General features: G+C 40.4%; 1 protein-coding gene across 1 annotated transcript; it reads left to right on the top strand.

Annotated features, from left to right (window-relative positions):
- The first annotated feature begins 64806 nt into the window (after positions 1-64806).
- Positions 64807-281028, top strand: SCUBE1 (signal peptide, CUB domain and EGF like domain containing 1). The gene is made up of 23 exons (XM_075709672.1): positions 64807-64894; positions 67675-67797; positions 97783-97911; positions 120912-121046; positions 173451-173576; positions 183251-183367; positions 186253-186342; positions 207880-207996; positions 229064-229186; positions 252736-252852; positions 257333-257455; positions 260900-261019; positions 262645-262737; positions 264303-264419; positions 266795-266953; positions 268105-268308; positions 269717-269878; positions 273034-273201; positions 274097-274258; positions 275717-275914; positions 278442-278594; positions 279640-279719; positions 280876-281028. Exons 1-23 carry the CDS (start codon positions 64807-64809, stop codon positions 281026-281028), a joined length of 3057 nt encoding a protein of 1018 aa, XP_075565787.1.
- Positions 281029-288358: the final 7330 nt, after the last annotated feature.

Raw genomic sequence — 288358 nt, 5'->3', positions numbered from 1 at the left:
TAAATAATGGCATTTTAAGCAGTGACTGAATGGCAAACGGTAAGCATTTCATATTTAGGTTAGTGTAATGAATCCCAAATCAGTTATGACTGCAAGTTACTACATATATGCCGTGACGGTTATTTGTTAATTCTAATACAATTTCCACTGTCGTATCAAATCACAGCAAAACTGTCACACTTGTTGACAGTCTCGACAATGAGGTCAAGCAGTGAGCAGTCACAAAGAATGAACTGCTTTACCCTCCAGAGGTGGCCACTGCAGAAGCAGGTGACAGCTCTGCTCCTTTTTGCAATAGCTCTTATTCTGCAACCTTGCCCAAGCATTACATTCACATATTATTTTACTTGTAATAACATCAGCCTGAAAAGATGACTTTCTAATAGGAAGTCAAAGGATAACAGTCCAGTGACCTTAAAGGACACTCTCAAATTACTAACCTTGCTCATATTTTGAAACATAACCTAGAATATCCAGAATTGCAAGAGAAACACGTATTTAAGTTAGAAATAACACTTAGAGACCACCTTGCTCTCACACACTCTCACACAGACCCAATTTACCTATGGACAATGATCATGGAATCCAAACTGGTGTACGACCCAGAACATTCAAATTAAAGTTTCCAGCACTACACTTAGTCTTATTCTGAGAGCTCAAACTGTACATGGTAATATTCTAATATATCTAAATGTAACAGGAACATGTGAAAAGGCTCTTCCCTCAGATTACCTTACACATCCTCTCTAAATTCTTCAAAACAAGGTTCAGCAAGAATCAAATGGACTACATTGATTTATTCTTACTGTGTTTGTTAATAATTTGAGATGAAAACTGTTTTCATGGACAAAAATAATAAAATTCTCAATTATAAACACATTTTTTTATTTACTATTTGATACTGTTTCCATGTGTCTGAAAGAAGAAACTGCCTGGATAATCGACTAAACAGTTACCTGGTTTCAGGGGATTCCATGTAATTCAGTGGCAGAACTCTAGCTGACTTAAAAAACAGTAACCATTTTATACACCTCCGTATGTTCTACTATATAGAAGAGCCCACTCCCGTGTAACTCTTCAGGTGAGGAGGACTGCACCTGAGGCAGCAGATCTGATCGTATTTGGTTCCTAAAAGGACATAATCCAGACTTTTTTTTTTCTAATTCCATATAATAAATTCAATTAAATAAATACAATCACAAACACTACTGTATCTATGAATCATTAACTCAAGAAGCAGAAACATCAATGTCAGAATTGGCTACGTATGCCAAATCAGAACTCCAGTCCGCTTTACATTCCTGCTGACAGTTCCTGTAATGAGCACACAGCATTAAATAAAAACTGTGACCTGTTTAAACAAAGATCAGAGCACCAGCTTTATCTTTGCATTCTGTCATGTTTGTTGTTTGGCATCACAAACTAATACCAGAACAAGTATCTTATTAATACCAGCTCAATATGTTTTCATACAGGGCATGACGGGTTTGCTCTCGTCTACCAAGAAGATTTGCATATCTTTAAAATGGGCATTTTTCTTCACACAAACATGTACAGGTATTCTCAGCGGTTACTCTGCTTTAAATTCGACCGAAGGAGAGCAGGGAGAGAAGAGATAGAGGGAATAATGTACAGGCAAGAAATTTTAAGATTCTTCTGTCTCAGGTAGCTTGAGACAGTGAAATAAACCAGAAGAGCCAGGCTAAAACTGTTTAAACATACTATTAAAATTTCCTGGGTAATAATTAATATCAATCAATTCATGTATGTATCGTACATGGGATAGCCATTACATTTAATAATTTAAAAAAAAAATCTGTATGTAAAATAGAAATTAACCCCCCCTATTGGTGTAGTACACTACCAGAAAATTTACAGTACCTGGCATCATGAAACTGTTTATTACAAATCGGTGCAACACAGATTACCATCATGTAATGACTCCTTAATTGATCTTCTCAAAAGACACACTCTTTTTTGGTAGGCAAATTTCAGACATGCACATTTAAAACGTAGTCTTGTATTTTAAATATCTACTGATATTATTTCGAAAAACTGATAGTTCACTTCATCAGGAGCCAATCACAAAGTTTAATAATCTTGCCTAGTTATCAGTTTATCCAGAATATCCAAAGCTCCTTTATATTAGTCTAAATTACCTACTAAATTTATTAAGCCTTAACTGAAGTTGAATCGGCTATCAATACCGTACATTATCAGCAGACCCCTTAAGTATGATATTGTCAAGGTATAGATTGTGTAAGCAGAAATCTTCAACTATTGGTCTTCCACCAAAGAGAACAGAATGTTTAAAATCTGTATAGTTTCTGCATGTTTCCCATCTTTATCCTCTGTGTTATCCACAGGCAAGTATATGCATTTGTAAGGGTATTCCACAGTACCCATCTGAAAGTGCGAAATATAAAATGCAGGTATTAAAGAAGCAATGTGTTAAAAGCACTGAAGTCCCTACCTAAGCATCCCTAATCTTTTTTTTTTTTTTTTTTTCCCCCTCCGCTCCACTGCTTTGAGTGCGCTGGATACCAAACAGCAGCGCAATAAATTACAGGAAAATCAGCATGAATCCCGAAAAACTTATCGGTTTCCTCCCGGAACAAAACTTCGGAGGTCACTAAATCCTCCCCTACGACAAAGGAAAGTTCTTCCACTTCCACCACCCCTTCCCCCGGCTGCGCGAGGGGAAGCTACCGGGGAAGGCTCGCACGGATTTTCCTCGGGGGCTTCCCTCCCGGGAAGTCTCCGGTGGCGGCTGGTGACACCTGAACGGGGCGGGGGGGGGGGGGGAATGCGGGCGGGCTGGCGGCGGTGCCGGGCGCCCGGGGGTCACCGCCGCCGCCTCCCGCCCGCCCGCCCGCGGCAGCCCAGCCTCCGCGGGAACTCTGCGAACAAAGTAACTTGCCGCGGGAGGCGGCCGGACACGCGTGGGGCGGGGGGCTCGCCCGCCCCTGTGGCCGGCGCGGAGCGGAGGGCGCGGGCAGGGCAGCGGCAGCGGCAGCGGCCGCCCTCCCCGCAGCGCGGTGCCAGCCCTTACCCCTTACCTTCGCACGCCCCCTCCTCACGCCCGGCGGCCGGCCAGCAGCGCCCAGGCAGAGCAAGGGGAGCTGCCGGGCTCCCGGCGGCGCTGCCTCCGCCTCTCCCGCTCCTCAGAGAAGCCCTTCCCCCCCGCCTCACTCTCTCTAGCTTTGGGGCATGCACATATATATATAATTTTTTTTTTTTTTTTTTTTTTTTTAAGGAGCAAAGAGAAGCCACGGGGAAGCTTGGTTGGGAGAAGCAAAGCCCTGACGCGCTTGGGGGTGGGTAGGTGGGGGGGGGGGGGCGGCTGGGGGGGTTCCAGACCCTCGCACGGCAACACAGACGGACCCATCCCCCCCCCCCCCCCCCGTCTCCTCGGTCCCCAGCCGGGGAAGGCAGCGCTGAGGCTCGAACCTCGCTGCCTCGAACCGATCCCGCAGCAGGGAACGGGCCCTGCGCACAATCCCCCCGCCCCGAGCCGGCGGGGAGACCCCGCCCGGGGCGGCCGCACGCATCCCGCCCCCGCTCCCCATCCCTGCAGGGGCGGGGGGGGTGGGTGTCAGGGAGGGGGCTCCCCCAAAATACTTACCGTGCCCGCCGGGGCTGCTTTGAAGACGCAGGATTTTGTGCGAGCGATCGTCTCCTTCTCCGGGAGCCCAGCCTCCCCTCCCCCCCGCCTCCCCTCCCCCGCCTCCCCCACCTCCTTTGGGGGGCCAGGAATCCCCCACTGCCGGCCCTCCCCTCCTCCCCGCCCGGCCGGGGAGCCCCGCCGGCCGCCCGTGCCCCGCGCCGCCGGAGCGCTGAGCCGCCGGGGCTGCGGCCGGGCCGCGGCCGGCCCGGCCCGGCCGGGTACGGGGCCCGCGGTGCTCCATGGCCCCCGGCCGGGGCCGGGACGCGCTGCCGGCCCCCGCTGCGGCGGAGGCGCGGGTTGGCGCCCTCCCGCCTCGGGTGGGGGTCAGCGGGGGGCGGTGCGGGGCCGCCTCCGGCGGGAGGGGGCGGCTGCGCCCCCCGGCCCTGCGCGGGAGCCCGCCGGCGGGGCTGCCCGCCCCGGGGCAGGCTTGAGGCAGCGCCCCGGGGAGCCTGGGCGCGGGGGGGGGGGAGGCAGGGGCTCCGCGCCGGCCTGGCGGGGGGCGGAGGAGGGGGGGGGGTGTCCCGGCCTGCCGTGGCCGGTCGCCCCCCTCCTCCCCTCAGAGACCGGGGGGAAGTTTGGCTGCGGGGCTCCCGGGGGTGCCCGCCTGCGGCCAGGCCGCGCCGTGAGGCGGGCCGGCGACCGTCGGGCGGGCGGGAGGCCCGCTGGGGCCGGGGCCAGCTGTCCCCACGCCCGGAGCCCGCGTCCCCGCCGCGGCCCAAGTGCTCCTCTCCGGCCAGCGCCTGGGGGCCGGGGGAGCCGCTGGCCGTCGCTGCAGCGGGGCAGGTGGTGGCGGGGGTGGGCGAGGATTCGGGGGCTCCGGGGGGGGCCGCCGAGGCCCGGGCCAGTGCGAGGTACTGGTACGGCAGCGGGGAACTTTGGGGTGTCGTGAGGGAAGGCCCCTTCCCTGGCAGCGCCTGGTGTATTTCTGGGAGTCACTGAGCATGCACAGCTTCCCTTCGCTTCAAAATCAGGCCATGATAGAATCATAAATATATAATATTACACTCCTATGATATTATGAGTAGAGAGCAGGAGAGTTAAACGCGTACATCGAGGAGAGGCAAATTACATATAAAGGGCTTTACTGCACAATTGTCGAGCGATTCTAAAATGAAATATTTTAAAATCCTTCCAAGAATAAATTTAATTCCTGCACGCTTGTTCCCGTATCGCCTACTAGGCAAGGAAGCCTGCTGGATATCTAGCAACAATTAGCGGAGTTACATCTGCTTTTAGTGCACATGGTGACTTTATCGCCGATCCAAGAGTCTTTTTAAAAATCCTGAGCTGGAAAATATCCATTGTATAGAAGCAAATTGCGATTTGGACGTTTGTTCTATGTCAGAATGAAATACACGGCGTTAGGAAATTTTCTGGAGGAAATAAAGGAGCGTGTCTCAGCCTAGCCCCACAGCCAGCGTATGACCGACGCGGAGGCCAAACTTGAAGACAGGCCTCCGCGCGGGGAGGGGGGAACGACCTCGGCTACCCGCTATCATCTGTTCTGCGTGCAGATGGAGGTGAGGCCGGACTGTGTAGCAGAAACTGAAAATTGGACTTGAGAACCTTCCCGTACGGTTTCTGTTACTGGCAAAACATATATTTATCTTGAAAGTTTGCATTTTGACATGTCAGCGTTTTTATAACAATATAAATGTGCTTGAAAATTTTTTGATCAGCCTAATGGTTAGGACCTATTAGAAGCTGTGGAACATATTCACAATCAATTCACTTATTCAGATGCATGAATACAAGCTTAGAAAAGTAATTACAGGCCCCTTTTTTTTGGAAATCTTGAGGCTGTGTAGTTTCCCCATGGGAAATATGAGTAATAAATTCCTACCAAAAAAAAAAAAAAAGCAGCAAATGTGCTAAGCATTGTTCTTATTTATTTTTGTCTTTAATATTAAAAATTGTTGATTAAGTGTTCCAGGTAGGGTAAGGGTGGTTGGATGTAAATCCTTCATTTTGACTATTTAAAAGAACAAGAGGAAAAAATTGACCTTGGTAATTTAGATATTCTTTTTACTTTTTAAATTTTAGTTGTCTGTCTTAAGAGAAATTGATTTTCCTTTTTTGGTGGACATGTAAACATAAATTTGCAACTGATCAGTATTACAAAATCTGGCTATTTTGATTCTTCAACTAAGAGATGACATTGTATCTATACACATTGAATTTATCTATTTTAGCTTTAAATCTTTTATTTGGAATATTAATTTCTCAGCCTTTATTGTTACAAAATAATGAATGGTACTTTACATTTTCAGTTATTTATGATTTGTGTCAAGTTCTCTCTGTATGAAATCTGAAAAATTCAATTAAAATTTACATGAGGTCATTTTAAGTTGTTCATTAAGACTACCTTAAATGTGCTTGGTGCATTTCAGAAGCATGTTTGCATTTTAAAATATTTTATGAAGCAACTGAAATAATGACCTGTAGAATGGGAATTAAACGGGAAGCTTCTAGTAGCCATGTCCTTCACAATCTTAGAGAAAGTAGACCTTATCCTCTCATACTTAGGTTTAACTGTCAATTGACAGAGGAAAATAGGCAATCTTACTTTTTCTACTCTTAGGTTGATTTTTCAGCTTTGAGTTAAATAGTTCTTAACTGAACTACTTGAATGGATTGAAACAAAGAAGATATTCACCCTGCCTGCAGAAGAAACTGCAGCTCTCAAAAACTGCTTTCCTGCATCAGTTACATCCTGTTCCATCTGCTTAGCCAGTGACTTCAGTCAGTTCAGTGGCATCACCTTGAAGACTTCAGCAGCAAACATCTTTTTTGATTGACTATCTTAACTCACGTCAGCACACGACAGCAAGTATAAAACCTACGTTAGCCGCAATATTGAGTATAAACTGAAGAGACGCAGATAAAATATCAACAAAATGTTATTTGATTTTTTTAAAATAATGAATTTGGGGAGAAAATATTATGAAATAATGTTGTCCAGATAGGACAGTACTTGTAATGGTATTTTGTACACATTCGTGGCATAATGAAGCAAGGAACCCCTAAATAGTTACCCTTGCTTGTACAAAGAGATTGTTACTTTAAGGTGGAAGAGCTTATATGTCTTTTTTTTTAATTATTAGTTTTGATGAGAAAGTGCTCTATGTGAACCTTCACTTACATAGCAACAGACAAAAATTAATTTCAAGTGATAGGGGAGGAAATGATCCCCTTATCTAAAGTGAAAGGTAGTTGGGCAAATGAAGTTCGGGGAGATCACTGGGGAAGGCAGAAATGGATAATAAATACAATCCCGTATAACAGTGCATCACTTTATTTCTGCGGAATTTTTGTACTTAATTTGGCTTTTCGGTGGTTGACAACTATTTATGTGCAGTTTAATTTAAATCTGTGCTTCAAAACCACTCATTAAGTGAACAGATCTAGTCTACTTTAGGATTTTTTACGATTCTCTAGCAGTTTGATTTTTACAGATAAGAGTTCGTGCAGACTTCTGTCAGCACAGTGTCACTGCAGAAGAGGAACAGTAGACCACTGCTGAGTGACAGCCTATAGCTCTGAAATCTGCAATCCATCCTCTCTTACATTATCCATTTCCCATCCTCTGTGCTGCTTTGACATGTCAGACTTCCTGCACATGCACTGCAGAGCTAGTCTATGCATATGCACTAAAGTCAATACTTCCTAAACTTGTCTGACTTAGGCTCCTACAATGCTTTCCTGAAGGATCAGATTTAATGCATGTGTGCAAGTAACAGCTGATCTATACATGCTGTGTGGTCTTAGCCAGGACACCTGAGTATATAGCATGCAAGTCAGAGTTCGTGTACGTGAGCTCCGATGCATTGCTCTATGCGCGTAAAACCTGGACAAATACAGAAAAACATCAGGTTGTGCCTGGGCATAATTACCACATGGAGAGAATGACGTATGCAGGAAGCCTTGTCTATTAAGTAGCCTTACCTCTTCATTGTCCAGAATGGAGAGACCTGTTACTTGGGCAATGGAACTTCACTGCTATCACAAAAAAATGTCTTACAGGGGTTTTACCCTAAATTTTACATCTTTTCCACAGAAATTTAAACCTGGGTCTGATGCATGACTAGTATCCCATTGTCATTGCTTTAGTGGGGAGGAGGTCTCTATCGTGCATTGTATTTTTAATCTAATGAATACATAGCTAGTTCTTAACACTAAACATATCAATCAAAACAGTCTCATGTAGTTTTCCAGTAAACCTCACTGATCTTCTTTCAACTGTGGTGAAGTGTTCCCTCCAACTCCTCATAAAATACGGAACTGCAGTATTCTGCCTGTGGGGAAAAAGACTGAAGCCACATAGTGATGTATCTGTTCAAGAGTGTGAAAGAGAAATTCCCTATTCACTGTCCTGCACAGTCAACATTACCTGCAGGTAAACTTTGAATTGCCTGAGTTGCTTAACATCATGATTAAAAGCTGTTTGTTTCTTCCTTGTATTATGTTGTGTTTGACAAAATAGAAGAGACAAAAGTCTCACAATTGCTTGCATACTGAGCAAACAATGGTACATTGTCCAATTGTACAAGTTTTTCTTATTCTTAAAACTACAGTCTAGCAATACTATAGATGCCATAGGGCCTTTTAATTTGCCCATCGCAAGCAAAATGGAAAGCCAAAGTCTGGAATCCCAAAGCACAATTATGTGAATTGTGAAACTGAGTAGGTATATCCAGCAGCTACAGAAAAATGACAGGACAAAACCTCACACAAACCAGTATTGTTTCATCCCAAAGATGCCAAAAATGGCTTTGGAATTATATTCAGCTTTTAATTAAGACAAATGAGAAATGTCACAAATCATCCATTGTACAGGTCACAGCAAACCCACATAACTACTGTAGAATTTCTCCTTCTTAAACACTGATGTAGTTCCCAGGTTCACTTAACTGGAGTTTTTCTTGAAGTTTACTACTGTGTCAGAGGCTGGAGTACTACAAATAACTCTAAAGCCTGAATAGCAGTTGCTTATGTTACTAATAGTAAGATGAAATGTCTGCATTCTCCTGTATTAAAAAGAGGAAATTAAGTAGAGTGAATAAAAAAGGAAACAGAAAGTGTTTGTATTTTGAAAGGTCTGGGGTTATATATTTGGAACGGCTCTAAAGATGAGCTTCTTTTCAGTGCTATAAATTTAAAAATATAACTGAGATGCCATCTATAGCGATGAAAGGTGTTCTTTTTTTTTTACCAGTGATACATATCCTTCAGCTCAGGGGAAGAAGTCCGTTTCAACAATCAAGTGGACATATTTGTGCTCCTGTTTTAGGAATACAGATCCCTTTTATAGACATTAAACACAGTTTACTAGTGGAAAATTTTCATTTATTATAGCTGCTTCATGTAGTGTCTTTCATGTAAACATTATAAAAAGGATTTAGTCTTGAATTTAGAAGTTGGGGTTTGGGGTTTTTTTGCCCTTTGTTCTTGTTTTGTATTTTATTTCTTTGGAGAACTCTTTTTTTCCCCCTTTCAGGAAATTTCACATAATCTTTTCCATTCGTCATCAGCCAGGTTGCTGATTACCAGAGTAACTGCCAAGCTTTCAACTCCTTGTCATCAATGGGCTGTGAATGACAGACAGCATTAATGTTGGCAAGCTCCCACTCTCCTTTTCGCCTTTCCCAAATGTAATTAAACTGCACTAATACAGCAAAAGAAAAGCTGCAGCTTTATTTTACTCGCCCTAATAACATAAAAATTAAATCACAGAAGCACACAATACAGTCAAATAAACCCATCATGACAAGGAAATTCAGAGGTAAGGGAAGTGTGTATCCACCATTTAGAGAAAACTGTGAGCAAAGAGTCTTCCTTTCCTTTCCTAGCACTACAGTGACTGCACTGTTTGATCTTCAGCAAGATGATATGGCCAACATCTGAGTAACCACTCTGTTGCAGCCTGGTGAAAGGTCTCAAGTGCTGCCTCTTCTGTTGCACCTTTGGTTTAAGCATAAAGGGAATAATTAGCTTCTCCTTCAAATGATCTGTTATCTCCCTGGTAGGGGGCAGCTGGATAAGGAACAGAAAGGATGTGGGTCATAATGTACAGTTCGAACGGCGTTGCACACCTTACCCACCGGAAAGAGAGGGCATTATCTTGATCTTTGAGGAAGTTCTGGGCCTTTGGCTTAAAGTCTGTAGGGGTTAGAGGATAGACAAGGGTCAGGAAGAGGGAAAAACTGGGGTCCTCACCTCACTTGCAGAGGACTATGGAGGTCTGTAGAATGCACAGATACCACTGAACATTTCTGAGGTAGATAAGTTGTCAGTAGATGAATTTATATGTATTTCTCTGGACCAAGGCGAGTGAAGAAGCTGCTGGCCCTCAGAGTGGCAACGGAATTTACCCATAAACCTGGCATTCCTTGCAGCAGTGCTCTAGGATGGGAAGCAAGCACTCATAAGGAGGCTGAGAACCGACTGCCATGACCTCTGTAAGCACAGCTCTGAGGCTAGCATACATAGCCTGTCTCATTTTTCAAGCTATCTATAAAAATAATGCAGTTGGCTTATAAGACAAAGTAAATTTACAGTAATGCAAATAAATAGTCTCACTAAATGCAGACAGAAGAAAATAAAGACTATTATTTTCCAACCTAAACAATTCTATGATTCTATGATTCTATACACCTAGTCAGAAACAAGAGGCACCATACTGGATAGGGAAAGCATGGAAGAGCCAGGACCCTCCCCGGCGTATACTTGAGCAACCAGAAAGGGAGCTTGGTTACTGACCAAAGCAGACACAGCTTCAAACATGACAAGTATTAGGCCAGCCTGGCTAAACAGACTTTAAATGAGTCTGTCTGCTTGTGCAATTTTGGTGACTAATAGTGACTGTTAGCTGACAGGTGGTACCTTATAAATCCAGCCTGTGCCAAATTCTCTGAAGATCTGTTAGTGTGCAGTAAGTAACTTACCACTGTGAACAAACTGTCCTGCAGCACTAAATGCAATTCAGTATGATGATAGTCTTCCAGAGGAATAAACCTTTGGCTGAAACCATCTTTTAGACAAAGTTTACAGCAGGATCTTATGTGTTGCATTTTTAGTAGACCTGAAGCAGGGGTGAATTCTTATATGTTTGATAATGTGGCTAACATGTAGTGAACAGCAAAAAGAAAAAAGGGATGCATGTAAAATGTAAAAATGTAAACACACTGCAGTAAATGGTGTATAGGAGGAACACTAGAGATGGAGTTGAAGGTTTCTGTTAGATTTGTTCTGATATAGTACTGTTGCTTTAAACAGGCGGTTGCAAAATGGCCCAAAAAACCTTTTGGTTAAGTGTTGTGATTTTCTCCTTGATTCAGCAAAGATTGAGGCTGCAGTGTTCCAAGCCAGCTCCAGGCCATCAGAGGGAGAAACAGCACATCAAACACCCACCTCATCTGTTTTTGCCATCAAGCAAAGAAAGAAGAAGCCACAAAGGACATGGAAAAAACATATCAGAAGAGCATAACTGAGCCTTCAGCTGTTCTTGTGTGTCAACCATAATTCTTGTTAAAAAAAAAAAAAATGGTGGCAGATTTGGTTCCTGTGTAGAAACTACCTTGAACACTTTAAAAGGCTTTCTCTGAGTGACCATGAATAGATGATTCCCCAGACCCTGTAAAAATTTAATCTGATTTTTCAGACTGAATATTAAGCGAAGACTGGCAATAGAAATTGGCCCTGGAAATGAGGAAAAAAATGCTTTTATTGCAAGCAAGGTTTGCAGCATTTCAATGATCACATTGAATTTCAATGATCACTTTGATTTTCATAGTGGACAGCTACATTTGAGGGACCACCAGAGGAGTCTTTGGTCCAGAACTACTCCTGGCCTGTTCACTACACCTAGATAATACCCTGGGCCCATGCTAGTATCTTCGAACAAAATTAGATATATTTCCAAATAGGCTGGGATCAGCTCAAGGCTGCTGGTCTGAAACTGTACCCAAAGCAATAGGAACTGTGCTAAAAAGAATGAATTTAGGTCTGGCACACAGAACAGTGAGGAGGGAAATTCTACTCTTAAGATCTTTGAACACCAGCCAGCTCCCCAGAGACTCCCAGATGTGCAGTTTTGTGGGACTTTAATCCTACCAGAGGAGGTTTATTTCTGTGTTTCACAACATTACATAACATTTGCATAAAAGGGGTAGGGAAAGAATGTTATTTCAGTGGTCAGTGTGTGATTTAGGATTCAGAGATGAAAAGGTTCTTCTGACATTTTCTCTGTTAACTGACCAGGGCTTCAAACCTCATTTTCAATTAGACACAGATGTTACTGTTTATGGACTGCGTATTGATATAGGAATGTAAATGACTTGAGAGGATGGCAGTTTATTAAGAGTCAATGGCTAAACTCTCCTGGGAAAAATTATCGTATGCTCTGCCAGTGATTAAAACTAAAGAACATGTTCACAACTACTTGTATGGAAAGAAGCTTGCAGTGGGAACGGACCAGCAGTGGACTGGAAAAACTGTGGTGCTGTGGTTTTGTAGTAACCCAAAAGCGTGGGTTCAGGCTTAACGTTGACTGCTATTGATGTTTTGTCCAGATAGCTTCATTGTGGGATAGATTGCAAATGCCAGTCTAAACAAGCAAGGAGCAAAGAATTGATAGTTCAGGGAAATGAGCATGTTTGGGAAGAGACGGTTGTTTCCTCCCTTCCTATATCTTGCAGAAGTGCAAATCCAGTGGAACAGTGGCTACAGGGATTCCCAAGAATCCAAGTGATTCCCACAGAGACAACCTGGTACCAGACTACTTTGCTATTGGCAACAGCTATCCTGGAATATAGTCTCTCCCTTAGCATACCTCAGTGAAAACACAGTGGAACGGCTCGAGGTTTACAATCAAGTTCTGTATAAAAGATGGGAAGAAAGCAGTCGATTATAAGCTTTATTAGCTGGCTCTAGATCCACTGAAAAAAGAAAGCTGTAGTGTAATGTCTTCATTTAAAAACTGCTGGATATTTGAGGTGTTGCAAAGTGGTACGATTTCCTTTGCATGAGTTACGAAATAGGCATAGAAAAAGTGACCAAGAAACGTTAAGAGACAGGGGAAACCTCTGTAGGGCAGTATTTTGCTAAGCAGATCTTCTAATACTCTTGAATAAGGACTAGTAATTATTATTTGCTTGGGGTTTCTGAACTAGTTCACGAAATGGCATGAAGATCACTTGGGAAGGCATTGTCAGGGCCCTGAGTGCACTAGTAAGTCTTAATGACCCTGACCAGCCTCACCTGAGGCCTCCACCCACATTCATGGGCCCAGGAGCTCTTAAGCTCAGCCATGGCCCTTCAGCCTTTTTCTGAGCTTTGCTGGAGAAGTGATGGGCTGCAGCCATCCTGTGCAGCCTCTTGATCTACCTCTCAACCCATGGGCTGGCTTCCTGGCTTGATCTGGGACCTGCCTTGTTGCTGTGGACCTGTCTGGTGATCATTGGACCTGATCTTAGCCCTGACCTATGGACTGATATTCTAGCTTGACCTGAGACCTGCCTCATGACAATGGTATTGCCTTAAGATCTGGATTCTTGGTTGGACCTGGCCATGATCTCTGGGTTTGTCCTACTACATCCCTTAAGTTCTGTAGGATGGGCCCTGGCTAGTGAGGCATGTACCTTGGTGGCCCCAGCACTCCCCTTGGCTCACCTTCCTTTAGGGAACAGCCTTGCCCTGCCTGCTCCCTTACAGACATGAAGTACAGCAGTAGCAAGAAGGATGAATTAGATTTGGAATCTTTGGGGTGGGTCGTACACAGGTCAGGGAAGAAATTGTGAATCAAAATTGTTTCTATAGATTGTGAGGCTATAGGAAATCTATTAAATAACTATCATCTCAGTGCACCAACTTCTGATGTTGATAGTAGAGGAATTCAGAGTGGATGCTGGCAGTTTAGCTGGCTTTCTTATCAACAAGAGGCGGGAATTAGCATTTCATATTCCTTTTAAACTTGTAGGAGTGCAGCCTAGTACTCCTCATTCTTGGTTGGGGGCTGGAGACTTCTGCAAATCTGCCACCTGGAGTTCCTGTAGAGTAATAGTTATTTAGGTTGTTCAGAAGTTTTTAATTCCAAAAGGAGAAACTGAAGTGTCCTATGCTTGCTGGAATATATTTACAGACAACCTCTGCTAAATGGGACTATCTACTACTGATGCTTCTAGTGTGTGAGCCAGGAGTACCTCCCTGCTCCTGGGTGTGGGTGCTGTGCTGGGGCAAGACCCAGAGTACACCGGCACTTTGCATAACCATTTTCATTGAGAGATTCAATGGAATCTTGAAGTTTCTCAACTGGAGAGATCAGGACTGCAGGGTGTGCCACAGATGACACTTTTTCAGTAGCAACAGTGCCATTCCTGAAATGGAGATGATTTGTTAGAAACATCTCAAGCCCTGTTCAGTTTTACTGGATCTAAGACAGTTCCTGAGTTTCTGGCAAACTTTGGAGACTATCGTGTCCTCCCCACAGAGTAAATCACAGATGGAACTACTTGGAACTGGGAGTTTGAGTCCCTTTCACTGCTTTGTGAAGTCAATGCTCATTTTAGCTGTGATAATCACTGAGCAGCTGAATGGTTTGGGGAACTTCCAGTTCAGAAGAATTCCTGAAAATATCTCACTTAGATTTGATTTGGACTGAAATCAAATCCGAAAAGCCCCCTCAAATTTCCATTGAATCACAAATCTTGCTTTTGAGCCAGATCTGATTGGAAACCTTAAACTGGATAAACCTTGGATAGGACCCTACATATGAGCTGATGTGAATGCAAGCAGTGTCACTGACAATAATTTGGGGTTCAGTCTTAGAAATAAACTGTCATGTCCAACTGAGAGCATTTCCAGGGATGAGATTATTCTCCTCCCTTTCTCATCATAAAAATGGAGAGAATACCTGTCAACCTTGAAATTGCAAAAGCTGTTTCAGTAACAAGCTCCCTTCATTAGGACATAATGTGTGGGGTGCCTCAGCCAGCAATTTCTGCTCATACAACAGATGCTGTTCGGGAGCCTGTTGTAAGGGGTCCCTCCAAGTAGCCTGGAAGAAACCTGGGTGGGGAATAGGAAACTCCAAAGACAGATGCAACAAGGTACAATTGGTTTTAGCTGCCTGCTGGGTTAAATGACAACATGAAAACATCCTAATAGAAAGACAGAATACAGCTGCTTAAAATTATGTAATTTGTAATGGATCTTCTAGAAAGACCCTTATTTTTATTTCCTTTTGGAGGTGACTTACAGGTGTCAACCTTCTGTCCTGAGCTGCAGTGGTGAGTGAGGTTAACTGAGATGTGGCTATGAACTGCCTTGAATCCGATCCTAATTGCTGCCTTACACTTCTAGTAAGTGATAAAAAGCTGTAAAGCGCTCTCATGAAACTGTGCAGCAGAAGTGATAGAGCTTTCAGTCCAAAGCTCATTGTCCAGAACCAAAGATACAAAAAGCTGTTCAGGGATTTACAGTATGTGGCCACAGAGTCTTCAGTGGGAGTCCCTTTGAAGGGAATGCAGTATGTGTGTATGAAAAATATAGACAAGAAAGCTAAGTACGCAAAATGAACAAGTTTTGGGAGTATGGTCCAAATAAAAAGCCAAAGGAGATTTTTTTGGGCTGAACTGTGTCAGATGACTGGCATTGTGAGCAGAGACACTCTCCTGCTATTTGAGTTGTCTTCTGTTCAGGCAAACAGATGGGATGAAAGAAATAGCCAACTCCTTCACTGTCCAGCTTCTCCTCCTAACTGGAACAACCTGCAATGCCCAATGCTGCGACTCGGCACATAAGAGGGGTTAAAACACATATACCTTACTTGCTAGAATAGTTATGAGGGTTTAGAAAATAGTTTTTCTCCTCTATTCAGCGTATGGATCCAGTCTGTCATCTTGTTGTTTGCGAATGGACGGTAGGGGAAAAAAAAGTACTGGCACAGAGAGAAGTGGATCCTGCACACTAAAGTTAAGGAACTGGGAGAAGCGCAGAGGAAAGTCCACAGTAGGAACATTTTTTTTTCACAGTGCCAAGAAAAAACATGAAAGATGATACTATTAAGCTTGGAAAATAGGAATCCCATGCCAGTGATGTTAAACCTCAGAAATAATGTGTCAAAGATGTTGGAACATTTAGAATACAATCTTTTACTGTTTCAATGTCAATGTTTCAACATGTTGTTCTCACTATTCTCTATGACAAGAGAATTTATTGAGTCAATTTGTCTTCAACGTGTTAAATGTACTATGTGTAGGCGGGTAAGCTAACCTTATTTATATAGTATTACAAGGGAGAATACTAACTATACTCACTTTTGCACTCTTGAAAACTGTATTTCTTCTAACAGAAAATACCACACATCCTTTTTTCAGAGTTACAACACTCAGGCAGGTGGGAGAGCACTGTTTCTTAAAAGAATGACTTCAACAAAGAAGAGATGGGGAGGTAATCCTACCTGTGGTGTTGAGGTTACACTGAAAAGTGTGTTTGGCTCTTGTTACTTTGCTTAAACTGCTCTCACACCAGATACTGGTCCATCTTTCCTACAAAAATTATCTCTTGGAATAAGGCCCCAAGATATCTTTCCTTGCCAACCCTGAAATATCTGTCCCCTTTCTGCTTCAAGCATTACTTTAATCTTCTCAGCTCCACCTTTTTACTTTTGCTGATGCTTTTCTTGATTTACAGGGAGAATTTCTTGTCTTTCTCTGCCTTTATGTTAATTTATTTTTGTCTTTCCCTCTATCCCCCCCCCCCAGTATCGATAGAAAAAATGAATACTCAACCCTTTGCATTTTCCTTATCCTTAACCCTGGCCACTTTAAATCTCCTCTGTGCTCCCAAGGGTCTCAGTTCTCCAGCCTGCTCCTTCTGACTGGGTTGCTTTTTTTTGTCACTGTCTGGTATAACCAGTGCAATACGACATCCTTCTCCACCACTGCACACACTCAAGTCCAAGTGGAAGTTGGGCTGCTTTGTGTTAATTCCACATCTTACTACAATCTCCAAGAGACTCCAGTTCTCTAAGAGCTGCTTCTGACTGAGGTGGTCTTCATACTACCAAACTTAAGTGGACATTCTCTTCATGTCCTCTTCTCATGACTGCCTGCCACGTTTGGTGTTTTTCCTAGCCCCGTTACTTTTCCTATATACCCATTCCCTGTATGTACATACAACTGAGATTGTGACTGTGTACTCCTGTACCTGTGTTCCCTGACATTTTCGTGCAATCTGTTTGAGATCAGCAGTTCTTTATTTGAAATCTCACCCTGAATATCTAATTTAAATATATGCCCTTTACCTTTTTTAACTTTTGCCCTTTCATTTTTCTCTGCACAAATTTCCCTTTCTTCTCAAAGTAGATAATTCCCCCACTCTCATCTTTTTCACTCGCTTCCTTTTTATGTGCTTTTTAAGTAGCCTTGTCTTTTCTACTCTTTAAATGGCTGTTTGTCAAAACCCAATACATACATTTCAGCAAAGTAGTCATCCCATGCAACTAAAATGTTGTAATAGCCCTTTTCCCCCACAGCAAAGGTAGGCTTGGTAGTATTTCTAGATGATTACTGAATCTTTAAATGCCTTCCGGTTTCTGAGAGGGGTGCCATATGCTTGACTTTCTCCCCTTCAAGCAGAGGTGATGTAGCTGCTTTTGCTAATCATGTGAGAGGTGATATTATATGCAGAGATAGGATAACAAGCAAACTGGAGCCAAACTAGTCCAAGGGGTTCACAACTTGAAGCATGGTCTGACACCTCATTCCTTCTCCTCCCCACTCTGCCAAATATTTCTTCAAAACATGACATTGGTTTCTTCTCTTGCTAAAGTAGTGGTCCTTGCCATGCTGTATCTCTTGTCATAGATACTGCAATCTGCTCTCCTTTGGCTTTGTAACAGTAACCTCACTTATCTAAGCCATTAGAAGCCACAGTCCTTGCATGTTAGGCTCACAGTCTAGCCTCTTTTTCCCTTCCCACTTTAAATCACTTCATTGGCTTTTCACACCAAGCAGAAACCCATTACTGTTACCTTTCAGTACTCAGTACCTGTCTGCTGACATATCCCTCAGCTTGAACCCAGCGAACGCCCTACTTTTACAAACTGGTATGGACCATCTTCCTTCCCTGCTATCTTTCCTTTAACCAAACCCACGTGCCTAGAACATGGTGCTGGATGTTGTGCCCTGCAGTCTCACTTATTCTCAGATAGCCCCCTCAGTTGCACTGCAGTAACCTCTCCATTCTTCTGTGCTTTGCCATTAATGATAGTAAATGTCCAAAAGAAACAATTCATTCCTTAAATATCAAAACTACTCTGGTGCTTTATGGAGATGTACATCTCATCATTCACTGACTATGGTGTCTAAGGAAAAGCAATCTCTGACTGAAACTTTTTTCATGGTTGAGATGTTTGTATGGTCACTCTCCCACGCATGGATAACTGATGTCTAAAAATACCTTGATCTAAATGACACTCTTGTCAGGAGAGGAAATTGTAGGGTTTCTCGTCACTTGAATTCACTAATGTAAGAATGCAGTTACACAGTTTGGAACGCTTGCTGTCTGACAAATTTGGTTAAAAGCTGTTAATGACTTGTAGAGGTACTCTGGCAGGGACAGATGTGCACATGCGCACCACGAACATGACTGCACAAGTAAGAAGCCTAGAAAGAAGCTTCTAATGTTTGTAGGCACAGTATTAATCCCAAGCTGTTTTATTGTTGCAGACCTTGTTGTTTATCTTCTCTCACTGTCTTACGCTGTCATTCCTGATAATGTTGCCTCATCTACTATACGTTTTATTAGCATACCACGTTCTTATATAAGCACTCCCTCGATTAAGTTTACATGGGTATAAGATTATAGGTGGCATCAGGTGTTTCCCTGTCTTTTCTGTTGTTGTTCAGACCATCACCTGCCATAATAAGTCTGCAAAGAGACTAGTGCATGTATCCTTTAAACATATAAAATTATGTACGTAACCTGCTTTCAGGAAGTTCTACTAGCTTGTAGATTTGAGGATTTTGTAACTTAGCACAAGGCAATCGGAAAAAATAGTTCTGTACCAGTATATAGAGGGAGAAGTTGGATACTTCTTTTCTCAGTTTTATTGTTTTTGTTGAAAGAACAAAGAGCTCTGGTGGCAGAGGTCACATCTGTGTCTGCATTTTGTACAGTGGCAAGCACTCAACACATGGTCATTGATACATGGGCAGGCCAATTTGCAAATAGGGGTGCTTTAATAACATGTCTAAACACAGAACTTGGGCACTCTATTAAGGTCCTCCAGGGCTCACACAGTTTGAATTAATTTGGCAATAATGTTGGGCACTTTATAAAAGCAAGACTAAACAGAAAGAAAATTAAAAAAAAAAAAAAAAAAAAGACTCGCTTGAGACATGGAAATTTGGACATTATTCAAGCCACAAAGCAAAATGGGTGCAGGGCAGTACAACTGGTAGCTGTTGAAATAGATCTGGAAGTTAGAAGAATCTCCACTTAGTTTCACTGATGCAAATCCTTTCAAAGGCAAGAACTCAGTGCACTGCAACTTTCCAAAGCTGTAGCAGGTAAAAAGATTTAAAAAGAGTGATTTCTCTAAAGTGGATGAAATGACAGCAGCATTAAAACATCTTTCCAACATCTGATTGTGTTAGGGCTTTAGCTAAAGTGTAATTGCACTAAGAAAGCATGACTCATAATGGGACACTGTAAAATATAAGAGGTCTGTGCACACATTGTAACCTTCATGTTGTTTGGATTTTATTGTGAATGTAAAGAATTACAGAACTAGCTTTGTCTAAACATGGACAATGACGAGAGAAGTATTTAAAATCCAGGGTTAAAGAAAACAAGAAGGTGGAGTTACAGTGTCCATGCTCCATGGGGCAGGGTCTGATTCTTTCTCAGCATTTGCAGCATGCCCAGATTAATAGAAGGACCCTGATTGTGGATCTGGAGCAACTAGAATTAGAAGATAAATGAATCTTCAAAACACCCAAATCACAAAGCAATAGCATCTGAGAGAAAATGTCATTAAACATGCTGCATACACACTACATACTAAAATTAAATCCACTAAAGGGATGCTTAGTCAGAAGATTTTACGAAGTTGGGGGCTTTGTATACAAAATTCATATTACATTCTGCATGTATATTAGGCAATAATTTCCAGCTTCCTTAATTTGTTATTTGTTTACATTTTTCCTAATTACTATCCTTAATTCTGTTTCATTACTTCCCACAATGTTAAACCACATAAAAGAACATCTACAAAGTGAATAGTACATATTGCTCTCCAAATGAAAGTATAACAAAACCTAAACCTGTTAATTCTGCAACTGTGCTGAGGCATCTGTGCTGTAGCGAGGTCACAGCAGAAGGCCGCAAGGGAGGACTCCCGGGTCTAGTCTCAGGTCTGCCAATAAGTGATTCTGGATGCCGTCCAACTTTCACTGATGTTAATGTTAAAACTCACACTGAGTTTAGTGACTTGTTTCAAGTCACGCAATCTTCTTATGCCTTGATTTACTTCGACCAAAAAGGAATTGAATGAAGAATAAAATGGAGTGAACTTTTTTCCCCCCCGCAAAAACATTTTCTAGGGGGAGAGGAAAAAAGGGGAATAAACAAACTACTGGAACAGGCAAAAATATATCTGAATAGGAGAGAAATTGAGTGATTTGGGTTGCAACACAAAGGACTTCTAAGCAATGTTCAGATGTGCCCTTAAACTTTCTGTCTTGTACCTGAAGTACTTTTGGGGCAAACCTGAGTTCATACCTATGGTGCTCGGCTCTTGGGAAGTTAATGGATCCTCCACTTTCCTGGAAAAGCCATTTTCTAAATGAATGGCTAAAAGAGACGATAATTTTCTGAAATAAGGGATTTGAAGATGGGTCTTATTTTTCCTTTTTCTCCAAAACTGTCCTAGCCACTAAACTACACAAGGGCAAATAATACCCTCCATTTTATTTGAACAACTTTCCTTATGAATCTGGCCACTTCTTTCCAAATTTTCATTTTTCAGAAACGCTCAGAAATAAAACACTTCAGGTCAAACAGAACGTTTCCTTTCACTTGAAAAGGAATGTTTTCCCTTTCCCTAAAGCCAAAAGTGTTACCGTGGGTCATATGGAAACCAAAAAGTATATTAGATTCAGCTACCAAAATAATTTATTCACACAGCTTCATGGCAGGGTGTTTTTCATGGCAAATTAACAACTGTAGTATGCTTTGGGATCTTTGGATGAAAGGGACTATAGAACTGGAAGGGATTATTAGGTATATTTAATTTGCCTTTAGTAACATGATGGAGGAAATAATCAGTATATTAAACATACATGAAATATTTTTGGAATGTATAGTCTGTTGGAAAGGAATAAATGGTTCGTGTTATTAGCTGGGAAGTGAAGTATATATAATCCACTGTGTGTGGTTGTCATCAAAGCCCTACCAGGAATGCAAGACTAAATGTGCTATTTTTACCTTCTTTTTCTTTCCTGCTTTGTTTGTGGGTTTGGCAGAACAAAAAGAGACCTGGATAAAATGAGAAAGATTGTTTTGCATTTATCATGATTGTGTTTGAGACACTGTCTTCAGTGTGAAGGCACAATAAGCCTTTCATTTATTATTTGCATTAGAGTAGAGCATAGAAGCCTAGGCTGATATTACAACTCTACCATCCTAGGCACTCTGTGTACCCATGGAGAGGAACAGCCTCTGCATCCAAAGAGTTTATGATAAAATAGTTATGGCGAATGATGAGAAGTGAACAGTCACAGAGTAGTACCTCTGTGTTTACCTCTTACCTGGAATATAACAAAGCCAGTGCTTGGGTTCTGATCTGATGCCTCCCCTATTCCTTATTCTTTTGAAACATGCTGCCTTCCTCTGGAATTACTCTCCCAACAGCTCATGATCCCAGTAAAAGTATCATCTTTTCTGTCCACAGATTTCAGGAGAGGCAGTGGATAAGTGTGATACATGATTGACTAGAAGGTGCACACATAGGTACCCGTGCTATTTTAACTTTGTTGTGACAGAAATTTAAAAATAAATGTATTCCTTTCATCTCCCAAACCTGACCTGGCACGAACATTCATTTAAAGAAGCTGGTGATAACGCCATACAAGAGATTAATCAGCCTTAAATCCATACCGTTTGTAAAAGAAAAGGGGACGGTACAAGCCTAGTCTTATTTTATTTCAGTATTTTAACAACAGATGCAATGCTGCCTTTGTTATTATCCTTTATTCCTCAGACAGTGTTCCCCCTCCTAATTATTACTTGTCGTCTTTAGTAAGATTGAGAAATGGCATTCTTTGAGCTCAGGTAAATATCAAAGCAGTTTTACTTGTAATGACAGAGCTGCTTTCACTGGGGAGTGAAGTGTAATGAACTAAAAAAGGAATTTAGTACACTTTCCAAATTAAATAATGTATTAATTTCTTCCAAACAGAGGTCCCCAGGCCCACTTGAAAACAATGATGCTTATAAATACCTGCAAAGCTTGAGGGCAGTTTAGCAAACAGTAGCCAAGAAGCAAAAGGCATTAGGGCCACCTCCTTCAGTATAGTGCTCTGTGAGAAATAGCTGGTGATGAACAAAGTTGCCCGTCGTACCCCTGCATGGGCTTTGTCCCGCTGCCGGCCCAGGGCACCCTATGCAGGGACTCGCTCTGCGGACACCAGACTGTGTCCGTCGTCTCTTCCTTGATTTTTGCCTCTTCAGCCACTGGCAGTGAAGCACATCACGTTACTGCCACAGCTTTTGCTGCCGTTCCCCACCATCTGAGCATCTCTTCACAAGGGCTGCTATCTCTTGCAATTCATCACAACATGTAGCATTTTCCTTGGCGCCTCAGTTGCTGGAATCATGATTATACCCCCCTCAAAATGGCTGGTTTTCAGCTTTTTTGGTTGCAGAGAATAGTTTGAATATAGAAATTCCAAAGGTTTGAAAATCAAAGGCTAGTTAAAAAACAGGCTTTTTTCTTTAACATCTTCTTTTAGGCAGATACTCTTTTGTTTCAGGTATGTGTTTATTTAAAAGGAATAAGGGAAGATAAGACATTTACTCAACTCAGCCGTTTTAACCTCTTGGAGAATTCTTCAGGATTGTGCTGAAAAATCAGTGTATTGAATTATTTTTCTAGCAACACTTTTCTCCCTGAAAGATAATTTTTTATTTCTGGAAAGGTTTGGAACAAAAATTCCAAACAGTTTTATGTAGAATTTAGGGATTACTCTCTGTAGAGTGGCTTGAGGTCATTAAAAGTAGCGTTGCTGAGAGCAAGCATGGGTACAGGCGTGCGTCGCTACGCAGAGATGGAAGCATAGACTTATTCCAGCAGAGAGGTTAAGTGGGAGCCCTGACTTTTTAATCTGCCCATCTCAACGGAATTCCATGTAGTCTAAACTGCTCCAAACACATCTATATGTGTAGATATGTAAACCTGTGAATGGAAACGTATAGAGCTTAAACCAGAGAAAGCACAGAAGCCCGTACTCCACCACTCTCTTCAGCATAACCATAATTAATGCATTCTTATTTAGGTAGAGAGAAACAGACTTTCAAAAGTGTTAAGAAATAAAGGAACATTCCCTGAAACTGAGAAATTTGCAGACTATCACAGATACAGCAAGACTGGCAGAACTGGCCAGAAATTTGCTATTTAAGAACTGCTTCAAAAAAATCTGATTTTGTTCATTAAATTCAAATCAACTTCATTTAAATCAATACTTAAGGAGTGAAATGATCTTTTTCATTTTGGGAAAAAAAAATCAAGGATCTGCCTTGGAGGCTTTGTTTGTTAGCCTTTCCATTTTTCTATGTATTATTCTTTTATTATTTCAAAACAAGCTAGTAGTACTCATAGAAATCCTCTCTTTTTTAGACCAAAGTGTCAAAATGTCAGGGTTTTTTTTTTTTTCATTAAAATATAACCAAAAAGCCGTTTCAATCAGAATTCAGAAATAGCTACTCTTAATTATTTTTGAAGCAAAAGAGAAGTTCGTCTCCTGTACCACGGTGATGACTCAGTGCATGTTCACATCATGCAGTCTTCCTCGTACCCAGGACCAAGGTACAAATAAGAAAAATACATAAATAAAGCATGTTTAATTAAGACATTTCCCCTCCAAACTGTTGTGGGGTTTTTGTGTTTTGTTTCCTTTTTTTTTTTTTTTAAATAGGCTCTTTATAGAATCATAGAATCCTAGAATCATAGAATGCTTTGGGTTGGAAGGCACCTTTAGAGGTCATCTAGCCCAACCCCCCTGCAGCGAGCAGGGACAGCTTTAACCAGATCAGGTTGCTCAGAGCCCCATCCAACCTGACCTTGAATGTTGCCAGGGATGGGGCCTCCCCTACCTCTCTGGGCAACCTGTTCCAGTGCTTCACCACCCTCACTGTAAAAAATTTCTTTCTTATGTCTAGTCTAAATCTATTCTTCTTTAGTTTAAATCCATTATTGCTTGTCCTGTCGCTATCTCTTCAAGATACTTAGCTGGGAGAGGGGCATTGGAAGGCATTTCCTGTGAGGTCCTGAAAATATTTTGTTTTACTCTGACCCATAACAGGGGGACAAAAGGAAAGTCAGAAACTCTGGCAAATACAAACTCTCATCTGTCGTGACAGCCAGCGCTGCTCTGCGGAGCCTCACGACTCCTCTGCCCACGGGAAGACCTCAAGGGGCAGCGGCCTCCTCACCGCCCGCCCGCTCTGCGGGCTGCGGGGGCAGAGGCGGGCGGAGCTCCGCGGCAGGGGAGGCCCTCTCCCGTCCGCCCCCGCCTGGCAGCAAGGTTTGACGCAGGGAAAAGGCCACCCTCGCCCCAAAACCCGAGGGGAGGCGGAAGATTTTTACAGCGCGGCCTCCCCGGCCCGGCCTCGCCGCGGGGCTGAGGCGAGCGGCGGGCGGCGGCGCCCCCTGGTGGCCCGCTGCGGGAGCCGCCGCGCCGCCCTCAGGCGGGAGCGGCCCCGGCCTCGCCGTGAGGCGCCGGCCCCGTGAGGCCGCCCGGGCCCTCCGCCGCCGGCGGAGGCGGCCCCCGCGCTGCTCACGAAGGCGCTTTCGCGTGTTTTGTCAGCCGCAGGGAGGGAGGGCGGGCAGGCGAGGCGCCTCCTGGCACGTTGCAACCAACGTGGACGGGAAGGGTGAGCCCGGCGGCAGCACCGGCCGTGCCGTGGCGGCGACCCCCGAGCGGGGGGCAGGCCGCCGCCCGCGGGTACGCGGCCCTTCAGGGACCCTCGGGGCAGCGGCGCGGGTGGAAAACGACGTTTTTACTTAGGGCAGAGCCCGACGGGTTTCCCTCATCCGCGCACACGTTCTCTTTAGTTTCAGGGCCCGCTGGCTCCTCGCCCCCGCTTTTTCCCTCCGTGGGCTGGCCGCGAGTCTCGGGTTCACCCGGAGCCCGGCATCCGTCACCGCAAGTCGGCCCCGAGTGCCGCGCTTCTCACAGCTCTGCTGTAAATCCCCTCCCGGCTTCACCCGAGAGGTTCGCAGCCCTGCAGAGAGGAGCGGTGCTGAGCTGCCGTGGGGCGAGCGTCCCCTGCGAGGGGGCCGCCTTGGAAATTCTCTGCGTGGGGCAGTTGTGCTCATCCTCTGCTCGCGGTAGCCTGCCCCAAAGCACCCGAGCGCCCATTAGGCAAAACCTGGTGGGGCCGAGAAGCTCCCCAGGTAGATCATCCATGTAGGTGGAGAAAGAAACAGCCGTTTTCTTCCCCTCCCAAGACGCAGGACAGGGGATGAATGAACTGTACTACACCCAGGCTGCAGCCCAAACGTGTTTCTTCCTTTTCCTTTCAGGCTAACTGGAAAAACTGCCCGCCTCAGACAGTTTCCCATCGATGCGCAGCCAGTCGTTTGTCTAAACTATGGGCCCTGTGCTCAGCTGTTAGAACTGGCATCCAATAAATTGTCCTATGCGGGAATGGGGCCTTGTGAAAAGAAGCCCCGTAGTTTAATGCCCTCCTTCCAAAGAAAGGCATCCTCTGCCTGTTTGCACTCTTCAGGTAACTGTATATCGTACTCGGGAGAGCGGAGGGGGGGATGGCACTATTCAGATCCTCGGTCCTGGAAGCCTTAAACATGCACTCAAGTATTTCTGCTAAAGACCACATCACACACAGCTGTTGTAGTTCATCTCTACCGCTCTACCAAGCTCTCCATCCTTATGCCCATTGTTTTTAATACTGGGAGGAAAATGCTAAGCAAAGTCTGATCTGACAGCCACAGGCTGAAGAAACATCTGTATCCAGGCAATACTCAGGTATGTATTAAGTAGGTAGGTAGACAGATAAAAACATAGATAGATTGCTCATTCGATCTATGGATCAGTCATTAGATGGCATCTTCTTCTAGGTCATTCATTAATCACTAGTGCAGCCTCAGAAGCGATGCATTAAAAAGTAAATATTTTATGGATTTTTTTGTAAGCTTTTGAGACAGTGTTTGAGGCTTTTGAAAAAATGGGAACATTTGAATCCTTAAAAATAGTTGTATTCTTTTATTTGGCAAAGGGGGCAGAATTCCTGCTTTTTAAAACTTTCCCATTCTTTTTCCTTACCCACAGGTGAAAAAGTGCATAAACAACAAAGCACCAAAACACATTTTTCTTCATCATTTATCTTTTCCCTTGGAAAAGGGATTTGCCTGCTTTGTTTTACCTGATATGTGAGAGAAGGCTTATGTTCCAAATTTTTTTTGATGGAGAATGGGTGAGAAGAAAGTAAATGAGAGGGCTTTTTGTTACATTTTGCTTTTTATTCCATGGAAGAAGAAAAATGGTGACAGAACATTTCTTCCCACACACTCTATTTTGAGTTCTGTGCCCTTTTCTTTGAGAAGAAGGGGTGTAGAGAGCACAGAACTGGAATAAATCCCCTCCAAAAATCCTTTTTTTTTTTTTTCCAAAATATTTCTTCCTGTGAGAAAGACAGATGTAAGATAGCAAATAACATTAGAAGTGTTTGCTTTTAAAAGTGGTACTAGGAATTATAGTAGTGTTTTTCTTAGGTTTTCAAATAACTTTCCCCTTCCCTGAAGTGTCTGCTGTTTTGTGGAAGTTGTTTCACTTTTTTTGTCAAAATCTGCAAACTGACATTTTCTTTCAGGGTTTCAACAGAAGCAAAAAAACCCGTGAGAAATTTGGCAGGAAAAAAAAATCCTGCCAACCGGCTTCCAAAGTTACATGAAGTGGAAAATGGAGCCATTGCTGGTGCTGCTGTCTCTTGCTCGACTGGCATCTGGTCTGGATGAGTAAATTCACATAATCAGCATGTAGGGTGTAAACCAGGTGAGATCCCATGCCCTTCTTGCTCTTTCTGTAATTAGGAACTCAACAGGGCTGTGGTCACTAGGTACAGCCTCTGTTTCAGGACTGTCCAGGTCAGCCCTGCGCATGTGGACATCCTAGACAGAACAAGTAGCTCCCTGTGAGAATGTGCCACCTTCCTAGGAATAAAGAAAGATCGGGGAAAAGGGAGAAGCAAAACAGGAATTAATGTTTGCACAGCAGTGTGATCAGAGATATGACAAAGAGTTAAGTACAGATTAAGGCTCTTTGTGCCAAAAAGGCAACCTTATATTTTTAGGAGTTGTTAATTTTTCAGCTTGCTGCAACGTTTAATGCTAATAAAACAACAGATTGTGACTATTTGAAGATTAAGCTACTGCTGCAGGTGGATTGCGCTGTTACCTCCTCAAGCAGTTTCCAAGCTGGGTGATGTCCTGTCCTGCTCTGCATTATTACTCTGTGGACTAGTGTCCTGGTTTCGGCTGGAATAGGGTTAATTTTCTTCCTAGTAGCTGGCATAGTGCTGTGTTTTGGATTTAGTATGAGAATAATGCTGATAACATGCTGATGTTTCAGTTGTTGCTAAGTACTGCTTATGCTAGTCAAGGACTTTTCAGCTTCCCATGCTCTGCCAGGTGCACAAGAAACTGAGAGGGGGCACAGCCAGAATAGTTGATCCAAACTGACCAAAGGGCTATTCCATACCATACGATGTCATGCTCAGTATATAAACTGGGGGGAGTTGGCCAGGGAGCAGGGATCGCTGCTTGGGAACTGTCTGGGTATCGGTCAGCGGGTGGTGAGCAATTGCATTGTGCATCACTTGCTTTGTATATTACTATTATTATCGTTATTATATTATTATTATCATTACCATTGTACTTTATTTCAATTATTAAACTGTTCTTATCTCAACCCAGGAGTGTTTCTCACTCTTACTCCTCTGATTCTCTCCCCCATCCCATCGGGGTAGGGGGAGTGAGCAAGTGGCTGCGTGGTGCTTAGTTGCTGGCTGGGGCTAAACCAGGACAACTAGGCATGCCCTCATATGTTTGAAGCCATATAAGGAAGATGTGAAGGAAAATTTCTGTGGGAAATTATTGCTGGGAATACCTATTCTTAATGATATTTCATTAACTGTTGGCAGAACATGCATTGTGGCCTTGTGCAGTTTTGGTGGCCTCATCAAGACCTGTTGGGAGATTTGAGGGTGAGGCAGTGATTTCATAGTCTGTGCTGGCCTAGGCCTAGACAGCAGACTGTCCACTTTGCAGAGGACAAACAGCATAACTCCCTGTTGGACCTGCACTCCTGTGGACTCACCTTGTAACGATTCCTAAGAAAGCACCACAGAGAAGCTAAGTGGTATGTTGTCCTGGGTATGTTTAGTGAGTTGGAAGGCTGTCCCCCTGGTCCTTGCTTATCCAGTTGCTATTAATCCCCTATAATTCCAGGCACATAAATCAAGAAGCTCTCCTGAGCTTGCTTTATAATCAGAAGAGGAAGATCCCCCCTGATGGTAATTCAGCTCTTAAGTAAGGAGCAGTGCATCCCAGAAGATGGTTTGGCTCACTCAAGTGGCTCAGATGAGGTGTAATCTGATCACCATCTCTTCTTTCTTCCCCAATAGAAATAACAGTCAAGGCTCCATTGCATCTGGGTCACACAGCAGTGAGAGTACCAGTTGCTGAAGAAATTTGGGAAGTAGAAATATGAGACGAGGAACAACAAAGATCTGGTCAGTCCTTCCAGTGCTAAGGAAGGGCAGGCAGGGCAATGCTGACCTGCTGGCATGACCTTATTCTGGCAGGCAGTGCTTGCTGAGTCTACAGCGGCTTATTTCTCCTCTAGTGCTAGCCAAGAACTGCAGCTGGTGCCCCATCTTCCCCTTCTGCGGATGCGCTGCGCCTGGTCACCCAGGGCAACACCACTCTTCTCTCCCTACAGAAAGCTTCTCCAGAACCTCTTGGCTGTGCTACTGTCTTCTGTAAAATGAGTGTTGACCCTTCACTGAAGGAGGAGGACAGAGTTATTCGTCTCTGTACTTTTTCCTCAGGAGTGGCACAGAATAGAAACACACATTGCTGTGTCCCACAGGGATGAGGGAGATCTGAAGTGGAAGTTATGTTTTCATAGCAGTTTGAGCCCATCTAACAGCACTGCTGCCATCTTACTCCTTCCCTACCTGCACTAATTCTCTAGACAGCAGTTTGGGGGCTAAACCAGTAGAAAACTTTTTTTTTTTTTTTCTTCTTAAGCTTAGTTTAGGAGTAGTGGGAATGTGTAGCAGGATGCCACAGCAGTTCCTTGGTGGCTCAAAGTGCAGCCCTAGCCCCTAGTCCAGCAACAGATACAGAGCTCGGGGACTGTATAGCCACCCACACCAGAGTGTACCTCATTAAGCCCCCTTCCAGTGGGCTGGCCAGTGAGTACTTTGACATCCTTCAGCATTCATCTGTATTGCTCCAGTGCATTGTTTGTATTTACTAACCAGACAGGTAATTAGAAATACTCTTGCAAATTGGCTTGAACTGAAAATGCTCTTGCACTTGATTCTGATTTCAAAAGACATTCTAGATGAAGGCATCCCAGTCTCCACAGGGAGGCAGCAAAATACCTGTCAATTTGTTTGCAAGCTTAAACTGGCTGATGCTTTTTTTTTTTTTTTTTTTTCTTTTAAAGAACTCTTTCACCCAGTATATATATTGTTTGGATAAGAGGTTTTAAGAATTTTAAGTTCAGATGAAAATTCTTTTTTTCTTGCCAAGATAAAGCTTGCCAAGATCAACATTCCCCTTATTTCCCCCTGAGCTGCCACTGAAATGATTTACAAGTTATATAAGAGCCGATCTTGAAAGAAATATGCATTTAATTAGAAACTAAAGATCACAGTGTCTCATTTGAGACAGTATAGTTAAAGTTCTGTCAGTATTTCCATTATTTTCAGGGATTTGTCACCTCAGGAGAAGAAAGCATTCTACTCTGCTGAAACTGGGAATTTTAGGCCTCAAAACTATAAATATAAAATAGGTAGGAAATAATAATACTATAAAGTCCAGCATTTCCAAACCAGGCATTCAAATATCATGGAGCAGACATCCACCCCCCAAATTATGTGATTGGCTTAAAAATAATGAAATTTTAAAAATAATAAACGTAAGGCTCCTTTTGTTTGTCTTCCGACTTGTGAGAATTTACGACCCATATTTTCAAAATGTTTCTCTGCAACCGCAGGGGCTAAAAACTTAATTCTTTTTGCTTTTTCCCTTTTTCTAAATGGAATTTGAGATTTTTTGCATGCTTATATGACCCCAGAAACTGAGTCTTTAAAAAAAAATTGCAGATATTGAAGGATATATGAAAACACACATCTTCACTAAATTCAACTACGTGTAACTTTTCTGGATTGCCTATATTCTTAGAGTAGCTTGCTAGGAAACAGAGTCAGAAATGCTTTAAATAAAGCAGAATGAACAAGCCAGAAAGATTTAAACTATGTATTTGCTTCAGTCAGAAGCAGTTGAATTTAAATGTATCCTTCAGAGACAAGACAGATTTTCACTTTCATTGTTTTTTTTAAATGCAAGCAAATTCATCATTTATAACTGTTAGCTTTATCTACAGAAGAGGTATCTCATTGCTAGGAGCACCATATATTTCTTTCATACTGTTCTGAAATAGGTATCAGTCTGCCTCTGAAGTTCACTTCACAGGAGAAGCTTTCTCAGCTTCTTTGCACCACCGTGTATTTGCAAAAATACTCCTCTCACTTGAGGAATCAATTAATTTATCCAGTGTGGTAAATCCTACATTACTGGTAAGACTGGGGGTTTTAGACTATTCTCACAGGTTCACTGACTTAACGTCTAGTCTTCTGGAGACAGGAAAGACAGATCTTGCTCTCTTCATGGTCATTTCTATCCAACGCAGTGCTAGATTTGCTTTGTGCAACTCCCATCTACTTGGAAAAGACAAGGGGGAATATTTTGTATTTTTCTGCCCCGCATAAAATTCTGTTGAAAGTAAAAGCCTTAAAAATTACAGTGCATTTTTATCACATGCAGAGATTTTCTTTATATGCTTTTCAACACTATTCCAAAATTAATCTGTGTGAAAAGCTTTCAGATTTTTTTTATAAAAACACACTTCTCTGGGAAGCATTCAACCAAAATGCTTGTCAAGGCCCTGAGAACACCAATAGGCGTGGTCCCGCCAGGGTAACACCGTGGGCCTTAGTGGCCCTGACTGGCCTCACCTGGAGCCCCCAGCACACCCTCTGCCCATTCAGGCTGGGCCTTGGGTCCCTGCCTGAGATGTGCTGCTGGGTTGCCTATCTGTAGTGCTGTTCCTGTGGTGTTTGGATTTCCTAGCTTTATGTTGGACCTGCGTTGTTGTTACCTTGCTTGATGCTTGCTGAGGAGGACCTGTTGCTGTCGCTGTCCTGCTCTGCTTGTCTGTGGTGCTGGGGGACTGTGCCTGGTTGGTGACGTCACTGCCAACCTTGTGTTGTCTCCTGGTCTTCCCCTGGGTAGTAGCCCCACTCCTGCTGCACCCAAACAATGCTGTTCTACTAAAAAAAAACCTCTTCTGTTGAAATAGATAGAGAGAACTGTCCTGCAACCAATAGACCTAAGTCAGTGAAAGCACCAAAGAGTGGCTCTCAGTCTTAACTGAGGGAGACAGTGAACTTGTAACCTCAGGGTGAAAAGCTCTAGAACTGATTACCAGAGTTGAGCTGTGTAGTCCCTTTGAAACTGGTTGGTTATAGGTAGATGAATGACAGGAGTTCATAGAATCATAGAATCGTTTAGGTTTGAAAAGACCTTTAAGATCATCCAGTCCAACCATTAACCTAATATTACCAAGTCCACACTAAACCAATCAAGGGTAGACTAGACTAAACCATGTCCCCAAGTGCCACATCTACCTGTTTTTTGAACGCTTCCAGGGACGGTGACTCCACCACCTCTCTGGGCAGCCTGTTCCAATGCTTGACTACCCTTTCTGTGAAGAACTTTTTCCTCATATCCAATCTAAACCTCCCCTGATGCAGCTTGAGGCCATTTCCTCTTGTCCTATCGCTAGCTACTTGGGAGAAGAGACCAATACCCACCTCACTACAACCTCCTTTCAGGTAGTTGTAGAGAGCAATAAGGTCACCCCTCAGCCTCCTCTTCTCCAGGCTAAACAACCCCAGTTCCCTCAGCCGCTGCTCATAAGGCCTGTGCTCCAGACTCTTCACCAGCTTATGGTTCGAAGCCATTGGTGCTGTAAAACTCTTGTGAACCACTGGCTTCCTTCTCCAACACTAGCATTGTTCTTGCTGCTTTGGAGATGCTTCATTCCCAGTGCGAGCTGTTATGCTGAGCTGAAGGGAGGGGTTAGATGCCCCAGGGTGAGATGGAGTGTGTGGCATTAAGGAAGAGCCAAAGGAGAGCTCAAGCTCCATGGTCAATGATAAATAGGAACTCAAAGATGGGGTACAGCCTAGCAGCAGTTAGGAAGATGTCCTAACATCTAGACACTACTCCTAGACACTTCATTCCTGCAGCAACAGCCAGAAGCGAAGCTACCAAACTGCACCTTGCCAGTCCTATTCCATGACCAGGAGAGTGCTTTAGGCCTGAGCAACTGAGGCCCCAAACCCTGGTGGGGCTTGTCCAGTCCCCAGGGAGAGAGGGGCCGATCCTTGGCCTCTGCCTAGAGGCTTTGATGAGGCTATGACACTGTGGTCTAACCTGAAGAACAGCTCCTGGGTATGGAGGATGTGTCTTCCTGAGCCTTTGGTTCCTCCTCTGTGTAACTGATTATCTTTACTTTACAGGGCTGCTGTGAGGATGAATGCGTTAGTGACTGTGAAGCACCAGAACTACAGGGATGTCTGTTGTCAGGTAATTTATTATCAGTCTTTCCTTCTGTGCTGCCTTATCTCCAGTGTTTGGAGTTGGTGTTATCATGCCAAGTCCTCCTGGTGTTCCCAATTATATTTAAAATAATGGTATTATGATTAAAGGACAAAGGCACATCAGAGCTGCTGCGCAGGACCACTGCTGAAGCAGTAATGGGGAGCCAAGAACCTGACAATAGGGCATCACTGAAGATTTTTGTGACATCTTGTCTTAAATAAGTGGAATTCAAAGGCTCTGGTTTAGGCTCAAGAAATTCAGCTGCCTTTAAAATTAGCTGACCTATTTTTCACATCATTGCTGCAGTGTTTCTGTTCTCTGTCCTCCCTTTCACTTCAGATGTAACCGCATTTTCATGGCAGATGAAGTGATTCCTATGTATAGCATGCAAAACACTTTGGGATCCTTCCAGTGAATAAGTCCCAGATACATGTCAGATATTTATTTAGTGCAGCACTTCATAGTAGGCATCACAGTCAAGAGCACAGCCTTGGAGCACTTTCTGGCTTCAAGCTCAAAGCTGAACATACTGTGTGTGGCTTGACCAGAATGTTTGAGTAGTAGACATGCTGAGAAGTAAAAAACAATTTTGTCCGCATCTTTGTTATGGCAATCCTCACCCTGGATTAATTGCAGTTTCCAAGGCTGGCAGCTCTGCCCATTTCCATAGGAAAGGAAATACCAAAGAGCAGGCTCAAAGGAGGCCTTTCCAGGAATTTAGGATTTGCTATACCTATCAGGTCAGATATCTTGTTCCTAGCAGCTGTCAGGACGTGATGCTTCAAAGGAAGTTGGATAAGTTTACCTAGCCAAAGCATGACTAACTAAGGCTGAAGAGAACTGAGGTAAGCATCACTTTAGGTGGTGCAGGACTCGGCTTTCTGCCCGGAACATGAGATCTGATTACCCCTGGCTTAGTAAGTTGTACAGCTGTAATGTTAGTAGCAATCATATTCAGGCTTCTACAGTTTTGCCAGCTCTTTTCATTGCCCCTTTCAGTTACGTGTTCAGAATCTGCTATATTTTCCCAAAGGTTTTGCAACCAAAATAGGATACAGCTCAATGGGGAGGCACCATGTAATTTTGTGTGATCAGTTACGTGATTATTCTGCAGTGTATTCTCTGCTGGGTCCTGATTTTGAAACAGATGGGAAGTGGGCAGAGAGCTGAAAGCCTTAGGACCACTCAGCTTCAGCTGCTTTCCTGCCCACTAAATTACAAGATCAGGCCTTCCTTAACACTTCTGAAAAGTGCCATATGCTAGAGGTATCACCAGTCCTTTTGCCATTCATTCAAGTGTCTATTGATTTTAGAGGCCAGACATCTTATATTACCCTTTACCCAGTGTGGCACTGAGGCTGCACAACACCAAATATTTTATTCCGTCTATTCTTTTAATGAGTCTCATCTTTTGAAAGCTTCCAGTGTTAATTAAATTTGTCATCCAGAGCAAATGGGCTTGAGGTTTTCTAAATTCTCTGAAATCAAGAATTCACTTCTCATCTGCCTTTCCCTCCTCCTTGGAAATCATAGTCATATGTTGTTGTACACAGTGTTACTTCCTTGCATCTAGGAATGGGCTGACTTGAAAGTAGGTTGGTAACTTAACCACACTTATCTCTAATTGTCTCTACAGGAAAAGGACTTTTGAAAATGTTTAGTAAGCAAGTAAAATAGAGAAACAGTAACTTATTTCATACCTTCCTAGACCTGTATATCTTTTTTCTGAAGTGTTAGACACAGTAGAGGGAGAATATTTATTCTAAATTTTGTTGGGGAAAGGTAAAAGATTAAACCGTCTTTACTATTCCAAGTAATTTCATTTTTTAAATGGAATGTTCCTTCTCTGAGTCTCTGGAGATATCATATCTTCTAGCATAGGAAAATCAATAGATACAAAGGTTCCAGTTCAGTTTCCCCTGGATGTGATCAAGTATATTCAAATATCAAGTGATAAATGGGCTAATTTACACATCTGCAAAAGTGGCATTAGCATTTTACTAACTCCCTCCAGTGTCATGAGGTTTAATTAACGATTGTAAAGCACTCCTCTGAATGAAAGGTATGACTTTTTACATTTGAGATTATGTAGATCCATCAGCTTCTGCTGTATTTGTAACAGCCGTCTAGAAGACTAATAGCTTTGCAGATTTACTGCTGTGCTCTGCTGCTTTCTGCTAGCCTCCATTTTTTGTAAGTGGTGGTAACTTTCAGAGATTAAGACCAATCCTAAATTTGTATTCAGCTGAAAGACACCTCTTAATTAACTGTTCAAGGCAATTTCCTTCCATTTTAATACCTGTAACTTAAACTGTGTCAAATTAATACAAAGTGCACCACATTATTCATGAGAATGGTGGGTTTCAAGTAGCTGTGGAAAAAAATATCATCTTAACTCCATGCAGCCTCAATGAGACATTATTCGCGAGAATGATGGTTTTCAAGTAGCTGTGGAAAAAATATCATCTTAACTCCGTGCAGCCTCGATGAGACAACACAGTGAAGAATTGAAATCCTTTCTGACTACAGCATCACTAGGACGGTAAACCAGATTCTGGCTGCAGGAGCAAGGCTGCATGCACTCTACAAATAGTCTTAAGAAGAAGCCAGCTGAAGTGACAAGTCAAAGTATTTGTGCAGTTCTTACCTGAAGGCTTTCTCAATTTCTACAGTTAGCTGGACGTGGTTTTGTGTGTTGCCTTCTTGAGACTGCCTTAAGACTGCCCAAAGTGTTTCAATGAGATCACCAGTCCTAATTAAAAATCATGATGAGAGTGTCTTACTGGGGTGCAACGGAGGGTTTTTTTTTTTAACTCCCTACCCTCTGTTCCACTCTGTCAATGTCTCTCCTGCTAATTTGGTATAACAACATCCCTTTTTGGGTGGGTGGAAGGGAAAGGGATGGCAGTGAATGCATGGCCTTAAGTTCAGCAGCAAAAATCTGCAGCCTGGTCAAGTACTTATTAATTTTGGCCTTTGCCCTTTGGAGTGTTCCACATCATTTACTATTGTTCACTTGTTCCAAAAACAACATCAAAAGACTTTTTCCTATTGTTGGTTTGAAAACTAAAGAGAGACAGATACAAAATGCGATTGCCTTGGTCATCCTGGAAGTGTCATATCCCCAACTCATGTGGAGCTATTGTATCCTTTCTGATACCAGGAAGACACCACAGTTCTGCAGTTGAGACCCAAATAATCCACTGTGGTGTACCGTGCCTTACGCCGAAGGGACTCAGTGGTGTCCTGAGGCTGACATAGAGCTGTCAAATGTTGGCAGCATGAGAAACCACCAAGTAGGTTTTTAAGTATTATTCTGTAATTCTATCAGATATATCAATATTATATACAGATCAGGCCAGGGTATCCTGGGCCTATGCAACTACCAAGAGAATTATTGTACTTGCAAAAGGATGTGAGTTCTGGCCACACCAAGTAGAGCAATTAACCCAAAGTTGCATTATACATTCTTTATTGCGCTATTGATCTCAAATACCTGGGACTGCCAATTACAGCCATCTCTGCTTTAATAATTTTTATTTGTATTGGCAGCATAAAGATCAGGACTATAGGAGAACATCTGTCTAAAGTGTTTGCTTTTTTCCTTGCCTTATGATATCCAATTTATGTTCAATTGTGTTTATAACCCAGCAATTCTCTGGCAAGTTATACAAACAAAAAATAATCTTCACTCAATCCAGATGGCGATATGCATTTTGATGATTTCTTTAGTCACTTTCTAAGGCAAAGATGATGTTTGAGATGTACTTTTTTAACCAGCATATCTTGTCTGGATAGCTAGAAAGCAGTCTTGCAAATAATTATCACCTCTGCGTCAGTGTTGGAGCAGGAAGCAATGCTGTACCAGTGCTAGCGAAGCATAGAAAAGTATACAATGGTCTTTGGAGCTCTAATTACTGAGCAATAACTCACCCCACAGCAGGTCAGCAACAAATGGCAATCACCATCATTCTATTATTCTGCTTTTAAATTGTTTCATTTTCCTGTGAGAATTATGACAAAACCTCTGCACAAACCTTATATGAGCTATATGTGACAGCAAAAACGTTCCGAGAGAGAAAAATCTCATTGTTGGTGACTTTAATCACTGTATCCTGAAAGGTAGTGAATGATGCCTCTGTGGAATGCTTTAGGATATGAATTGAAATTACAAATAGTACCTGGGAGTACGCAAGAAGGAAAAAGACAGGACAAAGAGAGAAAAGTATTGCTGCTTTTGTATATGGAAGAGTATGTCTAAGGGGCTGCAGTTCCTGTAGGGCAAACAGTTTGGATCACCCTGTACAGTTGCTCAGCCCTTCTCATCACTGTCACCCCTATAGTGGGGGGCAGTTGCTCCTGTAGGGCAGTCCTTTGCTCAGGTGGTTTCCTGTTAACAAGGCAGTAGTCTTGGAGCTCTTTGCCAGCCTCCTTCCATTGACAGAAGCAATCCCAGGGGCAGAAACCATGAGACCTTGTGTCCTGATTTTGGCTGGGATAGAGTTAATTTTCTTTCTAGTAGCTGGCATAGTGCTGTGTTTTGGGTTTAGTATGAGAATAATGCTGATAACACACTGGTGTTTTAGTTGTTGCAAAGTAGTGCTTACACCAGTCAAGGACTCTTCAGCTTCCCATGCTCTGCCAAGTGCACAAGAAGCTGGGAGGGAGCACAGTCAAGACAGTTGATCTAAACCTACCAAAGGGCTATTCCATACCATATGACATCATGTTCAGTATATAAACTGGGGGGAGTTGGCTGGGGGGCAGCGATCGTGGCTCGGGGACTGGCTGGGCATCAGTTGGCGGGTGGTGAGTGGTTGCATCACGGTTTTTTTTTCCCCTGGGTTTTGTTTCTCTCTCTCTCATTGTTCTCCTTTTCATTACAATTTTTATTACTATTATTATTATTTTGTTTTAATTATTAAACTGTTCTTATCTAAACCCACAAGTTTTCTTACTTTTGCCCTTCCAATCCTCTCCCGCATCCCACCGGGGGGGGAGGGTGAGCGAGTGGCTGTGTGGTGCTTGGTTACCAGGGACTAAACCACGACACCTTGGTAAGGCACCCAGTAAACCCTCTATTTTCTTTGCATGGAAGCAGCTAGAAGCCAGCGGGAGTGGAATATACCGGTGGGTAGCCCTCATCTGTCAAAGGGGCTTCCCAGGAGCCCTGCAGCCTCTTGGTAGGGAGGGGACGAGTGCTGTGGCCGTGCAGTGTCCTGCTTCACCTCCACAGGAAAGAGCTGAGGTTCAGGCTCAGTGCTGCCGTGGTGGCCTGCATTAGACTTGTTCAAATAATCCATTTGTATAACTGAAGTGGAGGAGAATGGAAGAGTGAAAATAACTGTAGACATTTTAAAGCAGAGAATGAAAGATTGACTTAATAAACAGAATTGTACCATAATGTTGTAATATATCCAGAGGGTCTCTATGCCTCCTTTGTGTTGCCACCCACAAAGTTTTAGGCACTGCTTTGTTTGTAGCTGTGTGGCGCAATCTGCAGACCAAATGAAGGATGTGCCATTCCACTGAAATCTGTTGTTTCATGACTTGAAATTACATCTTTTGTTTGACATGAGACCACATTTGTACTTCCTGATTTTTTTTTTTCTGTTGGCATTTCAAGAATTGGACGGTGTTTCTGAGTAAAAGCAAATCCATCCATCCATCCTCTGTCAGGAACACTTCACTTTCGGGCAAATAAAATGGTCTGTATCATTCCTTGTCATCTTTGTTCTTCAATCAATTATTCTTTAATCTTTCTTCAAAGTATTCCTTTTACCTGAAATGCCAAATAGCCCTGATGTTACACTCCGTATGTTCTGTACTTTCTTTAGTAATATTGATTTGTCTTTCAATTTCACTGGTGAAGTAAGAGGCCAATTTGCAAACAAATGGCCTGGGAAACAAATGCAAAAGCACTGCATTACACAAAAACAGGCAAATGATTCTGTGCAGTCGGTGTTTTGTACAATACCAGCTTGTTGTATGAGGATGTCAGTTCATGGGCAAGCTGCAGCACGCTGACAGCCTGTGTTGATCAGATATTTTTCTCCATCACCTTGAACAGGTGAGAGAGGAGTATCCCATTTGTCTTTGTGCTTGTGTTAGATGCTAAGCTCTTGACCTTTATTGGCTGTGGACCGTGACTCCTTTCTTGCTGTTAGTGAGATTTTTACAGGCAGTGGCTGTTGAATAAGACCTGTGTGATTGTCTGTCAATGTCCATTCAGAGGATGCATTCCATCAGCGGAAACTTTATGTTGGGTTATACCCACTGGTCTAGAAAGACAAATAAGGTCATAAATATTAGTTTGATGGTTTAGTATTGTGTTATGGTTCAGCCCTGCAGCCAGGCACTGCACAGGAAGCTGCAGCACATGCAAAGTGACATGCACCCACAGGCCATCTGCTTCTGTGGTGATGTGATTCATAATGTAGCTAACAAGCTTCCATCCTGGACAGAGGTGTCACAGTGTGTCAGTAGTGGTCCATCTGAAAAAAATACACTGTGAATTGAAGTTTTTAAAGTGTGATTTTGAAATAGTGCAGAGCACAGCAGGAGCCACATCCTATAATGCAAGGAGAACCCAATGTGGAATGGTAGAGCCTCTTAAGAGGTAGAGGAGGCCTGACCAGTCTCTGCATTCAAATGTCGCTACTCAGTTCTCATGTCCCATTTACATTAAAATATTTTATGTCTGTGGTTTTGAGACAAAAAGTTTAGTCAGACACTGACTGTCTCATTCAATAATACGTTACTGAGTGCTTTAATTATACTGAAAGAGCAATTTTATTGTACTGGCACCAAAAATTTCAGCAAATGTCAAGCAAGCTGCAAATGAGGCAGTTCCAGACTGGACTTTTATTGAATTAAATGGATTATTTCCTTGGTGCCTTCGAAGTCTTCAAATATGTCTGGAATCTCTTAACCCATTTCTCTAAGTCTGCTGAAACCAGATTATTAAATGGCCCATTTTCCATAATATCAGTCTGGATTTTTCTCATCAGTCCCCTGATTATTATAAATTGCATGGTGTGATATTTCAGAAGATTAATATTCCATCTGCCCTGCACGCTGCTAGGAGATCAAAACAATTGGCTGCTCCAGTTCAGATTTAATCTGCATGACAGTCCAACTGCTGTAAACACCCTATGTGTTCACGGTGGGCTTGTCTACATGGGTGGTTTATGCTGGTGGAAAGCTGACTGTATCAATATAAAGAGATCTGTGCCATACATCATTGACAAAATGCTCTGGAGCTTTTAATTCTGTTGAGATTAGTAGCACTGTCACAGTGGGATAAATACTGTTGAGTATCAACTTAATTTTGTCTGTGCTACCACGTTTTGTTAGCTGTCCAGTTACCTTCCTATATTTCTTTGTACCTAGCCCCATATGGCTTCCCTGAAGATTCCCACTTACTTCTGGCCATTTGCTGCTGCATACTGGTAAATGAGAAAAAGGAGCTATGCCACATTGTAAGGGAACTTAGCATTAGTGCAAAGGTGTGTGGGACACCTACCCACAAGCCTGAATACATAAAAAAAAAATCCCATCAGTAACAGCTGGTAGCCAGCAGTTTGTTTGGATATGGTTTCTGCGTGTTGGTTAATGTGACACATTACAGCAAAGAATCTTACTGTGATGTGAATCTCCTTGCACAGTAACATTCACATTTGTGTATAATACATGAAATGGTCTTCTCTTTTCACACTAGTTTTGGTATGAAGGCTAGCGGAATGAGGATAGCAACAATAAACCCCATATTTGTAACCCAGAAGAGAGTAAAATTCAGTTTACCGTTCTGCATCAGTGCTGGCCAAGCTGTGACCTGTAGGTAGTGTGCTTCCCTGCCTAGGCAATCGTCATGTGCTGAATGGCGTGGTTCTGCCTGCGCAGGAGCTATTGTCTCTAACCTCAGTTCCTGACAGTGGGAGCAAAAGCTGCTTAAGCTGGTGTTTACAGTCACCCTCTGTCTACCATACAGTGAAAGAGGGGGCTTCAAGAAAGCCACGATCATCCTCTGTATCAGAACTTGTATAAGGGCTTGTTCTTGGCATACTCTGAAGTATGAGGCATACATCTGGCAGCTGCCAGCTGTGGAGTCAGGAGGTAGATCGAGAAAACTGTCCAACCCTTCAGTATAATACTGTTCTCATTCTTTTTTTTTCAGTGTCCTATCGCAGGACCACAGTCTGTATCACCCTGTTCACAAACTGTTCAACTCTAGAGACTAAGGGGAAATGATGTTGGCTCAATAGTGAGCCAGCAATGAATAAGTATTATGTGGCAATTTATACTCTTAAATTATCTGTGACAAAGGTGAGCTTCACCTCAGAGAGAAAGGTGATTCTGGTGATTTTTTACACTCAGAACTAATCTGTACTGTAGATATTCAAACATAGTCATGACAAAACAGTGTTGTTCACTTAAAAGAATGGCTTTTGGTTCTCCTTCCTCTGTATTTTTATACCTGTAGCCTTTGCTGACCAGCTCTGTTCCAATGTATTTCTGGTCACCACTGATGCCCAGAGGGACAGGAAAACATTCTGGGAAATTCAATTGTAGAGTGCTTTCATGATGCTTGGTTGTACATCCATGCATTTCTCACTGAACAGTGTCAGCATGTTAAATTCACCCCTTGGTACAACCCCACTGTAAATCAGGAATTAATTTAATGTATTGTATCTAAGTGGTTGCTGAAATCACAGTATGTAGGGTGTTTAATCCTATGTTTAATGTTGTCCTGAATCTAAACTTTCCCCAGCTCAAGAAATTTTAATTGCTAATGTGCACTCTTTAGAAGCCTTTTTCTGACTCTTTTTTGGTCCCTGCTAATAGCAACCACATTTAAGCTGCTAAAAGTCACTGAAACTGTGTGTGAACAAAAACACATTATCTGTTATTTTTGTGTAGTTGAAGCTAGCAAGGCCAACCAAAACCAGTCCTGCTGAGTTTCATACAAACATGTGTGAAATAATCACCACCCTGAAGATTTTGCCATGAGGCAATGTAAACTTCTCAGAATGCAAAACCGTGCCAACCCAGCTTCTAAACCAGGGATGCTCCTCTCCTGCCAGGTCAGAACCTGTGCAGAGAAGTTTGTATCTGTTTATTCTCACCAGGCAGATACAATTTCAATATGCAAAGCAAGCATTACAGTGAAGTAAAGATTATGCAATATGGTAGTGCTGTGACAAAGTACAGGACATCAGGGGTTTTGTGGCAAACGCCTACATAGCAGGTCTCATGCTACCCCAATGTTTGATTCCATTCTATTTGATTATTCAGTTTTCTGCATTTTTTGATGGCAGATCTTTTCTTTCTTAATAAGAAGAGAATCTATTGTCCTCTGGATATTTTTGCAGACAAAGGATTTTACAAAAGCACCTTATAAACTATTGCTGCGTTGTGACTCTGCCCTTGACAGCAGCTGGACAGAGAGCAAGAGAGAGGTGGGGGGAAAAGCAAACATACACTCAGCCTGGATGTTAAGTGTCTGATATTTTTCCTGATTTTTTTTTTTTTTTCTTCTACGGAGAATGTCAGTACCCAGCAAATGACTGAATACCATTGAAACCCCACTTTTTTAGGCATTGTCTTAAAAGATTTCAGGTTTGGGTTTTTCAGTTAAAAATAGGAAATGATCACAGCAAACAGATCATTCCCACAAGAATTTTCATTTTGCTGAAAAGCTGACCTTCAATTGTATGAAAAATTACATTTTTCATCCAGCTCATGCTGCCCAGGAGATTTCTGTAGCACATTCCAGACAGAACCGGGGCGTACCGATATCTCCTTCATGGAGATGTTCTTTGAATATGATCATAGTAGCCCCTTAATGCTACTTGTGCTTGTGTAAATTATCAGATTTGTTGCTAATGGCTTTGACCCTGCCCCTCTGCCCCCCTAAAGCTGTTGTGTGGAGTCAGGAAGAAGTGCTGTAGGTGTTGAAGCACTAGTGAATGCAATTTAGAAAGATAACTGTTTCTTGTGCTTGCTAATGACTTTCCAGTTGAAGTAGAAATATAAAGAGCTTTTCTTTCTCTTCTGTTGTTTGTAGGCAAAGGATCAGAGTTTCTGCTGATGAAGGCTGACTTTAGTAGAGCTGTTTCAGGCTGTCAGTGCTACTTCTACAGTCTGGTCCACTATTTCTCTGTAGTGTTAGCTCATCCCACCCAGACAGAGTAGAGACTGGTCACTACTTTTGACTTTGGGAGTCTAGGGCATGTTCCTAGACTTAGATTTCAGTCTAGCATTCTTCTCCATGACCAGGATTCAGAGCCTGAGACCTCCCAAGCCATCACACAAATTTCCTTGAGTCCTACAAAGGCTTTGAGAACTCTAAACTGGTGTTGAACTTCTAATTCAACTGAGCTGGAAAAACACAGAGGCAAAGAACACAGGTTCTTACCATAGAAATTTTATTTCTAAAGCACTTGGCTATACAGACGTTGGAAAAGAAGTTAAGACCGGCTCCATTGATCCAAATTTACCAGTTCTGTAAGTCTAAATTTTTATCATTATTTTGGGAGAATTCCCCCTACGCTTTCTGTCTTACAAGAAAGTCACTGTATGTAACAGTGGTTGACCACGCTGCAGCAATGATTGCTTGGGTGTGGTCCTCATCTCTTCTCCATGTTCTCCACTGAGATACTGCTCCTGCAGTCGTTATGCCCCAGCTGTGGTCTCTTGCACAGAAAATGTCCTGGTGAATAGTGAAGGGCCAGGAGCTGAGATGTGCAGAGCTGATGTCCCCAGCACGTATCTCTGAGGTTTTCATTGTGATGGCCCTTCAGTGGGCCAACTAACTAATTTAATTTGGCTGAGCACCTCCCTGAACTTGCAGTACTGTAGACTGTGGACGTTACCTTCCTCACTGTTCTACTTCTCCCTTGCTTTTTGGACACTTTGAATTAGAAAGCTGCAGTAAAATAGTAATAATAATAATCTCTTAGGGACACAGAGGTGCCAGTTGGGACCAGCAGGATACCCGGTGTGTGTTCAGGTCACTCTGCATCACTAGCCTAAAGTGCCAAGGATCACTTTTTGAAGGAGATGTGTTTAGGAGGGTAGATACAGCCACTAAATGCTAAGGATTATTATTGGAACTTAATTGTAAAAGTCACTCTGAAAAAGGTCCTGGATATTCCAGTTGAATGGTGCTGGATATTTTTTAAGGCATAATGGTCTGAATTGTTCTTCATGTGAGTGCCAAGCATTATTAGCATGGCCTTGAAGATGAAACCCTCTATTTTTTGAGTGCCCAGCCACAGTGAGAATCCAGAGTGCAAATTGCCCCACTAATTTCAGAGAGGTAGCAATTGCTCTCCAGAACCCAATTTTCTATCAGATATTTGGACAGCCAAGAAAGGGACACTTTTTGTGACCCTGGGAGAGTCCCACTGAAAGGTGCTTTATCCAGTGGAAACTAGGACAAAATTTGGTCATAATGAAAACCACCCTTTCTATTAGAGAAAAATATTATGAGTTGAGTGAAAATATCTAAACCAACTTTTAGACTATTTCTTTCTAAAATATTCAAAACAATGGATCGTTAGATTCAGTTCTTCACCTAACCAGATTTGTTCCGCAGAAGCTGTTAACATGACACAAACACAGGGAATAAAAACTGATTACTTTTCAGAATGTGTTCTAATTTGAATACATGGTAGTGGCTTTCTTTACTTTTACAGAATAGCATCTTTTATCTGAATAGTTCAAAGCATTCCTCAAATAATTTATTACATCTCACCACCCCCTCTCTGAGGCTTTTAAATATTATTTTCCTCATTGCAGAAGATGGAAAAATGGAGAAATCAGAAAAATTAAGTTACTTTTCTAAGACCACACAGTGAGTCAGAATCCGAATGAAGAGTAGAAGTCTGAAGTGATAACTTCTGCTCTGCCATTCCAAGTACTGGATTATATAGTTTGTCTGTGACATTCCCTCCAGTGTGAGGTAATAGCTTTCTAAAGATCTGCTATAATTCAACCTGGAAGTTACTGGGACAGATGTGTTAATTACTGGGTGAAATTCTGTGACCTGGCTATTCAAAGGGTCAGACTAGATGGTCAGAAAGGTCTTGTCTGGCCTTAAAATATCAGAGTCATTACCACCATACAAACCTATTTGCCCTTTCTCTCCTTCCAACAAAAATCAGCAATTAGTCTTGTTTAAAAGCTTGCTATGAAACTGCATTTTTCAAATCTAAGGCATGTTATGCCAGAGGTTAGCAAAAATAGCTCCAGAGATCCTGAGAAATTGACAGGTTGAATCAATCAAATCCATTTTTAATTTTATTTTGACAAAAATTCACACTGGGGCTGACAGCTCCTTGTAAAAACAACTTTGCTGACTGCAGTTTGAAACACACGTGCTATAAAACCTTGGGAACAGGATTTATAATAGAAACCTGGCAGTCTCCTAACTCTACCAGTATTATCACCATGTGTGACAATAATATATTAGGACCATACTTCAGAGCTCCTTCATTAGATTCTGACATATGGAGGAGAAAGGAGAGCCTGAAAACTAGGGGAGGACATAGAGTGCAGCCTCAGCTGTGCATATTTATCATCTAAATCAAGTGAAGGCTATTTATTGACTTATTGATTCTAATTCAAAATGAGAACTTAATTAAAAGTTTAGTTCATTACCACACAATTACATGGCCCTCAAGACATTTCCAGGCTAGTATAGTGCATGCTTAATCATGTGGTATATTGGGAAGGCTGGATCTTCAGTTGTTATAAATCAGACATTAGTGGTGCCATGCTAATTTACACCATCTGGGGACAGGGCCTATTAGTTTTCTATGCAGGAGACAGTTGTTATTGTTTTAAATAAGGGAACTACAATGTAATGTTGTCCTTTGCTGAGCAATAGCATATGTTAACTTCCCACCAGAAGGCAAAGTAGTGATGAGGAATTTAGTCTTGGTGCCGTATATACCACGTATATATATCAGCCTCGGAATAGAAGTGCTCACAAACAGCATAAAGGACTGTCTACCAAAATGTTAATACCAGGCCCCAGAGAAGCTGTTCTGCCTTGGAAACGTGCTGCAGTGACTCTGCTAAGAGAGATGCTGGCAAAGAGCAAACTTTCCTGCTGACTGCTCTGAAGAATCACAGCACACATGTATCAGGATGCAGGCAACATCTACGCAGATGTGCTGTGCAAGCTCTGACGTCCCTTCTGGTTCTCAGCCTCATGGGGCTGCACCTACAGCTCACACCTTGTTGTGCTTCTTCCCCTCTGCACAGCTAGTGGAATAGTTTGTTTATGTAAATTTGGCTTCTGAGGCTGAGGTTCTTTGAATGCAGCAAATTTAGGATTTGTCCTTGCAGGGGACCAGAGTCCTGGCTATATTTGCATTCGCATAACACAGTGTGCCAGGGATCTAATCTTGAGCATTTTTACATGTTTACATATTTTGGGGGCATTTTTTACACATTTACAAATGGACAGAACTTACGGTCTGAGAATCAAATTGTGAAAGACTTTAACATGCAGGCACAAGGCATATTAAGGCATAGAGCATTTGAAGGCAAGTTAGATAATCCATGCAGACACAAATTGTGTATCTTCAGTGACTGAAGTTCATGCACTAAAAAAGAAACTCGTCAAAACCACACAGAATGATATTATTTGGTGTGATCCACATAAAGAGTGAAGTCTTCACCTTGCCTGGCATCTTTATTCAGCTAACGCTACCTATCTCTGAGCCTCCTAAAAAGAATTAGGGGAGGCAATTTCTACATATGCTCATATTTTGGACTCTCAACATAGGACTTTCAGCAGTAATGTTGGGTGGGTTGATGTCAAGGGACACAAATAAATTTTGCTGCAGTTCTGACCTTAGGGACTAAAAGATTTTTCAGCTTATATGTACTGTACTTGGATTGACTTAAGCACATGAGTCAGACACCAGCAAGGAAGCAGGCATAGGAACAGTTTTCAGTCAATTCTCTGTTAGCTACGGGGCTGTTATTTACAGTTGAAAGGAAGTGCACCTAGCAGTGCAGCACGTGTGGGATGACTGTGCGAACAGCAAAAATTATACCTGTTCGATCTGAAGTGAGTAAAGAACTGAGGCAAATGAGTGCAGAAGGGCACCAGACGCAGCCAGGGGGCTGAATTCGTGCATCTGTCACCCAGCAAAAATGACGTGTGTTCTGCAGGAAGCACAGTGATTAACCTAACACAGGTACACGTGTGTTCGTGTGACTGCTGTGGTGGCGGCGACAGAGCCAGACAAACGAAGCCTTAAGTGATGGGGCTTTTGAAAACTGGTACGTCTGTAGGCCAAGGAGTATCCACGTAAGGAATCGATTGGGGGAACAGGCATTTTAATAGCTGCATAGCAGATGCACCTGCTGCTACTCAATGTTCAACCAAATAGTATTTTCCAACTATTGATCAAGCACATCCCAGAGCTGCTGAGGAGCTGTTTTTCCATAATGCCAGATGACGTGTGTGGCTGCTCTTCTCTGTTGTCTTGGTCATTTCTGGAACAAGAAGACATAGACTGAGATGGCCTCTGCTATGCTTGGTTGCAATATCTCCAGCTGGCAAGAACCCACGTTTTATCCATTACAATTAGATTAATGGTTTGCGCCTTCCTAGTGCTCAGAGCTCTGAGCCATCACACTGAGTTTGTGGCAATAGCTGCATGAAACATCCTGCTGTCTCAGATCCCACTTACTGTGGCACTAATTGTTTTTTCTCTCCCTGCTTGTGCTTTCTTCTAGGGTCCATTTTGGTAGGTTGAGATCAAGCAGCCTTTTTGTGTGTGGCCAGTGTATATTACTGGAATGGACAGAGGCATAAGTAAGGATAAAAGAGTTTGCCTTGCAGCCATGGTCTGTGCCATAGCTTTTAAACTGGAGTAATTTTCATTTTGCTGCTTTGCTTCTGGTATGTCTGTTTTTTCCATTCAAGAAAAAAACACCATGTTTTTGCCTAGTTCCCTTGCAGAACTTTTGGCATCTGAGAAAGAATTTCTCTGACACCTTAGGAATCCCACCGAAGCCTGAAATAGAGCAGTTCAGGGCTAGCAGAGCTGTTTATAAAACTGCCATCAGTAAGCACGTTAACAGAGCAATGCAACCAAGCAGTTTATGACTGCTTTTCAGGCTTGCAGAAACTGGTCTGATGGGGAAGATCTCATGCTAGATAAATTTTACATTGCTTTCAGATAGTGTCCTAGTCGTGAGGGTAACTGAACATTACAACAATAGACGACGGGGGCAGCATGATTGACATCACTTGGAGTCTTTAAGAGGCAGTTTGGATATCTTTCTAAAAGATATTCTTTCAAACTGGCTTTGGCATGAATGGTCCCTTCTGGCCAAGGAATCTGTCCAGAATGTATCATTCATTCAGCTCTTTCCTTCATATGTAACAGGCAGAATAAGTCCTCAGCATGATCATCATTTGCATAAAGATAATGGTTGTAATAAAAGCCTATGCTTCAGGGGTTTAGCTGGGTAACCACTGGGGTCAAGAAAGATCTTTTTTCTCCCACTATACAATCAGCCAGATGTACTCTGGGTTAGTGTTTGCTTAGTTCCTCTGAAGCACTGGAAATTGGCCATGCCTAGAGACTCCTCCCTGGTGAACCTTGCAGTGGCCCAGGGTTATACTGTGACTCGTCTCTCCAGTACCCAGGGGAAGCGGTTTGCTCATTTGCTCAGACCTGAGAGCATCTCCTGCAGCAGGAGAGCAGGCTAGCTGGGTGTAACTCACCAAACAATCCCTCATCTCCAAACAATCTCCCAGTACCTGAGAAGCTTTGGAAATGTAACAACCTGCAATAAAGATTAGAGTATCTCCTTTGTTTCTAAACTTTTCTGCTCGCAACACCATTTCTGGAGTTGTAAATCCCCTTCTGTGCTCATAATGTCATTTGGGGAAGACAACACCAAGGAGTTCCAAGATGGGAATATCTACATTAAATAATCAGTAGTTTCTTATAGCCTTCACCTCTCCTGCTGCATTTGTATAGCCCGTGTAGGCGTAGCCGCCTCCACCCCAGTCACCTTCAGGCCCTCTGACAGAGGGGCTGCGGGTGTGTAAGCCCAGGCACACCAGGGAGAGTCTGCAGGAGCGTGGGGAGGTGAGCGGCTCCAGCCCCACCCTGTGTATTAACACCGGCTGGCAATGCTTAGGCAGGCTGTCTGCAAGAGGTTGTGAAGCAGCCTTGCCTGGAGAAGGATGTAGAGCTGACCGTGACCTGGTTGTCCTTGGGAGCATGGGTTGGTTTTGGGGGTTTTTTTTGGAGTGGTGAAGGCAGACTGTGAAATTGGAAGAGGAGATCAGAGGTGAAGGTAACCTGCCATTCTTATGCTTGCTTTCAGACTTGCTGTGCCTTTCAGGGACCTAAGCTGTGTGTTAATCCACATTTACAACATGCTTGTGTCAGGTTAATTCCTACCTTGTGGGCACTAAGAGCTATCTGAATTATGCAGATTCTTAGAGAAATAATAATCTCTGGGCTGAATCTTACCTGTGTGAGTAAATAGGTAAGTATAAAGACCTATACCAGAGGAACTGCAGCAACAGATTCTCAAGCAACACAAAGTAGATTTGATCCTTCTTTCCTAACCTCCACTGATTTTAATGGAGCAGGAGGAAGCCTAACGAGATTTGCCAGGAGGTATTATTGAGATCTGGTGGCTGTGGCAGCTGAATGCCGCGTAAAATGTGCAACTGTTCATATGCTGCAGAGTGCTGGGGTTGAGTCATTGGCCTTTTACTGCGGTTCCTTTGGCAATAAAACTTCCATCTTTGTGACAAAGTAGTCACAGTGATTTAATACAAATGCATTTTCTAATACAGGGCTCCTGCAGCTCAGGAATGGGTCCTGATCCTGCAGCTGTGATTGTACCCAGTTTCATTATTGTAAACAATTGTTTTTAGTGGAGCTGCTCACAGGAGTGCATCTGCTGTTAATCTTGCCCAGTGCTGGAAAGTTTTACTTTCAAACGTTTTTTACCAAAGTGTGACTTCCTGTGGCTACTCTACTGCACAGGTTTGTTGGCTATTAATAGACTTGGGACTATAAGCTAATTCTTTTCACTTTGTACACAGTAGTTTTTCTCCTCTTGTTTTGTTAGGAACTTCCACGAAGATGGATCTTAATGCTATTTGTGGTTGTTGAAACCAAGGCTAGGGGAATACACCTACTGTACCTAAATTCACAGAGCAACTCCTTGGCACAGAACAAGATCTGATTTGCAGTCTTCCTTTCTCACAGCTACACAAGGGTAGCAGAAACATGGTAGAAACAGGAGTTGTTTTATGTATAACCAAAAATCTGTCTTGTGTAGGGTGGGAAAGCATCAAGTTTCTTAGAACCGAGTGCCACAAGATGGATGCCTGCTCTAAGGAACTTCCTTTCAAGCCATTCTTTCAGTATTTTCATGTGTTCTTATGCTATATATTCAGGCAGAGTGCTGTTTTTTCACCAGTAACTCTAAGCAGGGCTGGATTTGTCACATTAGATGTTTACAAAATCTCCCCCACCCTGTGTATATTTGTTTTCTTTTTGGCCTTAATAGCAGAGCTGCCTCAGAATTTTCAAAATCTAACTAAAGAGTTTTTCTGAAAAAATTCTGCCAAATACTGCTTGTTTGCAACCCTCCTGCAGAGTACTAGAAGTCAATGGAATTTCTTTTCACTAACAGAGTTCATAAAGTCTAATTGTACTTAGTATTTTTTGATGTTTTTCCAGCTTTTTCTAGCCCCTACTGGACCTTGATTTTTTTGTTTGTTTTGCTGTTTGATAATCTTGTTTTTTCTTTGCAGGGAAAGACAGCACCTGATTTACCCTTGAGCCTGCTTTCTCTAGAACTTTGTCACCTTTCAGTGACTCAGGTGTGCAGATTTTTTCCCTTCCTTTTTAAAGGGAACAGATATTCCAGTTACAAGCCAATTTTTCTTATAACAACAGTAATTCAAATACACATTGATTCTTGGTCCTGTCTTGTCTAGTGCAACTGTTATGTTGTCAGTAACGTGCCAGTGCATGACACCAGGACAAACATTTGCTCATCAGCAACCAATATGCCGGTTTGGGGATCATAAACTACATTCTACAAGCCTTACAAAAAATGGGATTTTTAGTTTAGGATATATTGACTATTAAATATGAAGTGTTACCTTTAAACAAAATCATGGATGTTTAGCATTATACCAGTTGCAATTCCTTTCTCTCAAAATATTTAAGTTAGGGTGCAATCTAAAAAGAAAAGAATTTACACTTTTCAAGCATTACTATAATTTTCTTTAGTGAACTGTATTAATTTCAAAAATTTTAATCAGAGTTGCTGCTACCACTTTATGCAAGGCTTGGATTTGATTGTTTGCCCCACTATCTGACTAGTGTTGCAATCATCTGTAAACACAGGGGACATTTAGAGTTAATAAAAGGAAAATGTGCAAGCTTTGATGAGGGGAAAAAGCAAAAGGGGGTGGGGTTTGTTTTTGAATTTCATGATTTTACAATTTATTAGCACCAGGTTAACCAAGCTAATGGGTTCAGATTATAACAAAATAATTGCAGTGGTTTATAGAGCCACTATGAAATACCCGCCCCCTCCCCTTTTTAACCTTTCATCTTAGTCTCATTCTTATCTGCAGACTGCCCCTTTGCCCTCCTCTTCCACTTTGCCTGAAAAATAAGCAGAAAATACAGTTTACGTTATGCCTGTACACACTTCTAGGGTTTTTTTAATACATCCCCAGAGGAAAGTGGATAAATAAATATACATTTTTCAATAGTTGTAGAGCATTTGTTTAACACTGGCTAACTCCCCAGTAACTAGCAGAAGATTATACACGCAAATCTAATTTTCTTGCTAACTTAAGTCTCTCTTGGGAACCTTGGTGAGTGCCTGCAAACATTTTCCTTGTATCAGCAGTATCAGCAAAGATGCATTATGTTACTAAAAGTATGTAATGTATAAAGTGAACTAAAAAATGGAAGAAGATTTAGAAAGTAGGAGGAGATGGAAAAGGGAAGTACTATAAAGGGAAGGGCATCTATAAAGACAGAGGGGTCTAAGCCTTTTACAATAGAGGCAGTCTGAAATAACCATGGTTTCTTCTTTGAATCGTGAGAATAGCTATTTTCTTGTTTAAAAGCTTAAAGAGCTATTAAGTTGGGCAAATCACTGGTAAAACAGCTGGAAATGTAAATAGCAATTTAAACAGTCCATTGCCCCTCAATCCAAATGTGGAATGTGCAGATCTACTTCAAAAAAGTTCCTCTGGTTTTATTATATTGTCAACGGTAAGAGGATTGAGTAGGCACCCTTTCTCCATGGGCTGAATGGAGACGGTGTGCTTTATTTAGAAAATCCACAATTTTTTTTCCTTTTCTCATTTTTCTCCTTTTTTCCTCCCCCCCCTTCCTTTTTTTTTCCTTTTCTCAATTTTTTTCTTTTTTCTTTTTTTTTCTTTTTTTTCCTCTTTTTTTTTTTTTTTTTTTTGCAAGTGAGCAGACGGGTCTCTAATTTTCACACCATTCTCCCTTAGAGACCTCCTTCAATTGCACCATTCTTTCATTATGTGGAACTAATGAAGTGCTCTGCAACCTTTAGGTCTCCAAAGAATCCATTGCTCTAGGAATATAGTCCTTAAATAAAACATGTTTCATTGGCTGACTTCAAAACACTATTCTTATGGGGGGGAGGGAGGGGGGATAAATAATTGGCCTGGAATCACTGTGTGAAAAAAAGAAGAAATTACATCGGACAATGCTTTTAAATTATAGTTACAGTCAAAGGATACATTCAGCAATGTCCGTTTTGGTTCTTATTCCTAGTAAGTTGCCAAAATTGGAATATAATATTTTGAAGTCCCAAATTACAAGTCTTTTTGACTATTGTCTTTTCAGCGCCTGTGTTCTATTGAGTAGCTACCGGGTTTTGTGGTGTAAAAAATAATGCAATGCCAGATCAATAAGACTAATAATTCAGCAGCTGAGTTTGAAGGCTGGCTGCCTTGGGTGTCTTAAGAATAACACCTCTCATTTTATACATTGCTTTTCATCTTCAAAGTACTCACCAAACACTAACTCAGTCATGTGGCTTGTTTATTCAGCGTGCAAAAGCATAGATCTATATTATCCATGATGTATCAGGTGCCTTGTTCTCCTGTGCATGTTTGTGGGTATGAATGCAACTTATTTTTGTTTGCCATTATGGACCTTGTAGAACACAGCTATTTTAAATTTGTCAAAGTCTCTTCTCTTTCTAAGCAACGTCTGCCCTCTGGCATTTTTAATTGATTTGCATTTCTTCTCTAAAGCTTCTAATTGGTCTGAGCCCTGTTTTCCTTCCCCTGTCCTAAAATCAGTATCCTCACAACAGAAATGTGCTCTCTCATAATATCCTTGGCTGCAAAATCTGCTTTTAAATTAAAAAAAAGGGGGGAGGGCAGACGACAGGGGGAAATAAAGCTATAGTTCAACATGAGATTGCTTGTATATGTCAAGCTTGTATCTGAATGCAGCAAAGAAATGTAAACATTGCATTTTTTATTAGTATTCATTTCCTTTAGCATTGCTTATCTTTTGCTTAATTTTATTTGGTGCTTGATCTAATTTGTAGCATATTGGATTTTGGCTTTGGTAAACTGAAATAACACTATCAGCAGGATTATTGTTATAGTACTGGCATGAGAGATTTGCTGGCTTGATTTCAGTGAAAACTAGAACAAACTGTAATGTCTGTCTTTGTAAAACAATTTATATTTATAGAAACTGTTGTAATCATCTATTTTTGAGTGAAAGGATTTCTTGGAGCAGAACTATTCTACAAAACCCAGGACTTATCCCAAATTTCTAGTCTAAAAATAACATATTTAAGCTCCATTAGAACAGATTAGATAACAAAACAGTGCTTAATGAACGTGGAGCTTTAGTTTTTGGGTGGCTAAGGATAAGTTACAGTCTTTAATTAGCTCCACTGTATCTTGGTAGGACAGCACACTGTGCTTTGCAGTACCAAAAACTGTGGAGCAGGAGTCAAGAATATGGACTAAGTTTTGCCAAGGTCATTAGTAGCAATGGTGGCTTAATTGTGGACCCTCTTGAGTGGCCTGATTTCAAACATGCATGGAGCTTGCAGCCACTGCATTAAGCCGCTCAGAGTTGTATAATGGAGACACCTGAAATCCCTTTGAAAGTCTCAACTCTGACTATTTCTGAGTTTCCAAGCTTCCCATGTGAACCTGAGAAAGTCGTTTAACCTCTCTGTATGTTCTTTCCCTTATCTTTACTAGGGAAGAATAATACTCCCCTTTTCTGTGTTATGAGACCTAATTCATGACTATTTATCGATGTCTTTGTGCAGAAGAGAGTTGTACAATACTGGCCTCATAATAAATATTTTTTGAAATTGCAAATTGGAAACCTGCTGGAGTTTCTATAGCTTGGTACAGGAGTCGTTCTTGAGCTGTATCCTGTCAGTTCCTTGTGTGGAGTAACATTTATGTAACTCTGGTATCGAGAGAGAAAGTCCCTATTACGCTTTCTTCCCAAAACAGTGTATGCAGTTCCCAGGCTGACAAACCGTGGCTGGCAAGCAATGGGAGCACAAGGTGCTGGGCAGATGACTCTGGCTGGCAGTGCTTGCAGTTGTCACCCAGCAGCTCATGGTATCCTTCCACTACAGGTACAGCTGTGGGCTCTACTACTACTGTAGAACCTCCCCTGTGTTCAATTTGAACTAGGACATGCAGCGCAGGCATCCCACAGGGTTCACACAATGGTTTTGCTCTCCACAGAGCTGTTCATCTTGCCGGTTAGATCTGGCAGGGTTTGCACACCCTTGGTGCAAACTTGAATGCATAACTGAAGGCCGAATAAAGCCAGTAGAAAGCTCTACATTATTCTGAGTTGTTAGGTTGGACATGCAGAGGTAGAAAGTGGATGAGAATTGAGACCCTGTTTGGATGTTTAATCACATGCTAGCTGAAGATACAACCTACAGGGAAACCTGTAGAAGGTAGATACCACCATGTTCGGTGTCAGTTCTATGAACACTTACATGTAGATTAAGTTGTCTATTTCTAGGTATAAAGAGCAAAACATGAAATGCTGTGTTTAAAGCAGGTTCTGAACATCAACAAGATCTCACGTGCTGTTTGCAGTCTTGGTCTTGACGCATGTAGGTATCTACATACACCTAATTTGGCCTTTTTGGTGTCCAAGGATTCTTTACATTCACTTGAAAATTGGTGGGACAAGTATTGATTTTGTTTTTCTATAATTCCACTGTAGGTATTTGATTGAAATTGTGTAATTAAAGCATGATCAGTTGAAGTACGATGAGAATTTATGTGGGAGCTCTCAAGCAGTCAGTAGCTTCTGCTTCCTGTATTTTCACTTAGTGATAGTATGCCTTTTTCCTGATTTCATGAGCTTTCTGAGCATCTTTGTGAACCAGTGTTACCATCCTGTTCTCTTCTGTAAGCTACTTTCACTGTAATTTATTATACCTGTATTAATCCAATCCATCTCTGATGACATAATACTGCTAACAAACTGCAACATTATTAATAGGTCTACACTGTGCATTTCTTATAATTGGAAAAGAGAAGCAGTAAGCATATGAGACCAAATCCTGCTGTCTTTATTCGTACAGCTATGTCCATTCAGTTGAACAGGATAATATGCAGGATTAAGGTGAGTAGAGTGGAATTTTACCCTTCCTATAGCAAGGCCTCCTGAGGATGCTGCATTTAATTCTATTTGATAATCTTCTCTTTTATTTTCCATTTCACACCACCTGAAACTGCAGCTGCCTGTCAAGAATTGAGTTAGTCTGAGCTTCAGTTATCTCATAGGTAGCTTAGCGCACCAAAGCACTGGCGCCTCCAGAGAGCCCTTAGGGAGAAGAACTCATTTAGCAGAAAATGATAATTGGGTTTTCCAAATGGTTCTGGAATTGTTGCTGTATATTTGGATACAATGGTGTATTTTAAAAGCCTCTGCAAGTGTGTAACCAAGCAGGCTGGGCTTTTAAGGATGAAGTCGGCTACTAGCCTACCCTGATTCCTGGTTCCTTTAAAGACGATTATGGCAAAAACATGTGAGTGTGAGATAAGCATTCTACCATAGAGAAGCAGCAAGCTTTCAGTATGAGGGGTTTGAGGAGGGATGTTCATTTTCTATGCTGAGAGGGATCACTGCTGAGTCCTTCACAGCAGTGTTGAGAAAGGGGGCTGGTGTCAGCATGAGCATGGCCTGTGAGCCAGAGGCTCCCTGACAGCAACTGGAATTCCACCTGCAGTCAGAATAGGACTCTGAAATATAATCTTGGGACTTGGGGAAAATGTGGTAGAAGGAATGAAGATTTGCTGACCTTTTGTTTTGATGAGCTCTCTGCAAACTCAGGGTAGAAGAACTGCAAATATCAACACCCATGGGTGTATAGACTTTTCTTTTAAGAAGGGGGAGGCATTGGTTGATGTTGTAGAAAAGTCTGAGGCAAAGATTTGAGCTTGGGTATTTTCTGTGATATCTCCTCTGCTGGAAGTTTCTCTTAAAGCACAATGATAATGCTAGTTTTGTTCCATCAGATTTGTCTGGTGTGTTGAGAAGTCCAGCTCAAAACATCCTCTTTGCCTGTTGCTGCATAGTTCTATGGGAACTGAATTTTACTGGTATTGTGCCTATTAAAACCCTAAGCACACAACTGTATTCTTAGGTCTAACTTTTATTTTTCCTTTACTTTGGCTAGTCTTTCAGACTAAAGCATGCTCATCTTCCCTGGGTAATGCTCACAATAGTGCTCAGCATCAACATTTTAAGTGTTTTAACATCTAAAAATATAAGGAACACAGCTTATCCTTCCATAAAAGAATCTGCTCGGTCTTCTTAAAAGTTAAACAACATCCTGGTAGTTAAAGAAGCTTCATCCAAGTATTTTAAATATCCTACTGTGAGATTAGACAGTCTCTTTTTTCTTTCTCTCTTAAAAGGAGGAAGCTGAGGAAAATGATCTTCTCCCTGCTTTGAATGCTTCTCTGTTCAGAAGCACTATTCTGTTTACTGGGAAGTGGTTGAAACTGCTTATCTGTCACGATCCTCAGCTAATCGGAGCATAACTAGAGATGGCAACAGTTGCTTTCCACAGGACTATAGGAGACAGGACCTTGCTTGTTCTCATTTTGACCTTTGACTGTTTTGTGGTGCTGCTGCTCTGCTAGTCATTTTTCATCAGGTGAACACCACAGTCTTCATGCTACAAGACTATAGGCCTAACTTTCTGCTGCCATCTACCTGATACACACTTGTCTTTCCAGGTGACAGCTGGAGTATTTTATATTCACCTGTCACAGCTGAGAGGCCTAGGCTACGGTCAAAGCAGGGGAGATGCAGGCTCCCTGATCAAAGCAGATCTCAGTTCACCTGTGTTGGATGAACAGAGTAACTGAATTGAAATGTATTTACATACAGTACAAAGAATTACGTGTCTTTATATTTCAATATAGGCACCTACATTGGAATAAAACTCTACTTGGTCAAGACAGGTTTTGTGTAGGATAAAAGTTATTATTGGTAATAGACAAGACATACTGGATAAAGTCAGGGCTTGATCTAAAGCACCTCTTTAAGCGACATACTTCTTGCTTGAGATGAAGTTTATACAGCAATGGGCTCTTACACTGTGGGTCATGTGCAGTAAAGATTGCAGCTAAACAAAGGGATAAGTACATATGTACACTTGCACTAAAATAAGCATATTGGGTTTAGAAAATCTGTATGCAAATCTCCACCACTGCATAGCTCCCCACTACATAGCTAGCTAGGACTTGGGTTGGCAAAGGGATTGACGACCTGACCTGGTCCTTGGTCCTCCAGATGTTTTTGGTGGAAGAGTTCTTCTCCCTGCAGTAAATGGAACAGATGCTACTATAGAAAATTACCTGATTTTCAACAGCATTGGGCCGTTTTCACATTATGGCAAATTAAAAGGAAAGGTATTGAGAGTAGCTTTGGTACTGTGGGCCTCCCTGAAGAATGCAGAATTTCGAATCGGTACACAAATCTCGCTCTAGCCCTCAGTGGCAGGATCGATAGGTGGAGAAGGAGGCTGCATTACAGATATTTTTCTTTCCCATCTGTGTGAAGGTGTCCTGAGAAACAACCTTAAATTGTTTGTGGAATCATGGAGTCAGGAAAAATTTTGATTAAAGAACTTGCTGGAATTTTCCTAGAGTCTTGTTGCTGCTGTTAATGCTTAAACTGAAACATTTTGGGTTCGGGAAAGGTCCAAAAGAACTGATGCAGGGGTCTTACAGGATCCTACCATGACTTGGCAAGATGTCCTGCCAACTCACCCACTTCTGCAGCTGCTCTGTCAGGCTGCGGTTGAAATTTGCAGCCTCTGGAAGTCTTGGGGCTTCTGAGAGTGGGGTTTGGTGTGGGGGGCGGTAGGCAGGGCTCTGAACTGGAACAAAATAATATTTCACAATATTAAGTCCTCTGTGAAGTTGAATCAGCTTTTTCCTCTGAACTGCTGTCGTGGTATGTTCTGCAGAGCAGAGAGGACTGCCCATGTGGATTAGAGCCATGTTACTCCTCACATCTGGTTTTGAGCTAAGCTGAAGGATAAAGGGACTGTGAGTAGAGGCCGTGGCCCCTTCTCTTTATCTTGCAATATACGATTCTGAGCCCGCTGAGACAGTCTTTGCAGAAGTCTGTATGCAAGAGTACTCCTGCTGATGAGTATGTACATGCTTCAGCGTTCCTTGCATGTTCGGGGCCTTGATTAGACCAGGAAAGTAGGCAGATAACTTACGGCAGATCTTGGATAACAGTAAGAAAGGGAACAACAGAAAGTATCCCTGCTTGAGTGCCCTAATCAGGGCTTTGAAGAAGAAATCAGAGCCAGCTGTAGCCATTTTTGAAGAACAAGTTCACTTCAAAAAGATTGATGGTAAAATATCTCCTAAAACAACCCAAAGGCTTTTGCATCTGTTGGGTTACTAGAATTCTTGTTGCTGTCCTGTGCAGTCAGAGCAGTTAACGACTATCCAGGATTTAAGATTAAAGATGACTGGCATAGGCCTAAAATACCCAAGACAGTACATTCCTCTGAGTTGCTTGACCTTTTTAGACTGTGCAAACATGGGTGTTCAAGAGGATAGCATGTTAAAACAGCAGCAATACAACATATTTCTTTGCAATCACAATAATCAGTGAAATTAATTTTGAGAGTAACTGAGCTGCCAATGATAAGAATACAGGGGTAAGTAATCTGTACCAGATCAGGAGCTAGAACTTGTACTAGCGTAAAGTCACAGTTTCGAAGGCTTCTGTGGAGGAGTCATTGAATTAAAATTCTGATCCTACTCTGGTCTAAAGTTAGTAGATGGACAAAGAGTAATGGAATCCTGCTCAATTCATCCCCCTTTGTAGTCAGGATAGGATTTGATGCTGGCATTTTAGCACTTCCTACATCTTTCTGTGAAGTCCAGGTAAATACGCTGTGGGTTAGCTTCCATCAGCTGTTTTTTGTTTAAATGGGAGGGTGTTCTCACCATCCATTCTCTTTCTCTGTAACATCTGCTCACACAGAAATCTGAACGCTCACCTACTGTTTCCCTAGTCTTCCTTTCTGGGGTTTGTGTGGGTTTGGGTTGGTTTTTTTTTTGGCCTTGATATTTCCTTTCTGGCTCCCTTATGCCTTCACTTCCTAAAACCAAACCATTTCAGAACACTGCTGCCCATCTCCTTGTGAACACAAAGACACATCACCACCTCTAAAAGTATTTTGGCAACAGAGTTAACAAACAGGACTTTAAGAAAGGTATCCTTTTCAGCTGCATGTTTCCACAGGTCCTTGTCCTCTTCTTCCACCTGCTGTGGTGTAATCTCGTACAGTACATACAGCCTTGTTCTGTGCAATTTCTCTTGCAGTTTCCATAAGGTGTCCCATATTCATTTTAAGGGAGACTGCTGTAACCAGTCTCCTACATAATATGGGTCATGAAGTTTTACCCAGCTCTTTATGGATCAAGTCCTCATTCACCTGTTTGAGATGTAACCTTCATTGTGGCAAAACATGCCTTTTACCAGGATGGAGTGAGTACCAGTAATGGAGGATCTACTCTACTCTTTGTGGTGATGGTGGTATGTTCTAGCTCTTCATTAATATTACCATCTTTCCCTCTCAGTGGTTACAATGCAAGCAGGAAGGAAAAAAAAAATCTCCATTACTCTTTCTAGTAACTTTTTCTCCCCTCTCTCTAGCTGCTAAAGCATTTTTCTGAATGGAAAACTGTTCATAAGACAGTTAAAGGGAAAGCAGCTTATGAATTTGTAGATATGCAATGCTCAATAAGGAGTATCATGATCCACCATGTTAAAATATTTCCAGGTTTAAGGAAATGTTTTTGTATGAGTTTTAATCTCTTTTAGCACCCTGGCAATGAAAGGGGAGGGTCAGTTGGATGAAGCAGGTAACATATTTTAGAGGAAGGTAACATCACAGTAGAAATAGGAGAGTAGCTGTCCTCAAGCATGCATTGATATATCTCTTCAAAGTTTGGCACAGACTTAGACATTGTTTTGGCCAGAAATCCAAATTTACTACTACTTCCACAAGGTTTCAACCATTGTCTCGCTGATGAGAGAGTGAGATAAAATTGATTGTAATCTCACCAAAGCTATGGAATAAATAGCTCCTTTTAAATGGTATGGCAGCTGCTATGTAATTCCCCATCCGCTCCAAGGAAAAAGAAAAAATCTCCTCCTCCTCTCAGACGCCAAATTTTCTTGTACAAAACTTTCATTATGGATTATGGTGGACTTTTTTTTTCTTTTCTCCCAAGTACAAGGACAAATCATTGAAATACTTCAGCTGCATGCTGCTACTTAACTTCTGGGAAACTTAGATGCTGTATTTTCCTGGAAAGAAGTAACATAGCATTGAGCATGTGGTGCTATGCATGTCCATTGCCTCTAGTTTCAAAAGCTTCCCATAAGTACATGTAGAAATGCAAAATAGTCTATATTGCTTTGAAGAGCTGGTTTCACATTGTTCCTTTCTTCCTAATAGAAAAGATTTAAATAAAGTTTGGAGATGCACAGTCCAGGGTTCAAAGTATATATGCTGCCTGCACAAATTCTGGCACATCGCCTCTTTGTCCCCTATCCAAGGGAGCCAGGTTTCACCCAGTCCTTCATACTACACTTCAGGGAAAGCAAAGAACTTAAGTTAAATAAAAGGATTCTCCTATCAGGGTTTATATGTCTCACTGGCCTCATGAAAGCCCTAATTAGAAAGACAGACAAAATAAGTTTAGTATGTTATTTTGTAAGGTGCTGTATTAATACAGTGATAGACAGGCCCCGCTACAGTAGGCTTGCCCTGTAAATGGGCAAGATGGACAGAAGGAAGAAAGAGAAACAGAAACACAGAGGTACAGCAATTTACTCAAGTTTGCACAGCCTGTCCAGTGACTGCTGTGATTCCTAGCCCTGTCTATAGCTTGTGTGGCCTCCTGAGGCAGTGTTGGCCCCAATATACAGGTGTTCATAAACAGCAAACCGGGAAACCAACTAATTCTGCAGATGCTGTTCTGTCTTCTCAAAGTATTTTTGGAATGGTGTGTGTCTGTGGGAGGTGTTCTGAAGGTGAGGCTACTGTTCTGCAGCCACACTTCTATTTATGCCCTTGGCCTTCCTGATACACAGGTGTTATGGAGCTTCTACTCTGTAAAGAGATGGGTCCTAATAAAACATACATTTTATTATTATTATTTTATTTGAATATTCCCCAAAAGCTTTAAACGCATTGGTATGGAAGAACATTAGGAGCCCATGCAATCCATTAGTATGCAAACTGTCGCTGCAGGATGCCCAAAGGTTTTCAGGCAGAGCTCAAGTACAGTGGTAGAGAGCTTAAACAACGGTGATGGTTTGTGGTTCCCAGGCTGGGCCCCCTCCACCTTCAATTTGGGTAGCTCTTGCTTACCCCAGTTATACAGAGCAGATTTATGGTCACAAATCTGGCTCTTAGTTTCCATGTTGGAAGAAGCTGCTTGGTCATTACTTCTAAATATTAAATTTTTCATGGAAGCATCTGTGCAGTTGACATAGGGATGACGTTAGATGATTATAAACCAGCACAGAAGCATAATTACAAGTGGAAAAGGTGAAAGTCTGCAAGGATCCCTTTTCTAAGATGTGGCCCTTAGCAAGGAAAACTGCTGAAAAGACCCTTCTGGAAATATTCAACCTGGCACTGTAGATCATATTCCTTATTGTATGTGAAGATCCTGACTTAAGGTTCAGGCCCTCTTTTGATAAACACTGTACCATCATATTTCCCCATATGTTCTGTCAGTCAGGATCTTGGTTTTAAAAAAAAAAAAAACAAAACCAAAAAACCCCAACAACAACAAAAAACAAAACCAAGCTTGCTAGAAGATGGACACCTGATAGGAAGAATCTTTAGCTTTCAATTGCATGCCACCCTTGGAGTATACAAGGACATATATAGAAAGCGTGATATTTGGATCACAGTGACTCCCTTTCCCAAGTGCCATGCAGGTAGTGTTGGTACTGTACAGATTATAAATGCATAGAATTGGGGAAGATAAAAGGCACAAGTGTAGCGATTTCTGTAAGAGTAACTTAACAGATGCAGTTAACATGACACATAATACATGGAGAGCAAGTCACCAAGGCCATTGGAATATTTTGTTGCTTTAGCAAACCTTTTTATTATACTGTGACTTTTAAAAAGTTGAGGTAGTTCATTTTTAGACATTTCTAGTGAGTTCCTTCATGGAAAATAAACTTTTTGGACAATTTATCCCATGATAAATTGTAGCATGATTTCATGAAACAGAATGACAAGGCCAATTATGAAATACTTTTTAAAAAAAATAGTAAGAAGACTTAGCCTTATTTTCCACCTAGGACAAAACTCATGCTTACAGAGTCTTTGAGAATAAGAGCCTTTCCAGAAAGATCAGCGTGTGGTGTTAAGAAGGTAAAGATCACCCTACCAGTGGATGTAATTACTGAGATGATGGTCGGTCTGCTACAGCATGCCGTAAAACTCACTAGGTGGAGCTCTAAGGTACCAGGTAATCCCTCTGGGGACCTACATGGAAGAAACGCTCAGTGTATCCATGGGAAGACTCGAGCTTGGAATTCACAACTGCACCTCAGCGTATTCACACAAAAATAAGGGACTGGAATTAAAATAATAATACCCCTGCCCCACCCCTAAAGGATTAAGGATGGGAATGCCCAAAGCAGAGGTGTAAACATTCAGAAAGCAAACAGCTTTTGCACTGTGCACTAGTTATTTGGTTTTATGAAGGAAAAAGATAGCGGCGTGTACTTTTACTAACCAAGCAACTGGGCTGAGCAACTTTTCTGACATTTCCTTCCCATCTCTTCAGGCTTAAAGATATTTAATAGTGCTACTCTCTGGGCAAGCGTACTGAAACATGCGTACGTTTGGGAGGAACTTGACAAAAGGAGGCATCTAAGGCTATGGCGGGGTGTATTTTTTATCTGAATGACAAGTGGATGTCGCATACAACGGACAGCCTCGCGGAGGAATTAGGAGGACTTAGAACCTAAAGTAGCAAAGCATTTCAGTAGGTGGGGGTCTATGAAAGAAACAAGGTGTAAAGCGAATAGGGGTGCAAAGTCATAACAAGGGATGTTCTATGTCTGCCAGCTATTTCAGTCCTTGAAAAACAGTCTGGAAGACTTCAGGGTCACGAAACTTGTCTCCGAGGGGGCAAATTTCTCATGTTCGGGGTTAAAACCGAAGGATTTTCACCTTCAGGGTGGTGGTGACGATGACACCCGTAAACACATGTCTGCAGCAGGGGCAGTTGCAGCTTCCCTGATGATTTTGGGGAGAGCGTCTCACCCGGGCCGGGCCGGGCCGGGGCCGGGGCCGGGGCCGCAGGGGTCACCTGCGGAGCCGCGGCTGCCAAGCGCAGCGGGGCTTGGAGGAGCAGGGCGAGGGGAGAGCAGGGCGAGGGGAGGGCCGGCCGCGGCGGCCGGCTGGGGGGGGGGGGGGGCAAGCGCCTCTGCAGCAAAGCCCTCAAAACGCTGGAGAAACCCAGCGGGCGGTAATGAGCCGAGGCAAGCGGGAAAGGCAGCGCTAGGAGTTAAGGCGAGGCTCAGAGGAAGGCGGGGGGGACACAAAGAAAAAGTTTTCTTTTCGTCTGAGCCCAGGAAGGGGGAAAAAATCCCCCTCAGCGGTTGTCAAGGAGATGGGCGGCCGGGTCCGCCGGGCTGTCTGCCTCCGCAGCCGGCAGCTCGGGGGGAGCCATTTCCTCGCGGTTCCCTGCGAGGGGCAGGGGGCTGCGCGCCCCCCTCCCCCCCGAGCCGCTCCCAGCCGCGGGGGGGCGCCCTCCCGAGGGGGGCGCTAACGGTCCGCCCGCGCGCCCCCAGCCCCTGAGGGGAACAAAGCGCAGGGCCCGCGCAGCCGGGGACGCCCGAGGACGAAGCCCGGTAACGGCCCCAAGGGCTCTCTGCGGGCTTCCTACCTGTGGGGGGAGGCGAGCGGTAGCCGGCAGGGGCGCGGGCATCCCGCCGATAAGCACCACACGCCTGACCAACAGACACCTCCCGGGGCGGGGAAGAGTTCAACCGCCTCGCCGGCCGGCCGGCCGACCACCCCCCACCCCCGGCAGCGGCGGCGGCGGCGGCGGCGGCGAGGCTCAGGGGCAGCCCCCGGGGCGGTGGGGGCGGGCGGGGGCGGCCCGGCCCGCCCCGGCCCGCCCCGGCAGCCGGCACCGCCCCCGCCGCGGGAGCCCCGGCGAATCAGCGGGGCGCTGTCAGGGCGTCAGCGCCGGCGGCTCCGCGCGGCCGGCCCCGAGCGCGTCCCTTATCGCAGACAGGCACCGGGGGCCGGGGATCGCATCATTATCATGGGCACTGTTTGCTTTTCGCGGCGCTGCTGTTTGCTTTTCGCTCTCGCCTGGGCCGGCAGGTTGGCGGGAGGCAGCGGGGGCGCAGGTAAGAAGGGGCTCCGCCGCCGTGCCGCCTTCCCCAGGCTCGGGCGGCGCGGAGCCGTGGCCCCGGGGGGACCCTGTTTGTCCGCTCTCCTCTCCCTGGCGTAAGGTGTTGAGGGGGAGGTCACTGCTTGCTGCTAGTAGTGCCGGGGGTGTTGGAAGTTGTGGCGGGGAGGTGTTTTCTCGCGTGTTTGACACTGCCGGAGCCAAGGGACGTCTGGAGGGAGAGACTGGGAAGAAAAAGTTACTTTCCTTAAGTGCCTACGAGATAAATCTGTGCTGAACCCTAGAGACTCCGCAGGGGAAGCGTTGGCTGTTCTATCTTCACAGGTTTTCCCTGTCTGCGCATTAACCCAAAGACCTGCCGTTTCTTAACAGCCGCGCTCGTATCTGTTTAATAGCAGTAATGGTAGTAAGCCTTTGCTCCGGTGTTTTAAGAAAAGAAAAAAAAAAACAACCAAAACCCCCATCTGCCTAGGAATGTTGTAAGCCCAAAGTAATTTCTTAAAGATGTGTATGCAGTCTCTGAAGTTGTGCTAGAAGAAATCCTTTAAGGTGAAGTGGGGGGGGGGGGGGGCGGAAAAAATCCCTTTTCCTCAGATACAAGAGTTTAAATGCAACAAAATGAACAAAGTCAGCGTAGAACTTCTTAAAGTCCAAGAAATGCGATGTGAGATGTGGAGCAGAGCGGGGGCTCATATTTGGTTTTGCCCTTTCATTTGACTCATTGGCATTCACGCCTGACTCCCAGGCATCCTCTGGTTGCTGTGAAATGTCCCCCTTGGCTCAGTGCAGTTTGAATTTTTGACGGCATTATAAAGAGTCCGGCTGTCACTTTTGCTGATCTTGATGGGAGATGGGTGCCGGTTTAATGAGTCAAAAGTATGAACCAAAGCATTTAAAAAAAAAAAAAAAAAACCAAAAAAACCAAAAGCCAAAACAAACCACCAAACCCAAACCTACCTTCTTTTATTTTTGTGCTTGACTGGATCCGTGTCTGGTCTGGGGAACACCCTCGGACCCCCTAAGCTAATTCACGTAACTCGTAGCTAGATCTGAACCGGCTCAGCGGTTAAACGAATGGACGAGGAAGAAGGAAAGAGATTACAGCAGCCCTGCGTTTCTCCAGAAAACAGAACGCGCTGCGTTTGGGAAGGGGAAACCGTTCCCCCCTTTCTTTAAAAAAAAAAAAAAAAAAAAGCCACCACCAATACCGAGTGCAGGCGGGTCTCTCCCTCGGAGCCCGGGGGTGCCCCGCGGGGCCGTCCCGCTCTGCACCCCTCGGAGGAGCTCTCCGCTGCCTGCCCTGCCGCGGGAGCCGGTTCCTCTCCCCTCTCCAAAGGGCCCCCTCCGGTCCCCGGTGACTTTGAAGGATCCGTGTTTTATCACCGGCGATGGCTGAGCGAGCACTCCTGGAACAACCCGCGTTAGGATTTCAGGCTAACAATAAAACTGTTGTCACTTTAGTGCACCTTTTTTGAGGATCTGTTAATCTCATTGGCACGTGTCTGCCGCTGGATGCCCCCCTCCCCTTCCGCAGCACCCCTCTCTCCCCGATACCCCCTAAAAATGAAGTGGGGGAGTTGTTAGCCGAGTTGTTAGCCGGCTGCTAACCCGCCCCCCCGGGGCAGAGCGCTCCGCCGCTTGCCTCGCCGCCGCTCTCCTCCCGGCAGCCCCAGCTGTGCCGCCCGCCCGCCCGGAGCGCCGGGGAGATCCCCGCCAGGTGCGTGGTTGCCGCGGCTGGCAGCGGCCCGGCCCGGCCCGGCCGGGCTCCCCGAGGCAGCGCCGGGCTCCGACGGCGGCGGCGGCCCCGCCTCCCCGGCCCCTGGCGTCGGGCGCTGCGGGTGACGGGGTGGCCGGGGACCGGCTGCGGGGGGCAGCGCGGGTCAGGTGAGGCGAGGCAGGGCTTTAAATGTTCCCACGTTACCAGCACACCCCGTCGCTGAAGAGGCCGGAGTTTCCCCCCTCCTCCCCGCTTCTATGTGCACTTCATTAACATTCCCACGACTACCAAATCTCGACTCTCCCTCATCCTCCTCCCTCCCCCATCCTCTTTAAACCCGGGGGAGAAAAACGTAATGCCCGTCACTGAAATGTTTGTAAAGGCTTCCTACCCTGAAAACAAGCTGTCTGGGTCCCCCCTTCCAGAGTCCGGCTCACCCGCAGGGCACCCGCCCGGGCGGGCTGCTGGCACCTTTTCCTTCTAAACGACTTGTAGTCCATGTCGATGGTGTTATTGCAGGTTGCTTTTCTCTGCGCTAGCTTACCGAGTTTCACATGCTCTTCCATGTATTTATTTTTTTGCCTCTTAATAAAAAGGATTAATGTGCTTTTGCTGTTCAAATATTTCTTTTCCTCGTTCCCCCGCCAGCATAGTTTATTTAAACTAGGGTCTGTCTTTCTAAATTAAGATCTCTTTGCTAGAACATGCAAATGGGCTTCCCCCTTACAGATCATTTGAACGCTCTCTTGTTTTACCAAGGATGTGGGTCTCCAGTGCCAGACTTACATACAGCGGACGCTAATTTCTAGTACGGCTAATGACTTCCTAACGCAGAAACGTGGGACCGAGTCCCTCTAGCTTGGTGGAGCAGTGCTTATAAATGACTAAAGGGGAATAACACGTGGGTTTGCTCAGTTATTAGATGTTCCCGTTTCCAGGATGACGCTCGGAAGGCAGGCCAGCGAGCGGCTTCTTCAAGGGGAGTATCTATCCTTGCCGGATTTCTGTGTCTCGGGTCTCCCTTCTTATCTGGCCCCTCGGGGTTCGTTCTGTGTTTCCAGATGTTGACGAGTGCGCCGAAGCTACGGATGACTGTCACATCGATGCAATTTGCCAAAACACACCAAAATCCTACAAATGCATCTGCAAGCCAGGCTATAAAGGCGAAGGGAAACAGTGTGAAGGTAAGGACAGCTCGACTCCTCTCCTGTCTCTCCTCCCCTCCCTTATTTGTTTGCTCTTTAAAAGCTTTTGTAAATAGCTGAATTCCTGAAACGATTAATGCAGATTTACAGCTGCTTAACCTCAAATCTCGGTGTTTATTGGCAAGCATCCCCCTGCTGCTTTTCCTAATTGTCCGGCATCACAAACATCGCCTCGGCCAGCCTACTTTTAAAAATTAAAAAAAGAAAAAAAAAAAAAAAAGAAATTAAAAAAAGAGAGGGGGCGTTCCCCGCCGCGCCGAGCACGTGGGCCGCCCGTCGCGCTCCTCGGGTCCCCGTGAGGCCCAGGGAAGTTTGCGCCTCCCGCCTGGCCAGCGTGGGATTTAGCGTCACCCTGCGCACCCGGCGAGAGCCTCATCCCCCCGGGCCGGCTACACTAGGTGTGCTGCCGGGGCCGCTCGAGCAGGACGCTGGAGCTTGCTTCTCTTTGACGCTGTGCACGTGTCACGATCATGTGTTTTCAGTCTGTGGAATGCTCTTTTAAAGGGAACGATTTCAGTTTATTGTGCTTACGCCGACTTAAAAAAGTTGGGTTGCTTCTGTGTGTCCTTACATCGGTCCGTGCAATTGAAAAAGACCTAGCGTGTTTTATTAGGCGCTGCGTACACTCGTATTTCGGAGTTTATGAACTCCACCTTGTCTGTTGCACCTCAGCAGAGAGATTGTTCTCTGATGAAAAGAACAAATATTGTCATCACAGCAGAATGCCTTACAAATAAAAGATGCAAGATTACTATTTTTTCCTACTTGTAGATGCTTAGCAGCTCTAAAAATTCTCCTTCCAAGTCTCTTTCTCCAGCAGACTGAAACTTTTTCAAAATGTATATGGCCAGTCCATTAAAAAGATTAAAGACCTAGAAATGACTTTGCTGAAGTCTACAAAAATTTGAAACCGCATATTATTCTCCATGGACTTCCAAAGTGTTTGTTTAAGTGCCCTCATAAAGCATTTTTGTGGTTGTCATATTTTTCTGTCTTGGGCTTAAATTGACAGAGGGAAATTCCTACTGTCCACCTCTTGGTGCTCTAGCGTCTCTGAGCTGCTGTTCATTTGGAAGCCAGATTTTCTTTCTTGCAAACAGAATAATCATTCAGCACCGCTTCTTCCTCTATTCAACCCTTCCAGGGAAAGAGCTCTGTGCAGAGAAAATGTACTCAAGGCCACAGCTCTGGAGGTTACAGCATTCGCAGAATTGGTACTTCTTGTTGTATTGGTTTTCCACATCAAAAGTTTCCTTAAGCTTTAACTACTTATATTTTAGATGTTGAGCTCTGTTTAATGGCAGACCTGGCTGATAGTCATGCTTATTTAACACACATACTTCTCTTTGCCTGACTTACCTTGGCTCGGTAAAAAAGAGAGCTCAGTAAGTAGTAAAAAATCAGATTTCTCTGTGGAATGATGTACAGAATCATGGACTTTCTGTGGCTGATGTGAAACTCGTGTCTAATGGAATTTAATGTCTGACAGGCTTGATAAGTAAAGTAAGCTGGGGCAGACCGCAACACATTTGCATGGATGTTAATTGTTCAGCATTAGGTAAATGACTGTAAGGTATCTAAACCAGGTATTACTGGTGGCATATAACTTTTTTTACGTTACAGTAACAGTTCTAAAGATTTTGCATCAGCTCTATATCTTAAGTTTGTAATTAATATGAAACTTTGGGATAAGCAGAAAGCTTGAAATATTTTTGGTTGGTTGCTTGCTTTCTGGAGCTTATTTTGGATTATTTATGTAGTACCTCTTAATTTGATACCAGCATACTTTGAAACTTTGTTACTGACGTTAGGTACCTTCAGTGGCAGGCAGATTATCACTATGTCATTTTTATAAGTGAGTAAACTCAAAACTGTAGAGGTGAAGGAAGGGTCATACAAGTCAGTGGCAGACCTAAGATCTGCCTCAAGTCTGCTGTTCACATAGAGTGGGTTTATTTTGCATCTTGAGGTCAAGTATTCAAAACCTACAGAAATAAACAGACTAGCAGTATTGATTGGTATTTAATATTCTGTCACAAGAGAACACCAGTAATCAGCCATTAAAAATTATCTTTTAAGATAAAAGTGACCATGCTTGTAATAACAAAGATGAAATACACCAAATGGCTTTTGTTGTGCCAAAACCAAAGCTGGGTCATTAAACATTTCTGGGTCTTTATACCTGAGCTTTTCTAAATAAGCTTTTCGATCACTGAGACTAGCTACCTATGAGAAAAGGATGTCTTTTGTACAGACAGTGTGCCTCTACAAAAAACTAAGTTTATAGCAATCTATGTGTGTTGCTTCACATCTAAAGAACTTTCATTATAGCATAAGCAACTCCCTTATAGTGCAGGCTCTCATATACAACCAGATTTTACTAAACAAGTGGAATTGCAATTTATATAGTGCAGTGAGCTTAAAGAAATGATACTATATGATCAAATTTATTCTGATAAATTTTAGTGAGCTGCCAGTTTAGGTTATACTGAGGCATTACAATTAATTTAGAAAGGTGTGCATGTTAGTTTAAACATCAGTCTTAAATGTTGCTTTCATTCACTTAAAATCCATTTTTAGAGAAAGGGATAGAGTATGGGAACTAACACGATTTGGATGATTCTTAAGTTTGATAAATGCAATGGAGCACATATTTGTACAAATATGTCCAGTATGTGAATATGTATTTGTGTACTCTTGTGTATTTATTTATAGTTTTTTATTCAAAGAAAATGAATAGTTTAAAATATGGGATCTTTAGGCTAATGCAGTAAATGTGGAGCCCAGCCACTTGTGCAGGATTTTGTGCATATTTTGCTGCTCTGACCTAAAGGGCAGGGAGAAATATGTAAGACAGAAACATTCCATTAAGGACATGTGGAGAGCTCTAGCAGCAATTACACTGAAATGAAACATTTTCTTGACAGTCTGTTAAATTTCTTTAGCAGGGAATTTGTTTCTGAACTTTGCTTTTGTCTCAAAATGTCCTTTGGACTGGGTTTCTCCAGAGTTTCTGAGGATTGTGGATGACTTCTCAGTTTGCAGATCTACCTTACCTTTTTTCTTTCTTTTTTTTCTGGGTAGCCTTCTTGCCTGAACCATCTGACCTACTTCTTTCCACAGAGCACAGTTGTTTCTCCAGGCAGAAGAGTTGCTCGTTCTTCCTGTGTCCTGTCTCCTGCTTCCCTCTGTAAAGTTCAGTTTACCTTTTTTTTTCAACCAGCTATCTGCTACACTTCGTCAAGCCATATGGTCAGCATTGTCATGATGATATTTCTCCGTAACACGTAATACATCAATATCCTTTGACCACAAATTCTCTAGCTGGCGTTCTCATAGGACTGAATAATGTGTCCAACCCAGGTAATCTTTAAAAGAAAATTTGCTTTTAATTGTCCATTTCTATTCAATATACAAAATCTATTCATTGATAACTGATTCAGTTGCCCTGGCAGACCTGCTATTACCTAGGAAATCTTCCCTGTTCCGATTTTAGTCAGTATCTCAAATGCAGTGGCCTGCATTCAGCTGCGAGCATGCGCTTTCATGCTCCCTAGGTCTTTGTCCTTACCTTCTCTACATTGACTTTTGGTCTCCCCACAGGTTGGTATCTCAATAAAACTGCTGCCTGGAAAATTGCATCAAAGCAATGGAAATTCCAGAAGGTTCTAAAGGATTCCAAGACCTGAGGTTCCCTAGGCCTTGACAGGGCTGCCTTTCTCCCTGGTGCCAGTGTTGCTCTTGTAGGGTACTCTGTCATTGAACAATTTATGAAGGGGTTTAGCTCTCAAACTTAGTTAATTTTTTTTGCCCATGCTACTCTCAGGCTATTCCAAACCACCACACCATTAATGGTTAAAATACTCTGTATAATTTCTGGTTGATGTTTATCGGTGCCCATTTTATATCCAGTTAGTGTGTTAACTTTATTCTCTATTTTAAACATTTTTTTCCCTCAGCCTACTGTTTTTCCCTAGTGTGACTCTGATTTCAGTGAGTTGCTCTAGCTGTATTTTCTTTTTCTTTTGGATGATACCTTATGTGTAGGACTCTTTCTCTATAGTATGTAGAGGATGTGATTGGGTGGATGTGATTTTTCTTTAAGACATGTCCACTGGGACCTGTTGCTTATGGGTTGCACAGCTCTGCTCTGAGTTTTCCCATATTGAATGAGATTTCCTTCTTGGTGTGTTTTTTCTACTGTCCTTCACAGTATTTGCAGAACTATTCTTCAGGTCTTTTAATAATTGGTCTCATACAGTAGCTGTCATGTTTCTTGAACTCTTTGTACAGAAAACAAATGCTCACAACATTCAGCTGTTGTTTTTTTTTCTTTTTTATTCCTGCTGTGAAGCTTCATAATGTTGGTGATGGACTTCTCACTGAGGGCCACATGTGTGTACCATACGTGTACCCAGTCGGCAACCTAAGCACCACACAGCCGCTCGCTCATCCTCCCCCCACCCCGGTGGAATGGGGGAGAGAATTGGGGGAAAAAAAAGTAAAACCCATGGGTTGAGATAAAGACAGTTTAATAGGACAGCAGAGGAAGAGAAAGTAATAATAATAGTAATGATAAAGGAATATACAAAACAAGTGGTGCACAATGCAATTGCTCACCACCCGCTGACCGATACCCAAACAGTCCTCAAGCAGCGATTGCTGCCCCCTGGCCAACTCCCCCCAGTTTATATCCTGAGCATGATGTCACATGGTATGGAATAGCCCTTTGGTCAGTTTGGATCAACTCTTCTGACTGTGCCCCCTCCCAGCTCCTTGTGCATCTGGCAGAGCATGGGAAACTGAAAAGTCCTTGACTAGCATAAGCAGTACTTAGCAACAGCTAAAACATCAGTGTGTTACCAGCATTATTCTCATACTAAATCCAAAACACAGCACTATGCCAGCTACTAGGAAGAAAATAAACTCTATCCCAAACAAAACCAGGACACAGGGCAAAGTATCTTGGCAGAGTCTGCCTTGAGAGGATGATTTTCAGGTTTCTCGTTGTATTGGAAGTTTGTGCTAGATCAGCAGCAGTTCTGCTTAACTGCTAGTTGAGTGGGCCTGTGCAGTTCTAGTGATGTAAGTTTGTCATATGTTGATGTACTTGCAGTCCTGTTCCTCATGTAAGTAATCATTCCACGTAGACAGGCAGGTGGTCATGGTAATCTGCAAAGGGGGCTGTTATTCTTGATTACCCCAGTGATAGCATGTCACTGGGTTTAAGCATGATACAATCTCAAAATAAGATAAACCATTTCTGCCTCAATCACAGGTATATTCAGCCCCACACCAGGTTATATTCTGCATATGTCCATTTGGAAACACAGGCTAAGTGTCCTTTCTGAATGCCAGTGCTCATCTAAGGGCTGCTTAGCTGAAGGAAGGTTCTGGGGAAATGTACAGCCAAATGACCTAGGAGGGCATCTCCTAATCTGGGGCTGATATGCTGCTCATTGCAACTTCTGCCATAGTTCCTAACATTTGTCTGTGTATAGTGGATGGAAATACTCAATATGGTATCTGGAAAAATATTTGCACTGATACACCTAGATTTTGTTATTTCCATTGATGTTCTATGGTGTCTGGCTTTGTTTCTGACACGATCTGTTGCTGCAGACAGAAAAGCACAGGGTAGCATACAGTTCATCTCTAAGCTGTTAACTAAAAGCCCTTTTCTGAACTAGGAATTATAATTTTGTGGAAACAAGAGGATAGTGAATTTCTTACTTTGGCAAATGTTTGAGACTCTTGTGATAGCACATGCAATTCTGTCTTTGTGCTGCAGGTGCAATAATGTCCCTAAGCCAAAATTTAAACTACTCATGGTCCTTGCAGCAGTACACTAAAGTACAAAATGATAGCTTGTTGCATTTACAGTGAATCACAAATGGTATAGGTAAACCACTCATTATCATCTTCAGTAATTTTGTGGGTTTGAGGCCAAGTTTCTTCTTGTACCTGTTTGTTAGTTCTGTTTTTAAAGGATTTTAAACAAATCTTAGCAATTGGAAAAGCATACAGAAAATTTCTCTCCTCATCACTCCCATTTAAATAATAATGGTTGTTGAGGCTTGACTTAATATTCTTACAATTTTAATCTTGTTCACCCATTTTATCTTTCTTAAGAAGCTGGTCTCACTCATTGGATTTTAATTTTACTGTAGTCTTTCAAATATCAGCGGTGGTGTTCTCATGCTCTTAAAAAATGAATCCAAATATTGTGACAGGGCTGCTCTGAATCAATCAACATGGAAACAGCATAGGACATTTCAGAGTTCTCATTTCCCAGCTCCTGGTCCAGTATCTCACACTGAAGCCTCCTCTTGTCTGCCGGGTTAAGTAAGTACGGGCCTTCTGGATGTCTTTTAAATGGAACAATGATCCCATCTCTTTTAAGAGCTTCATGGTGTCCTCTCAATCCACTTGCAGCAATTCTTTCTTGAGTGGACCATCTTTATCAATGATGTCGTGTGAGAGTTAAGTGAACACTGTTGCGTGTCCTTTGGTTTCTGAAACTTGGGCATCTTGATGGTTACACAACTCTAGTGGGCTCAGGCTCGAGCTGAATAACAGTGATGCCACTGAACAAGGCAGCTTAAGTGACTTCTTCCTGATTGATGATTCTTCTAATTGTAATAGAAAGTGAATTCATCCTCTCAGGGACGGGTCATCCTCTGGGATCTTGCAAATATTGACTCATTTCAGGCTGAATATTATCACTATATGCATAGTCTTGCTGTTACTGCTTGCAAGAAGGTGCTCTGGGAAGTAAATTTGGTCAAATCCACTAATAAAATCTACTAATAATATCCCATTACATATCTGCAGGGGAACAAAGGATTTTCTGAATAGCTTTGTGTTGGTGTGTTGAGGGTTTCTTCCCCTGAAAACACCACAAATATCTACACCCTTTGTCTGCCTGTTCTGAAAAGCTGTAGGAAGATGGAATGTGAACATTTTTCCTAGATACTGTTTCATCCTTTGTTCATATCCTTACTCTAATTTTGTTATTTTCTGTATAACCATTTTGTGACTTGATCTCAGTTTAGTGCCTGAGGCTTTGACACTGATCTAATTACTTTGGAACTGGTTGCCCAGTAACCTTGAGGTCTGCAGTGAGTACTAGGTACTGAAGCTGCTGTGCTTTCTAGTTTTACAGTTACAATACCTTAGCAGATGACATTACTGTCATGTGTTGAACTTCATGTCACCCTCCCATCATGGCTGTGTTCTGGATGAGATCTGTTGCTACAAGTTTGTGATGCTGGTTTTGTCCTGTTGGCTTGCAGCAGCCCATCTGAGCACAGAGGAAGAGATACTCTGCCACCTCCCAGTTTTGTGGTGATTTTTATTTCAGGGTCAAATCTTCCTTCCCAGTTTTATTCACACAGATTATAGCTTTACTCTGGGTGAGCCATTGTGCTGATTTCACTGAAAGCAGCTTCCAGAATGAAGCAGTAGATGTTGTTAAAAAATGGGGGAGGGATCATATAAACTAACTTCTTTGATTTGAATTAGTACCTACTTTTTTTTTTTCCTCTCTGTGAATCCTACTCATTTGATTGGGAAACTTGATGCATCTTTTTTGGTTTAGGCTGATAAAAATGTTTCCCAGAATCCAATTCTGAGGTCTCCTATATCTGTGCTTTTTTCTTTTTTCTTTTTTTTTAATTGTTTGGTACCATTTAATACTCTATTCTCAGCTTGCCAGTTTTCTGAATTACTTCAGGGAATGGAGTTTCTTAGGGGATGGAGAAGAAGTAGCGAGCAAGAAAATACTCCTGAGAACATTCTGTAATAAACCAGAGTTTTATTCCAGCCTAAGTGAATTAACAGCTTATGATAACTTTTTCTTTTCTCCTTCATGCTGCTTCTGTTCCTTGAATAGGGCTTTTGTTTTGGCCAGGGTTGAGCCTTGATTTTATTTATTTACTTACTTATTTCAGATTGCTTTATTTTTCTGTCTTTGTTGAACAGTTTATCCAATAAAACCCGAATATCCCTTAGTTGGGATGACATGACCCATTTAACAGCTCACAGTGCCATGGGTCCCCAAGTGTCACACACCCTATTGTTTTCTCCTTTCCCTTTCCCTTCCTGCCCTGTCCTACCTCTCAGAGCTACCTTCTGGCAGCCCATAATACTGCTTCAGTGAACAGCTCCCCCGGTGGTCCAGTTTGGAAATCTTCCATTTTTACTTAGAACATTTGCTCCAACTTCTCTCCCTGTCCTTCCAGAAATGCTTCTTGGATACAAATATCACTATATTTTGCATAAACAAATACCATACCGCTAGAAATATGGCCTCATTCTTCAGCAGCATTACATGTAATTCTCAATTTGGAAAAAATATGGGTTTTTTCCAAGGACACTTCTCTAAATAGTTGATAAGCTCCCTGTCTGCTGGATGGTCTATGGGTACTCTGGGAACTTGTAAATATATATATAAAATTTCAGCAGTCTCAATGGTTGTTAAGCTGCAGAACTCAGGGTGGCCTCCTGTGGTGATGTAAGCTTGGTATTTAGAAGGAACTCCTCCTTTCCCCCAAATATACAGTGTAAATTATCTGCCAGGAAAATTATAATAAAATGAAGGAGCATAAATAGAATGTACTAGGCTCAATATTTAAGAGTCTATCCTTCTTTTGTCTTAATTCTTTATACATCTGCCAGACATTGCCCAGTTGTTCTTGTTTTCCCACCTGTCACCTTTACTTCTGGTGCAGTCCCCTTTCCTTGCAGTCTTCATTATGTTGTCCTGTATATTCTGCTCCTCAGCTGTCTCTTAACCTTGTCATTTCCCTACTGCAAATCCTACTTCTCTTTCTTTTGTCCTCTCCTAGTGTATTTCACCTGCTTCTTATGAGTTTTCCTTCCCTTGTCCTCTCTCCCTGTGGCTTGTTGCAGTTCCAGCAGTATTATTCTGAGAGCCAGTGCCCCACAGCAAGACCTCTGGGACTGGAGAACTGGTGGCTGCAAGCTCTGAGGATCCCTTACCGGAACTTTCCCTTGAGTTCTGTCTTCAGGTCAAAACAGCTCCCGCCAGCTCTCAGAGCTTTCCCTTTCTTTCCTTGTTCTCCACCTCTTTCCTGGCCCCCACCACCAGCTCAGAGTTCACCTGTCCCTCAGCACGTTGGCAGGGAGAACGCGGTGGTGGAACAAGGTGAAGAGATTTCCTAATCTGGTTTAGTTTCTGGAGCCATTGTGTTGTGAAACTACAGCTGAAGGCTGAAAAAACACCAACCAAGAAGGAAACTTTAGCTACCTACATTTCAGCAGATGCATGCTGAACTTATGAATTTATTTGATTGTGATTTTATTTTTTAATGATTTTTTAAATGGCTATTCTTTGTTTGGTGAATTTTCAGCTGTAATTTGGCCAGCTTTTTCTGTCCCAAGAAATCTAATGAAAGGTAACTCCCTACCTCCTTACAGGAAACAAAATCTGAGAGCATTAAATCTGTTCAAGTAATTGGGGGGATTTTTTTAAACATAGTAAAGCAGTGAATTTCCCATATAATGACTTTAGAAAAAAGCCAACTTTCTGGGGTTTTTTTCTTTGTTTTAGTATGTATATATTTGTTTTAAATTTCAGTTGAAAAGAAGACCTGCTTTACAGCAGATACCTTGCATGAAAAATTCTAGCCCATACATAAATATTTGGCAGAGTTATTAGAAACTGAAGATAGGGTCTGACAGACCCCCTTGAAATTTCAAGACTTTTCTACACATTTAAGATGCTCAGCAAAAGGAATACACTTACATTGCAGTTTGAAGAGTTGTTTTGTTCAAATGCCTTGATTCATCAGAGTACTTGAGCATGTGCTTAATTTTAAGAAGCTGTTATCCTTCAACGTAATTCTGTTTAAGTGCTTTATTAAATTGAAGATATTGTCTTATTTTACAGTGCTCCTTCTCTGGAGTTGTAGAAGCTCACAGTTTTTCCTTCAGTGACCAAGGAATAGAAAAAAAAAGATCGGGATCATTTAATAAGCTGGTGTAAGACCTTAATCTTGCAGGTGTTTTAGACCTGAACTTAGTGGTTAACATGTGAGCAGTTTGTTTGGTGCTGTAGGCCCCATAGATCAAATTCAAGACCCTGCTTTTGCAACTGTTGATGATGTTTTACAGTACAGCCACCAAAGACAGAATCAGAAATATTAAATAGATTAAATGACCTTCAGATCGTTCCAATTCCTATAATCAATTTTTTAAGCAGATGAGCTGTTATTTCAGAGAATATAAAAGCCAATTTTCATTTAGTCTCTCAGCTTGAGATTGCTGAACTTTGCATACCAGTGTTCCCATGCCCTAGTCTGCATGAACCACTCTCAGTTCTTACGTTTAACAAGGCATCATGCTCACAGAACATAAAAAAATTAACTGGGGGGGGTGGGGGTGGGTGGGAAAGAGTGATGCATAATACTGATTTGGTGATTATTAATGTTTGGAGGAGGGGGGTGCTGCAGAATGTGCTTCAGAGACCAGAGAATGGGGACCTCTGCAAGAGCAGTTACTTGTTGGACATACCATACCATTGCTGAAAATACTACAGGACTTAACTGCTGTGCATTCTAGTTTGTGCTATTGTCAGAGGGAAATTGAACTGAAGTGCCTTTGTTCTGATTTCATTATCTGGAAGTGGAGGCTACATTCAAAACTTCAAGGCAAGTTGTCTCCCTGGTAAAGTGAAAAAGTGCTTGAAGTAAGTGGGTATCTACATTGCTGAATGGGGAGCAGAGATAATGCAGATCTAATTTTTTTGGCAGCATGTATGTAGGAGAAATTTGATACCTGATTTCATACCTCTAGAGATGGTAGTGTCTTTACTGAGTAGAGTTGTGCCTTTATTCTTTTTGCACTTTTCTGTTTGCTAAACTTTCTTGAAAAGGATTCCATAAACACTGTGATTTGGAGACATGCCTGTATTTTTATCTACCTACAAAGCACCAAAGTCTGACTTTATTTAGAAATTTCCATTTTTCTGACGTACTCCAACCTGTCTAAAGATGAATATGATCAAAGTTCCTCTTTCTACGTCCTCCCTGCCCCCCCCCCCCGCCACTTTTCTCTTAAACCAGCCCAGTTATTGCTTGCACAATGGTACAGTTCATCTGATGCTTAATACAGGTCTCTATACCACATACCAGAAAGGCAGGTGCTCCGAACTGATTGCTCCTGCTTCTGACTGCTGTAGGATTTTCCTAAGGGCTCTCAGAGTGGCTTTGTCTGCATGGCCACACTGGGGAAAGGTGGCAGTCTCGCTTGGCCTGTGTTGCAGACTGACCCAAAGCCATGAGATTGCTTCACTAGGGAGGCTGACCGTGAACTATTTGGCTACTAGAGGCCAGACACAAGTGGAGCCCTGTGGCTTTTGCTTGGCTTGAATTCCTAGGAAAGCGAGTTTACCTCTGTTCGGACTGAAGTGTGTAGATGTATTCAGAGTGCAAGGAGTAAATGAGGAAAGGAGGGCTGCCAGAATAGTCTGACCTGCGACTGTTTTTGACTTGTAAGAGTGAGCCAGGGAATGAGTATAAGGCAGGAATAGACAATCTCAGCCTGTTTTCCTGAAATAAAAACCTGAAGAATAAAATGGTTTGGTTTGGTACAGTTTGTTTCATTAGGTATAGACTGCTTCATTGTGTGAAAATGGAAGCGGCTTATTCTGTATACAAAGAGTTTTACATCTAAGGAGATTATGGCTTCAGAATGGAAGAACTTTTCTATTACAGTTCCCTCAAAAGCTTTAACAATGAAAACAACATCCTTAAATTGTTGTTTATAGTATGATTAACCATGCCAGTTGACTAGGATACAACTTTTTTTGTGATATGGATAAAATCCAAGGTGTTGTCACTTAAATTTTATGTTAACAGTCACTTCTAAACCTATATAAAAATGATTTCTTTATGCTTCTGGCACTTTACATCCTTTCACTGTTTGTGTTTCGAAATCTTTTAAAAATTCTTTTTCTTGAGGGAAGTGTGAGAACTGCATTATATATATATTTATATATATATAAATCAGTTGACTGCATCACATGTGGTGTTATGAAGGAAAACCCAAAAACTTTAGCATTTATTCTGAATAGGGAATACACACAAATCTATTCAGGTTAGGAGCAACAATTGCATCTGTTTTCTAGAATAGCTTATTGATATAATTTACTTTGAGTTAATACAAAAGTTTCCAATGCACCTTTCTGAGTGCTTTTGCTGGACTTTGCACAGGCTGAGTGCATATGCATATATGAATACCTGTGTGTGCCCACATTCCTTCAGAAACCCTTTATTATAGTATATCATTATAATATATTTAAATATCCTGAGGAACTTGTAAATTTGCATGTTAGCCTGTATCTGGATAGAACAGAGTTACTAGAATATGTTCCTGTACTGCTTATCCTGAAAGGCTAAGTCATTACCATTAATATTGATGTTATGATTAGGCACTGGTGGCAATTTTGGGGGGCTTTTAAGGCAAGTATTTTGGTGATCATTGATGTATGAAAGGTAACAGGCAGTTGCTGTAGCCTACTCCGCAATGGGAAGACAACATCAGTCCTTACCCTGGTAGGATTACCTGATCTAATTGCCTGAGTTAGCAAGAGGCTGGACTCAAGGGATGGAGGCCTGAAAGGGATGCTTGCTGGAAGGACTAGCGTGTTTCTGGTAACGTTGCCATTCACTGAAGAAAGTCCTAGTGTCTGTAATTGTGAAGCCACCTGAATGATCCTGTTTGCATGCGGCATATTCTGTAGGTCTCGTGCTTACTGAAAAGGACAGCCTGGGTTCTTGATCACGTTATCTGATTTACATAGGCAAGATTTGTGCGCTTGTGGGAAGTCCTGAAGAGTCCAGAAAACGTATGAGAGGTTTGCCTGTGAGTGTTACGCAGGGTCCTGCTGGGTGAGGGCTCTGCTACAGCTGGGCAGGGGTATGTTTGGGTGTGTGTCATGCCCTCAGAAATACAGGTCTTGAGCTTGCTCAGCTGATTTTGCTTGAACTTGATAAAATAACTTGATCTCAAAGATGAGACCAAGCATGAAGAATTTCAGTCTTTGAAGAAGTTGTGAAAACAGGAAGCGGAAGGTGAGGTGGTAATGCTTTGAAAGGTGGTTTATGTTAAGTAATACAAATCATAGTATACTTCTACCTTTACCTGTCAGAAGTACACACACAATGTATGTGCTTAAGACCATTATGCCAAGTATGAACACAGCTATCAAAAGGGGGAAATACGGGAAGTTTACTACATATTTTTATTACTGAACTATATAAAATTAAAGGAGAAAAGCCATAACAGGAGCAAACTTTATGCTATAATTATAAAATTACAGAATTCGTATTTTATATTTTGTTTTTCAAATTATGCACAGCAAGCTGTAACATACAAACTTATAATAATGTTATGTTCCACTGAAAAACTAGTTTACCAATGGATTCTTCTTTAGTAAACTTTATGATCAACAAGGAAGTATAAAACTTAAGGGAAATACATGTCTTCTGGTCTGAATTAGTTGCTGACATGGTCTTTTCTAATATAGTTTTTGAGGCAGGGGGGAGTGCTTTAAATGCTTCAACCCATTTAACCTTAATTGCTCAGTTTTAATAGACATTTGCTAACTAACCAAATTATAGCTTGAATTAGGCCTTACTAATCTTAATTAAAAGCTCTACTTTATAATCGGAAACAGTCTATGTTTAAAACAGTAAGCCTTTCTTAAATGGCTTATTTTAAAATGCTAAGGCCCTTTTGATAATAATTGCTTAGACTGAATACGGGTAACCATTATTCTTATATTGCACTTAATTAAAAATATCTCCTCCATGTGGTTTTTTGCCTTCTGCTGGCTGTAAAATTGTTTGGCTGGTGGGGGGTGGGATTACTTTACTTTTCCTGTGGTAATTTGAAAATATGTTGCTGCCCTTTGTTTTAAAAGTTTTCTGGGGTCAGAAGTTACAAAATTTACATATGAATTAGTACAAATATTAGCTTCCTGCATTTCTTTATCCTCAAATGAACACTTGTCAGTCATTTCAATTAATTGGTGTACTAGGCATATAATTACAACCGTTAACAATACATCCTATAATTCATTTAGTTTAACATTTAAATTATGCTCAGACCGTTGATTATGGGCTTCACATTGCACTCCTTCCTAAGACCTAAATTCTAGTAAAAATAAAGTCTGTTATATTGGGAGGGAGACCCTGGCTCTGTCTATTGAGCATTTGGTATACTGGTAGAGTTTCTGTTCACTTCAGGGGTATCTGAAGAGGACAAAGGGTGGATTTCATCTGTCCAAATATGGACCTCAGTAGTACACATCAGTAAACTTAAGCGGTTCACCTTGTTTTCCCTTTGTAGTTGATGGAGAGAAATAGGAATTTCCTTAATGCAGTTCGCCTTGTATTAATGGAGACAAAAATAGGTCAGATAAATCATGTCCTGAAAATAACAGTCTCTTTCTAACACAGATGTGGACATCTACAATGTAGGCATGCGAAGTTGCATGAGGTGTATCTGGGCCAAAGAGCCTGCAGCTGTGAGATTCAAAGTCCATTGAAATTAAGGGAAGATATTCTGTGTTTAATTATGCTTTGAATTTAACCAGGACAGGGGATTTTTAAGTATTAAGTATATGCAGTATTATAATTTGATCATTATGAAATTCATCCTCCCAGTCTCAGTTTTACTTCTTTTTATTATTTAATTTAAAATAGGCCCCCACCTCTCCAGCACAGGCATATAGTTAAACAAAACAAATCCCCCCCAACTTTATTTTAGGAAAAAGCTGATGTTTTTAATAGTGTTTTCTTAGAACTCAGCCTTAAGATTTTTCTTGGTGTGTCCTACTCAGGAAGCACTGCTAGACCGTGTGATCATACCTTTGTTTAAATTGCATTGCTTTTAATTCCAGTAGCTGAGTTGTCTGCTTGCATAAGCTAAACGCAAATTAAGAGTCCTTTACACTAAACCTGCTAGACCTTTATGTGCACTTAGAAATAACTTCTAAGAAAAGTCACTTGTGCCAGTTATGGAGATGGATAGACCTTGTTGAACGTCAGTCTCATTTGCTTAGTTATCAGATCTTTGGAATATCCCTTAAGTGTTTTTTAGAATTTCTCCCTATTGTCCAGATTGTTGTGTGTTCGGTGCTGATGGAGTATACAAAGATTCTTAAATTATACCCATTACAGGAAGGTAAAATCAGGACTCTTTACAGTGGGTTCAAAGAACTCTGGTCCCTACCCATGCACATAGCTATATGTATTTATCTTTTAATATCAAAAGTGTGTAAGCTGGCCAAACAGAGTTTGACTAAAGATCTGTGTAGCTTGATGTGCAGTCTCTGACAGTGGCCAATAGTGGATACTTAGGGTAGATTATAAAAAAATGGGACATGGAAGAATGCAGCTAGAGATTTAGAGACTTCTCGAGCCAGAAGTTTCATTCAAATCACTGTGTGTAATGGCGTCTTCAGAATAGAAATGGAAAAGGAGTATGTTTGCTTCTACAGGTGTTCTGCAAAACTCACAGCTGTAGATAGGTGATTAGCCATGCTCACCATACTGGAAAAGGATTCTATAGGAACAGGTGGTCATATACACTTGTCTCTTTTCAGTCTCCCATACTGTTGTTTACCATGAGTGTTACATCATGTTTCTCTACATGGCCAAACCCTACAAAACTAGATACTCATTTTTGGCTTGGCAACTAACAACATCTTCACAATGACTGGCCTTCCCACTTTTTTGAAAATGAGACTTCGTTAAGCAGAGTCTCAAGTCAGTTGTGAAAAATGAGTAGGTACTTTGAAAAGCCTGATCTGGATGTTTAACATAATTTTAGATGGTTACATTGTTAAACCAGGTGCCATGGATAAACACCTATAACCATATTATTTCATTTTGAGCCTTTTACTGAGAGTGAAGTCCTGTGTTAATCATGGGTGAGTCAGACCTTGGTGCCCTGTTTTCAAAGGATAACCAAGGATGTTGTAATATGGTCTCTCTTGGACTTCTGTTAATATATCTTAGAAATACTATGAATATACACCAAATATAGCCTTAAAAGAGGGATTGTATAGAAAGATGGGAAGAAGGAAGGAGAAGCATGGGGAATTCATCAAGAACATATCAAAAAGTCACTTCTCTAATCTCTAGTTTTATAATGGATGTACTGTCCAATTTAAAAAAAAAAACAAACCTGTTTACTGGGTTGTTAATCAAGTCTTTAGTCAAGAGATTGCTGCATTTTGCTTATGTGTGCATAATAAAATAGCATTGCTGTAAAAGGCAACTCATGATAAATCATCTAAATAAGAGCATTGGGAATAACTCTACAGGACTAAACAAATATTTATATAAACTTATCTACTTTTATCCCTCTACTGTTGGGGAGGAGGGCAGTACAATTAGCCTGCCTGGCTTTCTATGGTGCAATTTATCAAATGCGTATTATTATTATTTGAATACTGCGCAGAAGTTGTAGGCCTTCTTTGGTTCTTTCTACCTAACATCCTCCCCAACATAACAAACAAATATAATTACATAAAATTACAAAAGGAAAATTTCCAGGCTACGAATATGAACTCTCTTCAATTTTCAGCAAATGCCCATGTTACTATTTCCATATCTGCAGTTTCATTCTTTTTTCACTGAATAGCATTAACAGTGCTGGAAGCTGTGCATGCTTTCTAGTACAGGGTGTTTGAACGCTGGAGCAGAAATGTCTTAATTTCTTGGCAAAGCTAGTTGATTGCATGTTTGCTCTATCTTTCTTTCTTGTCCAAACATGAGATGTGAGCACAGCTTAAAATTGAAAATATTTGATGATTCACAGGTCAGCAATGGTGTTTTTTGTGTTTGAATTTTAAATTTCATTCTTACTGCTTTTCCTGGATTTTCCTCACTATGAAATAGGTGTTTGTACAGCATGCCCTGGCCTCATCTAACCCTCACCCCTGCATGCCAGGCAAAGGAAAGTGTGTAACTTCATTAGTTCCTGTTCAGAGAGCTCCTGCTCTTGCTTACTTCTCTACTGGCCAAAGGTTCCAGGCAATGTTTTGAAGTGTCTGTAAAGGGTAATGATGGAAAAGCTGATGGGTTCCATGCTGGTGTTCGCTACGTGTAGATCTGTGTCTCTGCTGGACAATCGTTACACACCCACAGGCAAAAAAAACAAAGGCTGCTTGCCACTGGTTTTCAGATTTTCTCTATTACTCTTTGTCTCTTGTGATAAATAGAGCTCTGGCTCACAAGACCAGTTTCTGTGTGGCTTTTTAGAAGACTAAGGAGAGCCTACATCATAACTGATGAACTCTCTTTGTGAATAAACTTTTAGAATTGTCAGCATGTATCAGTAGGAGAGGGTTCTCTGTTTCAGGAATATAAAGCTTGAATCCAAAAATTACATTAATATTTGTTTGAAAATAAAACCCTTTTGCACCGATCTACTACAACAGGTCTTCTTGTTGATACTGGCCAGGGCCATGCTTTCAAAAACCGGAAAATGCTCGGTCTGTACACCCAAACAACATTACATGGGAAGTACTTTACACAGTGTGGTCATAGAATTGCTGTTAAGAAGCTGAGAGGCTGTGCTAGAATTCTGAGTTGTGCAGCAAAATTGCCAAATGTTTTGGCATCTTGAAAACAATTCCACATTTCATGATTGTACAGTTCCTAAATCCAGTGACTTCTGATTGAGACAGCTCTTAGAGCTGTGAACTGTGTCAGACAGTGCTTTGTGTGCACTCACATTTAGGGCATTCTTTTTATTATCACAGGTTTAATAAGGTTTAACGTACTGAAAGTTGAGTTTCTGAAACACAATTCTGTGACAAGTTGAATTTGTCCTTACAGAAACAAAGTATGACTTGATTATCTTCAGCTCTCGCATAATAACAAAATCTGTAGCCTAGTAACTTTTTTACCTTCTATGTGGTGCACAAAGCTGAAGGGTGATGGACAGAAATGAGTTTGAGCATTTTGTAAGCCTGTCTCAGATTTTTAAAAAATTCTTGTAAATCTTTGACCTAATTTCTATTCAGTTTAGTTTTCTCAGATCTTTTTGAAGCAAATGTATCAAGCTCATAAAGGAGACATTTCTCTTAAATGTAGGGTCATCTCAACTAATTTTACTCAATTTGTTTCCTAAAGATGCTGAGTACCTACAGCCCTGCAAGGCACTCATAAGAAAAATGAATACTTACCACTCTCCTGAAAACATAAATTATGTACAGATAATATGTCTGTATCTGGGCTGGAGCGCTGAAGTAGTTTTTAAGCAGACTTACTATTAGTCCACAACGCCATAGAAAAGAGAAGGAAAATATGAAATTCCCAGTATTATGTCCTGGATAAGAAGAGTGGAATGTAAAATTATTGATAATGGAAATTAAGCAGCATGCTGGTATTAATATAATACTCTTGCCAAAGTTACTCTGGAGTCTTAATTACCATGAGGTGTGAGGGACTTTTATTTCATTGAGTTTTAATGAATGACCCGTACTCTCATTTTTCAGTACATTCTATGTGTGTTATAGCTGTTTTACTATCATGTGGACCTTCCTAGTCCAGATAAACACTTCTGTAGAAAAACTATTTATGGCAAAAATAAACATAATGATTCTGAAACAAGGAAGGATCTGTGCTTTGATCATCCAAATTATCATCCAGTCAGCAGCCGTTTAATAGCTAAGGAGTTAAGAGTCTTCATACTTGTGAAGGACTTAAGAGTGGCAGTCCTTACAAGCTGATCTTTACTGTTCTCTGCAAACCAAAATGCTGGGAGGACTTCACTGCATAAAGGATGCTGTTGGGGAACTGTATGAATTTCTCTGCATTCAGGGAACAGGTGACAAAATAATAGGCAGAGTTGGTTTCTTGGGCTTCATAACTGTTAGGTCCAGCATTGTCAGGGGACACAAATCCATGGATCCCCTGTGTATCATGTTGAGAAGTAGCCATACAACTTTAGTAAATGTTGAAATGAAAGGCAGCCCTGAAGTGAGATTTTCATTTTCATTTGAGTATGTGCAATGATTCTCTCATGGCAGTGCACAACAGTGTATGTAATGCAGAGTTGCTCTGCTTATAGATAATTAGTTGTGTGGTACTCTCATGGGAGTTTTTGTAGGCTGGTAAAATTAATGTCTGGTATGTCCCATACAAAGTAGGGATTTTGACCGAGTAATACAGGATGACAGGAAGCCCTACATTTTACAAATCCTACATGATATAAATTACGTTATATTTCCGAAGTGATTAACCATCACAGCAGAACACTTCTCAGCCAGGAGTCTGCAGTAGCCCACAGACTACTGTTAAAGCGTATGTGGAAAAAATAGTTTGGAAAGGTACGTTTCTGCTGGAAAACCTAACAGTTCCTCATATCCAAGAAGGTTGAAAACCACTGCTATATAGCCTCTCGTTCTACTTGTGGCCTTAGCTGTCTCAGCCTGAAACCAAAGTAGTGTTAATGTGCCAATGACTAATGAAGTATGTGCCATATGATATCAAGAAATCTTCCATTTTACAGTACGTGATCTGCCACTGTCTCATTCTGAAATGAGCAACGAGGAATAGCCACTTTCTCTTCTCCCACACGAAGGGACACAGAAAATAAGTTAATGTTCATCCACTGACAGGTAATAAGGAAATTCATTTCAGAATTGAAGCTTGGGATTCTTTCCTTTTGTCAATGGACAGAAATTTAAAAATCAAATGCAAAGGAAGGTTGGAGGTACACAATCTGAGAATGAGGGAGATGCCTCCAGGGGTTGGAAGAAAAGTAGGTGAATGATGTCTGTATTAATCAGCTAGTTTCACTGTTTTAAACCTCTCCCTCAAAGTTTTTAGATGCCTATTTCAATTTAAAGATCTAGGAATAACCAACCTCCTGCCATGACTTACTGAAACGATAACCATTAGGATGCGTGCACACTGGTTGTGGCAGTAAGGCGCACAGAAATATTCTCCTATTAGATCTCCAAGAACTTGCAAGATTAGATGTGGAATCAAACATTTCCCGTTATATTAAAAGAGGGAATTGTGGTGGAAATGGCTGTGATTTAGAAGTGGTGGGAAAAACGCTGTCAAATGTCATGTTTCACATTCATAACAGCTTGCGAACAGGAAATCTCTCTGCTTGAGCTTGTCGGGCATGGCAGCTACTAAATAAAGACAGACTCTAAAACTGTTATGTGCTCTGCAGGTATCCATCTTTATTTGGGTATCTCACTTGCAGTTCAAAGAACTTGTAGCCAATCTGTTTAAATATCAATTAAGAAAAATGTCAAACAACCACAAACTCTAATCAAGGGTTCAAGGTGCATAATGCAGGATAACAATCATTTTGGTTTTATCTAGAAAAATACTGTATTAACCATGAATGGAGCTGGAATGGTCCCAGGTAAGTTTCTGTTGTGCTGGCTGAGATGGCAAATGCCACTTAGGGATAATACTCAGGTATGTGAATAGAAAATATATTTTTCCCCAGGGAAAGAACTCTGCTTAATTATTTTTTTCTGTAAATGACTGTAGCTGTCCAACAGTTTTAGGCCCCCAAAAAGTGCTTTAGGTAAAAAATGCTATGTAAACCTAATGTTAAAGCAGTAGGAAGACTTGTCAATTAAGCAGTCAAAAACTCTGTAAGGTCCTGAATGAAGAGTGTTCCATGCCATTTATTTTATCTCCTCTCTTTTCCTGGTCTTGGAATGTTACATATGCCACCATAAAGAGTATTTAGGTGGCTGGCAAATTGCACCAAGTGCATGCAGAATCTCAGCTTTCAGTTTCTGCATTCTTTGGGGTTTGGGGTTTTTTTAAAGTAATTTTTATTCCTCTGTACTTCAGTGGTAACTTTCCTTTGGCAAAGTACATGTACACTGAAGCAGTAATACCTGCCTCAAAACTGCAGACATCCTGAAAGAATGAATCAAAGGGGTAGATTCACTTGTCTGTTGTCAGCTTGATTGGCATATCAATGTCCAGCCATTAAAAATGTTCTTCTAAGTCTTGAACTAGGAGTTGAAGCAAAAAGGGAAATGTACAGAAAAGAGAACAGAGACCGGAAACTGAGGAAGGGAAGGTGAATTTAAGAAAAACATAAGGAAGGGAGTCTCCAGGGACTGTATTTCTTATCAATGAATGAAGAATGTGATGGTCATTCACCAAAAATGTAAAATATAATCATTCAGCTACTGGAGAAGGTTTGGATTTTCACAATATATTGGCTTGTTTCATTTAACAATGTATGAGCTGGGTCAGCTGAATTCTGCTTACAGCATTGGGTACTTGACACACTCTAGCCACTAGAGTTTTTAAATGTAACTCTTTAATTCTTCCTTTGCATGATAAACAATATTTGAAGGTCATTAACTAAAACTTGCAAAATAACAAGTGCTAAACACACCAGCTTTTCTGACAGCTGATAAACTCAAAAGTTCATGTACTCCATTGGCTCCTTAGAGAAGGACTTGTATGTCTGAAAGCTTGTCTGTTTTTTCCCGAGCAGTGAAGATGACTCTTATATGGCCATCCTTATTTTGTGCAACTTGACAATTTGATTCATGCTTGCTATGATCAGTATAATAATAGGAAACAAATTCAGACCCAGGACAAAATAAGGATCTGCAATAGGTGTCTCTGTGCTTTCTCTAAAATCAGGAGATAATAATTGTGGTCAGAGAAAAAAATATTAAACAAATAGAAAGTAAAAAAGTCCCATCCTACAGCCAGTGATAAATGGGATGATGTTTCATTTGCCTTCCAAATGCGGCCTAAACGTTTTTAGACAAGATAGTTCTAAATATGAAGCTGTTCACGCTTTAAAAATATATGTGCTGTTTAACCAGCTGGACATACCTCTACATTGCTTGGTTTGTACTCCATTCCTCCCCCCCCCCCCCTTTTTTTTTCAGACAAGTACTTTAGCAAGATGTAAAGCATGATGAACTTTGTGCTCAGCCATCACAGAAGAAAAGGAAACAAATAAAACTGCTGCAGAATACTTGGTGTTTTCTGGAAACTGTATAAAATGGCTTCCAGAAAAACACCCCAACAATACCACAGATTGCATCCAAATAATCGCCACTAAGTTGGCATGGCATTTTCATTTTATTGCTGTTTTTATGCTGGAAAATAGGGGGTTGTGACATTTTTGAAGGAAGTTGTAAAATTGAATTTTTTTTTTTTCTTTGTGAATGCACTAATGGGAAAAACATTGGAGGGGGAGTACCCATAGTGGAAAGGCTCTTGAGGGATTTACACTGAAAAAACCTCATGCTAAACAACCTATTGTACCTGTTCTTTTTCCTTTCTCCACTGAGAAACATCAGGCTGCTTTTTCTGAATTTTACCCTATTCCCAGCCCGCTCACCCTTGACCTTGGCTCTTAGAGTAGTCCTAACAGCTATCAAATTTTACAGTTTTCTTGGGCACAAGCGTCTTGAAAACATCATGACAACTTGAAAGCCATAAAAACTGCACTGTGTGTTCCTCTGATTCATTAGATCGTAACATTTCCAAGGCCACAGCATCTAAAGAATAAAGATGTTAACATTTATGACTCAAAAAAAGTATCTCAGGAAGAACCAGATGTAACAAATGATAGATTTTAATTTGTTTTCTCTTGTAGAAGTGACTTACAAAGCTTTTAATGGGAAGGGATTTTCAGAAATGGACTTCACTCTGAGATGAAGGTCAAGGTTTCATTTGGGGTAGAAAAGAATTGAATGAATCTTGATATGTCAATATTTTCTTCATAAAATTTGGACTTGGAGTAGATGCCGAATTCTGCTATCACAAAACTCAGAGAGGGAAGCGGTATTTCAGCAGTTCAGGTTGAGTGGAACTGATAATATTCTCCCAGCTGATTCTTCATACATCTAGCTGGGCCAACTCTTGCAAATTTTAAGAGCAGAGCTGAGCAGACTTCAAATAATTCTGAACATGTGGAAATGTGCTGATGCTAAACTCCTCTTGAGGATCTAATCATTTTAGTATCCTTGCTTGCGTTGAATGCTTTCCAGAGAGCTGAACTTCTGTCAAGTTTGGCCCACACTTAACCAACAGAGTCTTTAACCTATGCGTGAGCTTTTTTCCTGGCCTTTAGATCTGGAGCTGGTTCCCTTCTTAAGGAAAGTGCAGCTTGATATGAAAAATACAAATGCCTTAGGTTCAGGTTATCCAGTGTGTGTGTGTACAACTGCTGAAAGTATATTAAATGTAGAATCTGCCAAAGAAAGAGATTTTATATAAATATTCCCATGTTGTTTTTATTTATTTTAATGGGTTTTACAGTCCCCAAATCCAGTTATTAAAAAGAGTAAGATGCTGATCTGATTATGATGAGGATTATGATCAGGACTTGAACTAGTTTGTATTCTTGTGCATGTTACTTCATTTCTGCTTGTTTCCTTAAAAGTAAAGTAACAGTGTTGATGCTACACTGCTGCTTGTTCTGAATTGGAAGTGAGAACAAGAAATTTAACTGCTGATCCTGTCTCGCATATCTCTCTACTGTGAGTCCCAGGAAATGTGTCTTCCTGGCTCCAGGAGGCCAGTGGCAAAAATGCCTCTTGACTTTTGTAAGATTGGGATTTCACCTCAGGGCATTTCACTTTTGGATATTACAAGGTCACTTCTTTCCCCAGCATCTGAGATCAAGGTTGCATAAAACTATGCAGTGATAAAGACAGCTGTGTTTGCACCGTAGCTCTGTTCTTAACTGTGTAGGATTTGAAACCTAGGGTGGGGCTTTTCTCCTTTATTTTTCTGTGGAAATGAAGACAGTATATTAGTCCTAGGAGGAACAGTGACCAAAACTCAGTAAAGAATCAGTAAAAATTTTTGAAAGCTTTTAAGAGAGAAGCCATAAAAGTGCAAAATATTACCACATGGAAATATGTGTTCCAGCATTTTGCAATGTCCTTTGCTGCATACCAGTTCTGGATAAGCAGGCAACGTGCTGCAATTGCAGAACTGTAGTATGACTTTTTTTAGCAGAAGGCAACTGATAATAGAGGATTCTGCAAGTGGTATGCTTTGTCCTCTGTGGGGGGCTAGCAGCAACCTCTCATGGAGCAGGAAGGTAAAAACACAGTTTCTTTGCTGGCAAGTTTGTAAGGATGATGTTATTTACTGTCTCCATAATGCCTCTTTGGCAGTATTTTGTTTAAAGCAGCTAGCTAAATAGATGAAGGTGAACACCAACATATTTTTCTCTTTAGATACTGAATAAATATGTAGATTTATCCATCAAGATACACCTACAAAGAATTTAATATTTATTTTTCTAGCTATTTTATGGATCCAGCTCCTTTAGGAAATATTCCACATCTGCATAATATACCTGTGTGCTAAGTTTTGTTTGTGGTTCTCTAAATTAGAAGAAATTGGTGTGGGCAGACAGCTTCCTTTGGCTATTTATTTTAAAATGTCCAAGCATGTAAATTATTCCTTTCAAAGTAAATTGAAATTTGTGTTTACTAAATTAACTCCAGATCTTTCCCTTACATTAGTAGTCAAGAAATACTTTAAAATGAACACAGATTTTACCCAATCCTACTCCTATTTTGAACATCTTGTTGCATTGTGAGTGTTGGGATGTGTGGCCTTGACAGATGCCAAGATAAAGGCTGTGCCAATGCACACTTTCCCATTTTCTATAGAAATCTGTGGAATTCAACACTAAAAGCTGAATTTGGCTCATTGACTTTCAGGCCTCAGCCATTCTTCCTTTTGCATGTTAATAGCCATAAGTCTTCTGGGACAGTTTAGCTGTGACACTGATCCAAAATTCATCAACTCCATGCAGACATTTGCTTTGATTTCAGTAGCTTTACCCATAATGATCTGTAGCTGTGCTGACAAATAAATTTGGTTATATGTGGGGTAATGATTTTTGGACATTCAGGAACTTAATGAATGGCAACTGGTATAATGAAGAGTGGGAATGGATTTTCCTGGAGGTAGATTTTGTACTTTCCTGGCATGAAGTCTATGCCACCTTCTAGCAAAGATTGTTAGTGCTTGGAAAAGATGGTTAGCACGCAGCAAATTTCATGACACTGCTGAAAATGTTTAGACAAAATGGGAACTAGCATATTCCTCACTCTGTTTTACAGTTTGGTTTGTCTTCTGGACATTAGTTATTGCATGCTGATGTGTCTTCTATTCTCTGCTGAAACAGAAAGCTGAAATACTGTGATACTGGAAGCAGAAGAGATTGATTTTTGTTTCATTTTGAACTTTTCTTAGTCGAGTTGTATGTGCTCCTGGAAGAGCTGCTTCACTGCAGGGTGGCCTTGTGAGACTTCTGAGAGTGCCATCCCTTTGTTGCAGAATACACAAATGAAACAAATTTCTGGGATAGTGTCAGGTTCACCTGTAATAATGAAAGAAGAATCAACCCCAATCTGTATAAGGTAGATACAAGTCCCCTCAGACTAAAGAGAATGAGGTCACTTAAAGACGACAACTTCAAATTCTTTTCCTATAACTGAAATACAGTGATTGTAAATTACAGCACTCCTCAACGGTAGCAAATGCTTGGATTTTCTCAGATACTTGTCTAGGCTTTTTAAAAAAGTTCTTGGATGCTTATGTGATAATTTCAGTCTCATACAGTATGTACTCTTTGAGTAACACCACTGCTCATTGAAGAGGACAACAGCAGAGCATGGCAGTGCTGTGTTCCCAAGGGTTGCTGAGAGTTACTTCCAGGCTATAACAAAAAGATTCACCTCTGCTTTCCTAAGGAATTACGATGTAGTTTCCAAGCTTCTTTCACCTTGGCAAATAGCTGAACCAGTACAGTTACTAGTACACCCAAGCACACAAGCTTCTTTTTACATCTTTTTTCCTGGTGATTTTTGTCCTTTAAAACTTTCGAAACAAGCAGTGGATTTTGGAGATTTCCCAAACCAGTTCCAGAAAGAGATGGTCAAAACTAGCTCACCAACAGCTGAGGATGTGGTTCTATACATCCAGCTCTGGCATTAGGAGTTGCTGTCTCATTTGAAGTCAGTAAGCCCAAATAGGTTCTTTGCAGACTATGTCATTATTATAAATGGTCCTATGCCTCCGTAATCATTTTGGTGCATTTAATTTTTTTCCAGGGCTCCTGTAATTGCTGCCACTGTGATACCATATGAAATTCTTAGAGAGGAAATTGCAATACTTTTTTTAAAGTGTTTTCTTCACTAGGCACCCCAAGAGTTGCCTGCCTGCACAGGCGGAATTTACTGGAGTGAAAACTTTGTAAATATTTTGCCAGATAAAACTTTACGTTTCCCATTGAGAGCTAAATTGCAGTAAACCTTGCTAATTCAACAGTATATGCACTTGCATCCAGCACAGCAATTTCATGGTTGGATGGCAGCAGTTCTCTGCTTCTCTTGTTTCATGTTTGTGTGATGGTAATTCCTTCATGGTGAAAGACAATATTAAGTGATCAGACACTAAAAACGTTAGGGATAGTTGAAGCTACAAAATTAGTGGGAAGAATTAACTTTCTGAGTTAGAGGTGTTTGGAGCCAAGAGTTTGATTAACACCCAATTCTATCAATTACAGGAAAAAAAGAATGATAGGATATGACCTAACCAAAAGGAAAGTAACATAGCTGGCCCCTGCAAATGTTGAGTTTTACCATAGATAAAATTAAGAGCAAGCCTGCAGGTTTTATGTGTTTGAATGTACTCTTACTGCTTTTATCGCTATATTGAGCTTACTAAGGAAGCCATATCCTGCCATGTCAGATGTAGTACTAATTATAGTTGTTCAGCACTTTCACTGAGGTATTCTTTAAAGAATGTCCTCCTCCAGGTATATGAGAAGAGAAGATGGGGTGGCATTCACCTTGTTTGCAGGCATGTTGTCTGCTTTTCTCTTGATGCAGCTGGAGCTTGAAAAATGTTCAACAGTTGGACTTTACAGGCTTTGTGCATGCTTTTGGTATTTTTTTTTTTTGTTCAGTTGGTTTTGTTTTTAAAAATAAAGTGTTAGATTCACCAGTCTTATCCCCTCGGTGTTTTACTAGCAATACTGGAGATAGAAATTCCAGTCAGCCTGCCAGGTGAAGTCTCTTAAATAGCAGTGTGGTTTTGCGGGGGAAAGAAACACCAAAAAACCCACAACATGGCTCTTAAAAATAGGTAGAATGTTTGGCTCCACTCCTAGTTTTGTACAGCTCTTGGGGTACAAAAGGGAGAAGTAATCTTCTAATCCTTTTGCAAAATCTAACGTTAACTGGAACTCCTTGAGAGAGAGAGATGAAAAGAATCTATTCCTTTTGTTATTTTTCTGGTTTATGTATCTGTTAGATTACCCTTTCTGGAACTTAAGTATTTGTATTACATCAGCCCCTTGTGCTGCTAATCACAGTACACCTTTTTAGAAATAAGTATTATATAAAGGGTAGGCATTCAAAAGGCTTCACATTTCTTTGATTTTTGCCCCTTTTGAAGGATCTCCCATTGCTCATTTAAACAAATAGTCCTATTTGATTCACTGTTTGAAAAAAAGGGAATGAATGGATCAGCCCTTGGCAGTCTGATGCTGAGTAACATAACAACTGATAACCCTTTCTTCTGAATTCCCTCTTCTGAAGAAACTCAGTGCTGGATAAAAGTTAAGAAAAAGATCTTAAAATGAAGCTACGATTTTTCCTGAGTGTCCTGAAGGAACGCCTGACACGCCTAACATCAGAATCATGTTACGTGCTTTTTGATTATTGACTTGGCCTGTTTAAAACGTGGCATTATTTTAGAGCTCTGTTCTTGTCCCTGTAGCCTGAGAATGATAAGAAGTTTCTTATAAGAAATATTCATGAATGGTTGTGGAAGCTGCAAATATCTGCTAAGTGGAAACCTCACTGAAATGCTTTGGCAATATGCACCCAGGTACACTGGGCTGTAAATAAAGGAGAGTGGCTTCTCAGGGACTTTGCACTGCTATGCTGCAGGTGTGTTTGGAATGAGCCCAATACGCAGTAATTGACTTGCTGGTTATTGTTCTCAGGAAAAATCACAGGTGTATCTTTTTGTTGTCATACTAGACTCCAGAAGGCAGAGCACATCCACAGTCTGTGCTGACTCAGCACTTGTGCAACTATTGGATGGAAATTGTTAGTAAAGGATGGGAACTTTCTGAAACAGAGCAGTGGTTGAAAGACTAGGAAGTTTACCTCTAAGCAGCAGGTCGTATTTTTGTTAGGAAGATCCTTCCTCCAGCTTCTTATTTCCAGCATTTTTGTGGTGCTGAATGCTGAGTTACAAAAAAGCTGACCGGTTTTGCTGATAAAGTCAAATTTGTAATTCCTGTTTCAAGCTGCTGAGGAGATTGTAGGAGGAGGGCTTTAGAGCTGTTGGAGGGAAGTGGATGGAGACCTGGGCTATTCTGAGTTTAAGGTAGGTTTCTGGGAGGCGCAGATCTGAGGGGGAAGGCTTGGAAAAAAACGTGTGAGGAACCTGTTCCTTCTCTAACAGATCAAACTTCTCGGAGGATTGTGCAAGGAGGGGCAAAGCTAGCCAAACTCAATCCAAGGGCCAGAAATGCTGAAAGCACTGAGTGACTGAGTCTGAGCTGGCTGTTCAGAAGAATCTGGTTTTACCAAACTACCTTGCTGTCATGGGATTGTGGCTGGGTATGATACCAGGTAGCAAAGCTTTTCCTGGAGTACTTTTAAAAGTTTAAAAAAAAAAGGAAAAAGAAAAAAAAGAAGGCTGTGTGAACGTGCACCTAATACAGAAATATTTCCATCACCTCTGCAACGGAAGGCACGTTTGAACAGGCAGGATAGTTCGGATGTACTAACAGGTGATTTTCTAAAAAGATTACTTTATCTGTTTATCATGCACTGTCTAACCTAGGGACAGTAGCTGGGGGTTTTGGTCTAGCACACCACAGATTTAGAGCTGATAGTTATCAAGCTGTGAGGCTGTCTATAATTATTTGTGTATTTTTAGTTGGTTGATGTGACTGAATGATTCACAGCAGTGACTGTGATGCTGATGTTCCACGTATAAGCCAAGGTACAGTCTGTAAAAGGAAGAAAGTTTTGCACTTTCTAGAATGAGTGAAGAAGTGATTTTTGTATGAGGGAGGGAAGATCATAACAGGATTGTTTGTAGTTGAAGCAGAATGCATCTCTCTTATCATTCATGGTACTCTTTCAGATACAGACTAGTGTACAGAAAGTAATTAAAAATAATTCTAGCATACCTTCTAAGAATAAAACGTTGGACTTTTTGTTGGTTTTGTTGCTGTATGTGAATGAATACAGAGAATGATAATAGGGCTTATTTTGTGAGGGAAGGAGAAGAGACAGACAAAACTGTACCAAGTTATCAGTGGTAACTTCATAGAGCTCAGTGGACTGTGACAGCTATTTCAGAAATGGTGTTTTTCGAAGTTTATTGTACAGAACTACAGCCTTATGTATTGTCAGGAATATACCAGATCTTCCTTGTTCCGAGAAGACAATTTTTTGTTAAACAAGGCATATTTTCATTTTGTCTTATGCCATATTGATAGCATGTTTCAGATAGTTGTTTGTTACTACAAAGTCAAAGGTTTAACTCATTGTCTGCTTGATTATTTTAAAGACAAAAACCAAAACCTATGTTTTAAATATAAAAAATGTACCAAAATCAGGTGTTTCTTTTAAATTTTTGACAACATATCATTGTTTACTGTCATGATACTACAGTTATTTTGGGGAGGAGTGTTCTATACATTGGCTTGCTGCTTTTTAGTCATATATGACCCTGATATATTCAGTCAGTAATTCCCTGAGCTATCTGTTGGATGAAATATGCAATATGAGTATATAGAAAGATTAGGAACATGCATATATTCAAAGATCATGCTCGGTCAGAGAAGTTTTTCTGTATTCTTAGTATTCTCATTTTAAAAAAGCTTCTTTTTCCTCCTCTTGTGTTTTAGATATTGACGAGTGTGAGAATGACTTCTACAACGGCGGTTGTGTCCACGAGTGTATCAACATTCCAGGCAACTACAGGTGTACATGCTATGATGGGTTCATGTTAGCCCATGATGGCCACAACTGTCTTGGTAAGTACTGAATGCTGGCAAGAAAGTTTTGTTTCGTGGCTGTGGTAAGAAGGCTTGATCTGCTTGCTGCATTTTGTCATCTGGTATGTTTTCAGTAAAGATCCAGATCACACTGAGTAAGTTCAGACCTGTCCATCGACTCCAGTGTGGTTTAGACCAGACCCTTGAAGTTGGCACTCTTAATCCTAACATACTCAAATCAATTTGCCCATCTTTAACATTGCTAACTACCCCCCTCGCCCCCCTGCCCCCAACCTCCAAAGCCTTTGCTGGATGTTTGGGTTTCTTTTTTAAGAAAAGTAATTTGTCCCATACACTTAAATATATTTTGTCTGTTTCTTCCAACTTCTGTAATTCCAGTCATATCTTTAAAGCTCCCCCTCCCCTTTTTTTCCCTTTTAGGGTAACATAGTTCTAGGATATGCTGTGTGAACATAAATTACAGAATGTTGAAAGTGCAAGTGTGATGAAGGAATACTTGGATGATAAAACAGGGCAAAGAAACAGTTATCAGTAATAGATGTTTATAAAGGGGAGGGACACAGCCGCATACAGAGCAGGATCTTAATTGCTTCAGCAGTCTGAGGATTTTGGGATCTGTTTTTTTGATTCATGTCCATTGCTCTGGTTTAAATAGGTTGGGTTTATCTTGTAAGCTATAAAAGTATATGTTTTGCTTTGAAATTTTTTCACACCAGTTACCTGGAAATGAGCTTTGACTGCTATATGCAGTTTCCCATACCTGCTTACTTGGTAGTCATTTCAGCTAAATCCTCGTGCCTAGGGACTATTTTCTCAATATTCCCAATATAAATGCAGTGGCCAGTGTTTGGTACAGTCCCAAATTAATCTCAAGGCTATGTTTATAACAAGTGCGGAAAAGGGGTATTTTTTCTGTGTCATGCAGCACCTTCACTTTGGTAAAAACTGAGATTCTTAGTAATAGAAGTCAAGAAATCAGGTAGTGAACCAGAAATAATAAAGTCTAGTAGCACCAATCTGCACTCACTGAAGCTATGGAACAACTAGAATTTCTGAGCAAGGATTTGGTTAACCTTTCAGTAGATGTATTTCCTACTGGGTTCATTTTCAAACTGAGTAATATTTGTTCAGATGGATTATATATCCTGACCATTGACAGGCATTTGACTCAGACTTCCAAATTTCATTTATTATAGAACAGAATAAATAGATTTATTTGTCTCAGCCTGAGGTGGTCAAATGATTAATTGCACAAGAGGTATTTCTTATACAAAAAGCAGCCAGACATTCATTTAAAAAAGAAAGAAAAACTCTATTTATACTAATGTTCATAAATATCTTTTAATAAAGCAGGACACAAACATAATCAAATAGTTCAACTATTTGGAATTCAAATAACTATGCACGTACGTTGTTTCAAACAACTTGCTATTTTCAACTTTGTTTCCACATGATTCCCATAGTAGTAGGGAAAAGTAGGTTAGCAAGTATGAACAGCAAAAGGAGTGACCTGATAAAGGATGAACCCTTCAGGAGATCTGTGGGATTTATTTGGACCCCTGCTCTCTGTGTTGTTGCTTTCTGGTCATGAAACATACAGGCTGGATCTACAGAGATAGCCAAATTTCTAATTTTCTTTTCATTAGTTTCTATTCAGCCACTTGAAGGTTTTTTTAGGGGAAAAAAAAGCCTACAGTAATATAAACCATTGTGCTTAACAGGTGGCTACGGTTGAAAGTATTGATCCAAAGCTTGCCAAGAGATCATAGAATCATAGAATCGTTTAGGTTGGAAAAGACCTTTAAGATCATCCAGTCCAACCATTAACCTAATATTACCAAGTCCACCACTAAGCCAGTTAAGGGTAGACTAGACTAAACCATGTCCCAAAATGCCACGTCTACCCGTTTTTTGAACGCTTCCAGGGATGGTGACTCTACCACCTCTCTAGGCAGCCTGTTCCAATGCTTGACTACCCTTTCCACGAAGAAATTTTTCCTAATATCCAATCTAAACCTCCCCTGATGCAGCTTGAGGCCATTTCCTCTTGTCCTATCGCTAGCCACTTGGGAGGAGAGACCAACACCCACCTTACTACAGCCTCCTTTCAGGTCGTTGTGGAGAGCAATAAGGTCTCCCCTCAGCCTCCTCTTCTCGAGACTAAACAATCCCAGTTCCCTCAGCCGCTCCTCATAAGGCCTGTGCTCCAGACCCTTCACCAGCTTTGTTGCCCTTCTCTGAACACGCTCCAGCACCTCAATGTCTTTCTTGTACAATCTTTCAGTTTTTTTAGAATCGGTGTCTGCCCATACTCATGGTCTACTCTGAGCTGACTTTTTGTGTTACCCAAAAAATATTAGGAATCATGTTGCTTCTAGAAGAGATTCAGTGAACAGACAAGTGGGAATAATAGCAAAGGGCTCCCTTTCTCCCAGTATGCGACTTTAGGACACTAAAAGAGGTCACAATTGCCTTTGTAAGTTTGAGATCACAGACTGGGGAAGTTTCTGTTTCTCAAGTGCAGATTGAGTATTTGCAACTAATGAATGGTCTGTGATATGTCTTGGTAAAATAACTGCTTTTACTTAGAGGCATTGGAAAGGGAATCAAGGCACATTCCTCTTTCTCCCTTCTTTAAAATTTGAGTTTGCTGAGGACTAAAGTGTCTGGTTGTAAGGTCTCAGACTGAAGTTTTTAATCCTGACAGTGGCCATGCAAATCTTGCTATGACTGCCTGGTGTGTGCTAACTCAGATTTGGGGCACCATTGCTAGGAAAGAGAGAACTTCTTTTTCTGTCATTGTTTAGTCCCTAGCTGGCTGCTGCCCTTATCAGTTATACTGACTGCTGGGATAGCCTGTTTGTGCCCATTAGCACAGTATCAGTTCTGAAAAGGAGGATGTTCTAGTCTTTTCCCTTCTGGAGTAGTTGTATTTCCCTTCACTTATGCTACCAGAAATGTGTAAATGCAGTTCGCTGCTTATAAGAGGATGCAGTTGAGGTCTCAGATCAAAAACAAACCTTCTATTTGCACATGTTTAAATTAGTATTTCTGGAACCTTTGGGAGAATTTTCCCAGCATGTAAAACTTGGATAATTTATTCCAAAGATACATGTTTTTTTATTTCACATGAGGAAATCAGGCATTGAAAGGAACTGAAGTTTTGATGAGTCCACTGTTTTCCACCTGTTTGCTCTTTTTGAGAAACCACTTATTTTTCTTGGGTTATAAGGAGACAAAGAACTCTTCAAAAGATTAGTGACAATGTTTTTCACCTTTCAGTGCATTCTTTTACTGATTCCCCCACCCCCAAACCCTATAGGACTTTACAGAACTGCCAAAATGAAGATTGGTAGTTAGGTACCGTATCATATATTCTATGTATCAAGTTTATGTTCCTCTTAGAAAAGGCATGAAATGTTTGCTCAGCATGCTGAAATTAAGTCTGTATACACATTAAGTAGGGTTGTAGTGGATCTTGTATAGAATTTTGTCATTTCCGTAGAATTCGTAGATGAGCCTATAAAAGTTGTGATAGGTTGATTTTGAAAACCCTGCCTGAACTGTCTTCTCATATGGCACCATGGATGTGTGTGTGATTGAAGAGAAGATTTGCTTAGAGTGACCCAAGATCAGACTATGCTATTCCTACTTCCCACCCATCCTTTGGCCTTCCAGACATTACTGCTGGGGTCCGTTTTGTCAGCACATGGGGAGCCAGGCAGCAAGAACTCTTAGGGGGCAATTTGACTGCCTAAACATAGGAGCCTCATGCCAGTGAGGACACCCTGGAGCTGGCAGATGTGATGTGAGATCTACAGGAGTAGATCTGGCATGTAAGGTGGAGGCTAGATGGGATAATATAAGGAATCTAAAATGGCATCTGACTCTGATGTTTAGACAGCTGAATTGCTCTCTCAGTGACTTGGGCTGCATTTTATCATGCACACATCACCAGAAATCTTTGTCTAGTGATTTTAGATAGAAGGCCTAGGGATGGAACCCCATGATAGTTCACTGATAGTCCTATAGGCCATCTAGGAACCTCTAGGAAACAGGTTGTAATGGACAAGACTGTTATATCAGGATTTCTGCATTTCTTGCTTGACTGAAGTCTATGCAAAATCTTAAGCCATCTTTTCTTGACAGAGTTTACATGTCTCATTAAACCTTCACTGGACATCTTTCTAGTAATGTCAGTATAGCAAGATGATTACAATCTTCTTTATAAATAACAAACTTGGAGTATTCACAACTAATTAGGTCAGATGCAGTTGACAGGTTAAGTGTTTTTTCCTGAGTTCTTGTTTCAACGTTTCTCTCTTTCTAATCAAGTGAAATTTCTTATTTATTTATTTGTTGGGAGGAGGTGTTTGGTTAAGAATTCATGACTAAAATTTTTACTGGAAAATGTCCAAAACTATCCTCAGGGGAACTTGACTGGTTTTCTATTTGACATTTTTATTGAGGAATTTCTCAAATATAACACGAAATGACACCACAGGGAATTCAAACTATGATGAGATCCTTGTCTGGCTAAAAATAATTTATTTTAGCAGTGTAATCACTTGAAATAGCAGTAGTTCTTTCTCAAAATTGCTCTAAATTCTGCTCAGTGGATACAAGACTAATATTTGGTCTCATGCAATAGGTTTTCTTTATCCTTCATTTGAAACCAGTCATGAAATATGTTTTCCCTTCTCATATATGAAATACCAGTCTGGGGTTTTTTTTATAAGCAATTAACTCACTGGTCCAGGTATTTTTTCCTGTTTGATCATTTTTTCTCCATGGTCTTACTGATAAATTGATTTTTCCTTCTTTGTGTCTTTCACATGTTGAAGCATGCTATCAATTTTTGTTCTCTCTTGCCTTTAGGGAGAGATTATGGCATAACTGATCATCTTTCCTATTCGTGCCAAACACTTTACCTGTCTCATTTGTAGTAAATCAGAGTCTGTTCTCAGATATCTGATAAAATCTGTAAATCTTTACTACAGAGTATCAATGGATAAGATGCCTTTAAAACTGGCTATTCAAAATATACTCCCTGTTCTGATTCAGCATGACACTTAAAGGTGTTCTAATTTGCCTAGGTTTTTTTACTTTCTTGGTTTCATATTAAGTAAGAAGACTGGACTTTTGCGTATGTGTAAGTGCGTTATTGATTGGAGGCCTCTTTGGCAGTTGGGCATACTTGTACTCTGTCTTCATGTCGTCTTGGAGGCTTTCAGTAAGACAGATTGCAGAGGAGGTAGATTGAGCCTGGTGGTGTAAGCCTGAGAGTTGTACAAAGTGAGATACGTGATAGATGGGGATGCCATAGAGAAGGCTTGAGAATTTTTCTTCCTTTTCAGTGAGAATTTCAGGGGAGCTTGGCATAGCTGCCACTATGGCAACTCCAGAATGTACGCAGGAGGGCAAAAGAGAATTTCCTGGGTTCTCTAGTTTACTTCCAAGCTTTTGGGTAGGAATTGTCACATCAGAAGAAACCCTCTGCTCCTTCAGCAGTGGTAACGCTTCAGCTGGTGGAGGACTGTTCAGTTTAGGGCATTGCACTTGGATGAAGCCAGAAGAGAGCAGTGAGAATGAGTGATCTAGAAAACATAGAATCATAGAATATCTCGGGTTGGAATGGACCCATAAGGATCATGAAGTCTAACACGGCTAATGCCAGAAGACTGAAAGAAAAGGTATAGTTTTCTTCTAGGGAAGAGAAGATGAAAAAGAAGATGCAATAGTCATCAAATCCAGAAAAGGCTGCTATGAAGAATTAGATTTTTACTGTTTTGGTTTTGTATCCCTGCCGAAGCGAATCATAGAATCATGAGGTAGTGCAGTAGTATTTGGTTACTCCACTTGGGAAATTCAGAAAGAGGATTGAATTATTTTTCCTTTCTCCTGAACGACTCTCATGTGGAGTACCATTATCTTACATTAATCTCTGTCCTACTGTATAAAAATGTAAGCTCCTGGGAGAGTATTTTGTGCTGTGTTGGTCTGAAGCATCATCAAAGAAGAGAGTTCTGAAGCTTATAATGAATTACTAAACCTTGGGATTTATCCAGGAAAAGCCTGCTAGAAACCTTGCTGAAAGCAGTTCTTGCTGGTATTCCTGACTAAGTCTTACAAATTTATTCAGCATCTGAAAATAGAAAGTGGAAGAGAGTGCCATAACTATTTGGATCAGAAAGCGGAGAGCCTTGCTTCACAAAATTTCCATGCCAGAGGGCTCACATATCAGCTGATATGTGATACTCCAGCTGCTCCAAGCCTTCTGGAATTCACCTATCTCTGATCAGAACATGAAAAAATGGGGAAAGAAGAGTGTGCAAAAAAAATATGTAGCAACAAAAGCTGATTGTCATTGGTTCTTACTTGAGAAAACCATGTAATACCTCCTCCATATTCTGCTCTTCTATCCTTTTTTCCTGGAGACAGAGTTTTGTGTACATATAGTTAGGGAATTCTTCCTAAAAAATTGACAGAACTCATTGTTTTCTGTTTGTCAAACCAAAGCTGGGTGTGAAAAATATTTCAGGTTAAAGAATTAATTGCACAGGGCGATGATTTTCTTTTGCTTATCTATTCAGATATAAATACGAATAGCTGTGAAGTGCTACTCATCTCTCTCTGGTTTGTGTGTTGTGGGGTTTTTTTTTATTTTCTCCTTAGCTCTGATTTGTGATAGTCCCTTTTTAACAGGGAGTAAGCATTGCTTTTTTACAAAAACACTTCTTGCTTCCAGGTTGTACTCATCGTAACTCTTCTTTCTTCTGAAGATTAGCATAGGTTTCATGAAAACCTCTGCCCTTTATAATTTATCTAATTAGTAAGTGTGCTCAAGAAGGTTGTAAACTGTTCTCAGAAACCATCAAAAAAGATGCAAAGGAGCATGGACAAAAAATTTATCATAATGTATTCAGAGATGTATTTATTTTACTTATAGGTTTTTCTATGGTATTAATTGCTGTGGTATAGGAACATACGTGAACACCTTGTAAATACTAAATAGATTTGTCCCCAGAAAATCCTGTAGGGAAAGGAAGTATAATTTCCATTGTTCTATAGATGAGGAACTAGGACAAACAGATTAAGTTACTTCTTAATCTTCACACAGGATGTCTGGACGTTTGCAGCATAGCCAAGAATAGAATTCTACCTCTTGTATGTCAGACCTCCTGAAAATAATTACAGAAGTAGGTTTTGATGACCTAGTATAGTTTATGGTTCTTCAGCAGTTAATTCAGTGTCTGATTGAGAAGAGTCCTGGGAAGCAGAGTGAACTTCTGATTATAAATCAAGCCAGAAATGCAATTACTAGTGTGCATTATGGATTCCATGGAGCTCTCTGCAAGAGCTAAATGTTCAGTATGGTAGACAAAAACACAAGCACAGTGTCAGCTGTGAATTCGGTAGTAAAGAATTGAATAGCAAAGTCCTGGTTATGTCCACAACCTCAAAGGTGTGCTTTGGGCAGAAGACCTGATTTTCCAGCCTGAAAAATGGACATTACTGTTTTATTTGTCTGTTCTCAGATGCTGGTTTTCATTTCTTGACAAAATGACTAAGTCGTGCGGAAGCCCCTGTGCGAGAGGAGAGGTGGCTCTTTCCCTGGAGCAACTGAACCTGCTCCAGGAGTGGTACTAGTCTGCCAGCTCTGGTAGCTGGAGCAGAACAACAATTGCATCAAGGCATTTCGGAGCCTACAGCTAAAGCAGAAACTTCTGAGACAAACCAGGAGCAGATGGTCACAGGCCTTGAAGTAACATCTGCCTGTTAGAAAATGGGCCTTGGGATCCCAAATCAGTATAAAAATTAGGTTCATGTTTGAAATCACACAATTTCTTTTCTTCTAACGTCTGAGGTTAGAATCTAAAGCCAAGTTCCTGTCTTGCAGTGCACCTTTAAAATGTGTTGGCTTATTTTAAGAGAGGAGAGTTTTTAACACTGGCATGTAGGCTTAATTCCTGACTGGGTAGTAGTAATCTGCAATCTAACTCAGGTGACAAAAAGAACATTAGTATGTATGCACGTGTATGTATATCGCATCGTATCGTTCATCCTCTTCCAGTGAATGTTCCAGTGGTCTATGTTTTTCTTTCAAAGCAGTCACAAAACAGTTAGAGCCCCAAATCCTACCCCTATTCCTACCCTTCTGTTTGTCTGAATGTATACACTGGGACAGGGGATTATGGCCTAATCTGCCTATCAACATGAAGTGGGAGGAGAGTTGCAAGTGTATGAGAAATCATTTCTAAAGGTCCCAGATGTAAAATGTCAAAAAGTGGTACATAACTCATTTAGGATTGCATAATCACTGGTATGATTAAAGAGACCAATGTTTTAATTCAGCTTTTAATTTAGCTTTATTTTTCTTCTCCTCCAGACAGCTGTGCACAATGTGTTGCTTGCTTGAACTCCAAATGAATGCTTCTAGTACTGATGTTTATTTTTCTTTATGTTTCCCAACAGTTCAAATAGATTTTTTTTAGTTTCATAAAAACAAATATTTTAAAGAGAAGCTGAAAAATGGTCCATTTTCTTGGTTGTCTTCCAGTTTTCCTTGCCCTTCTTTCCTAATTCCAGGAGACTATTAGGTGAGCCGACAGTTAAGTATTGTCCTCCTCTAGCACATCACTAGGGCCTCTAATAATATTATCAGTCATAAACTCTCTTCCAGATTTTCATGGTTGCTAATCTTAAACTCCTTGGCAGACAGAGGAGGGTTGAAAAACCCAATAGCCTTCTTTTCATAACTCTTCATTTTTATTAAAACACATGTAAAATTGTGGTATTTTTCTAGAGAAAGTTATTAATCTAAATCTTGAAGCTCTTACTCATTTCCAGTGATTCCAGTGAGAGTTTTGCTTGAGCAGAACTTCAGGGCTTGGCAGTTGTTTTATGTCTTAAGAGGAGGCGGCCAGATTCCCAAATCAGGGCTCAGTGGTTGAGTAGCGGGGATCTGTTCTAAATGTGAGGGGCCTAGGCACAACATGGGAGTGGGGCCCTAGGTAATACATACTTACAGACAGGATGAGAAGTGTTGAAATGCAAGTTTTAACAATAGATGTATCTGTATGTTTTAAACCTTTATGTGTTCTGTAGTTCTGCAAATGCTGACTGGCACCGGTTAGGTCCTTGGAGCATAGTAAGAATGTTGGGATTAGAGGACCCCTGCAAATGGGGACCCAGAGGTATTAAGCTACTGAACCTCCCCCAGACAAGCTGCAGTGGGTGCATACACAAAAATCCACAGTGCAAATTGCACAACTAACTGAATTTTAGTGATGAATGCATTCCTTCAGGATTAAAAACTTGAGTGCATTTTTTAAAGTTCTTTGTTTTTCAGATGCAAGCCTAAATGACGTACTCTCTGATATATTTCTTCAGCGAACTAATTTTTATTGTATTACTGGGTTTAGATCTTTTATCAGTCTTGCTTGGTCTGTACATTAGATGAATGATAACAGCTGTGATTCATCACAGCAATTTAAAGTATCCAGTCTTTGTGGTACAGTGGCATGCATCAGATATTATAACATGTACTACTGTTCCACAGTGCCTTCCGCTAACTGATGACTAGGTGCTGAGCAAATATGAACAGCTAGGATGATGAGTAAATGTTCTATAGGCAATTCTGTATTAGATATTTACATACAACTTATATATATGTGTGTTTAGTTTTGTTACTTTTGAGAGTCTTCAGGATGGAAGTGGTGGTAGACAATCGTAGAAGTAAGTTAAATCTCTCTTTTGAGATGGGATCATAATATGTTAGTTCTGATGATCTTTCTCTTCTAATTTTATGGCACCTGGTAAGTGTGGAAATTTCCAGACTCTGAGCCATTGCAGCCTCCACTCTTCATGGCAGGTTCCATGGTGGATGGATGAGAATCGTTATTGTGGTGTTTGCATAGAAATCTGAAAAACATTTAACAACCAAGAAGTCAAGCCCTACATTTCTATAAAGCTTATGAAGCCCTCAAATTATGAATCACTTACTTTAAATGTTCTAGGCTGTGCTTCAGCTGATGTAGTGTAAATGTCTGCATACAAGCCATCTATCTGTACTCACCTTGGAGGTACTAGAGAGAAATAGGTATTTTATATGCGTGACTGCCCTTATCCTAAAGTATATATTTACTGTAGCTCAGATGAGCTGCTCCCTGTTTTTTCACAGGTGCAGTCCCATGACTTCAGTTAACCAACACGTTTGAAAATAACATCAGAAGTTTGGAGCCCACACTGGAGACTAATTTTGAAAATATGTCCATGTTCACTCTGGAAATCCAATAAAAATACGGAATTCTCATTGTGATTGATGGAAAGGCCTCTGACATCCAGCCCTCTCTGAAGCTAGGATCTGAACACACTGCTTTTCTTATCCCGCTTTTTCTATTTCTGTATCTGAACGTTTCCCCCTTCAAAAGTACTCTAATGTTTAGTCACCCCACATTAATCTTTTGAGTTCAAATGAGATATAACTTTCTTTACATGTTAATTTGCCGTATGTTTGCTTTCTTAAGCCAATGTGATCTGAGAAGTACCAAAACAAGTGAGAGTATAAATCAGCGTAGGCCCAAGGTTTTTTGTTAGGTATGGGGAAATAATCAAAAGTGTGGAATAAATCTTGGTTGCTGTCAACTATGAAGTTAGATTCTCAGACTGTCATAATAAATTAAGAAACTGGGAGCTATGTGACAGCAGCATCAATCTCAGTCTCTTGTTTCTGCAAGTCGTCTTGTTGTCTGAGTCTTTTTTTTTTTTTTTTTAACATTTACTCCCTGGAGGAGGTAATCAATCACAGTAAAGATTTCTCTACATGGAACACTCAGGCAAGTAAAGAATAATCAGCTTAGAGTGTGAAGTTAGTATGTATAAGTTAAACCGGTTAAATCCTATATGGGTGCTCGTATTTGGTCTGAGATGGCTGTAGATGGCTGTGCCTTAGTTGAGCAAAGTCAGACTTTTATTCTGCATTGCTTATTCTGCATCCTTACTGCTTTATCTTGTTTGTAGTAGTTTCATATCTTTTGTTAATTCATCGTAACTTTCTCAAAATAGCAAATTTCTAAGCCAGTGTGGCCTATACTGATGTATACCTGAAGAGAAAAACTGTAAAAGATATTAAAATTAACCAAAGCTTTGGGAGCCACATTATGTTTAGCTCTTACTTAAAGCAAGGGAGAACATGTATTCACCTGAGGGTGCAGGATTTCAGCCTATAATGGCTGTGTTTACCAGTCAGATGTGTATGACATTCAAGCCTTCCCTTGTGAAAAGCTGTCTTTGTCAATCCTAAAAATCACACAGATCCAGTTAAACCACTGAATTCATATGGATTACAAAAAGACATCAGACAAAGTGGAGAGCAGTGAAGTCGTTTGGTCTCTGATTTTAAATGCAGTCCCTATCATTATACTATGCTTAGAATGCAATCAGTTCTTGGCAGTGTTGATTTATGATAAATAGTATGATTTATATAGTCAAGAAATAGCCATCGAAAAGAATAGCTGCTGCATAATTGCTTACTGTATTAGAAAATTAAACAAAACTCTTTTCCAGTATGGATGAGTACCAGATGAAAGGTTGGTAGTGAATTTCCTTGTTAAGTAGATTCCAGGGTCTCAGCTTTCTGTAGTGCCCTGCTTTTGCTGTCTAATTCTTTCCATGAATTTCTGCATCTTGAAGTTACCCTTCTGACTTCAGCATACAATGTGCAAACTTAAAAGTTTGAATCAGACTATAGGACCAATATAGAGGATCATTTTTACTGCTTCCATTACCTTCTGCGGACTTCAATCCAGATCCTTCTCAAGTATCTCAAAATATTCCTTTTGTACACATTCCCTACTGGAATTGTATCAGAGCACAAGATGTAGTTTTGCGTAAAAGAGGGCCAGGAAGGAACATGGACTAGTTCATGGTAGCATATTTTAATATGACTTTGTGATGACTGTAGCTAACATCTAAATAATAACAACAACAACAACAACAACAACAACAACAACAATAATAACAACAGCTCATTAATTAAAACAGTTAAAAAGTACTGGATATACTTTACAAAAATCATTGTTTAGAGAATTTGGAAGGTTTAGGATTAAAACAAAATTTATGATTAAGAGGCCGTATGGGATATGGAAAGAAATGTTTGGAAACAATTGAAATATTCTTTGTTAAATAAATAAGACTGGAGTGGGCATATGGTTTTGTGCTATAGGACAGGAGCAGAAATGAGCGTCAGGGCAAAGCTTTTCCACTCCATCTTAACAAAAGAAAATTCTAACTGAAAGGAAAGTTGCTACAGCAATGAGTGTTAGGCTGTAGTACAGCCTCTTCAGCAGAGTGGTCATATCTTACTTAAAATAGAATGGAAGTAGAATTGAAGAGTTCGAAAGAATGGAAAGATGTATTTGCTGAATTTATTTAGACGGCAGTGTCACAGAGACTCCTCAACAAGAGTAGGGCATCCAGAGTTCTGGGAGTCTCTAGCTTTGTGTACTCTGGGTCATATGTTAGTGAGCATACTTTCATGGGTTTTATTCCTCTCATAAGAAGAGCGTGCAGAGAGGACAAGATTCCTGTTGCAAGACCTTGAAAGTTGGCTTTACTTTGAAAATTGTGAATATAAAATTCTATAGTTCTTCTTGGGGAAAAAAGTGGTGGTTTTTTTTTATTGTGGGGTACACCGTACAGTTTTTCATGCTAATTATTTTCTTGTATTAGCTGTTTTATCAGACAACATACTAAACAGAGAAAACTCATAGGTGACGTTTTTTATAATTCTTTTCGATTAAATAAGGTTGAATGGGAAAGAACTACATTTTTCTACAAGATTTTTTTTCTCCTACAGAGTTTCTCCAACATAATGTATTTATAAGTATACAAGCAACTTGAAAGTGAGGTGATCTATTTTTGTGTATCTGAATCAACAAAAAAATCCCTAAAGTGATTTTTTGCAAGTATTCCTAATGTATTGCTATCGTGACCAATACAGGCTGAAAAGTTTTCCACTACTGATAACTTACACCGTTATATTAAAGTACCAGAGTCATATTTTTCAGACACATATTGGCAAATAAAGGGTAGCAATATTTCAGTATTACCTTCTGAAAAATAGTTTTTGCAATTCCATATCATGAGTATATACACTGGTGTATTTAGACTTAACTGGGGAGCTTAAATGATTTCCTTTGAGAAAGTTGAGAAAATTCATTTATTTAATTATTTCTGTTGTTTATATTGAAGGCATAACCAAGAAACTGCTTCTGAAATTAGTCAGAGAGACAATAAAAATTACTAATATGACAACAAAGAATGGGTTCCGGATCCCACTATTTATTAATAGCGACAGGTTTGGAGCTGCGCTTATAGGACAGGGAGCCAGACTTTTGTCGTGTGACTTACAAATCATTTGGGGCTTCGTTATATGAGATGCTAAGCACCCCGATCCCAGTGCATCAAAACTTTTGCGCACCCACCAGATGTGAGCCGTGATATCTGCTGCCTGTAGAAGTGCAGCGTTTTCTTTAATAGGCCTGAGACTGTCTATATGCCACTCAGTGTTATTCAGTACTTACAAAAGCCTCTGAAACATCTCAGGGAAGTCTAAGAGACTTGATTTTCCTCACTTCAAAAATAACTGGAAGAACTTCTCCTAACTATAAATTCAGTATGGATTAGGCTCTGAAGGGACCAGAGGCTCAGCCTGTGAATGACAGCACATTGAAAGAATGTGAAAACTTGTTCTTGTGCTCTGAAATGACATGAATATCCTGGATATGGACTAAGTTGTTCTTTGAGTGTTTGAATTTGAAATTAGAACTGAAAGAAGAACTCTAGGAAACTGAGCTCCAAATAAAAAGGTTCCAACAAGTGTCCACTTTGTAATTTCACACAGGCTACATGTCTGAGAGGGACTTCAGGGACTTCAAGTTGCAGAATTTGTCAGTGGATGGTCATTTGCCTTAACATGTAAATACTTTTCCCTCTGACTTAAGATTCTATACAACCAACATCAGATATCTTAGAGTAAAAGGTAACAAGGCTTTTAGAGGAATAGGTTGCCCACAGAAAGCTCTGCATGATTCCTGTCATTTACAGATTAACTTGTGCATGAAACACAAGGTTTTCTGTATATGTATTTAACCTGTCTGATGCAACTGCAAATTGAGTAGATGCATTAACTTCATATATTGGACACTGATAACAGAAGACCATGACTCTTAAGTGCTTTGATTTAAGAAAAAATGCACACTGTTACATAGCTGTTACAGAAAACCAGTTACATATTCCCAGGTGCTGCAAAAAGAATATACAGCTCTGGTAAATTCCATGGGGAAGGTGGGGATGAGGCATTTTTTTGGTTTGATTTATTTTGGGTTGTTTGTTTGTTTGTTTGTTTTGGCTTTACACTACTATGCCTGCTCCAAACTTACTAAATTAATCCCTTCTTTACACAGTTGTGATGCTCCTGAAGTCAGGTTTTTTGACCATTGTTGCTTTTCATTGATAATTCCCAGCACTCTTACCGATCAAGGCAATGCTGATCTCTCTTTGTGAGAGACGCATGTGGTTGACGGTGTTGATCGGTTGAGTTGCATAGCACTAACACAATTAAGTGCTGCTTACATGTACTAATGGGCAGCTGCTGCTTAGCTGGTGCACAGGTGTCCAACTGTTTCCTAAGGCTGTTTTCTTAAAACCAGGTAGTCAAAACAAACCAACCAACCAGTCCAGCTTGTACTGTGTATGTAACACAGCACAGTTAGGTTGAGTGGTAAGCTAGTATTGCTGTTCCATATAAAAAAGAAATGAATGTTTGCTGTAAGATCTCGAATATCTTTCAGGTATTTCTGTCAAAAGAAATCAGAGAAAATATTTGTTCTAAATACTGCTTTTTGTGTTACTCATGTTTAGGAGAGTGGAAATGCTGAACTCATTTCCCTGGTGGCATAAATGCCCATTTGCCCAAACATTTTGTGCCAAATGAAGCATTCATTCACTGAAAATGTACCTACTGAAACTATTCAGAAACTGAGGTTGCATTTACAAAACACTTTTCACCAATGGCGATACTTTCAGGAAAATGTAATTGTTTTGATATGACCTACAGGAGCAGTTTCAGCACTTCCAAAACATTTTCAGCATTTTCCTGTTCCCCAAAAGTTTAATGTGTAGAAATGTGCCTGACTAAGCCAGTGTTTCTCAACTCCTGATACAGTTCTATCTTCAGTGTGTTGAAGGTTGTGCTTCAGACTGCCCCATTTCTTCCACTTTTCATGGACTTCAAGTATTATCAATATAGAGAGTGAGAATGACTTCATAGCCTGCTGTATGCTTCAATGCTTAGTTTAAAATCCCTCATGTGAATCTAGAGTTACCCCTAACTGTGTTACTGATAGATAATAAAGAAAATCATTAATCTAGCCATTTCCTTGGCTTTTATTACCAGAGCTCAGGAACAAAATGCTTCATGTTGTTAGACCTGGAAAATGTAACCAACTTGAAATGAAAATATTGTTTCATTTTTCATGTTAAGTTACATGCTTTGTTTGACCCACAGCAAAATATTTTTCATTTTGTAAGGAGAAAATCAAAACAGACAAAAAACCCGCAGTTTTGAGTTAACCCAAACCAGATTTTTCTGATCCTGGCAAGATCTGTAAGTAGATATAAAAGTAAGCAGGTATAAGCAGTAGTTTTCTTGGGAGAAGGATATAGAATACTGCTTCAGTTGAGTCTGCAGCAGTTAATGATGTTCCAGAGAAAGCCCAGGGGTAAGAAAAAATAAGGGACATTATGATAATAGACTGGATAATTTACTCAACTTGTCACAAATTTTTCCTTCATTTGGTCAGGACTGCTGCTTGTTTGCATCTGCAATTAACTTCCCTCCTTCTGGTTTATGGAGGGTTCTTAATCCAGCATTGCAACCTGGAGTGCCCTATGTGGAGCTAGGTGTCAGCAGGAACTGCAAGCTTATTGCTAATGGGGCCAGGGCTGTCCGAGCCTCACAGTGAGAGCCTCATGCTAAGCTGGAGGCTGCTGGCATTCCCCAGACAGTGGTACTGTAGATGAAAAGAAGCAGGATCAAATTAATACAAAATTGTTTTAAAGCCCTGTATCAGAAGAATGGATAACATTAAAAAATAATTGATTGGGAACTTTGTTGTATTTAGGCACTGTTGTCAGGAGGCCACCATGTGTATGTGTCTGTCTAAAAAATACACATGATTACCAAGTGAGAGGATAGAAGCTACAACTAAGATGTCACATGAAGGGGCTTGGATGTTTATTTTGGAAATGCTAAAAGCTGCAAAAAGGGTTTTGGTGTCTTAAAAGGACAGACAGCGGTGCCCAGTTGTTTAAGAAAGGAATAAACAAGTGACGTCAAGAGACTTGAACTCGATGCAACATTCGCACAATGTCCATGGGGCTGTTTACTTCAGCTCAGCAAATGGGCAGGCATCACATGCAGCACAGCTAAGCTCTTGTGTTAAGTGAATATTTCCTGTGCTATATGTCGCAAAGAAGTCCTATGCTATTCGCAGCAAAGAACTCTGTTGCGGCCACATTTACACTGTGTTTGCGTAGTGTGAAATTGAAGGAATTCCATTGTGTGTCACAAAGTAGCTACAGAAAAAAGATTTTAAGCATTCCTTTTCAAGTTGCACACATCTATAACTGTGCATTCAAACAAGAAGCCTAGTCAGTGGTTGTTGAGCTGATAGGTGATCATAGCCCATTAAGAGACAGGATTCTCTGGGACAGGTCATGGGCATCATTTCAGGTGTTGTATCTTTGTACGTAAGAAAAGTGGTTCTAGGGATCGATTCATTGATTATTTCAGAATTATTTTGGTTTTCATCACCCAAGAGCATCCCTGTGATTAGTACTTCATGTTTCTCTTCTGTAAAAGCTGCTTTGTTTTTTCAGGGAAAGGTAATTTTTCACACTTTCTATGTTTTTTTAATGTCTAATCCAGTAAACATTCACTGCTGTAGGATCTGGTTTTTTGCAAGTGTATCTTTTCTCAGGAAGGGCTCTGGTGAAGATTTCTGCAACTGTGGTAGTGAATGAAGTACTGGATTCAAGGGTGTGGTGTTCTTTTTCCTTTTCTTCAACACGTTGTTTTAATTTCTGAAAGAAGGGGACAAAAAGCAGAATTCTAACCTTATGTGCAAATAGTAGAAAATTTGGGCCCTTCTTTTAAATTCTTGGTGAAGTCTGATTTTAGATCTCCTGGAGATATGAATGCTGTGTACATAGGTAGTGGTGTCTCTCTCTTCTAATATTTCCCGTTGTATGCTTATATAAAGTTGGTCTAAGAAAGATGGTTTAGCAGTTATTTCAATTAGCAATGATTCCTGTTTCCATGGCCCCCTCAGCTGATGCAATGTATCACCCTCCCTACCTTGACAGCATGTTGCTACTTGTATGACCATTCCAGCAGGAACACCTGCCTACAACCTCTAATCTGATACCACTTGCATCACTCCTACATGCCAGATTTACTCTTTGGGCTTCTGCAGCTATCTTGAAATCAGATCTTCCAAGATACCCACTCCAATAGAGCATCATGGTACTTGGAGGGAATAGAATAAAGTGAGAAGAGTATGTGCCAAATGTTGTTGTCATTGAGGTTAACTTCTAGAAGTGAGCACTTTCTATTTTAAACATGATATACTGAAGTCATTCACATTGTCTCTGTAATTGTCATATTTGTGTATTGCTGTGCTTCAGGGCTCAAAATAGATGAGTTAGACAGTACAAGGCTGAGGGGGATCTGTAAGATCAAGAAAGATGTGGAAAAGGCAAGTAGGGAATGAATATTTACTGTTTCTCGCAATAATGGAATTAGGGGGCGTTCATTCAGACTATGAAGCAGCATGGTTGAATTAAACAAAAAGATGTCTGTTTAATGTAACTCATAATTAAATTGTAGAAGTAATTGCCCCATCATGTTCAGAAGAGATTAGACAAATTCATACAGGAAAGGTCCAGCAGTGACAATGGTCTACCAAGTGATTTAGGAAGGTTAATAGGTACATGATGGCTGAAAGCCAGGGAAGCATGCCAGCAGTGGTTCTGTCCCATCTCTGCAGTCTTCTCCTGAGTATCAACTACAGGACAGTGTCAAAGAGAGGGTGCGGGGCTAGATGTTCTTTTGGTATAAGAATAACTATGACTGTAGTAAATCCAGGAATGTGGGTTTGTTTTTTTTTTTTTCAGTGAGACTTTCAGCCAGCTTTCTGACTAGAAATATTCAGAATGTAATGACTTGAAAATTCCGGAATCAGGCACTCATATTTTCTGAGTTTAGGGTTGCTAATAATTTCTTTTACAAACACAAGATATCCTCAGTTGTGTTTTGTTGCTAACATTTGAGGAAGGTCTGCAGTATTGCTATCAGTAGTTCATCTCTCTGTCATGATGTTCTGCACTGGTAGAATAGGCATCTTGAAGAAATCTTCCAAAAGTTTCAAAGAGTAGCCTAGAGAAAAACTACCAGGATCAGCTCCCTGGATCATGAGTCAAAGTCCTGTTTTTCAAAGTCTCCAAAGAACCTTAGTGCTATAGTAAGTGAATTGTAGTGTGGCTCCCAAATTCTTTGGAGACTTTGAAGATGAGACTCAGATTTCTGAGGGGCTTAAATGCTTATGAAAATGCTGACGTGAAAGAAAAATGCTGGAAGGAAGGAAGAGAAGATCACTGGAGGAAGTGGACAGTGGACATACTATTCTTGACATTGACTCTGTGTAGCGTTTCCACTTCTGTATCTTCCTGCCTGTGGTTTTAGTTTCAGGTACCCTTAGCAGACCTTTCTCCTTCGATGGTATCCAAACAGGACACTCAATCAGAATAGCTCCTTTAGGCCAAATACTGCAGGAAGCTCTGAGCCAGATCAGGGTGAAATACCAGTGGAGCTAGTTTGAAAAGTTCATCAGATAAATTAAATGAGAAACTGAAAGCATTTGTTTATTTAATAAATAAAACATCCATCTTTATCAACTGTAATGTTTCCTACCCTTTGATACTGTTCCACGCTACCGCTGTCTGGAGGATCTCATCTTACCAAGACACAGAACACAAGTTTGATTATGTGAAGGCAGTGGGCCAAAAACCTAGAGGTCTTTTGCAAATTCAGATACGCATTAATTTGCATAATGCTTCTGATATGTAGATGTATCTATATATGTATGTATTTATATATGCAGCCATTATCTCTCCTTCTCTTTTTGAAAGATCCTTCTCCTTTCCCAGCCTCTCCCTGAGCTGGCTCTTCCCTTATTCCTTGTCCCTGATGACGACTGGCCAATTTGAAGTCCAGGCCTTCATCTCCCTGGAAACATAACTTTGTCACTCTGATCTAAACTCTGTATAAGCAATTCTAGCTCTTGCGCTGGTTGTCATCTTGGCTATTTATTTGTACTGGTAAGGAGTAGTTAAGGGCTGTGGAAACTGAGTTATTTCTAGATGCTTCCATCAGGGATTGTCTTTGGTAGACGTAATCATAGGACAGTTCTTTGTGATGAGTGTTACCGAGAATGGCTTAAGGACATGTGTTCACGTTCTCCTAGTTTTTCTTCCTCTTTTTGAGGATGAGGGTTGGAGCAACCATGTGGGACAACCATGTGAGCTCAGCTCAGCTGAGAACTTCTTTTCATCTTTCTGTGAGTTTGGATTATGTAGGTTTGCTGAAACCTTGTTCCAGCTTCTGCCCTGGGATCATCAGTAGGATTTTGAGGCTTAGCTCTCCCGTAAGCAGTGGATAATGTACTCTAGGAATCAGCACACTGTCAGGTGGTGAGGCCAAGCTGGATGAAAGAACTTTTGCCAGATAAGGAGCCTAGGAAATGGATTTGAGTTTCCATGCACCAGTTTAAAGGAAGGGAGACCTGCACCTGCTGCCTTGGGGCTGGCATCCTCAGGGACACAACTTTGATGCTGGATAAGGTGACCAGTGGTAGCTGATTTTGTGCAACAGGTTGCCAAAGAAGACATGTCTTTTTGCTCTGAAAAAAAAAAAAAAAAATCATTTTTCTAAAGAGCAGAGTAATAAGGAAAGTGAGCTTTATATTTGTACTTAATAAATTTAAAAGTTTTTAAAATGGGTTTAGTTGGTGCTTAGATTAGATGTTTGAGTGAATGGATTTTTACACCATAAGTGACTTTTTTTCCTGTATCTAGAGTTAGGCCCTGGGGTGCAGGTCTCCAACAGGTGTAAACTGTCACACAGAGTGGCAACCATTAAAGTTCCTGAGGATCCACCCTCAGTTTTTCAAAACAGTCAGCAGCCCAGTTTGACATGTAGAGCCTCCAAAACTGGAGCCAGAAGAGCTCTCTTGAAAACCTGGCTACTTATTTTGGTGTTTATGTGGAACTTAATCTCTAGAAAATCTGGTCCAAAATGCAGTCTCACATATGCTGCATTACTGATGTTTACACATTCAGCTGGGTAACTTGAGCTGCATTGAATGAGGGTTGCACAAACAATGAAAGAAAGAAAAAGCCTCTTTGGCAGCTATTTCATTTGTGAGCTTTGAAAAAATTCAGATACATGAAGGAATTATTCTGCCAGATCTACTAAATCTTGAGCTCATTAGAGTCAATGGAGTTCTCTCTCCTAACTACAGAAGACTTTTTTACCCCATTCTCTAAACTGGATTAGTAATAGGCTGATCATAAAGTGACTTTATTGGAAAGAAAGTTTACCAAGTAGATAATTCAGTAAATATTTTCTGGGCAGCCATGTCCAACAGATTGGTTGGTATGGTGGATAATAAGCAATACTGCCTTTTAAGACTGCAGTAATACAAGTGCTTCGAAAAAACTGACCCTAGTAGGATTGAGGCCTGAGAAGAGAAAATGTTAATCCTACACCACCAGGCTAAGATTTATTGGAAGGCATGTAGTATGGAGATAGAGGTATAGTAGTCCTAGATCCCAGCTGCTCCCTTTCTTCAACTCCATCTCTTCATAATGCGTATTAAAATAATTTTAAGGGAAGTAATTGAAAACAATTAGAAGAAATTCCTCATAGTAAAGCTTTTTAAAGAGTTTAAATTGTAATAACTTTTATTCCAGCATATGGATTTGGGGCTTGGTGGTAAATTGAGCTGTCTCTTTACGGAAGTGGTAAATCACCAGCATTTGCTATCAAGAGAAGAAAAAAATGTTTATAAATCATTGCATTTGTTTCAGATTATTCATCAGAGCTGGAAGGCAATTGTTCAAGTTGCTTTGTGATACTATAAACAGAACGCTGGGAAAGTCGCGTACTTTGTAGCAAAATTTTGGGGTTTGTACATATACCAAGTGAGACTTTTTCCTTCAGTAAGCATTCAACTAATCTTCCAGAGAGGAGGATCTAGATTCCAGTGTGCTGTTCTGAAGGAACAAGTCTGAGTTGGCACTAATAGGGCAGCAACGCCTGCTGACTCACAGAGGAAGAGTCTCACAAAGTGTCTTATTTATCTTTCCTTCTTATGCTGCAGTAGGCAAGGAAAGTCTTCACTTCCCCTTTTCCTATGCCCTCCCAAACTTCTCTGACAGAGTTTTGAAAGGCTTCAAATCTGGAAGAGTGTCAGAACTGAGGGTGGGGAGGATTTTGATACAGAAAATTTGAGGCAACAGTGCTTAACATTTCCTGGTAAATAAAAAAAGGAGGACTGTCTACACACTTCCATTGTAGTTCAAGACAGGAGGAGACTGCCTGGTTTCCCTGGGCACTGCTGTAATTACCCTAGGGCTTTTCTCCTCTGTGAGAAAGAGCTACAATTTCTGTCCCATGAAGTGCAGGCAGCGCACCAGCACAAAGAGCAATAGCAGGCTTAGCCGAGCAAGCTGCCGAACTAGCTGGCGTTCCTGCATTAGTTATCGGCTGAGTTTCTCCAGCATTTCAGAGCTTCCTGGCCTTGCCTGCAAGGGTACTGGCAAAAGCAGCTTGGTTTTACCTTAGTGTATTGTGGCCAGTCCTGGAGGAGTTCATTTCTGCAGGAGCTGTGCCAGCTCTTCTGAGGTTTTGAATGTTGTGGATCATTTAGCTTTCTTGTGTTTTTTCCCCCCTCCAAAAATAAAATGAAAGCAGAATACACACCAACTCATTTGCTGACATGTTGGCATATACTGTGACATAACTAACTGGTTGCAGAGTCTCCATAAAAAAGGAAAACATGGATTTTTCAGGTGGCAAGTTACTTTTATCCGAAGAAGAAACAGAAAATGGGTATGATATACCTTTTATTAGCAAAACAGGAGAGTTGCAAGGTTGAATGTGGGTCAGATATCTTCTAGTGGCAGTGGTTTCCCAATGCTGAAGTATACGTCTCTGTTGAACACACCAGCATAAAAGCTTTTATGCCAAAGAGAGGTGATGGGGGATAGGCAGGGACCCTCAAACTAGCCAGTAGCTAATGCTGCCTTTGTGGTTTTATATATTTGCCTATTAAAATGACAATACAGACGTGGAACATTTAGATTTAAGAAGCCTTCTTTTCATTAAACAACATTAAACAAACTGACAAAGTGGGGGGTTATGACTCCAGTAATTGAAACATGCTGTTCTGTTCAAGACCAGAACTCTATAAAGACTCTTTTCACCCAGTAATGCCCTTTGTGTTTGCCTGCTACCCCTGCTAGAAATTACTGTAGGCCTGAAGCATGTCTTTCCAAGTGGAGTGGGAATGACAGGGTGCAACACCACACTTGGCAGATGGGGTCACAGCCTTTTTAGGACATTAATGTTCATTGTGCATTGGAAATCAATTTACAGCTCAGAATGCACGGAGACTTAGCTTGAGTCCCCTCCCCACTGTTTTTTAATGTTAACTTTAAACCTAGGATGCAGGAAGAAGAATTGGATGGATTAATTTGGATTAACTCTGATGGGTTTTGGGTAGTTTTCATTAGCTTAATTTACAGTGTGCCTTTTTGTGGATTCCTTGCTCTTCTAGATGTATATTCTGCATCTGTACATTATCTTGCATTTCTTTTTCCTTCTCTTCTAGATGTTGATGAGTGTCAGGATAACAATGGAGGGTGCCAGCAGATTTGTGTAAATACTATGGGCAGCTATGAATGTCAGTGCAAAGAGGGCTTTTTTCTGAGTGATAACCAGCATACCTGCATTCATCGCTCCATTGGTAAGTTTTCAGTGTGTAAATTGCGCTCTTTAGAATAACTGTGTTCAATCAGAAATGCAGAAGCTGTTTGGGGGGATTTTTTTTATCCTCAGAGCTCCCAAAATCATTTCACTGGTTGGTTGGAATTGATTGATTCCTCTGCTACCCAAACTTGTAGCAGAGTGATACCTAAGACAGGGGCGAATGCTTTAGTTCGACGTAGAAATGGTACTTGGTTCAAACAGCAAGCTTTTTGGGCAGGCAGAGGCAGATTTTCAGAAGGCAGCTTTCTGCTTCTGAGTTTCCAAGGCTTAAAAATTTCTCATCTGTTTATTGTATAATAGTTCACCTGTCTTCCACCTTAGAGAGGATGGTATCTTAAATCAAAATGAACAGCTTGTTGCTTCTGAAAGTTATACAAGTTATGGGGTTTTTTGCCAGTCATGTAACTCATTGCTTCATTGCAGACTGATGATGGCTGATACTATATTGACACAGCATTTTTATTTGGTTCAGTACCCTGCCTAGGGTGGATTAGAAAACTGCTTCTCTGTTGCCTATGCACTAGCAGTAGAAATAAGGAATCCCTCCAAAACTGTGGTCCTTCTCTGCTGCTGATTTTGACTAGAATAAGCGGCTCTCCCTTTTCTATACATGTCAGACGTGGAAGACAAGTTTGAGTGGAAAGGGAGAAAAGAAAACAGTATAGCTATAAATCTTTGCAATTAAGTGGACTCTTTATGTGTGCATTCAGACTTCTGGTGACCCTGGCAGCAATGGGAATATATGCTAGCAAACTCATTCACCAATAGGCAATACAGAATGACAACGTAGCAAGATGAGCCTGGTGATCAACAATGTAAGCACGCTGTAAATTTCAACAAGCCACACAAATGGTTCTGAACTATTTTAAGTCACTAAAATTAACCAGAAAATCCTACTTGAACATAGAGTACGAATTTAGTCACTCTGTTGACAAGAAAGCAAAATGTTGTAGTGTAGCATCTCAAAAATGTAAATTTGTTTCTGGCACTCTGTGTCTGCTTACACAGAATTGTAAAGACAAGTAGTAATTTTGATTTTCAGAAGTGTGAATCTCCAGAATATATTCACAGGTCCACTTTTTAGCATGATTGTTAAGTTTTAAGCAATTGAGGTATTTTGATTATGACAAGAACATACAATTAAGATCCATCAACCAGTGCATTTTAAAGGTTGTTATATAATAGGTTTTTAGTCATTCTTTTCAACATAAATTGTTCAAATTTCTGTCCAATGAAAAGTAACCCTGGCACAAAGATATCCAACAGAGCAAGGAATAGTAGCTGGAGGCTTAATGAAAACCACTTGCAGAGTACTGTGATACAATCATTATTTCAGTTTGCACATTATAAAAATTCCCAGCTGTAATAAAAGAGAATGTAGTTATCTGAGATGGAAACTAATGAAATAAATGAAAAATGAGACTCTAAAGACAAAAGTTTCTTCTAAGTAATAGATTTATTGAGGGAAAATTGTAGGTTTTTACGGCAAAGAGGATTCCTGGTTTGCCGGAAGGACTGGGGGAGTGGATTTGAAGGTTGACTGCTGTATGCACATAATAAATATGCAAGGGAATAATATATTTGTGTTAACTTGTTTACAAAGAAAATGTCATATAAGACATGGACATTTAATTTGAAGCAACGTCTTCAAATTATTTTAGATCTGAGAAAAACAAGCAACCCACCAAACAGGCTGATGGTGATTGCAAAGTGTTTTATGAACAAGCGGTTTGTAGCTTTTTGAAAATAAAGTGCCAATTTACAATAACAGCAAACATTACACTGTAGTGCCATGATCCCCCACACAAATACATCAGGTGGGTATGCTGGAGGAAGGAAATGAAGTAAAATGATCTGTTTCAGTTGTCAGAGGTGACTGAACTGCAAATAGTAAACATGCATGGTGAGAAAGTAAATGGCTTTTTTAATATTGGTGTTTACTCACTTTCATCTGTCTCACTTGTAAGCTCTGCTAGAGAAGCTGTTGGAACACAAAAATGCACAGCAGCATAGTTAGCCAGAATTGTGCCTAGGGCTAGATTGTGTCTATGCCTCTGTTGGTAAACAAGGCTGAAGTGGACAAAGGCACACCACACAGCTAGCATTGCAATCCAAACACAAAGGCGCTGACTTGGCAAAGCCCTTTAGCAAGCTTGTTGACTTTGAGCATAGTAAGATCCATTAATTGCAGTGGGATTACTTTACCGTTTCTGAAACATGCCTGTGCAGTCACACAATCTTGGTGTCCTTGACATTACCTAAAGTCTCTTCAAGGACTCAGCTAGTCTAAACCGATCAACCACAAGGCTCTTCATGCAGTTCACTGCCATTTTTCCCTCCTTTTTTCAAATGCTGTGGGAAAAAGGGAGAAGCATTGCAAGGTGCTTAGGACATACTTGGAGTTGGGATGAGTTCAGAATGGAGGGAGCAGTATCAAGCCTAAGGAATGCCCTGTCTACAGGCCCAGCTCACCTGCCTCAGCCATCAGCAAGGCTGGCACTGGTCACGTGCTTTGAGCTCATCAGCACATTCGAGTGATGTGGTAGTTCCAGAGTTGAAAAAGGGCACTGGATATTCTCTTTGGGGTTGAGCAGAGGAAGGAATATGTCCCTTCTTGCACTAACCAGCCAAGGGAAAGGTGTCTTCTGGTATGAGGCACACTCCTTAAAATTGTTGGCTGCTGTGTGAGTTTCCTCAGCTTCTAGAGATGCACTGTGCCTGTCCCAGTGTTTCAGGGGTGTATTGTACCACCATGCTCCTACTCACAACCTGTGGTTAAAAGCCACTGGAGTTCATGGTAGGGGCTTTTAATATCGTCCTTGTGTCCCAAATGACATTTGCTTGCCATCTAGAGCGTTCTTACTATTTCCTGTGGACAAAAAGGATTAATGACCCACAGAGAAATATGAATTTTATACCAACGGGAGGCCAGGCTGACAGTAAAGTCAGGGCAAACCCTGGTTTGTCAGTATTTGCTTTATTTTGCTGTCTTCATTATAGGCTTACTGATTTCTTCTGTTTAGTCTCAGTATCTTTTGGGAGGATACTATGCCCAGTACAACTTACCTCATTTATTTTTTTATAAAACTTTATTTCCCATTGCTGAGTCGAATTTCAGTACAGTTTACTCACAGTAATGATGGCAACAATGGGGAGAGAGAATTGGAGGGAGAATGGATTGTAAAAGATAAGGTGAACTTAACAGTCGTTTATCTTAGTACATCTTAATCGCAGTAGTAGGTGTGAACACTGTGCATTATACCAGAGACACATTTGTGTTTGTTTCCTCATGACTTAGAATAAAACAGCTGTTACTGTTTCATCTCCAGCTCCAGAGGGAGCGTGTATTTAATAAATGAGGAGATTAGTATCGTACACTACAGCTGTGACTGAGTCAGGTAAGTGGGTTACATCATGTTTTCCCTAAATTTGATGATAAGCCAAAAGCCCCAATTCAGCAAAACCTCTGGGCACATCCTTAAAAGTCCGTTTGATATCAGAGTTGGTTAAAAATCTGAATTGTGCATAAAAAGCATCAAAATAGACAGAGTTTAGCTATATGCCTATATCTCCACTGAAGTTCCAAATGATCAGAATGAAGGGGATGGTATGTCCCATTTGCACTACAGCTGTAAAAGGTATTGTGATTGGGAGTCCTGGCTACAAACTGCCTCGCCAACTAAAATTCTCAGCTTAAGCAGTATAGAAAGCCATTGCTGTCCCACCTCCAGCGGGCAAGTCTCCTAAAGCACAAAGGGTGTTTCTTACAAGCCAGATACTTCAGGAGTTCTGTGGCTAAGGAAGGCTTCTGCTGTTCTAGATTCCATCCCCTGAATGTCCACCTAAAGCATAGTTATATTAATGGTCTTATATCTGCTAATCATTCACTGCCAATGTTTTTATACAGTTAGTGCCAAGTAAACTAAAAAGGCAGGTGCAATTAGGAGTGGTAATTATAAATGGAGACAAGAAGAGGTGGAGAAGCACCAGGCTATAGAAGGCTGGAAATAATGATGGTCTGGTCAAACGGTGGAAATGCTTTTTACATGGTTGTCACTGTCATTCTCAAGCCTGTTAAAAAACTATTTGGCAAGGAAATGCTTTTTCACTTCCCCGTATCCCATTAGCCTTATGCTCTTAGCAGAGTTAGGGAGTTTGACATAAAGTCAAGCTACCGCAACTTAGCAAATTACTGTGCTACAAACAGAGTCTTAAAACCAGCTTGTCTCTTTCTGCACAAAAAGTGTAACAGTTTAGTCCCAGAGAAAGGAGACACCTGCTAAGCCAAGTTGTCTTGCATTTGTCATGGGCTAAGTGGGCTTATGAAATGGCTTACCATGCTTGTGCTGATACATAGTAACTTGTTAAACTTGATTATATGTTTAAACCCTTGCTAATTTTGCAGTAGAAGCATGAGCGTCCTTCGGTCAGCTGACATCAAACTACCAAGTTTCTTCTTGTTCTGAGGATTATAAAACCACCTTTGTTCAAATTTTTCGTTCCTATTTTCCATGATTTATTTGTATTCCTTACCTGTTTTCTTAGTTTAGTGCAATTTTATAGCAGTAGAATAATGTGCTAGGACTCCCTAGGAGGATGCATGATCGCCAGTCAGTGCAGGAAAGGTTACAGTTTGGGATTCTGGACTTTATTCCCATCTCTGGTGCTGATGCCTTGTGGGACTCTCGGCAAGAAGGTTATTGTGACTCAGAATTTCTGCAAAGCACTTTAGAGGACAGAGGTGCTTTTTCTACAGAAAGCACAATAATCTATTCATATTTAGATTTAATGTGGAAGGGTGACTTTAAATAATAAAGTGTTGCCAGCACCATTCCAGACTTTATGAAATACAAGGTTTCTCATCTCAGCTATGAAAGCTCTTTCATGATGATGTAACTGGTTAAATTACTCTGTTACTTGAATATGCCATAGCTACCCCAAGTACAGGCATCCCATTCACTGGAGCAGAACAGTCCTATTTATCCAACTTTTTAAATTGGAATCCTAATGTGATTGTAAAGTAGAAGAATATATGTGAAATAAATTTTAAAGAAATCAGTTTGTGTGCTTTTAGATAACATAATAAGAAAACCTTTCAGGCAGCATAAGTTTTATCTGGACAAACACACTGTGATCTTGGAAGCTTTTTCCTGAAACTGCACACAGTATGACCTAAGTGTAATAGAAACTTGTCTGTTTATACATTCCCATGATACCTTTTGAATAAATATTTCAATTGATTATCTTTCACAGAATATAGGCTACAGAATGTAGCCAGGAAAAAAGGCTTAATAAACCATTTTAAATCTCGTTGTGACCTGTTAGAAGTGTGTAACCTTTTAAAACCATGTACAACCCACAAAAATTGCTGTACTTGGGTTTCAGGGATTCTTATTTGCTCCAGCAGCCTGTGTGAAGGGCACCTCACGTTTGCTTTCTCCATTCCTCTGGAATGGAAAGAGTTTGTAATTTGTCTGGAGGGCAAATGCAACAGGTGAAAACACCTGGTATAAGTAAAAAAATAATCTCCGTTAGGCCCGATGTCCCTCCTCTCATTTATCAGTGATTTATCATGAGTAGGACTAGTTACACTGGTGTAAAACTAGTTCAAGTGAAATCTGACTTAAGTTCAGCTGTGAGGGGAAGCAGTAATTATATAATCATAAACCCAGTATTAGGTAAAAGCTTAGGACTAGTTGTGAGAGTAAGTAGTCTTGTAGAATCATAGAACAGGCCAGGTTGGAAGGGACCTTGACAGATCACCTGGTCCAACCTTTTGTGGGAAAGGGAGCCTAGATGAGATTATCGAATGCCCTGTCTAGTCGCATCTTGAAAACTGCCAGCAATGGGGACACTGCCATGACCCTGGGGAGGTTGTTCCAGCGAATGATTGTTCTCATTGTAAAAAATTTCTTTCGTACATCAAGATAAAACCTCTCATAGTGCAACACCCATTGCCTTTTGTCTTCTCCACGTGGCTCCTTGTGAAAAGAGAGCCTCCATCCTCTTTGTAGCTGCCCTTTAAGTACTATCCAAATAAAAGTAAGTCTATGCAAATAAAACTGCAAAAGCAGAGGTTTAAGTATCAAAATTGTCAGTAGGTTTTTGGGGTTTTTTCCCTCAGCTTTTCACTTTAAGGCCTCCAATAAATGTCAGCTTAAATGGTGACTGCTTAGGATGTCATAGAATTGGAGGCAAAGGCATGTCACTTTTGGCTTACAAAAATTTTAAATGCGTCTGAAACCTGAGGCTGTAATCTTCCTTTTATAGGTAAGAAAACTGAGGTGTAGATATTACAGTATTGTCTAAAGTTCTTGTGACTGTGTCTGAACTGCAGGACAGATTCACTCCATTAGAGCAGCTGCAGTCCCGTTCCTCAGAGCAGTCTGGATGGAGACTAGGTCGTGAGGAAATTATATAGGATATGAAATCAAGATAGAGTTTTGGTATATTCCAAGTTGCAGAGTTAAACACAGCCAAGTAGAGTTGGTTGCAGGCCCTCGTTGAGTTCCTAGGGACCAATTCAGACCCATATCATACTTATACTCAACAAAATATGATGAAGTCTCTACATATTCTGCCTTAGTTTTATAGCTCACTTGCCTTCTGAAGGAAAAATACTGTGCCTCAAAATTTTCTGGGACTTTGAATTAGGTTTAGTTCAGAAAGAAAACCAAATGTAATCAATACCCTCTGCTGCTTTACTTTTGCTGAGATTGAATGCACTAGTAAACCAACTGGTTAGCAGGATGCAGTGGTGGTGAGTTCATTGATACTCAAAGCAGAAATCTCCCAACGCTCAGGAACAATAGCAGATTGCCACATTTTGCCAAAATCTGTGACTGAATTCTAAGAGTGTCGTGCAGAAGCTGTCCTGTAACAGGTCCCAGATTTAAGTGTACTGATCAGAACAGACACAAATATTTTAAAAATTAAAAGGAAAGAAAATAATACTAAAAAAATTAAAGCCTAGATGTACTAGAAAACACCAACTGGTAAATAATCTAGAAGTCGCATCAACTGATAAATAATCTAGAAGTCACATGTGTAACTTGCATATAGTACTTGAACAGTAGTAGAAGTAGATGCACAGTTGAACATGACTGACTATGTGATAAACTAGGACATGCAGATAATTTCTCAATGAGCCAGAATCTGAAATAGTTTAATGGTATGGTAGTTGTTTCTGCATGGCTCCACTGCCAATGCCTTTTGGTATGGAAAGGATGAAACTAAAGGGGGAAAAGAAGTGTGTAAGAAATAATGAAGCTGGAGATGCAAAGAAGTGTGTCTTGGAAAGAGCAGCTGTTTGAAACACCCTGCAGCAGCATGACAGCCAGCCAGCTTGCCAGGGGGAGCAGGGAATTTGTAAGTCAGATCAAAAATCTCTCCACACCTGTGTGACAAAGTGCAGCGAACAGTCTGTAGCTCAGCAACTGACTGACTGGCAGCACTGACAAGATGGGAAAGCTATACGCACGAATGGGAAAACACACTGGAAAGTAGTACATTAAAAAAAAAAAAATTAAAGAGAGAAAATATGCAAAGGGGGCTTTCACACTCAATCATTCAATAGCATTGGAAGTGAACCAATATTCTGTTCATACTGTCTGCTCTGGGTATAGCAGGATTATACTAAATAAAAGAACTGACATATTTTTTAAAGGCCTCTATCATTCAGTTGACTGAAACATCAGGTGAGAAAGATCTGGGAAGAATATTAAGCCAGAGTGTACTGGAAAAAAGCTTGCATTCACACATGCACACAACAAATGGACTCTGTTTTAAGTATACCATACGTTGTATTTGTCATGATGTGTGTCTCATGCCATCAGGGATACAATGATGAATTCAGGGCCTGCTCTGAATACTGTGTAAAGATGCTCAGCATCTTTCATACCTACGGTAGTCACTATGGGTCTCTCTGTGTATGACATATTTCTCGCTATGCAGAGAAATCAGCCACAGACCATGTTTCAGGCACTATTTTCTGCTATTCATGACAAATCTCACAGATGCGATCCAGCAGGAACTCTCTAGAGGCCGATACCACAGCGGCTATAAACTGGTAGGAATTCAAGATATGAATGCCAAATACCTTTTCATACGTACTGTTACCCTCCTGTATATGGTATGCATACTTCTGCATTTAATGAGTTCTATTAATTATTCAATTCCATGTAATTATGTTTGAGGTTGCTGTGAGGTATTCTGAAATAATTTAGGAGTTTATGGAAATAAGAAGGAAGATTCTTGTATTTAATAGCCATGCATGTTTTCAAGCCTAAGAATACTTGCACGCTCTGTCAAGCTTTATATCTTAGAAGTATCTGGGTCGTAAAATTGTTGGTTTTGTTACTGTTCTTGATGGCATTTTGATTATTTTGTACTTGAGCACCAGTCAAGAATGGGGCCAGATTGTGTGAGACCGCGTAAAGACTGGGAAAATTTAAAGCCTAAGTAAACAAGGCAAACATAGGGCAGAGGACAGCACAAAACACGGTAGTCACTGTGAATGCTTTCATGGCAGAAACATTGTAGTAGCACCATGAGATATTTTTAAGAGGGGCACAAAGGAAGAAGGGAGTGAGACAAGAGTATATCAGGTAAACAGAAAGTAAGAGACAGAGGGAGAGCGACAGCCAGCCAAGTGGGAATGAGGTGAAATGGAGGAGAATAGATTGAAGAAGAAAAGAAGAGTGTGAAGCAGTTAGCACAAGGCAAACTTCTCTGTCTCTCTAATTCCCTGGCTCACTAATGCTATTTCTTTTCAGTATCCTCTCCCTTGTAGTTTTCTTTCCATTTAAGTAACTCCTCTCCTGTATAAACCACAGTATAGTCATAGTATAGTCAAACTGCAGCAATGTATTTGAAGACTAAAGTTTTTCTCAGTGGAATGGGTCATGTGCTGAGATTACAAAGCCAACCTGCAATCATGTTCAAGTGATCAGGATGATACCCTTGCAAAGGCTCAACTCTGTTGCTTCTCCCAGGAGTCAAGAAATGCAGAAACAGAGGCATTAAGTGTAACAGGGAGACAAGCATCGTGCTGTTAAGAGTTACTCTCTGAACTATGTTCACCATCGGTAAAAGCATTGAGCTTGTGCAGTGAATCAGTTTACCTGCTTTTTGTGCATGATGCATAGTATGATTGAGCCCTTTCAAAAGGCTCTGCCTGACTTAACAGTGCTGAGAAGCTGCAAATAATCTTTCTTCTCTTGTTCCAACATAAAGCATTCACCTTGTGAGTAAAAGCAACAACACTTTTGTCCCACTTTGATATGGAGCACCTCCTTTAAAAGTTCTTCTCTGTGTTTATAGCTGACTAAATCACTGCACACGCAATGTAAGGCAATAGTACCCAGCACTGTGTGCTGCAAGCGTTGTGTTACATTGGTGATTTACCAGAGTTGGCAGGTTTTCTCCCTACAGTTAACATGGGCTGAGGATAATATAATAGCTGCTATCTTCAATCCATATCAAACTGCAAAGTACTAGACAGGCCAAAACCAAGAGCCTCCTTACTCAAACATTAATTTTTGACAGAAATTCACATGATTGGTGTTGGCATTTCAGTATTTAGTGTAATGAGAATTGGTTATTTAAACTGACATTTGTTTGGAATGCTACAAATGCCAAGATAGGGAAGCAGTGATGTGAATTGTTCTTATGCCGTGCATTTCTCATTCTGCCTGCTTCAGAAGTGAACTCCTAGTTATTTGCTTTTCTAATCACAAATTCACTAGGGGATGTCGCAGTAGTCTACACAAACTACCTCAGGACTCTAAATCCCCTCTGAAACAGGAGCTATTATGCCATGTGCTGCAAGTTATAGATACGGGAGGCAGAAAAGTTAAATAATTTGCCTAGAGTTACACAGAAAGGCTGTAGAAATCCCAGGAGCTTTCCAGAAAAAGCTGTGAAGGAATCATTTGACAGAGCATGCAGTTTAATTGATACTATGTTGATTTCACCAAATCTGTTTTGTAAAACTGAGTATCTGTTTTTATGCATGCTCCTACTAGGAACAGAATGCAGATACCCTGAGCCCCGTTCTTTTGGTCTGTTATTTAATTCCATTCTTTCGTCCCTGGTGCACTTTAACATCGGTGATTGATGAATTACATGTACATGTTTAGAGATCAAAGTGTAGCACAGGGAGCCGGGTGGATAATAGTGCATTTTGCAGATCCTGTCCTCTCCCACCTTTCCTCCCTACACTTTTTGTTCTGTTTGTTCTCTATTGGCTCACTGTGTAAATTGAACAATTTCTGATAGTGCCAGGCAGCTTGACTTCTTACTGAAATTCAGGATGCCTGATGACTCTCTGCACTGTGCCCTTGTACTCGGAAGGCAGCCAAATTGACACTAGGAATGTGTAGGTTCTGAAAAGTGACGTGGAATACAAGTACCTGAACAAGTCAACCAAATGTTGTCAACATTATTTTTGGAAGCAGTGTATTTGTCCACTAAACCAGATTTTGTTCTCTGAAGTAGCTGCTTTTCCTGGAATAGTACATATTAAAAAAAAAATAATGAAAAAACCAAACATCAAAACTCTGAAACATTTAGACCTGGAGGTATTGTCGTTGGCACTGTATGGTCGTGGCAGTTAGGCACCCTTGCCACCATAGGTGGCTGTTTTATTGCACCATAGCATGAATGTCCATGAAGCCCCCTTATCAAGAGGAGAGACTGGGCACTTAGTACAAGAAACAGCTCAACCATGAAGCCTGATTTGCTGGGTGAAGAAGCGTATTCCAGGTAGTGTTTCTGAATCACCTGTTTTCTTTCACAGGTGAAATATTTCGGTGTTGGGGGAGCTTTCCAAGAAAAGGCCAAATAAACCAGAAAAAGGGTCCTGCCAGCTCTGCCAAAGGGCAGCACTCAAGCTGTGCTTGAGGTGAGACTAGCCTACCCTGCTCTGCAGGGTAGAGCTGTGTGTCTGCACGCTCTTCTCCAGTACTGTGTTTCTGCTCCTCGCCTCACCAGACAAAATGCTTTCAGAACTCCCTCTAAGCTTCCCAGGAAAAGCTATCATTTGGCCTAAGTGCTTCCTTAATGGACATTTAATTACTCTGCTCTAATTGGAGTCTGAAAAACATATCATTAAAAAAAAAAGCCTGTAATAAGCTGTTTTAAACTAGGATTTGGTGAGCAATACTTTCCTAGCCTAATCTGTGTCTCTCTCTTGAATCCTGAATACTATGTTTACCTGGAGATTTATTTTGACTTTTTAGCATTTGGCTAAGTTACCATTTGTCTTCAGCTGGCATTAGTTGAAAATACCTTGTGCTGTTCAATCTTCCGAGAATCCACAGAAAGAGATAGTGAGTTGTCATTCCTGTGCTATCTCTCAGAGAAGCTGACCACTTATCAGCCAAATGAACTCTGAATTAATCTGGAGGATTAACTGTCAGGAGCTCACTGAAATGCTCTATGAAACAGCCCCATGGTAGAGTAAAATGCCAGAAAAACAATAAAATCAAAGAACATCAGTGGTAATTCTCATTAGTTAGATCCTTTAAAAGAAGAGCCTTGGTGGGAGAAGGAAAGCCCCTTCAGGTTTTTTATGTTGTTCTCATTAGTTTCATGCAAGAGGTGGTTTCATTAGGTGGCTAAAGGAATTTTCCTGTTGTCCAGACTATGGAAATATTTTTTAACCCAGCTCTGAGGCTTTCTAGACCTAGTGTGAACGGTGTTACTTCTGAGTGTCCATCAAATTCACTTCTTGCTATTAGCTATCAAGTGCCCAAACCCATAATGTAAAAATGTCTCCAAGCACTCAAATTCTATTTATGTGTCATTTGGTTAAAAATTTTATGGGGTTGTTTTGTTTCTTCGTTTCCTCTAAAAACACCTGTGTAGGCCTCATTTTCTCTTAGTGTTTATTATGACTCACTTCATGGAGATACTTCTGTGCTGAGCTATACTAAGTTGAGCTATCTCAAAAGCAACATTGCGGTCTGAAGTGTGGCCATCTTGAATGACATCCCATTTTTCCTGTTTTATTTATTCTCTCCTTGGACTTCCACAGTCTATTTATGGGCAGAAACAGGATTTCCTTGCTTTCCAATATGACCTGATATCAGGAAGAACACTGCCATTTTTTTCGGCTTACCTTGACCACCAACAAATATTGCCCAAATTAAAATCTATATTCAGTGTTTAGCTGATGCTTTTCATCAAAGTGTAGAAATCAAGTAGAGCTGCTTATCAAGAATTCTATTCTTCTGTGTTCACCATTGCACAGCAATATTTTCTGCACTCTATTTACTGCCTCAAAGTCTTGTTGACCTCTTGCAAACAGCTCATAGCTTCCAAAGGATTTTCTTCACCTTTCTTTTCTTAGATCATTAAACCCAGGGATGGCTACAAACCAGATATGCTGCTAGCAGATGTCATGCTTATTTCCATGTGCAGCTCTGCCAATGTATCTTCATCTTCATTCATCCTATCCTTTCACCTCCTTGCTCTTTTTAAAAAAAGGAATACCAGTTAGGCGTGTACATGGAGAGTAGGATGACATAATACAGCTTTGTTAGACCACGAAATCTGCAGAGGCTGAAGACTACTCCAGTCACAGCTGTAGTATTCTCTCTGAAGTGGCGATGAGATGCAAGTCTGATCAAACTGGTTCAGAAGTCCACAGACTCCCAGCAGTTTCAGTAGGATTTGAACAAGCATCACAAGACTGTGAACATCTGCCAGCAACAGAGATTGAATCAGAAGGTGATGCAAATTATGATTATTTCTTTGGGTTACATGATTGCACAGGTAAAGAAAGTTGTGAATAACTGTACTACCATTGTAAACTTTTCACTTTCTGTGGAAGACCTTAGCAAACCATTTCACTAATCTGTAGGACAGAAGTGTCTCTAGGACCTGCACAGAACTTTGAGAAAGAGTGTAAAAAGTGCCAGAAAGAAACCAATAGGTGGTAAGTAGATTAAAGGCAGTTCAGTACTGAAGAATATGCTTGCAGGGCAATTACATAGTCTACTAATCCCAAACGCTACTAGTGATTGTTATTGTAGTAAGAAGTTGGTATGCACTGTAGCAGAGCAATAAATGGGTGCTGAGATAGTCACTTTGGCACAGAAGAGAACCTGATAGTTTTAAGATGAAGAAACTATTCTGCAATGACAAATGAACTTCAATGCACAGAAAAAGAGCAATGATGTGAGAGCAACAGAATGGTTGTGTACACACTGGATGTTTCTCACCCTGAATGTGCCAGCAGAGCATATAGACTTCTGAGAGAAGCAGTTCTTCCACTTTCACACCACTACTGCCCTATAAACATTTCATTCATTTCTGAAGTACAACTTGCAGATTAAGCTTCCGCTCATTGTGTTGTTGATAGCATTTGGTCTTAAATGGCTAATAACATAGGACTGCTATTTCAGGTGCCTTCACATGAAATCTGAGCTGAGAGCCCCAGAAAAAAATTAACTGTTTGTGACAGGAATGGGATCAAATTTGCTGCTGTGTGGAAGATATGTTTGCCTACATGCCCACTGTGTGTCTGTGTTTGGTGCTGGTTGTAGCATTTGAACAGAGAAGCAAGAGGATTATTTTGGTGAATGTAAATACTAACGACAGTAAAAGGAGAAATTATAACTGTGCTTTAAATGGTCCTCTTGGTAATATTATTGCTCAGTTAATAAAGGATTTTGTTGCCTGAGGTTACTGTAAGAAGTTTTTTGAATGCCTTAATGGTGCCATCTGAGCAAATCTTGATAGCAGGTAACTTTTATTAAATGGCAATATATTCATCATCTCCATTCCACACCCATCTTTCCCCAGCACCTCTCACTTTTTCCCTGACCTAGACCCTGCAATGTCGCCTTCCAGACTGTGAATCACTCATCTCTCTCCCTCATGCCCCCACCAAATGTTATCATCACGCTCGCTTGAACCCTGACATTTGATTTGTGTAAGCTAGGATTGCTGCATGTCTCAGGCTGACATTTTATTCAGATTCCTTCTCTGAGGAAAACCCAGGGAAAACAGAGCAACATATTCCATTTCCACAGAATGGCAAACTGTCTTCCCATAAAAGCAAACCCAGTAAAAAGTTTGGAAGTTTTTTCATAGCTAAATGGCCCTTTCATATTGCAGATATGCTGGACTCTTTCAACGCTTAGAAAAGAATAGTAATGCCACCAATGTATGTGTATGTAAAATTTGTATATACAAATACATACGCATTTTGTAAGTACATTTTCCTAAGCTGTCCTTGAATGTTGCTGCTGTGACCCCACTCCTTGCCTGCTATACCCAAGGGAGGCAGCATTGATTTTATTCTCTGGGTTTTGTAGGTTTTTCTGAAAACAAGGGAGAGGCTTGTGCCTACATTGCATTTTACTTTAATGTATGGTCAGGCTTTCAGGCCTTTGTTGTTGGGACTATTCATGTGCTTAAGTGTTTTGCTGGATTGAAGCCACAGAGCAGTTAATGAATTAGTGCACATACCAGGGTATAGCATTCTATTTCTTCTTTCCAGACAGTTTGCATTTCCAGTATTTGTATAGGATATAGGGTGACCAACAGCCTGTTTTCTTTATTTATGAAATTGTATGTAAAAATGTCTTCTCAGTAGTTAGTATTTCTGCATTGCCTTCTAATAGATGAATTATCTTCCCCTTTTCTTCCCATCCAAACTCTGTTGCCTAAAAAAAAAGTGTATGTGTTGGCCATTGTTGCAGTACTTTCTTCTCTTCTGTGAAAGTGGCAATGTATGAATGTATTTTCCTCGTGGTATGTCCCAGACAGTGTTAGAAACAGAATTTAGCTGCCAATAATTAGAGTGATAGTGGCAACACGTATTCAATGCAGGCTGACAGAAGCTTCTCTGAAAGCATTTGCCTAATTCTGTGCTTCCAGCTTAGAGTACAGGAGAGCAGTCGTGCATCTCTTTGGCAAATTTCTCCTTTGGAATGTAATTTTGACAGTGGCATTTGAATTGGGAAAACACATGTTTGTACACAACTTACTAGGCAGCAGATGAGTTCTCATTTTGCTAAATTATTTGTGATCTTCTATATTGATGTTTCTCCTTTAGTAGCAAATGGACCAGACAATCTGAGTATCTCCACTCTTCCGCTGGCGCTGCTTTGTGTGGCATGTGCTATCTGTCACCAGCCCATTCATGTCACTGCTATGTCGGGTCCTGGTTTCCACTTTTGATTAATGTTTGGTGACTTCTCAAAGCAAGGTCATGCCCCAATAGAGCCAATAGCACCAGAGTTCCACCTTGCAGGAAGCAGTGCTGCTGACTGCATCTTATCTTGCATGTTGACATTATTTCCTGGCCTGCTAGGCCTTTTTCTGTCCTGCATCATGATGCTGTCTCCAATGCGTGGTAGCACTAACTTGGAATTCCTGTGTGGACTAGTAGGCCAGCAGTAATTTTAAGGCACTGGTATGTATTGTTTTCTCAGAGTGCTGCTTCTGAGGTAGTTACCTATTTTTTAATAGAGCACCTTTGATCCTGAAGTATCCCAGGGTGCTTTACAGTTGCGATCCTAGGAAATGCCATTACCTCTGGACAGAGGTGCTTGAAGACATGGACAGTATGGGATGTATGTACAGCATGCTCTGGGTTTTACTGGAAGCAAACTGTAATACTCCCAGTAGTGATGAACATTAGAATCAAGTGAACAGAAGGAGGAGCTAGGGATTGTTCTCCTTTTACCATCTCCCTGAAGAACAACTGGAGCTCATCAAGTAAGAGGGGACAGAGACAAGTGGAGGCAAAAGCTTGATGTTACGTAGAGTGGATATGCTAACAAGCAATCAGGTCAAAGAGTAAACAGCAGATGGACTCATCCTTGAAGAGTGCAAGCTCTGTCATAGAGAGAAATAAGGAAAGAGGGGTTTATAGAGAAAGCAAAGTTGCAAGTGGTAGCTACTCTGTAGGTAAAGAGAGGAAAACTGGAGTGGTAACTTGCAAGGGGTATTATGACAGAAGAAAGCTGGCAATGCAGTAGCTGTTGGCCAACATTACATTGAGTTGGGAGTGGACTCAATGATCCTTATAGGTCCCTTCCAACTCAAGGTATTCTGTGATTCTATGATTAAGGGAGTTAGCAAGAAAACCAACACAAAGAGGGAGGACACCTCAGGAAGATGTAACTAGATTAGGGTCAGAGAATGACAGAAGGAAACAGGATGGGTGATGTTAAAGGGATAGTGGGGGAGAGGAAGAATTCCAGATCCTTGCTTGCAAGTCTCTCTTTTATTATCTTCCCTTTCCCTGCATAAGAGGAGGCAAGTAGTTCAGCCACCTCTGTGGGTTAGCATACCCTTTTTTCCATACCACTGAACAGAAGCCCCACTGAGATGTGGCAATGAAGAGACAGGTTCTGGGAGTATATGTCATACTTATTTGGGCAGTTGGACAACAGACCCTCCATTGTGTTAGAAGATACTTTAAAGAAAGTACATGCAGTTTTTGTGTTGCCAGGGACCTGCTGCAAGATGCAGCAGATTACTGGGGTGAGCTCTCTTACCTTCACTGGGATATAGAAGGGAGTTACTTATACCCCAGAAAGTTAAGCAAAATCTCTTGGGATCCTTTCTGCCCCTGTTATGTTCATCAGCTTCTATATAGCAATACAGCTTGTCTTTCATTTGTTTAGAGGGGAAGGGGATGAGTCGTTCAAAATTATTCTTTTAAATTGCTGTAAACAGCCTCAGTAAAGAGTAGTTAGTGGTAACTGTGTTGTATTGTATACAGTACAGTGCTGTGGGTTTGCTTATCCACTGAAAAGTAAGTGGGAAGTGTGAAAGAAAACATATCTGGGAACGGTAAAATATATCTGTACTTGTAGACAGTCAGTGTATTGTTACATGCTGATTCATAAAAGTGTATATCCCTTCACACAGCAATTTCATTCTAAGAATCCTGGAGTCTTCCAAAGATGTATTGATATTAAGCATGTAAAGAATAACTGCTGATGTTTTGAGGTAGAGAGGAGTTATTCTCTAGCACAGTGTAGGCACAATAAAACATTTATACAATCATTAAACTCTGCATTGGATCAGTCATTTGCTAAGGTAATTCTTACTCCTTACAATGTTAGCAATGGGCCTCAGTTGACAGTATCGTTACGACCAACACAGATGTCAGGCTAACACTACATTGCCCTTTTGTTTTCAGTCTCTGAATTAAAGTAGATGGATTCACTCTGAGATACTATGAGGGAAAAAGGCTTATTCCTGCTTTCAAACTCTATGGAAAGCATAAAGTCATGCTGCCTTCAACTCTTCCTGCTAGATGAATACAGTGACTGTGTGTAGCACCCTCCTGTGGTGCCTTGTGGCTTTTACTGCTAGTTTCATTTTCTTCTCTGTACCCTCTTTATCAAAATTAGTGTCTTGATACTGACTCACAAGTTGTAGCCAAGACCGAGGACAGAAAGGTGTACCGTAATGAGCAATTCATGTGCTACTGTCAGCTTTCCTCATGGGTCTTGTTTCTGGATAGTACCACATCTTTTCCCAATTCTGCCTGTAATGAGATGTTGAAAAATATTTTATTGCTTTAATCTTCCGGTTTCTGAACATATTTCATGTAATGTTAAGAAGTTATTTGAAAGAAGGAGAAATATTATGAAAAGGTAGGTGTAGTGTGAATAAATACCCTTCATCACACCTCTCAAAATTCCTCATTCTTATTTGCTGGTAGCATCCCTTTTAGTCCATTTCTGACCCCTTGTCTGAGCAGAAATTGTCAGTCATGCTGAAATTAGTTTAAAGACTTCATATGGGAACATTTGTCTATATGATCTCTTTCTACAGTTTACTTCAAGAGTTGAACTTACATGTCCAGGGTATAGATCAAGCAGCATTGGTCTGCTGTGATGCTATTCCATTCAATGTATGCTACTGTATCCTAATCATCTTAATATAAAAACACTGCATCATCAACAGCAGTTACTTCTATTGCATATTGCTTGTTTGTATTTTCATTGTTTCCACAAGAAGTGTGTAAAGGATGTCATAATTCATTTCCCCTTCTTCCGTTCACCTCGAGCAATGATGTGTCTCTGTCATAAACCAACTTTACCTTTCTCAGGAAGAATTACACCTCGATGAAGAAGTGAGTTTTTAGCTGGGGCATTCACAGTAGGGATTTTTTAGTTACAGAATCATAGAATGCTTTGGGTCAGAAGGGACCTTTAGAGATGATCAAGCCCAACCCCCCTGCAGTGAGCAGGGACAGCTTTAACTAGATCAGGTTGCTCAGAGCCCCATCCAACCTGACCTGGAATGTTTCTAGGGATGGGGCCTCCCCTGCCTCTCTGGGCAACCTGTTCCAGTGCTTCACCACCCTCATTGTAAAAAATTTCTTCCTTTGAATTCCTTTGAAGATGATGCAAAACTGGTGTAGAAGTAATTTAAGATAAGAAACAAGAATTTGATGACACTTTAGTGGCAAGCCAGTATGGCAAATGGAGGGGACATCTGATGTGTCTAATCTAGGTAATGCACTGAAGCTTTTTCTAGTGTAGTGTAGCAATAGCGTTTCCTAAGCACTAAAGGTTTTGAGCCTCGGTGTATCACCTTGCTGTGGTCCCATTGAAAGAGGATAACATCATGAACTAATGAAGCCAGGCTTAGTGGCCAGTCTGCTTTTTAGCCAGAAGGTATAGAAGGTGCTAATTGTGAACTTTGCTGTGTTAGGATTTACTTGGCAAGGAATGCAAGAGGCTTCTTCGGCTAGGGAGAGAACTTACCTATTAACATTCAACAAAAAAGACTGCAGAGTGTCTGCAAGCTAGTCAAAATACTGTCCTGTGTCCAACTGCATCATTTGCTGTGGTTCAGCTTTAGTCACACTTTTTCATGATGATACTTTCAGATTGACAGCTGAAACGCAATAGTGATAGAACAGACTGCTTCCATTACAAGCAACTACTCAGCAATGTGTTTCTAAAACAAGGGATTAATTTTCAGATTATGCTTTGTAGCTCTGTGTTGAAGCCTTTGGTTTCTTCAGGTACAGAATGACTCTTCTTTTTTTTTTTTTTTGAATCAATAAACGTCTGCTACCTCCATAATAAAAACAGACACTATTCCATATGGGTTTGAAAAACAGCCATACCAAAATTAGGTTGAACTGATATGTTTCAGGCCCCTGTTATCTGTTAAAGAATGTTGCTCCTTTTGTATGATATTAAATTGCTATTACGTGTCACTGTAGAAACAAGAATGGTTAGGTGAGTGATGGGAGAAAGGCTGACAGAAAAGCACTAATTAAATACTGTTTTGCAAAGCCCTCATTGAAATTCATAGCTTGGTACCTTTGGGGACTTGAAAGTAGGGGAGATGGAAAGATTTCAATTAAAAAGGTATTTGTATGGTTCTTTGTGAAGCCAATCATTGCCTTTTTAATATAAAGCATGTAAGTATCCGTCTAATATGCTTTACAAACATCAAACATCGTGCCTTGAAACGATGAGTGTTTTAATAGGTCTCAGAGCAAGATATTTTGAAATAAAATAAAAATCCCATAGACCTAAAATTTTATTCAGATGAAGGCTCTGTTTTTTTTTCCTTTTAGCACAAATGCAATCTTAAGTAATTTCTACACTGATTGACTGATTAGAACATTTGAAAGGAAAAATATACTTGCAAAAAGAAATACAGTTGCTTAATAAGTAATTTAGTTATTTGTGTTTAGCTACAGCTGTAGTTGCCATTTACAGTTTTTTAATGTACACAATGATCCTTTTATTCTTACAGAGCTTTTAGATTTTTTTTTTTTTTAATTCCAGGGACTTCTGTAGCATGACACCTCATTGAATTGTTGTCTGAGCAATCTCAGTCAACAAATAACAGGAATATAGCAATATATGGCTAGAAAAGACCACCAGGGCCATCAGCTGAAGTCAGTTGCAAGACATACATAGTTCAAAAGGGTTTAGAGAACATCTATTCCAGATGCAACTAAATACCACGAGCCACAAAATGCTTGTCAGCAAAACAAACTCAAAACTTGTAGTAGAACCCCAAAAGCCACAACTATAATTTATCACAGTAAGAAAAAGAAAAAATCCAGGCCATTGCCAGTTCCCTAGATACTTGAAGTCATGGGGAACTTAAATTAAATTCCCAGATAACCCCAGTATTCTGTGCCCAGTTATAAAAGACAGCAGATTGTTGTGATTTAACCCGGATCAGAATGATCGCTGTTGAACAGACCTACAGTAAGAATTCCTCTTGTCCCTAAATCTCATGGTCAGAATATGAAGAGAGTGTACCAATAAACAAACACTGGCAGGTGCTTTGAATAGCTATTGTAACAGCAATAAAACCTACCCAGTCTAAGCGCTATTCTTCATATTCTTACCAAATCACGAGCTCTGTCTGACTCCTACATATCCAAGCAAAGCCAGGGTTTTTATAGCACGCCTTGGAGAATCCCTAGAACCAAATCAGTGCAGATAGTGGGATTCAGGGCAAAGTGCCTGAGCAGAGTGGAGCTAAGGCACTTTTGCAGAGAGGTGCAGTCATTTGGATCTCATTAAATCTCGTGGAGCATTTGAAACTGTATCTTGAAGCCACAATGAATCCCTATGAATCTCTAGAACATTGGCCTGAAATGAACAGGATTTCTTGGCAGGAGCACAAATGGCAGCATATTAGGTCAGTGTCCTTTCAAGGGAAAGTTGCTCATGAATTTAGTCGTCTTCACTTTATCTGCGTTTGTGTGAGGTATCTATGATGGCACTTGAATGATTAACTGCTGCATCATTGGAAGCAGCAGAGCGGTTAACAGGCTTTACAGGAAGGACAAATACCAAAAGACTGGTCATTCTGATAAGATAAATTCTACCTCTTTTATGGGTACAGAATGATCAAGGAGGATGTAACAGAATGCTTTATTTGGAATTAATCCTTTTATCTAATACCACTCACACCCCCCAAGTTCTCAGTTCCTTTTTTTTCAGAAGTTGCCTTAACTTTTCACTTGATCCAGGAGTTTATCTAGTGAAGCACTCTGCTGATTTTATTTCTGCAGATTTCTTATGTAGAACTGCTCAGATTGTGTCCATAAAGACACTTCGTTATGGTTCTGTTATCAAGAAGAATGATTCAGGAGTCAGAAAATAACTGTGGTTTGGGACCTGTTGTCCATGGTCAGTGGAACACTTTTTCCCTACCCATGCCCATGTGCTACCATAATAACCCGTGCTACTTCTGTCTCCTTTATGACCTTGACCCCAACCATGCCCCTCCTGCGTCCCCGATCTACTATGAAGACAGAAGCCACGTATGCTGTGGTGGGTTCTCAGCTGTGCTTTTGTCAGTAGGTCCTATTTTTTTTCCTGCATGCTGACTGAGAGGGTGGTATGCCAGGTAAAGAGGGTAGCTCTTGCGCTAATGTTGCAGCCTTTCCCGGCTGGCAATACCAGTCTGGTTCTCTCCTCTCTATTTAGTTGCCAGTTTTCACAATGCATGTAGGAATGTAATTGTCTTTGATACCTCTACTCTCAAGCTGAGTTAGTTGGGATTGCCCAGGGGGATCAAAAGTGACTAAATGGAAGGACTGACAAATGGACAGACAGCACAGTTGCATGGGCATAATTTTCTTGTAAACAACAATAATAACAAATATCCGTTAAATAATAATAACAAATTGCACCAATAGTAACAAGTAATAAAAATAAATACCAGTTCATTTATTTGGTAACTATAGCTGCATTTGCTTTTAAAGTAATGGCTACTTGAAAAGTTCAGATGTCTAGGCTTGCATGTTTCAGTTCTGAGATTTTCTGAATTTTCTTTTTAAAAAGTTCTATACATAACTTCAGTAAAAAGATATGCTCTCTTAAAATTTGTTGTAATTTTTGGCTATCCACACTTAATAATTATGGCTGCTCTACACAGGTTTAAACATAGTAAGAACATAGTCTGCCAGTAGCAAAGCTGGTGCATTTTACACTTCGAAAAGGCACGTAACTATCACTTAGGTGATGAATATTTCAGCAGAGGAGCTGGCATTGAACAAGATGATGCTATTTTTTTTTAATGCCACTAAGATTCTTAAAAGACTTACTTCACTGTTGTAATTGCAGTACAAGTGGTGAAAATCTCTAATGTGATGCATTTCTTTTGTGGATGGTACTGTGGCCAAAAAATATATTTAGGCAGCATTACTGAAGTGCTTGTGGAAAACTAGTATTAATTTGTATTACAGTAGCTTTTAGGTCAGGGTCTGTTGTGTTAACTGCTCTACACTCTATATAGAGAGAGAGATTGAGAGGTTGAGACTCTCCCTTGCCATTCAGATAGACAAAAGATGTGTATCCCTACTTTACAGGCAGGGAAGCACGGTATTCAGCTGGCATCCCTAGGGAGAGAATGCTGCCTCCTGATTTCTATCCCACTAGATTTCTAGCCTTCGCTACTGGTGTTCAGCAAGATTTCACAGACAAACTGTTCAATAGTTAAAAAATCATGTTTACGTAATCTGGAATGATGAGCAAATTCACAGAGAAATCAGAAACAGACAGAGAAACAATATTTTGAAATTAAATGCACATACATTTCATTTAGATTTTAGGGAGAAAGGGTAAAATATCTGAAATAGTTGCAGATTAAAAAATTATTTTAGGTGTCTCTAGATGAAATTGTTGATGCTTCATTTTGCCAAGAAAACTGCAAACAATATCTGTTGAACCTAAATGAAACAAAAAGCAGAAGCGTTTTAGACTTGATGCACAAAGCCACTGCCTGTATGGGTATGAGGGAAAGAGGTTCTCCAGAGCTTCACCATTCAGGCTCAAGTTAGCAGTAGGAGTGACTATGAACTCTAACCAAGAAGTGATGCCGAGCACCTGAATTTAGGAGCTGAGGCTCTCTGTGGAGAGCAGAAAGCACCTCCAGAATGTCACCAGGAACACTGGTACTATGTGCAGCAAGGAGCAAGATTTATTCTGCCAGTATTATGGATATAAGCAGGATGCATAGATGTGTAAAATGTATAGCATGCATGTAATATTTGTCTCAGTGGCAATTAAACCCACACTAAGTAAACTGAAAAGAAATTTTCCTTTTAAATTCTGAATAAAACTCTATTGCACCCCAGATTTTATTTTATATGGTAAAAACTTGTTTAAAGTTATTTAAAACTCTTGCAACTTAGCGTTTTTAAAAAAATATTTGCCAGTATTTTCCAATATACATACCTAACTTTGTGTTCTCTATTATGAGTCTAGTCCACCCTTAATGATCTAGAAAAGTGATCTTGTTTTCAGTCAGAAAGCTGTTGGGTAAAAGTAAAGGGGAGTCAAATATGCAAGTGTGTGAGTTGGTGCTTACTTGCCAGTTTATTTCTGTGCAATTAGGAGCAGAAAGGCTAAAAAGGAGAGTGCTTGAGAAATGTCTCATCTGCCTGATGAGTACAATAATTTCTTCATTATCCAGGAAGAGTGTGGAATGGAATAATCTGTTAATAATCGAAAAAACCAGAGTATGTAGGCCATAGGGAATGTGCTAGACGGACTCTTCTTAGATAGTAAGAACAACGGTAGTTGTTCAGAGTACGGGTCCATCTTGCCTGGAATCCTGTCTCCGGTAATAGCTGTAATAGTAGTATCTAGGGAAGAGGAAAAGCAGGGCAGGCACTGTTTCCAGCTCAGGGGGATTTCCTAAGCCTGGTGTGGTTTGTCTGCTTTCTAGCCATTAGTGGATCTCTTCTGCACATATTCTTCTTGTTTACCCTTAAATCCATATAGGCCTACTGCCTCTTGTCTGAAGAACTGCCACCTCCTGTTTGTCTCATCCTGGCTCCTGCTCCCTCCATTTGGTGGCCTCTTGATCCAGGGGTGCAGGAGAAAGAGAACTGTTGGTTTGTATGCGCTCTTGCACGTTCATTCATGATGTTGTAGACCTGTATGGTACCCCCTCGCTCTAATGTCGCTGCACACATCTGGTCCAGCCTTGGCACGGACAGCCCTTGGCTGGAACAGGTGAACCACCCTGGAGCCCAGCAGCAGCTGCAGAGCCATGCAGAGGTGCACACCCCCTTCGACAGTTGTACTAGGGGCTGAGGAAGTTGCTTCACCGGGTCCTCCAGGCTCAGGTGAGCTGCTTGGGCTGCCCTGTGCATTCACGTCATGTTGTGCACAAGCCCCTAAACCCTTCCAGAGCAATCAAGTTCAGTACCAAGACTTGCAAGTACCCCTGCAGAAGTTAGCTCAGGTACAGTCAATCTCATTAACAACCCAGCATGCAAAAATGGGCAGATTGCTTCTGATGGAAGATGAACAACCTTGTAAGCATACAATACTACATGATTCTGCAGTTAGCCCAGTCTGACCTGAACTGATCAGCAGCTTAGTTAGTCCTCAACTTGGAAATACAGCCAACAGTGAAATAGAGCCAGTTATTTTACTTGCATGTGACACCATTTGCCACCCATATCTAACCAGTGACTTACTGGTTATCAGAATGCAGTAAGGTTTTGCTACTAGCTGTGGGTTTGGAGTTGGGGGTCCGTATAAGTAAGGGAAGGTGAGGCCCATTGGGTACTTTTTTGGTTGGGGTTTTAAGTAGTTGAATTTATTTTTTCCCTCAGGAGGTGAAATCTGTAGTTTAAACTTTCCAGCATGTATAAGCCAGCCCAGATTTGTTATAATGAGTAAAAGTGGATGTTTCTTCCTAATTTTGATTCCACCTTTGTTAGGGGTGATTCTAAAACAATGTAGGTTCGTGCTGATGTCCATCAGAGAGCCATGAGAAATAGCTCATTGCTATTGCTTGCTTGAAGATTACATGGTATTCTGTGTTTGAAAAAGTAGTAAGGGAAACACACATAAAATTTGAAGCATTAGAGAGATTTCTGAATAATTGAAAGCCAGGACTTGTTTAGCAAAAACATCAAATACATTTCAAAGTAAATATTGAGTGTAGCTGAAAAAGAATCTGTGACTATATTTCCATCTCTCCAAATAGACTAATTGACATAAAGTTCTGTTTCATATGAGTGGCTTACTATTAAGGATTATTTTTGTTGCACTTCGTGGTACAAAAAGGTCACTTTTTCTCCTTTTCTTAAAAGATACAGTGATGGTTTCTGCTCAATTGCAGCTAACCAGGCAGGCATATCGCTTTGGTCCTTTCTACTGTCTTTGTGGCTAGTGATGTTTCCTTCCAGCTGCTTCGTACTGTGCTGCCTAACAATTCCATATCTGATATTATGGTCTTACTTTCCATATAAGTAGACCATTTTCTGCAATGTACTCTACAGTTCTGTTGCTTTCCTGAGACATTAAGTGGATACAGGTGTGGGGTGATGCAAGAGGAAGCAATTAGACGAAGTATCAAAGCTCCAGCTCTGTAGTGATTTGAGGTGGAAAATACAAGTAGCAGAACTTGTTAACTGTGTCAGGATGTCTGAATAACAGGGAAAAGGGATGGAAAGATGTTGTTAAAAATGTCATGTTGGGGTGTTGTTCGGTCCTTTGTTTGAATTACAGAAGTAAATTTCAGTTATCCTTTTACTAAGTCATTGGTTTAGGTCCAATCTTGCAAACTTTTAGAAGCATGCTTACTTTTATCCCGTAAAGATAATTCAGTGTGATAACAATATGATTCTTTGGTGAAAGTTAGCACAGTTGTCCTTCTATGTAATAAAATAAAAGGAAAATGGATGGAGCCATGTTCTGACTGTAGTAGTAGCTTGTGTTCTAGATAGTATTAAGGCCTCTGTCGTGCACCTAATCAGTTCTGAAGAAAGGAACTATTGAAATGATCTGAAAAATAATAAAAGAAAATCTGTCTTTTTTTTTTTTTTTGGTAAAGAATCCCCTCTGAACTGTGTATTTCTGAGCAAGTAAAAACAGTTATGGGATTAATCCGACGCTACTGGTATCAGTGCATCTTTATGTTGAATTTAGCAGGATTAAATGTATAATCACTGAGTTTTTTGTTTAGTTTCCAAGAGTTTTTCTGTTCATGCTATTCTACTGGGGGGTGTTGCTACCTTGCTTGCTTTACAAATTCCTGTCATGTAATTTAGTTAGGTGTAATAGGTTACAATGACCATGCTTCCAAAAGCAACAGATGTTGTCACAAATCATATAGATAAACCATTTTTTGCAAATAACTCATTTTTTTGTACCGCCTGATTCTTTCCCCTTCTAGTCATCTCATGAAAGGAGCCTATGTTTCACAAAAGTCAGCAATGAAATTAACTTCTAACTACAGGAGGACTGAGTCTCATAAAACAGAACTATGTTCTCAGCTGAGGTTTTGGAGTAGCAGGTGTGTTCGTAAAGCAGACGGCATGAGCATAATGCAAGTAAACTCTTCACTCTTCTGAACAGTGGAAAATTTGTTTCTATACACACCTAAGGAAGAATAAATTGAAGGCTATATCAGAGACTGACAAAACCACTCTTTGTCTAATGCAAGCCTTTTGACACAATCTTTTACTGAACAGTCTTGCCAACAACTTCAGAAAAAGCAGGATGGGGCTTCAGATTGGAGCCATTTGAATTTCTGCTTTTCAGAAGTGACAGGTGTGCCTATAAGTCTGTTTGGCTACAGCCTGGCATTAAATGGGCTAATTTTCAGAAGGAGAGTGCTTAGTAATTTCTGAAAATCATACTCCTTAAGCAGAAACCAAAAGTTAGGTCCTGAAATACTGATACATCCATTTCTGAAAGCTGGCCTAAATAAAAAAGTTGATAAGTCATTGTCTCAGTCAATGGAGGTATTTCTGCTTATTACTAATGGATGCTGCATCAGACTCAACAAGCCTACAACAAGTGAATTCTGACATCAAGAAGAATGCACTTCATTTCGTAAAAGGAATAGGGAATATTTGGGTTTAGAAGAATAGGTGATGCAAGTATATAAAGGTCTGAACTATTTTCTAGTGCTCTCTGCCCTTTCCTTCTAATTTTTATTATGCAATTTTCAGGGCTATTAGGTGTGACTCAGCTTGCTTTCCCTTCCTTTGTAACCACCTTCCAATCACAAAAATAAGCCGAAGTGGATAACAGCTCTGGCCTTTTGCTCCCAGCACTCTATTTCTACTACAGTGTGTTGTTTTAATGGAATGACTTAGGTGGTCTCAGTTCAGATCCCAGTTGACTGTAGACCGTATTATAAAACCACTGTGTACAGATTCAGTGGAATTGGCAGCCTTTGCTTGAAATAAATCCAGGGCCAAACAAGCATAAAGAATGAATTATTTCTTGCTTCTAGAGAGGGTCTCTTTAGGTCAGGGTTGAAAGCATTGGCAGGCCAGTGTAGGGAAGCTTCCACTCCAGCTGCCTGCATTGAAATTAGACTGTCGATAAATAGAGGACTACAGTTTTCAGGACTGACAACTCCTTAACCTTCATTAGCACAAATATTTGCTCAGGATTTTATGACTGTTGTATTTTCAATGTCTACTGTTGTATTTCATTCCTAGAATGATAACCTTCAGGACAAAATTTTAGGGAGTTGTCTGTCTTTAGCGGACATGCAGCAGCATGAGCAAGGTGTACAAGATTCTGCAATTTTCAAAGATAAGTTTCTGTAAATTTCTCAGAGCATTTCCTCTTGTCTATGGGTGTTGGGTTATATGGTAAAGAGGTAGCATGAATTTTTCCTTTATAAAATAAACAGGAGGCCCACAGGGACTCATAACCTGACTTCAAAAAACTGCTTTCTTAAGCCACTCCTTATGGCAAACGAGGAATCCCTGGAGAGCTGGGTTAGTCTGTGGTCTTGGCAGGGTTTTCTTCTAGCCCACCAGGTCTGGTGTAAGCACAGGTAGTCCTAGGCATAAATAACTCGGATTTTAATGAAAAAGATTTATGTGGTCATAAAGGAAAAGTTTCCCAGTGAGCCAGTTCTGTACATGGCTAAATACCTAGCCGCATATGCACAGAGAAATAGTGTCTTTTTTTTATATTCTTCTACCACATAAACAATAGAGATGACTTTGGATAAAGCTCTTTTCACAGCATACGTTCACTTGCCAGAAGTTTCGTATCAGATGCACATAATTTGACCTAGTATTCTGAACAGATTAAGGAAAAAAAATTGGAAGTGAATATCCCACAAATAGGTAAGACATAGAAAAGAACCCCTCTCCCCCAAAACAGCATTTCAATTTTGGATACTAGCTCTCCATATTTCCTGGTTGTGAATCCAGTGCAGCATCAGGGGTAGCCAAGTGCGGATCTAATACTTAAGTTAGGATGATCACTTGCAAATATCTTTTCTTTTCACACCTGGGGATCTCTTCTAACTCTGACTTTCACCACCCTACAAGCAGAGCTTAACCATAGGCAAGGGGCACTTGAGCTCTCCCCTGATGACAGCTGCTTTGGCAGATTTCCAGGCATCCAAGGGCCATGCCCTAGCTCGCAGAAATGGGAGCTGACTGGAGTCAGATGTCAAAACTATCTCAATGCTTTTTCTAAGCAAAATACAGGGAAGATTTAAAGTAGCATCAATAGTGAAAACTTAGTTATATTGAAATTCAACAAATTTTGATATTATCTTACAGCTGAGGGTTTACCCAAACTATGGAGGACTTCACAGTCTGTCGCAGATGTCTTGTTAGAACAGTAAGGCAGTCATAGCTGGCATCTAAGGCAGTCATCTAATGGCATAAGAAAGGTAGGGATTTTCGGAAGAGACAGTATTTTTTCACATTTACTTGATAGACGTGGAAAACCTGGCAAGCTTTGAGCAGGTAAAATCTTCAGGTCTGGAATAGAAACAAGACTATTCAAAAGTAAATATGAACTGAGCACACTTGTTCCATGTTTGACTAGATGCACTGAGGGAAACATTGGCTGTAGTGAGCAGGGGAAGAAAGGGTGATAAGGTGGTTATCTCCAGTGGGAGAAAAGAGAGAGAGAGAGAGAGAGAGAGGTTGGTAATTGTTCTTCGGGTGATACTGCTTCAGTATCTCCTCCATGCAAATAACTTGGTTTATTTTGTTAATTAGATTTTTTTAATAAAAGCACATTGCTAAGGTGGCAAAAGTAAAAGTGACAAGTATCACCAGCATGAAGTCAGCAGTAACTGCATAACAAATGGCTGACAATTTTATTATAAAGATCCTCAGAATTAATTTTCAAATGATCAGAAAAGCCATTTCAGCAAGCATAACATGTTTCGTAATTGCTGTGCTGAGAAATAGGTACCTTTAACAAAGCAAAATCCAATAATGCAAGACCCAATCTAACTTTGAAGCTTTGAGCAAATGATCTTTAAAGGTATCTTCCAGCCTAAATTATTCAATAATTCTACAACAGCAAGTCTTACTGTAATTGGTGTTCTGATGATATGATGGTAAGTATGTAGGTAGGCAGGTGGGGAAGTGTAAAATGGTTGAGCTAAAAGAGTGTTCTTTGGATCTATGTTGCAATTGTAACCCTAGAGTACCTCAGAATGAATGTATATAATGGAGTCAGAATAATGTGCTCTGCTTCTCTGTCCATATTTGTCTCTTTTTGGAGAAGTGCAGCACTGAGCTGGGGGGAGAAAAAAGATGTCAAAATGTTTTAAAAATTGTTTGGAGACACCTGGCTTATGTGAGTGCTTCTAAAATTGCCCCTGAATGGACATAGAAAAAAACTGTCTCTGGCTGCGTGACACTGAAACTGTTCCCCAATGACCATGAAGCTCAAGTCTCTTGTTCAGGAATTAGGGTAAATTTCTTTACAAAGTCTCACAGTGGAGTCACCACATACAATGATCAGTTCTTAGTTCAGGAGGGGATATAAGGAGAGAAGGTAAGATTTCTGAGCATGCATTCCCATTCTTCTTTACATTCCCAGGCTAGGGTACTATGTGAACTTCTTTTCTATTCCCTTTCAATAATTTAATTTTATTTGGAAAGCAAATTCTAAAGTAACACACAAATTATTTTGAAACTCTCCACATTTGGCTTTTCTTTTTGAAGACTGCACAGCCTGTGCCTTAGATACTGCATCCCAGAGAGGCATTCCCTAAATCCAGAGGCAGTGAGTCAGCCATAACCCTTTTCCAGCCTTTCCAGTCTTAGCTGAAAGATTGTGATGTTACAAGCATGTCATACTGTGACAAGGGCTCATTAGGAGAAAGAAGAAAATACATTGTACATCTTACGTAAGAATGCATAGAGATATATAGATATATTCAGTTTATAGTGCAGCTTTATGCATAGTGTTTTTTTCACTTGATCAATATTACATGAAATGTGTTCATATCAGGTCCACCTTCAGAAATAATTTTTTAAAGATCTGCAATCAAAACATATTATTTTATAATTTGAATATCTGTTTCAGTAAGACTTGTACATGTCAGTAAAGCATAGCACAAGTTCCATGAGCTCTGCATGGCAACAGAATCTCTTAATTTTCACAGAATCACAGAATAGTTGAGGTTGGAGGGCAGCTCTGGAGATCACCTAGTCCAACCCCTTTGCTCAAAGCAGGATCAGCTAGAGTAGGTTGTTCAGGGCTGTGTCCAGTCAGTTTCTGAGTATCTCCAAGGATGAAGACTCCACATTCTTTCTGGGCAACTTCTGCCAGTGTTCGATCATCCCCACAGAACAAATGGCATTTCTTATGTTTCAGTGAAATTTCCTGTGTTTCAGTTTGTGCCCGTTGCCTCTTGTCCTGTCACTGGGTGCCACTGAGAAGAGTCTGGCTCCATCTTCTTTACTTCCCCCTATCAGGAGTTTATACACATTGATAAGATCCCCCTGAGCCTTCTGTTCTTGAGGTTAAATGATCCCAACGGTCTTAGCTTCTCCTCATGTGTCAAATGCTCCAACCCCTTAGTCATACTCATAGCTCTTCACTGGACTCACTCTGGTATGTCCATATTGAGCATTAGACGCATAAAGAAAGAATAAAGAGCCTTCAAAGTTATAAGATTTTTGCTTCAAAATACTATCTGCAGGCTAAAACAATCACTGCCATGTTCTGAAAGCAAATTCACATGGGCTTGGAGGGGCCAACGCTTGGAAGGACTTGTCTCATACCCCCAGAAATTGTACCAAATAATTAGTAGAAAAGCCATTTGGACTTTTGGATCCAGAACTTGCTGCTTACAAAATTATAACGTGCTTTGTGCTTACTAATGTTTTCTGAACAACTGTGTAATATTCCAGTATTTGAAGTTAAGCCTACAAAGTAGAACTGTTTCCATGGCCTTTTTTCTCTACACTTTAATTTTGTTGCTGAAAACCATTGCTTTTCATTTCTGGTAGGCAGATCTATTTCAATGGTTAAAATAAAAGCTTATATTATTTTTAGACCCAAATATGCTGTATTGTTTGAAAAAAGTTTAGATGGATGTTTTTGATCATCTTTACTAAACTCATTGGCAGGGATTCTTTCCCTGGTTATAGATGATGGGTACTGAAAGGAAGTTGATGTTGTTTGGATTCAGTGGTCCAGCTGTATTCCAGTAGTAGCAATGATGAGTAGAAGTACTTTATCTGACTTCAAGAGCTGCAGTAGCACAAAAGAGGAGGCTTAGTCTCTCCGGCAGTTACAGCTCAGAGCCTTCATTCATAAAGAATAGGCTATTTGATTAAATCCAATTTTTCTGTCCACCTGTATATGCTCCATTAGAAGTCATAGCTTCATGATTTCTATTACCATGATGACTAGCAGTGGTGGGTCTGTTCCTGGATCTGTGTCGCTAGGCCCATTCATTCAGGCAGTGAGCAAGTACAGATCTGAAGCAAAGATCTTTCCATCTAAATAGGTAGAAAAGGCCAAAGAAGGAAACATGGGAGTTTAAGTGAATTTCCTTCAGGGACTGCAAGAGATCAGGCTTCCTAAGTTGTATTCCTGTACTCAGTCCAGTAGAGCAGCCTTGGAGAGCATAACTTGATCTGAATACTTCTTCATCTGCAGCTTTTTTTGTTGGCAGCTGTTCACAATTTCTGTATATTTAAAATGGATTTCTGATTAAAAGCACAGATCATACAAGAAATATGCAAATGCATTTCTGAAAATCAGAGCTTAGGTGTGAATTCTTACTCACATACACTCAAAATTCTTCTTTTCATAAATAATGTGTAATTCCAGCCTAAAATTTGCTGTATCAGCAAATGCTTTTGCCAGCAAATTATCTGTGTGAAATTCATTGAAAGAATGACTAAAAAGGGAATGCAACTTTCATAGGCATTTATTTTAAAATTCAGACATGCATTGGGCATTTAAAAAAAAAAAAAGTACTGCATTCTAACTCAGGTCTCCAATCATATGGAATTTTATTGCTCAGAACCAACATCTGTGTAGACCATATTGGTGATGACTCGTGGTAAGTACCACACCATGTAATAGTAGGGTTTAGCCCTGAAAAATACCATCAAATTATATAACTATCTCATCTTCTAAACCACACAGCAGATACATGGTAAATACTCGGAGATCAAATTGAGAGTAATTATCAGGTGAGCTGCAAGGACATGTAATTATTGTGAAGCCCTACCTATGATATTTACTGGTGTAGTTACCACATAAGTCAAATACACTTCAGGACTCTGTACTCAATCTCTCAGTGTAAAGTATTGCCATTAGTTTTTGGCATGGTTTTTCTCCTGGAATTCTTCTATTTGTTGAGTTTTCAGCTCATGTTTCCCATTGCATCCCTACTGCAGCTGCCCAAAGGAAGGGCTCAGCCCAGTTCTCACACAGGATGGTCCTGAGGGAAGGGTCAAAAACCTTCTATGCTGTCCATATTCCCTGTCCTCCACTTCCTTCAACATGCAGGTAGTTTTAATCACTTTGTTTTCTCTAGTATCATGTGCTTCTGGACTGCAGTCCCTGTGGACAATACAGCCAGTTGAGCCAGGAAACCTGACACCCTCAGTACTTCACTTCCAGCTTTCATTATTAAGTTTGCACATGGCAGCTCAGATAGAGAGCCTACTTGTTATAATGAAGTGCGGTGGCTAAAAGCTGAAGACAGGTTCTACATACCTCCAAAATGAAAGGCAACAATTTTATGAGGTAATTGATACCTACATTTCTTGGTACTTGCATAGACTCACGTGAACGTATGAAGGCGTATGAATGGCATAAATGGTCACCAATGATACTGGTGGCAGGGAAGGCAGAGAATAGTAGGATGAAAGTAAAGTTTGGGAGGAAACATTGATAGAATCTCTAGATACAGTTGTTGCACTTCCTGAGTGAAATAGATTTGTCAGCTTTTCTACTGTGTTTTGTAATTTGTAGGTCTAGGTGCTAAGTCTTTTGCTAATCTGGTTTTTGTTCCACTGTGCCAGTATATTACACTTAGAAATTTTTCATTTTCGTCAGAAGTAGTCTTGACATCTTTGTTCCCTCTATTGCGTTTCAGACCTTCTCAGCAGGTTTTGTCAGTGTTATACTTTGCACAGGACAGGAATATCATAGTTTAACTGAAGTTGAACACAGTAATCTAGATGCTGGACAGTATCTTTTTAAACAACTGTATTCCTTTGAAATAAATAACATTTTCTTTGGTTGTCATGTGCTAGACTTAGACAGACACATGCACTCTTTTTCTAGTCTCTTAGTCATATGACTCTTCAGTAATATTTTCTCACAATTTGTTCATGATTTCCAAGTCTTCTTTTCTATTTGCAGTATTAGAAGAGTAATAGAAGACATGGACCTGTTGGAGTGGGTCTAGAGGAGGGCCACAAAAATGATCAGAGGGATGGAGCACCTCTCCTGTGAAGAAAGGCTGAAAGAGTTGGGGTTGTTCAGCCTGGAGAAGAGAAGGCTCCAGGGAGACCTTATTGCAGCCTTTCAGTACTTTAAAGGGGGCTTATAAGAAAGACGGGGAAAAACTGTTTAGCAGGGCCTGTTGCAATAGGACAAGGGGTAATGGTTTTAAACTAAAAGAGGGTAGATTCAGACTAGATATAAGAAAGAAATTTTTTGTCGTGACGGTGGTGAAACATTGGAAAAGGTTGCCCAGAGAGGTGGTAGATGCCCGATCCCTGGAAACATTCTAGGTCAGGCTGAACAGTTGAAGATGTCCCTGCTTATTGCAGGAGAGTTGGAACTAGATGACCTTTAAAGATCCCTTCCAACCCAAACCATTCTATGATTCCATGAAGAGTTGATCGGGTCATTTGCGCTTTTTGCCACAGACCATGTAAGTCTAACCAGGAGACTGCCTTCCTTCTCGCTCATGACAGCCTATAGAAGTCTCTTGCTTTATTTTATCCAGAATAGCTATACTGTTTCTATTTTGTCTCTCATCTGTCCATGGAGTCAGAACTAAAGAGGTCTGTGATGCTGAAGCAGTTTTTGTGTGTGAGACATAAAACTGACATGATAGCTTGCTGTTATCCAGCACAGTGAATGTATTTAATCACCTTTAAAAAAACATTCATCTGGCATTCTGTTAGAAAAATTGTAGTTCACCAACAAACTCTTTAAGAGGTTGAGGTAATCGAGGGATAGTCACATTGTCACACGTCCAAGAGAGATTCTGACTTCTAGGGGAGTTTATTTCTCTCCCTTAACTATACAGGGAGAATACAGAGACTGGATTCCTACTTTAGACAGAAACTATTTGAGATGGATTGTAAAAATACAGACTTCCCACTTTCACGTCTCTTAGTTTTTTCAGAGTTACTACTATAATCTAAGCAGTCTCAAATGTGGGTTTACTGGTGGTTCATGCAAACAGATGCAGTTGGTTTAGAGATTTCTGGGAAGCAGTATTTTTGCTGTGAGAAGTAGCATTTAAAATCGCTGACTTAACTGGCCTTACTGTGAGAACAATGCTATGAGAACAATGCTATTTAATTTTCTCCAAACTTCTTTATTATCTTTGGAAAACTTTTGAAGATACTGAAAACAGGCATAATTACCAAGAAGCAATCTCAATAATGCTAGAAACCTCTGGCTAAATTAAGTATGTTTCCTATTTTGGTTTTCTCTTTGACACCATTCCTATAACACTGATTCTTCATGTCACTGCGTGGTATAGGAATGCACATTAATTCATCCTTAGTCCTAGAAAATGAAGTTTAGCACTTGAGGCCTTTGACCTTGTATGAAAGGGTAAGAAATTCTGAAGAAAACTTCTTCAGTTTTGAACTCTGAAAAGTTGTTATAGAACCAAAGAAGTTGTCAATGTTAAACTAAATATAATACTTTCTATTGATAACAGATCTGCCCACAACTTGTTTCTCTTAAAAAGGTACCTATGCAGAGGTCATCATTAAAAAATAAGCTTTCACAATTTGTGCTAAATAAGCCATGCCAGGTTATCACAATCCCTGGCACATAATTTTCAGTGACAGCAATAATGGTAATTTATACGGCATGACAATAAATTAATCCATTAAATCATTCAAGGAGAAGCAATAGCTGCAGTAAATATTCAGCAGGTAGACAGCATGTTTAGTTTGCATCATTGTAGAAGCAGGAACCTGTATAATTTTCTGTCCAAACAGGCAGTTTCATTTAGAAGTCCTTTCATAGACTTTCCTCAGGGAGACTTCTCCAATGATGGCTTGTGATCAGTGACCATAAAATCATTTTCCAAACAGTTTCATTTTTGTTCTGACATTAGTGGCTTGGGACCCCTAGTGCAACCAAGTCAATGACAGTTTTACTTTCTGTTCAAATGGATACCCCTTCCTAGCTACTCCTTTAATAAGGAAATAAGGTGGTGGTTCTGTGCTGAGTAGAAAGATTGCCAGTGATTATTGTGTTGTCCTGTAGCTTTTGGATCTGAAAGCTCTTGCAACATCATAAATTCCATGTAAAGAGCAATGACTCTTCTAAATTATCAATCTTTGATTACTCAATGTTTCATTAAAAAACCCTATTTTGTAGGACTGTAAGTGCAAATGTCATCTTAGAAAAACACATTAGTGCAAAGCCTCTTACAAAGTACTATTTATTTATAAGATTATGCAGTTTTACCTAACGTTAGTCTGATTCCTTATTATTTCTTAAGCCGTTGACATTAATAAAACTTGCATGCAAGACAGAAGACCTGGAAGACAAGAGTCAAGGTCAAAAGTAACATAGCAACCCTCTCAGTACTTATGAAATCTGGCAATTACCATCATGGAGAAAAAAAGTAGAGTGGCTGCCAATAGGGTTTCACAACAGTAGATGGAAGCAAAATATCTGTCCTTTTCCTCATGCCATGAAGTTGAAGATGGAAACTCAGTGGCATCAGCGTGGAGCAGCAATGTTATAAATAACGTAAAGTGGCTTCCTAGTGCTGGGAAGCTCACTGTTGTTAGGCTGGGGTAGTACAAATCCTAGTTAGCAGATGTGCCAGACCTATAAATTTGTGTGTCTGAGTTGTGAAGGCGAGGTCATAAAAGCAGCTTCACAGAAGAATTGCAGGCATAGGGAAAGGAGAAAGGCTTCCTGTAGCGTCTCTGAGGGGCTTAGGGGGTGCTGTCCCAGTTTTGCTTTCTGGCACCCACCACTTGGCCTATCTTCTTCATTCCTTTTGGCAGAACAAGTTCTACACAAAAAGAGAGGTTAGCACTTCCAATCCGGTAAATACGCACATCCTAAAGTAGCATTGTGTTCTCTTCCGTGGCTGGCCAAGTGAGGTAGCTGGAGTTTGTTGTGCATGTGTTGGGTTTAATTCAGATTATGGTACCCTGTAATTTTTAAGGATGTGGATTACCATCAAACTAGGTTTTTAAATTTGAAGTCAGGCCTAAGTGCATATTCTTTGTCTCCTTTATTGTTTCAATGAGTGTAGAAAAAAGTGCATCAGTGATACCCAAAACCAACATACATCTATTAAAATGGCATACAACCCACACCCTGTGGCAACTTTCCAGGTCCACAAACTATTCTAAATGATGGTAATAATTCAGCTAATTATAGCGCTTTTTTTTTGTAAAATAAGAAGTGTTTGTTAAACACACAAGGAACTTAACTTCATAAGCACTCAAGAATGCTAAGCTCATCCAGTATAGCACCTGGAGACTGAAGCTCCTGTTTGTATCACAGTTTAAGTGTTTGCCCAGTACTTTGCTTCTGAACATACAGAGTTTCCACTGTTACGCTTTGCTGGATATTGATAATGATGGTCCTTATGCCAATGGCAGAGAGGAATGCTCATAATGTTTCTTTGGTCTGATGTCACCCCACAAGCAGCCTGGTTATACGGAGCTGTGGTAAGAAAGACTGTAGTAGATGAAGTCAAGCCTTCCCACAAAACTCTTATTAGAGATGCTGAAAAACATACAAATTTTCAAGCCAGGAAGTTCAGTGGCATGCAAGCAATTGTCATATAATGTCATTGAGGAACATGGAGTAAAACTGAGTGGCACACCTTTTTCTGGTATAGCCTGAAGGCTCTATTCATTGACTCCCTCTGTCTGCCATTCTTTCAATTCATTTCTCCATTATCCCACTTTTTCCGTGTTATTTTTTTTCCTGTTATTCTGGGTTTGAGGAATTTATCTTACCAGTCTATTCAGCACACTGCCTTCTCTATTCCATATCCATACTACACCACTTCCAGGACTTCATCAAAAACAGCTTTGCTTTCCTTCCCTTTATGGGACTTCCCTTTCCTTCTCCAGCATGGGACTGTGACCCAAGACCTTCTCTCCTGATTGCTTATATGCTGTGTGCCAGCATTATTACTCATGTCCTCTGCAGGCCTCTGTCCAAATCCTCTGACTCAGTGGTAATGGCTGACTGACCCTTCATTCCTGGCTAGCCTCCTTCATCTCCTTATTTTGCCTCTTCCCCAGGACCCATCTCTCATCTGCTTTCTCCATCTGAGAATGCCCACGCACTCACAGCTTTCATTTTTCTCTCAGCCAAGGATCTGGCAAGTTCCTTAGCAAAGATGTGTCACAAAAAGTCTACCCTGTTACCTACGTGGTGATAAAAGTGCAGCTGTAAGACATACTTGCTAGCTTTTGTTGTGTGGGTTGTGGCCAGAAATATGTGACTAAGGTTTTCAATGTTATCTTTGAGAACATTTAAAAATACTTTTGTGACTTAAGCGTAGGGGAAATGTACCCGTTCAAGTAGAAATGGTGGTGATGTAGACATGGATGCATTCTTGCAGAGTCCATGAAAACAACTGAAGTTTCAGTTGTGATATGGCATGATGTAGTTTGCTTTTTTGTGTTAGTCTGCCTTTTGCCACAGTGGAAGCCTTATTAATTCTAAATAGTCAAAAAGGCACGCTTCTGGGTTCATCTTCGGGTTTCCATTCTGCAAGCATCCCTAAAATGGAAAGTTCATTCTCTTTTGAGAAGCACCATTAGTATTCAGAATAAGTTAGCATAGGAGAGTTTAAATTTTGTCATCATTCCTTCTGTTTTTCCATTGCAAAATGGTACAATTTTACATGATCAAGTGGAGGAAATTCTATCTGAGGATTCAGGGGACAGAAAAAGAGAATGATTTAGCTGATGCCTGATTATTGTAAGGAATTTAGTTTTTTAATTTTAATTACTGATGAAAGAGAATAATACTGTAAGCAAGTGGCATATCTTTTTAAGTCTCATCTCAGAAGCTTTATTCTCTCTTCAGAATAAAAAATTAAAGAAGATTTTCTCAAAGATCTGTGCAAGAACGTGTTCACATTGAAGTGACCCTTATGTATTGCATGCATTCTGAGGTAACCTATAAGCAATTAAAATTACTAAGTGTCCTTCCAGTCACAGAGTCCAACAGAGTTAAGAAACTGTTGCTTAACAAAACACATGTACACTTTTAATACTTACTCCATAAATTAAGCATATAAACTTCCAATGGCCTTTAAAGTATCTCAGAGGAGTTCAAGAGACTCTCACCAATTCATCAAAACCATTGGTTTGTTTAGTTGACAACCATGCAGGAGTGTTGATCTGAGGGACCAGTAAACTGGGAACTGCTGTTCAGCTTTCAGCCTCTTGAGTCCAGCTAGGAAATTACAAAAGTAGACATTTTCTTTCCAAGTCTCAGGCAAACCAGAAAGGAAGGGAATCATAACATTTCCTTCCCAGAATTTGTCTTTTATTCCTTCAGCTTCAGAGATAAAGGGTAATGTTTGGATACTAAGAAACAGATTTCACTAATTTTTTGTTTTCTGGGGAATTTGGTGAGTAGCCCCTCAGATAAGCTGAGTTAGCCCATTAGCTGCCCTATTAAAGCCTTTCAACAGAGCTTTCTAAGCAATTCTTAAATGTGTTGAAATCTAGACAGAACGTGGAAGCTTTTTTTCCATGAAACAGAATCCAGTCAGTGTTAGCATTTAAACTGAATTGAATAATGGAGTACTTTGAAACATTGCAGAGGCTCTAAAACAGAAAGGAAAGGAATTGGTTTCCACCATCTCCATATGTTCTTCATCTTTACTGGCTCACAGTTGCTTTAGGATTTCCACATTAACAAGTGGAGAGCTGAAGGAGCTATCCAAAATGAGCAAGCGTTATCTCTCACTTTAGAGGTGGAGAGACAGAAGCAGTGAGAAATCAAAGGGCAACGCAAGACAATAACGTTGTTATTCAATTCTGTGATATTCAAACATCTTGAATTCCCTTTCCTAACTAGCTCAGACTTTCCATTGTAAATGCAGCTGTATGGTTAAGTTGTTATCTTTTACTCATAGACCATTCTCATTCAGCTGAAGAGTTTGGAATTGCATCATCTTAATGAATTCATTTTACTGCTTTAAACCTGATTAAAGTTTTCTGCTACATATCTTTGCTGCCATTAACCATAACAGCCCTTTGGTCTAACTCTGTAGAACATACGTGTCTGAGCTTACCAACTCCTATTCTCATCTCCAACTCACGTGCTCCAACTACCTTTAAAATTTGTCACTCCTTTCTTCCTTTCCTTCACACTTTTCTCTTACTTATGTTCCTTTTACTACCTAGAGACAAGGAGAAGGAAGCAGGAAATTTTCCCATCATCATCTTCAGCTTCTGACCTTAGTATAGGTATGTAGGGAAAGGCCCAAAAGATATTAACAAGCCATTGCATAACATGTTGACCTTCACTTTGTGTAGAAAACACCAAGCAGGACATTCAGAGCTCCCATTTGCACGTCGCCCATCAGAGTCAGGACAAAAGTGTAATGTTTCAGAAGGGTTCCCTAATTATATGTTACATGACTTTTAAAAGTCCCTGCAGTCAAATCTTGCTTTGGTAAAGGTTCCATTATTTAGGAACTGACTTTGTGTAGTAAGTGTATCTACCATTTTGCTTTGGCCTTTGAGGTTTTACACTTAACAGTGTTTTACAACTGTTTGGTAACGCAGCTAGTGTTGAAATCCCGTTTTCCCCTGTTCATACAGAATCAGAATAGCGTCCTGTTATTATACTGCTTAAAAAGCCAAACTTTCCCACCACAGACAACTTTAACCTGCTGACTTGAAATTTATATCGATTCTGTCACTAATCTAGTTGCTTTTGATATGAGTCTTTTAGGTGAATGTACAGGGTTCTTAAATTTAATTGCAGCAGATGTTTCTTCGGGTTTTCTCTCTCCTGTTTCACTCTGGATTTTAGTTGTTTTTCCTTGGAAAGGTACATGAAAGGGAAATCCTTGTATAGTCAAATGTTTGTTTTACCATCTAAAGCTTGCAAAGGGTCCTTAGCCTGGGCTGATTTCTTCTTGAAGAGCTGTAATTATTCATGGAAAGAAAAAAAAAAAGCCTTTGTCACTAATAGGCTTCTTGGTGCTTCTTGTAACAGTCTTTATTATTCCTTTCTACATAATTTTCTATTGATGAGGTGAAAAAAAGGCTTCCTCTGCTGTTGAGAGAGAAAAGGTAATTGTTCTTTTTTCACATTTACCAATGCTTGTTGCGTTCCTTATGTGTTTAAAGGACAAGGATGCAGAAAATGATGTTATTGATGGCATCGCCATGGCAACAGTTCTTTGGAATAACACATTCTGGCATTGTTATTCTGCACACACAAAAAAAGGGGGACTTTCTTTTAAGCACAAACAGATTGTGCCCCTTTTAAATGCACCCATGAACTTTGCTTTTCTGAAGATTTACAGACTGGTTTGGGGCAGAAAGGATTCTGACATCATTTACCTCTCTGTGTACATCACATTATGGCGTTAAAAAAAAAACCACTTTGAAAAAGCCAATGGTTTGAAGAGACACAGTATGGGAAGGATACATAAACATTTCTTTGATCAGAAAGACAAAAAAAACTTGAAAGAATTTTGAAATTTATGAGTTCCAGGACCAGACCCACTAAGTAATCAATCAAGAGAGAGAGGAGAATGGAGGAGCCAAACACTCCGAGCTTATTAAAGTAGTTATTTAGTTATGACGATACTCCAGATAACTTAGCTTTTACCCCAGCCACTACATGCATCTTAAAACATTTTGATACAAAATCAAATTGCCCACTCACAAGGCAGTTTGCAAATATATATTTTACCTTCCATATTCAGTCTTCTGTTGTCCTTAGGTATTGACAGTCTTGCTAGAATAATATTTTAGAAGCGATAGCATTTTCTAAGACATAGTATCATTTTATTCTTTCTTGACTCCACTGCAGTTCTGACTTGGATTACTTTATTCCTATGATACTCATCAGTGAAATATATATGTGTTCTTACAAAAAACAGAAGGGAATATATTGAAATTGGGAACTAGTTTGAAATCCATTCTGCACTCTGTGGTTCTGTTTCTGGCACCTTGTGTACACCTTCCAGTTTGACTTCCCCGAGACAAACTATTTCCTGCACACCAGTGGTGCATGGAAGTGGTCTGTGCAAACCCTGAGGTTTGAACACAAGAAAGCTTTGCACCTAGAAAGAACTTGTGTTGTGTGCAAACATACTACTTAAGTATACCCACAATCTCCTTCTTGAGAGAAAATGTTGTTGACTCAATGGCTTCAAAAATACTGTTAAAATTTTGGTTCCGGGTTGTATATGATTCTTCTGAAAAGTCACCACAGCTGGTGGACATCAGCTGTTTGGTTGTTGGACAATAACTTAGACCACTGGATTTTTCTACTGTCAGAATGTTGATGGAAATGTGAAGCTCTGGGGACCACAGCACAGCTACATATGGATGTTGCTTCACATTCAGCTTTCTAGAGCTGGAGCGACCCCCAAAAAACTGAACAGGAGGCTAGAAACGCTATTGCTTTATCCCTTATCTTTGAGAGACATGACCACCTTTGTGCTACATGGTCCTTTCTACACGGTCCATGGATTCCTTAACATCATGCTCAGTGTTTTATTTTGTAAGGAAAAAAGTAACAGAATGAGCTTTGAATCCTGGTGTGCTGGTTTTGGCTCAGATAGAGTTAATTTTCTTCATAGTAGCTAGTATGGGGCTGTTTTGGATTTGTGCTGGAAACAGTGTTGAGAATAGAGGGATGTTTTAGTTACTGCTGAGCAGTGCTTACACAGAGTCAAGGCCTTTTCTGCTTCTCACCCCACCCCACCAGCGAGCAGGCTGGGGGTGCACAAGAAGGTGGGAGGGGACACGGCTGGGACAGCTGACCCCAGCTGATGAAAGGGATATTCCACACCATATGGCATCATGCTCAGCTGGGTCATGTTTAGCCCTACAAAAATGATAGGCCTGATGTAAGATAATAATTCGGTCTGTGCCCCATATTTACCTGTAGAGCAGTGGACAGTCTTCGTTTGTTGCACAACATATTTGGGGGTTTAAATAAGTTATGTATGCATTAGTACATGTAGCATTATATATAATTATGAATATTCATAATATATAAAAAAATACTAAATATATAATGATACATATCTCTAGAATAGTTTGTAATATATACAGTTAAATATAATATCATGTATCATTTTGCTAATTAGTCCTACAGTGTATTTTCTGTTTATGTAAAAAGAAAATAGGACAACATCTGTTGCATGTATGAAACTTCTTCCAGCCATCAACACTTAGAAATGCCTTTACTTGTTGTGTTCATGGTAATAAAATAATCTTACTAAAATAGCAAAGTTAGTATCAGATTGCTTCAGACAACGTTGTCTGATTTGGGGTTTATTATGCCTTAGAAAGGTAGTGCCTATAAGTCGAGACCACAGGAGACTGTTAATTCCCTGAAAAAGAATTTGAGAGTTGTGAGAATATCCCCAATGCAGAATAGGCATTGCTGAGTTCATTCTTCCACTAGGAGTTTGAAAGTAAACCTTCACATACATCCAGGGCCCTTCATCATCAGTTGGTTCCATGGGGAATGAAGTGTCTTAGTTAAAGCTTAATAGGAACCCAAAAGAAGAGTCTGTTTCATCCTGCTGCTTTGCAATGTTTATTTACTATACAGCTTTCTTAAATAACAGTCAGAAAGTAAACCTGCTAAATATCTCTTCTTGCTTCCAGAGGTGCTGATCAAGCATGTATTCATTTTATGTTTAATTACATGATGTTGCAAGAAGTTTTGAAATTTTCCTGGGAAGAGTTTGGGATGTGAAGGAGTTCCTGCAAAGCAAAGTGTTGTTGAAATATTTACTGTTATTCTGTCTATTTGAATATACGCTGTGTTTGAAAAAGTGCCCTAGAAAGACTTATTTTTAAAATATTTCATTCAAAATATTTCTTTCTGGAAGCCAAGGCTATCTCATGTCAGCTGTGCAGATTTCAGAAGAAGGAAAAAAGTACAAGATTTTAGGTTTCTTTTTATAATCCAATCATCCCATCTCTTGCCTTATCTTTTCACAAACGATGCTGTAATGATTTAAACTTTGGTTAGACCCGGTTCAAAACCTTCTCATGAAACGCTAATGAAAAGCCGTATTTTCAATTAAATAATTTATTTATATTTGTGGAAAGTGTCTCTTTCTGAGATTATTTTAAGTCTTTTTGTTGGAAGACTAAAAACTTTGCAGCATCCTTTTGAGAAGTTTCACTTGGTAGGAAGTGGAGAATTTTTGTTTAAATACTGAGTTTTCCTGTGACCAGGGAGGGAAAAAACATTTTCTTGCCATTGTCTGGTCTAATGCTCTGCAATTTTGCCATGTTATAAATAGGTACTTTTTATCCCTAGACAGAACCTTTTAGAACAGACTGAGCCAGGTTTTCATATCTCTAGTATGCTATGAGGCCCAAAGGCCTAGTATTTTCAAAAATAACCTTGGAATTTCTTGTTTTTGCAACAACTTGGGACTTTTTTGTAGTTACTGAGCTCCTACCCATCTGCAGGTACTTGAGCATGCCTTGGTCATGCTGTCATTTGCCAGCTCTGCTGTAGCACCACATCTCTGGGGGCCAGGATATTAGAACTACTCAAGGTCTATTAGCTCCCACCAAGACACCAAGTAATATGACAGTGGTGGTGAAGACTCATGTGGAGAAAGCTCATTTCTAAGCTGTGCCTCCTGCATGGCCATGTCTGCCCTCAGCATCACCTCTGTCTGCCAGTGGACTTTGTGTGGCATTGACTCGCTAAAAACCAACCTTTTCTTTTGCTTTGCTTTACTGTTTAAAGGAATTGCGATTTAAAGATGAAGCAAAATTAAAAGCAGATTGTAGTAGTGTTGACTGTGTTTTGTTTTGCTTTCCTTTCTTGTCCTTATCTTTCTCTTCCCTGCCATTTATTTTCCCTTTGTGTGAAATCAGTGGTAATGTCAGGTGCCAAATACATACTGGCAGAGACTGACAGCCTTGGTTCTGCCAGAGCAACTCATCTATCTTGCTGAATTTTCTATGAGATAAACTATATCTATGTGTGAGAAGGTAACGGAGACTATTGGAAGGGGTTTAAGTGAGCACCAGCTTCTATTGGTAGCTCTGCAATGGGGGAAACAGACTGAGATTGCCAAACTTCTTTCATGGGATCCACCAAAAAGCCATCACAAAATCACAAGTTGATCACAACCAACCAATCCAACCTGGGCTGGATTTCAGCCAGTCTTTCTTATTCTCTGTTCTTGGTCCCGCAGGAATTGCTGACATTTTCTGGAAATGTTTTAATCTATTTCCTTTCCCTACCTGCATAGTTTTTCTGCTAAATTAAACTCGGTCTGTTCACTCCCACCATTCATTTAATCTTTCTATCCTCTTTTCTGAAATTACAGTACCTTTGCAGAATTGCAAATCTTTTCTTTTACTGCTGACAGAATGAAGTTACATTTCTGACACATGCCTATTTCTAAATCTTAAGACAAAACCCCTGTTCAGGGCTGGATGACACGTGGTTTTCTGGCTGCCACTCAGAGCAGCAACATCTTGTCAGAGATCAGGCTGCAAGCCTGCCTGCTGAAGATGCTGTCCCTAAGAACATTTTATATCCAAACTGAAAACACATGTAATTGCTAAACAAACTTGAATTTGTTTATTTTGTAATATACCAGCAGCTGTTTTCTTGTACGATGTCCAGGATTTCTCCAGCCAACCTACTTAATAGTGTAGAATTCTGTTTCCTTGGGTCAGTTTGCCTGCTTTATTTGTTTTCTTTTCTTTTCAACCTCTGTTGGGGTGAGTTGTAGTCACTGAAACAACTGTATTTACCTAAAGCTTTAGGCAGAACCAAGCAACTTATTTCAGGAATGAAGATGGAAAGAAAGTCTCGTGTTCGTTCAGTTAAGAATATGAAAAACATTAGACCCTGACATCGATTGTTACGTTTCTGGCATACCCAGTGCAAGGTTTCTCACTTAGCTCTACTGATCTATTCCTAGATGGATGCTTTGTACCCATGACATTGTGATCAGCTGAGGAAGGGTAGCTGCCTCAACCAATTAGTTTTATCCTTCATTTTCTTGCTGAAGTGATCAAATCTTGGTGCGTTTTTTTATCCTTATGTATGGACATACTCTGTTTTGAAATGAGAGCATCTTAGGCTCTCACTGGGAAGCTGAGCTTACCCAGACATGCTTCACATCCCAGAATCAGGCCCTTATTAGTGAGCCAGAAATGTCCAGAGGATCTGATGCAACTGTGCAGCATGAAGGTGAAGGTCAGATCCAGGCTGTTGGAAAACAATCCTTTGGCTTCAATGGAGCTAAGACCTGACCATATGTATTTGTTGACTGTAACTGGGTTTTTAGCCAAATGTTGGTTTTCATCACTCTTGTGAAGCACACAAGACGCTGGAGGTAGAAGGCGAAAGCAGGGACACTCACAGGTGTAGATGGGGAGCTGCTTTCCACAAGCCAGCGGAAAAGTTAACAGTATGCTTTTTTTGGATAGTCAACCATCTAACTGCATTTATATGATCAAAATTTACATGCATAATGTAACATTTGGCTTGAAACAGCCATCTTGCACTTTCACTAACATCATGTTCCTGTCTCCATCAGAAACTTAGTGTGTTTTGTTTGGCCCGCATTCCTAACAGAGTAAAACAAAAACTGTGGGAGAGGAGTTGTCTCTGTCAGACTTCTAAATTGCTTGGTCATTGACCAGTGTGTTTTATTGTAGCACTGTAGTTACTCACATGCATTTTTAAAAAGAAAACAAACAAACAAGAAATCCTACTACCTTAATAGTTTAGTAAACAACTAAAATGAGAATGCTTGTTTCCTCTTGTATTCTTTCCTCTCTCTGCTGCTGAAGATACATTCCCTTTTTTCTAGCACCAGGCATTGAGAGAATGACCATAAGTGACAGTCAGGTGATCTAAAGATGTTTCATTTCATGCTACATTCTGTTTCTCACTTTATAGTTATTATAATTACAATATATTTGGTGTTATTATATTTTGCTATGATAGATAATACATACTGATACAGTTGAACTGTATCAACTGATCCTGATACAGTTGAACTCTACCATTCCTTAAATTAGCAGTTCTCTAAAAGAGAAAAGTCCTGAAAGTCCTGAATAGCACTGGTGGCAGTTTCGTAGCACCACATGGATCCCCTACCCAGGCAGAAGACATTATCCCCTAAAACTGAGATTGATGGAGAGAAACTAACCACAACAATTGCTTGTTTTTTGTGTTATAAAGATTTATGCTTTACTTTACATACAGGGTATGTTCATCACAAGTGTGTAAAACAGTTCATAAATAATTAAATGCTGTGGCTTATCTGAGTCCAGCAATACAATGACTTGCATATAACTTATATTTAGTGTCTTTTAACTCTTTTAGAAGTTACTAGAACAGAATCATAAAAATTATGTGTGATGTCTGAATTTCGTAAATTCATGGCTACAACTTTTAAAATTATTTTTTATAAGATTCATTTTTTTGTTAAATAAGGGTGCAACTGTAATAAGAGATTTCACTGTGTACCTAGTGCTAAAATTAACTTAACAAAAAAGAGAATCCAATTATGTAGTTTTGGGGATTCAGTATAAGTGATGCACGTGCTATTGTGTGTGTCAGTGTGTATATATGTGTTAAGTTCAAGACTTCTTGTATTTTCTTACCACATTCAACCACATATACTCTGACAATATTCTAGAAGTTATTACTGTATTACATTTTTGCTGCAATTTAAAGTAGTCTTTTTCAGATTGTGTTTGGAATCAGCATGTTTATTTGGAAGTTATAAAAAATAGCAGCAATATAAATACAGAGTAAGTAAAATTATGAGGATAATTCAAGTACATATGATGAACCACAGAGTAAAATAATTGCTAGAAGTCTTAATTAAGATGAGAACAGGCAGCGTTAATGAAAAATAAAGGCTGTCACAGTCAGCCTGATTTAAGCACTTTCAGAGCCATTGAGCTGAAAACATTTTTAGAGCATAATACAATGGAGAGGTCATTGTATCAGACTGAACATTTTGCAGAACAGCACTGTTAAGAGATTTGTGATAACTAGATGGCAGACTGCATTAATGTAGTAGACTCACACCCAAATCTCTCCTAGGCCAGCAACAAAAATGAATGTGGATTGTATGTCATATAACAATGTCTGCCACTCTCCCATGAACAAACTTTTGTAACAGAAAGTCAGAAAAAAATCTAGGAATGCAATAGGAGAGAGTTTCTCAAGTCATATCTAAAACGCTGAGAGAGGATTTAGTTTAATTAGATTAGTGTTTTCCTTTCTTAAGTGGCATTTCTCTTCCTGTTTATAATATATTTTCCATTGGATTCTGTTTTGCTGCCTTTTTGTAAGGTGAATTTGCTGAGAATGTGTCTGTGCTTGAAAAGTTTATTTTAATGTCTGCCAGCACTGCCAAAGAGAACGTGCGCTCATTTCTGTGCTAGGCTTTAGAGACTACCTTGAGTAGCAGCATATTAAATGAATTTTTATTATCTGCTTTTATTAACAGTTAACATGAAAAACCTAGAACCTTTCCGTGTTGGACATTTTAGTGTCATGATGATAAAGTAAGGATTTTTTGGTGTACAGACTTCTATTTTATCAACATTTAGTCTTTTGCTTGATTTGGGAACTCTGGTTTTTCGCTTGACCCATAGTCACATCAGTTCTAGAAGCTGGGACACACAGATCACTGCAAAAATCAAGAGAAGCAGCTAGGAACAACTCTTTGTGTTCAAAACCAGAGTGATGCAGTTGCACACACGACGGGAGAGAGAGGGAGGCCACAAGGCTGTGTGGTAAAAGATGTAGTTCTGCAAATACTTTCTAGTTAAGGTTCGGGTGGAAGATCCGTTGCCTGGTATTTTGCCCAGGCTGTGCAACATACTGACATAAAACTGCTGTGGGCATAATGCTGTACTGTCTGGGGAAAGGCCTAGAATAATTCCGTAGGTGTTTTCCCTCTTCCCTGGTTCTGCATTACATTGGTCGGCTCTAGGAAGGAGCAACATGTGAAGCACAGGGCGCTCCTCTTGATGCTGGGGCCCCTCTGCTGACTTGGGGCTTATGGGGATTAAGAGAAAAACTTTAAGGACATTTAAATGAGCAGCAGAATCCCGCCCAGTTTTTTCCATGGTCGTGTTTTTTACCTGAATGACTAGTTTTCCACCCATCTCTACAAATCAAGCTGTTTGGCCTTGGTTGTGCCAGTTACCCCCAGAGGGAACGCAGCATTTTTGCTGGAGCTGTGCGCTGGCCGTCGCTGGGGAGAGGAGCCTCCTGGCTGCCTGCCCGTGGCAGTGCCAGTGGGTCTGGAAGCACGTCACCCACCTCCCCTTTGGGTCACCCTTTGTCCTCGGGCTGAGGGGGGCTGAATGCCAAGGCAGGCACCGAGATACTTAAGAAACATCCCCCTTTAACATCAGGTCAAGTTTTTCCATGCTGTTATTCACACTCATGGCTCCTTATGTACAAAGCACGTGCACATTAGGTGGCTGCTAAACATTAACTAAAACAAGGCAAAACTTTGTTTCTCAGGAGGGGATAGCCAGGGGTGATGATAACTCAGACATTTTACTACTTCTGTGATAGCAGAGTGGTGTGCAGTCAGCAGACCAGTTATTTTATTATCAGCAGTGCACTCCATCCAGTTCCAGTACAGGAAAATACGTGTGAGGTGCTTTATGTACTTCTAGTTCGTTTCAGAGTTTGGACCACACCCTGCTAAAGAGAATACGGAACAAAGTCACTTTAGGAGTATTTTTCTCTCCCATTTATATGCATTTGTACAGCAAATAAACTAGTATTAGGAGGGTATTTAGCATATTTTTGTATTTTTTAGTGTGATTTATATGCTGTATCATAAAAGGTTCAGTATTGTCTGAAGAGTCAGCTTGCAAAAAAAGTAAATCTTATATATCAACAATGATTCATAAATCATTTGTGTATGTTGATTGATACAGAAGACATCTGGCCAAATACTGCATTTGCTGAAAAATTAAAATTTGGAATGATTAAAACTATTTGCAAATTAACACAAATTTGGTTTAGAATACATTTTTAAACAAGCCAAAATATTTATTTGCTGCATTTTTATTTAAATATTTTTTTCAGAAAAAAAATTTGTTTAGGAATTTTTTGTAACTTAGTTCTTAGGCATTTTGAAAAATACTAAAATATAAATAAGAAGTTTTGTTGTGGATGAGTTCCTGCTCTTGACTGAAAAATAATGGTCTTTCATTTCACCAGAAAAACTTAAATTTTCTGCAGTAATGGTTTTCAGGCTTAGAAGATTTCTGTGGTGTCCTTCTCCAGCTAAACATGGAACTGAAATAGTTTTTCTGTAGATCCAACTACCTGATGCATACAATAACTGAAATGGTTAATACAGTAACTGAAATATTGTGGTCTTACACACAAATACCAGCATAAAATTCTGCTTTATCTTTCGCTTTTGTTTCAGAGTGTAATAATTCTGATCTTTGATTTCTACCGATATTTTTAACAGTGCACAATTTCTGTCTTCCCAAGTGATTTTAAAAATGGCAGATAGTCAGTATCTGTAAGTAAACACTGAAAATCACTTGCTTCATTACGCTTCTGGGCCATTAAATATCTTCTTTCATCTGTCTAATTCCTCTCTTCTCATTGCTTCAGCAGTGTGACTCAATCAGGCATGTGTTATCTTTCCCAGATCCTTTTCTGAACATAGTGTAGTGCGCAGGAATGCAGTTTGTCAAACACATTGTGTCTGAAATCCTTTGTTGGGAGAAGTGAAGAGAAAGAGATTATAAAATGCCTCAAAACCTTCAGTACGGCCGTTCCCAGGTTTCTTATATCTGTTCAGCCAAACAAAACATTCATACCTCACTTTGATGTATAGGATGGTATAGTATAGTATGGTATGTATTATATCTTCCAATAGCATCTGTTGTCCAGGCTGCAGTTTCCAGAGAATAACTTATTTGTACTTTGGCAAGTTTTTAGACTCATCAAGGCTAACACAGAGGGGAATTTAGAAGAGAGAAATATATCTGTTGTCTATAATGTTGGTTTTCATAGGCAGTGAGATTTAAGATCCTGATATTTTTTGTAGGAGAGATGAACAAAAATACCCACTTGGACTGGTGATGTGTGTGTTTCATTGCTCTGCTAACATAAACCTTTCTGAGGTAAAGTCCAGCAGTGCAAATAACTTCTGAAGCTGTTAGCTTCTGTCAACCTGAGGGAATCTCTGACTGACTTTCTGTAGCATTTCCTCCTCAGAATTTTGTACACAAAGTTTCTTAGTAGCTGTCTTACATGCTAATCCTTTTATTTGTGTTCAGTTAAAAACTATTCTGTATGCAGAGAAACTTTTGCTCGAATTCATCATAAAACCTTGACACGTGGTTTCAAGTATTTGATAGTGTGAGACCAGTCTCAGCCTAAAGGCAGTGTGTGTAGGTGCCGGAGGTGGCAGGTGCATTCATGTGGCTTCTGTAAGAATAAAAAGGGAGGACAGTGCTTGTTTTCACCTTTGGAAGCAAAAGCTTTGCAACAGCCCTGAAAAAAATATTTATTTACAGTACGTTGTCACTGTAGGTTTAACTTGAGCATTTTGCACTGGAGTTGTTTTGAGAAATTAGCCTAGAACGGGTAGGAGTAGCCGAGTGTTACAAAGGGACAGATGAGCTGCTGAGTCCACACTGACTTTGCATGCACCAGTGTTTTGGGGAATACATGCTGTTTTCACAGTAGTAAGCTGAGTTGCGCTGTGAATTCTCTGCCAGTGTACTCTCAGAGCATTTGTTTCTCCTTTCCAGGTCAGATATCCAAGGGGAAGTCTGGGAAGGCTTTGTAATGCAAATCTAGCTAGCCTTCGTTCACACAAGGAATGCTAGATGCTGACCCATAAGGACTGAGTTCAAGATTTCCGTGAATATGTGGGATTTGAATTAACTCAGTAATGAAAGCCTCTAAGAGCATAAGGCGCATTGAGTATCTAAATCACTTATAAGGTTTAGAAAGCTAAAATTGGCCCTATGATGATTAAGAGAAAGCTGGTTGATAATGCTCCTTGGCATAAACATTAACAGGAATCCACCCATGGCACTTGGACGTTCGTTGAACAGTTGGTATGTTTTGTTTAATATAGTCGAAGAGAAAAGATGGTAATAGGTTTGTTGGAGATTGGCTGCGCTTATGGTGGGTGACACAGATCACTGAGATGTATAACAAATAGCAAAGAAACAGATCCAAGCAAAAAAGCTCAGATATAATCTTTGGGAGATTTTGTGTGTTAGAGAATATAAAGCACATTAACAGGCAAATAAAACTGCACCAGACAGTAACAACCATTAAATTCATACATGGAAAAAATAACAGAGACCTCAGTTACTCAACTCTGATAATCACCTGTGGGACAGACAACTTCCTGGAGTATCCTTTGAATCCATTATATCTTCATGAAAGATTAGAATATGGATATGGAATAGGGAAATCACAAGTCCTGGGTTTCTACATGCAGCAGAGACACCGTATATTCCACAGTAGTACTCATTGTATTTGCCCCAGAGGAGGTTTGTCCTTTATTATTACACTGTTCTGTTGATGTATACCTCTTTTCAGCTGCGTTCTTTTGCCTTGTGGAACACAGTCCAGATGCAAAATAAAAATTAGAGGACTGGATGTTTACAATTATTTTGTAATTTTACTTCAGTACTAATATTTTCCATTTTTTCTTCTTCTTTTTACAGAGGGTATGAACTGTATGAACAAAGATCATGGGTGTGCACACATCTGCCGTGAGACGCCCAAAGGTGGGGTTGCCTGTGAATGTAGGCCTGGCTTTGAACTTGCCAAAAACCAGAAGGACTGCAAATGTAGGTAGATGAAGATTAAATTTCAAATGCCCCCAAATGTTTTATTTTCTTCATTGTTGTTATTTTCCAGAAGCCAAGAAATCAACTTTGTTTTGGCCAAAGGTGATTTGTAATTTTACTAATGTGTTTTTTCTGTAGAAGGTGTACTTGGGGATGGGTAAGAGGGATTGTATCATAGAATGTTGGCAGTGACTCTGTTAGCAAAACGGTATCAACTTTTCTACCTTCCTGTGAATGCAGAAAAGTGAGGGATCAGTTTAATCCAGGCTTTCCTTGTAAAGCAAAACAAATAAAGCATAGAGGATTCTGACTTGCGATACTTTGAAGGTCCACAATGATAGATGCATTGATAAATCTACAAATGGGTTTAATGATAAATCCACTAGAGCGATCAAATTAAGAGTGTTAATTCCTCTTTTTTAAAGGATAGAAATGTTTGCTCTAGTCTGGATTCCACTGCACACAGGATACTTTTCTTGTTATTACTTGGAAAACATGCAGCTGTATCATATATATACTGTTCTTCAAAGAAAAACCCTGAGTGATGTATTCTCAAAGCTGAGATGCTGAAGGTACAGATATTCATTAGGCCACAAAATTGGAAATTGTTCTGTATAGGTTAAAATAATTGACCCTCTGTAATTTAGCGTCATCATGTCAAAGCTTCCAAACTGCATGGGAGTCTTTCTGATGGCTTCAGTGAGTGTTAGATCTGACTCCAATAGCTGGCTTTCCTATCTGGTAGCTTTGTGAGAGACAAAAAAAACAGGAAATGCAATAAAACAACATAAAATAAGTTTTGTGCTTTGCATAGGGCCGGTATTTTTGTGATAGCCTTTCTTGCACTTCAGCTTTTTTTCTTCCTGAGATCTCCACTGTATAAACAAACACACCTAGATGATATTAGTTCCCAAGTACAAAGTCAAAAGGATCACTTTTGAATATCATCAAGAAATATCATCAAGAAATGCCAAGTACAGCCTGATTGCTCTTCAGTATTAAGAGGCTACACAGGGCCTCTGTGCAAAAGCACAGAGAAAAATTGCCTTTATGGTAGTTTTCATTCTCAATGTTTATTAGAAATGAACACTGTGTGCTGTTAATTGCAGTGCAACATCAGCTACATTGGTAAAGCGGGAGAGGATGTTTATTTATGTTGTTTATTATTTGTTTCCACAAATTTGTACATTCCTTAGGAATTACATTATCCTTTTTCATAGTGAGGTGGTGACAGGAGGATTAGGGCCTTTTCTAGAACAATATTTCTAAATCCCTCAAAGTTTAATAGAGTGAAAAACTTGAATGTAGTCTGTGCCCGGTAGTGTTCAAATTGTAGTTGGAAGTATAATGAACTTTTGCTGACAGACCTCTAAGTAGGGACGCTGAGTTTTTCAAGGCCGCAGAGCTTGCTGCAGAGTACACTGACCCATAAACCCACAGCACATTCTGCAAATATGTTCCAGAGTCTTATTTAAAATAACTGTACTTCTAGCCCTTGCAAATGCAAAGAAGTATAAAGCTATAGCCAGATAGCCTGGGACAATAATTGTGGGACTACAGCAGGCTGTTTCTAAAGGTCTAGTTCTGAAACCAAATCTAGACTTTTTAAAAAACTTTTTCACAGCTAACCTTTTCAGTGGAACTGGCTTAAATCTTGAGCTGCAGCTTTGCAAGTACTGAGTACAGCTATGTTGAAGAGCTGAAAAAGAGATGCTTGCCCCTTGTCAGCCTGGACTGGGTCTGTAGCCCTGTATACCAGGGACTGAAGTGCCAGAGAGAACCGGTACCTCACTAGGTGAATTTTTATCAGCCAGTTTGCAATTGAATCAGAATACTGGGAAAGGTTTTCAGACGTATTGGCCCAAGTCCACTAGTAATGAGACATGTGTTCCTCAATGGAAAAAAAGATGTTAAAATAGGTTAGAAAGCATAAAAAATTGGAGGGAGGCTCCCTGCTTTTTATGCATGCATTACAAGATTGCCATTGCATCCTAATTGCATGATTACATATCACCTGATCATATCATCGCATGCTAATAAGGCAGTTGCTGTTGGTGTCTTGCTTCATTCAGTGTACGTGATGGTCAGTGCTCATTAAACAGGCTATTGTTCAATAGCTTCCTCTCCATAATTCAGTGTCATGCCTTGCCTGCTGCACAGTATTTAAACCCTATTGTGAACATAATTTTTTTAATTTCCTCATGGATTTTCCTATGATACTCATTACTGTAATATCGAAGTGCTTTGTAGGCATTGGTAATGTATTTTCAGAATATTCTTGTCAAGTTACTGGTTTACCTGTCTTACAAATGGGAAATGAATATAAAGATGTTCATTTCAAAGTCTTTTAGTAGGGATAGGTGATTAACAAAAACACCCAGAACCCAGCTCAGCATTTATAGCACTTTAGTATGATCAAAGCCAAGCTCCCAGTGGCTCCAGCTCTAGTTGCAAATGCCATGGAGAAAGGAATATAATATTAGTAACCTGTAATAGATGTGACTCAAGTGACTTGCCAAGCCCTAAGTAGGAATTCCATGGCAGGGGCAGAAATATATTAAGAGTTTTTTAGGGCTCTATTCACTGTCTGAACAAGACCATCCTTTCTTGACAGTCCTTTTCTGATTTACTACTCGTTCTGCAGCAAATGAGACAAGATTCTCCAGCTGTTTCCACAGACCTGACTTTCCCCAGCTCCATTGCACACTGAATAAGACAGGAGTGTTTTCTGCATTTGTCGTTAAGGATGGTTATCATGATGCAATAAGTCTATGTACCAGAAGTCTGGTATTTTGTAGCTTTTGAGTGCTTAATATTGCAACCTTAATGGTTTCTTAGTGTAAATTTTAAACATGCAATTTCTCAGTTACAAAAAAATAAGTCTTGCCCACCACGCTACGAATATACAGAAGCATTGAGGCTGGAAGGGACCTCAGGAGGTTCATCTAGAAATACACCAAACAGAATCATACAGATCCATACATAATTCCTCAGAAGGGCTGCATCCTTTAGATCCAAAGCAGCAGTAAACTACCATCTTCTGTGTACACAAGCCATTAGAAGAAGAACATGCTTTGTCAGTGATTTTCATAGATACAAGCTGGCAGCAGAAAGAAGAGCCTTAGGAATAGTGAATTTGGTTCCAGATTACAGTGGAAGAACAGGGGAAATGGCCTCCTCTTTCTTTATCTGTATCCATGATAGATTTTAAGGTCCTGCTCCTAAGCATGATTGCGTTAGAAATTTTTGATAAACTGAAGATTTTTTTCCCCAAACATGAACAAACCAAGACATTTTTTGTTAATCTCATTATTGGCTGGATCAGTTTAGCTGGAACTTGAAAAAGTAAGAGGAAACCTAAAGCAGATACACATACCTGCAATTTGCAACCTAAAAGAAACAATTCTGGCAGTTATAAACAAGTGAAAGCTGAATCTTTTAATGAAAAATCTGGATAACCTTAACTACAGCTATTTCTATCTGCCCCCTCCGATAATAATGATTTAAGTAAGCAGGAGAGCTAGTGCTAGAGCAATTCTAAAAATCCTGTCTAGTATGTTTACAATAAAATGCCATCCCACCTATGCCAAGTGGTAGCTTTTCGGCTCCTGCTGACAATGTTCTCATGCAGCTATTTGCTGTCAGTACAAAGATCTCCAGAATGTTAAAAATGTAAGGCCATACTAGAATAAATAATCCAAGCGATTCTGCGTGCACAGCTTTATCACATAGAAAGAGATGCCCATATATTTATAATTATATATTTAAGGGCCAATTTACTTAAAAAACAGTGCAATTTTTCTGGAATTACAATGTGCTGGTTTGAACTGTCGCAGAAAGCCATGCTACAAAAACAAAAGATCTGGCTTGTTGCAAATTCTGTGGCATCTGAGCCATAGTATATATTTCAATCCACATGTGGACAAGATCAGGACATCGTTGTCTTAGGGGATTTTTTGGGTTAGTGGGTACTAAATGCTAGATTTAATATTTGGCCATATGTTTTCAAACACTTCTTGTCATGGGCATGTCAGATAGAAGAGACTAGAAAAAGGATTATATGAAAGTTCAGAGAAGCACTGAGAGCAGGATTTAGCCTGTAGAGTGAAGCTGAACTTTGGTACTATCTTCTGGAGGTTTTATCATGGACCATCAATATCATTATTTAGTGGAGTAAGTACATTAAGATCCCTTTTGTTCTTTAAGATGTCATACCTCTTCCAGACAGTTGTTTCTTGTCTTTCACCATCAAAATGTCATTTCAAGACTAGTCCATATATTTCTATGGATGTAAGCACTGGCCCACATGCAAAGCTGTCTCAGAAATGCTTAGCTCGGCCCAGCCAAACTGAGTAGCTGCTGCTGCTTAGAGCATAGGGAGGTGGACAGTTAGGGAGATTATGCCATACTGCCAGCCTGAAGGCCCTGAAAGGTGGTTGGCCAGTTCAAGAGCCTGAACATTACAGTCAGTGGAAAGCATTAATCTTGTTTGAAGGCTATTTGAAGCACCAGTGTCAGGGCCTCGGCTCAGGATGCCCCATAGCTTGTGCTAAACATTTGAAACTGTCCTGCATGACATCCTTGTCTCTAAATTGGAGAGGCATGGATTTGACAGGTGGACCACTCAGTGGATAAGGAATTGGCTGGATGGTTGCACTCAAAGAGTTGCAGTCAATGGCTCATCGTCCAAGTGGAGGCCAGTGACAAGTGGCGTTCCTCGGGGGCCAATATTAGGACTGGCGCTGGGTAACATCTTTGTCAGCAACATGGACAGTGGGATTGAGTGCACCCTCAGCAAGTTTACCGATGACACCAAGCTGTGCAGTGTGGTTGACATGCTGGCGGGAAGGGATGCCATCCAGAGGGACCTTGACAGGATTGAGAGATGGGCCCGTGTGAACCTCATGAAGTTCAACAAGGCCAAGTGCAAGGTCCTGCACATGGGTCAGGGCAATCCCAAGCACAAATACAGGCTGGGTGGAGAATGGATTGAGAGCAGCCCTGAGGAGAAGGACTTGGGGGTGTTGGTTGATGAGAAGCTCAACGTGACCCAGCAATGTGCGCTTGCAGCCCAGAAAGCCAACTGTATCCTGGGCTGCATCAAAAGAAGTGTGACCAGCAGGTCGAGGGAGGTGCTTCTGCCCCTCTACTCTGCTCTTGTGAGACCCCACCTCAAGTACTGCATCCAGCTCTGGGGCCCGCAACATAAGAAGGACAAGGACCTGTTGGAGTGAGTCCAGAGGAGGGCTGCAAAGATGATCAGAGGGCTGGAGCACCTCTTCTATGAAGACAGGCTGAGAGAGTTGGGTTTGTTCAGGATGGAGAAGAGAAGGCTGCAGGGAGACCTTATAGCAGCCTTCCAGTACCTGGGGGGGGGGCAAACAAGAAAGCTGAAGAGGGACTTTTTACAAGGGCATGTAGTGGTAGGACAAGGGGTAATGGCTTTAAACTGAAAGGCAGTAGATTTAGATTAGATGTGAGGAAGAAATTCTTCACTATGAGGTGCTGGAACAGGTTGCCCAGAGAAGTTGTGGATGCCCCATCCCTGGAAACATTCAAGGTCAGGTTGGATGGGGCTTTGAGCAACCTGGTCTAGTGGAAGGTGTCCCTGCCCATGGCAGGGGGGTTGGACTAGATGATCTTTAAGGTCCCTTCCAACCAAAACCATTCTTTGATTCCATGATAGCTCTTCATTCACAGTAGAAACAGTGTTGGGAAAACAGACTGGTAACTTGAACACCGGCACTAGACACCTCACATAGATGGTGTGCATCTTTGTAGGGTTTGTGTGCTGTTTCTACTCATGTTTGTAGCCAACACAAGCAAAGCCTTCTCTGTGAGATGCTGGTTTTAGCCTGTTGTACAGGGTATTTCTTCGACTAAGGGAAAGAGCCCAGTGCTTTGTTGCGCTTAAGACGTACATGAATGCTGAAGCAGTGTCAAAAGCAATGGTGTTACTCTGGTTTTAAATCTGCTGTGTGGGAATAGGTATATCTGAGTTCTAACAGATATGTGTATAATCTGCTTTGGTAAAAAAAAAGAAAAATTACTTACTATTTTCCATCCCTTTTATTGTAACATGATTTCTAATATTTGAAGGTGATCTGCGTCTATCAGAAGTTACCATTTTGCCTCTTTTTGTTTGCCTTTTTAATGTCACAGACTCTGAATGAGCACACAGTCTTTTGCATAGCTGTAGTGTCCAAAGTTATCAAAATTAATTTTTAAAAGAATACTTTGAGATTTCTCATTAATTTTGCTTTAATGCTTTCTGACAAAAATGGAGTAGATCTGGATGTCCCTTTGCTTTTAAATAATTTTGGTTTTCTTCCTCTAAGCAAGAGAAACTTCTCACTGTTTCACTGCCACAGAATTAAGGCTGGATGGAAATTGAAATGACATATTTTACAACTGGATTTTGTACCAATTTCACCTGCAGAGCTGTCAAGCTGCAGAATTTTGTCTTAAGTTGCTTAAAATAAATAAATAAATAAATAAATTGTAGTTTAGACAGAAATTCAAATCCTTCAAAAACATGATTTACTAATATTTGTAAGACACAGGAAAAGGAACTGACCTACATCTGTGTTCATTGACTGGGTAGAACAGGAACCAGTAACTTTAGTATACAGGGAAGCTATAAAAGAAGTGTGTGATTCTGCAGGATTTACTATAAACCCCATCAGTCTAGTACAATTTTTCATAGACAAATACAGTAAGGAAAAGTCCCTCATATTACGTGGATCAGAGAAACTGTGTTAAGATATTTTCATCTTTGCCAGCAGAGGCTTTCAGCAAGGAATGCCAAAAATAACCACTGCAGTCAAGTTGTTTAAAATATACACTTTGTTGCTGATTGCACTTTCAAATCCTCAATAAAAATACTGTTGGCTAGAAAGGTATTTAAAACAAACAAGAACCTTAAGTTAATTTGTGATGGCACGGCAGTCCAACAGGAATAGAAACACTGGATGAACTTCCGTGTAGTCCAAGAGGCATATGGGGTCAAGGAGGGGAGGATAGGTAGACAGAAATTACCTTATCCTGGATTAGCTGTGCCAGTGCACGCCCAATTCCATGGATATTGCCAGCAGCTACCTTCTATACCACTTACTGACTCTGCTTGATCACACCATAGACACAGCCGGCCAGAAGAGAGCTCATGTTTGCCATCAGGCTGCAGTCAGCCGATTCAAACAACCTCTGTCTGTTTCTTCCAGCTCTCAGTTAAGCTGCAGACCAGTATTTCTCTGCCTCCAGATTAACCAAGAAGTTATTATTGCACACATAATGTGGCACAGAGAGAAAGCCACGAGAAAAAGATTAACCCCAAAAAATTGCAAATCAAAGAATGGGCAAAAAGAAGAGAGGTGGATAAGGACAGGCATAGTGTTGAGCAAGGAAATGATTTTTCAGCATGACTGCATTGGAAAGGTGGGAGGTTTAAGAATGGAGAATTGACATGAAATTTTAATCTGTTTGTTTTGCATCAAAAATAAAAGCTAAAATGTTACTGTGTATTGAAGGAAATGAAATGTTGCTTCCATTTGACGCAAAGCAGAATGTTTTTTCCCAAAAAGAAATTAATAGTTAAGTTATAAAACTGGAGAAGGAGAAAGAATGCCTGAGGGTGGTTGTTGCTTAGGGGACTTTTTTAATGTAATTCCTTGGAAGTTTAGGATTCTTACAACTTCGGGTATGTGAGTTCAATTCCCTCCTCTGTCTGGTGGGACTGAACCCACAATTCCCATTTTCCAGCCTAGTGCCCAAACTGTCAAGCTCCAATAAGGGAATGCGGATCAGGCTGCTCTCCATCTTTCTCACTGGCATTCTTTCCAATTGGACAGAACAGCGATATTCCTGGGAGGAGAGGTGGGAATCCAGGCAGGCCCCCTTCTCAGGTATTGTTCTTACCACTAGGCCATGAGACTATTCCCTCTCTATCTCTGAACAACGCAAGGATTTGATTTGAAGTGTACGATGTGAAGGACCAAGGATGCTTGCACCTGCAGTGGCCTCTGGTCTGTACTCTCTTGGGAGATGGACAATTCCTGTTATGATCTTTGCCAGACTTCAGGGACAGCAGGTGTAAACTTGCGGTTCACACTGGCAGGAGGTTTTAATGGGAATTCTGTTGGGTATGCTGTGGTGGGTCTCCCTCAGTTGCTTTTCTTAGAATTGTTCCATTTTAAGTGAAATACTTAAGTGATTACTGAGAGTGGCGTGACTATTGAGCACTGGGACACTCACACCAGAGGTGGCATATTTCAGTTCTAGTTACTGTGACTGAAAATTCCCGTCTACTCCATTTTAAGAAGCTAGCGTTAAAGCAGAGTCACTGAGGTCAGTGGGAAATTACGAGCTTAGCCCTAATGGATTAGATAGAACCTCAGTTTACATTTAGATACATGATTTTAAAATCCTGTTAACCGTTATCTTAGTTTTACTGTATATTGCAGTTTGCTACCTGGCTCTTTTATAAACTCTCTCATCTAGGAGGAAAATTCTGCTAAGACCGATGTGAGGAAGTTCCTTCTGATTAGTAGGAGTCAGTATTTAAATTACTGTAACATTTCAAAACATTGAAGTCCTCTGAAACAATGATATAACTGAATAATGGTATATTGGATTTCCCCTGTATCTGTCAGTATGTGTATACTGATCAAGAATCTAGCCCAAATTACCTGTATATAAAGACAATAAATTTAATTCAGTCAGATCAGAATTGTGTTATTCAGCATCAAGCTATGTGACTGCAAAGGGTTAAACGGAACAGGGGCAAATGAGAGGCATTGTTAAGGGCACTAGCCAGCTTAATGTTTAAAAACTGGTGTGTCTTAATAGCCAGAAATTAAATCCATCATGTGACAAAAGAAATTTAATCTGGTCGATTAATTCATGTAAATTTCAGAACTCTGTCATGCACAACGTTTGCTTTAATGTATGTTTAGTATTTTTTTACTGGAGGACATTTTAATTGCTAAAAGCCATTTTGTACTGTATACTTGGAAGTGAAAGTGACATCTCCAATGTTTCCTTCCTGGTTGAGGCCAGAGCACTGCAAGGCTATAACAACCATGTATTTTTTGTTTCAGAGAAGAAAAAAAAAAATTTCCTGTTTTATTTTTAAACATTCTTTTACTGTAGGAAGACTAGTACTTGAAATAATAGATTTCAAAACTTACATGGTTCTATTCTTGCTGTTTGGTCTCTGCTTCCTCCACTTAGAAAGTGAAGGGGAAGGAAAAGAGAAATGCTGTCTATAGACTTGAAGATATGTGTCTGTATTAGTGGACTGCTCATTTCTTCATGCCGTGTGCATCATGGATGTGAAGCATGTAGCTTTTAGGAAGAGACGGAATTGGCTAACCACTCATACTAAAATTATGAATACAAATAGACTGGGGAAAAAGTAGCACGTGCTTATTTTTTTCTTTCTCTTTTTTTCTTCTCTTCATGGATTGAGAGTAGGGCATGAGACAGGAGTGTGGCTACGATAAGGGGGGGTCAGAAAGAATAAGAAATGCAAATAACTGCAAATACAAATGTTATGTTGCCTTATTTCTTGGTTTGTTACTGCTCTTCTGTATTCTGAAAGGCCCTCAAGACTAATTGGTTTCATTGTCATTTTATTTATATATACATATATACACATTCATTTGGGGCTTAACTAGTAACCTGTAACTATGGGAATGGAGGCTGCCAACACACCTGTGATGACACAGATACTGGTCCTGTGTGTGGTTGTCATCAGAAGTATGCCCTACATTCAGATGGCCGAACCTGCATTGGTAAGTACTTCTCTGCAGCAAATTTTATTCCATATTCCTCATAGAATATATATGTGCACATATGTGTGTGTGTGTGTGTGTGCGCGCATGCGTGTTTGTATCTCACAGGCGTTCAGCACCATTGCTGAGAGAAGTGTGTAACAGCAGTTCTGGCCATAGTAGCTAAAGTCACGCTGTACAGACAGAGGAGCATTTGTGCATGTTTTGTCAAAATGTTTGTTAATTAAGTATCCCTTCATTACTCCTTTATAACTTTTATTTCTTTTCATAACTCTAATAATTTTTGAAGTTAAAAGGTGTAGAACATTCATAATTATGAATGAAAGTTCAGCTCTTCATTCACTTTCATGAGTCAAGACTTCCTTGCGTAAGCAAGGTGAGGAAAATGATCCTCTTTTCTAAGCTGTTATCGGGGAAAATTAATCATCATGATGTGCTTTCTTCCCTGTTGTATGTTTTATGCTTCTAAAAATTACAGCACTTGTAGTGAATAAGCTTGCGCTCACACTGTCAGTAGGAAAAAGCTGTTCAAGAGATGGAGCATCTTGGGAGATGCTATGCAAACATTTATGATTATAAAATATATTAGTTGCTTAACACCATTTCTTTCCACCCTGCTTTTTTTTTTAAAAAGAAAAAAGGATATTTTTGCATACTGTGAGTTAAAATTTGGAAATTCTTATTCACAGATCAGAACCTAAAATCCATAATGGTTTTCATTAGCACTGTGGTCATGTTGACTTTTTTTGTTTGTTTAATTTCAAATTGTTAGAAATTCCTACTGATTTTCTGAGGTTAAAAAAGCATGGACGCATATTTACCATCTTTTCTCTCCTTTATCAATACTGCAAGACAGAGCACTTGAAACCCATGGAAATCTGTCAGTTATCTTTAGTGACCCCTTGGTCAGATCCATGGCATAAAACTCAGAGGCTGCCCAGAGCCTCACTCACTTCTGATGGGTCTGACTGCACAAATTGTGTGGTGGGGTGAGGGGTGTGTTGGCAGAGGTAGAGCTGAACAAGGTTCAGCGCTGGACTCTGCTTCGCTGTATACACAAGCTATGTCTCAGCTTACAGGATCTCTCAGCTAGTACTTTTGGTTAACACAGAGGGCTCCATCGTGCAGTCTCTCTGTTTAAATAACCCTCCCTGAAGCCTGTGGCAGTTCCAGATGCAGAGAATTTGCAAGAGCAAGGGCCTTGAGCAGGTTTTATTGAATGGATAATTGATCTTCTATTTATTAGCGTTCACTAATATCCTTAGACTGATGTTTTATTTTGTCCAGCATGTAAAAATGATTTTAAAAGCTGTGTACACTGCACCTGTTTTTTACTTTTTTTTTCCATTTTTGTAACGTAATACATACAATTCCATGTTACATTCCTTGGTCTTGTGATGTAAGTCACATATTACTGCCTGTGCTGATTTTCTTCCCTCTAAGTAGTTCTTTCTCTTAGAATACTTTTAAATTTTTAATTTATTTTTTACATTTTTATTCCTGCTTTCTGGTGATGGTTCCTGATTGCCTGTCTTGTCTGATAACTGACGTTCATTAATTATTTACAGAGCAAAATAAAAAAAAAAAACTCAAACAAAAGCCTCTATTGCAGCCTGATCCCATCTAGAACTTGTTAAAAACAAAACAAAACAACTTCTTGTTACCACTCAACCATGTAGTGTTGCCACAAACAAAACCTGCCAGCCTCCTCCTCCTCCTCACTTCAGTGATTCCAGTGTTTGCTGTCTTCAGTGGTGTATGTATTCCAGCCATCACTGCAAGAATGCAAACTCCTGCAATGCCAGATAAATACTTGTTGACCCTTTGTCTAACATATTTTGTCTTCGTTTGCTTGACTTATCCTTTTATTTTATTTTTTTATGTTTGCTGCATGTGAAAGTCCCCACTTGCATTTTGGTTTTTGTTTTCCTAATAAGCATTTCCCTCTCTGTATAAATCATTTTATTTACCCAGCTGCTGCTTCTCCATTGCTCTCCTGTATCAGAAATCTTTATTTATTTTTATTTCACTTACTGATCATCTCTTCCCATACTTGTGACTGTTTCTGTGTATTTCTAATGAAGCATAACCAAACTAAAGTCCTCATTATGCTGTATGAAACTCTTACATGTAGGATATCAGAGACTACCTTGTAAAATGACCTTTGCTGACATCATCTTGCTTACTGCATGCTTATAAAATTACTAAACCCTGTTCTTGCAACATCTTTCCTAGCATTGAATGTTTAGCTAGTAGTGTTTCATAGACAAGCAGGCAACCAGCACTGCCCAAATTGATCTTTTTTTGTGTTTGTTTGGTTTGTTGTTTGTTTATTTTTGTTGTTGTTATTGTTTAATTTGCATGCTGTTGTTTGGTTTCTCCTCACGATGTGTCAATGTGTACGAGACTATGGTGCATCCGTGCCCATCCATCACCGGACTCTTCTAGCTCTCTCTCTGTGTCTTGGTCTTTCTGCCTGCCACCTTCAGACCCTGGTGCCACTGCTAGCCTGAACCATTTTAAGTTTGTCTTTGGTAGTTTGTTTAACTAGCATCCCTGAATTTTAATTTTTATCATTAACACCTCTCTGGGGCACTCATGTTAGCTGTCTTGTTCTCCAGTAGGAATCCAGCTTCTTGTATGTGGTTAATTACTTCATAGTTGACCATTCTTCCTCCTCCCTCTCTTTCTTCCTCCTTTCCCTAAACACCCTTTAATTTTTTCCTGGGGTCTCAAAGGGAATTAACTCTCTAACGGGGATTTAGTGCTTTCATGCCTTGCTTCTTGGCTTTGGCTGTGCCATGCCAAGAAACTGTCTTAGGCAGTGGAAAATTGGGCTTGTGATTAACCAACTGCTCCATGTTTGTCCCTTACTTGTGTTTTAGAGAAGGATGAGGCTGCAATTGAGAGTTCTGAGTACAATGCCACGTCAGTAGCTGATGTGGACAAGCGGGTGAAACGGCGGCTACTTATGGGTAACACTTTTCTTCCACTTCCTTTGTTGTGCTCTCACTTTTGTCTGTGTGTGTGTGGGGGGGAGGTTCTCTTTTGGTCTCATTTGGTCCCTTTGGTTTTGGTTTGGTTTGGTTTTTTTAACCTGACTTCATCTGTGTGGAAAGGTCACCAATTTTGTTAAGTTCTCATCTGTTGTACGACTTCATTTCTTGTTTTTAAACTTTTTTTCCTAATGCTGCAGCTTTAATGTTTAATTTCTTCTGCGTAGAAAGAAGCTTTTGCCATTAACCTTACTTACCTTATGCAAGCTACTTCCTACATGTGATTTGTGTGTGTTTGTGTGTATGTGTTGCTGTAGGATTCCTGAAAAATCTCATGTTGCAGACCTGCCTATTGACTTAAAAGTGGATGATGATGGTGATGATATAAAACAATGTTCTATTACATATGTGGTGTTAAATGGACAACTGTATTTGCCTACTTTAAATTTGCAGTACTTTTGGTTGAAATGTAAATATTATGACTGGAAATTCATTTATTTCCTTTGTGCAGCTATGTTAGTAACCACTGAAAGATCTTTCCCTAGTGACTAGTGAGCTTCTGTATGTTCTTCTTTCAAGACTGAAGCATGGCTTGTTTCTTGGTGGTGTTAAAGCCTGAGAGAGGAAGGGATGAGGAAGTGCATTGAACAATGAAGATAATTCTTTAGCTTCTGCTCTCAGTTAACCCATTGCACACCCTTGTGCTTGTCTTCTTCATGTTACATTTATGGCCATTAAGTGAGAATGACCTTTTGGGAATAGAAAGGGTAGAGTGGCTGGACCTCTGCCAGACTCTTTTCATGTGACAAAGAGCACAGGGCAGCACAGGCTGCTGAACGATGCCAGCAGTGTAGAGGTTTACAGGTGGTTTATTACTCTCTTCCATTCTGATGCCCTACTCACCACATACAATTATTTGGACTGTGTTTTAAAAATAGTGAGCATCCATGATTCTTCACCCACAGAAGAGATTCTGGCAGGACAAGATTCTGTTCTCTTCCCTCCTGGTCACTATTTCATTTCTTGAAACCATTGAGTCCGTTGCAAACTCTGTCCTGCTAGCCCTTGGCAAGCTCAGCTCTGGCTGTAAGCAGCCACACCTATCTGGAAGGACCACCTCTAAGAGACCAGAAGCCTCACTTTGAATATTTAGTTGATTGCTGGGCTAATAATTGCAGTAGGTGACAATATTTATAAAGTTTCCATATCACTTGTATCTCGTCACCCATGACCATCCAGTCAACTGTAGGCCAGGATATAACCACTGTGTAGGAAATGGCACGGTGTTATAACTCTGAAATGGTATTAGATGATAGTATCGAGGGAAAATATTTTCCCTCGTGTGAAAACCTGGGCACACATTCCTTTATTTTTAGATTATCTATGATTGTTAATTTGCAGTTAGTTTGCAGACCTAGCAAGTGACCCATATCAATTTATTGTTTAATGATGCACTGTTTACATTAATTTAAGCTAACAAAAGCTCCGAGGCAGCTTATCTTGCTTTCTAAAGGTGCTATTAACACTTTTAGCTGTAATTTCAGTAAGACCCATAGTGTCACAGGAAGCCAGGGAAAAAAATGTGCAGAGGGCCTCTAGACCACTGGAAAATCCAATCCTCCAGGTCTAAATGGTGAGTTTGCCCAGGCCACTAATAGTATGTACAATATGGTGTAGAGGGACTGAGCAACACAGTGCACTGCGTTGCTGCCTCACCCTCTGACAAAAGTAATTATCTGACCTGTAACTAAGCTCACACTGCTTACCAGAGTCCAGGCAAAAAGAATGAAAAAGTTACGATTAGCAACAAGCTGCTTAGTTACACCAGGTCTGCAAGTCCCAAACTGAACATAGACTCTAGAAATAGGTTTAAAGAGATAGTTAAAAATCCAGTTTGCAAAATACATTGTTTAACTCTTCAGTACTTCCTGTATTCGCAGGTATCAGCCAAGAGCTGAGAGTTTATGGACATGCTGTGTTTGAACAACTGATTCCTTAGAAAAACATTAACTATTACTGAAAAGAAATTTAATTAGTAAGTGAGATCTGAGTGGGTGGCGCACTGCTTAGGGACTTTTCTATTTGTTTATTTCTACTGATTTCTGATGCTCAGAAAATACACAATTAATTTTTTAATGGAGTCTTACTACATTTCAAAAGTGTAATGGCATTTCCATGAAATTCCATGTGTCTTCAGATGCTTTCTAAACAGCTGGTTTAGAAAGTACTGGAATGGTCTTCAGGAAACTTTGTTACCAGCTTTTGTAAATGGACTGTGATTTTTGACCCTCCTGCAGGCAGTCTTGGGAGAGTAGGAAAAGTAGATGACTTTATGTAATTTTAGTAGTCTGATGAAAGACACTTTCAGTTGCAAACCCTGAGATGATAATTTCTAGTCCCCTGTCATTTACTGAATGCTATTAAAATTACTATGATCATTATAACCTTTAATATCAACCAAGGCTAAGAATAAGCTTGCATGAGATTACTTTAGAACAGGACTGCTGTTAGACATGACTACCTATGCTACTCATTTTGCTACAGCAAGACTGGTGACCTCTGTAGCTCTTAAGTAGAGAAAAGTAGATAAATACCCTTCCTTCCTTCCTTCCTGTCAGATGCATTTTTATCTAGATCTTGTGCGGCAGACAAGAAACTGGTCTTCTCCGATGATCTACAAGAAACCTTCCTTTAGAGCCATTCAGTGATTCCTAGGAATTTTCATCCAACTTTTTTCATAATATTCAGAAAGACCCCGAGGGCTTCCAGCTGTCCTTTATCTCCCCTGTTCAGAGAAAAACACTTGGATTCAGAGTAAAGAGTGCTCTCATTAAAGAGATGGCACTGAATGACCTTTCTCTGATCAGTGAATGTTGCCCCCTATTGCTGTTCATACAGCTCATGTACATTTTCTTCACTTCCCCCTGGGCCATTGCATTGTAGAGTGGAAAGGAGTGCAGCCTTAACTGTACTCCTGGTGGGCTTTTGGTGAGGTTCTGCCATCTGCCAGAGTTCTGTGGTGGGTGCTGTAAACTGGTCATTAAGCCATGTACATTCTGTAGATTAGGAAGGAAAGTGCATATTCATCCTGCAGAAGTGCATGCATCCAAGCATTTAAAACCAGAGCCTTACCATTATCTGTAAGATATGTTTACATCCGCCTTGTTGCAGAACACCTTGCACTTACTGTAAATCAGCAGGGCACAACCAATGTCTTCAGGTCTTCTTAAGCATCTGGTATAGTTTGTCTTGCAATTAGTTGAGCACTGCCTTCAGCTTTTAAAATTATGTTCAAATCTCTGTTTCATATTGTACAACACAATTTTCTCTGAAAATATTTTCAGTGTATTTCTTAGCAGCAGTCACAGAGACCTCCCCACTTTCCTTTACCTTCTTTTCCTCAAGAACCTATTTGCCAGGACTGTTTTTCCTGTCATAGCATCATAGCAGGAGACTGCCCTACCTGAACAGAAGAGTGTTCTAATGCATTTCACATATTGTTCAGTCTAAATCCAGCATCGGTTTGAAACACAGTATATCATGCCCTGCCTATCTGGATGAAAGCCATTCTAGTGTGGGCATACAACTCTAGAAGTACCAAATTTCCACTCAGTTCTACTAATACACATATCCTCAAAATATTTTGACCAGTGTCACATCTTCAGCAATGGAAGTAGCTTTTATTCGTGTATCCAGTTTCCAAATCTTTTTGCTATTGCAGCCCTGGGTATAATTCATACATCCAGTGGCCTCACAGTCTACAACTGTAAAGATGAATCATCCAGTAGTCTAGTGCTTTATCATTATATATACTGTAAATTATCAGGTCTCACTGGCTTAGCATTACTCTCTTCTTGAGCACCGTCTTTCACTTGAAAAGGCTACAGCATTTTTATAGAGCAATTGTCTGTTGATATCCTGAAGCTTTCTTTTAAGTAGAACTTGATACTGTGGACACAAAAATAAATTTTGTAGCACCAGTTGGGCCACTGGGCTGCCTCATTACAAATAAGTCAACTGCTTACAAAGATGTGACAGGCAGCTGAAAACTTCCTCTTTGAGGAACCAGAACCACAGAACCGTCTGGTCTTAAGACTCAAGAAGTCCTCCTCTCCTAATCAAAGGTAATGCTTTGCTCTTTGGCTACTCTTTACATCAACTCTTAGAACCAAGAAATTTTATGATCTGTTTTTTACATTGTCTTTAAAAATGCAGTCACCTGCTACATTGTCATCATCACAGGCCTTTACTAGGCTGCATGAATCCTTAAGGTGCTTTAGCGACACAACCATGATGTTCTGTCCAGGGCGTTTCTTAGATCTTATCCTCTGATCAGCACTTTTTGAAGAGGTGGGCCTGACCCATTTCTCACCACATTTCATTTCTCTCCCTGTACTCTTTAGTAGCCAGATGGATCAGGTTCATTTGGGCTTGAACCCAAGTGACTTCAGAATAACTGCAAAGGCTACATTTCTCTCCCTCACCTTCAATCCTTTTCCATTCTTTCCAGAGATCACTGTTGTAAGAACTCACTTTGGCAATAAAATGTTCTTCCTCTGGCCCTAGAAGATACAAGGTTGGTTCCTTCTTGTCTCAAGAAGAAAGTTTTAGAAAGTTGTTTTCAGTATAGCAAAGAGCAACAGGACATTGAGCCCATCTTGGAGTTAAGGAAGCACAGTAATTTCCCTTGTGTATTTAAGGCCAGGACAATGGTGCAAACGGGGGTAATACCATCACTACAAGTGTCTTCAGAAACCCAAACTACACTGAAATTCACTCCTTCACAAGATCTGTTCAACTCATTGTGTCAGGACAGCTTAAGGTTTTGCCATTGGACACTGACTTTTTGGGTCATCAGTAAGGCTATTTGCGGCCCACCTCAGATACAGGTATGTAATTCTCTTCCCTTCCCTTGAAGCTGGCTCCCAAGATCCCTGCAGATTATTTTACTGTCAATTGAAGTGCTTGTATAAACTGTAAAGTGCATTGAAACTGTCCTGGACTTTGTTACTGCTAGAGTTTACCTCTGCCTAGATTGTTTCTGTAGTGTAGGAAGCACTTAGAATCATAGAATCGTTTAGGTTTGAAAAGACCTTTAAGATCATCCAGTCCAACCATTAACCTAACATTACCAAGTCCACACTAAACCAATCAAGGGTAGACTAGACTAAACCATGTCCCAGAGTGCCACATCTACCCGTTTTTTGAACACTTCCAGGGATGGGGACTCCACCACCTCTCTGGGCAGCCTGTTTCAATGCTTGACTACCCTTTCCACGAAGAAATTTTTCCTAATGCCCAATCTAAACCTCCCCTGGAGCAGCTTGAGCCCATTTCCTCTTGTCCTATCGCTAACTACTTGGGAGACGAGACCAACACCCACCTCACTACAACCTCCTTTCAGGTAGTTGTAGAGAGCGATAAGGTCTCCCCTCAGCCTCCTCTTCTCCATACTAAACAACCCTAGTTCCCTCAGCCGCTGCTCATAAGGCCTATGCTCCAGACCCTTCACCAGCTTCGTTGCCCTTCTCTGAACATGCTCCAGCACCTCAATGTCTTTCTTGTAGTGAGGGGCCCAAACCCGGACACAGTATTCCAGGTGCGGCCTCACCAGTGCCGAGTACAAGGGTCCCCTGCTCCTTCTGGCCACAGTATTCCTGATACAAGCCAGAATACTGTTGGCCTTCTTGGCCACCTGGGCACACTGCTGGCTCATGTTCAGCAGGCTTTTTCACTTCAAGTCATTTGGAAAATAGTGCCAACAAGGACCAGCTTTGCTAGGCTGGGATATGTGTACCTATATTACATTCCATCCCTGATTTCCTAAGAGTGGCTTACAGGCACGGCTTTGGTCTGTCTATATTCATAGTACATAACCCGCAATTAAAGTAGTATTTTCACTAGTTCTGTATTTTCCCTTGTTGTGGCAAGAATCACTTGACTTCTGCAGATGGCTCCTGTTCCAGTTTTAGTAGCCTTCCAGCCATTTATAATGAGCACCCAGCTACCTGCCTGGAGAGACAAGTGTGCAGTCCACTAAGGCCATTTCCTTTCTGCAGCAATCACTGGAGGTGTGAGCTGTGGAAGTTGCAATTTGGGCATTTCTCCCATGGATTAGCTTATGACAGAGAACATCACTGCACGTTATATGGGACAGAATCATCTCTGGTTTTTGCCTTAACATGGGCTTGCTTTGGGAAATGTACTTCCACTATCAGTTCAACTCCAGGGATCTCAAGCAGTGCAGCAGATAGCCAGAGCCAGTTCAGACTAGTAGATCACAAGTGCAGGTCCTGCTTTGGCCACTTTCATGACATGCCAGTACTCCTTTCTCTGTGTGCTGGTCAGCTCTTTCATCCAGTCTTGTGCCTCCTGAAGTTACCTAGAAACATCAGCCAAGGTAAGTGTGTTTATCCTGTCCTGGCCAAAGCTGTTTTGATTTCAGGAGATTTTTTGCCCAGTACTTACAATGGATTTTAATGAGCTACTCACATCATATTAAAAAAAACCCCACAATTTGAACTTGAGGTCATGACATTGCATTTGTAGCAAAGGCAAACATTTTACCATCTGTTTCATCAAAAAGTCAGAGAGATTTACAACTTTAGAGCAGATCCTTCTTATGTTAGGTTTACCCATTTGAACATAAAGTGGTACCCAACTTTATATATCTTGAGTCATCTGAGCTTAATAATCAGCCATATGGGATTTTTTCCTAAACCACAATTATCTAAGGATTAGGCTACCCTACTCACCCTGGACATCGAGCATGCTTTGACTTTTATTTGTCTGGGAGCAGATCCTTTAGGAGCACCCCTCACTTGATTGCTTCAGTGGCAGGAAGGTACCTAGTTATAGCTATTTCCACCCCAGATTATCACTGCAGGTAGCAGGTTGTGTCAGGCCTGATTGTTAATGAGCAGAGGTAGAATCATCAGATGTGAGCTGGACATACTCCCAGGAGTTCAAGGCAGAAAGGCCATCTGAAGCACCATCCTTGATTCTGCAGTTGCCCCTCACAGAGGCTCCTGGGCGTTATACAGCTCTTAGCAGAGCAGTCCTCTACATTCCCTCTTTCTGATGAATCAAGATCCTCCTTCAGGTAGCTTGCATAAAATAGGGACTACAGAGGGCACACACCCAGTGTGTGAACTTCATATTGAGAATCATGGGAGGAGAAAACAAGGTCACTTACTTGAGATGCATTGTCCATATGCACATTCATATGGTCAACCACCCTTCTCCCCTTCTTTCTCCTAGTCCACCTGGAAATTCTTGGGATTCCAGAGCTGAGAAGAACTGATAGTATGGGACTGTGTGGTCTTAAGGCTAAAAAATCTCAGGTCTTAACTTGCAAGGATCTATGCCCTGTACGAACGTGCATGTGAATAATGGATAAAAACGTTCTAATTTCTCTAGTCATCTTTTTAGTTCTGTCTCTCCCTATGACACATTGCAAATTTGAGGTTTATAGTCTTTTCTACTGAAGACCATAAGCTTGGTAGAACAGCAAGGGGATGTTATGGCTTGTGTTTTTTGGAATCATAGAATAAGTTCTTGTGGACTTTCTAGTCCATTGTGCCTGCCTGACCCAAGCTGGTGCCTCCAGTCTGGTGTTTTGTTTGTTAGGAATTTCAGGACTTAATCTCCTTGAATCCCTGTTTTCTTTTCAGCAGAGACATACAGCACTTCCCTGATTACAGGAAAATAGAATCCCCAAAGTTAACTAGAATTACCAGATTGTCATAATTTAAGTGATCTGTGCCATGTGTAAAATGCCATGTGTAAAGTGCCATGTGTAAAATGACATCATATCAATATGGAAACCTTCCTTGGTCATTCTTTCAGTCATCCAAAGATCTCTCCTCTGGTGGTTCACAGTGAATAACTTCTCCAAAGTCAAACATCTGTCTTGAATTATTGTATAAAACACACAATGATTGTGTAGTTCATATGGAAATCCACCATTTTCTGGATTTCAGGACTCTGTGGTGGAGCCATATTTAGCTCCTCTGCAGCTCAGGAAGGAGCTTTAGAACTGTAGAACTTACTGAAACCATGCATTCTTTACCTAAAAAAGCCTTTAGTCTGATGACAGATTTCCAGCAAAAGCCTTTCTTTTTTCTTGAAAGTAAGTTTTGTGGGAAGACTCTGGTTTTCACTGTGCTTTTGCCTGGAATGATCTTCAGAAATAGCCAGAATGTACACGGTAGCCTGGTTAGAACATTCATTTGAAATGTCAAAAGATTATACTGAAGACCCTTTCATGGTGATTTGCCACCCATGTTCAAGGGAATTTGTTGGGCTGTAAGGTCAGACTAGCTCATTATTGCCTTATGAAGGTGCTCTACCCTTGGGACCAGTATTGATAACCGATAGTCTGATATGGGCTTGGGATTCTTCAGTTTCAATAAACATAAAAGAATAGAAAATAGGACCTGGGTTCCTAACATGGCATGCAATGCCCTAATTACCAAGCTATTGGAATAAAGAGTGTTATGAGCTCTGATTTTCCATTAGAAAATTTCCAAAAGTCTTAGGTTGTTTTATTCCAATGTGAATTAAAAATGGATTCTGCTGACTTCATTTTTGGTTCTCTTTCAAAATGGAATGAGAGTTACCAGGTGATCCTAGTCCCGGTTTTCTGTTTTGAAGAGCAGGGAGATAGACAAGCTAGTGTTTGTTTTCAAGTGTTCTTCCAAAGCAATTAACTTCCATCATAGTTATAGCCTATCAAGGGTCACTCTAAGCCAAGAGCACCTTTTCAGTATGTACTTCAGTTCCTAGCTTTGTTGTCCTGCCTCCTAGGACTCTTTCAAATTACTTAAAACACGTCTTTATTTCTCTGAATGGCTTTTATCTGACGTAGAAATGCTCACTGTCAGAAAGCCAAGTGTGCTGCTCTGTATGCATCACAATCTTTTTGTGTTTTAATCAATAAAGCATTTAAAACATATTATTAGCAGGGGTATTGCCAGGAGGTTCTCTAACTCAGCTACTAACTGTGAAACCAAGACCTGACTTTAATTCTTTCTGTCAGTTCTACTTTGCTGTATGAAATCATAGAAAACAGGGGGAAGGAATCCCTGAGGTCATTCATGCATTCTCTCTCTCCCAAGGGCAGATCCTTTCATCCTGAGTTACCATCACTTTTATTCATTGAATTTGTGAATGGTGTGCTATTTTCCTGTAAAAATCCCTTTTCTTCATTTCTTTGCTGATGATAAAGACTCTGACCCTATCCAGCATTCCTACCAATACCTTCCATTGTTTTGCTTTTCCATTTTAAATGAAAGGATTTGTCCAAGGTCAGGAGATAATGCTCCTTCACAACGTTCAGAGTATTCCAGTTTTTCTTAAATGCAGCTTCTCTATTTACAAAAAGCACCACAATCACAACTAATAGTGCTATTTTTAAGGGACCAGACTGGACTCATCCGATGCTTATAAAACACCTGATCCAATCTATCAAGCGACATTTGCTGAATATGTAGTGTTCCCTGAAGAGGAATCGAACTTTTCTGAAATGAGAGATGCAGGATTCATGATTCAGTGCAAGATTCACCTAGTCGTTTCTTCACACATTCCATATGTGGCAGTGCAGAATTCTCATCCTTTTTTCATGCAAATAAAATTCTACCAATCATGAAATTGCAAGGAAATGAGGAGACAAGCATAACGGAGTGAAGAATTCCACATCCTGCAAGTTACCCTTTTGGTCTCACCTTCTTCATTCCCTGAATATGAAGCTCTTTTTTTTCCTCCTTCATCTGTTCACAGCTATTTGTTTCTTTCATTATACTCTTCTGAATGCTCTTTCTCTATCCTTGCAGCATCACAGAGCATAATTTGCATGAGAATAACATAGTTCTCACTTAACTGAAAATTCAAATATTTTAGTTGTGTGTTTAGTTTCTCCTTTTGCTTGTTGTCCTTTGGGTCCCTCCTTGTACTCTGATCTCATGCCATATATGGCATGTACTGCTACTTGCAGTAAAATTCTTTTTGTGGATGACAGCAGCACTCTTACCATGTGTTCTCTGTCTCATTGCTTTCTTACTCATACTGCATAGTCCCTCTTACTTAAAGGCAAGTGCATCTGTATAATCAACAGAATATTAAAAAAAAAAATTTGCCTTTCCTGAGTTAAGTTTTAATCTCTTCCAAGTTTCAGGCTTTCAGAATTTGTGTATTTTTGGTCAGAATTCGAGTGGGATTTTGAGTGGTTTTTTATCCAATTAGATAGTCTTTGTTGTGAGGCATGGTCATGCAGTTCACCTGCACACAGCAGTGATGTCACTAGTGGTTAAAATTATTTCTGTAAGATTCTCCTATATAACATAAATGTTAAGAGGAGGAGCGTACTAGGTTTAGTAGGCATGGTGGTGTTGGGTTGACAGTTTTGGACTGATGATCTTAGAGGTCCTTTCCAACCTTAATGATTCCTAGTTTTACTTTCATTAAAAATGAGTCCAGCCACCAAGCCAGGAAACATGAAATTAATTATTACTCTACCCTTAATTGGTTTAGTGGTGGACTTGGTAGTGTTAGGTTAATGGTTGGACTGGATGATCTTAAAGGTCTTTTCCAACCTAATCGACTCTATGATTCTATGCAAAAACCCAATATACCTGGAATTCGGAAAGAGCTGTGTTTGGTGGAGATACCAACATGAAGGAAACAGATGAGATGTCAGCACAGGCTACCTTTAAGCCAGACTGAGCAAAGAGTGGTTTTGGGTGTGAGAGGAGATCAGATACAAGTTATGGGCTAATTTGATTCCAGATACTCTTTATATTAAACTGAATGAGTTCAATGTTCTATAAGGTACCACTCAGCTGAGCAGGATCTGGCCCTCCCATAGAACCGCTCTAATACCTTAGCATCATCACTGTTTCATAACAGTAACTTAATAGTAGCTGGCACAATGGAGTCCTGGTATTGGTCCTTATGAGGGCTCCAAAATGCTACAGTGATGCAAAGAATCATTACAGATTATGGCAATTAATAGTTTAAGATTAGGCCTTCTCAAAATAAAACCAATCCTGAGTAGGTACTTTTTTCCCTCTTAAAAGAATCACCTAATTCCTGGCAGTTTCCTTTGAAATCTTACTTTAAAAAATAAGTCCAGTTTAAATTTAAGACAGGACTCACCAATATCCAGTGTGCACTATCTAGGACTGGTTCTGCAGTTTCATTTCTGCTGAGATGTACTGTAAAATCCATTGGGAATCAGTGCAGAACATAAAGCAAATGAGGAGAGAATGGCAACTCTTGTGATAGGTATCAAGGTGATGAACATTAACAGGGCATTTTTCAGCTTTTCAGCATTCATACTTACAGATTGCCAGATATTTGGCTTTCTTTCACAGGCATCCTTAATATTTCCTCACTTGTTCAAATATGTAAGTTTTCCTGTCTTGTACACATAGTCTGGGGAGTAAGTTTGTGTTTCACTGTGGATTAAATACAGACAAATCAACTCATTTTTATGTGTTTAGGATAGGTAAACAGGTTAACTCCTGGTTCAGACACAGTAGCAGTTTACAACAGCTTTAATTAAAGCCCATCTGCTGAGGAACAGAGATTGCTAGTAGTTTAACCCTTTTTGCCACTCCAGTTGCCAGGCAATATTACTTCACAGGGACCTCATTAGGAAAAGATGGTCTAAGGTAATCCATATACCTCATAGCTGCACTGGCTAAAACAATGAGTGCTCTAGAGCTGCCATTCTGCTTGCAACCTTTAGCTTTCAGTTACATCAAGATTGACTTGTTCATGTGTCTGAGCCCTGAATTTAAGACGGTTATTCTGAGCATAAGATACTGTGTTCAGTTCTTGTGCAAAACTCAGACCAAGTGTAGAAGTAGATATGATTACACTCAAGAGTATTATTACTCATAACTTTGCTTGGGCTATGACCTACTTGATAGGACCTAATAGCTACTCTAAATTCACAGCTCCAGACTGCTTCATCGTGAATTACTCTTTGGCTGGCGTAAAAGTTGGGTCAAAATAAGCTTCTCTAATGTGGTACAGATTTTGGGAGCAAAGCCCAACCACCCTATTTCTGCTGACCCCAGTGAGCTTTAGGCTACTGCAAATGAATTCCAAATGAAAGGCAGTTGAATTGCTAGTTTGCTTTAACTTGCCTTATGGTCAGTGTTAGCATTTGGCCAATTATAGTAACTAGGTAGGGAAAACAAGCTTTTTTCCCCTTTCATGTCTTCCTTTCAGCTGTACTTACCTCTTACCATGTCAGCCTAAATGGTTTACAGAAATTTGGCAAACTTAGAAAACATTCTTTGTTTTGGGGGACTGCTTTCTCTTCTCCCTTTTGTCGTAAAGTCAGACATTGCCCAGATTTGTCTCTTTGGACAGCATTGAACACCTCAGTGGCCTTTTAAATTTGAGAATCAGCACAAACCTGCCTCTCTGTGTTTCCAATAGCAATTACCTTCAAAACAGTTATTATTTACTAATTTGTGTTAATTAGTAAGAAAAGAAGGCACACACTGTGCATTTTGCAGTGTATGTATTTCACTGTCTTTGGAGTTTGATGTCATAAACCTACAGATGTGACCAAACCTAATCTTTTATTGCCTACCTGTTGCTGCAAAAAATCCTTTTCCTCTGCACAAGGCCTTAAGACAGGAGGTCAGTCTAACCTTCCTCTCTGATTCAGAGGAGATGGCAATCATTAACTATACAGAATTTTTTCATTTAATTTCTCCCAAGAACAACTTTTTCTGTGGAAGAAGGTGCCATTGACTGTCCCTCTCATGCTTTTCCTAAGAAATAGATGATCAAGACAGCAGCTGCTGCAAGACTTCCTTGAATGTAGGTGATGACTTAAGTGGCTTCCCTCTCCATTTTCACTTGAGGCTACAAATGATTTCTTCTGTTTTCCCTACAGCTGGCCACTTCTGGTCTTCTGTTAAGGCTTCTTTGCATGTTTATACACACATTATTGAAAACAGTTCTTTCATTTACAATTGTTGTCTGCTCTTCCCAGTCATGATCAAGAGTTGGAAAACAAACAGTGCTTCTGGATCTTGTTGACTGCAGACTGCTATGCTGGGTAACAGAAAAGATCGGAGAATCACTTCTCCATACGTCCAGAGGAAACACCTTGATGCTGGATGGCTTGGTTTTGCTTTCATGCCTTGTGGCTGAAAAGCTCTTGATGATAGAGCTACGTATTGATCAGACAACGGGAAGCAATATTGATCACGAGTGCAGCAGTGATCTATGCAACAGTGCGATAGTGATCTAGCAATTCTATGATTCTGTAATATTTCTATACTTTTTATACCTTCTGGGCATAACATGAAATTAAGATCATTCTCCTTCATGCAGAGATCCACATAGCACTCCCCTGTCTTGTATCTTGCTCAAGATACTACTGTGCACAGGTCAACACAGTACAAGTACACTACATTGACTGGTATCTCAGTGGCCTGCACAATGGCACAGTGACTGCAAAATGGCATTTGTGCTTTTAGACAGTAATAGTACAAGCCCAAGTTACAGTCAGCATCTTTTCCTGAGGGCTCTTTGTGACTGCCGCCTGGCTCAGCCTTCTTGTGTGATGGGCAGGATTACACCTTTACTGTGCAAAGAGGGTGCCTGCCTCTTTCTGAAATTACCTTCCTGCCTACCACCCAAATAAGCTTATTTTGGTTTAGGTCTTCTTAAAAAATATGATTGATCAGTTTGTTACTTGTCCATTTCATTCCTTATATCCATGTACAGCATCTTTAGGTTTTTTACATATTTTTATCTTTTAAGAGAATAATTTGAATATTCATGTTATCTTAATCAAATTTTTATCCCACTGAACAGTGTATCAAATGTTTTAGCAGGTTGACTGAGACTGGGAAAGCAGTTTTGCATATAGGTGCAGGTATATGCACACATTCCAGAGTTTCTGAATTTAACTTTTTAAGTAGAACATAATTAGAGCCAATCCAAAATGACTAATGTTGGTTAAGACAAAACAGAGACACCAAACTGTCTGTTTTATAATGCTTTTTCATATTAATCCTGTTGCATATTATGCTAATCTAAAGGAATTTAAGAATGGATAGAAAACATTAAATTCTCTTATCCCTGTAAAAAGTTACGTTTACAGAGGAATAAATATCAGGGCAAAAAGTAAATTAACAGTGGGGAGTGTCAAGTCTTGCTTTTAATTTTGGTACTATTGGTAGTAATTTCTATACTGTTGGTAGCAATAAAACCAATGGTATTTTATATTTATAGAGCATGTGTGCTAATGAATTTCAAAAGATCTTATGAGTGTAGAAAATACTTCATCTGTTTGATGTGAGGAGACCAGTATATCACAAAATTTCTTGTGAGCTCCAGCGCAAGTAATTTGTCAAGGGTGACAGAGCAGCTTATGGGAAGCAAGGGAAGAAATTTAGGTCTCTACTTCCATGCTTCAACTTTCTGAACATGAGCATTTCCTATTGGAAATATCATAGAATCATAGAATATCTCAAGTTGGAAGGGACCCATAAGGATCATTGAGTCCAACTCCCTGCTCCACACAGGACTACCTAAAACTAAACCATATGACCAAGAGCATTGTCCAGATGCTCCTTGAACTCTGACAGGCTTGGTGCCGTGACCACTTCCCTGGGGAGCCTGTTCCAGTGACTGACCCACCCTCTCAGTGAAGAACCTTTTCCTGATGTCCAACCTGAACTTCCCCTGATGCAGCTCATTCCATTTCCTCATGTCCCATCACTGGTCGCTAGAGAGAGGAGATCAGCACTCCACCTCTGCTGCCCACCTGGAGGAAGTTGTAGACTGTGATGAGGTCACCCCTCAGCCTTCTCTTCCACAAGCTGAACAAGCCAGGTGACCTCAGCCACTTCTCTCAAGTCTTGTCATCGAGGCCTTTCACCATCTTGGTCACCCTCCTCTGGACACACTCTAATAGTTTGATGTCCTTCTTAGTTTGAGGCGCCCAAGACTGCACACAGTACTCAAGGTGGGGCTGCACCAGTGCAGTGTAGAGTGGGAAAATCATCTCCCTTGACTGGCTAACTATGCTGTGCTTGATGCACCCCAGGACATGGTTGGCCCTTTTGGCTGCCAGGGCACACTGTTGACTCATATTCAACTTGCCATCAACCCAAACCCCCAGATCTCTTTCTGCGGGGTTGCTGTCCAGCCTCTTATCCCCCAGTTTGTACGTATAACTAGATGCAGAATCTGGCACTTGCTCATGTTACATTTCATACTGTTGGTGATTGCCTAGCTCTCTAGTCTGTCCAGATCTCTCTGTAAGGCCTCTCTACCCTTGAGGGAGTCCACAGCTCCTCCTAGTTTAGTATCATTGTTATTTAGTATCATTTTTTACAATGAGGGTGGTGAAGCACTGGAATGGGTTGCCCAGAGAGGTAGGGGAGGCCCCATCCCTAGAGACATTCAAAGTCAGGTTGGACGGGGCTCTGAGCAACCTGATCTGGTTAAAGCTGTCCCTGCTCACTGCAGTGGGGGTGGGCTTGATGACCTCTAAAGGTCCCTTCCAACCCAAAGCATTCTGTGATTCTATGATTCGGTGATTCTATGATCATTGGCGATACTAGATGTATGAGATCTATATCAGCAGTATGAATGTATCAGATTCCAAAGAAATCTTGAGCTTGAATAGGATACTAAGTAGACATAACCTGTGCCCTTGAATTTGACATGCTGCATGCTGTGTTCATGGTACTTCCCTTCTCCCTCTTCCCCTCCAGTATTCTTTATCAGAAATAAAGTAAAAGTGAAACTCAGATTCTTTAGTCTCTGTAGGATGTGTGAATCAGTTTCATTGAATCATAGACTCATGTAAGTTGGAAGGGACCTGTGGAGGTCATCTATTCCAACTTCCTGCTCAAAGAAAAGGCAGCTGTACCAGGTTGCTCAGGGCCATGTCCAGCTGAGTTTTGAGTATCTCCAAGGACATAGATTTCACAGATTCCCTGGGAACCTGTTCCTGTGTTCGACCACTCTCATGGTGAAAAATTTTTACCTTGTATCAATCTGGAATTTCCCATATTCTAACTTCTGTTGGTTGCCTCTTGTCCTTCCACTGTGCACCTCCAAGAAAAGACTTGTTCCACCTTCTTTATACTGTCCTGTTAGTTACCTGTAGGCAGAAGATCTCCTCTCAGCATCCTCTTGTTAAGGCTGAACAGCTCTCAGTTTCTCAGCCTTGTCATGTGCTCCAGCCCCTGAAACATGATGTTGGTAGACCTCCACTGAATTTGCTCTAGTTATGTTCATGTCTTTCTTGCACTGGAGTGCCCAGAACTGGACACAGCACTCCAGATGTTGTTACTCCAAGCACCAAATATAGGGGTAAGGTCACTTGTCTTGATCTTCTGCTTGTACTTTTACTAATACAGGCCAGGATGTTGTTGGTATTCTTTGCCTTAAGGAAACACTGCTGACTTCCATTCAACTTGTCCACCAGGGACCCCAGGTTTTTCTCCAAAAGTGCTTTCTAGCCAGTCAATTCTAAGCCCGTTCTGTTGTATGGAATTATTCCATCCCATACGTAGGACTTGGGTTTGCCTTTGTTGAAGCTCATAATGTTCCCCTCAGGCCAGTTTTGCCAACCTGTTAAGCCCCTTCTGAATAGCAGCCCGGCTCTACGGTGTATTGACCACTCGCCCAATTTGGTATCATCCACAAATTTGCAGAAAGTGCCATCCATCCTGTAGTCTAGGTTGTTGGTAGAGACATTAGGCAGTATTGGCCCTAATATCACTAGCTGAGGCTGAGGGATAGCTCTAGTGACAGACTGCCGGTTGGACTTTGTACTGCTGATTCAGTCGTATGAGTCCAGCTGTCCAGCCAATTTTCCATTCTCTGTATTATCCACTTATCCAGGCTATTTCTCACAACTGTGGCCATAGGGATGCTATGGAAGACCATGTCAAAGCACTTGCTAAACTTAAGGTGAAAAACATCCACAGTTCTCCCCTTATCCACAGTGTAAGTCATGTCATTGTAGAAGGCAACTGGGTTAACCAGGCATGATTTGCCTTCAGTAAGTCGATGCTGGCCATACCCAGTCATCTTCTTGTCTTTCACGTGCCTGCAAATGGCTTCCAGGATGATTTGTTCCATTAACTTACAGGGGTCTGATGTGAGGCTGGCTGACCAGTAGTTCCCCAGATCCCTTCTCTTGCCTTTCTTGATGTTTACCTTGTCCAGTCATCAGGAACCCTACCCTGTCCTCATAACTTATCAAAGATTATACAGAGTGACCTCACTAAGACATATATGACTGTATGATCTTCAGACGTATCCCTTCTAGTCCCATAGACCTATGTAAGTTTGTTCTGCTTTGCACTGTATCTCAGTTCCTAAAACATTGTTTTGGATCTTAGTTCAAATTGACCTAGGCTGCCAAAGTGAATAATAAAGATTCCAAGATTTGCCTGGTTTTGAGCAATACCCTTAAAATCACATCATGTTCTTTTGTTCATAGAGATAAAATGAAGTCACAAAAATTGGAGACAGATTTTGGAGACACCTGTCTTTGAGGCAGTTTTTCAATGGCTTTATGAAATAATTGGCCACTTCCAAAAACCAGATTTGAATAGAAGCTTGCATTTTGAATGGTTATGTTTACCTGGTACATAAAAGGAGCTGAAATTTAGGTTTTCAGAAATGTTCCCAAACCATGACACACGTGTTCAGAGTTTCAGGCATTTAATAGTATTCAAAGCCAAATAAATCCTTTCTGGTGTGGGTCTTCTTTTTAAGAAAGTGACCAGGCTCTGTTGCCACCTGGTAGAGATTCTGCTTTAGTTCAAAAACTTCAGAACTAGAACCTGGAGAACTGCTAAATCCTTGCAGACACTGAAGTGACATATTAAGTATGAATGATGATGAATAATGAGCGCCCATGTAACTTCACCTGGTAACTTAGTCAACATTCCTGATCCAGTGCTGAAGGACCAACAGCTTCAAGCTTGTGCTTTTTAATAGGGTATTTTAATATCCAGAAGCAGTGCATATCCCATCGTGCAATGGACTATTGTTAAAACAATAAATATCCTAACTGAGTAAACCATAGGTATAGTGTGTTGGTAATGATTTTGGTTACTACTTGTCTATAGATCCAGGGAGTAGATACATGAGAGGTTGTTCCAGAATTAGGAGCTTACAGTGGAAAAACACAATGTAAGCTGTCCCAGACTGCCTTATGTAAATAGATGTCCTTTTCTTTACATGCCTGTTTCTGTCTGAGTTTTCTGGTGGGAATTCAATAAGGATGGAAGTGGGGCTGCAAATATCACTTTATATTCACAGTAAAGTCTAATAGTTTCAAATGATGAGCCTTATCATAGTTCAGAAGGAATCTAGATGTCAATTACATGACACTGCTTTGTGTCTTCCAGTTCTTTTTCTACTCCCTCATCAGAACAAAAAACATCAGAAATGTGCCAACAAGTCTAAAACAAACAAAAAGAAGAGTAATAAATATGCTGAGGTTGCCTTTCACATAGAAAAAACCAGTGGAAAATGGTCTGTAGGATCAATATCACCATGAAGAACTGATCCAAATTTTGAACATCTGTTCTTTCCCTTCCATATAAGTATAGCTTCTCCAACATGATAGCTTGGAAATAAGTAATTTGCTTCTGCTCTTTATTTGAGACCTAAAACTTGTATTTGCACTGCAAATATATACTGACGTTTGATAGTGGTGAGGTGAAGAATGAGTTGAAGTAATTTCTAACAGAAACGCAGGTGGTGACGTGCTTCAGTTTATGTTGTAAATAGGCCTCAGCTATTCTCTCTGATGTACCTCGTAATACCTTTCTCCCACATTCTGCTATTCACGTTTGCTTTCTTTTACCAATGTTTTCTCATGACCTTGAGTTTAAGGAATTTCATCAATACATCTCTCCGATTATCCAAAATGTTAGAAGTACTGTCAGATGTCCTCTTGCTCACTTGGATCTTCATTCTGTTAGAGTTCGTCATGTATTAAAGTCAGAGTCACCAGGAAAGTTGAAGGGTATTTATCCCTTTTGGTTTGTTTTACTAAATCTTTGTGAAAATAAGAAAAGCTGGCTTGATTCCCTCTATTTATACATAGAAATAACTCTTGTTCACTGAATGACCCTTACCCTATAGATCCAGTCATCCATGCCATGGGAAAAAAAAACTGTTGTGTCTATTCATTTTCACTGGATGTCATCCAGAAAGCAGAAATATTACTGCTTATGTTCATCTCGTGTTGATGAACTGCAATAAAGGACGCTTCATATGCCAAAGTTAATCTGCTAACGTAAGATTTACTGCTCTTTGCAGTGCCATGCCAAATGTACATCTTCAGCACTTTTTTCCTGTTTTTCAACCTTAACTCTTTACTCCTGGAAAATCATACTACCATTAAACTGTAGCCAAGTAAAAACGTTTTAAATGACCTGAAATTTTTTCACTTCTCTGAAATGTAAAATCATTTGATACGTTGGCCTATGAGGACACACGCACACATTCACATACAAATGGGAATGCCAACATTGTCAGGCAGCAGTGTCAGCCTCTTAGTCTATAAAATAGTCCTTCCCAGGCGAGTAGATGAAAATCAAAACTATATTACTTCAACAGTTAGTTTCAAGTCCTGCAAGTCGTACCTAAGGTGAGCAAGAACTCCGCCTGAAAATGAAGAGTTGCAGACTCAGCTCCATTTTCAGAAAGCTGTTCCAGAAAACATGTCAATCCATTTGTTAGCTGTGCTTGCTGGCAGTTATATGCAAATCCATTTGTATACTGATTGCTTTTTCTGCATGATGTTATTACATAGCACACATGGCATAAAAAATTTAAAATCTGTCTAGTAGAGCATGTGTGACTGTATATGAACAGCAGAGTTCTGTCCCATGCTATTAATGTATGTGTGCCCCAACCCCTTGCTTTCAATTTGTTTGTAACTGCCAGCAGCTTATTCCACAACTGAGGTAGAGGTCTGTGCCAATGCAAAAGAAAAAAAACTGTTACACTTTTTTTCTCTTATTTCAAAGCAATGAAATTGCTCCAAAGGGCTGGTCTAAGTTCACCTTGAGGGCATTAGCAGAGGCTACTTTAAAATAAAAATCTTTTAGTACTAGTCAGTTGAAAGATAAAGCCTTTTCTGTTCTGTGTAAATAATTTTTGATCAATGTACTGTTCTAAGGCAATTCCTGATTAGCATATCCTATAGCTTATTGTCGGACCCTGTCCACAGGGTACAATTGTGACACAGACTGTGAATATTCAGCAATAGGAGTCTGTAAATCTGAGTAGGTAATGACAAAGCCTCTTTAGGGAAAGCCAGAATGAGGTGAGCTGAGTAGAATAATGGCAGTCTTGGGGGGCAGGGGGGTATTCTAATTTAATCAAAGCCAGAGCAACTGAAAAAGATACTATTAAAGGGACTTGCTGTCTGAAGTAAATACTTTTCAGATAAATGCACAGTTCAAACTGACGTGCTAAATTAGCATCCTTACATCCACTCTATTCTCTGGATCAAAGCAAAGTTAATCATTTCACTTGCCTTTTATCTATTTTATGGATGTGTGTGTGAGTATGTATGCGTATGTATGTGTACGGTGTGCGCATGTGCATACATGAGTAACAGAAAATAATGGCAATGAGGGAGGGGTTTTTGCTTTTCCTGTAATGAAGTTGAAGATTTTTTTTTAAATGCAGTGATACCTAATAGTCATTGCCCACTGTTGTAAAAGCTCAGAAGTATTGCAGCTTTCTCTTGCCTGTGTTTGCCCAGCCACCCTTCTACATACTACAAGCACTGGGAAATTTCAATGACACAGCTTGGAATGGGTTCAGTGACCTCAATTATGCCCTCCCACCCACTCCAAACTCCTTTCAATTTGCAAAAAGCTTTAAGTGGACAAAACCCAGATGCCTTTTGCTTGTAGTTCAGTAAGAACAGATTGGGCATGTAGATTCTTGTCAAAGTGATATATGTAGTTCATTTTCTATTAACTCTTTCTTAACTAAGGATTTTAAATTCTCAGTTCCAAGTCTAGCACTCTGCTTTGCTTTGTACTGCTTTTTAAAGTTCATTATGCCTACAACATCATTTAAAAAATGAACCTTAAAAAGCCTCGGCTAGACATTGACTGATAGGAAACAGACTGAATGTTTGGTTCTGCTTTTAAGGGCAATCACTTTTTTTTCTTTTTAAACTTGTTTCATATGCAATAACCCATCCTATTGTCTAGGACCATTCAAAAGCACTAATTAAATATAATAAATAAAAGCAGCAGTTTGGGGGGAGAAAGAAATCATGACTTGTGGAAATGATTTACCAGTCAAAACCAGTACATGGGCCCTGATGACCTTGAGAGCTTGCTTCAGTTGGCTTGCTTAGATTGCTTTCATAATGTTGTAATATTGCCCCAAAGAGTCGGTGCCTCTCCCCTCCCCCAGAACATTTCATTACACTCCCTTTCTCCCTCTCTCTCTCTCTCTTTCTCTTTCATTCTGCAGAAACATGTGCTGTCAATAATGGAGGCTGTGATCGGACTTGCAAGGATACCGCGACAGGGGTACGATGCAGTTGCCCAGTTGGATTTACCCTGCAGCCTGATGGGAAAACGTGCAAAGGTCAGCTTCTGTTTGCTTTGCAATGCATCATTTGCCTTCAGCGGTTCCAGTACAAGATGTAAATATTCAGTTATTTAATCAATACTTTTAAGTTAAGACAATACTGGCATAGTGATTGCAATTGAGTTCATTAGCTTTCTCCTTCCCTAGTGTTTCTGTATTTACCTATTTCAGTCATTTTTCTCTCTATTTATCAGAGGGTTTTATTGCTGCAAAGAAATGAGATACAGAGGTCAAACTGTTTCGAACTGACCAGAGATTTAGAGGAACAACTCTGGCTGAAAAAAGCCTTCAGTTTCACAGGATAGTCTAATACCCTTGTAAAACTTCAGTCATCTAATGGTGTCTGAATTTGTCTATTTAAAAAGCGAGTTAAAATTCTCAACCAGTACTTGGTTACCTGCAAATAATCAGCTGTTTATTACTAAGTGAAGCCAAGCAAAAGAGGCAGAGGTATTGGTCAAAAAACCCCAGACAATTGTCCATTTCTGCCCCTTCAAAACATCAGTAGCCAGCTACAAATGAAAACCAAACCAACATTTGCTAGTGCACAGGTCTAAACCGTACAGCTGATGCTCAGATTTTACTGTTCCAAAAGCAGCATAAGAACCTTGGTATTTTGTCCTTCATGAGTGTGCTAAAACTGAGGTCAGGGGAAGAGAGAACAGAAAAGAGCATCTGATATCACTGTCAACATCTGTTCTCAGTTAAGGAGACAGGGACAGTTCTCAAATATCCCTGCAGAATCACACTTAATGGCACTATGCACGTGAGTAGATCTGAATACATGTTAGTAGGACCAGGCCCTCCATCAACCATTTTCCCACCTTCCTGTGTATTTCTTTTGAGCTCCATTGCAAGAGACTTGGTGATGGACATCCAGGACAACATTGCATATATTGTTGTCACAGAGAATACTTTTTTGTCACTCAGTGGCTTAGCATAAGTTGACCTAACTTGCTAAGAAACTATTGGGACTTTTTTTCCTTCAAAGTAACCAGAAATGTCAGAGTATCTTCAGTCCGGGGCTTGATGTTACTCAAAATAGTAAAACCCACAAAAATAAACAGAAAATGTGTGGTTTCCTCTTGCTCCAGGCTGAAAAATCCCAGTGCTTGGGCATGATCCTGTTAGTATTTATAGAAATAACAGTCCATTTGCTTGTTTATTTGAAAATAAAACATTTAAACTGCCATTGCACACAATGTTAATAGTTAAGGGTGAGCACACATCAAAAATTAGTCGTTTTAGTTCAAGCCACATAAAAATAAATCTTCATTTTTACAGGCAGACTAGCTAAGCCATAGCAGAACAGTAACAGTGATTCCACCGAGTGCTTAAAAAGGGGGCATTTTAATACTGTAACATACACCTAGACCTGATCATAATGTTTATTATTGAAACTGCATCATGAAAAAAAAGATTAATTCTAAATTTAGAAGTTGGGCCATAGAACTAATATGAAACAATATTTATATAATAATCAAGTCTATAATTAGTGCTGCAGACAAAATGAGATATTCAGCTGATCCTCAAACCAAATACCCTAGCTCTAAGCTCTTTAACATTTTTTTTCTTTTCCCCTTTTTTATGAGAAGGAAATATAAGAAACAGAATCTGTATTTTTATGATGCTGCAGATTCTTTCTTACTTTCTTAAAATAAGCAGCAACTGGAAATTAACTCACATGGTTTAACAAAACAACCAGGCCATTTCTTTTTAACCTTTATTGACATTTCATGAAATACTCTTCTTCATAAAATGGTAAAATATGTTTCACATTTAATATAACTGTAATTAATAGTATTTTATCTAGTGTATTGCCCTGTGAGATTTCTGGGCTATATTCCGCTTCCCTGAAGCTAAAGTAACTTCCCATTTAAATCTGTGCACAGAGGATCCTGCACTTAAACTCACCAGTGAAGCTTCTTCTGTAGCTTTCACAGGCAGCCCTTAGTCAAGACTGCTCTCTAAGTTTTACATCTTCTGAGTGCAAAAGTGGGCATTTTGGTGGAGTGACATTGATCCCTTCTCAGCTCCTTTTACTTATAGGTAAAGCCTGGAAAAGGCTGGGGTGGGGAAATTCAGTGTGCACATATTCCTTCCTCTGAGCTCTGTAGGAAACAAAAGAAAAGAGTGATCAGCTCAAGTTTTCTCCTTTGATTTTTTTTTTCCTCTTTACTCTCCTTGATTTGACTGGCCCACAGTTTCTCACATATACAGTTCGTTGTTCCCTCTAGCTGTAACATTACATCTGTGTGGTAAGAGCAATGGATTATCTATTGGATGCCCTTTAAAGCATCTTCAGCGATCATGCAGCTGTCACCTCCTGTCTTTCTTGGGCAGAGTTTTCAAGTCCATCAAGTGTCACAGCATCTCCAAGTGAGGTTTTTCATAGAAGCATCATTTTAAGAGAGGTTATATTTCTAAATATGGGAGAAAGATATGCCGTTCTCTATTAAAGGAAAGTAGAGAGACAGGGCATGTAAGAAGAGCTGAGAGAAGTTGGATGGATAATTAATATATTAACCAAAAAAATGCAATTGTGGGTTCAGCAAAATGATTAATATGTTTAGGTTGAATTTAGCAAATAATGTTGACCAAAAAGAATGTTTTTATTGGAAAGTCTATGATTTTTCAGTCCCTTTTGGCATCTTCCTCTCTAAGACGTTTTACATAGTGCAGCTACTATTTGAAATTATGTAGTTGCTTCGATTCAAGAGGCTTAAATAAGACTCAAAGAAACATCTGCATTTTTGAGTACTCCAAGGTGGACATTCCGTAATTTATTAATCTGTAATTCTAGCTCACTTTTAGGTGATTTCCTCAACAGTGCGCTTTTGCCATACTGGTATTTTATGGCAATCTATTTTTTTTTTTCTTCCTTATTTTTTACAAGGGAATCAGGTAAATCAGAGATTATTTTATTTTAAAATTAATGAAATAAATAAAAATATTCTTTTTCTAAATAACAAAAATTCCTAGATGGTTTGGTTCAAAAATCAGGACTAGTCTGCTTTAGGCATTGTATAGACATATAATGGGGAAAAGAGTTTACTGTCCAAAATGTTCACAGGTTTTTGTTTAGCAGTTTGGAATTGAATGGCAAATAAACCCTATTAAATGTAACTAATTGTTCTACACTTTGTTTGCAATATCATATTTCGTATTCTATCATAAAAGCTGGGATGGATTCAAATCACAGGGTACAGAACTGAGTCAGGACTGATACTCTGGTATTTCTCCTGGCCCTTTCCCAATGTATCAGAGAATGGAGGGTGCAGGAAAGCAATTTCCAAGTAATGCAAGGGACCTACGTTCAGCAGTTTTGCATGTCAACCTCTTTCACAGGCTCAGTGGGAAATGAGAGTTCATTGTACCTCAAAGAATCAAACTCCTTTTGTTAATGCAGAGTGCAGTCTGGTTTATATCAACTGTCAATAAAATAAAGAAGAAAAAATGTTGTGGAGAAAGTTTTAACATGGAATATGTACAGGTAGCTGCATAGCCCATAGGAAGACTACTGTAGTGGAAGATTGTTTTGGTTTCCGGAAGCTGAAAAAATCTTGTTTTATCTCTTGATTCTTTCTCCCTTATGTATATTACTTACCTGATCTCGTAGTGAAATAAGAGCAAAAGTGCTGTCTGTGGTCTAGTTAGAGGGACCTTCAGATGTATTAATGGTGGCTGGGATAAAAAGTCATTAACCTTTTGCTGTTCTTTAAAAGTCAGTTTCAAACTCGTCTTCCCTCAGATGGGTTGGCACACAGCAGAGAATGCTCCTTTTTTCCCTTCAGCTTTCTTATCAGCTTGGCTCTTAATAAGCCAAACCATGGCAGCTTTTGTCAGCTCAGAGAAGAGACACAGCTAGGAGAAGAGGCAGAAGGAGTTCCATATTTTCCCTCTAATTAATGCTATTTAATTTTTCCTACCATTGTAACTGGGTGATCCCAGCTTGATGCTGAGTTCATTTGATGCTGTTGATTATTGTGCTACACATGACAAAACAGTGTAGTTAATTTCCTTAAATGCCTACCAAGTCATCCCGCAGAAGTCAGCTAATGCAGACGGAAAGGGAGCCAGAGGATTAAAAGACATAGTGGCCCAGGATGCTTATTGCTCATTGCCTCCTACCCACTTTTTAATATCCCCTATATTGTGCATATCAGAGGTTCTGTGGTCCCTAGCTCCCGTGCTTGTTGGTTTCCATGCATCCTTCCTGCTGAGTACCCTTTTCATGCACCCAGCTGTAATCTGCCCTCAGTGAGAAGATTCATCAGTTTAGCATTTTAATTACATTAAATACAACTTATGTAGCGGATAAAGCAGGCGACTCATTTGCAAAAAAACTTGTGGGGTTCAAGAGGAGTGGTCAGACTAGATTAGGCTTAGCACAGATTTCTGAAGGTGGTTGTTGAAATCCAGCTGCCAAACTGGATCAAACAATAAAGGGCTCATCTGCCCAAGGGCAGCTACAGAAGGATGGGAGACAAGCTGAGCAAGGGAGCATTCTTCTTCCAGGATTTACAGTAGAGAAGGACTGGGAATGACTGCAAAAGACATCTGAGAGAGAGACAGGGGCTTTCTTTGTGGGTTCTCCAAGAAGTGAATTAGAGCAAGAGGAAGGGCCACAGGCTTCTGGCATAGTGTAAAATGTAGGACCGTGTGTCTTGTGCTCCATCTCTGCCTCAGGGATTTAACGAAGAAACTGTGCCCCTGAAGAGCTCTTGTGCCCCAGAATAATGCAGCTTCCCAGCATAGAAGAACTGTGCAGGGTATAGCGCTTGCTGAACTCCTAGTGTCAAATGGCAGGGCAAATATAATTTTTAAGCAGGAGCAGAGAAGCATAACTGGATTTCTAAGGGTTATGGAGCAAAAGCCACATCTCAAATAGAGCTTTTCCATAAACATCTATAAAGTGCCACCTAACTTTGGAATGCCCCATAGATGTTTTGTAATAGCAAGGTGTGTATTATTTTGTTTAGCTAACTTTCTGGTTTGTGTCATTTTCATAGGCAAGCTTGGCAGCGGGATTTTGGGGAGGTAGATACTCAGCTGGGCTAGAATGCCAGTGGTTTTAGTAGCAATATGATGTTACATTGACAATCTGCCACCAGCTGTGGCTAAATACAGCAGAATTAATTCATGTGCACGAATAGATCTTTGCCAAGCCCAGGTGATCTCATGGACATGTATTTAAGAGACAGAAAGGTCCCTGCGTGTCTCCACCTAGAGATGGGGCATTTTATTTACTGTGCAACACTAAGTAAGCCCGTCTTAGCCCTCTGGCATATTGTTTAACTAAAGCGGTGTTACGCTGGGGTTATGTGACTGGATGCTGTTTAGGCAAACATTTCTTCTTCCTGCTGTCTCATTGTCATGGTTACCCAGCAATGTGGTGTGCTCTCTACTTCCTTGAAACAGGCCCCCATCCTTTTGCATTCAGATGCAGCAAAGAAATGTGGCACTTACATGCTTAAATACTTGACTGTGCTGCAGTGGGAGCATCAGAAATGCCTTAGCGTTGAATGGTTTATCCACTAACTCGGCTCTGTGACCTTCCTTATCATTAAGCAATCCAGACAAGAAGAGCAGGAGCATAGAAACTAATGAACAATTTCAGTCAAAGGACCAAATCAAAGTTTATTGAAATAAAAGGGAATTTTTGTATTGACTTTATTAGGTTGACATAGTAATTGCTTTTTTTAATCTTTCTTAATTGCAGCCTATTACAGCAGGAAAATGTATTTTAAATTGGTTTTGGATACAAAAAAGTGAAACCGTGAAAGTGAATTAAATTTTGAAAATTGAATTGTTTCTGTGAGGAAAGAGTTTGTTACAGAATGAGTTTCACTGAAGCAAAATATGTCATGTTTTGTTAAATATGAACTGAAAGGTTTCATTAAATTAAATGTTTAAAATTAATGCTTGACATCAGTTTGGTACAAGAATATGACTCATATGTTGAAGGCTTTCCTCTCTTTTCATTCGGAACACACTAAGTGAAAAGCTCACAATGAACAGTTTAGCTGGCCAATTTGGCTTCATTTCCTGGCTACAGAATATCTGTGAACAGTTATGATTTCCTCCATCATTCCATTAGTCAAAATTACTTAAAATTTGTTTTAGGTTTTTGCTCTAAATTGGATTAAATTGACTAAAGCTTTTAGAATTGCATCTTGTCAGTCCAAATCAATTCAGAAGAAACTGAAAATGTTTCCTCTTTTTTTAGAAAGGAACACCGGAACGAGTTGCAGGTTATTTTTATTGTTTATTATTAGAATAAAGATGCAGTTGTTAATCTGGTACATCAACTATAAGCTTTCTTGAGTTATGATACTACCTTTTTTTGATTGTGATTGATTGTATAAGTTTCAGAGTAGTATATTTTTTTCACCGATTGCCTAAACAGGGAAGTTTTTTGCAGTAAGAGTAATTACCTATGATGAACTCAAGTTTTGTTTAGTTAATATTCCTGATTCAACCTTTTTTTTTTTACACACCACTAAAAGTTTGTCAGTAAAATACATCCCTGTGCAAGATAATCTCTGTAAAATACATGCATCAGTCAAGTTTACACCGAGGCAGACAGAACTTAAGTGGCACATATGACCACAGTTTTCACATCATGTAAGTGTCTCAGTGACTTTAGAATCAAGTCTATAGGTTTGGAACAGGTCTTTTGAACTAAGATTTGTCTCACCAAAGAGGCACATGCAAGACAGGCACAAATTAATTCATGTGAATGAACTTTTTCTATTTTTTTCATTTGAGCACTGTTCTAGTTTTCTTCCTTAGCTATAAAGAGACCTCCTTGAAAGAAGTCATCCAAATACAAAAAGTTTTCCTCAGTTAGATTGCCACCCAAAATTCTTAGGTTTCTCTTTAAGTGAGACCATCATTTTAGCAAAGGTATACATGACTTTTTCATAAATGCATAAGAAGCGTTAGAGAAGATATCACTAAAATAGCATGCTGAAAGGTAACCTAAGTTCCCTGCTGAAGTGTATAACTTCCACTTGAAGGTGCACAGCCACGGAATTTAGATATTTAGCTTCTGTGTAACTTTGAGGAATGTATTGCATTAGAATTGCTAAGATACTGTGCTATAAAGCCGGAATTACATTCCTTGTTGAATTCATTCACATACATCAGCATTTTAAATTAAAAGGAATTTAAATGATCTCCTCAAGAGTTTAAACTTCTAGAGGTTGCTTATAGGGGCAAGTCTGTTCATAGCTGCCTGACTACTCCTACTTGGGATCCGCAGGCTACTTTCTGTGCATCTCCCATCAGCGGTATCCTTTAGTGTGATATCTGTGATACTCCACACAGTGAAAGGAATACTGGTGCCTGTTCTACTTTACATGGCGTTAGTGTCAATAGGTATTGTATTGGCACCCAGAGCAGGTCCTGGGACATACAAAAAGAGCTTTTTCCATCTCACCTTTCTCTAGCAACATGAAGATATCTTTTAAGACATGTGAAGAGGTCAGTTCAGCTTCCTCCACATTAGGCACATAGGCTTTTTGTGGAACATAAGCATTATGAGCCATTAGCCATAACGAGACATTAGCATTTTCCAGTGCTCTCTCAAAAAAGGGAAAAAACATGCATGCAAATGGTGTGAAAGAATAAACTCAAATGAAGTAAGTTGCTGGCAGTCATCACCTCCACTGCAGGCGGAGTGCTGTGGTACCAGCAAATGTCAGCATAAATGTCAGGCACAAGATTACAAGCAGCAGTGGGTTTTTGAAGAGGACGTCTGGCAAAGCCAGAAAGGGCAGAGACCTGCTTGTCTTATTCCCTTTTCTTCTGAATATATTTCCCTTGATAACTGCAGCACCTGAAATGGCCATTTACTTCTGTGGCATATCTTTAAGATAATTTATGTAGTTAATAGGGCGGTTATACTCTTACTTTTAATACTGGTTCATACCAGTGCTGCTTGATGCTAGAGTAATTTGGTGTACAGCACATTAAATTTTGTTAACATTCGGCTGATACAGTGCCTTATATTCATAGTTTGATTTGGAAAGTAGCATATGGAAAATGGTCCCTTAGCCTTACTCTCAGTCAGAGGTGCAGTGATGACTAGTGAGAGCAGCTTTTCATTTAACCTCATAAGTAGCTTCTCTTTGCTTGCTGCACATAAATAAAGTTATCTGGGTTGGATTGCTCTGGGATATCCCAGAGCCATAGTATGCATGTTGTTACGAGTTGGTCAAAAGTAACTAAGGGAAAGACAGGATAACTCTCAGTAGGCTTTAATTTACTGGTTTGGTATCTCCACCAGAAAAAAATGCAAAACTTTGCAAATGGAAACAGATTGAGATACACTGAGTGCTTAGACCCTCTATGAAGAAGCTGACCCAAGCAGACAGAACATTTTAACCATGATTCTGTTGTGACGGCACAAGGAATAATGGATTTAAATTAAAGAATAGATTTAGACTAGACATAAGGAAGAAATTTTTTACAATGAGGGTGGTCAAGCACTGGAACAGGTTGCCCAGAGAGGTAGTGGAGGCCCCATCCCTAGAAACATTCAAGGTCAGGTTGGACAGGGCTCTGAGCAACCTGATCTGGTTAAAGCTGTCCCTGCGCAGTGCAGGGGGGTTGGGCTAGATGACCTCTAAAGGTCCCTTCCAACCCAAAGCATTCTGTGATTCTATGATTCCTGGGAGAGGCAAATGATACAAGCTTTTTAGATGATCAGCCAGATACACTTCAGGCTTTTTAGGGGAAAATTTCTCATACATTTCAGAAAATTTAATCCTTGTGGGATTTCAAGTCAAGAACCACACAAAAAAAGGCATTGAAAATTAAATTACTATTTCATTTTTAAAATAGAGGTTGTCATCCTCAGGCCTTTCTATAGATTGCACCTTCTGTGACTCTTCCTTTGATCCCCAAGGCCCATATTGCCCCTGTCATGGATACTGAACTAGAGTGTCTGTCCTCTCTTCTATGCATCAGCTCTCAGTGGTCATCAACTTTGATTTTGGACCTTGTGCCTTTTACTTCCCTCAGGAGCCCCACAGTGTCCTATTTTTTAGAATATGGCTGGAAGAATAGGTGACCCCAAGGAAAAATAAGCACATCAGCCTTGGTAATTGCTGATGGGATTAGAGGTTTTACATCATATGGCTAAGCTACCTCTTATTTGCACAAGCTTAAAGGTATGTGCATTGGGAAATAACATTGAACAGCTGGCACCCTCTGAACTCATATCCTATCTCAATAACATGTTCATAAGCACATGTGAATAGTCTAATCCCTGCCTATAGGGTATCCACTTTACTTGCCTTGAAAATATATGTGAACTGAGTTACCCATTCCACTTCCCTTCAGAGTCTGACCAGTGAGCAATCTTGACTCTTCTTGACCTCAACAATAGAAATGAAATATAAGAAAAAAGTGGATGTTAATACAGTGCTGCAAAGAGGCCTGTGTTCTCCACTCACATGTGAAAGTCAATGCAACACAGTTCCTCTCTGGTTTCCTTCTACCTTCTGTGTCACTCCCTCAGAAAAACATCCTACTCTAGAGGAATCAGACTTCCTTGATTTTTATCAACAGTAGCCAGTAGCCTGTTTGTCAAAGCCAGTTCACAAGCTGTCTTCAGGGGGTAGAATTTTAGAAGTTAGTTATTAAAGTATGCGGTGTCTTTTAACAACCTTTAAGTGTTTACTGAAGTGGTTTATTTTGAGCCGTTCTTTCTCCCTGATGACTTTCTCCCTGATGACTTTCTCCCTGCTTCTCATCAACTTAAACCAAGAGTAAACTTCCCAACAGTCAAGTCAAGATCTAGTTTTCATAATTCATTATACAGCAACCCCACTTCCGTCAGACCCCTTACATGACTCTGCTTTCAAGCTATAACAACTTACCAGTGTTTGTAACTAGAAATAAGTGCATGTTCAAATATAAACACCATTTGAGTTTGCTTCTCTGTACTTGTAAGCAAAGAGCTATCAGAAAATAGGAGAGATCAGATATGATCGCAAGCCACTACAGCCATGAATCAAAACAAAAAATACCTTTGCCCTCTCCATGCTGAACACAAGGCAAATACAAATCTTGTGGCTGAGGTCCGTCTTTTATCCTAAAAACAAGAAAAAAAATTAAATACAAAAACCTCTTATATGTTTGCATGCGTGAATTATATGACACAGAATGGAGAATGGACAGAGAAACGTCTTTGCCTTGCATGACAAGTCAGCACTTAAATAAATTCATGAACATCAGACTGATGTGAAGAATGATGGCAATGAAAATGTGGGTCCTCCAGTAACTAGACTAGTACTTTTAGGAGTAGCAAAAATAGTAATTTTCTATATATGTGATGCACAGATTAAATATGCACTTAAATGTTCAATTAAAATAGCTGAATTTTCTTTAAAATGCCTTCTGATAAACAAGTTCTGACCATTTTCCAGTGCTTCTGCATAGTTAAAGCATCATGAGAGCACATGCCATTTTCAGGAAGCAAGGAGATAGCTTCTTAGTAGAGGTACATTTGTGCGAATCTCAAACTGCTAAAGTGATTTATGGAAACAAACAGATTTTCTGTGTAGATGTTGCAGCAGCAGCAGCAGCAAAGGATCTCCCTGTCTCTTCCCCTTCCTAATACTCCTCTTCTTCTGACAAAACCCATATGATTAAGAAAATAGAGGCATTTGTGCCAAAGAGGTGACCAAAGGCTGCCAGTGGGTGATTTAGGACTATGAAACAATAGATGCAGCTGCTTAACCAAAGAAAAAAGTAATGAAAACAACATTAAATGAGAGGAAAATTAGGACTTTTGTCATGAAAACAGTGGTCCTGCTCCATGCATGAGTACCGGCAAGAGTTTCTGAGAACACATTTTGTAACCTCTTTGGGAAAGCACCGAGAAGATTGTGTCATAGTGCAACCCAGTAAATGCTTCTACAGGGAATTCTTTGGCATAAGAATCAACCATATGCATGGACTGTGCTGCAGAGGTAGACTTGTAGTTGGTGAAAGAAGGTGCAAAGGAAATTTTCTAAATTTATTTGGTAGGAGTGGCAAATGGAAGACTAAAGCCAAAAGGGAATATTAAATAACAGAGGCAGTTTTGAGGTTATTTTTGTTTTGGTAGACTTCAGCAAGATGCAAGACCATCTGTGTCCATAAAAAGCCCATAAAGATCAGGATTGAGAGAGGGAAGACTGAGTAACTGATGGAAGAGCAATGGTCAAGGTCAGTGTATCAAACGAGCTGCTTGGTTTAGAAGAGATGGATAAGACTAGGAAACCAGAGCACAAACTCCCAGGTAGCTACAAAAACATTTTCAAAGTAGCAACCTAAACGTGGATTAAAGAAGCAAGCATTAAGGCCTGTCTACGATAGCCTTATTGCTGAGGGCAGAGTCATTTTATGTGATTACATCTATGTTACCCAGTCTCAAGACAAAGAACAAATAAGATCAACCCAATGTGAGGAAAATGGTAACAGCATCTGGCAGGCAGCTGCCGCAGCTCAGTAGAAGGCTCTGTGGCTTGTCCAGTGAGGGGGCCACAGTCGTCTGGCCCAGCGCTGCTGCCCTGGAAACAACTGTTTCAAGGCTTGATAGGACTGGGAAGTGACTCAGAATTAGGATTCTCATTTTTTTTCCCCCCTTTTTTAAAGAAAAGAGGTAGTTGACTGTTGTTGATGCAGAGGCAGATCTGGCATGTGATAAAATGACAGAGCATCTGGCTGAGGGGCAGAGGGAGGCACAGAGAGAGGAGAAGGGTCAGCAGAGTTGGTGGTAAAACCATAGGTGGTGGAAGAGATGTTGCAGAGACAGAAACATGCTAGTCACCAGCAGAAAATGTGTGGGATTTGGGGGAGGAGAAGATAGAAAACTTTTGGTGGTAGGTGACTGCAAGTGGTCAGCAGCCTAGAGAGGGGATCAGAAAAGTGAGCAGCTAGACTCTGACTGATGGATATGTATGTTGACTGGGCATCAGCACAGTGAATTTTAGATATACAGATGTAATTTGATCCAGACATTCTAAGAGAGAATTGAATTTCCAGGCGACAGTGAGGAAAAATGGAATTATAAACCTATGGCATTTAAAACAGTGAGAGGAAATGCAAATTTTAGATACCAGCACAGGTGAAATTTGTCAGAAAGAAGAAAATGGAATGGTAGACAAAAAAAAAAAAGAGAGTGGAGAGCACAATCCAAGAAATAAAACTGTGGATAACATCTGCCTTCTAACTGTTGCTGCAAATTTATCTACTCCCAAATGTGTGTGAAACTTTCACCACCCCTTCCCTATTTTGGGGGGCATTGCCTTTTTTTTTAGGTTAAACACATACAATTCATTTGTGTGCTGTAGACTTGTTCACGACAGACAAATATAATATAACAGATTATCTTCCATTAAAAAATTGCAGGCTTGGGTCAGCTGCCATGTAACTCATTCAGTTTCGTTCCCTCCCAAGGGTTCCATCTATCCCCACAAAATAAATTCATGTGTACTAAGTTAGGGTTTTTTCATGACTAGGCAATATCCCTGTTCCCTGGAAACTTGCAGTTGTTATTTGTCTTTGTGAACCTCCCCTTTGAAAATGCCAAATCCTTTAAATTAATGCTTGGGAGGGTCATATTTTGCATTTCAGTTGTTGAAAAGACCTTGCATTTATTCAACAATATAAAGCTCCCTGAGGATCAGCAAGCACAGTTTATTATCTAAAAGTGTGCTGTGCTTTCTGTAATTTGGGGGTTGACTACTCACATAATCATAGCTACCAACATTCAAAACTTACAGTACTTTTTTTTTTGTTCTTTTATTATGCTATTTTCATCATAAAATACAGCTTGTTTTTTATAGGGCTAGATCCTGCTCTCAGTGAAGTATTTGTCTTCCCTGTACAGAACTGATCCCTGGTTGGCTGAAGTAATGTCTTCAAAAAGTTTTGGAGGGTGAATTTTTGGTCACCAGCCAATTTTCTTTGATTCGCTATCAGCTACGAGGCATTTGAATTATCATGTGCTAACTGCATTCAGCCATCCTTTGCAGCAGGAGTAGCTTCATCACAGGAAAGCTAGCATAGCTTCAGTAGGATTTGAGAGGGAGCATCAGTATCTTCAGCTGTCCTTAATACCAGTTTTATTTTTAACTTTTATTTCATTAAATCAAACACAATTTTTAGAAGCAAACTGAGATTCTTGGAAATAAGCACACAACTTTCCTGAGCAGATAGCAATTCCAGGGGGGGAAATGAAAGCAACTATGAGTAAAGGTAAATTGAGTTAATATGCTAAGTCTAGGGATTCTTGTTCCTTGGTCCAACAGTGCACAGCTTGCTCACTTGCCCCTGTGCTCTTCATTGAGATCACATGGAAAAAATGAATAGTGTAAGAGCAAGGCCTTGTTTTTTAGAGTGAGACCTAGTACAAAGGAGATGCCCAGGGATGTCAGCTCCCCAGTTTTGTCTGATTTATGCCTTAAAAGACACTGAACTAACTTCTTTACTGTTGCCATTGTGTGTAACCTTCAGCAACTTCTGTCTCAGCTCCTCCTGCATAAAATGCAGAAACATTAAACATAGAATTATTATGGTCGTAGTGGCTGTGTGAATAATTAAGGTAGATAAGTAGTCAGCCCAATGTATTTGCACAATTCTGTGCCACCATTGTAACCACAGCCTCCAGGCCTGCGCGTACGTACACCATCATTGTTACCACCTGAGTTTCCCAGAGTCTGATGTACTGTTCTTTCTACATGCTTTGTAAAATAGAGAGACATTATTTGTTGTCCTCAAATACAGATATGAGTCTTAACTGTATACTTATTTCTCCCTCTCCAGTGTTTTATAAAAAGCATTTTGATTGATAAAATGTTACAGCAGGAGGAAAACTAACTTCATATTCTGGGATTCCTATGGCTTGGAGGTGGGGCTAGTTTTTGCATTTAGCTCAGCCTAGACAGTGAAAGACTCTATCGATCTATTTCTTTATGTCTCCAGTCCACTTTACATGCTGGTGTCAGAGCCTAAGACAGCTTGCACTGTTTCGGTTCATAGCACTGCACTAACATGTTTTTAAGTTTAAAAAAGAATTCAGTGTTCAGCAAAAATTTTAAATGAAAATCCTTTCTTTTCACATTAGATTTAGTAAATCCCTTCCCTTTCAAAAATGAGAAATCAGGGCCTAAACTATTCTGACAGCATTTCTAAGTTTTTCACTTTCGAAGCTTTTTGTGCTTTATAAATCTAATTAACTGTAATAAGAAAATAATAGGACATAATGTTTGTTTTACAAGGTGATTGATCTCTTGGCAGCCTGGCAGACTCTTTTATTGATTGGTTGGTGGATAATGTCAGAGTGGATATGTCCTGGAGGAGAATAGTTGACACCTAAATCCATGCGTGACAGATTACCATCTGGGTTGGAAGACAGGTTTCTTCGTGAAATTGCAAAGATAACAGGTGAAAATGGAGAAAGTGACATGAAGGAAATGTGTTGAAACCTGCCTCAACCTTTCCATGCTCTAAGAACATTTACACAAAGCTCTCTATTTTGTGGGCAGCCTGTTTTCAGGATGAGGAAGATTAAATTTTAATTACACTCATTCCTGTCTGCCCAGTCGAGTTTTAATTCTGTTAATTAGGAAAATGCCTTGCCCCGCAACCTAGCCATAAAGCTAATTAAACAGAGAACTTTCATTTGCTACTTAGTGGAACTTCAGTTCAGTAATGATTATCATACATTACAGTTAATTAGCACTGTGGGAGGGAAAATGAGGATGTCACTGAAGTGCAAAACTCAAATTAGAGGTGCTGTAATATATGCCTTATTTCATTTTGTAGCTATCTGATGCAGGGAAGTCACACACTACGCTACCTGCCTCAGTTTCACATTTGTTAAAGGAGAATTAATTAAACTTATCTCTCCTGCAGAAGTGTTGTGTAGGTTTAATGTAATGAAGCTGTTAAGATGCTGGCCTTTGAAATCCTCAAGTAGAAGGCACTGCATAAATAGAATTAGTCCTCCCCGAAACATGCAAACATGTTAGAGGCGATGAACTGTGCAGTCACAGTTAGAGTGGTGGAACAGCACATGTACTTCATAAAGTAAAGAAAGACGGCCGTTCAGGTCTGCACATACTCACAAAATATTCCAGAGCAAAACACTGCCAGCATGGAACATGCTGCTGTATCAAACCATTCAGAAGCCCGGACCATGAATTAAAACCAACTGTAATTTGACTAAAAAATGTTGTAAATGACTTTGATTCATAATGCTTTGCTCAATTATAATAATCCATTTTAAAGTATCAGTCCTGAAAATACCAAGTGATAATTACCAATACCCCATTATGCAGATGAAGAAAGCAGAGGAGTGTTACAACTTGCCCAAACTGCTAGATAAACCCATTGTAAAACTAGAACTAGGACTTCTAACTCCCTGTAAACTACCAGACAGCAGCTGGCTCGATGTTTTCTGGAGGGAACAGCAGAACCTAACTTCTACTTTGATTTAGATTTTCTCACAGTGGCACTGAATCCAGTGAGTCTGAGGATATGAAATTATCTTTATACCTTAATAAAATATTCCTGGCATGCATTATTTAAGACACTGTGGAAAACGTTATTTAGAGCATTGCAAGTGTAGCCTGATAGGTTATGCTTACAATACTCCTGAGTTACTCAATATATTTCAAGTTCTATTGCAAAGTGACAGGCAAATACTAAAATAATTGCAAACTGAGCATTGGTGGCCTTGGTAGTATTTGTAATGTAGAGCAACATGTAGAACAACATGCGTTTTGTGCAAGCCTGTGCTGATTGACACTGTCCAAGCAAGGTCGTCTGTTGGGTTGTGCACTGGGCTTGGATTCAACGTGGATGAGTTGGTTTGTTTGTCTGTGCCTCTACTTCCCCGCCTCTGACGTGGGGTTAAAAAGTTTTGTGGCTGCTTTATAAAGTACTTTGTGGTCTGCACGCATCAGGGAGCTAATACCTGTGTCAACAAGGCAACACTAGTTATAAGGTTTAGGGGACAGTGGTGATTTTTAGAAGCATGAGGAAAGAGAAGGAAAGAAAAGCAAAGGAAAATTATGAAAGCAGGGAATAAGAAGATCTAGCAGGCTAGCTCACTTCGCAGTAAATATGTCTATATTGATGTCCACTGTATGCTGGTAGTCGCATTGTTAATCCTAACATGCTGTCATTAATAAAAACAAGAAGGGTATGAAGTTTCCATAATCATTTTAGGTTGATCTGGGACTATATTATTTTCCTGGAGCTAGGTAGCATTTTAAAACTGCAAAGGATTAGACAGACACAATCAGTTCAAATATTTGTCCAGCCATTGAAAAGAGAAGCCTCACTTCCGCCTGTGATGAGGCTTTGGAAATCTCCATATCCATCATTGTTCAACTGCTAAGTGAAGATTGCACGTTGATGACCCTTTCAGTTGCCTTTAAGCAGCTTATGTGCAGTGTTAAATTCTAAGTTGCCTAAAATCCGTACTTTTTAATTTGTTCTCTGACTGGTATGCAGCAAGGCAAATCTTTGTGAGTTTATATGCACGCATGCCCAACATGCATGCACACACACATCCTGATCGGAACCAGGTTCTTCCAAATATTAATTACTCTGAGCAGAGCTTGAAAAGGTACAAGTGGAACAGGAGCAGGCATTCCCGTTAATCTTTATAAGGACATGAAAAGAAAAGTAACAGACTGCTTTAAAGCTGATTCCACTACCTCCCTCCTATTTTGACATCCTCAGAAAACTTAGGATCATCACTTATTTCAGAAATGTTTTCTTTTATTTATTCCTCCCTCATTCTTCTAAAATTATTACCCCTTCCATTCTTCTGAAATTAGCTTTTTAGTGTCCAAAAGAATATGGAGAGCTTTGCAAAATAACTACAAAGAAAGGGCATTTTAAAAGACCACTTGGATCTGTGTACCAAAACTGTGACTTACTAGCAAATGCCACAAGGCTCTAGGGTCACGTAAGCAGATCCAGAGAGTAGTCATGCTTGACTTCACCACAGTGTCTGTCTGGATGCCAGACCTTTGCTTATGGGATTTGCTGCAAGCCTGGACTTAACATTTAGCAATGCACATAGAGATGACAGTGAGTCACAGAAGCTGGAGTGGAACTTCTCCACTATTTGTGAATAGCAAGATGATCCAGCGGTTCTTTCTGGGTTCAGACAGGCCCACAGCTTTTGTGATGGTGTTACTGAGTTCCATCTCCAGACTAATATTTACAATTGGGTTTTTTTCCCCCAAAACATTACAACTTTAAAGAAGGTTTTAGCTACCTTTGTGCAAATCATATGTTTGCTTTTGTTTGTTTTTAATTGCATGGGGGGAGGGGAGTGAACCATTTTCAGGGCTAATGGGAGGCTTGAGTCCTTAGTTGCCCATTATGCCATACCTTCACCTGACATTTTTGATTAGTAAATTTTAATGATTTAATGTGGGTTTTCATTGGTCTGTATTTTCCATTTCTGCATGTGTCTCATTTGTGCTGGGCACATCAGTTGGTATTTGTAGCAGATCAGCAGCTTGTATGAGCAAGGTATCATTTAACAATATTGACTTTTTGCATTAAGAGAAATCCATTGGGATTTCAGCGCATTGCTAATGCACTGAAAGCCCATCAGACCTCCTAGTCTGAAATGGCCAGCACGTTGTCTGAACACTGAGCATCAGAGCATTTTACATACAACCCCCTGTGGAGAAATACAGTTCTTTATATACTTCTGCATCCCTGGGGGTAGAGGAAAGCAGAGCACTGTGGAAAGTTTGAGCCATTCTTCTGCAACCTGCGTCATCAGTTGAAAAGGAGCCACTTGAGAACTATATTTGAAGACACCAGGTTTATGACTCCTCTACAGACAGGCCCAATAATAGTATGGGGAGATTTGACTAAGCGATTTCAAAGCTGGAAGAGATACCATGATGGGTTCCCACTGTGTTTTCTTTCCCTACATGATAGGCAGACATGCATACTCTCTGTGAAGTCCACAACAGGCACTTGACAAACTTGGGTACCAGTCAGTTTAAAGATAAATGGGGCCTCACCTTCTCAGGCAGTGGAATCATTTATTTTCACATGGCTCATAACATGAATTATTTATAGCTATGGAAAGAAAAATAGTGGGGATATAGACTTGGTACAATTTCTATGAACCAGTTAGACATGATACGGTTGGATACTGCTCTCTTTCAAGTGAAATGCAGCAATACACTGCTCTCCATAGAGTGAAATAATTTTCACATGCCTTGTCAGTCTCGCTATGGCCGTGGAAAGAAATACAGTGAAAGCAGAGACACTGGCGCTGTTTGTGTTATTTAGAATGTTTTTGCAGCTAACAGTTTTGACCTCTATTCTGTTTTGATGGTCCTGGTTTCAAAAGGCCACGTCATGTTTTCCAGCTAGAAGAAATGAATAAATACTTTCTTTTCCTGTGGACTCTCCCAGGTTTTACCCAGATCCTGGTTCAGGATTATTCCAAAGAATTGCTGGTGTAAAACTGATATGCTGCATTGTCAGTGGAATTACAATGATTAACAGCTTCAAATCTACCCTCTGAGGCCAGAAGGGTTTAATTTTTGTCCCTTATGGTTTTCAGAGACCCTGAAGAGAAAGTTAGTGAGACTGGAATTTGGAATTTAACATGTGAAATCCAGGGGCCATCGTTTAAAACATCAATCCTTACTTCAGAATGGTGCTTGACAGGCTGCAAGTAATTTCTGCTTCAAGCAGTCTCAGGCAGCAGAGTAGCCCAAAGGTCATGTTGTTCTTATCATAGGTAAAAGAGACCTTCTTCATGATGGATGACTATTCTGTGTGTTTATGATGCATAATATATTAGTAATTTCAGTTCACAATTGCATTTGTCCAATAGTTTTGTCAGGGCAAGCTAAACTGTAGTTAGGTACACCTGTGCTGTACAAAAGCATGGGACTGCTGTGGTAATACATCACAAGACCTGCAACACCGTCCCAGTTGCACATACTGGAGCTGGGAGGAATCACTTCTACAAATGGAAGTGCCAGCCTGCAGGAACTGGGCCAACAAGTCTTGCGTTATTGCTGCTAATCTTAACATGTGCTGGTGATCACAGCTGAAACCAAATGGGTTGCTGCCTTCAGTCTCATGCATGGTATTATGTAGAGCAACCTTCAGTGTGTTCTTTACCAGATTTATCAGGTTGGGAGCCTAAGATTTTCTATTCTTGGCTAGCCTAATCACCAAAGCCGGAGGACCACAGACAACAAACATGACTCCTGGTTTCAGATCACTTTGAGAACTTTGTCACCCGAGACATACAGATTTGAGCTGGTTGTGCAAAGCACTCAGGGTGTAATACCACCCCAGCTGCTACCTACCTTTTTAACCCTCATGCTTTTAATAGGACTGAATGCAAAAGCCACTCCTCTGCAGAACCAGACACAAAAGTAATAAGAAAGTAGTACTAGTTCAGAGGGTCTCAGAGCAAATTTGCGTTCTCTTTGCCACAAAAACAATTCATAAGCAAACCTTTATAACACTACGTGTTGTTCTTGCTTATTTGAGTAGTACATCCTCCTGAGCATATTTCTGTCAATGTCAGCGCAGCAAAGTGACGTTCAGAAAAGAGGGCTGAATTTGCCTCTCAGCTATTAGAATTTTTAGATTTACCTCCTCACTCCTCTTGCTGATAAAATATCTTGTTGATATTTTACATGCAGCAATGTGGTAAGAGCCATACTATTCTCCCATGTCAGTAATCATACGTTTTCAAAAATGAATGAATGACATCCACTAAAAGTCATCCTAAATTCAAATAATTTTTAAATGCACCCTTTATTCACCAGCATCATGCTGTCTTTGATAAATTTCCATCTCTACATATTAGCTCTTTTGGCACCTAGATTTGCATTTTGCAATATTTGCTTTTTAAATGGCAGCTGTTGCCTCAAAGTTTCAAAGCTGTTACAGGAAGAGGCTTTTCAATAGGAAACATCACTCTCCACTCGGTTTTCTGAAAGATCTTGTTTTCACTTCCAGAAGTGGGCAGCCAAGGCTCTATGACATATTACTTCTTCATGGTATGCATCCCTAAAAAGAGTGATTTTTTGGCACTGTTCTTCTCCTGAAAAAAAAAGTACTTTTTCTCTTTTTCAAGTAAACGTGGATCCATGGTCTTATAAGTGGGGGAGGATGGAAGGATGCCCTGTATTTAAAATGAGACTCTGTGACCTATTATATACTTACTGCACAAGCTTTTATGGGGTGGAAAAGGGACTGGTCATTCCAGTTCTTCAACACCTTTGGGAGAAGTTATAAGGCGGAGGAAGTAGAATCACCAGTCTGAAATTCAGAACAGAGGTCTTATCAAGTTCATCAATGCACTTCATAATCATTATTTAAAGTAAGAGCCATTGATCCCATCCTTCATACATATATATGGCTTTCAAATAAAAGCAATAGGTGCTCTGCCTTCAGAACTGAAGAAGGAACATTTCACATGCACTCGCAGTTGCTCTTCTATGACACCAAATCAAAAAATTTAGACACTTGAAAATGGGTATTCGGTGACACTGTGTTCATAATGGACAAACTGGCATATAATGCTAATTCCAAACAAATGTATCCCTACCTTTGTTTATGTAGGGATAATGGAAGTATTTTCAGAATTCAAATGTGTTTTATTTGAAAAACACAATTTTTCATGTGTTCTTGGGTTTTGATAGTTGCTATGTAAGGTAAGGGATTCATGTCTTACACAGGCTGAAGTCTTCTGTCAGGCAGACCACTACAAAGAAACTTCCCTGAATGTTCTTTAACATCAAAGTGCCTCAGCTTGGGTCATCTGACAGCTCCAGTTCTGAGAGAAATACCTCTGTCTCCAGAACAACTCAGCCCATAGCTCTTTCGTAAGCCTTGCAAGAAAGGTTTGGGAAGGGATACATCTGGCCAAGCTGATTCCTAACAGGGACAGCAGCCTCTTTGGGGATCTGAGTAAACTCCTATACTCCTGCTCTGAAGTACTGAATTGCTGTTGTGAACTAAATTTTCGCCCATTCATTCTTTGCAGACATTGATGAGTGCTTGGTAAACAATGGTGGCTGTGACCATTTCTGCCGAAACACGGTTGGCAGCTTTGAGTGCAGCTGCCAGAAAGGCTATAAACTGCTCACAGATGAACGGACCTGCCAAGGTAATACTTCATTTATTTTACTCTTTGTATAACGAGGATATTACTTTCAGTGGATTTTTTTTTTTTTTGTAATGAAGTCATTTGTAATACAGGTTTTAATTGTACTGTCATAAGAAGTAAAGTTAGAAAAGACCTACCAGATTCCCAGTTTCTGAGGCGAAATTAGAAGATTTTTGGAAATGTCTTGTTTCAGTGTTTTTAGTAGAAGGAATGCCAGTGTCCTGCTGAAGTGGGAAAATCCATGTGGTGTAGTGGAATAGGCTCAGGCAAAGAGCCTTATGTTCAAATCCTCTAACTTGCTATGATCTTAGTGGGACAGAGGCTTATCTTATTTACACCAGAGTCATTTAGAGTAACTTAATGGACTAGAGCATTTGCAACATTTAAACTGAAAAAGGAGTCTAATTTTTGAGCTCACCTTTGCCTGACAGAATCTGTTTATGGAGGGATAATGGAGGTGGTTTTGTGAGAATTCAAATGAAGTATGTTTTCTATCGTTTGCTGTGTGTGTCATGATTTGTTATCTAAGTCATATGATGTTATGTATTCTATGACTAATTAAGTGCATAACCATTTCCAACTTAAGTACTAACCATGTACCTTTGGAGAAATGACACTTTAAGCATTTGAGCTCTGTAACTTTACTCTTTAAAAGCCTTCTAGAAAAGGCTAGAAAGATGAGCGTGCATCAGTAGAGAAAGAAGGGGAAAGAGGACACACTTGATTAAAATTTTGTGCAGGAATTGTCTTTTTAGTAATACATAATTGTTTGCATGATTTTTTGAACATGTAAAAGTTAGAAAGTCCAAAACAGCATTAGGATTTTAGAGCTTTTTGTTCATCAACAAAAGAGAAACCAAGGTCTGAAGATACATATGTCATTCAAAAAATTTTCCATTGCATCTCATTGGTACTTCCATCATCTGAGAAGCCTACTCCGCCCTGACTGTGTGATTAGACACAAAGGAGTCAGTACAAGGTCGGTTTCAAGCTGGGACAGGATGGGAAGAGCTGAGAGTGGCACAGTTAGTGCCACATGACTAGGCAGAAATAACACTGTAGGATCATGTCAGACAAGGGTAAGTTGTCAGGTTTTGAGGTACCTGCTAAAAATAGGGACAAAATGTTAAAAAGAAACGTTCCCTTCATTATGAATTTAGAGATAGTTAGGAATACTTTCTGGTTCATGAGTTTCATGCGTTGTGACGTGCTCTCGCTGTGGTATCAGTCAGAGGTTTCACCACTGAAGTCATTGTAATTACACCAGTGAAAAACTCGAGAGAAAAGTGAAGCCCTGCATTCTGGTTAGGCAAGAGCTGGTGCAAAATTTTTTTGTTCATTATGCAAAGTCTTAGTAATAGGCTTTGAAAACTACCTATAAATAATCAGATCTCTATCGTGATAATGGGAAACTAGAAGCCGCTCTGTAAATGTTGTTGAGCTGAGTTTTGTTTGTGTGCCTGTGCATGAGTGAGTCGAGTCGCCGGTAACAGTACATACCACGCAAGGAATGAAGCAGTAGCTGATCTTCTCCTCTCCCTTGTGTGACTGGACACGGAAATATAAACATGATCTGGCTATCCTGCTTTTTCCATTGTCCGTGAGCAAGGGCAGGCACTCTGCCTCTAGATGGTACTTCGACTGATTCATCAACTGTAGCTTATCTGTTGTTGTAACAGATAGATTAGTGCAAGCCTAGAGAATTTTTGGGCTGGAGAAGTTCCTCCAGTCCCAGAAATGCTGGTTCTTCATACTGTGAAATGGGGAGGGCAAAGTTATTTCCTGTTTGAAGTCTGAGGTATTTGGGCCTCAGAGACTGATTACAGCAAACGTGGTATGATGCCTGCTTTGTGGAGGGAGCACTGTGATAATTTAGTTCATGTCTGGTGCTTAAGGTGATAATTGGTGACTCATGCAGTCAGTAGGCCTGCTAATAAAGAAGGAAGGAGAGTGAATATAGATGAAGAAATCCCTGATGTATGAATCACCTGTACTTTGCTTCTTCCTCTGAAAAGAGAATATAGTTAGTGGAAGTGGTTAGAGTTATTAATGTCAGGTCTGACGGTAAAATGTGGTTTGGGGTTGGTGACTCTGCTGGAATATAAATCATCCACAGGTTTTTTTGGTAACAGTCAGTCAACACTGACCGTAGAACATTACTGAAAGATTCAGGGAAATTTGTTTTGGGCATATTAGCCTTTCCAATGCATGAAATAGAAAAGTCTAATTTGTATTTCTAAAAGATGCTGTTGTTCATGTTACATCTGTTGTTTTGATTCCTAATAGAGTTTCTATGACTTATGATCTTGCTGTCAACATTGCCTTTCTCCTCTGGTTTTCATTTTTAAAATAAATATTTCTTTCAGTTACAAATCAACATGTTTACCAAATACTTATTTAGGACCTTCGAAGTCAACACTGTCTGGGTCTGAGTGCTATTTAGTTCAGGTGGCCTCCTTAGTGTATAAGGAGTTCATCTCCCAAGTGAGTTCATCACTAATATCAAGGAACAGATTCTGCTAACCTTAGGTGAAATGCCCATGGAAACAGCTGGTAAACTTGCCCTTTTACGACCTGCAGAGTCCCTGGATAAGTCTGTGACTGTATCTGATTCATAGGAAGGAATCAGTGAAGAACAAAGCCATGGAGATACCATTCATGTTAGCAACATTTTTCAAACTGTTGAAAAATACAAGTAAGCTGTTGCTGCATAACTTTCTTTGCATGATCATTAACTTCAGGACGAGGCAATTTTGCATATTTCAATAAAAAGGTTCCTTCATATTCCCTGTGAAATTCTGAGGTTGTCCCACCTCACCTCATTTCCTTGATACTCTTTCATTGTAGACCTCAGAGGCGACTTTCAAGATTGCAGGGAAATTGTATAAAAGTCTCAGACTTTGTTCTGGTTGTTTGCAGAGCTCCCACCCCATCGTACCAAGTGCCTTACACACATTCATTCTCTCTGTGAAGAGGAAAGTATTTCTCTCTCTGTTTTTCAGGCAGGAAGGGTGAAGCCAAATATAGCAGCTTGCCTAAGATCACACATACGAATGCCTGGACATTCATCCAGGACAGCCTGGAGAATAAACCTCCCATTTTTGTGAATCTGCCCTCTGTGAATCTGCCCATTAAAAGAAATTTTTTTCTCCTGTGTTTTCATATCATACCTTGATATGAAAATTCATCAGTTTTCAGGAACTCTGAAGGTTGCTGCTCGCTTGGTGCCACTAGCTAGCCACCCTGCACATAGAGTGCTTGTGTAAGCAGCCCTTGCATTTGTAAAGGGCATTAAAATGTTCTGCATTTGTCTGTTTACAGCTAAACCATTTTTAGCCCTGGCTGCAAAGAAAACCATTGTCAATCACAGATTACTTCTGCTAGGGAGTGGTTCTCACGCTGTGGCTCCTTGTTAGACAAGGAGAATGTGGGGGTTTCCCTTCCTTTCCCCTCCCCTGCATTCCAGCCATTTAAAAGGAAACTTATTTGTAACCCAGAAGGTGAAGAATCCACATTGCCCTGCCAGTGATATTGTGGAGGCTGATGCTGCTTTCCCAGAGTCTCTCTTTTCACGCAAACTTAAAAATAGATTTTTTTTCTCCTTTGACAGTGAAATCGCTGTATGACGATATCAAACCCATCTATTGTGTATTATTTTAACAGATCCCTTAAGTCTAAGGTATTGTAAATTCTTTGATACAGGAAGAAATGGTCGGATCTGTTTGTATAAACCTAGCAAAAAAGGCCTGCGTCCCCTTTGAGCATATAATACAAATAACACAGCTGTATTTATAGCAAGGAGAACTTGTGTTTTAACCTTTGTAGTAATTAACAGCAGGACAACAACTCAGATTTGTTTTAGAACCACATCAGCAACAAAATAGCAAGCAAGACTGTTTAAAGCTGCAATGAATATGTGTGAGCGCAGACATAATTACCTTAATCCTCAGCCAATATGAGTTTTAAAGCCAGTTAACTTAATTGCTTATTCGGTTTCTGTTTGTTGTGCAGTGATCTCGAAAAAAATTCAACAATAAGCACTCTCTCTGCTCCACTCAAGTTCAAGCTTCATTAAGCACCCAGAAAAATGTGTGAAATTCTATCATAAATAATTTTCTCTTCCTGCTGTAGCAACTGCCTTTTGTAAAGCAAGACAAGGAGAGACAGCACACCCATTTGTCGTAACTCTCTCCAGGGAGTGGTAGAGTTGGAAAGATGAGTTACCTTCAGAAAAAAAGTGCTTTTAGTGGGAACATCCATTGATCAACATGTAATACTTCAGCCTGCTAAATCTACACTCTCACCCTCTGCCCCTCTCCACGTCTGTCCAAAATAGAGCCAAATCCTCCTACCCTGAGGAATTTAAACTTTTGCAGGGTGCAGTTCAAGGCCTTTGCATCATTCTAGTCCGCTTACAGCCTCCAAAGCGGGCTTAAGTGGGGCTTGACGATTGCTAGATCTCACAGACATGATGTTCAGCCATAACGAAATCAGCCCAAGTAGCCTTTTCACCAACCATTTGAATTGATCCAGCCACTGTAAGAGATGATTGTCCACCAGGCAAAAGTACTTCTGGGGCATGTGGAATAACTGCATGGGCTGCCTGGCATTTTCAGGGCTTCTTTAAGGTCATGTGTTCACACACAGTAGGTGACAGCATTTTTTATTTGCTTTGATGTATTGCCTGTTTGACTATTGGTTATTCTTTACTACCTTCCCTACCAGATTTTAAACGAATGCGATTGACTCTTTTGTAAGTAGGCACTGGAATACAGGGCCTCACAGTCTGCTGTTGCTAGTGCTGGTGTCTGTCCAAAGGAAATTCAGTGATGCGGGTTTATGCAACAGGAAATCCCAAACATAATTTGCCCCTCTAGCTTCATGATATATTGAATTTTCCCTCTAGTGATTTTTTGTAGGCACATATTGCTAAGAGGTTTGGGGGTTTGTAACACTACAAAGGTACCCAATAGAAGTCCAAGTATAGCTGATTTGAGGTGGTTTTTCCCTCTTGTTACAAGAGAAAGACATGAGCATATCCACTATCCTATTTGTGTATTTGGACTTTTCTTTCTCTCTTTTAAAACAAATAGGTTTCTTATATGCCCCACTGTATCCCCCCTTCCTCTCTCCTCGGCTTCACTTCCAGACAAGTGTTCCTCAAAAGCTTGATGCTCATGGAGTGGAGCAACTGGAAGTAATGGCTAGAGCCAAGGATACTGTGAGCAGATATTGAGGCAGTTTTCTTAGTTACTCGCCAGCATATTGCAATGCTGACCTGCAAAACACCTCAAACCTTGTCCAGCTCTGGGTTTTTTGTTTCTCAGGTTGTCTCTGAGCAGACCTGATGAGTGTAGGAAGTTTTGTGATAGCTTTCTGATGTGTTACAGGATATACCTCCCAACTCTTGTCATCCGCAACTGATTTTTATTTATGATCTGAAACAAGATTGGAAGCCAGCCTCAGGCCTTCTGTGTTAACCCGCTGCACCACAGAACCGTAATCCATGCAATCCTAAAATAATACTGTTAAATGAGAGACTGACCTTTCTTTACTGCCAAATAGGTCTTCATTCCAGAGAATGTGATGTGATTAGACCTAGCTGACCTTATGATCAATCTGTTGGTAGAGGGATGCTTTATACAGGGTTCTCAATGCATAATTGTCAAGAGAAGCCTTCTTTAATTCCAGAATGAGAGAAAGAAAAATAGCACCTTGAAAAATACAGCAACTGTCTATGATCCAAGGATCCTACAGGCCTGGTCTTGAAACATTGCCATATTAACTGGATATGTAATCCCCTCTCATAACATCCACCTTTTCACTTATTTGTACAAAATATGCACTATTAGCCTTCCAAGGGCAAGATTTGAGTCTCTCAGTATTCTATCTCCATTTTGAAAATGAGTATGAAATGAGGGATTAATCATACAGGGAAGGACAGATAGAAAGTGTTTGTGGGAATTATTTTTGGCCTAAAGAAGCCCACAAAGATTAGCTACAAAGATCTCACTATACTCTTCTGTATGGAACCATTGATGATAAATATGGCTGTACAGGACCAGTTTAATCCCAAATAAATCAGTGCATCCACACAGGCAGCACTGAATCATCAGACATCTTTACATAGAGTGACCGAATTAAAAAAGAAAAAAGTGGCCAAAGAGGTTTGCACCCTTGGGTTACATGACAGTGACCTGCCACCCACATTTGATCATTGTCCTGGTTTCAGCTGGGATCGAGTTAATTTTCTTCCTAGTAGCAGGCATAGTGCTGTGTTTTGGATTTAGTAGGAGAAGAATGTTGATAACACGCTGATGTTTTTAGTTGTTGCTGAGTACTGCTTATGCTAGTCAAGGACTTTTCAGCTTCCCATGCTCTGCCAGGTGCACAAGAAACTGGGAGGGGGCACAGCCAGAATAGTTGATGCAAACTGACCAAAGGGCTATTCCATACCACGTAACGTCATGCTCAGGATATAAACTGGGGGGGGGGTTGGCCGGGGAGCAGCGATCGCTGCTCGGGAACTGTCTGGGTATCGGTCGGCAGGTGGTGAGCAATTGCATTGTGCATCACTTGCTTTGTATATCATTATTATTATTATCATTATTATACTGTTACTATTAGCATTACTATTTTACTTTATTTCAATTATTAACCTGTTCTTATCTCAAGCCAGGAGTGTTTCTCACTCTTACTCCTCCGATTCTCCCCCCCATCCCATCGGGGTAGGGGGAGTGAGCAAGCGGCTGCGTGGTGCTGAGTTGCTGTCTGGGGCTAAACCACGACAATCATGTAACCCAGTAAAGCAACTGGCCTTGTCTCAACCACATAACCTGATGAAGGTCTCGGGACAAGGATGCACCCCTTGCATTGGTTTATATAGGACACAGTCACCCATCTTAGATTACTTAACTAAATGCATGGGTAGAGGTCAAGGCTGGAGCATCTGTCCCTCTCTACCGCTCATTGCATCGTGAAAACAGAGGATGTGGAGAATCCTATCTCCCAATTTTAAAATCCTGACGAAATTCCTTGGACTAGCAGGACAAGGGAATTTTATGTCATGATTATCCTAGCCAAGCCAAGCTATCTTTTTACCTTACTGCTACTCCCACAACTCTTCTTGCTCTGAGTTATAGCTGAGTATACCCAAGTGCAGTCCTAGCGGCAGTGAGCTGTGAGAAATTTTAAATGCGTACAGCTGCACCATGCAGGAGTAAAGAGACTGATCAAACCCTTCAACTAATCTGTATCACTGCTGGAACAAATATTTCATGTAAGTTACTTTAAAAGAAGACAACAGGTGAGGTCCAGACCCCTCAGATTCAATGCATCGACATTATGGTTTGGCCAACTTTCCAGTGAAAAATATTGGAAGGTTTTGTTGCGGGTCCACCCCCTCTCTTTCCTTTTCTCCCTCATTAAATAAATAAAAGAAGCAAATGTTCAATAAAAGTAACATTATTTAGCCTTCCCCTTCTTTTTGGAGTGGCAATAACATACAGCTTCACAGCCAGGTGAGACAGTATAAAGGGGACACCAGCAGAAATTTTACTGCTTGCTGTGGGGTTTTTTCTTAATATTTAAACTACATTTTTACCTGAACCCACACAAATTTTTCACTGAGGTTGTTACCCTCATGGTCAGGACTGAACTGTAGCGGGTGGAGAGGGTTAGCCAGCCACGAGGGTGCTGCTGCCTGTGTCCTTGTGAGGGAGGTAGCAGCGGGGATCCCAGAGAGTGTTTGCGGTCTGGGGTGAGGGGCAAGCAGGCTTACAAGGCCCCTTGCTGACTGTTGCATGAGTTTGCATGTGCATTTGCGCTAAATTTGAGGTCTTCAGCAGTCACAGAAAATACCCAGTGCTTCATTTTGCTCTTACTTGTATCAGGGAGAAGGCTACTGTACTTAGCAGTTACAGTGCTATCACACTAAGGGAACGTGATTATCTTACACCACTTGAACAGGCTGAGTCAGTGCCAGTGCGGGGGTGATTAATGAGAGGGAGAGGGACGAAGGGGCTCAAGCCATTCCCCTATAAACTCATTTGTGTGATACACATGAAGGAGAGTGATTTTGCCATGATGCACTCAGACACTCATCCACATCAGATGGGCGTGCTGTAAGATACAAAATACATTGACTTGATATAGGCTGATTTTCAGCCAGTCCAGCTGAGTCTGGCCCGACACGTTTAATTGTGCGGACACTTGGTATATAAACAACAGTGCTGGTTCAGCTGCCAATGTAGCTCAAGAACCAGTGAGAATCAGTGGTGCACTGGAGGAGGTATTGGGAGCTGCATGTGGAAATCAGACTAGCTCACAAAAAGAAAATTCAAGATGATTTCCCTGTCACTGGTGATGTTCATTCCCTATGCAGATTTTCTCTAAGGCATTCTGTGTCACTGAGCCTTACAAAAAATGTCTTGCTTATGACAAGCACCATATTGCTTCTAGCAGCAGATTAAAAAAATACTCCGCTGGGAAGCAGCATGTTACACTGTCAATAAAAGGAATACTTCTCAAACCCTTCCTGTTATACATGGTGCTTACTCTTAGTGTCAGTGAGATTGTGAATAGTGGTACAGTCTGCCTCTGTGAGAAAAAAACGGTTGCAGGATCATACCCAGAAACAATAAATGCCCCAGGCATGAAGTAAAAACAGCTCTAGCCAGTACAAGTTTGTTTGCCAAGTGATAGTATCTCCCATGTTGGTTGTAGCAATTAAGTCTGCTGAAACATGAAAACAAATATGTCCCCCCCACCTCCAGTTCTCCTCTCTGCAGCACAGTGTTATCTGTGCAGCACAATTAAAGGCAAATTTTCTTTGGTTGCTGCTCCTTGGAAGGAATATTGAACCTCACAATCTCGGCTTTAAATCAGTTTCTAATGGGCTGAGACCTAATGTGGGGAGGGCAGATGGGACAGGTTATTCCACCTCTATTTTCCCATGAAGCTTCTGACACGGGCTACTGTTGGAAGTAGGATACTAGATTAGTTTGACCTCAGGTCTCATTCAGTATGGTAGTTCTTATATTCCTATGTTAAACTCCATAAAGTATACTGCTATCAGATTGCTTTTTACAGCTCTGTCTGGCCCCCTCCCCTTGATGATGTGTGTGGGAAGCCAAGCAAAACGTTCCATTAGTGTTTAGAAAGAGAATTTGAGATATATTTTTCAGTTGATGCTGTAGGATTTATGATGTGTATAGTGCAGAAATGGTTTTACTGGACTAGAATCATGTTATGTATTAATGAATTACCAGGATATGAGTCAGCCTTGGAATAGTTTGAGCAGGAAGGTAGCATTCTTCCACAAACAATAATCGGTTGATAAATAGTGCTGAAAGCTGTAATTCAATAGGAATTGTTTTTAAAGAGAACCAGAGAAAGACTATATGTATATACATTCTCCGCTATTGCAGTGGTGAACACTGAGATAATGCCATATTACAGCACTCAATCATTTAATCACCTTGATTAAGGTCAGATATCCTTTACACTAAGTGCTATGTCATAAAATGACAACCCTATTCCAAATGTTACCAAGAGTTTCATTTTCCTGTGCTTGCATCTACCCTTCTGGGCCCTGTTCTGTTTATTTTGTTCTAGTGAGAATAAAAGCCTAACGTATTGAAGCAAAGGGGGGTGATTTTCTTCCAGTAGCCATGTTGTGAACTGCTACTGCTTGTTTTGATAGCTTGGAGACGAGGCCTTAGTTAGGACAGGTGAGATGGTAACAAAAATCTAAGCTCAAATATTAAGAGGCAGTGGAATGGAGGAGTGTCTTCTGGAGTTTTGCTGGGTGGAGTTTTTTTGATGCATATTTGCAAAACATTTCTGTTAGTGTTTTTGGAGGGATACCTGCCATTTCTTGACTCCTCAGAGGCCAGCCTTTCTGGGCAGAGTTTTTAAACAAGCCTTTGAAGCAGAGCCAGGGAACAGCAATTCTTGTGTATATTCGGTGGCCACTGACTTCAGCAAGAACTTGAAGTAAGCTGGGAATACACAGTCAGGTCCACCGGAGGTGAAGTGCTGCATTTGAGTTTTCAGTTGAAAACTGAAACTGTGTTGCTGTACTTGCTCTTTCAGCACCATCAAATAACACGAGGCACATTTTCACCCAGACTAGTTCCTTGTTCCTTCAAGAAGAGTCACTAGCAGCTCCTACCAAAGGGTGATGGAGACACACACCCTTAACAAAGAGAACAAAATTCAGAAATACATCTAAAAATCAAATGTGTTGCAGGGCAGAGGGAATATTCCTTGCTTGATACAGAGAGGGTAAAGCCTTTTTTATGTTGTCTCGTCAGGCTGTTAAGGTGCTCATACAGAGTTGCTGTGTAAATAGTGGCTTGAGCAGAGTGCAGACTACAAAACATGTTTATGTTTGTAGGAGACAAATAAACCTGCCTGAAGTTTCTTTTAATGCACTTCTACTCTTGATATATGGCTTCTCCTACCCCAAGCGCTTGAAGTAGTAGCACAGTTTATTGCCATAATAGCCGTAGATAACTCAACTTGCCTTTGCCTTGGAAAATGATTGATTTTGGAAAAGGATACATGTTTGCTTATAAAATCTTGGCAATGTTTTGATGAAAGTACTTTGTTTTCTTAAAAAATGTTGGGAAAGTATTGACTTTAATTGTGTTTTAGATTGTCCTAGCAAAACAATGGTAAGAGGATAAACGTAATAGGAGCCAAAGCCAATTGCCTCCTACTGGGTTCCTCAGATTAATAGAGGAGACTGAGCGCAACAAAGCCCTCATGTAATGGAGAAGGGTGGGAGGGGTGAGAAAGAGCTAGGACAGGTAAGCATAGACCCAGGAGCAAGAGTAAAGTCTGGGCAGTCTACAGACAGTCTTAAGCATTTGCACAACTTCAGGCTCCAATTTCAAGATTTTCATCACACAGAAACCTAGCATTTTGCCTTTCTTGTCTCTATATCTCTTTCTCTTTCACCTCATACTCCAGCAGATTCAGCCATCAAAAAAGCTTGGAGGCCCTTGTGTTGCCACTAAGTGATTGTGTCCAATTATCACATACAGAAATACCCATACAAGCAAGTTGGCTCAAGAAGATTGTTATTTTCATACCATAAATAATTCTGTTTCAAAATCTTGTGTCAAACACAATCTGTACATAATGTGGGAAGCAAATAAAGGGAATGTCAGAGATGCATCGGGGATGGTGGTTCCCCACATCTGCAGACCAATGCATTTGTTAGCACATGCGTGCTCCTCCCATGTAACAATGAAGATGTGATTGCACAGACCGATCACCAAAGTGCTCACGCAGGGCACTGAGAAGAGCTGCCATCCAAGAGCTATACATCCTGATGCCCACAGTGCTACAACTTTGTTGGTGCTAGCATACATAACAGATTTGACTTATCACAAATACCATCAACTGTAGTTGCACTTTCATTCTCCAGGCTAAGCATTCAGAGGTACAGTTTTAAGTCAGGCTCGTTTATCACAGCTATGTTGACCTTTCTCTGATTTGCCATCACTGAAAGGTCGCAAATGTACTTAGACTTTCTTTGGCACATGGCCTTTCACCAAGAAGTTCCAGCTCTTCCTGATCCAGTAGTGGGTAGATTTTGTAGCTCTTGGGAAAAAAACTGTGATCTGACAAAGTGCTTAGCTCAACTCATTTTCTATTGATTTGAAAAGTAATAGGCTCTAAAAATGAACAATACTGTTAAATGTACTTACGCATTTTTTATACTATCGGCTTTGGTTGTATTTAGAAGATAGCAGTGCTTTACTCAGGTTCAGATACCTATAGTGCGTTTTTAAATCTTTTTAAAATCCTTTAGAAGTCCTTTTAAAAATTGTTATTCACAAGGATAACAGTAAGGAGAAAAAGTAATATGAGAGCAACAGCCCTGAGCTTATGGTGAGGCTAAGTGTGACGAGCCTGATAGCGAAAACCGGCAATGATTTGAAATCTTCCTTTCCAAATGCCTTTATAGAACACCTCCCTTGGCTCCCTTCATGTCTGTGACCTTGAGCGGACTTACTAATTTTATACCATTGTGTCTAGTCATTAGTAGGGTTTTTTTCATGTTCCGTAAGAGACCCAGCAAACTTTCTCACCTGCAAAAAAAATTCCTTTATTTTTTTAACTTCTCTATTTGAAAGTATCTACAGAGGTGTCTGGTGATTGGCGCATCTCTCTGCAAACCCTCTGGGGAGACTCCCCTAGCTGAGGGCAGTTGTGAATCCCTCAAGTTCCTTCTCTTGGAGTCTGTGAATGCTCAGTCTGAGGGTGTCTAGGAGGTGCCTGTACAGAGAGGATGTACAGGGGGTGCCACATGGCCAGATGTATAGGAGTGCAGGCTCGCAGGAGGTGATCCATCCTCAGCTGCAGCACAGATCTGTGCCCACTCCCCAGCCTCAGAAGCTCACACATCTGGTGCAGCTGGTTATTAAATTGAACACCAGGTTGACTAAGGTTATCTGTGTCATGGTTCAACCTGGAGGGCAGCTAAACACCACACAGGCGTTTGCTCACTCCCCCACAGTGGGATGGGGGAGAGAATCAGAAAAAAGGTAAAACTCATGGATTGAGATAAAGACAGCTTAATAGGACAGAAGAGAAAATAATAATAATGATAAAAGAATATATAAAAAAGTGATGTACAATGCAGTTGCTCGCCACCCACTGACCAATGCGCAGCCAGTTCCCGAGCAGCGGCCGCATGCCCCAGCCAACTCGCCCCAGTTTTTTGTTTAGCATGACGTCATACGGTATGCAATATCCTTTTGGCCAGTTTGGGTCAGCTGTCCTGGCTGTGCCCCCTCCCAGGTTCTTGTGCACCTCCAGCCTCCTCGCTCACAGGGCAGTATGAGAAGCTGGGAAGTCCCTGACTTAGTGCAAGCACTGCTCAGCAACAACTAAAACATCAGTGTGTTATTAACATGATTCTTATCCTAAATCCAAAACACAGCACTATACCAGCTACTAGGAAGAAAATTAACTCTATCCCAGCCAAAAACAGGACAATTCGTCAAGTGATTTCACAAATGGGGAGGAGCCATGGCAGGGTTGGTTGAAATATGGTCAGAGGCATCAGGGAGCATTAGGCTAGGGGGAGAGTTCTGGATGTGTTTCCTGATGTGAGTGATGGGGTGAAGCGTTTGCAGAGAAGAAACAAGCTTACCTCATTAGGCAGGAAATGTACTGCTGCCTGCCACTCAGAAAGACTCAGGACCCAGCATCGGTTTTCTCATTCCTCTCTCTGCTAGGACAGCTGACCAAATTCAGAATTGCTGAGCAGTTCTCCTCAGCTGAAGAAATGGAGGAAGAGGGAAGCTTGGCTTGGCACTCCCGAGTCCGGGCACCTTTTCCTTCTCAGCAGTCCCATGGGCAAAAGCTGCCTCACCTATTCTCCAGCTCTCTTTGCAGTACCGAGATTTAGCAAGTAGTTTTGCACACCCATGTTTAAAATATTAGAAGAAATTATTATCTGCCAGAAGAGGAATTTATCAGGTAATCCTCTACCATTATTCTGTTTTTTAGTTTGGTGCTGCTTACAAAAAAAGAAGGTGTGGTGGGGTCCTTCATAATGCTGCAGGGAAAAATGTTGGAAACTTTTTTCTTTGCCCAACAGCAGAGAAATAAGAATGTAATAATAATGGTGGTGGTGATGATGATGTATTTCATTACAGAAATGTAAAAAACCTTGGGCCAAATCCCACCAACTGTAGTCAAAGATACCCCCAAAGACCCCAAAGTTAGCTGCCAATTTTTGCCTGGCTGAAATTGCCAAATTCTGCAGTTTCCATCCAAACCCATAAATCTTCCCAGCCCCTCAGGCAAAACTTTTGGTGAACCAAAAGCAAGCAAATAGTTCTGTGGCTGATGAATGAGGCAGAACAAAACCGTACTCACTGACTGGGAGCAGAATTGGCTCTGCAGTGCTGACAGGAAGAGGAATGTATGGTGGTCAGTTGACTTGGCACATGCATTAAGGGGAACACATAGGGAATAGGTATTTACTGCATTAAGTTGTCGTTCTGCAGCCCCGTTTCTGCAGACTCTGAGGAAGCCCTCAGGGAAGCTTGTGGAAGAGAATGAGCTTGTGGACTCTGTGTGGAAGAAAATTAAATAGGGAATTTTTGAAAGAAACTGAAAAGAGAAGGGAAAATTAATTTGTTGGTACATGAGATCACATAAAACTCCCTTGGAAGGGTTCCTAAAGAAAGGATTGTATTTACTCTGGAGAGGGAGCAAACAGTTTAGGCCTACAATTTTATTGCCAAGTCTCGTTTTTTAACCTGCTTTCCTTCTGTTTTCAAATCCCAGAGATAGCACAGTGGTTTCCAGAAAGTGCAGCTGGTCTCTTTTGATAAGGTCTGATAGCAGAGATAAAGAAAACGAGCTGCCATTTGCCTTTAAAGACTCTCCCAAATGTCTTGTTCTTCCCAATGGCAGTTCCCTTTGCTGTAACTTCTAGGTAAACAGTGGGAAACCAGTTGCTGTGATGTTAATGAGCATGATGAGTTTGCTGGGTTAAGAGTTGTCCCCTTGGTGCATAGCATCAAAGAAGGATCCGACTACTACAGTTCCTCTAACCACTGAAGGGGCCAATGAAAGGTTACTGTCTTCTGAACTGAGCTGCTCCGGTGATAGGAATTAATAGAGCCAGCCAGCCAGCCTAAGGGAACTACTTGTTGGAATCCTGCTTTCTTGTGTTATAACCTCAGACCCAACAAAATAATACGAGAAATGTATCAAGGGGTACCTGCTGATTCCTGGAAGGATCAGGTATGCATTACACTCTTTTAAGAGAAGTTATTACCAAATTTAGCTGTTAAAAAGGATCACACCAATTTGAACTCTAAAAATTAAACTGATGGAGAAGACTAAGAGATCAGTCCAGGAAAACACCTAGGCAATCCTTTCTGGAACAGAGATGCTTTTGGAGGTTACCAAGCAAAATGCTAGAGCCTGCTTAAGTGCAGGAGGTCATGCTAAATAAGCATGGTCATCTTGCTGGCATTAAATATACTCACTCTGTCAAACATTCAATTTCTATCCACGTTGCTAGGACTTGGAAGACATCATTCAGCTTTGGACATGTAGCAGAAGTGTGAGAACACACAGAGAAAGGAGAAATCAGGGACACCCAGATATTCCTTAGAGCAAAATAAGAGTATCCAAAATCATCAGACCATAATGATAAACAACAGAGACAACTGTGGCTCCCTAAACTGCACTTGCACCAGAGCTATGGAGTGTTAATACTGCACTTAGTACTGTATGAAGACAGAGAAAGACACGGCCTCTCTTAAGAGTGATCAGCAGTTTGACAGCCTCAAGAACAGAGATATCGGGTTATTGAACTTACTATGGGTGCAGATAGGCTGGGAGGAAGATGAAGACAACCTATTTCCAGGATCTCAATGTACTGAATAAAAACATACAGACATAAAAGGATGCTGAGGCCGTGAGGCAGAACTAGGTAGATAATAGCCCTAGTGGTCCTTAGTACAGCTATGGATTGGAAGGGATAGACTTCCCACTCCAGGTGTTTCATACCATGCTGGATTAAACAAGTGGAAACTGTGGCCTAGTTGCATCTTCCAGGGCATTTGGCTCTTTGGCAGAGCACTTCTTGCTTAGCCAGCCTGGAAGAGCTGGCAGGCTCAAGGTCCATGGAGACCCTGCTGCTGTGGCAGAAGCTCGGGCTGCTAAATAGCTTGCAAGAAAGCGGCGTGTTGAACCCCGAGGAAGGAACGTGTCATAATTACTGAAGTCTGTGTTACGCCACTGCCATGCTAGAAAGTGTTGCCCTCTGGGGCAGCAAGTACCTTCTGTGGGTTGCGGAGCAGAAGCCAATTTGAGCCCAAATTCCTCCAGTGGGAATGTGACGGGAGGCACATCTGCATGACCCTGGTGCCACTGCCACTGGTCCTCATTGATTTCTGTGGTTCCCATGTGGACCGAGACATGGACCTGCTTGTAGCGTTACTGCCTAAATCTGTTGCTAGAGATCAGAGACACCCTGTTCGGTACAAGTGAATCAAGGGTACAATTAAATGCTTTTTCTGGTCTGGGGAAACTAGATTAGCTCTAACTTGCTACAAGCAAATTTCTGTTCCTGAACTGAACCGTGGCAGCATGTTTAAATAATGCACGGAACAGTGGTCTTACCTGTATTAGAGTGAGTAGGAAGCAAAGATTCTGCAGAATTTGCCACTGACTGCTACTGTGTGCCTATCCCTGAAGCTGAGTAATAGTCATTTCATTTTGTACTGCTAAATCCTTGAAATACCTCCTCTGTGGGATGCTTACATAATAAGTCACAGGTTTCTAATTATTTATTGCCTCTGTCTCGAGTATATTTTGCAGGTTTCTTTTGCAGTTTATATACATTTATTTGTTTTACTACCACTTTGTATTCTAAGAACAAATCATCTCTAATAAAAAGCACATTTCCTTGCGAGCAGAATCAATTTCCTTTAGAACTCTTTCATTCTGTGATTAGTGCATTACATTTGGTCTTCACTAATCACATAGTTAACTGTGAGCAATAAAGCTCTTAAATAAATACATGCTCTGATCCAAGTCAACGTTAGTCATAATGGACAGTTTCCCACTTAAATTTCTGAAATACAACATGTGACTGTGCTACTTAGGCACTAATATTCACATTAAAAGTATAGCAATTAATGTCAGATCTGTTTTTTCTGCAGGTCATTAGTATGTTATTAACAATTAAGTCTCAGCAACAAGTTGATTTGATTGCAAGTCAGTAATGCAGTGGGAAGTCTAAATGGGTGTGGTTTTTCAATTACTTTTAAAGGTTTGGGGTTATGGCTTTTTTTTCTTTCTCCTTTGTGTTAGCCTCCTCCAGAAGCACTCAGTGGGAAGGTAATGAAGTAGAAGGTTTGTACATTACTACATCTTTCCGTGCTTTCTCTTCATTGGTTTTATTATTGTAGACTTTGAAACACAAGAAGAAGTTAGCTATAAGCCATTCCTTCTGGTCAGTGTTGGATGTGTATCAGAGAGTTACGTTCTCAGATGGAGGATGCATTTTTACTAACTGTGAACAGGGGTAAGTCACTGTGGATCAGAAAACGTGAGATGTGGTGGAAACCCCATCATATGGCTGCTGTAGCAAAATAATACCTTTCCCAATACTGAATTTAAACTGCATTTGTTGGAGAACATAGCTTGGATCATGACTCCCTATGGTCCAGCAACCACTCAGATTAAGATATGTGGTTTCTCTAATGTCTGTCAAATATTGTTGGAAACCACGCTGGCTAGGCTGTAAGGTGAACAATATTACATGGGTGGTATCAGTCCCTGCAGAAGTCAGAGGGGAGGAGGGGAAGACAGTAACTTTCAGCCAAAATACATATAAAAAAGCATTAGAGTTTATTTTAAAAACATCATGCAACACTTCTTTAGAGTTTCTATGTATGTGCGCTTAATGAATGAGAAAAAAGAAAGGCTCTGTTTCTCAAAGGAGCCGATGACTTGAAAGCTGAGAAAAGTGAACGCAAAGCATTCTGACTAGCCTTGAGTTTGGCTTGTGTGCATGATCAGTTGAGTGAGGTACTCCACACTGAGTCTGTGTTTGGCTTGGGGGTTAAAAATAAACCAAGGGCAAGATGGACAAATTAAAACTATGTATTGTAGACTTTTGCATTAGGAGAATGTGGCCACTTTAGGAGATAATCCCGCTGTACTGAGCAGTGGCTTTGCTGTGCACAGTGGTGGGACATGTGGGCCATCGCTTCCAGCCTGGGGGTCAAACACTACTAGCATGAATCTGAAAACCACAGGTTCCTTGCTGTGTATCTTCTTCACAGCATCCTGGGCAGCAGTTATGAGATAGAGATATATAAATCTTTGCTGCCATAATGAAGGTATACTTGAGCTAACTGGGAGGATTGGAAGTGTAAGGAGTCATGACTGTGATAGCACCTTAAAGTATTACTGTAATATTGTGACCATTTTTGACTGAAGTGATCTACCAGCATTCAGGGTGTCATGAGCCGCTTCTACTGGTGATGGAAGTGATAGCAGAGATAGATATTTCCCTTTCTTTTTATTTGACTTTATATTTCTAAGCAAAAATTATTTATTTTCTATTTTATTCTTATTTGCAATAGTATATTTAAATTAAATGTACGTATTTTGCATCTATGCAGTGATCTAGTGTATACTTCATGTCTTGCCTTTCTGAACACAGACAAATCAAAGATGGGTTCTTTGCTTAATCATTAATTAATCTTTGCAGAATTATTACAGTCTGCACTCTGTCCCAAATCCCTGTTATAGCTTTTATTGATTGCCTTTGGGCCCCTCCTGTCTTGTTCTCTGTAGCACAAATAGCACCATCAAATAACAGTGATCTCCCCTTGCCCTGTTTATTTTCAGACCACATGAAAAATACTTCAAGCAGCGAGACCAAACTCTTATTCAAGCATCATATGTGGCCTGTGTTTTGGAAAAGGAGGCTCCCAGTTTCATAAATTAACCTAGCTGCTTAATGTATGCCTCAGAGAAAAGCTGTCGTGATGACCACTAGTTTTCTCTAACCAATTTCTTTCACTTGCTATTAATATTAACAAACAAAACTGTTAAGGAAGAAAGAGAGGGGGAAATCCTTATTTTTGCAGTACATTTTTAATGTGAGATTGGGCAAATTGGGCATTGAATTGTTCAGTTCTATGACCACAACCCCCAAATCACACGTGTGCCTCTGTGCGAGTGAATTTTGCATGGGTACATTCTGTCAGGGAGTCATAGCAGTTTCTACATGAGTTTGCAGTCCTCAAAACATCTCTAAATCCAGTGCTATTTACCAGCCTCACCTGTATATGTTTAGTGTTGAAAGCAAGCAGTGCAATGCTAATGCTTTTCAGAAATGTCCTGCATTACACTTTAATTTCCTGATCATTGGTTTCTCTTAACTGGTCTGAAATTTATTTCAGAGAAGAAAGCAGTGACAATCAAGAATACAGGGGACTGCATTTGAGGACTGGAAAGAGTACAGAAAGGAGCCTTTCACTTCAGAGCTGCTGGTAGGAATCCAGCTCAGTTTCAGACTTAGCAAAAATCATTACTGTGTGATGGCTTCTTGGTGCCCTGCACTCTATGTCCACAAGTGAGTCAGTGTCCACATCACACAAACCACCAGAACAATTGGTGCTACTGTAATTGGGAGTCTACTGGCAGCATCAGTGGAAAGGGCAGGGACTTGAATGAGCGTGGAAAATGAGCTGGTTTTTCCCTGCTCCCTCAGGTCACCATTGTGACGCATCTGTGTGAGGAAACTTAGAAGAAATTTGATCTGTGCTAGGTCCTTTCTGGAGATAGATGGAAGACTTTACTTTCCAGTACTGACAATCTGACGCATACTAGCAAACATTATATTCAAGAAAAATAAAGATCATTAAGGGATCATTTAATGTGTGAAAGCATGAACTAAAAAAAAAAAAAAAAGCTAAGTATGATTGAAAAATCAACAATAAAATCCAAATGCTGACTTCAAATAATAGGAACAGAGACAAACAAATATTATCAAGCATGACCGCCATTGGCAACAATTGCTTCCCTCAAAAACACAGGGAAATCCTGCTCTTTCATTAAACCATTAAACAATCTCTTCGAGTTGAATCCCTTCTAGGCAAAAATAAAGGCATGCTTCCAACGTTCGAACATTCTCCATGAGAACATGGATTGATAGAAGAGACGCTGGATTTTATTCAGCCTGAGATGACGCCTTGATGTCATGGGAACAGCAACTGGAAGGAGAGCTCTCAGTAGCAGAGGACACCATAGAGAGCACCTTTAGCCTTTAAAGAGGGCTGGGACTGCCGGTGTGCACAAGAGTCAGTGGTGGAGGTTGTCAGGAACCTCTGGAGGTTGTCTGCTCCAACCCCTGAACTTGGCACTTCCACCGAGTCATCTGCTGTGAAGTAGGGAGTTCCTCATCTTAGATTGTATAAATTCTACTACTACCATTAATAATCCTAAAAAAACCCTGCCTCTGGCCGGAAACTGGTCCTGTACTACCAGAGATTAATTTAGCCCCATAGTTCCTGTAAGCTTCAAACAGTTACGCTGTGAAGCCACCTCTTAATATGCTGAAATGACACAACTGCATATGCTGATTACAGTGGTGAATGTGATATGAATTTTTGACTAAGTGAAAGTAAAAAGAATGTGTTTGATGTCAAATCAGTGCATTAGCAAATCTGAAATTTTCTCAGACAGCTTGGACTATTTGTGAATTCATGCCAAATTCAACTAAAAATAGAACAGAAACGTCAAACTCAAGTTTTCCACTGCAGTTCCTCAAAACCAAAACATTTTGACTTTTCATGTTAAGACAGTTCAAAAACTTAATTTAAATTAACTTTAAACTGTTTTAAGAGCACCTTCGGTCCAGAAAGTTAATTTCTCAGTATTTATTTTGGTGTGTGGGAGGGGGGAAATTTAGAGCAACCCAATACAAAAACGTGTGTGTGTTTGAGTGTGTACATGTGTTTGGGGGGGAAGGGGGTGTTGACCACAAAACTGACAGAGAAATTACGTGTTCTCAGTTCTCTAGCTGTAACCTGCCACATCTCACTTTGTATTTTTGGGCTTCTCTTCAGCAGATAATGTGACCAGATTGTGTAGTAGCATTTGTACAGAGGGGAAAGGATTTAGACACCTACATTCGTTCCCAGTTGTGTGGTAAGCAGGGTTTGAAACCCAGGGCTGTGAAGGTGAAAACCAGGTGTAACTCCCTGCTCCTCAGTCTCTTACGAGATATACCTGTATCAGGAGGGTGGTGGGAAATAAGCACAGCCTTTCAGGGTAAATATGGAGGAGTATTGTGGAGCACCACAAAGGTGTGAGGGCCAACTTCAAAGTTTCTGGGAGCCAGGGGATAACAGCGCCCAGAACACAGATTTCAGAGTTTAAAAAAAAAAAAAAAAAAAGAAGTGCGAGAGGATTTCAGCATCCTGTATCACACCACCGGTTTCTTTTAGCGAAGAGTATGTGGTGCATATTTTTCCCTTTTCTATGACCAGTGCTGAATTCCTCAGGGGACTGGTGATTCTGCAGATGGGCGCTGTGGAAAGCTCAGCTAGGCAGTGCCTAGCCCTACCCTCCACAGGCAAGGAGGAGAGGGGGCCAAGGGGCTTGCTGTTAAGCAAGGAAACATCTGTGTGGAGGCTTTCCATCAGCCAAAGCAAGATGCTGAATTCAGCAGAGGTCGAATTTATGAGAACAGCAGCAGCAGGAGGTGGGATGAAGGGTTTAAATGGCAAAAAAGCTTTGTATTATAATAAAAGTGTTTGTTTCAGCATCTCTGCCAGCCAGTGTAAGCAATATAAGTTTATGAATAGCTGATATTTCGTGTAATAGAAATGTATTTGTCCATCGTGAGTGCCTGCTACTTGGCAAGCAGATGACTGGTCATATTACTAGAGAGACCATTGTTTCCACCGGCAAAGAGGGGTATGCATCCTTCTTAATGTAAAGAAAACCCTGTAAAGGCCTAAGCCATAATATGTAACAAAACAAAGCGGTATGTGTGAAAGCAATGCATAAACCCCATTGACTAAACTAGTACAGGATACAATTACTATTGAGAAATATGAAATTATTTTTGAAAAAGAGCCTTCCAAGCTAAGTCAGAGGCCAGAAAATGAACTGCTTTTGTAAACTTCCTGCAATACCGTGTAGCGAACAAGGTTACACATGAATGAAACCATGATGTATGATTTGGCTTCTTATGCATTAAAAATCCTTTAAAACTGTAACTGCAGTGTTCATTCCCAAATGATTTTACTTTATGTATTTATTTAGAGAAAACTGAAACAGTTTGCCATTTATGTGTATTCAAAAGCTGCATATTTCCAAGACTATAAAGGAAACCTTAAAAAGAAATTACTTTCAGAACTCAAATAATGATATTTTTAAATGCATAGAAAATGCATTAAAATGAAATAGATTTTTAAAAAAAGAAAATCTCAGTTGTCTGTTTTTGGCTACTTGATCATAACAACTGATTGTGATGCACACATAAAACTGGATAGCGCAGATTTTTGTTCATTGTGTGTATTTCATTTTATGTTACGCATTTGCCTGAACAGTTGCTTTCCACATTGTGAACTCTCTCATATGAATGTTTTGAAACACTTAAAATTGGAGATCATACAAAATACAGCTGTTTACAACATTTTAAATTTGCGCATAAACTCTCACACAGCTTTTGGGTTTGTGTACATGTACACAACATCTCAATTTTATAGTTCTTGAAGTGAAGTATTTGCATTTATAGTAGCAGGATGAGACCTAGAATGTTTCATTAAACATCAAAACTGTATAAATAATACTTGGATATAGGAATTGGGTAGCATACCCTTAGGTATTGGTGAGTTTTCAAGTTTTTTCAAGCACCCACAGCTTTCTAAGCATGTACAATATGAAAGTCCGAGTTATAGGAATGGTGTTGCTCAGGTTATGTTCTTAATAGGCAGCTCTAGAAAGTGTGCAAGCTATTAGAGGAATACTATTCCATTCATTTATACCTCAGGAATATTGGAGGAATGAGATTTGTTGAAATTACCACTCTCAAATAATGCCTTTGTATTAATTTCTCTGACCTTCTAACAGAAAAATTAATCCCTGAAGAGGATTTTTAAAAAACCAATTGTTTGAGGACAAAAATTCACTCAAAAGTGTTGTTATTTTGCACACATTGCTATTTAAGGTACCTTTAATGTAACAGTTTTCAGCAAGTCCATTCCGTCATGACTGCTGTCAAATAAACCTTTACATCGCCCTGCTCAGCAAAACCTTTGTACTATCTTTGAAGCAATGTGCTGTTAATTGCTTTCTCCGTAGGCTGCCGGGTGGAAGAGACTATGTAAATAAGGGTTTCACATTAGTGAGCAGTGAAAATTCGAGATGCCTGACTTGCAGGGGAAGAGGTCAAATTTTCTTCAATTAGGTAGAATGTGCACTTCGGACTAACATTTCCCGTGTACTTAGGCGCAGCCCGTCCATTCCTGATACTGGCTTGTTCTCAGGCTCTATTTCGCTTGCCCCCTTGTAGCTGTGCAACTGTCTGGACAGTCTTGCGCAGGCAGAGCAGAAGTCTGCGACTCCCTGTCCTGGTGGGCGAGATGTCAGAGCAGTGGTCAATGAAAGAGGGAATGACTCGATTCAACCCCAAACTTTGTTTTCCGTTGTGCCACTAACCCTGCAAAACCTTAATACCCCCACAGCTCTGCTGGGTAAATATGATCAGAAGTTAAAGGCTGCCATCTAATGGTGAACGTATATAATACAGTCTTCATGTTTTTTCTTAAATTACCTTTTCTTACCTTTCTCCATGTACCTGCAAGTCTTTTCTTTATAAGGCACTAGAGGAATGAGAATGATATTTTATTCAGATTTTACCTGGGATGATACCTGATACTTTATCAGTAACAAGATGTTGCAACTGAATGTGAAATTCCAGCCATTTGGTTTAACTGAATTCTAATTTCTTAATGCTTTTCCTGTGAATTCAGATATAGATGAGTGTTCCTTCGAAAGGACCTGTGATCACACCTGCATCAACTACCCTGGAAGCTTTGAATGTCTTTGCCATAAAGGCTACACCTTGTATGGACTGACGCACTGTGGAGGTTTGGAAACTGAGTTTTGCTTATCTGTTTGTTTGCTTTGTGAACTGTTTACTGAGCCACACATTCTTTTAGCTGAAGATTTTAGAACTCAAGAAGATAAACCAATGAAGTTAAAGTAAAACTCAAATAGCATGAGCTGGGTGTAACTAAAATTTCAGCATCTCAAATTTGCTGAAGCATTCCCAGGAGAAGAACATAAATAAAAAACAGTGTCCTTGCATTTGTTGATGGTGGTACATAGCAGCTTCAGTATAGACGAGAAGCCTGCAGCTGTGACTCTTGCATCCATTTCTGCATGGATGCAGCCGTTCTTCCACAGCCATCGCAAAGCAGCCTCAGGCTGGGGTTCATCGCACTGTACAGGGTAAGCTTCCTTAACAAGCGCAGAGTACCAATCGGTACCTCCACAGGAGTGAGGTTAGTCACAATTGTATTTACAGAAGGAAGGCTTCAAACGATGGGCAACAAAGAGAATAGGAGAAGGGTGTCAGTTTTACAAAGTTTACAAATTTTGGCTCTATTGGTATTTGTCCTTACCAGTCTGCAACATAAACTGCCTGTGAAACTCATACCAGAAGGCTGAGGGGTACCTTCTTCCCATCTTATGTGGGGCTACTTCAGCTCTTCAGCCTTTTTGGCATAACTGGAAAGAATTTGGTTGTCCAGGAGAGGGATATTTTTTAAGTGCATCATGGGGCAGTATTACCACGATGACCAAATTAGAGGTTCAACTTCTACTTGATCAGGCAGGAAAATTTCAGAGCACTCAAATATTTAGGTCCAATGTTTGCCAGGGTTGTCACAGTATGAGACTGCCTGCCACCGGCCTGCCTAACACCCCCAGGTATTGCTGTGGTCTCCCGCCTGAAGGTTTAATAAGTGGTGTAGGTTTTGATTGTGTTCAGAACACTGGTCAAAGGAGAGCAAAGGTGTTTTTTGAGGCATTTGTTAAGTAAGTCTGAATTATGCTTTTAACCAATCAGGTCAGCATCACACAAACAAGTGACAAGAGAAAATTGTAATAAAACCTGAAAGCCCTGAATCTAAATTACTTGTTAGAAAATACTGACACAAAAGAAACTCTCCATGCTGTTTTTTAAATGTAAAACTAAGTGTGTGTGTTTAGTTAAAAAGATGGTTAATAGTTAATTATTTAATTATTCAAATTATTCAGGATACAAACTAAAGCTTGCATCAAACTGTAAACAAAGCCCTGACTTTAAACCCATAAAATCCTTGTGTTCAGGCCAGGTTCTGATCTCAGTCAGACTTAGCCCAGCGAAAGTATGTTAGAGGGATTGCTGAGAACAGTGTTGGGCCCTAACGGCTCTTAATTTGTGGAGCAGGCACTGTGGTACATACTATATGCAAGAGTTGTCCTCTATGTATTCCTAAGTAAATCGTGCTACAGACCGAGTCAAAAAGATACAGTTAAAGGCTGATGTTTTTTTCTGTTCCCATGTGATTCGGTTTGTGCCATGCAAATTGATGTAGCAGAAACAGATGCTAGCTCCTCATGTGTCCGAGTGCTGAGTTCACCTGATTTTGTAGCATTAACGTGAGACACTACTAATGATATCTCTGTCTGCCTTCTCTTTGGGAGAAGGGTGTAGGAGGTGTATGTTAGTATCTCTTGTATAGAGCAGGATACGTAACAAATGAATTCACTGTATATTGGAGGCAGGCAGGAAGAGGAGTCTGTCTAAAGAAAGAGTTTGGAAAAAGACTCCATTTGAGGGCATTTCTGAAAGCAAAATCAGAGTCTGAAAGTTTTGGGGACCTATGTGGGGTGTGGAGAGGAGAGGCTGATCTTCAGTTTCATTGTTACTTCCTTAATGACTTTATGTATTAATTTAGGGAAAGCCTCAAAGTTTATAATCTTCAGCCTCAGTTCAGCTTCAGTCTTTTAAGTAAGACGGAAGTAGGAGCAAAACTCTAACTAGAAACACGCAGTGCTGAACTTCAGGCAAAAGCATAACCAAATCCAAACCTCCTGCTTTTTTCCATAATGGGCAGATCCAAAATCCTAGCTGAATCCAGACTTGTCCAGGCCCTGAGCTTTGCTGCTTAGGGCTGTCATTAGTTTTAGTCAGCCCCTGGAGAGTGATGTTTACAGTGGATCAAATAACTCACCCTGGCTGCCATCCATGTGGCATTGAGCAGAAGTCAAAACTAGGGAGAAATAATGAGAACCTTCAAAAACATTTGGTGCAAGCTTGCTTCTTAATAAGCTTTCTCTCCATCTTGCTTCCCCTATACTAGTAATTAATAAACTACATTGCAGTGTCCTTGTTCTGGGCCTTCCATGCGGAGGAGCAACCCTTGTTGCTCTTTCTGGGATCCTTTTCATGACATCACTTGTAATAAAAGTCGTGTATCATAAGGGAATCTTTTAGAAGGACAGTGCTAGTGCTTACACCACCTGTTTATGTAAAGCCCTGCTTGCAGTATATATTGGCTCATTAGGTGACTTAGGAGAGTCAGTAGAATTGGCAGGACTGTTCAACACCTTTGGGAATTTGGCTGCTTCTTCAGGAGCTTGGTTCTGGGCTGAGGTACTTGACAGCAAGAGCTTGTGTTTGAATAGTTTGGCTAGAGCTCAGTGCAGGAGCGCTGTGGACTAAACGTGTGTTTTGAAATATGGGTTAGCAAGCAGATCCCCCTGTTGCACTCAGCAGAAGCCTGGCTACTGTGTACAAAATTTCCCAGGAAAAGTTTTTTCTGGGGCTATCTCCCTCATCAGTTTTTGGAACTGCTGACCCAGGAGCCCCAGAAGTCCTGACTCTGACTCAAAAATCATAATGTTTTCTAGAAACATGCCTGTTATATTAGGGTGTCTTTCTCAGTTTCTTCTATGCACGTACTCCACGTTTTCTAGATTTTTGCTTAACCACACAGGCATCAGAAAAAGAAAGCTGTTTCTGGATTCCAGCAGCTGCCCCAGAAAATAGTCATGTTCCCATCAAGTGCCCCAAGATGCCGGAGGAAGACTTGGCCTGCATTTCTTAATCAGTGCAGGGCCTAAGTGTATGCTTGAGCCCAATCCCTCATCAGCCCCACCTCCTACCTGTACCTCACCCTCTGGCTTCAGATGGGGTCGCTGGGCTCCAAAACTGGTGCCTGGGGAGAACTGGCTTGAACTCAGACTATGTTCCTGCAAACCGTATGGGTTCACACAGTGCCAAGCACATGGCGATCGGAGCTCAAGCCTGGGCTCAGGCATGGTTTGGAAAGGCAGTTAGGCACTCAGCCTGTGAGCCTTTACGGCCAGACCTCCCTTAGAAACACATTAAGTGACCATTTTCCTTCTACAGTTACATTTTGAGGCCTCTCGTTAAGCCAGAGTATTAGCAATTCAGTGTATCTTATGTTGATTTGGTGTCGTTCTAGCTCATTTGAGCATATGTCAAATGGCACAACCTACAAGCCTTGTGAAAGTCTATCATGGTAACGCTGCCGTTTCAGCGAGCAGATGGGTAGCTGCGCTCAAAGGGCAGAAACCACTTGTTGTTGAGGTTAGTAGAGTACCTAAAATAACGGGGCTGTGGTCCATAACAAGGGCTTTTAGGTTATGGCTATACCAGCAAATAAAAGAGCCTGGAGCAGCAATGCGCAACTGATAGTTCACTGGTGCCATATCACAATTTTGGCCTGTGCCATCTAGTGTCCCAAATGCGTCTGAGCATGATGCAGAGGTGAATACATGGCAGCACTGCTGCTGTTGAGCATGATGGATAAACATCCTTTCTGGTGGTGGGGGGAGAGGAGATGAGAGATTGGCTACGTCAGCACAAGTATACAAATGCTGATTGCATAGACCAAAAAGGTTATACCTCATATTAACTAAATACTTCTCTAATGTATCTAAAGTTGAAAGATTTTATGTGAACTATCAGTGCTAAATATCTGGCAATTGCTTTGCCTTCCTGCAAACTCTTACCTTTCATTTTTATTTGAGGAGTAGAAGACTAAATAAACTGCACTTCAGCTGCTAGGTTCCTATCAAATACATAGTTTTCTCCATCTGAATAATTTCTAAAAGCAAACTCTGTGAATCACTATGGAGAATTTATCTTCCTGTTACGCAAAAGTGATCGAATCTCACAGATGTTTATGCCTTTGACATTTTTCCATATAAAGCAATATACTTTATTGTCCAGATGCTGCAGAGACTTCCAAACATGTTTTGTATCTTGTGAGTACTTCCAAGAATTTCAGTGTAACTAGTTCTGGCAAGTAAATTGTATCATATGCATAAATCTCTGGAAGAGTAGGAGCTAAGTATGTGTCTAAGGACAAATACATTCAATGTACACAAAATTGTTTGACTTGAGTATTGTCTGCATTTATACATGTTTATGAAGACTGAAATATAAAAGATATAGTAGAAAACAGGTATACTTGTGCACATAATATCTTAGGGCACGGTATACATGTGCACATACAGTTAATACTCTTCTCAACTTTAATTACATTTCAGATATTGATGAATGCAGCATCAGCAATGGTAGCTGTGACTATGGGTGTCTTAATACAATGGGGAGCTATGAGTGTGTCTGTCCACCTGGAAAGAAACTGCACTGGAATAAAAAGGACTGCGTTGGTAAGTGTGGGAGACTGACTCAGACATGACTGTGGTGATGCTCCTGTTCTCCAGGAGGGTGGAAAAGCCCGTGTTTTTGTCTGAGGGATGCTGCATTTTCACAGTACAGATCCCCAGATTCATTTTAGCCTTTAGTACCTGGTCATCCATGGACTAGTATATAACTACAGGTGGATTAAAGAATGGGCAATATGTTGGATTTTATTTGTGTTGAATTATTTTTTTTAATTTTATGAGTTTGTTCACACAAATCTACGTCTTCCTACGTTATTATTTTATGTATTTTATCGTTTTCTCCTTTTTTTTTTGTCCTTTCACATCCATCTCTATGACCTCAGATATAACTCTGCTTCCCTCTAAGAGTCATTTAGAATATTAAAAATATTTAACTGTTTACAAATAGCACATGGTATTCAGGTTATCTACATTCAGAGCACCATACCCCAATTTTTCAAGTTATCACCAAAGATATTCTGTTTAATATAAAGCACTGACAGTAGCTGTGTCAAAAATACTAACTGTGATGAGCACAAATCTTGAGACCACTAAAATGATGGCATTTGCTGCTAGGGCCACTTACTTTGTGGCAAATCTGAATATCTGTTCCAGTCATCATTCTTGTGTATCCTTTAAGTAGGTGACTTTTTTTTTTTACTGGGGTCTAATTTGAAGCACAGCTAATTTTGGCCATGGCCACAGCCATTCAAAGTATCTTCTGTGAGATTTTAATTCCATTTTCATATTTTTTAATGGGAATAGCATACCTTAGGTCTTGCATAGTCAACTTTAGGTTGTGGGGTTTTGGTTGGTTTTGTTTGTTTGATTCTCATAGATACATTTGGAGCTGATGCCTGATACCTAACTGTGAGCAAACCAAAACAATAAAGGGGGACATTACTTGGGGGAATCCCTACAAGTATTGAAGGAAAGTGCTATAGTCTGAGTAGAGCGCATGGCACCGGCCTCTTGCATGATCACACAGTTATGGCGTTTTTCCACTTACAAGGATACAGCAGTATGGAAAGCAATTTATAGTCAAGATGGGGGAAGGGGGTGTCAGGTTGGGTTTCAGCCTTTGCCACTGACTGTCGTACAACTTAGTACCTCATTCTTCCCACTTATCTTTACATAAATTACCTTCATTGCTATATAGAGAACAAGTACTTATAGCAGTAAGAAATGGCTAACTCTTTTTCAGTTATCCACTAGGTCTCACTTGCAATGTACCAGTTAGTCCTCTGGAAAGGAATTTGTTTAGCAGGGACTAAAATTTGTTGAGGTCTGGTATATAGTTAGACCACAGAAGTTTTGTGCTATATTCCCTCTCAACCAAGAATGCTGGTCCCATGGTAAGAGACTGTATTGAGAATATTTTCCTAGTTGTAAATTTCTCTCCATTATTTGTAATATTCAGCTGGAAGATGGAAAATAGAACACCCTTCTCTATTGATATACACTGCTTTATTTGATGAATTTAACGAGGCTTAAAATGAGTGTCATCTCCCTGCTGATCGCCTGCCTTTATTACCAACATTGTTTAGAGGAAACTGCATTCTACATTGTTATAAAAGCACAATAAAAAGGGGGAGAATGATATCTTGTGATCCTGAATGGCACATGATTTGGAGACACTTGCGGTAACAAAATCCTCTTTTGTTCAGCAATGACACTTTGCGCTTGTGTTGTCTCCTCAGTCCAAAGAAATAATTTCTTTAAAAACATCACTGAAGTAACATAAAAGGCCTTAGGAGGGAGGTAAGTGGCAGATGATTATTCCCATACTTGAGATGCAAATGTCAGGTGTGTTAAAGGGACCTGTATCTTTCATATTTGACCACTAGTGAGGCCAGGAATACAACCCAGCTGGCAGCTGTTGGGACCCTTCCTCTGCACTCAAGCCAAGCCAGGCAAGGCTTATTCCAGCTACCACATTTGAATTGGTCTGCTTCATCCCAGCTTTACTGGGCTCTTCCCAAACCCTGGTGGACCCAAACCAGTCTGGCTGCTTCCTGCTGGACTCGGATGCTGCAGCTCTGATCTCCCCCCTACCTTGGTGTGGTTCAGTGGTGAGCTGAGGGGTAGGAAAAATGACATTTGCAGTAGCACAGTCAGCCACGAGCAAAACGAGTCAGCCAAGTCCATCTTGTAGGGTGAGCATGTTTGGAAGAAAGAGCAAGGACCAGTCGGAGAAAAAGCTTATGTACCTGAACAGGTGTTTTTACAGGGCTGAAGCAAGAACTGCTCTACAGACACCTGGCTGAGATTTAACCAGCTGATGCAGTGTGAAGTATCTGCTTGAAGAGGTGCCCAGCTGCACTTGGCCAGCAGTCAGTGCAGAGGTTAAATCTCTGGGGGAAGGAGGGAAGCGGTGAGGCTGCCTCAGTGCAGGTAGTGATGGCACCTGCCGGCTGCAGCCGAGAATGAACCTCGTCGTTTGTGTGGAGAGAGACGTTCCTAAGTAACACCTCAGTCCCAAAAGATGTCCAATTAAAATAAATGCAGGATTATAATTATCAGTGGCATACCATCATCTCAGGGTGAAGCAGAGACTGGTCCAACAATTTGTAACAACGTTATGTAGTTTCAGCTAAAACACAAACCATCCCTTACCCAAATACGAAGAGCAGCTTGTGAGACCTGCAGGATACTCTGTCTTCATCCTGCCATGAAGCCAAGAGGAGAAGCTGGGTATTTCCATTGCACGAGCCGCAATGTGCCTTGTGCAGTGGGCACTGATGAGAAATGGCTGATGTCTATGTGTGTCACAGTGTCCCTCCTAGCATTGCTTGGGGCATTTCGGCAGTGGCTGAAAGGACCAGTGGGACTATCCATCTCCATCCCAGCATGTCCTGCCTCACCTCTGCCTGCCTGGGAAGTCTTCTACTTCCAGAAGCTAGAGCATGGAGCTGAAATTAAAAAGTCTGCAAGAGTTGGAGTGAGAAGTGGAAAATATCATTTTAGTGGTCATCTAAAACAGATCTTTGTGAGGGTGACTCCTGTGTGCCGTGTGGTACTTGACCTGTTAAACCAGAGAGCTGTACCTCCAAAAGCGGGGAGAGGACATGTCAGGTCGTCAGTATTACCTGTTGCTTCTGTGATCAAGTTGTGCACACAGAATTGTGCTCATAATTAGAGAGACACCTGTCTTTCAGAGTGCAGATCCGGACCTGAACAGTCAGTCCCAAAGTGGAGGATAGGAGGGAAAGACTGATCTAGAGTTTAGGTCTACATATGTGGAGGAGTTTCCTTTCCAAGCCCAGGCTCAAGATCCAGATAACTCTCTCCCTGTTATGTGCTTATTTCAGAAATGCCTGGGCCTGTGATTTTGCTTTGTTGCCACTTCTACCTTTCCTCACCGCTGTAAGCAAGTGGATGCACAAGGTTCTGGGTTGAGCAGTGCCTGATTTTTTCATTTTTCTTTTTTTTTTTTTTTCCTCTCCTCAGAGATGGTGAAATGTCTCCCGAATGCCAAACCAGCTCCCAAGGCTCAGCTAGTGTGTAGTAAGACAGGAGGCATAGAGAGCTGCTTCCTGTCATGCCCGTCCAATACTCTTTTTGTTCCAGGTTTGTACAAAATATTTGTCCTCCTACATCTAGAATGTGACTTGATGATTTTTTTCCTCTGCTAATGTATTCATGACTCTTGCATTCAGTTTTTGTTATGGACAAATGTAAACGAGCAAAATATCATTATAAATTAAATTGGGGCAACATCATTAAATACAAGAAGAGCTGACTGTCAGTTACATTAGAGGTTTGGCCCTTAGTTGTTTAATTTGAGATGTCATTTGGGGGGAAAAATTTTAATAAAAATCTGAGACACACAACTACCTTAACCAGATGGTGCAAAAGAAAAATTTTTAATATATTAAATTGCTATGGCAAAAGTGGGGGGAAAACTGAACAGTTGATTTCAGTGGATTCCTGCTAAATTTTAGTAACACGTTTTTCAATATGAGTAGAGTCCCCTGTGCCAATCCAGGCATCTGCTTAAAATGATGGACTCTGCATCATGGCCTGAAATACCCTGTAATTGTGTGATTGAGCAGGAGCAAAAATGACTCCCAAAGCCAAGGGTTCCCTTGAGAGGAACTCAGTGAGCACAATGTGAGGCAAGGGCAGGAGAGGAGGAGCGGGACATGCTGGGCAATTTAATGCTGCAGCTGCTGCAGCACATGATCAAGCTCCCACACCAGCCAGGGTAGCATAAAGCTTCCATCCGCTCAGGCAGTGGAGCAAAGGATGACAGAGCAACAGCTTTAAACCTGGCTTACTGTCTCGTACGAAATGGATACAACTAAATCTGGCTCAGGAGGCTGTGTGGAAAAAATATCTCTGTATTAGTTACTGGCAGTTGCTCGGTTTTAATAAATTTTGTTGGTAATAGTTCAGCTGAGTGTTATTTATAGAAACACAGGCATTGTTGTTTATAGAAACTCAGGCATCTCATCTTCCTCCCCCCCCCCCCCCCCCTTTTTTTTTTCTTTTACCATTTGCTACAGGTAATTTTCATCTGCACAGCTTTGCAGGGCAGGTGGGGCAGGGGGGTGCTATGATTTTTTCATATAAGTTCTGGTTCTGACACAGGATTATTTTCCACAAGGGTGTCTACCTTTCATGTTAGACCTGGCATTATATGCAGTAGAGCTGTTCACACTTTATTTTCAGTTTAGCAGAGATTACTGGAACTGTGCATTTATCTAATTTGTATGCACCAATACACAGTTTTATCTGTGCAGTATGTAAACCCTGTTATGGTTCTAAGTATGTTATTTTTTTGTTTCTGCCAATAAATTCTGCCAGAGTCTGAAGCTAAAATTGTTACTAAAGTACGTGGTTTATTTTTTCAATTATAGAGATGATCAAAGCATAAGGAGTCTGCCATGGACAAGCACAAAATATTTTATACTTGTGCACCAAGGAATTATTTACAGCCAACCTCATGCCAAATTGTTTATAAAATCTAACATTTCAGTGCTGGAAGAAACAAAACTTGTAGTCAACACTGTGAAGCGTGGTAGCCTTTGGCAAACTATTTCAGCCATTTAAATCCAAGTTCAGCACTTAACATGTCTCCTTATTTAGCAGTAAGTTTGTTCAAGCACCGAACGTTAATGCTGGGGGTGATGAGGGGAGCAGATACTTTGTGAGGCTGTTGCCACATGTGCTGATTGTGTTCTGCCCTGCAGATTCGGAGAACAGCTACACGCTGAGCTGTGGCGTTCCCATCCAGCAAGGCAAGGCTCAGCAGAAACGCAACGCAACCCTGCCCAGCTGCGCAGGTAGGTGCTCTCCTCCTCATCCGGGCCTTGGCATCTAGGAGGTAGGTGATGAGGTCCTCCAGACCATTGGGGAGGTGCAAGACATACAGCTCTCAAGTTACACAAGGCCAGAATTAAGGTAGCCTGTGTTTCATCATGTGCACACTCGCTTTTCTGCAGCGTATCCTTGAGGGCTGGAGTGTGCTTAGTTGCCCTCCAGTGTGGCACTGTGTTGGTAGGTCAGTATAGGAGTGGTGGAGGTTTGAGAGATACTCAATAAGGAGAAATATTTAGAATACTTTGCTTTCCATAGTCCAGCAAGGCAATGGCGAGCACACCAAAATGGCATTTCTTCCCAGACTTAGAAGTGAGCCAGAGGGGCCCATCAGTGGCACAACAGCAGGCTACGGTGGGTCCCAGCCCTCACCTGCGAAGTCCTTCCTTAGGAGCACGGATCCTCCTATTGGGAATCCTGGGGATTCCCAATAAAAAGGTTATGAGACTTTCATGAGCACATACTGTGTTTCATTCATCTTGTTCTCCGAAATGGCTGTATTATTTTTGCAGAGATGTTTCAAAATATGTCATAAAGCTGATACTCAGCATAAAAAATAGTTCAGCTCAGAATGGTTGAAGTCTGGCAAAATTAGAAGCAGCTGAAACAGCATCCAGCAGTGGGAAGGGTCAGCCCACTTTATGTATCATTACCTGCTGTACATCTCTCCAATTTGCCAGTTCTCTAACCACGAATTTCTTAAATATTTGGAATGCGTTCGGAGGTATGACGCTGTGAGTAAGGTAACGCGGCAGCAGGTGTGGCTGCCTGTGGCACAGGGGCAGGCTACCTCTGTAGTCCTGGTTCAGCCAGGCCCTCCCAAGGAAAGAGGGACCCATGTTGTGGCATTTACTTGTGACCACCCTCCACCTGCTCGGCATCCCATGGGCAGCCCGCAGCGGCTGGCAGGTGACGGCCCAGCCTTTTCCACCATGGACTTTGGGAGGAACTCAGCCAGCAGCTACATTTTCTAAGCAGTGCATGGCTGTATAACAGCCTTTAAAGTCATAAGGCATAACTGGCTTGTATTTAAAGCTGAAGAATAAAGCTTGCAAGCCATAGACTGCAGTCAAATAAAGACGTTTCCTTTGGATGGTTTTCAACTGCCAACAGCGTAGCTCCACTAAATTAATCTTATTCCTGGTTGGCATTAGCAAGAGCAGAACTACAGCCAAGTAACACTGGAAGTCACAGACAGAGAGGCAGACAAAAAATGTAGGAGTTAACCTTTTTCATAGTAAAAGACAAATTCACCTGAATTCCACCAAGATGTGCAGGCGTGCTGGAGGGCAAACGTATGTGCAGAGCATGTGCAATACTAGCAAATTCATTGAGCTTTATGGTCTCAAGAGTAAGTGCTTATGCAAAAAAATGAACTTACAGAAATGGATCCTCGTGTACAAGGTGTGTAACTCTTGGGCTGTCTCTTTTCTATGTCACAAGAAGACTTTTGAGTCTTTTTAAAAAAAGAAGTTTCAAACTTCATTTCTTCTGCATCCCAAATGATAGCTCTTTTACTTTACATCAACAGATTCATTAGCCCCTCCAATCAAGCAGAAAGCTCGTTTTAAAATTAAAGATGCAAAGTGCCATTTACGGCCTCGCAGCAAAGAAAAAACGAAAGATTCAGGGAAGCAAGCTGTTTTAGGTATGTGGTTTCTTCTAACATGTAAACAGCATTCTAATTGTTTGTTTGCTTGCTTGTTTGTGTATTTTGTTTTCACACAGCAGACAGAAAAAAAGTACTGGTTTTCATGTTTGGATCTGAATTTGGGTTCAGGCCAAGGTTCACACTCTTGAACAGTGCCTTGGGTTTGGATCTGACAGTGCTGAAATGTCACCAGTTGCTTTGAAAAATCTTTGTTCATAAGTACATGAGTTTGAAATTAAGCTGATCCTTTTTCTGGCATTGGTAATGCCAGAAATATCCTGAGACAATAAGTTATGACCAATGCAAAGTTACATGAAACAATGTTGGTTTGGTTTAATTTTCCCAAATGAGGTTTATAAAAAAACCCAAAAGCTATTATTTATTTGCTTTATGCTGGATTAGTGTCCCATTGCAGCGGCAAAGACAACCCCTAAGCGGGGAAGTTATAATCAAAATCTGATGTTACACAGCCTTGGATCTTTTGTTATTTTGGAGTGAGTAGTTATAATGTTAGAAAAAATATTTAGAAGATTTAGACATAATTACCAAAAATCTGAAATAAAAAATAAGTTTGTGTGGCTGAATCAAAGTAATCACGTTTTTAAAACTCGGTATGACTAGGTATGGGTTTAGCTTTGAATATCACTTTTAGAGTTGAACAAAAAAGATTTAAAAGTGATATGTATTTAACAGATCTTCATTATATTTATTTCTTGTCCTCCATCCCCTTGATATCATGACAGGGACAATTAAAGAGTGTTTGGGTGTTATTGCTGTGCATTTCCACAGCTTAAAATATTTGGAGTTCATTTAAATTTAATATTAACTCAACATTTTCTGGATTTTAATACACAGTATTGGTGTAATTGCAACAGTTCATATTGTTGCTTAAAGCAACTTAGCTTACAGCAACCGTCTGCTGGTGATATAATCTCTGTTGTGAATCCATTTTACCGCCACTTTTGCTAGTGAGTGAGGAGTCATATATGAACCCTGAACAGAGAAGAGTAAAAATAGCTATCCTAAAAAAATGTTAATGGTTTAAAGATTTTATTTTTAAAGTTTAGACTCATATTTCATCTTTAGCCTGCAATGTAGACATTCATCTCTCTAATTTTCCAAGTATTGGCTTAAAACAAGTCTCAGTTGTCAAGATGCTTACCTTGTCCTTATGTATTGTCTTCTTTTAATATGATGTGATTATTGGACTCATTTTTAAAGTCATAGAAGTTGTGGGTTTTGGTCTATACAGTCACCATGGGAATGTATTTCTTGGATGCATTTCCTTGGCCTTTGCTTGCTTTGCTTTGTGTTTGTTATGTCATCTGAACTTCTGGGTCTAACAGTAAGATTATATCATACAACCAGACATGTGGAATGAAATCCTTCTGGTGGCTTGAGTGCTAGAAATTCCTCCCTGACCTGGAAGGTCCATCGCCTATCACAAAAAGGATGTTTTTCACATAGCTTTCTTTATATAGGGAGAGAATGCTTATATGATTGAGTCCCAGTGGATAGTAGCCTTTCTCCTCAGTGGTTACACATAATAAGAGGGCATTTAGTTCCTCTGGCTTGTGATAGGATGAGAGGAGATGGCCTCAAGTTGTGCCAGGGGAGGTTTAGATTGGATTTTGGGAAAAATTTCTTCACCAGAAGGGTCATTAAGCATTGGAACAGGCTGCCCAGGGAAGTGGTTGAGTCACCATCCCTGGAGGTATTTAAAAGACATGTAGATGTGGTGCTTAGGGACGTGGTTTAGTGGTAGACTTGGCAGTGTTAGGTTAACAGTTGGACTCTATGATCTTTTTTTTTTTTATTTTCCAACCTAAATGATTCTATGATTTCCCCTCAGATAAAGCCTTCCAATGTATTTTCGTAACCTCCCAATCAGAGGCTTTTAAAACCTTTGATATCTGGTGATTGTCATTGCTGAAAGAGATGGAACACCAGCTGGTAGTTTCTGGAGGCCCCTACTGCTATGCTTTAGTCCCAGGCCTGCTGCTCTCATAAATTTACGAAAATTTACTCTCTTGCTTTGTTTAACCATCAAATGACTGTATATAGTATTGCTGATCTTAACTAATTTCTGTAAAGCGCTTTCTAATCCTTATGCAGAAAAGAGACAGGAAATTATAGGCAATAGAGGTACCACTGTGCAGCTTAGCATCACCGCACTGTATTTTTGCCCCCTGCATTCACTAGCAAAATGAGCAAACCCAAAATTGCACAGAGGAGGTGTCTAACAATGCATGTGAAATGTTATGAAGCCTGTCGCTGCACTCATGATAACCCAGCTGAGATATCGCTTATCAGCCTGTCACTTGCTACCTTGCTACTTGATTTCTTTTCTATGTTGCTTCTCTTATGCAAAGGAGGTCAATTCCCTTGTACAGACAACTGCCAGGTGACCTTTGTGAATCTCAAGTGCGATTCCTCCAAGAAGAAACGCCGAGGCCGCAAGTCACCGTCCAAAGAAGTGTCCCATATCACCACAGAATTTGAAGTGGAGATGAAGTCAGAAGAAGTCTCAGGTTTGTGAAAGATCTGTCTGTGGAGAGAAATCAGAATTCAGTTCCTCGGTGTGTTGCTAGAATCTGTTTGATGCTATTTCATGACTCTGCCATGCAAACCTTTTAGCACAAGCCTCATTCAACAGCCTTTCCAAATACAAAGTTTCAGAGATTTAATTGAAAGGAATCAGGTATGAAATTAAGCCAAAGGAACAAAGATTGAACCTGCAGCAAAATTCCTTCAAAGCCTCAAGTTAAGTCATGTACTTTAATTTAGTCTGATTTCTTTAAACAGCAGAAGTGCTAATTGGTGCACAGGGAATGTAAGGATTAGATAGTTGTGCAACAATGATGATAAAAATATCCTCTAAAATGTAAGTTGCTGAAACTTCAGTATGAGAATCAAACATTTTTATCACATATTTGGTAAATTCGCGTTTTCATAACAAACTTCAGGAAGAAGAATTGCTTCAAGTTATTCATGAGATGGAATATTATGCTATAAAATCTAGCCAAAGAAAATGTGGGCTGAATTCTATAAACATGTCAGTCCTCAAAGGCAGGTTTCTTAACCCATGAGGGGTACCTCACTAGCCAAGTGAGGTAATCAGTAATCGTGCCAGAAAGCACCTTTCTTTGTGTCACTGATATTTTGGTCAGGGAAGTGGGGAGAATTCCTAATCAACTGAGTAAAGCATGGGCAGGGAAAATTCAGAAACATTAGTGGTGGCAGACTGAACACACATCCGGAAATACCATGCAGTGGTAATTCACCATTCCTCTAGCAGTGCACAAAGCACCAGTCCCTGTTACGCTGTACAACAGAATACAGCGCTCCTGCACAGTGCTAACTTATTTTGCTGGCTAGATTGATGCTTTCTGCAGCCCTCTCCCTGTGTGCTCAGTATAACCAGATTTCTTAATGTCAGAGATTATCAGCACTCAGTGTGCACTTACAGGCTGCGAAACTGTTTGATGGACCTCAGTGTACTGTCTTCTCCCTTTAAAAGGCCTGATTTTGAATACAGTGAGCTGCTTCTACAATTTATATGGAGAAGACAGTGAAGGAAACAGAGGTGTCACAGTGCAACGCCGGCTAAGCTTTTTGTTAAGCGCTTCTTCTGAAACATGAATCTCAATTGCTTCTAGTTTTCTTATCATTTCCCATCTAGACACCTGTAACATTGACTGTGTTCGGAAAAGGATGGAGCAGAAGCTGCAAACTGCAATCAAAACATTGAGGAAATCTATTAATAAACAGCAATTTTACATTCAGTTTTCTGGGACAGAATATGAAGTGGCTCAGAAGCCAGCTAAAGCTACTGAAGGGCATGAAGCTTGCAGTACAGGGCAAGTGCTGCAGGATGGAAAATGCGGTAAGTCCCAACAACTCTATTCAGCCATATCCCCCAAAACAAGCAATCCAAAATTAACTTGTGCCTAGTGAGCCAGGCAGGAAATCTATGAGATAACAGCCGATTTCGATATGTGCATGAGCTGCTGACGGTCCATAAGACTTTGAAGGGAGTTCATTAAATGACTGCAGGAAAACAAAAGCAGCATATATATGCATACATTCCCATGCTGTCAGCTGGTATGTATCAAGGCCTGCCACAAGGCAATGTTGGCGATTAGTTCCCAGTTGCTCCCAGCATCTGATGAAAACGTAATTACAGTTCTGTAAACCAATAAAATGGTGTTTGCCTAGATGCTGTGTATTTAGTTTTATATCGCCTCTCTCACACTCCTCACCACCAAATAATCCATGACCCATGGATATATTCATATTTACCACTCAAGAGGTCCAATAAAAAAAAAAAAAGAACTATAGAAATCTATTTTAACTTTATGTAAAATACCTAATTTCTTTAAGCCTTTTCTGAGGTTATCAGGCTCTAGTGCTTTACTGGGGGCAAGGTGCTAGTGCAAACCTATTAATGACAGTTCTCAGCACTGCAAGCTTTCTCATCACTTAGTCATCTTTTCAAAATCAGCATATCTATTTTTCCAGCTTCTTTTAGACACCAAGTAATTTACAAGCAAAAAGCAATAGTTAAGTGCAGATCTCATAGCTGCCTCTAATGAGTGGGTTCAGAGGCTGTTTTCATCATACAGGAACAGTGATTTAGAAACTGTATTGAAAGACTGTTGCTATTAGTGTCTAGAAACCCATACATTTTAACTACCTATATCCAGCAGAGAAAAACATTTAATGCAGATATGTGCTTTGTTGCAGCAAGAAGAGCATGTGGATTCATACCTATATTTAAAATGCTTTCCAGTTGGGGTATCTGAGTGTCAAGAGACATAAAATATTACATGGGATACATTGCCCTCAGAATTCCCTAGAACTGATCTCAGGCGACAGACTTTTTGTAGTCGTCTTCCATAAAACCAACACATAACTGCACCTAGAGGAAACTAAAAATTCACGTCACTTCCCATAAATTATGCACCACTGTCTTAATTAAACTGCAACATACTGGTTTAAGACTGCATCAGCTTTATTAACAACATATGTCTGATAAACGCTTCAGTGCCGTGCAATACCATGTAATGGCTTAAACGATAGAAGGAGGACCTTGCCCTGATGTAAATTGACCTAGACAGCAGTGGAGATGGGCCTGTTTACATCAGGTGAGGATCCTGAACTAACATGTGCAAAACATATGCCACTATAATACTGGGGCCAAAGAGATCCATCTTCTTTAAATGTTTGATATAAAGGCAAATGCTGTGATCAAGATGAAAGTCCTTATGTAGATTCCCCTTTTCTCTTCTCAGTTACCTGCAGCACGGGCACCTTTTATAGCGGAGAACATAATCAGTGCGTTCCTTGCTCACCAGGAACATACCAAGACACAGAAGGTCAACTTACCTGTGAGCCTTGCCCAAGTAACGATGGACAGGGAGTAGCAGGCGCCCGGAACGTGTCAGAATGTGGAGGCAAGTTTAATTTGATTATAAAAGGATTAGGTGTTGCCACACAGCCTGTGAGGCATGGAGGCTAAAAGAAGGGGGAGCCTTCCACACTTCTGTCTTGTAAAGGTAACAGAAGAAATCTGTGCACTTACAAGCAAGACACAAAATGTTTTGGCTTGTTCCATCCGCTGACATTGCCGACAAGAAGATGGGACCTGCTGCGGCAATGTGAGTTATTGTATGGAAATGAGCAAGCCAAGCAAAGCACTTTGCTTCAAGTCAGGTATGGAATCTGGGCATACCTCGACTTGTAAGGACTCATCAGGTATATTGTGAGCCAAAGGGATGGATGACTTTGGACTGGTATTGGTGAGTCTAATGAACCTGCTGATTTATTGTTTTGCATGAGATGCAGTTTACCTGGTCTAATCGGCAGCAATCATAATTGTGGGATACTTATGCTGCAGGAATCTGTAACTTGGACTCAGAGCTAATGATTGCAAGTTTCAACGCTGCTTGAATTCACTGTAGCTTTTGGCAAGTGATGTAGCATCGCTGACTCAACTTCATGATACGTAAATTAGATTATAGTGATGATAATACCTGGTTTCAGAAGAGAGCTGTGAAGTTGCGTTTGTTAATGCTTCTACTGTAACTTGATCAAGATAAGGTTTTAAGACACAACTGTTAATTATTTTCTTTACCTTATTTCATTACAGATGAGCAAAATCTAGTTTATAGCAGATACATCATTTGACTTAGAAAGCAATCTGTCCTATCATCTGCTACACAAGTTCCAACTTTAAAACTCATCCATGTAATTTACATTGATGCTTTCTTCAAGGGTATCTAGAGCGAACCACATGAATGACACTTGAGAAACTGCCGCTTTTTCCCCATCCACTGAATAAAAACGTAGTTCTAGTGTCTCCAGTCCAAATATATGGTAGATTTTGCTGATTCACTGTATGAAGGAACTATCACAGAAAAATTCTTGAAATGCTTGTGCGTCTTTGTTATATTGACTTGTATTTAGCCAAAATCCAACAAGAATAGATAATCAAAATAAAATCTGAGTTTATAAAGGTTGAATATAGTATACTGACCTAAGCAGCACAACAACTAGAGGAAAAAGACTTTTGTTTCGAGGCTTGTGTTTGAATTAATGTTCTGCACAACAACAGAAAGAAACCCTCCTCATTTTTTCAGAGTGGATCTGTCTCAAAATGTTTGTGGTCAGATCACAACAGTCTGTTTTTCTGCTCAACTCTCCCCTTTTCTCTTTCTCTGAAAGTAGCAAGAGAGAATATGCTTTGGACTGCATAAACCTCCCTGTCAAAGACTTTATCAAAATCAGTATGTCTCCATAAAATGTGTCAGCATGTGTGATGAAACAATCTATTTTGATGAACACAGATTTTGTTAGAAATGTACTCACCACCTATAATCAATAGTTATTTTTGCATCATATCTTCTGGAGCAGTAATGCCTGTGTAGTAACAAATAAGCTATGACTGAAATCCTTACCTCTACAGGTGAGGCACATACAACAAATATGTAAGAGATTTTAAGTACCTATTGCGTAGAACTCTGTGTTGTAGCTGCAAGTGAATAAGATGCTGATACTTCAGTTACATGTGATCCATGCAGGTATAAGGTCAAAACACAATTGGGGAAACGTAGTCATTTGGGGCATTTCTCAGGGAAATCACCTCAGATAGATTGATTTTGTTGGCAATTTCAATACAGAAGGGAAGAAGGGAGCAAGTTAGCGCGTTCTTATATACAAGTAAGGACTGGGACATACTAGTGCTGAAAGCATCAGGTATTTAGCAGTATTAAAACCCAACTGTGCCTCTTCTTTGAAAGGATGTCTGTAAGCCATGCTTCACAAGTACTTAATTTTCACACTAACAAATCCACTCTTCATTAACAGCTTTCATGTTAAAGTCCAGTGACCAGTTGGACCAGACCAGATGGATCAGTTTTGCTACAAAAACAATAGCAGAATTGTCTTCAAATGAGTAATATCATAATATTTCTCAGAGGTCTGCGTCACAACAGCCAGCTTGTACAGTCATATTCCAGCCAGCTGGGATGGAAGCACAACTAAATCCCAGAGATCCTGGTCCCACAGGTGTCCACAGGAGTTTGACTTTTGTGGGGACAGAACTTGAACTTTGCTTTCACTCAGGATCTCTGGTTCATCCTAAGTGCCAAGTACCCAAGATGCTGGATGCCCCCAACATTTCCCAGCAAGTATCACGATTCTTAAGAGACCCCAACCCCACCAAGAGCTCTCAGTACTTTCAGGTTTTCAAGCCAGTTGTTTCTGCCTGCTGTTCAGTTCTCAGAGAAGCTAAATTACAAAGTATTGGGATTAGGCATCCTTGGGGAACACCTAACATCTCAAAGTGCTGGTCTCCCAGGTTGGAGTGGTGTGAAGATAGGCATTAATGCCATAATATTGAAAAACTTGACATCTTGGTTCTCAGGTAGGTTGTCAAGAGGAAAGTACTCAAGCTAGCAAGAACCAAGCCAAACAAATGCCTATCAGAAACTGCTTGGAGAGCAATTTCTGAAACTACCTTGTATCTGTCAGTAGGCTAATTCACAAAGTGCTTTGCTTTACACATGTCACCATTTTCTGGCAGAAGAGCTTCTGACAAGCACTAGTTTTCTGGAAAGCTGCTGGTGTCAGCTATTCTCATAGACAGGTGCTGAACTGGTCCCATCTGGTCTGGTAAATCCCATGATCTACTGTTTCCGTATCTATACAATGGAGATATAAAAAAAAAAAAAACAATTACTTGCTTCACAGGTACGGTGCAAAGTTTCATTTTTTCCTACAAAGTGCTTTGAAATTCTCAGACTTGGTGAAAGTACAAAGTATTCTAACAACATGTTAGTAGAGCCCTTGCTGGGAAAAAAAGAAAAAAAACCACACAGACACATAGGTAGCAAAGAGCTTATTAGAAACTAGTTGTATTTACTGCTGGTGTTTTTAGGAAGCAGTCACAGGAACAATACAAAATCAGCAGTTAAGATTAGAATTTGATCTACAGCTGTCTTAATGTCACATGTTTAAGTTAAAGAAAGCATTGCTAACTACTGGTGGGTTTTGTACTTTGTCCAGAAAAGCTGGCTCACTAATACAGATGATAATTTTCAATTTCTAGGGCAGTGTTCTCCTGGGCACTATTCTTCAGATGGTTTTAAACCTTGTAGAGTCTGTCCTCTTGGTACATACCAGCCTGAACCAGGACGCACCCTCTGCTTTCCATGTGGCGGTGGGCTTGTGACCAAGTATGAAGGTGCTGTTTCCTTTCAAGACTGTGAAACGAAAGGTGAATTTAAAATCTTTCCACGATTCATATTCCTGCTGCTTGCCCTTTTGTTTGTAATCTTCAATGCCAAGGGGCTTTGAAAGGCTTCAAAACAAACATAGTCACTGCATGTAGAAACGGGGGGTGTGATTAAATTAAATGGTCAGGAAATCTGTAAACTAGGAACGAATTCCAGAGGTTGCAGAGACTGAACAGGCTTTATGGTTTTCTTTGGAATTTACCAAAGGCAGGTACAGAGTCAGCGCTGCAACTGGTAAGTGAATCAGCCCCACTGCATGGCAAGAAATAAGACAAACTTGCATTAGAACATGCTTTAGCCTTCGTGTCTTGTATATTTTTATTTACCAAATTAGAAAAACTAAACCCTGCAGAAATTATATGAAGTTAAGGATTGATTATTAATGGGCTAGGCAGAAACTGTAAGCGTGCAACACATTGCGTGTTCCATAACGTCAACTTCCAGTGCAAACGCTGAAGAAGGAATCTGCCCAAATGCATTTTGGTTTAGTTATTGGAACGACATGCTGGCACTGGCAAACAGACGCTAATGAAAACCTCTCTCTTGCTATTGTGCAAGGCATTTTTATTGTTGAGGTAGATATGCATCAGTTTCCATTTATTACAAACTCATTGGAAGCCACTGTATTCAGTACAGTGAGAGACATACATAGCTCGTGTTGCTAGTTGTAAGGGTTTAGCCTTAGTCTTTGGAACATAATTCTAGTTAGAAGGTTCTTTGTAATGGGAAATAGAGGGAGTTAGTGTCTTTTTTGCCTTTTATGGCCTAATAAGTATATTGCAGAACAGGGATCATGAGGTGTGTCCAGGGTAGAGGAAAGTTCTGTCTGCTCTGAAGATGCTACTTTCTGAAAATAATACACCTCATGCCTTACAGTTCATTGTTCTCCTGGACACTACTACAACTCCACAACACACAGATGTATCCGATGCCCTGTGGGAACGTACCAGCCTGAGTTTGGTCAAAACTACTGCATCACCTGCCCTGGGAACACAAGTACAGATTTCGATGGCTCCACTAATGTTACACACTGCAAAAGTAAGTTGCATTTATATTAGTTGTGAGATGAAGGCTATCTTCAGATCTGAACTGCAGCTTGAAGGTTCCATCTGTCAGGCTGGACTTCAGTTCTGTATTTCCTAGTTAGCATATATCTACTGCCAGAGGGAATAGTAAAAATTGGGAAAACAATGAGAAAAAAACCCGGAAAAGTACCACTTGATGCATATGATTGTTTTAGCAGTAATGTAATTTGGCAGAGTGCCAGCTATGAGTTAAACAGAGCTTTTGGTTTCCCAGATCCTGTAAGTTGTCTTGCGGTGATGCATATTCCTCCATGTCTCTGTAGAGCGCAGTATCTTCTATCAGAGTAACTGCCATTTTATAATAATTGTAAAATAGTAGGAGATATGGTCATGCATACTGCAATTGCCAGGTAATTGCTCATGACAGTGAAATCTTCTCAAAGGCTTTTTTGCAGTACTCAGCCTCCAATCTTCAATTACCATTTTAAATATCCCCAAGGATTCTAGTGCAATTTTATTTGATCTTTTGTGAACAACTGATTCTTTTAGGCAAGCAATTTTTTTCATCTCTACCATGCTAATTTAAGAGAATGTCTCTATAATGATTAGATAATGTCATCTAAACTAACTATTCACGTGCAAGTCTATCCTAAGTTTTTATTCTGATTATGTGCCATGTGTCTTTGAAGGCTTTCATAATTTCTAATGTAATTTGAGTAAATTAGATATTTGTAAGGAATTTGAACAAGTTTGATGATTTTCCTATAAAATAAAGACATCCTTGTCACCTCACTGTCTTAGATGCTCCCTGTTTCCAAGCCAGTTTCTGGCCTTTTCTGATCTTTGAGGCTTGGATTAAGCAAAATCTTTAAACATATATCTATTTTTATGTGTGTGAGTAGGCCTGGAGAGATCAAGCCTAAGTAACTTACTGAATCAGGCTTCTGTGATAAATTCAATAGGAGTTTTGAAAATTCAGAAAGTTAAACTGATCTGTCAACGAGGTTCTTTATTAACTGGTTTAATCTAAGATAAAGCAAGGCAGATCTGTAATCAAGATAAGGTTGGCTATGAGGATCATCACGCTCATTCAGCTAAATCCAGTTAAAAAACAGGTGAAGCTAAACCAGAATACCTTCTGCATGTCAGCATGGTCTCAGTGGTAACCATCTCCACAATGGGGTCGTGTTTACTTAGCTGTGTTCGTTTCTTAATCAAACGTTAAAGCAGCCCGAATGAAGCGTTGTATCAGTTTATACACCGGAGATTAAGGTTTTGCAAATCAGTTGGAGCAGCCCTGCAGATCAATTATTCCTTTAAAGGTTTTCCATGCTAAACAAAGAGGCAGCTGGAGAATGTATGCGTTTCTAAAGCCACAAGGAGGAGTTTAGACTTGCTCTTGACAGATCTAGAAAAACACCTCAAATTAGCTAATCGGCTACCACAAGTGCTAATTCATGTTTCTCCACAGACCAGCACTGTGGAGGAGAACTTGGGGATTATACCGGCTACATTGAATCACCCAACTATCCTGGAGACTACCCAGCTAATGTTGAATGCATTTGGAACATAAATCCACCCCCAAAGAGGAGAATACTCATTGTAGTACCTGAGATATTTCTCCCAATTGAAGATGAATGCGGTGATGTTTTAGTAATGAGAAAAAGTGGTAAGTTACCAGACATGGGTTATATAAATATTTATTGCAAACTGACTGAGTGGAAAGTTCATATTGAAGGGGCGACTGTCTTCATCTATCCGGTATTTGAAAAAGGATTGTTGAATGAACTGGCACAGCAAGTTAAAACAGAACACTCTACCAATAACAATTAACAGAGTGATATTAATTATTCAAGTGTCTTGGCTGAATCACAAAGCAGTTAATGGGCTTCTGTCTGGCCCAATTATCATGTGGGATAAATCACTGCCACTCTAGAAGTCAACAAAGCTATGCTAAGTTATATTGGGAGAGCTGTCTCCTGTCACCTGTACAAATTGTGCTCTCACTTACCCTTCGCAAGTGTACACATGCTGCAGTTCTTGCTAAATCTGTGCAGTGACACAGGATGGTACACCTGACACCCTCAAGAAATCCAAATTTTTCCCAATTTTATGGGAGTGGGGGGTGCGTTGTGTCTTTGATTATGAAGTTAATTCAACAGCTTCTGAAGTTAAGACACCAATGCGATGCACTCTTCCTTCAGTCCTATGTAGGCATCCAGCTTCTGGTGATCTGTTGCTAAATCTCCAAGAAGCACCAAACCCGAAAGGCAATTGTCTATACGGAGCTTTGTTTAAAACAGCATATTTTACATGCTAAAATAGTGTATTTTATTTGCTAAAACAATTTTCACCACTTTTTATCCTTGAGGGCTTGTTTTGACATCTCTATATATCCAAAGAAGAAACCTGCTTACTGTAGATGGAAGGAAATTATATCTGTCCAGATCAGTTTTTTTAAAAGCAAAGCACTTACTGTAGCAAAACAGATCAGTTGTCCTTCTAATCCCAGACTGTGATTCCAACAGTGAGTAAAGCCAGGCACATCAGGGAAAAGTCTGACTTCCACTTCAGTACCAATAACAGTACCAAAACACCACCACTAGAAAATGAGGGCAGTTTTTCAGAACTGTGATTTGCGATCACTGTATGTTTGGCATCATAAAAGTAGATCTAGCTAATATTTATCATAGTTCATGTACGGTGAGCTGCTAACGTTACTGTGGAAAAACCGATGGCAGTTCCGGAGTTACAATTAGATCCACTTTTTTGCATTTCAAGAATCCAAATCCCATTCAGTTCAAAAGGTCTGTTTTTGTTAACTTTGGTGAATGTTGAATCAGCCCTAGCAAGTTCAGCTTCTAGGTTACACTTGTTATTTTCCCTAATTATCCTGTGGCTATCCTCCCTAGCCACCCTGTGGCTACGGAGTGGTTTTTTTGAACTAGGTAAGAAGCTATTTTTTCCTTTTGAAATTCATTTCAACTTAGAGCAGCCTCATGATACATTCATAATGATTTGAAGGCATTCTGCACCCTCCATCTGTTACTTATGTTAGGGGCAAATGGGGGTCTTTTCCGGTTCCCAGCTATTAGCTGTGTTTCAGTATAGATAAATGACATTTTCTTTTCAAACCTGCAGCTGGGTGTTTTGCACTGGGAGGTGCTGGTCCATTATGATCCCAGCAAGAAAGGCACTGAGGCTCTGTAAGGCATCATTTTAAATGCTATTTATTAGAGTTATCGTTATAAGGAGAGCACAGCCTAGATAATCTTACATCCCTTTAGATGGCAGGAATGATAAGACGGTGTAGCGTTGAACAGGCCTCTGATTCACAAGCAGCGTGCTGGGCAGACCCTGTCCATAGAAGAGATTTTGCCCTTTCAGTCATTCAAGCTATTACAGGATTTTCTTACAAGGAAACAATTCTATTTATCATTTCTACTGTCAAACAGAAACAATGTTCTCATGAACACTTCTTGCTGCACTTTTACATAAAGGGAAGGCCATGCAGTAGCATCACCACCGGTACCAAGTGGGAGCTGCCTGCAAGTTCCTCTCGTTACGAGGAGCTGGCTGAGGTTATCCTGCAGCCATGGGGTTTGTGCGGCACAACACAGGCCTGAGGGCCACGCTGGACGTGCAGCACAGCACAGGCCTGGCCATACCCCGGGTAACTGTTCTGTGGATCACTGACTCCTCATGTGCAATGGTCTTTTGGTCAGAATCACTACACCAGGCTATTACATTCTGATAAGTGGTTTATTGCTACCAGATGAACCCCCCAAACTGGGCATATAAGGAGCTGGGCACCGTGTCTGCCTGGGGTGCAGCTGACTTGTTCTTACCTCTCTGGGCCCAGCATATGGGAACCCTTGAATTCAATGCTACAGTAGTACACAAAACAAGTAATACTGATAGTAATTTTATAAATGTCAGAAATTATCTCTGGCACCTCACTGTCTACTTAAGCATCTTGCTATGGGACAGAGGCGTTCCTGTTACCTTTGTGGAAAAACTTACTTCTCCTTAGAGACAGATAAAGACTACATCCCTTTTATCACAAAAAACTTCTGCTTTCAGGAATATGTCGGCTGAGAAGTGTCTTGTCAATATGACATTTCTGACCTCTAGATCAGGAAGGGTGCAAAAAGATACTTTATAAAGAACATTTATTTCCTTAACCTTCTTTCTAGCTTCTCCTACTTCAATTACTACATATGAAACATGTCAGACTTACGAGAGACCTATTGCATTTACCTCAAGATCGAGGAAGCTCTGGATTCAGTTCAAGTCAAATGAAGGAAACAGTGGCAAAGGATTTCAGGTCCCCTATGTGACTTACGATGGTGAGAATGGGATTGTTTTCCATCTTTGTGTTATATCTGAATTACAGAAAATTGTCCTTTAGAATCTCTCTTGCACTGATTACAGGGAGAGAAGAATGAGGAAAACTTGATGTAACTCATTTTTAATCCAGTGAATTACTTTAAAACCAGTTGCAAAGACTTTGAAATAATACCGAATTTTATTTTTATTACTTTTTCTAATACTTTAAGTATGGACAGCAAGGTACACAGAATTCTTTAAACTTAATCCTTATACCACTGAATTCAACGAGACTCCTTGTAATTGGCATTTATCATATGAGAATACCATTAACCACTGTGCATTTTAGGAAGCCCCTTCATCAAGTCCTACTGGTAACCCACACAATTTTGAAAATCATCAATTAATAAAATCACAAGTCCAACAGAGAAAAACAATGATGCAAAAGGAAATACCCTTTCAGTAACCACTTTCATAAATCCACGTTTTAAAACAGTCTGGCTTGTCATATAAATTATGCATTAAACTGTATATTTTGGACTTTGGGATGATTTCTGTTTTAACAAAACAAAGACTTTTCTGTGATACCTTTGGCAGCTGTTAGTCCATCTCTTTTCCAAACACCAGTGCAATTTTGTGAATGATGAGAAAATCTGTATTAAGTTGGTTATTCAGGAATCAAAATCAGAGCTGTGTTCAGGACAGAAGACAAAGATCTGTCCCTGGCTGTGCTGCTGACTTCACGTATAACCTTTGACGGTTATTTCATATCCCTGGTCCTGTTTCTTCACCTCTAGAATGCAGATAATAAAGCATTATTATCTGGAGGGAGCAGTTTTCTGGGGCTAAGTTAGTATTTATATGGATAATTCAAAATTACTCTTCTAAAGCAGTACAGAATTTTAATGTGATTAGATTAGACTACAGCAGCTTGAGAGACACTGAATAATTAACTGGATACTAAATTTGTCAGCTTTGCCTTGAAGAGGAGGTCTAGCTAATGTCTGGCTATTATCCTCCCAAAGGCTGTCACAAACAGTCACTCAACTGATCTTTACTTTGCAGAGGATTACCAACAACTCATAGAAGACATTGTTCGAGATGGACGATTATATGCATCAGAAAACCATCAAGAAATTCTAAAGGTAAGAAAATTCTGCTTTATCTGAGGCTAACCAAGAATTCCTTTTACTAAATATTTTCCCAAGGTAATTCGCATTACCCTGATTGGGTCATAATATTTAAACCTCAAGTATGACCCCAAATTAAATTCTCTGTCTTCTGAGGTTTGTGCTGTTATTTGGAGCAGCACAAAATCAGTAGCTCAGCTGGGCTGAGCACGTGCGTACGTCCTTCGCTGAATCAGGAACTAAATGAAATGTATGGTAACGTGATTGTACGTTAGAACAATTAGTCAACCAAGAATAAGAACCTATTGTTTGAAGAGCCTTCTTCAGCCTCTGTCTGGCATGTGTTTAAATGAGTCATTAAGTTAGAATTTCCTGTGCATTAAAAAATGTATTCACCTAAATCACTGTCCTGCCTCAACAAGACATAACCATAATGTAGCATTGTAAGCTGTCCATGAAATGGTTTTCCAAAGGCACAAGCAACGCATTGGAGAGAATTGCAGAGGAAGGCTGCTGGGCTGCCACCTATAACTAACTAACTAATTAAAACTGAAAAAAGGCTGTTCAGAAGGCAAAATTCAGCCGTGTAAATGTACGGCTTGGAAGGACAGGAACTGATTAACAGCCAGCTCCCCAGGCCATCTGTGCCCCGGCCCTGCCAGTATTCTCTCACTAGAGTTTTGAGGTCGCACAGGTCCCAGCTCCAGTGTATGCAGTCAGGCACAGGCTCAGTTGAGGCTCTGAACTGAGGCTTTACCAAGGTCCTTCTGCTGAAGGTCCTTAAAGAGCTCAGCAGCACTGAAGACCGGCCTTCTCTCTTGTTCGTGGGAACAAGAAGGCCCTGGACAACAGCGTGAAACAGGCTGGAAGGGCAGTCAGAGGCAGTTTGCAATTCTAATGCCTAACTTCTGCAGCTGGTTTGTGGTTAACCCAGCTGCTACCCTCTCAGCTGAGGACCTTCCAGAAACACTAATTGCAAAAAAACATCCGGGACAGTAGAAAGATTCATCAGCATGAAATTCCACAGCAACATGGAGTAGTTCCCTTACACTGCTTTACTCGGAATCAAGTTTTGCAGAAAAAACCTGATTGTTGTTCGTTAATTTTGAAAGCTGTGCAGACATGAAATCCAAACCCTATTTTTATCTAATATATATGTTGTCTCCCATAGGACAAGAAACTGATTAAAGCTCTCTTTGATGTTCTGGCACACCCACAAAACTATTTCAAGTACACAGCACAAGAGTCAAAAGAGATGTTTCCAAGATCATTTATAAAGCTACTGCGATCAAAAGTTTCCAGATTTCTACGACCATACAAATAGTCTAGCGGTATTACATTTTTGGTTACTTTGCATTTCTGTCAAATATTGTCTTTCCTCCATAGTAGAAACATTTGCTAATTTGAAGGCTCTTTTTTGCAGTCTTTGTTTTCAATTGTATATTGAAGAATACCTATAAGGTTTTATAATCGTTAAAAGCCAATGTTCTGAATGGGATTTTTACTATAAAAAAATTGTGCATCCCTGAGTGCGTCTAGTTGAAGATCCAAATTTGTGTCTGCACTAGTGTGTCTTCACTTTCCATTTGAAATTACATTATGTAGAAAATATTCTTTCTAGCTTTTTATTTTTCATCAACAATAACTTTTGTCAAAGCAAAGAAGGAATCTATTCACATCTGATTAAACTACCTGCAGAGAAGTTCTGTTGTAGAAAGAAGTATGTAGTATAAATAATACTTGGATTTTGAATTGCACTTGAAGTTTATATTTGAATCTTTAGAAGAAAACAAAACAATCTAAATTTTGTTATTCTATGATTTCTCATTTGTGGATTAGTGGAACCTCTGTCCAAGTAGAAATCGAAAGGAAAAAAAGAAGAAAGAAAAAAAAACCAAACAGATGTATAATTTTGTTTTATGAATTACATAAGATTGAGTCCCATGCCCTAACATCCTAATGTTTTTATCTGTCCTCTTCTAAACTTCTTCAGAGGTTTGCCACTGTCAGTTACTTCATAAAACAGATTTAGCTCTGGATTTCCATACATCAGTCGGTCCCTTTGAAGGCATTTACAATAGGATAGGTGAGAAATGAACAACAACAGTAGTAGTCTTGTTTTTCTTTCTGTTAATAGAGCATCTAATTAAGTACAATATATAAATATATAAATATATACTTCTATTTGTGGGTACATTACTAATGTTATCTTTAGTTACTGTAAATATTATTCATGCTTAAATCTTTACTCCCACACACCCTATTTACTCATATCTATTTGTAACTTTGCTTAGATGATTAAATGACTTCTCCAAGTGCTTGTCACTTCCGATAACACCAAACTGAAGCCTTGTGGAGTTTTATAATACTGGATAATGGTTTACTCTGGGACAATCTCTTTTAACATACATTATTCCAGGAAAAATAACATGAGTTAAGATGCAACTGCTGTCCAGTAAAGGGTCAGCTATTGCCTCTTCCTTGGGCACCCCTCACATGCAGACCAACAGAGTTAGCCCTGAGGACAACACACGTGAGAGGAGCTCACTAAGGAGAAATTTTTGTTGTATCTGCCGTCTCTCAAACGCTGGGAACATACCTGTGTCAGCAGCCCGGGCTCTCAGGGGGCTGAGGGGGTGAGCAGGACGCAGTTTTGCAGATGAGTTGGAGTGCAGGCCCTGCAGTCTTCAGAGACCTGGTGCTCCCTTTTATCACGAATTTGCAACCGCAGTGCCCATCAACCACAGGGACTGTACAGGCTGCAAGAGAGCATGAGCCTCGTGGTCAGGCCTTCCTCACAGAGTGACAGGTACTGGTGGGTTAAGATGCTGATAAATCCTGTGTTTCCTGCTGTTTCCTGGCACAGGACCTAATTTCAATGAGAGAGTAGCTATTTTCATTAGTATTTCAGCCTCTTTACTTTTAAGTCCCTTCCTCTTGTATATCATTTTCCCTTTTGATCCTACAAGTTTATTACATGGAGAAATTAACTGTCACACCAACATCCTTTCAGAAAAAGACTAACGTGCAGTTTTGCCTCACTGCATTTTTTTTTTTTTTTTTTTGCATACCTACCCTGTAGTTTAGCATACCCTTGGATGCTCTCAAAGACATACATTAAGGGTGGTCATGGTTAACTTCATACACTTTTTTTTGTCTTTGAGCAAGTAATGTTTAAATTTACAAAGTTGTTTTTTGTTGGCTACATGTGGTTGAATGTTCCATTTCTAAGAGACGCCTTAAATATTCTGTTGAGTTTTCCTACTTGGCCATCTTGTAATTTTGCTTGCCTTCTTTCCTTTTCTGTTGAAGAGCATAATTTTTTTCTTTCTATGCCTGAACAGTTTTAACTTAGGGTCTAACAACTCAGTTTTTTCACTTATGGATCTTAGGTCTTTAATGAGTTTTCTCTTTAATATATATATATATTTATAGATTAACCCTCATTTCAAAATGTAACATCTCCATAAAAGTCCTTTTTTAAAGGCTGTTAAACCTAATGTTTTGTGAGGATGTTGAAACTGCTTTTATTAAATATTCATTATGGCTTACTAAAGGTGGACATTCAAAGAACATCATCTTATGGGTCCGAGATTCAGTGCATGCCTGGAACAAAAAAAAAAGTTACATGCGTTTTTTTCCTTAACAGGAGTTATTTGTAGAAAAAAATTAAATCTTAAAAAAGCAAAAATGTTTTTAGGTACTCAATTATGTATAAGTGTATAGCTAAAAAACTACTTCAGCCAAGCAGTATTTCAAAGCCTGATAGGTTATTCGGAATGATTAGAATTAGACAGCAACTACGGGAGGGATGTATCCCTGTTCTGGCCACTGTTAGTGGGACCTTGGTAGAGCTGTGAGAGCTGAGTACAGGAGGGACTAGCTGCATTTAGTTCTGGTACAACTCGCCTTGACTTACAACCACATCAGACAAAACCAGGGGTTTGTCTAGTTCATCCTGACAGACAACCTGAGAGTGTGTGTTAGCTCATATTCCCCAGAGCCATGTCAGGGCATGGACTCCACAGTCAGGACAGGGCGCTCGGGGACTTCGGTAGCAAATGCAGACTTTTGTGTTGCTGAGAGCAGTGAAAGAAAGAGAGTAATTTGGCCTTCAAAAGTATACAGTGAAATGCTTCTGAATATATAGGGGTTTCATATGTGATACATTTAGAAAATGAGTTGGGTCTGAGTGTTTGCAGCTCTGCACAGAAATGCCCTTGGATTTTCACATTTCCAATGAAACAAGTAATGACAAGTGGTATATAGGACTGTCTGAACCGATTTCAGCTGATTTGTACAACAGCACAGAATTTTTACATCAGCTCTAAAAGTTAAAAATGCTTTGACTTTCATCCTAGATTTATAGTTACATAAACTGGCGGTCGCCAAATAGAAGGTGAGCTCAGCTCTTCCTTTGCTGATGTAGGTGTAGGATGTCTTCATTGTCAGAAGTCAGAGAACATATTGCTACTATACAATAACAGTACAACAACAAGGAATGTCTTCTATGGAGAATCAAAAATACAAGGAGAAGTATGTCCGCCTTGAAGAAAACCAGCTTTGTGAAATGAATCAATACATAGCAGAATAGAAAATTTTGGCTTTGTCGTGGTTTAGCCCCAGCCAGCAACTAAGCACCACACAGCCGCTCGCTCACTCCCCCTACCCTGATGGGATAGGGAAGAGAATTGGAGGAGTAAGAGTGAGAAACACTCCTGGGTTGAGATAAGAACAGTTTAATAATTGAAATAAAGTAAAATAGTAATGATAGTAATAACAATATAATAATAATATACAAAGCAAGTGATGCACAATGCAATTGTTCACCACCCGCCGACTGTTACCCAGCCAGTTCCCGAGCAGTAATCGCTGCTTACTGGCCCCCCCAGCTTATATACTGAGCATGACATCATATGGTACGGAATAGCCCTTTGGTCAGTTTGGATCAACTGTCCTGGCTGTGCCCCCTCCCAGTTTCTTGTGCACCTGGCAGAGCATGGGAAGCTGAAAAGTCCTTGACTAGCATAAGCAGTACTCAGCAACAACTGAAACATCAGTGTGTTATCAACATTCTTCTCATACTAAATCCAAAACACAGCACTGTGTCAGCTACTAGGAAGAAAATTAACTCTATCCCAGCCAAAACCAGGACAGGCTTTCACCCTAAAAATGAAATATTGCATTTAAACATTTTCAGTAAATACAGCCCCATATCTGTTCTTACAGAATTACTCGTATGCAGGATAGATGCAACAACATGTTTTTATGCGTTACTACAAGAAGGCTAAAGAAGTGTCCACTTAGTGATTGTCCAATTCCACGTCACAAACTGAGCTTTTTATTTTAATTTGCAAAAGCCTGTATGCTTAAAAGCTGCACCTGTAGCACTTACTATTTTAAGCCTCTCCTCCTGCTTTAAATACTGCACTTACTTTTAGTGAGGTGATGGTGAATCATCCCTAAATATTCTCACGTGCCACCAAATCACCGCCTGCATACCTGCTGCAGTCCAGGAGACTGCAACAATCAGAAGTTGCTAATCAAGCCCTAAGTCGTGCCGTGAAAGTGCTCGTTAGTGATTGCTGTGGGCACGGTACCTGTGTGTGTCATTTGAGTACAGGAAGCATCAGGATTCGGTGTTCAATAGATTACCGCCTGCAATAGCAAGATTTATTCTGCCTGAAGATTTAGCTCACCAAAACTGGATTTAAAGCTGCTGAAGTCTTCTTTCAGCCCGTTTTCTTCCCCTGCCTTCCTTCCTCCCATCACACATTAGATTTTTACCTAGAGACCACCTTTTGAAAAGAAATTTATTTCCTCATTGTGCCTCCCCCATAGAATAAAGTGAAATCCCAGTGTGTTATAACTACTAAAGATTTAGACTGATCTTTCCTACCCATCAGCTTCATACCAGGGTAAGCTTACTTAAAAGTAAGTAAGCTTACTTAAAGCTAGCTTAGCTAGTAAGCTAGGTTTAGTTTAGTTCAAGCTTAGTTTAGTTTTAGACTGGCTTAAATAAATACAGGCTTGGTCGCAGAGTTTTCAGAGAGTCCACATTCTGAGTTGTCAGCTGGTTTTGAAAGAGCACAGCTTACCTGTAGTCCTCTGTCTGTAAGCAGAACGCAAGGGTGATGCCACACGAACAAGAAACATGCTTGCATGCGTTAAACATTCAACGAGGAAAGTCAAACCCCACCCCGCTGTAAGCGTGCCCAACAGATTCAAGTTTCTCAGGTCAGTCTTATCTATAAACAACCCAGTTTTAATCTTGCAGATAACAAGTTATGAACATCAGGAGCATAAGTAGTGGTATGATTCTCATACAGGAACTGCTAATGGGTCTTTGCCAGCAAAACCGAACTGCTCTGTGGCAGTTCCCATGTCTGCACTCTAAATAGCTTTGAATGCTCTTAAAAAAGAAGCCAGAGTGCAATCTTCAACAACTGAATCCAGCGGCAAATTTCTCAGCCACCTCAGGGGTCTGGATTTTCCCTTTTCTAATGATGGGAATGAGCAACACACGCAGTTACTTATACCTGTGGCATGAGTTCAAGTAGTTGCATTTTTTTCACAGTTTAAAACCACTGACTGACAGGAACTGTAGTAACTGAAGTTCTTAAGGGAAGTAAGGGAAGTTCTATAGACTGTCAATACTTTGAGACTTTTGTGAAATAATTTTCTAGGATGAGAGACTGTTGTAAGCACTTGGGGAGGAAAAAAAAAATACTTTTGTCTCCCATAAGAATTTATGGAAGAAGGGAAATTTCTGCAGGTAATATGAGCTTGTTCCTCAGTGTGAGACTTGGATTCAGAGAGGTCTCATGTTTCATCGTAACATTTTTCATCTGAATAGAAACAGACTGGGAAATAAACCCTTAATGTCAAAAAGCTGTTATCTAAGTATCTGAATATATACAATTCCAGTTTGTTATTTCATTTATTTATTCTGTTTCATCACTAAGCTTTTAATCTATAAAATTAATATGTAATATACAAGAGTAAAATGTACAGAAGTACCTTTAGATGTAATAATTTAAACCATCTGTATTCAGAAAGCAGAGATAACAAGTTTAAAGATATACAGACAGTTGCAATTCGATTTTAGCTGAATTTCTCAATATCTAGAAAAAGAAGTGGCTTTGCTTAATGAAACTTTATTTTAATGATTGTGAAAATACCTTTTTTAGAGGGTTTTTTGTTACTTTTTTAATTAAAATTATTTTGTAAATATTGTTTTCTATGTTTTATACCTTAGAAAGGCCGTTAATTTGCATTGACAGCAGCAGACACTCAACACGATGATTAAAAAGGTACTTTAGGAGTCTGGGGTGGGTGTGGTGAGTAGTCAGATTCACCTTTCCAGGTTACTGCTCCTGTCATTTCTGCAGTCTCACTGGCATCATAGGAAGAGTTTTCTGGGGCAATTTAACCTGGTAATTTTCATAGAACTGACTCTCAAGTGTCATTCTGAAGTGCTTAGCGTTTTCGTAACATAAAAAGAATACGTATTTTAAAGTTAGTGCTAGTTCTTCTTCCATTGTTAGGATAAGAAACAACACAAAACTCAGAAATAAAAGGGAATTCAAAAGATTATGCCCAAATATAGTATAAAGACAAGGAAAGGTATGGTATCTGTGCTCCTACATAGCAGTGGAAGTGATAAAACCTCGTGTCAGATCGGATCATAGAGCCTTTTTAAGGCAAAACTGCCACTGAGGTCAGTGGTAGTTTCACCTGCATAAAGTTCACTATGCTCATGTCCATCATCTGGTAAGCAGGAATTTCTGGTAGACTAGATTTCAGGGGAAAATACGTGGAGTGTAATATTGGTTTCTGTACCAGTTTGCTCCGTGTAAATCGCTGGGCAAGAGTGACATTTTGAACGAAACCCTTGTAGATGCTGCTGGGACTTCTAAGCTTTATTACCAATGTAAATTATGTACAAACAGCTATTTCCATATGAAATGTACCATGATAGTTTAGAACAAAGATAGTGAATAACTGTACAAAATTTGATACTTAGAAAATAAAATACAGTGGTCTAAGCTTTACCAATATTTTAACAATACTGTCAGATTTGTAGTAGAAAATGTTGTTGTAAATGTACCTTATAAGAAAATACATTTCCTTTTGCCTCTGTATATTAATAGCTTTGATTTCTATGTCAAAGCTCAAAATGAAGCATGTAATAAAACTTTTGTTAAAATCACTTTCATAATAAACGTAAAATGGAATGGATACCCCTGCCTGCCATTTATTTGTATACATGGAGAAGGCTCCACGCACTGGTATAATGTAGACAGGAATCAGAAGAGAACTTCTCTTTTTTGATAGCATTTACTTATTTCAGTCTAATTTTCATCTTCAGGCAACAGAGAGCTTTTTTTTCATTCTCATCAAACAACTGGAGTTTGTGAGTGCTGGGACACTGAGTTAAATTCCTTCCAAACAGACTTCAAGGAGAGTTTTTCAAAGCAAGAAGAAATTCTGGCTACAGCAAAGCACCACATCACGAACATCCTTCCGAGACCTTTAACCATTTTTTAAAATAACTCTGACGTTAGTTACTATGCGTATCTCATGCAGATAAAGGGAAACCTTTATTGAGAAACTGCCTCAAAGAAAGAAAGAGGAAGGAAGCTCTCTTCTAC

Source organism: Pelecanus crispus, chromosome 1 (assembly GCF_030463565.1).
Source record: "Pelecanus crispus isolate bPelCri1 chromosome 1, bPelCri1.pri, whole genome shotgun sequence".
Lineage (NCBI taxonomy): Eukaryota > Metazoa > Chordata > Aves > Pelecaniformes > Pelecanidae > Pelecanus > Pelecanus crispus.
Note: the sequence above shows the minus strand (reverse complement) of the source record. Positions and strands in the feature narration are given on the sequence as shown.

Coding starts and splice junctions, on each gene's coding strand:
- SCUBE1 (XM_075709672.1), top strand. CDS start 64,807: ATGGGCACTGTTTGCTTTTCGCGGCGCTGCTGTTTGCTTTTCGCTCTC. Junction 264,420..266,794: donor AGGGAAGCAAGCTGTTTTAG/GTATGTGGTTTC, acceptor TCTTATGCAAAG/GAGGTCAATTCCCTTGTACA. Junction 274,259..275,716: donor TAATGTTACACACTGCAAAA/GTAAGTTGCATT, acceptor GTTTCTCCACAG/ACCAGCACTGTGGAGGAGAA.